General features: G+C 40.1%; 14 protein-coding genes and 2 non-coding genes across 30 annotated transcripts in view; 8 read left to right on the plus strand and 8 right to left on the minus strand.

Moving 5' to 3' along the window:
• The window catches only part of adamtsl4 (ADAMTS like 4), a 45,049-nt gene extending 44,952 nt beyond the window's left edge, over positions 1 to 97 (minus strand). Inside the window, exon 1 of the mRNA XM_014987179.2 lies at positions 1 to 97. This exon is cut by the window's left edge and continues 288 nt beyond it. The gene's annotated coding sequence lies outside the window, so the exon portion shown is untranslated.
• Positions 98 to 20,168: 20,071 nt separating this feature from the next.
• On the minus strand, positions 20,169 to 36,913 carry tars2 (threonyl-tRNA synthetase 2, mitochondrial). 2 transcript variants are annotated; one of them, XM_014987181.2, is made up of 18 exons: positions 36,691 to 36,913; positions 32,893 to 33,074; positions 32,703 to 32,817; positions 31,708 to 31,829; positions 30,845 to 30,953; positions 29,593 to 29,657; positions 29,431 to 29,509; positions 28,745 to 28,891; positions 28,519 to 28,617; positions 26,981 to 27,150; positions 25,901 to 26,063; positions 25,269 to 25,406; positions 23,656 to 23,733; positions 22,565 to 22,665; positions 21,977 to 22,078; positions 20,837 to 20,909; positions 20,586 to 20,700; positions 20,169 to 20,435 (listed from the first exon to the last, which is right to left on the minus strand). In XM_014987181.2, exons 1-18 carry the CDS (start codon positions 36,760 to 36,762, stop codon positions 20,293 to 20,295), a joined length of 2,073 nt encoding a protein of 690 aa, XP_014842667.2. In that variant the 5' UTR covers positions 36,763 to 36,913; the 3' UTR covers positions 20,169 to 20,292. The 2 variants fall into 2 exon arrangements, with proteins under 2 accessions (XP_014842667.2, XP_087870287.1); XM_088014161.1 differs by lacking the exon at positions 36,691 to 36,913 and adding an exon at positions 34,476 to 34,497.
• On the minus strand, positions 33,014 to 60,057 carry rprd2b (regulation of nuclear pre-mRNA domain containing 2b). The gene is made up of 11 exons (XM_088014159.1): positions 59,689 to 60,057; positions 49,943 to 50,072; positions 49,623 to 49,804; positions 48,223 to 48,305; positions 47,989 to 48,115; positions 46,448 to 46,623; positions 45,561 to 45,846; positions 45,084 to 45,329; positions 43,786 to 43,953; positions 41,692 to 43,688; positions 33,014 to 33,074 (listed from the first exon to the last, which is right to left on the minus strand). The coding sequence occupies exons 1-10, from the start codon at positions 59,882 to 59,884 to the stop codon at positions 41,767 to 41,769; spliced, it is 3,516 nt and encodes a 1,171-aa protein (XP_087870285.1). The 5' UTR covers positions 59,885 to 60,057; the 3' UTR covers positions 33,014 to 33,074; positions 41,692 to 41,766.
• Positions 60,058 to 60,360: 303 nt separating this feature from the next.
• prpf3 (PRP3 pre-mRNA processing factor 3 homolog (yeast)) lies at positions 60,361 to 67,610 on the minus strand. 3 transcript variants are annotated; one of them, XM_014987184.2, is made up of 17 exons: positions 67,434 to 67,610; positions 66,897 to 67,050; positions 65,877 to 66,007; positions 65,569 to 65,733; positions 65,401 to 65,478; positions 65,026 to 65,261; positions 64,810 to 64,928; positions 63,548 to 63,735; positions 63,275 to 63,441; positions 63,058 to 63,140; positions 62,720 to 62,863; positions 62,534 to 62,633; positions 62,323 to 62,436; positions 62,130 to 62,248; positions 61,440 to 61,517; positions 61,282 to 61,337; positions 60,361 to 61,184 (listed from the first exon to the last, which is right to left on the minus strand). In XM_014987184.2, exons 2-17 carry the CDS (start codon positions 67,039 to 67,041, stop codon positions 61,035 to 61,037), a joined length of 2,073 nt encoding a protein of 690 aa, XP_014842670.1. In that variant the 5' UTR covers positions 67,042 to 67,050; positions 67,434 to 67,610; the 3' UTR covers positions 60,361 to 61,034. The 3 variants fall into 3 exon arrangements, with proteins under 3 accessions (XP_014842670.1, XP_014842669.1, XP_087870286.1); XM_014987183.2 differs by having other exon boundaries at positions 65,569 to 65,736; XM_088014160.1 differs by having other exon boundaries at positions 65,569 to 65,736; positions 67,410 to 67,610.
• Positions 67,611 to 74,509: 6,899 nt separating this feature from the next.
• LOC106917890 (uncharacterized) lies at positions 74,510 to 83,812 on the minus strand. The gene is made up of 6 exons (XM_014987185.2): positions 83,600 to 83,812; positions 81,335 to 81,669; positions 81,161 to 81,236; positions 80,804 to 80,882; positions 79,414 to 79,597; positions 74,510 to 79,300 (listed from the first exon to the last, which is right to left on the minus strand). The coding sequence occupies exons 1-6, from the start codon at positions 83,775 to 83,777 to the stop codon at positions 78,695 to 78,697; spliced, it is 1,458 nt and encodes a 485-aa protein (XP_014842671.2). The 5' UTR covers positions 83,778 to 83,812; the 3' UTR covers positions 74,510 to 78,694.
• A 5,671-nt stretch (positions 83,813 to 89,483) lies between these two features.
• Positions 89,484 to 104,402, plus strand: ca14 (carbonic anhydrase 14). 5 transcript variants are annotated; one of them, XM_088014118.1, is made up of 14 exons: positions 89,484 to 89,608; positions 90,726 to 90,786; positions 90,887 to 90,970; positions 91,222 to 91,245; positions 95,911 to 96,090; positions 96,311 to 96,456; positions 97,577 to 97,672; positions 97,784 to 97,850; positions 98,344 to 98,501; positions 99,463 to 99,589; positions 100,334 to 100,357; positions 100,462 to 100,546; positions 102,741 to 102,794; positions 103,667 to 104,402. In XM_088014118.1, exons 1-14 carry the CDS (start codon positions 89,597 to 89,599, stop codon positions 103,776 to 103,778), a joined length of 1,230 nt encoding a protein of 409 aa, XP_087870244.1. In that variant the 5' UTR covers positions 89,484 to 89,596; the 3' UTR covers positions 103,779 to 104,402. The 5 variants fall into 5 exon arrangements, with proteins under 5 accessions (XP_087870244.1, XP_087870246.1, XP_014842674.2 ...); XM_088014120.1 differs by having other exon boundaries at positions 90,891 to 90,970; XM_014987188.2 differs by lacking the exon at positions 89,484 to 89,608 and adding an exon at positions 89,635 to 89,751.
• A 390-nt stretch (positions 104,403 to 104,792) lies between these two features.
• On the plus strand, positions 104,793 to 106,342 carry LOC148155018 (uncharacterized). The gene is made up of 2 exons (XM_088014172.1): positions 104,793 to 104,949; positions 105,177 to 106,342. The coding sequence occupies exon 2, from the start codon at positions 105,179 to 105,181 to the stop codon at positions 105,755 to 105,757; it is 579 nt and encodes a 192-aa protein (XP_087870298.1). The 5' UTR covers positions 104,793 to 104,949; positions 105,177 to 105,178; the 3' UTR covers positions 105,758 to 106,342.
• A 12,031-nt stretch (positions 106,343 to 118,373) lies between these two features.
• Positions 118,374 to 130,494, plus strand: crabp2a (cellular retinoic acid binding protein 2, a). Its single transcript, XM_014987192.2, has 4 exons — positions 118,374 to 119,139; positions 125,439 to 125,617; positions 126,155 to 126,271; positions 129,471 to 130,494. The coding sequence occupies exons 1-4, from the start codon at positions 119,058 to 119,060 to the stop codon at positions 129,519 to 129,521; spliced, it is 429 nt and encodes a 142-aa protein (XP_014842678.2). The 5' UTR covers positions 118,374 to 119,057; the 3' UTR covers positions 129,522 to 130,494.
• Positions 130,495 to 139,757: 9,263 nt separating this feature from the next.
• trnai-uau (transfer RNA isoleucine (anticodon UAU)) lies at positions 139,758 to 139,830 on the plus strand. The gene has a single exon. It is a non-coding gene; the product is annotated as a tRNA-Ile (tRNA).
• A 178-nt stretch (positions 139,831 to 140,008) lies between these two features.
• trnav-uac (transfer RNA valine (anticodon UAC)) lies at positions 140,009 to 140,081 on the plus strand. Its single transcript has one exon. It is a non-coding gene; the product is annotated as a tRNA-Val (tRNA).
• A 6,091-nt stretch (positions 140,082 to 146,172) lies between these two features.
• Positions 146,173 to 179,734, plus strand: itga10 (integrin, alpha 10). 2 transcript variants are annotated; one of them, XM_014987194.2, is made up of 31 exons: positions 146,173 to 146,483; positions 146,585 to 146,947; positions 154,438 to 154,549; positions 154,635 to 154,744; positions 154,836 to 154,924; positions 157,416 to 157,530; positions 158,857 to 158,984; positions 159,574 to 159,722; positions 165,556 to 165,706; positions 168,835 to 169,000; positions 170,206 to 170,279; positions 170,366 to 170,510; positions 172,485 to 172,633; positions 172,741 to 172,884; positions 172,961 to 173,167; positions 173,750 to 173,880; positions 174,011 to 174,177; positions 174,595 to 174,737; positions 175,533 to 175,643; positions 175,714 to 175,799; positions 175,894 to 176,035; positions 176,124 to 176,216; positions 176,313 to 176,389; positions 176,479 to 176,568; positions 176,667 to 176,751; positions 177,409 to 177,522; positions 177,597 to 177,704; positions 177,781 to 177,888; positions 177,973 to 178,068; positions 179,139 to 179,252; positions 179,343 to 179,734. In XM_014987194.2, the coding sequence occupies exons 2-31, from the start codon at positions 146,896 to 146,898 to the stop codon at positions 179,391 to 179,393; spliced, it is 3,507 nt and encodes a 1,168-aa protein (XP_014842680.1). In that variant the 5' UTR covers positions 146,173 to 146,483; positions 146,585 to 146,895; the 3' UTR covers positions 179,394 to 179,734. The 2 variants fall into 2 exon arrangements, with proteins under 2 accessions (XP_014842680.1, XP_014842679.1); XM_014987193.2 differs by having other exon boundaries at positions 146,173 to 146,947.
• polr3c (polymerase (RNA) III (DNA directed) polypeptide C) lies at positions 179,732 to 185,908 on the minus strand. 2 transcript variants are annotated; one of them, XM_014987195.2, is made up of 13 exons: positions 185,410 to 185,908; positions 184,501 to 184,647; positions 183,943 to 184,207; positions 182,784 to 183,091; positions 182,577 to 182,681; positions 181,607 to 181,780; positions 181,473 to 181,524; positions 181,312 to 181,372; positions 181,093 to 181,243; positions 180,418 to 180,519; positions 180,271 to 180,320; positions 180,040 to 180,189; positions 179,732 to 179,952 (listed from the first exon to the last, which is right to left on the minus strand). In XM_014987195.2, the coding sequence occupies exons 2-13, from the start codon at positions 184,645 to 184,647 to the stop codon at positions 179,874 to 179,876; spliced, it is 1,644 nt and encodes a 547-aa protein (XP_014842681.1). In that variant the 5' UTR covers positions 185,410 to 185,908; the 3' UTR covers positions 179,732 to 179,873. The 2 variants fall into 2 exon arrangements, with proteins under 2 accessions (XP_014842681.1, XP_087870303.1); XM_088014177.1 differs by lacking the exon at positions 185,410 to 185,908 and adding an exon at positions 184,765 to 185,274.
• A 464-nt stretch (positions 185,909 to 186,372) lies between these two features.
• On the plus strand, positions 186,373 to 197,284 carry rnf115a (ring finger protein 115a). Its single transcript, XM_014987199.2, has 9 exons — positions 186,373 to 186,506; positions 191,414 to 191,472; positions 191,675 to 191,729; positions 191,883 to 192,166; positions 193,670 to 193,738; positions 193,820 to 193,892; positions 193,964 to 194,057; positions 195,177 to 195,292; positions 196,272 to 197,284. The coding sequence occupies exons 1-9, from the start codon at positions 186,429 to 186,431 to the stop codon at positions 196,386 to 196,388; spliced, it is 945 nt and encodes a 314-aa protein (XP_014842685.1). The 5' UTR covers positions 186,373 to 186,428; the 3' UTR covers positions 196,389 to 197,284.
• Positions 197,283 to 207,523, minus strand: gba1 (glucosylceramidase beta 1). Of its 2 annotated transcripts, none has more exons than XM_014987198.2 (12): positions 207,412 to 207,523; positions 207,179 to 207,256; positions 206,911 to 207,102; positions 206,697 to 206,843; positions 203,515 to 203,648; positions 203,262 to 203,434; positions 203,075 to 203,164; positions 202,835 to 202,982; positions 201,305 to 201,529; positions 199,069 to 199,232; positions 198,877 to 198,993; positions 197,283 to 198,777 (listed from the first exon to the last, which is right to left on the minus strand). In XM_014987198.2, the coding sequence occupies exons 2-12, from the start codon at positions 207,249 to 207,251 to the stop codon at positions 198,672 to 198,674; spliced, it is 1,569 nt and encodes a 522-aa protein (XP_014842684.2). In that variant the 5' UTR covers positions 207,252 to 207,256; positions 207,412 to 207,523; the 3' UTR covers positions 197,283 to 198,671. The 2 variants fall into 2 exon arrangements, with proteins under 2 accessions (XP_014842684.2, XP_014842683.2); XM_014987197.2 differs by having other exon boundaries at positions 207,385 to 207,513.
• Positions 207,524 to 208,656: 1,133 nt separating this feature from the next.
• dap3 (death associated protein 3) lies at positions 208,657 to 215,889 on the minus strand. Of its 2 annotated transcripts, none has more exons than XM_014987203.2 (13): positions 215,721 to 215,889; positions 215,507 to 215,548; positions 215,269 to 215,382; positions 213,655 to 213,756; positions 213,470 to 213,578; positions 213,270 to 213,362; positions 213,056 to 213,186; positions 212,116 to 212,196; positions 211,217 to 211,381; positions 211,054 to 211,113; positions 210,886 to 210,975; positions 209,134 to 209,251; positions 208,657 to 209,042 (listed from the first exon to the last, which is right to left on the minus strand). In XM_014987203.2, exons 2-13 carry the CDS (start codon positions 215,543 to 215,545, stop codon positions 208,957 to 208,959), a joined length of 1,188 nt encoding a protein of 395 aa, XP_014842689.2. In that variant the 5' UTR covers positions 215,546 to 215,548; positions 215,721 to 215,889; the 3' UTR covers positions 208,657 to 208,956. The 2 variants fall into 2 exon arrangements, with proteins under 2 accessions (XP_014842689.2, XP_014842690.2); XM_014987204.2 differs by having other exon boundaries at positions 215,692 to 215,889.
• Positions 215,890 to 217,892: 2,003 nt separating this feature from the next.
• On the plus strand, positions 217,893 to 242,602 carry LOC106917899 (uncharacterized). Of its 4 annotated transcripts, XM_014987200.2 has the most exons (14): positions 217,901 to 218,559; positions 227,063 to 227,935; positions 229,735 to 233,755; positions 236,211 to 236,556; positions 236,721 to 236,894; positions 236,986 to 237,080; positions 237,164 to 237,237; positions 237,322 to 237,367; positions 238,445 to 238,485; positions 238,578 to 238,648; positions 238,732 to 238,901; positions 239,384 to 239,478; positions 239,599 to 239,757; positions 240,778 to 242,602. In XM_014987200.2, the coding sequence occupies exons 2-13, from the start codon at positions 227,273 to 227,275 to the stop codon at positions 239,737 to 239,739; spliced, it is 5,937 nt and encodes a 1,978-aa protein (XP_014842686.2). In that variant the 5' UTR covers positions 217,901 to 218,559; positions 227,063 to 227,272; the 3' UTR covers positions 239,740 to 239,757; positions 240,778 to 242,602. The 4 variants fall into 4 exon arrangements, 2 of the variants coding, with proteins under 2 accessions (XP_014842688.2, XP_014842686.2); XR_001418307.2 differs by lacking the exon at positions 240,778 to 242,602 and having other exon boundaries at positions 217,895 to 218,559; positions 238,732 to 238,896; positions 239,599 to 239,750; XR_015765733.1 differs by lacking the exon at positions 240,778 to 242,602 and having other exon boundaries at positions 217,895 to 218,559; positions 238,732 to 238,914; positions 239,599 to 239,631.
• The last annotated feature ends 1,191 nt before the right edge of the window (positions 242,603 to 243,793 follow it).

Here is a 243,793-nt window from a genome sequence, read left to right on the forward strand (position 1 = left end):
TAAAACTAGTGACGCTTGGACAGATTACACAACTCTCCTTGCACTCTCTCCCACTTCCACACACTCACTCAAACTGGGTCTTGACAGAGTGACCACGCAACGCCTTGCAAAAGTATTCATACCTCTTGGACTTACGGGTGGGCGATATGGATTTTAAAAGTTTTATCACGATCATTTGTTATAACGATACACGTGATAACTTTTTTCTTTTTTTAGTAACTGTATGACTGTGTGTTGCAGCAATCATAGTCCTACAAACCCAAACGCCTTTCCGTTTGTAATGTGTTTCTTTAGGACACCAGTCAAGTGAAGAAGTGTGATTTGTATCCCTTAACTAGAGATGGTAACTGTAATTTCAAATTTATTGGTATTTATTGACGCTTTTATTGAATAAACATTGGAGAAAATAGTAAAACTACAGTTGGAATCCCGTCTATTTTTTTTACAAATAGAAATCTGAAAAGTGCAGAGTGCATTGGCATTCAGCTCCCTTTAATATGATATGTCTAAATAAAATTAGTAAATGGAGTATTGTGAAAGCCTGAGAGTTTTGTTAGAAAACAGTAGTGAACAAAAATCATCATGAAGGTGAATGGTAAACTTGTGGAAAAGTTTAAAGTAGTGTTACATTGGGGCTCTAAAAATTTGAAAAGTTTGTCGCAGCTGCAAAACTACCAAAATACAGCCATGGACCCAAACTTCAAGGTTGGGAAATGAGAGAATAAGTCAAAGAAGCAGGCAGGCCTGTTGTCAAGGTAACAGGGGAATCTGTCACCATGACAACAGACAGCTTGCCACAAGACAAGTAAAAAAAAACAAACAACAGACATGTTAAAGAAGGAGTTCAGGTTAAATGAGCTAGAAAAGACTTTGTGTAGTGGAAAACTACTTATTTCATTCTATCCTCATGATGGGACACGGCGGTGGTGGCAGCATGGTGTGGGGTGCTTTGCTTCTGTAAGGATTAAGGAAGATTAAGGAGTGACTGAAACAAAGGAGACAGAGGAGATGATTACTGGGATCAGGATTAGGTAGAAAGTAGAGCATTTTGGAATCAGGGAGCCAACAAGCTCTGTAATAATAATAATAATAATAATAATAATGAACATTGGGATGATTAATTAATACAAAGTAAAAATAAACATGACAAAACTGACTGCAGTTAAACATAAATCTGTAAAGTTTTGAATAAATGTATGCCACTTTGTTTCTGAATTATGCTTTCTAACTCTCACAGTCCGTCATCGTCGTCACGCCGATCAGGAGGAACGATCCACTTTCCGCCAGAAACAAACAATATTCTGGCAGCAGCTGCAGCCAAGACTCTCTTTGGGACAAGTTCAACGAGCCGAACATCATCAGACACACGAGTCCTCGTCATTTTTATTTTACAGCAAATGAATGAAATATATCTGTTGGCTCAGCAGAAAGAATTTTTACAAGATACAAATTAGCTTGTGTGTTGTTTTTTTTCCCTTTCTTTGCTCTTTAATCCCGTTTGAAGCCCAGAAAGCAGACATGCTCCAGCAATTTGGAGCCCAGATAAGTGCACCCAGGAGAGAAGCCACTTCTGAGACGGCGTTATGAGTGTGTACATGTAGATGTGCGTGTTTGCGGGCTGGGAACTCCTCTCGGCTTTGGTCTGAACCAGATGTGAGCCAACTTGTTTACTCTGTGTGAAGATAGAGATGCGAGGAGATTTACAGTAACTGGCTTTTTGAAACGCAGAACAGGCAGCGAAGGGGAGGAGAGTAAAATGGGTGGAGATGAGAAGATTGACAGCTTATCTAAGAGCCTTAAGGGCTTTACTCAAAGTCTCAGAAACTATTGATGTTTCAAACTAATATAATTTAATTAGACACCATTTTATTGATAAAAAAACAAGAAAAAAAAAACCCTCCCTGATTTAACTAGTTAAAAATATCTAAACCTGCGGCCTTTCAAAAACAAAAATATTCCAATGTTTATGTTATTGGCAGATTGTTTAACATCATAGCCACAAATGTATTGAATTTGATTTCATTTTCAATATTTGTGCTTACAAAGTTATTTTTATTTATTTAATATTGCACCACTATGTGCTAATTTACCTCTGTGTAGGTGAACTCCATCAAAATGTTATTAGCTGTTATTATTTCAATGAAAACTAATTCATTACAGCTCTGGAAAAAATTAAGAGACCACTTGAAGTTTCTCTGATTTTACTCTTTATAGATTTTACTCTTTATTTTATTCTATGAGCTACTGACACCATGTCTCAGAAATTCCAAGCAAAAGTTTTGTATTTATTAGCAGAAAATGAGAAATGGTCAAAATAACAGAAAAGATGCAGTGCTTTTACACCTCAAATAATGCAAAGAAAACAAGTTTGTATTCATTTAGAAACAAAAATACTAATATTTTAACTCAGGAAGAGTTCAGAGATCAATATTCGGTGGAATAACCAGGAGGTTTTTAATGGGGTTCAGTGCAGTGGGGTTTTCGTTTTTTTCCAGAGCTGAATATAAGAACCAATCACCATTGGAAATCACCTAATTACCAAAATATCACCAGCTGTGAGTAAGATAATCTCAGTTTAAATAGAGCAAGGAAATAATTAGGCAAGCCATGCTAACTCTAGAGGAGCTGCAGAGATCCACCGCTCAGGTGGGAGGCTCTGTCTATGTGACAATCATGCACCCCAAAAATCTGACCTTCATGGAAGAAAGGTAAATAAAGTCATGTTTGCAGTTTGTCACAAGCCATGTAAAGGTGCTCTGGTTAGATGGGACCAATGCTAAGCTTTCACATACACATGAGAAATGTCAAGAGTTTGAAAACTGATACAGCACATCTCCTTAAACACATCATCCCCACCGAGAATCTGTGGCGATGCTTTTCCTCAGAAAGAGCAGGGAAGTGACTTAACCGGAAGATCTGTACATTTATTTATGACTTTGTGTTGGTCCACCACAAAAATGGAATAAAACAATAGTGAAGTTTAAATAAATGGGGCTTTGCACACTTTCTAACTGAGGAAAAATCTGGTGCATATTATACGTTGTAGAATAACAAAATTGCTTTATTTTTCATGTGGTGATTTTTCACAAACAAGCCAGAAAATATATTCCTTGCTCTCATGAAAACGGAATATCTGAAGTATTTTATAAAATTTATGTGCCGCATATTTGTCCAAATCTGGTTTACGTTATTGTGTCTTTAATCTTTTAAGTCCGTTTGTGCTTCAGCGTAGCCGGATGGCACATTAATAAAAGCAAAACAAACATCACTATTGGCACTTTGAGCAAAGAAAATGCTGGAGATCTCGCATGATTTAACGCCGTGAGAGGAGGGGCTTTCAGTCAATCAGACACAAAGCAGCGCGTGAGAAGACAGCAAAACAGAAGAGAAACAAATAACGTCAGGAAGGGAAGGAGCTTTGAAAGTTAGGAAACAGCTTACATCTAATTAGACAGGATTTGGCAAAAATAAACAGGCGTCTGAAGCACAATTTCAAAAGTGTCATATTCCCAAATGCAATCCCAAAATTACAGATTGATTCAGACTCAAACCTACAGAATCAGGTTAATTTATGAGCTAATTCTGAAGTCCAGCGACAAATATTTACTAAAAATGCAACGTAAATGTTTGTGAAGTGGTTTTCCTTTGGTCTGTGTTTGCTCCAGTGGGGAGAAGAGTCAGAGTATACAAAAAAGACAGATCACAGAGGACAACATGTTCCTACTGAGCATATGTATGGAAGTACACGTATAATCACAGGCTAGAGGTCTTCTTCAGGGCACAACACAACCATTTTACTAAATTACGCTCCAGTTTATGGTATGAATGTAAAAGGATATGCCTTAGCACTGGGGAAAGTGCTGATTTCTAATCAGTATGTGCAACATGTGGAAAAGATCCTAACATGGATAATAACTTTTTAAAATCAGTTCAAAGGATCCTTAATATCTCTTACACACAGATAGCTGTCGCTGTCAACATCTGTTCACTTATTTGAGATTTGGGACAACATATCCAGGAGGGAACCCCAGAAATCCCTCTCCTAGTGCCAACTAGAGACAGGAGGAGGGTCTTATTGCTGTCAATCATGCTAGTCCCTCCTCTTCCTCTCTGCTACGCTGCAGCTAGCAGAACCTGTTGTGAATGTTAAGGCTAGTTAGCATGGCCACCGATGATGGTTGATAAATAGTTTTCTTGTAATGGTAAGCTGTTTCTCCACCAGTAGCACATTGAAGAGCGTGTACACGAGGTTGATTGACAGCGCTTCCTGGCTCTGATTGGCTGTGGTGTATTTCTTCAGATTACAATAAGAACACAAGGAGGAAGCAGTGGAGCTCGATCTTTTTACAGTTTATCTGTCTCGTATCATACTGTCACAACGGGATGACAATTTTAACAAATATGTAAAAAAAAAAAACATTTTATAAATAAAAGTTACAGGAGATTACACAAAAAACATTTATCATTTTATTTAAAAATTATATGTTGAAGCTAGTTTATATAATTCTCCATAATCACTGGACAATTTTTATTGCCATTACAGCGATTAACACATTATTTTAATTGCCAACCAGATTTTATTTTATTATTTTATTATTTTGACAGGCTTTGCTTGGTGATGAACTCCAAGTCTTTTAGGTCGGAAGTCCTTCTTGTCTTCACTCTAATCTTTAGCTACTTCCAGACTTCAGCAGAAAGATATGGACATCTTTCTGCAGATGTTCATATCACTTTCCAGTCAAAGGAAACATGCTGGGTAAATTGAAAAATCTCCATAAATCTTAATCTGCCAGGGGTATGAACTATTCTGAGCTTAGCAGATATAACTGTCAAGACACTGAATAAAGTCATTACATGAAAGCAACAGACTAAAGTACTAAGATGAAAAAAAAAAAAAAACACGGTATGGTTCCAGTCCAGACTCTTCGGCAGCATCACGTCACTCTCAGCATTGGTTAACTATTTCCATTAAGAGTTCCCACCCTGCTGCTGTGGAGCACGCTTGGAGGAATGGTCGAGCATATATCAACAAACCCCAAGCATGAGATGTCCCTGAGCCTGGCCAGCTGCTTTTTTTGGACGCCCTTCCTACAATATGAAAACAGAGATGGTGATGGAGATTAGTGACTTCAAAGCCAACAACTGAAGAATAATCCACAATGCACAGAAGGCTTTAAGATTTGATCTGTAATAAAATAAAAAAAAATGCTAAAGGCGTATCGAGAACGATGAGTCCACAGGCTAAAACACACAGACACATCCTCTGCAGCTCCTGGTGTGTCAAGATTAGTGAAATGGGGGTTTTGGACTTCTGAGCGCCATGTCTATCAGTAGCTACAATTAGCCAGAGGTTATTGCCATGGTCACTAGTGGTCCATGACCATTTTAACCCAGTGCAACCTTCCTCCCTCCTCTATCTCCATCTTCTCCACTTTCTTTTTTCCCTTCATCTCTGAGACTCAATGACTTACGTTCTGGCCTGCTGACAGACACGCACCGCCACCCACAAGAACCTAATTAGCATCATGTCCATCTCAACCACTCAGCACAACACAAATACAGCCAGTTTGGGTCCTAGGGGAGGTCTATATGTAGCAGCAGATTTGTTGTTTGTCTCGGCCTGCTGATCTGAGTAATAGCACTGCAGATCAGAGTCACGGCTCCCAGTGGGAGTGATAAATCAACTTAAAAAATAACTTCTTGCATGTATACACACACCCTGCTTTTAGAAAACACACACCACGCATCCCTATAGGCCCAGATGACAGAGAACCACAACTCTTTCACTGGTGAAGTTAATGCGTGGTTCCTCACACCAGCTGAGGAGTCTCTGATGTGCCCCTTGAAGTTCAAGAAAAAGTTCAAAAACATGAAGATCAAGGGACACGGCCGTCCTGCTCCTGGTCACAAAACGCCCAACTGAAGTGACAGAGTCCTGGATTGGTTCAGGTCCAACTTGGCTGGGTGAATTTTCCCTGTTAAACTCTTGGCTTGTGTATCCTTCTACTGTGGGATACCACAAGGCTGAGTTTTAGGCCCCCTTCTAGATACATTGTATTTCAGAGACATGTCAGTAATTCTTGGAATAAAAGAACAATGTTCATTTTACTCAAACATAAACCTATAAAGAGTAAAATCAGAGAAACTAATAATTTTATATGGCCTCTTAATTTTTTCCAGAGCTAAACATACAAGAATTAATGAATGACTGATTTTGATATAAAGTGCTTCGGCGGCGTCTGACTTGATAAAGTGTATGAAAGTGCAAGCTATTTACCCTTTTTAGAACCTTTTATTAAAAATCTGAAACATAATTTGTGTTCATTGGGCTCATTGCGACTTAGGCTTTTTCTGTAAAGATTTTGTTGTTTTTATCTGCGACCATAGCTCAAACTGAAGTGGGAGTGCACATCAGCAAAATCTCATCTTAACATGACGTGCCAACAAAACCAACGACTTGAAAGCAGATCAAACGTTGAGAAAGCTCAAAGTTATTTTTAAAGCTCTCCTTTATTCTGCTCCCTCCGTCTCTCTGAGCCGACTTCAGCACATGTGAACTTTACATGAAGGTATGTTGGCACAAACCGCAGGCCGAACAGGGCAAGCTGGTGAAAACAAACATGCTCCAAGCTGAATCTAGGCAACGTTTTTCCACCTAATTTACAGCAAAAATATCTGGTGAAGGCAGCCAGGAGGGGAGAAAAGATGTCTGACCTAAAAGCACTTGCAGCCTGAGAAGTCCTGGTCGGGGGAGAGTGAAAGAGAGAGAATGACAGACGGCGAGACAAAGGAGGCGCAAAGAAAGGCAGCCACAGAGCAGCATGAAAGAAGGAGGTAATGGCAGATTAGAGGGGAACAGAGCATGTGTAAATGGAGGCTAAAAGAGAAAACGCTCTGTGAGAGGGAGCTGATTTGTCTGGCTCAGATGGAGTCAATATTTGCTCCATTCCTCCCATCGTTCCGTGCCAAGGTACGGATCAAAGCGAAATGTGCGATCTAAAAGCACTGCGGAGAGCCAGAGGAGAAATCAGTCTACATATTTACCGTCTGCTGAGGACGTGGCTGAGAGGCCAGATAGAGAAACAGTGTGAACATGAACATCCACTCAATAAACCTCAGGGACCGTATGTCGCCGTCACAGCTGTCCTTTTACACCCACCCTTTTTTTAAGCACTCTCAATCCTTGCAGGGTTTCCCCACTGGCTTGTATCTAAATGGGTGACACTTATGGACCACACACAATCACAGCATCCATTCAGAGAGGTCAATCAACCTGTTTTTGTTTGTTTGTGGACAGCGGGAGGAAGCCGGAGCACCCAGAGAAAACTCTCACATGCATGGGAGAACGTGGAAAGGCCTCTACTGGGATTTGAACCTAAAAACTGTGGAACTATGTATCTCAGGTCACCACAAAAGGAAAATGATATGCAACCTGTTATTAGACCAAGAGATCATTATGTCAGACACGTTGAGTTAATCCACTGAAAGTGGATCCTATAATATCATTTAGCAGCATCTTATTTCTTATGAATCCTCAGACAGACCATACTCTGCCAATCTGACTGTGCTGAACTGAATGGCAAGAAACTGGATTTAAATTCTCAATCTCTTTTGGATTCCCTTTAAATTTATTGCTAATAACTGGATTGGAGCATTTTCACTTCATATCAAGTAAGGTAAATTGAGATCAATTACAGACGTTTGAGAGAAGAACTCTAAACTTTAAAGTAGAAAAATGTGCAACAAAGTTTGAGGCTTTGACTGCAAGGCAGATTTATTGTTTTCTGGATTGGCAGCTTTGTAAATGCCAGCCAATATTGTCAACTGGCAAAGATATATAATCTCTTCTAGGTGGATTTTCTTTTAATATTTTTAGATGAGCTCTATATGAACACATCTGCAAATTGGTGGAGTTTTCGTAAATAACTCGGAGTAACATTCTGTAGAAAAATCCACAAACAGGTGAATCCTGAAAAAAGCGCATTTCCACTATGGTAACCTTGATGGTGACTTCTACTTGTACTCAGAGATTGGATTTTCCCAGTTCCCAGTTGGAAAAACAACAAGATCTGGCTGATCACCAACCAGGATCCAATATGGCTGCCAGCATGTAGAAAGTGGTGAACGTTGTAGTTATACACTGTTAGACCAGTGCCATAGTGACATACTGCTGCTTTTGTGTTTGAATGGATTAATCCCAGTTTTTTCAACTTGTAGCAGAACCTCACAGTTCTGTGCCAAGCTCTGACCTCTGACCTCTGAGATAAATCAAGTGCAGCATAAAGCCGTCGTCATATTAGCATGAATGTTTTGGAAAATTTTGGTTACCAAATGGAGATTGTTGTGAACTTTGTCTGTATAGAAATACTAGGGAACAAGGTTAGCCTTCAATATCTAAGCCACAAAAAGATGAGCCACTCTCATCTTCTTTTTCTAAAGATTTACACAGGTAATGTCTGCATTATTGCCTCCTACTGGTACAGCATAGACATTACAGCTCTCTCTCTCTCTTTTTTTTTTACAGAGCTGGTGTATATAAGTTTTTATAAAATCAGTAGATACAAATTTTATCTATTATGTCCTTAGCTAATATTAGCACCTCATTAGCAGATACAAATTTTATCTATTATGTCCTTAGCTAATATTAGCACCTCATTAGCAGATACAAATTTTATCTATTAGGTCCTTAGCTAATATTAGCATCTCATTAGCAACTTTCCCCCCCTGTGTTCATTAATTAATGGATTAATAATCAGCTGACTGAGCCAGAGCCAGTGGCGCAACTGCACATTATTCAGGTGGATGCGAAAACATAAATGGCCCCCCCCCAAAAAAAAAAAAACAAAAAACAAAACTCTTCTTCTTTGGTGGTTTAGACCCGCTGTCGTAGCAGATGCATACATGTGGAAACAATAGGCTGTTTCACAGCTGATTCCCCACAACATGAAACCGTCCTCTCACGGCCTCCATGTGCAGCGTCGTGTTCTCGACAGAACCGCAGCTGAGATACTTTTCTGAAGTGAAACCGGACCGGGACAACAAGAGGCAACGGGTGGAGCGCCCTTAATGAGGAGATGCAGTCGTAACGAAGAAGACAAGAACAAGTTCAGCTCGCTTTTAATTGGCTGACAAAAACTGCTGGTGGAACCTTGTTCCAATTACTCGCACAAAGACCAATTGTTGCCCGCTCTCCGTCGCCAGGAGGTCACATACATCCTCGAAACAATAACAAACAAATTAGACTCATGTTTGCGTGAAATGAACCCATATGGTACGGCTTGGCACGGCTCAGTTATGCTTGGCACAGGAGAATGTGTGAGAGTGACGCTGCCTGATGAGAGCTTGGCATGTTTATGGCTGATTGGTTTTAGACCGCTGAGTGTTGCATCACTGCCTGCATCTCGGCTAAGTGACCTCGTTGAATCCTTGCCCTGTTCATTCACCAATTTGAGAGGACACTGACGACAGACTGTGGTCAAATATGGCGGAATTACTGCTTTATAAAGAAGGCAACCAAAGGGTAAAAAACATATTTGGTGTAAGTTTCCAATCTCTCATCCAGGTGAAAACTGAGGTAAATATTCATCCCCCCATGATGGAAAAAACATTGTTTGGAAAATTCCTGTCTCTCCCCAAATCTACAATAATCCGCTTTATTTTTTATGCATATTCAGGATGAGATGAGTGGGTCTTGTGGTCTTTTGACCATTTTTGACACACATGACAACTGCAGAACCGTCAGTGTATTTGTGGCTTGGTGACGGTTTTAAATATGGACCTTATATACACACAGTTTCCCATTAAGAAAGAGGAACAAACAAGCACCAAATAAAAAATCTAGAAATTGTAATATGATCAAATTTTCTATTGTTTTTGTCCACAGTGAGTTGTCACTGCGTGTTGAGCATCCACCCCCGTGAACCAGCCAACACCACTCCAGAATAAAATGTTTTAATTCTAATTGGAGCAGAAATAGGAGCCTTTTAATTAGAGAACCACTGTGGTTTATGCTAGAAGACTTGAGGTTCAAAGTGAAAATAACTGGTGAGAGTACGGTACCCTGAGGCGCTCCTGCACTGCTGACTGACCCGTCAGACACAAAACCCTTCAGTAATCCAAACCGTAATCTGCGAGAGATGAGGACTTAAGTTTGAGACTCCAACTCCAGACAAATTTAATTTGCAAAAATAAAAGACTTCAGACTTATTTCAACACATGCATCACTGCAAAAACACAAAATCTTCCCAAATATTTTGGTTTAGTTTCCAGTGAAAATATCTTAGTACACTTGAAATACTTAACGGTTACAAGTAACATATAAGGGCTTGTTGTAAGTGAATCATTTCCTAATATTGATGGAAAAACTACTACCTCCAATGGCAGATTATTTCACTTATGACAATATATTTTCTCCATGTAACAAGTGAAATTATCTGCCAGTGGAACTAGTTTGTTCATCAATATTAAGGAATTATTTACTTAAAACAAGCTCCTATATCTTGCTGTCAAGTTACGTGTGAGTTAGCTGTGTCTTATTTCTAGTGTACCAAGATATTTTCACTATAAACTAGACAAAAAAAAATACTTGGTAAGATTTTGTGTTTTTGCAGTGATTACATTAGCATAGTTTAAAGTTTATTAATAATGCTATAAACATGCACAGAAAACTGCAATATTACTGCCATAAATGTGTAATTTGTTTAAAATAATTTTTAAATAGACTTTTCAGTGTTTCCACAGACCAACGGGTTTGTTTTTTTAGAAAGCACAAATAAATCCAGTCTTCAGCTGCTCTGCAGTCCAGGGTCATTGTTGCCTGATTCTCCACTTACATTTCTAATTGGAGACAGATCAGGGCTGCTGGCAGACTGATCCAGGTCTCCTTCTCATCTATGAAGCAGAATAAAGTCTGGCATTTTACCTCATGAGATAACCAGAGATATGTCCCTCTGGTGGTAGCCCACATCTCATTAAAATTCCAGAATTGCACTTTCACGCAAACGGTATGGAAATCAGAGATATCAGGCTCCGACTTCGACTGATAATCACTTGGATGTTCGTTCTTGTCTTTGGCCCGTTGGGTCTGACATCTGTTTTTCCTCAAAGAGAGCCGACATGTGGATCTATCTGTCCACCCGATCAACTAGCAGTGTGCAGTCAGGGGTGGGTTTAGATGTGGGCAGCTCATGCAAGCTGAAGGAAAGAAAATCACCCATTTTGGCAATAATCTTAAGCAGTTATCAGAAGAGTGGTTGGTTTAGTGGAAGCAAATCTTCCTTTTCCTGACTGAAGGAAGAGGATACACCAGCATGAACACGAAACCTCAGGAGATCCGATTTCAACACCTCCTTCTTACCTGTGTGAGAACATTGTTTTCATGCGACAGCTGTGTGGAGGACATTGTTTCTTTGCATTGGATCTAATATGTAATCACAATTTGACTCATGAAACGGCACATTTTTGCAGGCAGACTACAATAAACCATGAGTTAAAGTTTCCACCTTCAAACAACTGATTTAATCTCTACGGATAATTTCCTTGTTCCTGACAAGCGGAGAGAAAAACAAGTTATTTATTTAGGAGTGGCCGCGGCTCAGGGGGATGAAGCAAGTTGACCTCTTTCCGAAAGGTTTACGGTTTGATTGTAGGCGACAGGTCAGAGAGGTCAGAAAGCTCACTCAGTATTAGACGGAAAACGTCCAAAACGGTCAAAGGGAATAATTGAGAGCTTTAAGAAAGCTGTGAAAGAGCCCGGACAGAAATGTGCAGAACTCCAACCTGCTGTGGCGTCGAGGGGCCCGTATCACCACACAACAGAGGTTAACGCTGGACTGACAGAGAGGCCCCCTGTCATCGCACCACATGCTGAATAATGCATATTCCCACACAAATTAGCATTTAATTGAATTAACAAACAATCCCAGGTGAAGTTTGGAATTCGGGGCCCGAAGCAGCTGACAGCCGTCTTTTAGAGGAACTCTGGACACAATGTGAAGCTCGCTTTTGTGCCGGGCGTCTCTGAAGATTGGAGATGAGATGCGAGTGAAACAATTTTTGTTGAGGAATGCATTCGTTTTCCAACTTGTCAGTTTAACGGCTCAGTCTTTTGCTCATTGTTAATTTGCAAATTGTAAAGGGGCCTTGAGGAGATCAAACTGAGTCTGCAAACTCACTTTTACTCACGGATCCTCACATAAACACACAGGCCAGTGGAAACTGGAAGAAGAAAAGCTGTGCCGACTTTGGACTTGATAAAACACAGTGGACCAACACCAGCAGACAAAATGGCTCCACAAATCTCTCTCATATGGATTTTATTTCAAGATCCTCTTCCCTTTTCATTGTTCCTTTTGCTCCTTCCACCACAGTTTTTCCTTCCACACAACTCTTCATTTATATGCTTGTGACTGTGGAGGCACTATGTGCTAAAATCCTTTTTTTGAGAGACTGTTTGAATCATTAGTTTTAAAAAACTGAAACAATCACTTGAAATAGAGATACACGTCAACTTCTCAGATTATAGTCTAGTTTATCGATGAGTATTCATTATAAAAACTGCTCATTTAAGTCAATTTTACACAATATGACCTCAACTATCAGGAGCTTTTCTTCAGAATATGAATGCATAAAGAATACAGATATTTTACTAACCTGTCACAAAACTAAAACATTTTCCAGCAGGTAGACACTTTGCATCCAAGCGGATAAACCCCTCTAAAGCAACCAGGAATAATGATGAACATCTTTTTTTGAATATGCTCTGAAGTATCATCTTTCATGACTTAAACTGCCTTCCTCTGCAAGTTAAAGTTACGCCAGAAAAACAAATCCCAACGGTAAAGTAAGGTCAGCGTCAGAGGTCATCTTCTCCTCTCACTCCTAAAATTCATCCAGTTTCTTCATGGCAAGCTGAAATCAAACATGCACTATAATCTATGAAATGCATTGCGTCTTTGCAAGAAGGCTCACACACTAGATGCATTAGCTTTAATCAGTATTGTATTGAGGAAACAAGATGATTGTGTTTGATTTTAGTTAGAAAAGCCAAAATATTTCTCCTCGGGTGGCTTTCCTTACATGCTGGACGTGTTTCAGTCCAACCCACAGGTCTCCTGGCAGCTTTTCTCTGACTGCTCCTAGAGTTCTGAAGATCTGACCAAAACAAGCAACGCTAAGATGTCTTCCACGTGGGCTAGAACAAAGTCTTAAACAAAAAAAAAAACCTGCTGCAGAAACATTTCTTGTCCTCGCTCCTCTTTGAAATAAGGATTTGCAGTGATTTCACTGCGAAAAACACAAATCTTAGCAACCATTTTTTGGTCTAGTTTCTAGTGGAAATGTCTTGAAGTAAGACAAAACTAACTTACAAGTAGCTTTTCAGAAAGATATAGGACGAGTTTAAGTAAATAACTCTGTAATATTTATGAAAAAGTTCAAGTTCTACAAGAGATTATTTCACTTATAACATGGGAGATAATCTGAGAATGGTGGTAGTAGTTTATTGTCAATAATAAGGATTTAAAAGGTCCTACATCTTGCTGAAAAGTTAAGTTGCAACCAAAACTACTTGCTAAGCTTTGCATTTTTCTTTCTTTTTTGTTTTGTTTTTTATAGCTGTGTTGCAGCTGCATTGGGGGATGATAATGGTAAATATTTGCAGATCTGGAGTGAGCACGACTTTATTCTTCTCGCTTACAAAAGTGACCCGAGAGTCAACACGGCCCTTGACCTCCTCCTGAAACCATAGACCCCTCCCTCCCAGGAGCGTTTCAACAGGTTTGCAGAAACAATAAACCGAAAGCCTCTTTCACACAGAGGCTGCTCGTCGGAGTCCGCTCCCTCCAGGCGTCCCGCTCCGATGCGAGCGGGATGGGGAGCGGGGTCAGCTGCGGTGCTGAGCATAGCAGACATACCTCGGAGGAATCCGATGCCAGGAGGAGACTGTACACCAGTGTGCTGAGCTGGGAGCCATCCGAGTGTCTCTGCGAGTGTGACTTTCCCGGCTCAGCGTGAGTTTGCAGACACATCCATTGCTAATGTAAATCTAAGTGGGAAAAGCACGCAGAGACAAAGGATCCGGTGGGTGAACCGGTTTGTAGGAGTAGCAGAGCCAGAATGTTCCCCCAGTGTAAAGACGGGAGTCGGTTCTGAGCTGGGCAGAGATGCTGGGCCCAGATAAGTTCCTGGAAAAGAGGGGCCGTGTGGGTGGCCTGAGGTTTTTGGTGTATCCAGTCAAAGAAGAAAGCCGATCCGACAGTTCTCCTGGGTCTGACTTACATTTACAGCTAAATATCTCTGACTGATAGCTGCTCGACTCTGAAAACGCTAAAATAAATAAATCCCCGTCCAAATTCTTCCAGTACTTCTGTGTGTGGCATCGAAGCAATGATGAATGAAGAGCATTTACCTCTGGGACATTTGTTAGGAAACATGGAGAACAAGCAAACATGCAGGCACAAATCCAAACCCAGGAACAACCGGCTGCATTCACACCAGCTCTGCTTGAACTCCAGTCCGCCTAAAATGAACCGGAACCGCTCCAAAAGAGGACAGCAAAACTATACCGGAGGGCATTCTGGGTAAATACGAAACAAAAAAAAAAACGCAAGTCTACCACTATTGGGAGAATTGACTCATCTTTTGCCAAAGACAAAAGGGAAATCCTACAACCGCTAAGCCACTCCATTTTATTTCACATTTCTGAAAAAGGAAGCTGCGCTCATGTCTTCTTCTGAGGTTTTGGTGCAATTCCCTTCAGTGGTTCTTGGTGCAGCGCCACCAATGGCGAGGAGTGGAACAGGTTTATCAGCGGGTTTGATGCAATGTGGTGTGAAAACGAACTAAACCATCTGAAAATGGGACAAATCCTGCAACTTTGGTCCCAATCAAACTGAGTCTACCGAGTCTATCAGATGTGAAATCATCCTCACCCTTATTAGCACTCGTACACACTGCAAAAAAGGAAACTCTTACCATGTATGTTTTACCGAGTTTCTAGTGGAAATATCTTAGAACACTTAAAATAAGACAAAAATAAGTTACAAATAACTTTTCTGAAGGTTATATGGTCAACTCTCACTTACCTGGCTGGCATTTATGAACCTAATGGAGTTGGTTTTTTTTTTTTTTTTGCTGTCTTGACTGATACACTATCATTGGAAAAAAGTAACTGTACAAATCTTACTAAGTATTTTTATTCTAATTTCTAGTGCTAATATCTTGGAAACCTTGAAATAAGACAACTAAAAGTATTTTTTCAAGATATAGGAGCTCGTTTTATGTCAATAATTTGTTAATGTTGACGGAAAAAGTGCTAGTTCAATTGGCAGATTATTTCACTTGTTACAACTGAAAAAACCTGCACTTAAAAAAAAAATCAAAATTAAGGACTTATCTTAAAACAAGCTCCTATGTCTTGCCGAAAAGTTACTTTTAAGGTCATTTTTTCCTTATTTAAAGTTTTCTAAGTGTAAGACATTTACAGTAGAAACTTGACAAAAAAAATACTTGGTTAGATTTTGACTTTTTGCAGGTCATGAGCCCATTACCACAAAGATGGTTAGAAATTCAGCAAGATGGCGTGTATTGCAGACCCCGACACAGTCTGATCAGTGTGTGTGTAGGCGTGTGTGTGTGAAGAGGTCAGTGGGGGGTTGTGTGCTCTGCCTCTCTGCCCCTGTTTGACTCTCAGCTTTAAAAACCTCCTGTTATTGTTTTCAGTGGCTTTGCTCTCTAAGGCCACCCGGACAGTGATCAAATCTCTCTCTGCCTCCGCTCACACACTCTCCCTTTTCTCTCTCTCTCTTTTTTGCCTTGTCCCTTGATTTGCACGCAGTTATAAAATGCACACAAACACACAACCAGGTTATTTATAACAGGGTGGGTGGGAGAGAGGAGCCCGGCCTTGGAGCTCCTATTTTGGGAAGTCCAGCCTTCAATCACTCAGGCTGACAGCTTCTCTGTGATACCAGGGAGAACAATACAGAGAGCAGCCTGTTTATCTTCCTCTGACCGACCCACTGTGCTCTGCCTCCCGCCTGGGTCGCCGTCACCCTGCCTCCCACCAGGAAGAAGGGACTTCCAGGACTGCAGCGATATCAAAGAAACCCCAGAGATTTTACAGGATTAAATTCTCCCTCCAGCCACATTTTTGCAGCCTTGATCAGTCACCTTTGCAAAAAAAAAAAAAAAAAAGACCCAAAATCTTTCAGCCACATTGTTCACATGAAACTGAATCCACTTTGATATAATTCAGGAACAATTTAACTCTGTGGAGCTCTAACTTTTTGGGGGGCAAAATCCTCAAGTCAAAAGCATTGTCAAGCAAAAATATCACAAAAAATTAGAGCAAAAAATATTTCTACCTGCTCAACAATAGACTAAGCAGGCAATATTATAATTAATCTACTAAAATCATCAGACTTTTTTAGTTTGAAACTTTGCAGATTACACTAAAACTTAAAAATATTCTCTTTAATTTGCTTATTTGCTTTAATTAAAAACATCAAATTTGTAAATTATTTGGTGTTTGATTTTTGTTTTTAAAGAAAATAAAAATAAGAACATTCTCTATGCTGTTTTTATGCAAGCTTAATAAATTGATTAAATTCATTAAAAGCAGTTTTGGGTGAACCAAAATCTGCTTTTTGGGTCAGAAACTCAAAAAGTGTCGTTAGTGATGGGAGAGTGCTCGGTATTGTATGCAACATGTTTCACTGTATGAAGATTTCAAATGATCAGTTATAATTTTGCTTCAATTAAAACAAAAAAAGTCTCAATTTGTGCAAACCACATTTGCTGTAGGGGGGATAAATTGTATTATTCTAGACATCAGTCCAGAGGCCACACTTTGGACATAACCTGATCTTAAGCATCAAGGTGTTGGTGTCTAAAGAGAAAGGAATTAAGAACTTATTGCTACAATAAACAGCCAGTTTTGATTCAAAAAGCATAAAACTCTTACTTTCTTCAACTGCAAATGTGCAATATTTCAAAGTTGAAACAAAAATCCACTCCTGAACCACAGCTTCAACTATCAGTCAAGTCTTGATGTTCAAATGATTGTTTTTGTCAAAATCAATGCAAGAGGACCCCAAGAAAAAACACATCAAGAGAAGTTTTTACGTTGGTTTTAAAGGAGCACATCCATCTGTCCAGTGATGCCATGTTCTTTTAATCCCGTCAATCTGTTCATCCATACTTCCTTAAATCTTTCCTTCTTCTAGTCTTTAGTGTTTGCAGGTTCTGCAGAAATATTATCCATACTTAGAGTCACCTGTTGAATTTTGTTCTAAGAACTGAGAGAAATCTGCAAATCAGTTTGGAAGCTAAATGAAAAAGTGTAGCGATCCTGCAGCTTAAAGCACAGACTTTAACAAAAATAAATAAAATTTCCTCATCTGGGTAATGAGATGGGGGAAAAAAAATCAACATCAGGTTTGGATGGAATATTAAACATTTAGTCAGGTTCTCCTTAATGAAAAAAAGATAAATATCAAATGTGACAATTAGAAGCTTTCACAGGTTCCGTTTTAAATCTTCTGCTGCTTTTTGAAAAAAAAAAAATAAAATAAAAAATAGCCATTTCTTTAATTCATCGTGAATAAAGTTGCTACTCTGACCTTTAGCTGCAGCTAACATAATTGTCCCCCTTTTATTTCCAGCCTGACATCATGCAGTTTATGGTAAGCCCCTTCGGCTAAAAATAATTTTCTATGAACTCTGAGTGACTCCTCTAAATGAATGAAAGACTGCCTTGTATGCGTATATGCTTCACATACACATGACAGATTATATGGGTGGAGGGCGGGCACAGCGGAGAGGCGGGGGGAGAAAAAAGGCCGGCTGCAATTGTTATCTCGAGTAAAGCTTTGAGGAGTTTTTACTGGAGTTAAATGGTCCGTGTCATCACTACGCAACTACTGTGCAATGTTGGCTGGCGGCTGAACTGACTGGCCCGTGTTTTATCACGACGATTTGGACAAACCACGGCAAACCGAGAGACTCGCAGCTGTAAAACATGATGACAAACTGCTGAGAACTGGAGCAAAAAACTAACTTTTATTACCCTATGTGCTGATTTTTTCTAGAGAAATCACTGTTTTAGGTTTGAAATGCCTGAAACTATTTTTCCGTCATACGCAACTGTTAGGACCGTCTTTGAGACTTCATCCATCCAGCCGTCGTCTTCCACTTAAACCGTGTTTGGGTCATGATAGAAGCAGGCGAAGCAGAGAAACCCAGATTTCCAGTTTCCCAGTCACTTTGGGGCCTTCTCGTGTCACCGTCAGTCTGGGCTTTCTCTCATTGACCTGAATTTCTCTGGTACAATTTCAACCGGGCCAATCAACGAACAGAAGGGGAAATTGTGAATGATGTCGATTTTCAATCCCGTTTTAGAGTTGTAGTCTTCCTGTAGTTTTAGCGACGGCAGCGGAGGAAGTGAAGGAAGCCGTTCAATGTGTTGGTCACAACTCCGAATATTGAATTAGCGTTAACATTAGCCTCATTCAGATTGGCTCTTCTCTCTTCACAGTGGAGGATGGTTGGGCACAGAGCAGGCGATTTCCAGTAAGCTTCGTAACGTTGAATATACGTCACAGGCACAGAGCAATCGGGTAAAATTTGAGGCCTCAACACAGCCCACACCTCCAGGAAGCAATCGTTTCTCAAGTCGAGGGTTCAGACCATCGAAGCAAAGCACAGAACAAGGGGTTGGTTTTTACCAGGCCAGAAAAAAACAAAAAACTGAGGCACTAAAACTCCAAAACCTTGGGTAGAACCTCGTCTCCGACCCAGAGAAGGAACTCTGCCCTTTTTACGGCTCTTTTGCAGAGATTCTCGTTGTTTCACGCTGGGCTCTGAACCTCTCTGGTGAAAGCTGGAGATCATGATCTGATGAAGCCAACAGAACCACATCATCAAGAGCAGAAACCTGATCTTGTGGCCACCAAAACGGATCCCCTCAACACCTTGGCTAAAACATGAAATGAGTGAAAAGAATCAGGGACAAAGAGCAACTCTGGGTCCAACAAAAGTGAATTTCTTGCATAAAAAAAAAACAAAAAAAAAAAAAACATAAAAGTAAAGATATCAAAAATAATTCAGCAGGATTGACAAAAACAGAAGCTTTAGAGTAAAAAGTACTCCATACTTATTTAAGTATTTCATACATAAATAATAAAAAAGTACTTTAATGTTTTTCCCCTTTTAAACTGCATCACTTTTTGCAACTCGTTGAGCTTCTGCTACAGAAGAGTTGCCCTGATAGACAACATATTTTATGCAAAAAGATGGAAAACAAGACACTTCTGACTACAGCCATATTCAGTAAATTAGAATAGCTTTAAAGAGAAACTTTCTCCAGATTAAATGTCCACAGACTGATGTTTTCAAGCCTTTATGTCAATCATAATTTTCTGCTCACTGCTAATGAAAACATGACCTTTAAGATTAGCTCATGTCCATCATTTGGTCAAAAGTTTCTTCTCGACTCAAACCCTGTAAAATTAATAACTCTAGATGACTGCTTTTAAACTTTCCATTTAATGTTAATAAGAAAGAATCATGTTTTTGATAAGCAGAAATAAGATGCCCAACATGTTTAGTTATTAAATATATTCCGTTTTGTAGGATTAAAAACATGTCAACCTGCAATAACCATTTTTTATTGTTTTAACCTGATTTCTTTAGAAACAAATACTTTTTTTTTTAGCAATCATTTCCCTACACTTCCCTCTTTGCCTCAGTGTCACTGTTGTGACTGATGTCGTTTCCATCCTGTTGCCCTCTCTCAATTAAAACGGGAGGAAAAGCGTCCAATCCCTTTGACCTCTACCTTGACTTATCCGTTTCCACCAAACACATAAAATCATGCGGGCCTGACACCACGTCCACCTTTTCCTATTTTAGTCAGATTGCCTCCTCTGCGTTCTCTCTCTTCCCAATTCTCTTAAAGGTATATCTGGTTTTCTGCTCTCATGATAAACTTACACAAGCGGAACGTTTGCATATTTAATGGCTTTTAGGGAACAAATTGCATCCGCAGCCGAGTGATGCAGATGTTAGACCGATAATCTTTAAATAGCCTTAAAACTCCACTCTGTACTTTTTTGGGCACATATTTATCATCAAATTCCAGTAAAGGACAACGCTAAGAGCATAAACAGCAATGTTAATGTACTTTTATTAGGACTGAGCGTTCACATTCATAAAAAAAAAAAAAAAAAAAAAAGGAGTAAAGTAACAAAACAGAGAATGAAGCCATGATTTACTCCAGGAAATGAGCCGCTGTTAAAGCTCCTCTTGGTTGCTCCTGGTGTCTCGTAGACGTATGAGGGACCTCAGCACCTCCTCCGTTTGTCTGCTGCCCAACTGTTTGCCCCCTCTGCTCCTCACGTTCACTGCTCCACTCTCACGCTCCTTATCACCCACCACTTCAAAAAAACAAGGGAGGAAAAAAATAAAGCCGCTGAAATATGTTAACATTGATATAAGGGAGGAAGAAGCAGGAGATGGAGCATCGGGGGGGTGGGGGGCATTTATATAGGCAGCTCCAAGTTGCTGCTTTCATTATTCATCTTTACCAAATATGTAGTTGTACTGGGCCAGCTGAGCGGAGCGAATCTTCTTATTTAAGGTGGCTCCTGGATCGTCGTTGAAATCCACCATGAAGCCAGCGTTGTGGAACGTCGCGACCACCTTCAGACAACCGAGAAGTTTTCCTCTAAAGATTTTATCTCTTAAAAGCTTCACATATTTACTGATTTATCACACTGAAATAAAAAAAAGATTAGACAAAGAGGACTTTGTTGGCAGTTGTCCACCAAAGACTGACCTGTCTAGAGTATGACTCACTGTTGCCCCCTACAGGAATCACCATGATCTGAGACGGAGACAACCACAGCGGCCTAGTTTGGACACCAAGAGAAACATAAGATCTCAGATTAGAAGATCATCTTTTATGGTTTATTTTGCCTCGTCATTCTAATATTTCTTTCATGTCTTATGTTTTTGAGTCACTTTTTAAATGTTTTTATTTGGTTAATTTTTTTCAGTGAAGCACACTGAATGAAGTGTGATACAAATAAACTTACCTTACCTGCACCATAATGGTAATTTATCAATTTAATTCCAAAAATGAAACTTGTATCTTAGATAGCTGCAAAGTACCCACAGGGTATATTTAAACTATTTATTACTTTTTCATTTGGATGATTACGACATAAAAATAACCAAAATTCAGATTCTAGGAAAATCAAGATATTTCAAAACCAATTAGAAAAGGATTTAGGTGGTTTTCACAGCTGATAGTCCAGCACACTCTGTTGGACTGGGACCAAAATCGCAACATTTGTTACATTTTCAACTGGTTCAGTTTCACTCTGCCTCAAACGAACCAAACCTTTAAAAAAAACTGTTCTCCCCCTCGCCTGTGGTGGCGCTGCACCAAGAACCACTGAAGGAAACAAAACAAAAACTTCTGAAGAAGACGGGAGCGCAACTTCCTTCTTCACGAAATGTAAACAAAAACAGAGTAGCATCACAATTTAGCAGCTGTACAATTTGTCTTTGGCAAAATACCACGAGCCATTTCTGCCACTAATACTAGAGACAAACAATTGTTTTGGTTTACCCACAATGCCCTGCGCTCTGGTCTTGCTTTTAAAGAGCTCTCTGGTGCGTCTGGCATTCATTTAAGCATTCGAACTGCACCAGAGTTCACTTCCACCAAACCGAGACCTGGGTTTGTAGGCGAAGCAGAGTTTGCTTTATTGGTCGGTATCAGAGTTCGGTTGTGCATTCACACGCAAACGAACCAAACTGTCGAGGCAAAAACTAGAGTTTGACTAAAGAGGATTAAACAGGGCTGCTGTGAATGAACCACATAATAAAAAACTGTTACTCAACTTTTTAAGAATATGCCAACGTAATGAGCTGTAGCTGTAAATGCCGTGTTTTGTTATTGTGACCTCACCATTTGCCTCCAAAGTTTTCAGCCAGTATAGCGATCATTCTCTCCAGTGACCCCAGTACAGCCCTGTGGATCATCACTGGTCTGTGCAGCTGTCCGTCTCGTCTGAGGAACGTTAAACGATGATTAGGTCACAGTGCAAATCAATGGGGAGGGCAATTTTAATGATTTTTTTTTTTTTTTAAAGAGTCGACATCTGCTAAAGCAACCACAACAAATCTCTCAGCTTTTGTGTTTTTACTCTTTTTCCTTACACAAAATCAAATAAATCAAGACAAATATTTGTGCTGCAGTTGGATTCCTCTTTGCTGGATGATTTAAAACACTTTGATAGAAGCAGATTAACATGAAGCAATGTGAGATCAGGAGCAGTATCCTCTGAAATGTAATCAACACCCAATTATTCACAACTAAATTAGGCTTTTCTTAACTTCAGTCATTTTAACCTGGACATCACAGGACTTTAAGCACAAAAATGCAAGTTTATAAAAATGACAAGTAGATGGCAGAACCCTGGAGGTTTAAAGCAGCACAGATGTAGGAATGTTTTGGAACGCGAGGGCCAAAGGCAGCAGATCTGAACCGACTCACCCGACGTATTGAAGGTTGAATCTGATGGGCAGCTGGAAGTCGAGCTGGATTGTGGCACACTGGTGTTGTCGGCCAATCGCATCTTTAATCTGGATGTCGATCTGAGATGAAACAGAGCAGCGTTTCCGAGTGTCCGGACTTCGCTTCTGCTTTTCAACAAATCTGATTTTAGAGCTCTTAGACACCAGCGGCAGCCCAAGCACATTTTTGTGGACTGAACTGGTTACAAACTGGTTTCTGGGAGAAGCTGCAGTACCCAATTGTGGCCAATGTGGCCCAGCTTCACAGCTGTGAGGAATGCGAGTTAGAAAAGCACAGGACACTGTGTGCATGTACCTCATACATGACCTGACCTTCCTCATGCCTAAAGCCAACATCCTCCTGCGACTTGTTCATCAGACGCACAAAAATAAACAAAGTCCCAAAAGAAAACAAAGCACATTCCATTTTAACAATTTCTAAATTTATACGTAAAACTCAGAAGCCAATGAAAAAAAGAATCTTAATTTAGATTTTACTGCTGTGACTTGCATCATTTAGATCTCACATTTTTTCTGCACAACTCCAATCTGTGGAGATGTGAAGGGAAAGGCAGCTCCACACTGAACAGAAAATGGTGAACATGTATCAACAAAGCAGTAATACAAGGCTTAAGGCAAAAGTGATTTAAAATCTGTCACAGACAGTTAAACTTAACAGAAAAGAACAACTATGTATATGTTTAAAAGCCCCCAAAGCTCTTATCCTGCAGATTTAGGGGTATACTTACAGATAAAAACATTGGTTTCTATGTAATAGTTGGTTCCGAACTCAGTAAACCTGAAATTAACCCTAACTGGGAATAAAGTGCTTAATTTCAGGTGCTGTGTAGCTTTCTGCAAAGTGGCATCTTCCATTTAGATATTTTTTTCTCTAATTGAGTCTTTAAAGTTTTTGCATGTTTTATTGATGCACCTCTGAGTTGCAAAACTGCGCAACCCGTTATACCTATTAAATCAGTATTGGCAAAGACAGATCCTGATCAGTGGATCGATAGCTGTAGCTGCCGTCAGTAAATGTTTGCACCTTTCTCACCATCCCTCCCTGCTGACCTTTGGTCCGTAGAAAGCTCCATCTCCAGGGTTCAGCTCCCAACGTTCGGCGAACTGCTGCAGACTCTTCTCCAGCTGCTGCTCAGACACAAACACACAAGACGACTGGAGATGAGGCGGCGCAGGAGAACATGCAGATGATTAATTCACATTATTATCAGCATTTTGGGCTTTGAGTGTGAACTGTGGGAGCTCATAACACTGATGTACAGTTACAGTGAACAAAATTTCCTTTTTAAGACAGGAGAGGACATTGATACATGTATGTCAGCTATGAATTGGTTCTACACTGGTTCTTGGTTTTTCCATGGATGAAAGTTCTTGCTCTTTTTTTGGGACCAACTTTGAGTTGGTGGAGAAGAAAGAAACACAGCAGCTGCAAGTGGGCTCATGCAGACCCGACAGCCAATCAAAACGTCTTGAGCAGGAAGTTTTATGCTTCCTTGAACAGATTGAGATAGGTCTTTGGGAAACATAAAACATGTTCATTACAAGTCTTATTACAGTTTAGTTCCTCTTGTCACTTTAAATCCAAATAAGCTGCTGCTGGCCACGCCCCCTAATTCAACATTTACACTCACACATGAAAATGGCAGCAAACAGATGCGCAGTTATATGACTGTACATCTTTAAAAAGCAGAAATGGAGCCCCCTGCACAATCAACTAGAAATCTTAAAGTGGTTTATGGTCATTTACAAAAAAAAAAAAAAAAAACACTTGTCTTTTCCATCAGCCATTGCACATAACATACAGCGGTAAAAAAAGCTGACCAAACGTGCTGGAGCTCCGTTTGGGTTTCTAGATGACGACTGGGTTAAGCTGGGGTTGCTAGGTAACAGGGCGATGTCTATGGGTTGTCTCTTAGCAATCGGGAAGTTTTTGAAACTGCTTATTTTCCAGACAGCGAAAAATATTAAAGTAGTGTCAAAAACATCTCGGTCTTAGAAACAGCAAAGACCCAAATGGAAGCACAAAAACATGCAAATTATCTATGTGAATTATCTAAAACAGGTCTCCTTTAAACTCTAAAGTTGGTTTTGTTGTGAGCTACCTAATTCAGAACCATAAAGTTGTTAGAACAGATCCAATGGCAAGAACAAGTCGAGTTAGCACAAGTGTAACATGAGCTCTCCTTCCATCTTCCTTTTCTTTATTTGAGGAGTTTCAGGCGGTTGTCACCAAAGCTGAACTTACGTCTGCTGCTGTTCACTGAATTTATAAACAACCATTTCCAACAAGGGTTTTAAACCCACTGCCTATTCTCTTTCATGTAATCAAACACTTCTAGTAAATCCTTCTCCAAGCACTGTGTTTAGCTTCTTCCAGCGCTTTTAGAATCACATTGCATTAATAAGTGAGGCTGTTGACATTAGGGTATCTGTTTGCATGAAAATTGTGATTAATGATGTGATCTGTGTGGTGAACTGAATGCTTGAACCGTAATCCTGAGGAGAAATTAAAAACTAGCTGCATAAAACATTAAAAATAAAACAAGGACGTGGCTCAGAGTTAAGAACTGGTGAAGCACTTGAACCAGTTTGGTGGAAACAGCCCATCAGGGTCTTATTTAGGGCTACGTTGTGATCAGCAGTGTGTGAAAGTGTGTGCTTGCCTGTTCGGCGTGGTCCCACTGTTCAGGCTCCCCCAGGCACGGAGTGGGACGTGTGGACAGCAAGCAGTGGAAGGAAAACCCAAACACTTGATAGACGCTCCGAACAAAGTCCAAACAAGCCACAATCTCCTGTTCCAGCTGCGGAGAAAGAGCGAAATGGCGGGGTGACGGAGGGGGCAACAAGAGGACAGGGAGGTATGCAACAATCAACAGAGCTGAGGTAAGACAGAGGAGTTCAAAGGGTTAAATTCCTATCCAGGTAGGAAGAGTGCATCTAAGATTGAATTAGCATTTCAGAACCCAGTGATTATCATGTGATCTCTGAATTACCGGGACGCAACCAGAGACTGGAGAGCGGATATGATGGGAGAGATCCAGGTCTGGATGCAGCGGATCAGGATGACTGTACAGCTGCAGCGCCACACATGTGGAGGTATCATGTTTGAACGGGACAAAGGGTCACATTCATCCAGCCGGAGGCCTCCTGGAATGCCTCAGGAGTTATTTGTACAGCCCATCTAATTACCGTGCCACATGTATCTCCTTTACAGTTTCGATTTAATTGAAGCACCTCCAGAGATACAATATGGCTTAAATAGATGAAAAAAAAAACAAAAAAAAACATGTTCTACCTGCTCCGGTGTGCAAAAAATGTGTGCGTCGTCCTGGCAGAACCTCCGGACCCGAGTCAGCCCTCCCAGAGCTCCAGACAGCTCATTACGATGCAGAGCCCCGAAGTCGGCCCAGCGCAGAGGAAGCTCCCGCCACGAGCGAACCCGATGCTCAAACATGAGACTAGGCGAAACAGAGCAGAGTCGGTTACCATGGAGACGTCCAAATGTAGAAATAAGTGTGACATAAACAGCTTTTACAGTCCCGCAAAGCGGAAATTCAGGTGTACAAGCAGCAACTGATGTAAAGGCTCACAAAAAAAGTTTTTAAAGTGTTAAAAGCAATATATAAAAAACAAGATCAACATTAACAAAAATAATACTATATATTAGGAAATGACAATAAAGCAATAACAACCTATATTGCGATACACTGGTGATCGGTAAACAGATGATACTTTAATAGAATGTTCAATAATTCCACTGATCTCCAATCCAGAAACGCACAGCATTATGGGAGATGTAGGCAGAGGAAAGGTTCTAGCAGCTCAACCTTTCACAGCCAGCTAAGCAAGGTTGGTGGAATCAACTAACTCGCTCACTCTTTGGTTACCTAGCAACTCACTCATTCTTTGGTTACTTAGCAACAACCCGCTTGAGTAAGCAGCAGTTTTAAGTTTTGCCACTGTGCCTCATAACTGCTAATAAATAAACAATAACGATGTGGATAAAACAGGAAAGATCACATCACAAGTTTGGAAGTAAATCAGGCAAATAAAGCAAAAAAAAAAAAAAAACAACAAAAAACTAATCAATAATTATCAATATCAATTGGTATGAAACACCAATATTGTGATCAAAATATCGTGTATCCGTGCAGGAAAACAGATGTGGAATAACAGTGGAAATGGCATTTAAAAGTGAGCAAACAGCAACATGGATGTAAACACTTATTGATTTTGTTCGGAGTAGTGATGGTTTAAAGTCCGAGAGCTGCTGGGAGGAAGGATCTGCGGTAATGCTCCTTTGTGCATTTAGGATGCAGCAGTCTGTCGCTGAAGGAGTGCTGTGTGTTATGCATGTGTGTGTGTTTGCTTTTACCAGTGTGCAGGGCAGTTCATGGGCTTCAGAGCGAAGGTCTGAGCGCCCTCTGAGGTCACGGTGAACATGTTCTCGCTGTAGTGCTCCCAGTGGCCCGAGCGCTCCCATAACGCGGTGCTGTAAAGAGTCGGGGTCACGACCTCGGTGAAGCCTCGCCTTCGGTACTCGCTCTGTGAGGGGTCGGAGAGGGAAGGATATGTGCAACAATGAGCGAAGGAGCGGGTCAAGCTGTCACAACAGCGTCATTATTAAACCAAGACTAACATCCTGACCACGGACACACACTCATAAATCTTCAGGGTCATAAACTGAGCACATTAACGGGAGAATTCAGCTCGCAGAAGAAACAGTCATTACCAAGAGGAACGAATGAAAAACCTTCAGCTGCTGATTCTCATCCAACTTTACTGCAATAACACCGAGGCATGTTTTGTATTTGGATTCAGCTAAACTGCATTAAAAGGCCATTTTTATTAGCAGTCTAAATATGCAGTTCAGCTATTGTGACTAAGTATTGCTGCAGTTTCAGATCTAATTTCTAATGTTTCTAGAAAAGAAATTAACGCCTCAACCCGTCTTGGAGATGGACAAACATTTCCTCAGACAATGTGCCAGAATATTGAGCCAGATGTTACAAATCTATGTATGTGCAAAAAGCTTTTATGTACGGAGATCTAGTCTTTTAAGACTTCTTTAGTTTATTTAACTTTAAGAATACAGTAAATCTCCTGCATTTCTGGGTTTTCTTCAAGTTTCAAAAGGTTAAATTTAAGGTTTTAAAGACCTTTTTAAGACCATTATGGCTTAAATGTAAAATCTGCACAAATGACAAAAAAAAAACCAAACAAAAAAAACAAGTTAACATGGTCATGTCATAACTTTAAATTTCTGACTTTTTTGTATTTTTGAAAAATTATTGCTGCTTAACTTTGTGTTTATGCAAAATGCATACAATTTGTCCAGTTGATGTATTTTAAGCTTGAAGTCTCAAAGCTAAATTAAGAAATTTGTGTCCCTTTGACATTTTGGCTGACGTATTATTTTACAGTTTGAAATATTTTATCTCCACTTACTAAAAATCTACCAACTTGGAACTAGATTTTTTTTAAGTCTAAAGATTAGATTTGAGACTAAAGTCCTGGATTTTTGAAATAAATTATCTTGACAATGGATTACAAAACCTCAATTTAAAAAACAAAACAAAAAAACAAACAGTCTACATTACTCCAAAAGCTTTAAATTAAAAATTAAGATAATCTGTTGATTCTGTATATTCACCATATTTGATTCCAGTCATTCATGTTAATCTGAAAAGTTCTTTAAAATATTAGTGTAGTTTAAAAACATAATTTATTTAAAACATCACAGATGTGATGATTTTATTTACTGACTGTTACTCTAGTAACAACACCATTTATGAAACTTATTTGTCGTCTGTCGATTGTAAATGTTTGGCATAAAATTAACTCCACCAGAAATAAACTACAATAAAGTACCAGTCTTTTTCCCAACTATCTGAAGCATAAAAAGTAGAGCACCTTAATAAAGTCAGTGAGTGTGTTGTAGATGTGGGCTCCTTTAGGCAGGAAGAAGCAGCTGCCTGGGCTCACTTCGTTGAAGAAGAACAACTCCTGGTCCTGAACGAAAACATAAAATCTATTTACCGATGAGAGGGTAAGGGGTAGGGTTGGGGTTACCGCTTAACCTAACCCTACCCTGATTTTACCACTTAGTTTCACTTCTGTAATGCATCTCTCATCTCACTGTTCCTATCCGCCGGTGGTCTCTCCTCCGCGCCTCTTCCTGTTCCCTCTCCCACTCCTCCCTGTCCTTCTCTCCTGGAAACGCCACACCTAGCAGACGCGTTAAGCCACTGGGCTCCGTCTGGTTGGACAGCGTGACGGAGGACAGCTGGGATGAGAGAAAATAATGAGCGAACAAACGGATGGCAACAGAGGAAAGGAAAGTGACAGGCTGGCAAAAAAAAGAAAAAGGGAAGAATGTGATATTTATCTGATGGAAAGCATTGTGTTAGCGCTTGGAACAGGAATACGGCTTCTGGCAAACACAACATCCTGTCACCAATATTTCCAGCCTCATGCTGTTGTGGAATTCCAGTCTGCTCAGTGACAGACCAGTACAGAACCAGAGCCACGGATCAGAAAAATGAGGAAAAAATGTCTGATTTATTCGGGGAAAAAAGCCACATGAAAGTAGGATGGAGTCATCTGATTATAGTGTGATCAAAAATTCTCAATCATCTTGCTTGAAGCATAAAGAAAAGACCAGAGCTATAAAAGATAAAACAGTGTTTGGCTTTCTAGACACTAGTTATCCATCCTGAAGCTAGAATTATAAAAAGGCAAACGCGTGAAATTACAGAGAAGCTGACCAAAAAAAAAAAAAAAAAAAATCAAGAAAACAAGCAGAAGACAGAAACAGCCACGCACCTGCAGCATCTTAAAGACTTTGAGGAAACCTGTGTGTGGGAGGAGAGGCCCGTCACACACCGCTAACCTGTCCCCACATCTGAATCACACAGGATAACAGCAGGTCACATTTCTGTTGTTACAAAATAAACAACTAGAAAGCAAGTCGATATGAACACATGCCTGTAGACTGTGACTGTGGGGCCGTTAATCTGCTCCTCTAGAAGCTGCATCCGCAGTTTACTGTCCTATAACACACACAGAAACACACACACACACACACACACACACACACTGCACTATTACAAAACACAGATGCATAATAAGGCAAGTGTCAAAGTTATTAAACTCAAAATAAACTATTAGAACTAAATATGGGGCTACAAGACTGAGCATCACGAAGACAATAACAGGAGGGTGCTTAAAAAATTATACTTTAAGAAATGAAATATTACTGCATGCTTCCAAATTTTTCCCTGAGTTCTTAAGTCTTGATTAAATTCGGTTTTCTGGAGTATGAAAAGCATTCCTCCTTTTAGCTGTTCAGCACAGGAACATATAACAGCAGAGCCAAACTAAACAGAACAAGCCATTTCAAAGTATTTAATTAAACTGGATTGATGCGGATGCTCCAACATGGCTGACCTCAAGCGTTTCTGTTCTTGCTTTACTGTGCAAAACGGTCTGGAGAAAGTCTCCACTTCCTGACGAAAGAAGTGCTGCATGGACGGAAATTACATCTGAGCTGAAACCTGATGTTTATTAAAGCACCACGTTTGTATCAATTTAAACAAACCTGTGAATTCTCCATCAAGCATTTTTGTCCGTTTCCGTTGCCTTTAGTGGCTCCTGGTGATTTGAACTTTTTCTGTGATTGCACTGCAACAGATTTTCTTTAAACCAAACAATGAATGAACTACTATTACTGCTTTCTCTACTCCTTTAATTTGTAACCAGCAATTCATCGGATACCCAACAATTTCCACTGCAGATTCCCCTGACAAGGCAGAAACAGCAAAGGTAATTGCGTACCTACCTGCAAAAAAACTATTAGACTAAACTAAAAGAGTTCCTAGAGAGCAGCTTGAAGTGCTGCATCACTCAACTCCTCAAAACATGGAAAAAAGCTATGAATTTAAGACGCATCTATATGTATTTTAGGCTCCCGTATGAAACAATCGATTAGTAATTTGGACTTTCCAAGGTCTAAAAATTTAAATTATTAAGTTTTGGACTTTTTAAGATGCAGCAGAAATCCATTTTTGCAGGTTGTATGCAGCTATTTAAAGGATTTACAGTGTTAGATGGCAAGACAATGAATTAAAACAAGGGAGGACCTAACTGTTTGTGCCTGATGTACAACATATTTAATTGCAGCATAAAAGATGAGGTAAAACAAAAGAACATTATGAGACATACAGCAATAATTACTGACCTGAAACAGTTCATGAAGCTCTGCTGTGTTCAGGTCCAGTCCGACTAAAGGACGTTTGAGGGCTGCAGCCTCCTTACATTTTGCCTCCACATCACTCAGCGACAAGGAACTGAGGAAGAAATAAACAAATTAAAACTTAAAGCTTCCACACTTTCCCAGACTCATTCTGTGTTAGATTTTTCCAATACTTTATGACCTTGAGTACTAAAGTATTAATCTAGGTCAGCTTCTCCATCTTTTTTCTCAAAGAAACCATGAAACACAATTGTGAAACTAATGAAAAATAAAGGGTCATTTCAGCTTTTTGGCATCTAGATATAGTAGGATTGCATGAAATCTCTATATAGGACTTCAATACATATCCTTCATCTCAAAGTTTACTAATTAATACTTTCACTTCACATATGCAAAAACAAAAAACTGCAAAGTATCTGATTTTTAAGGGTTGTGAATTTATTGGTTAGTGACTAAGAAACTAAAATGAGCATTAGGTTTAATAGAAGGCCAACTTTTTATGGGGCGTACAAAAAAACCCTCAAAAAGTTTATCCTCTTCATAGAAATCAACTGTTTTCCATAATAGTTTTACCTTGGAGATAATAGAATTACAGTCTAGAAATTAAAGCTTTCCTCCCCCATACATTTTATTTTTTCTACATTTATGCAGACTTGGAAAATGATCAATTCAGACTCCATAACTTTCCAAAGTTTTCAAGACCACGCAAGAACGCTGAGTGTGCAACATTACAGCAAATACAGATGAAATAGACATAATGCACAGGAAAAATGAAAGTAAAAATACCTTCTAACTTGGCGAGTTCAGCGACTGAAGCTGAGCTCATGTTTACGAAGGACAAGACTCACCTGCTGCTTGGGACGTGGTCGCAAAAAAGTCCGAGCTCCGACGCTCCTTCCCTGCAGACCTCTGCAGCAAACGCCCCCTCCAACACACCGCCAAGGACACACGCTCCTGTCCTCCATGCTGCCTGTAAATTAGAGTTTTTTTGCTCAAAGACCCAGAGGGTTTTAAAAAAAATAGAAGGTGTCCATAAGGTTTACATAAAAAAAAGTTGACATCTACAGCAATATCAGATTGTTTTCTTTACTTGTAAGGAGTTCAAAGTTCACAGAAAAAAAAAAAATTCCTTTCTTTGAAACCAAACCAGTCAGTAAAAAAGGGTAAGAAGAATTAATGAGCTATAGATTAAATATTGATCTCATAGATTATCAAGGAAACAGGTATGTTTCCTTTATTTTCCCCATTTGATGTCAAATTTCAGGTTAAATTAAGGAAACAGACAAACAGAAAAACAAACACACCTACAGCCAGAATTAAATTACGAGAATGAAGAAGTACGACAGTAATTTGAAATAATATGAAAATAGAGTTATAATACTATGAGAATAAAGTCAGTGTAATAAGAATGAATTGGTAATAATACGAGCAAAAAAGTCATAACGATATGAGGATAAATTCATAACATTTCCAGAAAAAAAGTCATAATATTAAGAGAGTCACGTTGTAATCTTAGGAGAATGTAGTAGAAATTTTACAGTCCAACACACAAAATAATATTGTGAAGTTATACATTGGTATCAGTTTTACCAATAGAATATATTTAATCTTTAAAAGCATCAACATCCAATTATTATCAGTAGGAAGATTTTGAAACGACCGTTTCAAAGAATGAACCACACGGACTGAACTGATCATGAAATGTTTTATCAAAGCTTTGCTCTCAATAAAATGACTTTCTTTTGGGAATACTGCATCTTTGTTCTACCAGTATAAAGACTTTATTGTGGTAGTATTGACTCTACTCTCCGTCTGTCTGTCCCTAATACTCTGTCATACATACCTGTCTGCCTTCAGCCGAGTCAAACCCCAGAAGCTGCAGTTCACAGTCTGCCTCTAGAGGTCGCCCCAGCTCCCACAGCTCCCCATTCACCTTGCACACCAGCGCTCCTTTCACCCTGAAATAAAACATGAATTTACACCTGCAATCATGCAACGCCTCAGAAACATTTCCGCCTCTCCTGTGTATTTACCTCAGACTCTGTGCAACGTAACGCGGTGTGGTTACTCCAGCTGTTCCCTTCACCGTCTGTCCATTAGTTAGGCGGACGGAGAGAGGGCTTTCTCTAACTTCACCTCTCCTGTTCTCGTCTCTTTGTTCCCTGAGAGACTCAAAGACGCGCAGGCGCTCAGACAGGGCTGGAGACAGCTGGAGCTGCAGAGGAGAAATGGAAATATTTAAAAAAGAGTAGGCAGGCACATTGTGAAACATAACGAAAGTCAGGGAATGAGCAACAGTCATTAACATTAACAGCGTTTCATCATTTCAGTTGTAAATCTTATCCTAAAGCAATGTTTTTGTAACAAGAAAAAGTGACTTTTTTTGTGCTTAAAGCATATTTTGGAACGAAAGAGGTGGTGACTGTTTTGCCAAAATCACTTTTTGCAAAAAGCTATTTTTACCGTTGTAGTAGGAAGGTGACGATATGTTAGAATTACTGTTCAACTCTAAAATGCCTATTTTATAAGGGCCAAGGGTTTGGAGAATAAGTTATGTTATTTCATTTGTTACTCCCTGCCAAACAAAATGAACATCCAGTCAAAATGATGACTCAAAACTGTGGTTCTCATACATCTGGTGGTCCTCAGGCTTCCTCTAGTGGCAACAATGTGAAATTCAAACTTTATGTCTAACCAATAAGGTAAGGCCATCGCAGGGATGCAACATTTTTTATTTCAAGGTTCTAGAATCAAATTTCCTGAATTTTCATTACTTTAATCCATTTTTTTAAATATACAAAAAGAATGTTCTGAATATTTGGCAGATATTTCCAGAGAGGTTGGGTTTTAAACATTGGACATCCATCAAAAGTAAAAGGAATGAAAGTGGCGAAAAAAAGGAACAAAAGGGAAGAATGGTTAAAAAAAGGGAAAAATATTCAACCGAAAGAGGAAGCGAGACAGAAAGAAAGAAAATAATGGAAGATAGTTCATAAGGAAACAAATGGAGGACAGAAATAACCAAAAGATAGAATGAAATCACAGGAGGACAGAATTAAGGAGGAAACATCAGGAATAATTAAAGGAAGAAGGAATGAACAAAGAAACAACAAAACAGAAAGAAATAACTGGAGGACAAAAAGAAAAAAAACTGTTGAACAGGAAGGAAGACAGGAAAAAATGAATTGAATGATAGAAAGTAAGATGGATGGAAGTAAGAAATGTTTTTAAACACAATAATCTTTTTTTTCTGTATTGCTCTAAAGCTAAAAATACATAAATCAATTTACACACTCATCCAGACTGTGTAGGAACTCTGTACTCAAAAAGGTTTGTTGTTCAAGCAAGCTACAAGATTCTGGAATATAAATTTAAAAAAGATGTGCAAAGAACAATATCCAGAACAAATTCGGAAACTGGAGAGAAAGACAGTGAACCAGAGAAAACTCATGTTTTAAGTAAAAGTATGTTTGCTTTCTCCAATGCTTTTAACACAATTCAGCCTGATTTGCTTCGTCAGAAACTCCAGAAGACAAGTGGAGACCTCAACAATCATGTTGAAGGAGTACGTGTCTAGCCTGGTGATCAGGAGCACCACAGGGAACTGTACTCTCACCATTTAGATTCACTCTGCACACTTCAGATTTCCAGGACGAAACAGACGCCCGTCAGATTACGTCAGGTGTATCAGAAATGGACAAGAGGCGGAGGACCGAGATCTGGTATCATGGTGTGGAAACAATCAACTCATCTATAACATGAACAAAGATGGTTGTAGATTTCAAGAGAAACAGGGTTAGAGCAAACTCTATTTCCATCATGGGGGAAAAAGTAGAAGTGGTTGAGGAATATAAATGCCTCAATGTCCACCTGGACAACAGACTGAACTAGAAGAGAAGAATCTACAAGAAAGGACCGAGCAAGCTGTTTCTTGAAGTTTAAAGTTCTTTGGTGTTTGGAGCAAAATGCTGCAGATCTACTGCAAATCTGTTCTAGACTCCTCTAGAACATCTGGAGAATATAGTACAAATGAGATTTCTTTATAGAACGAAGATGATTACAGACAACCCGGTGCATCCTCTTCATGCTTTACAACAGACCGTCTTCAGCCAGAGGCTTTTTCAGACGTGAAAAAGTAATACTGTCTCCTACAGGAGATCCTTCCTGCCATCAGCATCTACTACTCTTTGAAGAAATTTCAATAATATGAGTTATAAAGAACATTTAATTTCCCTTTGGGACAAATAAGGTATTTTTGAACTGACTTTTGAAAAAAGGACTGGTGGCTATTTCAGCAGAATCATCACCATTTGCATTAGTCCAACTAGAAAACTTGAATTAAGTTGCTGTAGGACATTAAAGGCACACTCTCTTTGCAACAAATGCTCAACTCCATTCCATTGACAAATTTAATGTCTGTTGTTATGCTATAACTATTATCAATATAAGTAACTGACAATGGCAATTTGTTTTATTTGTAGATTAAAAGAATGTCGATACATTGTCTGCCTGATCATCTGGCAGAAATTTGTCATTTGGTTTTGAGTAAGTAAACCAAAGACAGACATATCTGCAAGATGAAAAGCATTTCTGTGGCTATGCTGACAGTAAAAGCGTAAAACAAGTGAGGCTGGGTCCGTTTATCATTTAAACACATTCAGGCAGACCTTAGCTGACAGTCAGTCAGTCTCTGTGTGCTGATTTATTAATAGTAACCCTCCCCTTGAAGCCTCCTTTAGACACCTTTGCATGGCAGAGTAGATCTGTAAGCACAATGGATCAGTCACATGAAATGTCCCAAGTCCCATAAAAAAAGCTACAGCTTCGGTCATTTAGGTTTGCAAATGCAAAACTGTTAGGCCAAAAAAGTGCCAAAATTCAAATCCAAAAACAAATCATAAACATGAAAATGTTGACCTCGAGAAATTATCTCAAGTGTAGAATGCCAAGCTAAAAAAGAAAGTGCTGCATCATTGTAATAACTAGCACTGGCATAACATTATGACCAGCATGGGCGCCCTGTCTTTGCAGATCCACGTGCAAAACAGTGAAGAACTGTGTATTCTGCCACCTTTCTGTAAGATCCAGCATTAACGTCTACAGCAATCTGAAATAGAGCAACTCATCTGTTGCATTTTATCAACAGATGAGTTTATGGTTTAAAAACGTTCCTTTCTTGGGTCGCTTTTAATTAATATTGACCACTGCAGACATGATCAACCCAGAATAGCTACAGTTTTGGAGATGCTCTGACCTACTTTTGTAATCACAGACTGATCCTTATATCCTTATGAAGCCCAATTTTCCTGCTGGTAACATTCAATCTGAGTTGAGAGTTATCTTACTGCTTAATATTGTTAACTAATGTAAATCCTAATGCTAATTATTGGAAATGCAAATATTCTGCTGGGGACAATGTAGCTAAATGAGAACACCCACATTCCCAGAAAAGTCAAAGTATTATGCAAACATTTTGTAACTAATGACAATACTGACACATGGTACGGTTTTAATTTTGGAGTAGCTGAAAAAAGGGGAATATTAAAAAAAAACTAATTGGTTACATCAAACATATTCCTATTAAATTGCTCCTTTCCCCCAAAGGACATTTATTTTAATGTAATTATCAGCTAATGCAACCCGTTTAGTCAATAATAAAAGTTTTAAATGCGTAATTACACTTAATAAATGTACAAAACAGAATTTGTCTACACACGTATTAAATGGACATCAGCTTCAGCTCATGACATGACGACACACAGTAAACACACTGCCCAGTATGCTAACGTTAGCATCAGTTAGCTTCCAGTTGCTACCACAAGTTTCCGCACCTTGCTGTATCTCCTTCGTGCGTGGAGTGTCGACCTACTCACGAGCAGCTTAAGCAGCTGCGTCACCGCCATCCTGAACACACCTGCCTATAGGTTTATTTACAAACATGCCTCATCTCTCCTTCTCCCTATGCAAGCGGCCATAACACAGGAAACAAGAAAGTAGGCAGAGCAGCGGTGACGTTCGTTGAGGTCAGACTCAGTGACGCAGATTCGGGAGCAGCGTGCGCGTTCGCGGCTAAAAGCCAGAGCGCGCTTACACTCAAGAGATGCGCAAAACGGACAGAGAAAAAAGGAAGGATGCAGGGCGCGATACACTGAAAAACGAATAATTAGTAGCTCAAATTGACGTTATTAGTAATTAATTTAAGTCAGAAACTCTTAAAGATTTCGCAGTAGACATTCTGCTGCATACGGGCGATAAACAAGGTGGAAAAGGGTAGTGTTTGTGCCTTCTCTAGTTTTAAATACATTTAATCATTTAGTTAACATCCAGATAGATTTTGCAAACATTTTCCCCTTAACGTCAGCATTCCTTCAGTAATCAGACATTCGCAACACATTTTAATCCTTCAGTTACAAAACTAATCACATTTAATATTTAATTTCGAGAATGTGCGAGCAGCGATCTTATTTACAGACGCACTGAAATACAATGCTCTTCTAAACTGAAAAAACTAATTTCAATGATTGTAGATGCTGTACATTGAATTTAGCATTTTGAATGATCTCATTAAAACCTTACTGATCAAGATGAAGCTTCAAGATGGAGTACCACCAATCTGCCACACGAGGGTGCTAGGGCATTATAAGAGTAGAATCGATCTTGATATCACCTTTCAGCATATTATACATTTTAAATTATTTCGGTGTCTAACATTTCCCATCATTAATTCACTGACATACTAAGTCATTTACTATAGTCTAATTCAGTAGGGGTAATGTATGTGTTTAGTATCTTCATGAGCTTCCAGCTGGAAATTCAAAATAATTAAAAAACACTGCTAATGCCAAAAAAAGGTAGATTAAAATATGGCACGTTTTAAATATAGATAATTGCCAACAATAAATTTGGAGATGAAAAAGTTCTTTACTGCTTAACATTAGCTTGATGGTGTTTTGTAAAAGAGTCAAATTTCAACTGGGTCATGAAACATTGCAATAAGTAAAGCAAGGTTTTTGACTGTAAATCAGCAAACTTTGGGCCAACTAAAAGTAAAAATACTTTTGGATATCATCATATTTATGTTTTTAAAGGCAGACGAGATAAAAAAAATAGGAGCGTATGAAAATAAAACAGTTGCTACACTTGTCCAGCAAAATGTGCCGACATATTAAGTGAAACCATTACAACTGGACTTAAAATAAGGACAGATTTGCTGGATCATAAGGACATAATCTTCTATAAAAAAGTGCCTGTTTTCTTGAGAGGTAGACTTGTATTCTCGTTAACAGCTGCTGCAGAATGTGTGCATGTTCATCACAAGAGAAAGGACTGGACACTCAAAGACCAGTGATATAGCATCATTGATGAGAACAGCAGTGAAACGTGTCAAATATATACAGACCATCAACTTCGGTACATCTTCAGTCATTTTCAAACTCAACTTTTCAAATCAATATTTCTTGTTGTGAAAGAAAAATACATTTACAAACACAAAAAAGGAAAAAAGTTCAACATGTTTGGTGTTTGCTTGCAGAGGCCTAAGAATTAACCTCGCTAATAACTCTCCACGTAGTGTAATCACTGCAAACTAACTTCATCGCTAGCGTCGACTGCAGAGGCGACAAGACAGGCAGATTTGTGAAAACTGTGATAACACTTACATTTTAAAACTCGATTATCACCAACGTCATGCAGAATGTGAAGCATTATTTAAACTTAATCTGCAAACAGAGGAAACAACAGATTTGACAAAGGAGTTATGCGGCTTGGAGGGAAACAATCTGCACCTTTCAGGTGGGCAAAAGAATGATCACATCTTGGAAACAATCGTGGCCCCCCTTTCGCACTAGCTGAGCTGAGAGGTGCAGAAATGCTCTGGGGGGAAAAAAAAGCACAGGAGCTTGAAGCAGGAAAATGAAATGAAAATATTTAGATGCTGATTATTTCAAATATTTCTTCCTTCCCATCCCCAACTCCACTCTTATACTGATAACCAGAAAAATCCTTGCAAATGTATATCCTGGAGCATTGCAAAATAAAAAAAATTAAAAAATGAAAGGGCAAAAAGCTTTAAAATAAATTCAGCTTTTACTGCTGTAGCATAATCTTATACTGAAACATTAAGAATAACCCAGCCTTTATTTTTTTAAATTATTCTTTGAGACGTTTAAACGGTTGGTCTTTTAATTGATACTCACTTTTGCCAAAATACTGGCATACTCAATATTTAATTAAATGTAACTGAAGCACTTTATTTGTTCTTTAAATTTTTTTTCTTTTTACTAAATCAGAGTGTATATGAATTCAATACCAAACGTTTCTGTATTCTGGGGCATAATTAAGATGCAGGGGGTTCAATTGTTTTAGCAGCTGGACTTGGATCCATGTTTGTCTTGTACGGCAAGCCGGGTGGTACCAGCGATAAAAGACAAGTAACCCCAAAGCTCACTGTAAGGAAACTAGCATTTTTTTGGGGAGGCGGGGGATCACCAAATCACCATAGCAGCCATTACAGATGCCTTTTCCAGTCATAACCAAATATGGATTTAGCTAAACTCTACCAGGACTTTAACAGAACCATGTGTTTTGATCAGATGTCCTGACAGTTTTAAATGAGTCTCTGCTCCAACACAACTATCTCCACAGCATGTCGAAGTTCTGCTGAGGCCTGATAATGAACATTTGATTATGGTGTGCTGAACCTGGGAAAGCATTGAAACATGCAGGATAGAGGAACGGGTAAGATCCCTCTCTCTGTAAACTCCATTGTTTTTAAAACGCCAACATAAATCTCTGTCCCATTATAAAGTATTGACCGCATGTGTGCCCCTTTATTGTTTGAATATTTTGGTGTGAAAAATGTTATACTGAATAAATGTACTCAAATAAAATTTATATATATATATATATATATATATATATATTTATTTTTTGTTAAACTGACAGTATAGGATTAGGCTACAAAGAGATGCGTTCATTTAAAAAGATTTTAAATATCTTTTCCTGGGCTTCCCAAAAAGTTGCATGCATCTGTATGCAGTTTATACAAAGCAATGCTTGCTGAAAAGTGGGAGTAAATGCAGCCCAACAGATAAAATGATTTAATTCAAGGAATAGGTTGCAACCAATTAAAAATACCCCCCTTTTCAATTTAAACTCTTGATTTTATTCAAGTAAAAAACTGACGTCCCCATCCCTTTCTGCTATTCAGTGTTCAAAAATGAAACTTGAACAACACACATGTTATGTCTGTGAAAGAAAATGCTAAATTATCCCAACACTTCTTCAGAGCAGTGATTTCAAAAGGAGAGGGCAAGAAAGTTATGCAAAACATTGCAGGAAAAAAAAAAAAAAAATCAAGGTTAAAGCTTATTCAAAGGCCTTGATCACAGTGAAGACAGGAAATAAAAAAAATCACTTGAGACATTTTTAGAAATAAAAGTTTGAAGAAAAAAAAAGGTATATCAACTCAGTCACTCTTTATATTTACAAGTTTAGAAATGTACAGTAGGGAAGAATAGATAGATGCAAAAAGGTTTAGCAAGAGAAGAATATTTACAGTAGATACTCTGGAAATCAGAACAAGCGTTAAATTCACCTGCGACAACAAACACCACTTCAAATGAAAAAAAAAAACTGTTTCAAATTCTCAGCGTACAGCTCTCGCCACAGTTATTGGTATTTCTGCTCGAGATGTGTAGAAAGCCTTGAAATGAGTTGCCATGGAGACGTCGTGACACTATTGTTGCAGTTTCCAAACAGCAAGCTATCTCCCTTGCCTTGCTCCTTACTGGGTATGCTGGCAAGACTGGCTTGGGTCCTTTTCCCCATTCCAGTTTTAAAAGTTACAATTATTTTTCTGACTGTAGGTAAAAGCTTACATGCCTTACATGGGTTGTTTTCTTGTGTTCCCCATTTTGAAGAGTGTCAAATTATAATTATAGCTCGAGAAAACTTGAAGTCATGTATTGAAAAGCAAAACATCAGTATATTTGCTGACATATTGATAGATTTTCTTCAAATTTCAGTGAGATTTCGCAGCTGCAGTAGCATAACGGTTAAGATTTCTACACATCTTTATCAGAGGTGCTGCTAAGTGTGGAGGAAGCTGTAACATTCTTGTATTTCTAAGAGGAGATTAGTTTGGAATCGATTTGCTTTCATATCTGGGGAACATGTCTAAACATTTTAGAAAATGTGATAAATCCCACTGAAAGACTCGGAACTTCTTTTTAAATGAAGCCAGATATATTGGGGTATTCCTTTAGCTCAGCATGAAGAGTTAAAACAGTGCCAAGCAACAAGTCTGCATAAGACGAGTAAATGCTCTAGATAGCTTATTTTCTTCTATACATTTGGGAATAATTTTCTTCATCTTCAGAGAGATTTTATCCTCATCTTTATGCTAAGCTTCAAACCAAGTTGGCTGGTATGAGAGGTAATCTTTGTGTGTAAAGCTGAGCATAAGTGAGGTAATGCAGACATCTTAAAAGGCCAAGTTATTAATTTTAGGCTCCTCTTACATCTTTCTTCTGACATCTCAGGTGAAGTAACCCCGGAATCACAGAGAAAGAAAAGTATTGTTTAATGTCTGCTTGAACTATCCGTTTTATTCTTGTGGTTATGCCATTCAAGGTAAAGCATCTAATGTGTGGAGAAATGGAAGAAAGCAGGTTATACAACACTCTGCACTACGTCACCGACAACCTCTGAGTACAGGGTGAAGTGAGCGGCCACTAAAGCCGACGCATCAAGACTTGATCAGCTATTTACACACAACCTAAGGTGGGTTTCCTTCAAGCTAAGTAACAGAGTAAAGATATCTGGGCTCATACCAGCAGGGCTAACACACACTGCACTGTTAGACGTGTGGCTTGCTCTTCTCATTCAGCTTGTCATAGTCGACCGCTTCAGTAGCGTGGGGGAAGGTAAGGCCTCTTCTGCGCATGGAAGGGACCGCCGCCGAATGGGGGTCCGGCTCGCTTCCCTCCATGAAACCCGCCCCTGGGGTGGTCTTGAGACAGGCTTCGGCCTCGCATCGGGGGTCTCTGCTGCATGGGAGTGGCGAGGATCGGGGGTCTGGATGTGGGCAAGTTGAGGAGGGGGACGGGGTTGGAGCCTGGGTTGTGGGGCGCAGCTGGAGGGCTGGGTGGGGGTTTGGAGAGAGAGGAGTCTCCTGCGGGGGAATTAGGCGTGGAGGGAGAGGGCGTGGAGGATGTGGGGGAGGGGTGAGGTAAAACCAAAGGCTCCTTCACTCTGCCGAGTAAAGGCGGAGGAACGCCAGGCGCACCTGGGCGGTGAAGAGGGGGGGTATGGCGAGGGATTAAAGGCTCTTTAACTGTGCCGGGACGGGGTAGTTTAGGGGGGTCGCCTAGCAACGATGACATGAGTGGTGCAGGGGTCACCTTCCTTCCTCTGGGCCCCATTCTGCTGTGCTCTGTACCTTTGGGTCTTAGTGATGGAGGAAGAGACAAGCTGTGGTCCACAGGGACCAGCATCCCCCCCACCATGACGGAGTGGGGCAAAGAAGGGTGAGACGGCGGAGGTGAGAGGCGGTGCATGGAAGGAGGTGGAGGCAGCCGAGGGATTGGGGGAACAGTGGCGAAAAAGGCGGCAGAGGGATGGAGATGAGGTTGGAGCATCGATGGAGGAGGAGTCTGCATGTTTTCAGGGTGGTACGGCATTGGGAACGGAGGCTGAGGAGGAGGGAGAGGAAGAGACGGAGGAGGGTGAAGGTGTGGGATGTGGTGTGGTGGAGGAGGAGGAAGAGGAAGAGGAAGCATGGAGGGGTTCATGTCTTCAGCGCCTCCCTGGCCCATGCTGAGAGGAGGGGGTAGAACTTGGGGTGATGGAGGCTGACCCTCCAAGTATTCTTCCTCTTCGTACCACATCGAAGCCCCTGGCCGACTCCCAGCTCCTCCCCCTCGTCGAGAACCTCGGCCGATCACGCGGATGCTCTCAACTGTCTTGATGCGCTCTCCGGCTGAAGGTCGGTTTGAATACCCCAGAGTTTGGATCGGTGCTCCTTCGGTGTGGGGCGACACCAGTGTCTCGATGCGATGGTACTGACCTTCCTTTGCGTCTGCTGGCATCTCTTTCCCATTGTTCTTTTTTCCACTCAGACTCGCGTCGTCGGAACCGGTGCTCGCCTTCCGAGAGCCAGCAGAGAGTCTCCGCTCTGCCAAGGCTCTGCTGTTCCGAGCCTTCAAGTCACCGCCAGGAGAAGACGACACCTGCTTCCTCATCAGGTCTTCGTTGTTTAACTTCGTGCCGCTCCTTTTTCCTGCACCGAATCTTGAGGAGGAGGAGCCAAGAAAGTCTCCGTTGTTGCTGCTTCCGGTTGGAGTGACTGCAGTATCCCAGGGATCATTGCGGTAGGCTGTAGGTGAGAGGTTATGGCTTCCAGAGGAGCCCAGAGATTCTGGCACGCCTCCAGGAGTGTCCATGATCTCGTCCTGCGTCGGCGTGCCCGCTGCCTCGTCCCTCACCGGGGTGCCGTCGACGCCATCGGGACTTGCGTCGCCCAGCGCCAGGCTGAAGCCTGGATTACCCTGCAGGAAACTGTTGATCTTCGATTCTAGGCTGGGGGGAGAGGAAGAAGGAGCTGAGGTACGAGGAGGGGATGGAGGAGGAGGTGGAGGGGAGAGCTGGCGCTCCTTCTCCCAGTCTCTGGCTCTTCCAGGTTCGTCTTGTTTGAGACTGTTCCCCAGAGGGGGCTTCGTCTTCGGGGTGGTTGGGGTTACCGGGGTTTTGACACTGGATGAGTCTGTGGAGGTTCGGTTGGAGGGAGCGGTGGAGGTATTAGTCACACTTTGAAGGAGGGATGACAAACCTGTTTTGAGATGATTAAAGTAAAAAAAGAAAGAAAGAAGTGACAAACTGTGCAGTAATATTTATTACCAATTAAATTAAAGAGAAGTGTGTGCAACCTGGTGTGTTGGTTTTAGACAGAGCGTTTAGTATCCCTTCAGGGGTGATGTCAACACGTGACAGGATGCTGGCCAAAGCAGGACTTGGCGGCGTCCCTTTGGAGGCCGCTGTCTGAGCGGTGGGGGTGGTGGGGGTCCCAGGAGACGGCCGAGGAGACGCAGTAGGTGCTGGGAGAACGGCAAGGACAGGAGAGAAAAATAAAACCACAGTAAATATAAACCAAAGCGGGCAGTTTCCATTTATTTTATGGTCCGAGGGCTTGTACATTTCCCCACACAGTTAATTTCAAGCATTTTCAAGGTAAATTTTCAAACTTTTCAGGGACAGTTTCAATTCAGAACTATATGATATAATCTTCTACTGTTATTAATGCATAGTGCAGCCAGACACTGCAATGGGAGGCAGATTAAAGGTTCCCAATGCTCTGTCTTCAGACAGAAGAAAAAGAAAACACCAGGAACAAATTTGGTTCATTTGTTTTGTAAAATGTGATCAGCTGACATTGATTAAATAATGTCTAATCACATCTAGTATCCTTCAGAGAAGGACAGTAGAGAAGGCAGAAGGTTTCAGAGAAGCAACACATTTTCAAACAAGAGGGAGTAGTTAGTAAAAATTATTTACTCTCCATATGAATGACTGTGTATATATATAAGAAATTATTTTTCAGAAATGCTGAAAATACTATCACCACAGATTTGTCTCCAAATTAGAAATCCTGTAAACTGGATGAGCATTAGAATTAAAACATTCACCGTTTCTGATTGCTGATGTCCTGGCGAACTGCAGGCCAAAAAGGTAAAATTTGATTATTCACTATTTATGATAAAACTAAGCGCTGCCACTGTCTGTAAATCATACGTTTCTCCTTTAACACAAAACAGCAAAAAAAAGCTTAGACTTTCGCTTCAAAGCATAAATGTCGATAATCTTGTAAGCCCTGAATTATTTGCAGGACTAAAATCATCAGATAATCGTTTCAAACCTAATAAAGTGGCCAGTGAGAGTACATCTCTACTAGGATATTTGCTGTGCGTTTTTAGCCAAAAATAGCTAACTATTAGATTTTAACACATGATGGCGTTTTTAAGGAAGACGGTGAGAAGTGTTCTTGTAACCGGTCTGCAGTTCTGCATGTCCAGGCAGTCAGTTTGTACGCTTAGCTAATTAAAAGCAGGAAAACCATCACTCCTAAAAACCTGCAAATTAAAAAAATATATGAAGAACATTTCTCAGTTATCAACCGTTAATTTAGTTTTTCTCTAATCACAGAGACCATGACCAACTCCAAACCCACCTGTGTTCTTCATGGCAGACGTGAGCGAGTTGAGGATGGAGCTGATCTTCCCCAGGTCCACTTTGGCCAGGTTCACTCCCAGGGGCGTGGTCGGGGTTGTCGTAGCTTTAGCAGAGGTCGGAGTCACTGGGGTTGCTGTGGTAACAGCAGATGGGCTGGGCTTGGGTGGTTTCGTTGGCGTGCTTTGAGGTTTTGACGCCTCGTCCGACTTCGTCTTGGAAACAGCCGGCTGGTCTAACTTACCGTCTGTGAGAGTAAAACAAAATACATTAAAATGTCCCAACTTAATACAATGCTGCAGCGTAGAGAAGCTTTATGCTTTGAAAAATTCTTTTTTTTTTTCAGGCTTTGTTTTCAACAACTTCTTCTATTTACTTATTGAGCTGAAGCTTTAAAAAAAAAACTTGAGTTCTTGACTTCTGCACGGTAATTTGAGAGTTGTTTAATTGAGAATCGTGCACCTACGACACAACTCACCCTGCGCAGCACCAGCGCATGCCTCCTCATCAGACATGTCCATGTCTTCCATGTCTCTGTTGTCGTTTTGGAGCTCTCCTTCGTCCATGGCCTTGCCGTCCAGCTCCGGATCCACCTTGGCCCTGGCCGTCTCCATTTCCAGAAAGGGTGAGTCGGAGCCAGTGGGTGAAGGAGCGTCTTCAGAGGGAGAGGGGATGGGCGAGTCCTCAGGGCCGGAGAGAGACGCCTTGAGAGAATCCAGTTTCTTTTTGAGGCCGTTTACTCGGTTGGCAAAGGCATTGTACGCCTGAAGAGAAGTGGGGGACAATAAATTAATAATATTTATTGTGAGAGACACATGATCAATACCAATAGATAAAACATCTGATAGAATATTCAATATTTAAGATATTGAATATTAAACCTCTGATGGCCAGCTAAGCAAGGTGAGTAGCATCAACCAACTCACTCACTCACTGGTTACCTAGCAACAGCTATTTGATTAACTTGTGGTTACCTAGCAACAACTTAAGTAAGTTTGCAGTATTTAAGATACTTAAAGCAAAAAACTAATAAATAATTATCAATATCGACTGATATGAAATGCTTACACTATGATACGTTTGTCAGGCATATTCTCTGATCCAAATTATATTAAACTTAATTTTGCTTCTCTAACTCTTAAAGCTGTTTAAGATAATCATTCCCAAACAAAGAGACGCTTAAACATGTAGAATATTATGGAAACATTTTCTCATCTTGTTAAAAATACTTTTTTTCTTGTCTGGATGCAGTTGTTATAGTTTTCAAAAGGTTAGCATGTAAATGCATCTGTCAAAGTTCTAAAAAGAGCTTAAAAATACAAATACAAGCATCTTTATCATATTTTAAACACAAAACACACTTACATTTGCCACAATCTTAACCTCCTTGTATTGCATCTCATAGAAGATGTCTGCATTTCCCAATGCTTCCAGCAGGGGAGGTCCTGTTTTCAGCTCTTTCTCCAGGAAGCTGACAAACTCCTGCAGCTTCAGACTGCCATCTTCAAAGTCCTTAGCAAAATTGTTTCCTCCTGCTTTGTCTAAAGAGGGAGAAATTGGAATAAAAAACTGAATAAAGTTATTTGAATTTTTAAAAATAATGCTGTTTTCATCAGCATTATTACTTATGATTGTTGCTCAGTCCATTCATAATTATTCAGGAAGCTCCATCTACTTGATCTCATAGCAAAGCTTCATCATGTTCACAGGTAATGACAAATAATCATGTAGTTTTTATACATAAAGGTGCACACTTGAAAAAAACTTGTGTTTATTATGAGAACACAAGATAAAAGAACCACTTCTCTTGTTGCCAGTTTATCTGAATTTGTGTTTTGTTGGACAAAGTTCCTCTCCGTTTCACTCGCTGCACATCCATGAAGTGCAAACAGCTTCCCAAAACGACAGCCTTGATCACACAGTGCATACATGTTTTATACAACAGATCACATGGATCAAAAATACAATGACAGGTTAGAAAAACATGGTGATCTAACCTCCGCTCTGCCCCAGATGGTTTGTTTTTATCATTATTCAGACAGTAATTAGCATATGGAAGTATTGACATTATCAATTAGGATAGTTGCTAGCATAGGAGGCCTGGTTTTCTAAAGAAATGCGTACGGTTTATGCTCCTCCTCTGAGTGTTATCAAACTCCAAGGTCATACGCCGAGAGTCGACTGCAGTCTCACTGCTTAAACATGTTTGTAATTCACTAAAGGAATGGAAACACCCCTCCGGTGAAGATCATTTTTTCCACCCAAAAGTTCTCACTGGAGTACTTTTTCATTTTTCTTTGATAGTGTCCAATGTTTCCCACAGTGTATTATAAGCCTGGCGGGCCACCAGGCTTAGCATTGTTTGTTTATTTTATTTATTTATTTTTTTAAATCATTGGCTTTTTTAAGACTTTGTAGTTGGCGTTTAAGTTTAATCTTCCAGTCTTCCAATAACGCATAACTATCAAGTGATATTTTCAAATATCTTGTCAATTTTAAACATTTTTTAACTAACAAACATGGCGGCCGGCTGGATGACTGCCACAAGGCTTAGCAAGTTTTCTGAGGAAAACCCTGAGTGTCAAACTTATGGTGTCTCAGTATTTCGTTCTTATGTCTTCCATTATGCAGAAATGATAAAAGAGTGGCATACTGCCTGATCTGCAAGATTTTACCTCAGAGTTTTTGTTGAGTCACAAAACAAACGTAATTTCATATCTGTCTGGAATATATTTGGCGGTTAAATACAATGAAATCAATCCTATTGATAAACTCTTAAATCATCTCCACATGTTGTTAATAAACTAATGTCTTCCAAGCTTTGTGATGTCAACTTTCCAGACTGAGGATGACACTAGAAAAAGGAGGTTTGTGTTTTTAGGGAAATTATCAAAGAAACACTCGACCTTTCAGCCTTTTGAAGGCCTCGGTGCTGAGGACATCCACTCTGAGCGTCTCAAGCTGCTTCTCTCTGACCTGCTCTTCAGCAGCAGCTTGCTTGTGTCTCGACAGCTGCTCGATAAGGGAGTGGGGCTTGAAAAGAGTCAGAGAGCAAAGATGATAGGACACGAGAGTCAATTTTGTTTTAGGCAAATTTTAGCAGCACCATTTCCAAAGAGCAACAATGAAAGGAGGCTTACTGTAAACTCTGCAACAATCTTGGACTTCAGCGCAGCTTTATTAGGTGGAGTTTTAGTGCTGACGGCTTTGGTGCTGGTGGGAGCTGAAGAACAGAGACAACGTTAAAACACAGGAAAAGATACAACCATTTTAATTAACAGTGGTGCTGGAACATTTGTGAACCTCTATCTGTTTATTTTCATGCATAAATGTGACTCAAAGAGGTGACGGCAAGAAAAAAAAAATTAAGAAAAAATTCTGAGTAAAATGATCCAATTTATCCTCAACACCCCTTTGCAGAAAATACTAACTCAAGTCTTTGTAAAATTTATATATCATATTCCCAGGTAACTCCCAGTAGTCACTGGGGTTACGGATCACCACCGTTAGAATAGCTAAAATCCACAAATACTTGGGATCTTCGCTAAAAACGCTAATCACTGTCCATTTTAATAGTCTAAGCCCCAAATATACCCTTAATATGCATGTATACATTAAGATTTACAGCTAAAACCATCTTTTTGCTACTGTAGAGGCAAAAAACTAGTCTTCCTCATCGCCACTGTGGATGGGAGGAACAGCCAATCAGTAGCAAGGAAAATGAGTGGCGTGCCTCGATTCACAGGTTTGTGAACGCTAGCCATTAGCATTGAGTTACGTAGCATTGCACCAGCTTCGGAAGCTGCAATTCCTCTGAATACTTTAGTCTCCACTGCATATATTTGTGTGACTTTCTACATCTATGATCAGTTTACAAAAGCCTATGTGACCATTTTTCCTTACAATTTGTGTCTATAGTTCAGAATTTATGGTTTCCTTGCTGATGCCAAACCAGCCTGAACCACGCAGCAGAGCTTCGCCATAAGACATGACCATTACCGTGTTCTACAGAGAAAGCAATCTAATCCTGAAGTTCATTTGTTGTTTTTAAGCAAATTACTCTTATAAGTAAAATTATAATCTACATACTCTATGAATAAATAAAAACTAGTCCACAAAAAAAATTTCCCCCCTCAAACTTTATCCATCCATTGTTTATATCTGTATACCCCTTTTTTGTTTTGATACAACTTTGAAACAGAGTTTAGTTCTAATGAAGATTGAATTCACGTTACATTTTGGCCTTTTTACCATTTATGAAATATTTGAACTAGTAGATTCTGATTCAGTCCATATGGATCAACAAATTAATTATGCTGTTCTTTATTGTGCTAAGCTACATCACTAAATGAAACCAGTTTACTGATTTAGATTTTTTTTAAATGTTCACATTTTTAATCAGGATGGTAAATAATGCTCCACATAGAAAAATGAAGAAGAAGAAAAAAATTCTGAATTCAAATAGTGTCTATAAACATTCAAGCACCTCTTAGGATCATCTGGATTTGATCGACATTAAAGATTTAAAATAAAAGCTGACCATTATTTGATGGAGTCTCCTTTTCTTTCTGCTTTTCTTTCTCTTTCTCCTTCTGCTTTTCTCGCTCCTTTTCCTTTTTGTGCAGGCTGGCTTTGAACTGTGCAATCACTTCCTCGGGATACACATTCCTCTCCTCCCAAATGGAAAAGATCCTTTCGACCGATTTGCGGACTTTTCCATCTCTAACAGAGAAAAACACACAAATTGTCTCAATAAATATCAGGGTTGATGCACTTTTTTCGGTCACAGATCAAACTACTAAAACAATATGCAGGTTTAGCTGCGACAAAGCGCCGAGTAAACACAATGAAGCTACTCACTTGATGAGGAGGGCAGCATTGGGAAGTACATCGGAGAACGCCGAACGAAACACAATGGCGTTCTTTCTTTTGCAGTTTTGGATCACATCATTGGCAAGGTAGAAAAGATTCAAGCGATGATTGTGGTCGGCTACAACAGAAATTAATAGAGGTTGAAAGAGAGAAGGACAAAAAAATAGCTGCAGTTTTATCCAGCTATGTTTTATATTTATTATTTTTAAATTTTGTTTAGCTCTTTGATGCATCCTCATCCATGGAACTACACAACTAATTACTAATTTCCCCAGCCTGGTGTATTTTTCGGCTGCCTCTTTGACTCCCTTGAAAAGAAGATTTTTAATCTCAGTGGGTTTTTATCCTGGTAAAATAAAGGTTAAATAACTAAAAATAAAAGAGAATAGCTATTTAGAAGCAAAGCATTCTTAGCATTCATGCTTTACCCCAGTTTTCAATGAACACACATGCATATTTTAGAAAATATCCAAAGCTGAAAAGAATTACAAAAATATAGGGAGGTAACGTCATCATCTTTAATGTAACAAATTTATTTGCTTTTGAACTACATAAAAATCAATTCCAGATGCACAGTAAAATATTTGGCTGCTGGTTTTGTGACAACAAAAATTGCAGGAAATATGTGTTGCAACATAAATACACATACAGTTCAGACAAGAAAACTCTGTTGGTTATGCAGCAACGCAGAGAACACATTTTAACAAATTATTTTACCCAACACCTCACATATTTTCTGCACGATTCACCCAACGTCCTCGCCGTGCAGGTGCTGTTTTTTGAGGTGTCCAAGTTTACCGTGTCAAGTGGATTTATGCTTTATTCTTTACCTTGTCTCTCTTTTTTTTAAATTGCAAAGTAAATGAATCCAACACCAAATAAAAATATCCAGTAACCCACCAAAGACTGATACTCATAATGTCCATTCATCTTCTAATTGGCAGAGATGGTGGACATCTTTGATCTCAACTCCTCAGATCAGAGGTTAATCTAAGGCTACGTTCGCAAATTTATTCATTTATTTTTGCGTGGCTCTTCTTACTACTAATCAAAGGGAGGTGGCAGTATTGAAACAAGATCATAAGACAAAGAAAGCTAAGGATTAAGGTATTGGATGCTTGCTTCAGAAGTTTTCTACATCTGGTTCCTTCTGGTGCAGAATTATGATGCATGTCTCACGTCACGCATGAGACTTGACCGTTCTGACTGCAGATGCTTTACAAACTATCGGACATGTATAAGATTTTGGGGTGAAAACTTCAGAATTGACTGCCATGCTAAAGTTAACTAAGGAAAAACAAACACAATTTGAATGTGTCCGATTTGTCAGTGTGTGAGCGCAGCCAAACATGAACAAAAAGACAAAGTGACAGAAGTAAATCCAAGGATCCCCAGTGAGGACATGATAATTTCACAAGCGAGGGTTTGCAGAGTCAAAGTAGACTCCAGTCCCTGAACAACATTTGATTTCAAGTAAAGAATAAATCTATTTAAATCCACAGCTACACTGAAACATATGAACGATATTCTAAGACTCAGAGTCATTTTTATCTTGAAATGATAAAAATCCATCAATTTAAATGCTGTACGCACTAGGGCTGTAGTGATACAATATTCTGCTCACGATACGATATATATTGCAATATTCAAATGATACAATTCAATACACTGGCAATTTTCTGAAAGATTTTAGAGGGACAGAGTGATTTTGGTGACATTTTGTGACTGTTATAGAGTTGGATTGAATTAATTTAACTGAAAACTTATTAAAAGCACCAACTACACTATACCTGGCTCTGGTTGGACATGGACACAGACTTAAAGTCGACAGCTGGACAAAATGAATCAAAGAAGGGGTGAGAAAACATGTTCCTTTTAATTGAAACAGTACAAACTGTAGCTTACATGCATTTGTAAAGTAAATAAAATGCACCAAGTAGCCTGCTCTGAATAGTTTGATACCTTTTTAACCTTGACACTTAACATCTGAAGGAATCACTCTAAGCCTGATGACCTAATCACTCTCCTGGTGAAGCAAGTAGTGAGTGAGCAAGGTGACAGTTGGATGTTACAATACTTGCGGATAAATATCGATTTTTTTCCTGGGAAAGATAATAATATATATCGCAAAATCGATATTACACAGCCCTAATACGCAGTGAAATTTAAGTGCTTTGAATAAGAAATGTATTACTTTTGGGATTTTGACATGCATTAGATGTAAATGAGTTATCTCCATGAATGTGATGTTTGTCACTAAATAATTAAAGGGGTCCGATTCCTCCGTGAATTTATCAGATTTACATAAAGCTGCACAAATAATCGATTGTCAATATCTATTTGTGCAACATGTTCCAATTGTAAAAGAGTGCAGGAATGCAATACCTGGAAATGAGTTGTACTTTAATGACATGCATATAATTACTGCAAGAAAATAAGACTTTTAGCCTGTTAAATGTACTTTCAATGGAAGAAAAATAAAATATGGAACAACTGTAATCAGTGGCAGCATGAAAATATTCAGCAACAGAGCAGCAAGAACTTGTTTTGCTGACATTATGCAGCCCTAGCCATATCTGTTGTGAAGATTTGTATCATTTAATGTTAAACTTTCAAACTGTGGACAGGTTAAACTTTTTCTAAAATCTTAATCAAGGGGATTAAGTTAATTAATGCAGTTATGTGTACAGCAAAGTTACTTCATCATCAAATTAGGATGTGCACAACAAGACCACATAACCTTAAATAATGTTCCAGATCTTTCATGTGCAAGTCCAGGCCCCAAACTGTAGCGACAAGCAAATTGAAAAGACCCAAAGAATGCAATGCAGCCGAATGACGCTGAAACAGAAAAGCTCTCTTACTGTTGTGTTAAACATGCCGAGACTGAATTTTATGCTCTATAACACACACAAAAAGGGTCAAACCTGAACCACATCATTCTGCAGCGAACAAAATTTACTGAAAAGAATATATATTATATCATGCAATTTATGAAACCTTTAAGCATTAGAACTGCTTTGAGTTTAAATAAATGTCAACACTGGAATATGGACTGAATTAATCAACACCAATTACTGTTGATTACTTATTTTACTTAATTAATCTGTACATTTTTTGTGAAAACAAACATGATTCTTAGCCATTTTTAAAACTGTTTTCAACAGTTTAAAAATTAAACTATTTTTATCAGCCATTTTAAATGTCAAGGTTTATAAAAAATTGCCATTATTGCTGAAACAATCAGATTAATCGTGACGAATCGATTATTGAAATAATTGTCAACTAATTTAGTAACTGATTAACTGTTAACTGCAGAATATAATTTGATATGAATATGGTGATAGTCCAGCTTGTGATTACATCTCCTGAAGCAGGTTGAAGCATTATCATGAGCCTCAGATATTAAGGCAAATATTTAACGATTGGCAAATTTTTAGATACATAATTGAGCCTCTTGTTTAAGAGTAAAGTTCCTGTGTTGCCTCATTGTACTGATAATGTCGGCTCGTACACCTGGCTGAAAACACTTTGTTACAAAACCACTGAAGAAGTCAAGTCTCCTCTGTACTAAAAACAGGTGTTATGCAGCAATGACCTTCCACAGAAGAAAGAAGCTGCTATAAAGACAATCTGAAGAACAGAAAACACTGCAACCACAAAACAATTAACCACCAAGGATCCTAAAACAAATTAACATAAAGAAATTGTTTTATTTTTAACGCTTCATCACCTCTGGTTCAAAATACTTAAGCCTGATTAAACATAAACCTGATAATTTCACATGAACAGATTCTTCAATAACATAAAAATTAATTAATGAAACTTTTAATTTCTGTGCTTTTTGGGATCTTAGAATTAGCTGGGAATATTTAATGTCAATATATACACTCCAGTCAACTTTGAACATTGCTACAGATTCTGAAAAACTACATTTGTTAAAGCTTTAATCTGTTTATGTGAACAAAAATTAGGTTTATTTGTTTTACACATTTTGCTAAAATCATGTCTCATTTCTCTTTATCCCAGTATCATACCACACTCCTACTCCTGATTTCTCCACTGAAGATTACTGTAAATATGCCCAGATGCTCTTTCAAAGGCCCCCACTGTAATCAAGCTTTCAGAAAATGTGTCTAAAGAACATTACAATGCCAATATTTTCAAGCAAAACATGTAAGAAATGAGGAAAATTGAGGTTTCCACCACACAAACTGCCAATATTTAGTATCAAAATGTATCATCTTTACTTTAAAGATTCAAAAACTCAACCTGTTGTAAGCTTGGATCAACTAATAAAGAGTCAGACTCAATACAGTGATTTTACAAATTCACAAAAATACAGTTAATATAAATAACCTTTTCATATTTACATGATAAACATTTTTATCTGGGAAACTCCAGTCAGCCTTACAGAAAATATTAATATTTTGATGGTCATCTAATGTTATGTTTTTATCTGAATACTTGTGAACTTTTACCGAATGAACCTGTCTGAGCTAAAACCCAACTCCAGCTGTCCTGGAGATGTTTTCTACAGACTGTTTCTGGAGTTTATGGTTCTCTGTCCTCGGTATAAAAACGACATGTTGACTCTCAGAGATTTTACTCTCACCTAAACAGAGCTTGGATACATTTTTCTCCTCCACAACTCCAAAATACCATGACAAAATCTTAAATATATCGCTTCCATCCCTTGTTTTTACAAGCTTAAATTAAGAATAGTTAACACCACATGCTTCTTATCTTCCCCCAACAGAACATGACATGTTTATTAAAAAATATACTGCTTAATATTTTAATATTTAACCGGTTATCTTACCCAGAAGATTTTAAACAATTCATGTTTCTACTCAGATTCTTAACCTTTACCATTTCCATCTTTACAAAAACATGCATGAATATTTAACATATCCAAAATAAAATGGAAAACTGCCAACAAAGGAGCAAAAAAACAGCAACATCACAAAGTTGTATAGTCACTAGTTATAACTAATCAGATAGTTATTGAGTTCTGGATTTCTTCTAAATATTTTTGCCTCAAAATATTATCTATTGTGATATGGTTTAAAGGATATGATGAAATAAACATTTTCCGTTTTAAAAGCCTTAGTTTTAGCCGTCTTTACAGTCACACTGTATTACTTAACTTCTCTTTTTAGCTTTAAGTAAGTTTTGTGAATTTTATATTTGTTGGATTTTAGTTTACAAAGCCTTTTGTGCAGCACGAGTTACAGTAATAAACCTGACCTTTCCTGTTCTTTGACAGACTGCATTTCTAATTTAAGGAGTTTGTGTCCATAAAAGACCTGGAAGGCTGGCCTCAAAAGCATCAATAAATGTTCAAAATATGACTTTAAAGACACAAAAGTTGCTTTACCACCTGAAGACAGACTGAATTTGGTACACAAACCACAATCGAGGATACTTAGAGAAAATATAAATATAAATCAAATGACATTGCCACCAACCTCTAGCTTTTTGAATAAATACAAGACTATTCCTGAGAGAATTAAAATCAACAGGCTTCAACAACTTGGGTTTTTCTGTCCCAAATTTATTTCAGAAGCAACCTAAAGACCTAAAGTAATGATAAAAAAAAAGATCTGTGAAACCCAATACAATTGATTTGGCTTTTACTTACATCAGCACCACCAAGATTAAAACTCGTATTCAAGAGTTTACGATTTATTACCAGCAAAAAATGTTTCATCCAGAATGAAGTAAACCAATTTCTTCAGTTTTACAGAAACAAAAAGAACACAGACATCAAAATAATAAAACTTGGGAACCCAGGGTTATATACACACATGTAAAAAAAAAAAAAAAAAACATGACGGGAAAACACATTCTGGACAGAACTGGGTCTGGGTCAGAATGAGATTACAGCAGCAAAATTGTCTGGTGTTAAATATCCCAAAATTCCTACATCTTATTCCAGGTTATTCAGAGAACAATCTAATCAATAAATATTATTGTTAAAACCCACTTTGACTGTTTTACTGTGCATATACAAGAAATTTGACTTTGGTTTTCAAGCACTCAGCCTCTGAACTCAAAGTAGAGATATAAAACTAGAGAAAATAAAATAAGAACAAAGTAACAACCATTTTGGATTTAGATTGTAGAAGTACAAAAAAAAAAAAGAGAGAGATTGCTGCAGCTCTGCAAATATGTTTATTTTGCTTCATAGTAGTCAACTCCAGTGGTGGGAAGTAACGAAGTACAAGTACTTCGTTACTGTACTTAAGTACAATTTTCTTGTATCTGTACTTTACTTAAGTAGATTTAATAATGGGTACTTTCTACTTTTACTCCACTACATTTTACAGTAAGTATCTGTACTTTCTACTTCACTACATTTCTACAAAAGTGTCGCGTTACTCGTTACATCCAAGTCGCACTGCTCTCTTTTTGTCCGTTAAAATATGAAGTTCAGGGTCTAAGGTGGCGCCGTAAAATCCAAGCAATAACGTGACTTAGTGTCTGTTGTCACCCATCGCCTCCCCCTTTACTCGCACGCGGAGCTCCAGACATGCGCAGTGGTTTCCTCTGAGCGGGAGAAGATGTCTAACTAAACGATAATAGCTGCATAAATCATAAGATATGGCGACATGTAAAACCAGCAGCGCTTCGCTTTCACAGACGGTGGGACTGAGTCCAACTTTTAGCGTCACTTGGAAGGAAAGCTTAAAGAAAGGTAAGATCTGTGGACGTGATGCTAGCAAAACTAGCTGTACTGAGACACATGTTGCATCTGCGATGAAAAAAAGTTGTCACTCATGCGCTGAATTATTGTGTGGACGTGTTGACTGAGGTGTCGCAAATATGGGACAACGCTGTGACCAAAGTGCAATATAGTGATATGACATTCAGGAACGATCCGATTCTTCTGGACGGATCTTTACTAAGGTTGATGGGACTGAAGCCTCACTGAGAGCCGTTCTTTGTTCTTGTGTACACTGCAATAGCTATATATATATATATATATATATATATATATACATACGCACGCACGCACGCACACACACACACACACACACACACACACACACACACATTTATTTAATTGCCGAATAAGTGAAAGTTGAACGTATGAACACAGAGCATGCTCATTGATTGATTTTGTCTCCTGTCATGGTGGCAAACATGCAGTGGGAGGGAGGATGAGAACAGTCACGGTGCTCCTTCTTCTTGTTGCGCCGTTGGACAGTGTTCATAGTGTTGTTTACAGTTAATTGCTATGTTTCATGGTTTAATGGTGCAGACAGTTGTGGTTTCTGACATGGGCAATATGGGCAACCGCCCAGGGCGTTATTTTTATAGGGATGGCAGGAGACCTCTGCGGATTGTAGCACAGCGATGAAAGCAAAACAGAATGAAATGAGTTGTAATTGATACTGGTTAAATATATTTCAGCTCTAAGTATTTAATATCTAGGTGTTTTTATGGAAATGTGGATCTTTCAGATCAATCTGAGAACCAGTTTTGATAGGTGCACTTCATTTTATTGTGTCATGTAGCGCAGGGCGCTGGTCTTGGTCTCGTGTTCAGTGGTCTTGACTACAACTCTGCTACGTGGCTCCTCGATTGCATGTCTTCCCCCCCACACCTTCGTTCCATCCCCTTTCAGTTGGATTTCTTTCTGAATAAATGTCACTAATGAAGTTCATGCTATGTTAGGACAGGAGACAAGATGTTTCCATCCCTGAAATTATGATGCATAGAATCACATATCTAAGTCTAAACTATTACAGAGAATAAACACAATAAGAACATGTTTAATCTGTGATATTGTTTATTAAAATGGCACATTTATGATGTATTCAAATTAAATACTATCGGCACACTTAATGATATTAGCGATTAGGTTATGTATTCAGCAAGTACTTTTACTTTTAATACTTAAGTATTTTTAAAAGCCAGTACTTTTTTACTTTTACTTAAGTAAAATGTTAATGTGGTACTTTGACTTTTACTTGAGTACATTTTTGCCTGTGTATTTGTACTTTTACTTAAGTACATTTTTTGAGTACTTTCTCCACCACTGGTCAACTCCCAAAGCTAAATCAGATCAAACTTCTACTTATTTAGGTGAGAACGACCAAAATTATTTCTGTCTGCTGAATGCCAAAAAATAAAAGTCAGAGTTTTACATATAGAGAAAAGAAAGTGTTAGAAAAATAGGTTACACAATATATCATCGGAATCAGTGCTATATTTGTATCGCAAAGGAGCATTTTGGAGCAAAATATTTGTAAACTGAAATATCCCAACAAATGTTTTGAACTTGTAAATGTTATGCTGATGTAATATTTAACAAGTTACAGAGTCTCACGGTAGCAGATGCTCACACCAGACACAAATAGCATAGAATAATATGCTAAAGATCAGAGTGCAAGAAGTACAGATAAGAAAGAAGAAAATAGACAAACATCACACCTTGTACAGCAATGTCAACATTTTCTGATACTGTGAAAAACCCTAGTGCATCTTTTTTTTGCACATGTAAACTTCTGGTTTCAGCTTTAAATGCATATTCATGTCCTTAAACATAAATGAATTGCATTATTCTAAAACCATAAACACCTAATTTAGCAGAAAAATTAGCCATCATTACTTCAGATCAGCTGGACTTTTTTTTTTTTTTTTTTTTTAAATGAGGCACCAAACCTCAGTTTGTTGAATTTTCTTGGCTAGTTTGCTTAGAACATTTGAAGGATCAATAATTTTAAAAATATGCAAGGCGTGACTCTTGAGGGACCATTTTATACTTTTTAGTATCTGGAGGAACCCTTAGTGAAGTGAAGCAACAGTGCAGCTGTGCACAGGTAGAGACAGAGCAAACTGTACTTCTTGAGGAAGCTTAGATCCTTCAGTGTTTGCAGCAAAAGGCTGCAGATCTTCTGAACTCTGTTGTGAAGAAGCTTCAGAGACGGACTTAAACTGGCTCAACAACCTGATAAAGACGGCTGGGAAGGTTCTGAAGAACTGAAGATGAGTATGCAAAGAAGGACTTGCTAATAAAATCAAGAAAATTATGAACAACTTTAAACATCTTCATGAGACTGTCTTCAGTCAGAGGCTGCTTCAGATTTGCTGTATTACAGACTGCTACAAGAGGACCTTCCACAGCCATTTTTAAGTCATGCATTCATCAAATCAATCGCATTACAAGGCAGACGCACTTGCTCGACTAACGCGCTGTGCAACAGTTAAATATACATTGCACACTATACCTGCAAACTAAAGAGCTACGATCTTGTCAATGTACAAAAAACTACAGAAAAACAAGTTCATTCAATTGTGCTCATACAATAAACATCTCATCAAAACACGCCACACGAACAGCTATTAAGGTGCAACCAAAGCTGCCTAAAAAGTGAAGCAAGCTACGAGCGAATCAAGATCAACACATCCCAACTTAATTTGTTTTGCACAACCAGCCCGTGTTTCCCAGAGAGGCCCATCTGTAAACACTGCTATCAGCGACACGTTAGCTTTGCCACCATTAGCAGCTAATTTTAAGTAGCATCACCTGCGAATACTTCTGAAATTAATTCCTCGTTCAAAAGTAAAGAAACTGAATAAGTAACAACTTTTGAGATAGAACGTAAAGCACTGCATAAATTAGCCAAATATATTGACGAGTTTTGCACACTATATGTAGAAATGCCAAAAATCAAGCTTTTGAATTAGCTTGAGGTATGCTAGCTAGCGGCGCTGCTACTCACATTTCTTGAGCCACTTCATCCAGTAGCGAACAATGAGTTCGTGGTGTTTCTTGTTTTCAATGCACCACGTCGAGAGGCTCTGTATCGACTCCATAGTATTGGAAACTCCTTGAAAGCGGCGGTCCAGTGAGGCTTCCAGAGAACCAGTGGAGCTGCGGGCTCCCTGCCCGCTTGCAGCGCCTGAACCGGCCGCCATCTTCCCCGATCTGTCTGCTGATGTGGGGGGCAGTGGCGGTGCTAGACTAAATTTACCAGGGAGGCAGAGGGAAGGTGGGGGCAGTGTTTTTTTTTCCCATGGGGGCTCAAAATAACAAAATACTAATAAAAAGCTGTATTTTCTTTTGTGTAATATATTAAGTGAAGCACAGAGCTTAAGAGTCACTTGCTTTTCCAAGGGCTACAGGTTGCAGACCACTGATAAAAATGGATACCATCTCAAAACATTGTACAATTTGCAACACCATACTTTTTAATTCTGTACATATAATAAGAAATTAATTATCATCTCATCATGATTAGTCCCCATCTAGAACTGCCCATAGTTGGGGGATGAAGCAAATTGGGGTAAGGAGGAAGAGCTATAAGGGGGATTAGTTAATACAAAGTTAGCATAGAGAGCTCTAGCTAGAAAACAATGTTTAATAATAATAATAATAAAACAAATAACAAAAGTGTTTGTATTTTGTTTATTTAAGGCAGAGACTGCACTGTTAAAGATAAGTGTAGCTACAACAGAGCCAAAAATGCATTCTTCAAACAAAAATTGCATAAATGCATTTAGACACCTGCCTTTCAGTGAAAAGTTTGTGAACCTTACGTGGTAAAGATATTTATCTAATGTATTTTTTGAGAGCACAAAATTGTGCAAATTGTTTCTAATGGAAGGGGTCACTCAAATGTTTCCAATCAAACCGATTTTTACAGTGGGCATCTTGATTTAATCACAAAATTATCAGTCGTGATAAACGGATCTCACCACATTATGCCTGTGGAGTTATTACACCAAACTGCGCAATCTGCCTACAAAAATTACAATTTAGACAGAAAAGCCTAAGTCATCAAAGAAATCAACACTGATGCAGTTCTATACACACACACACATACTTCTCTATACACATCTGGATCTGTTCCATTCTCTCTCTCCATCTCTCTTTCAAACAAAACAAAACAACAAAAGTAACCACACTCGCACAGGTTTGTTGTTGCTCCTTTTCGATACTCAAGTCTCTTAATAAAGCCGATGTCTGTCCAGGCGCCAGCAGAGGGGGGCGGCTGGCTGTGAGGGATCTGCAGGCTCATTGATGGTTGGAGTCACTGAAAGAATCAAAGCGCTCCGCAGGTTTGCTTCAGTCGTCTGAGCCTTCCAACACACTCTGGCTCAGCGCTAAGTCCCAGTAGTGTTCTGTGCCGTGTTTCCTGAAGTGCTCTCGAGCCATGTTCTCAGTGGGGCACTGCTTGAACTTCATCTCACCGAAACTCCGCTCCTTAGCCGTTCCCTGAGGAGCCAGGAGAAACAGATACGTTCACGAGACCAATGGAAAAAAAAATAACAATAAAGAAGCAACATGAGGATGCTAGATGCAGAAAACTGACCTCCCAAATCAGCCAACATTTGTTGTTTCTTCTTGTATCGTCATCGCCATCTGGATCTAATAAATAAAGGGCCGGATGAAAAGAGTTAAATATTAAATTAAGGTATTACAGGTAGAACGTAAAAAAAAAAAAAAAAACAAGCCTAAAACTAGTCTTACCGTCTCTTTTGCTGTTGTGTTCCTCCCATTTGATTCTGTGCATCATCAGTCTCTTAAACTTTTTCTGGGCTTTGGGGCCTAAAATGGAAAGAAAAAAAAACACCACATTTTAAGTGCAACATTAAAATCTAACAGTTTAAAGGCCAGCAGATTATTTACAGAATTATACAAGAAAATCATTGGATGGTATACAAAGTAACGGAATATGTTCAAACAGAAAGCAGAGTTTACTCTCATTGTTTGGGTAAATCTAATAGTGTTTAACTGTAAACATAAATAATGTTTACAGAATGTATCATGTTAAAACCACAAAAGTAAAAAATAAAATAAAATAAATAAATAAAAAAGGAAATGTCTCAACTTGATTTTAAAAGAATATATTTTACATAAATGGTAAAAAAAAATGTCAGTGAATTTAAACTAGTTACTCATGAAACAAAAAGCAACAAAAAATGTTTTATGCATTTGGAAATAAATTAAAAAGTGCCATATTAAGAGTTGGGTAAAGAGCCAGCAACTAACATGTCAATTTCTTCAATGTCAATCTTCCTGATCCCCAGGCAGAATCAACTCATTTTGGCCAACCACATTGACAAACCATTAAAATAAAACTTTAAATGCACTGGTTTTATACATTTCATAAAAGCCTACCAACCCATAGCAGCATTTTGATTCTGTATCATTTCTTACCTCCCTCCACCACAACTATATTGACATCTTTGTGCAGAACCACTGTGCCCGTCAGGTATAGCTGGTTTGCATTGGCCTCCACCTTAAATTTCTTTGCCGGATTTTGCAAGTTACGGATCCTAAACGAGAAAAATGCAATAATTATAAGAAGAATTTCCGCATATCTCGAGCGACTCATGTCCTGTTTGCTTACCTGTATACTGTAACGTGAACGCCATTAGTCAGATCTTCTTTTAACTTCTTCACCTTCTTTTCTTTTCTCTGCTCTGCTGTCAGCTTGCGAGCTGCATTGGCCTCTTCATGAGCTCTATAATTAGACGACAAATTAAAACTTGATTTATAAGAAAGTCCTTCAGTTTTAAATGTCAAAGAAATGCCGAGATATTAATAACGGTGCTACAAACTTTTGTCTCTTGGCCATCTGCGCTCTCACATGGGCTTCTACTTTTGTAGGATCCTGAACGGCCTCCGTCCCCAACACTCTCATCAGGTTGGAGATACGTACTAAATCGACAGAAACAAACATTAGCGACGATATTCTGCTTGGTCCAGGCCAGCAACTATTTCTGGCCATATTTGTGTTTGTGTACCTTTTGGTTCTGGTGGAGGCATCAGGCCCAGACGGACTTTTTCCTGCACTTCTTTCTGTGCTTCCCTCCGTGTTTGTCTTCTCAGTTTCTTCTGTTCTCTCTTTGTTAGATACACACCTAAAGTTACTGGCTTGTCTGTGTCAACTAGAAGAAAAACATAAATAAAATGTAAAACCTACTAATGATAGAACTGAACTGAAATGAGCTGAACTGAATTATGTCCAATGAGAAGAGGAGTGCGACTAAGTATTTCCAATCTTAAATTACTTGAGACAGTTTAATGGAGAGCTATTGTAGGGTATCAATAAATTATCAAATACATTTAACCCACAGCTTACCTGGAGGACTAATTTGGGCAGGATGTTCTACTAGGTTTGTCACACCAAAAAGGTCAAACTCTTCAAATTTTGATTCCGGATTTCTTTTCAACAGAGAAAGAAAAAGAAAGCACGATAAAGGTCAGTCACTTTTAAACATTATTATTTTTTCTGCAAATGTCATACAGAATTATTAAATAACTGAGCTTTGGCCAAACAGCCTTATTCATTTCCTTACATGGGCATGAAGGTGCTTAATATATACGAGTCCCACCACTCAATATTAGGCACATCTCCTTCTCCAATCTCTTTCTTCGGAGCAATCAGTGCCAATTTGGTGGAAGCTTGGATTCCTGTTTTCTTTGCAGCCTGGGCAATCTCATTCTGCAGCCTCTCCAGCTGGGCCTGAGTGGGTTAGACAAACACACACACAAACAAGAAAACTTGAAAACTGCTAAATCTTCAGCTAAACAGAAAATGCATCTACATTTGAAGAGCTTTCTTCTTCTACCTTGGTTCTAACTCTCTGAGCAATCTTTTCAAAGCGACCCGGTTCGTGGAATTTGAAGCCCCTGCGAGTCCGCTGGGCTGGAGTTATGAGAACCCGCTGGTCAAAGTAGGACGTGGACTCTATGTCGTCCCCAGGCTTCTCCTTCAGCTGCTGGCGAAACTGCTCCCTCTTTACAGCTCGTATGTTGGCTGCACAAAAAAAAGAGAGGTAAACCGTTTTAATTAGCGTTATGAGTGGAAGATGAATAAATATATCAGAAAAAAAATCTCCCCTCCCCTGGACAGAAGAATTTTATTTCATTTTAGAGTTACCAGTGTGAACTTAAGAGGGCAAAAAGGAGCTTCAACCTATTTAGTTCACATAGTGCAAAATGGTTCAAGCGGTTTAATTCAGATTTTTATTGTATATTTTCTTACTTTGATATTTGTGTTTCTGGTTACTTGCATTGTGTAGAACAAAGATTACACATATGGAAATGTTTTTAAATAATTTACCAATATTTAATTTCTTTATGTAACAGTGGTGTGCAAACTTTTGAGAGCTGCTGTATTTCAGACAATGTTCAAAATATGGACAGTAAATTTTTGTTGCTGCTTAATGGATTTTTATACTTCCAAATTTTTACCATCTTGATTCCATTACAGCAAAAACTTTAGGAAACAAACTACACAAAGACTGCATATGTTTTCCTTCAATTAGAGTTAAATGTTGTTTTCCTAGAAAAAGACATTTTTAAGTCGAATTATATTTTTTAATGTTGATATTTTTGACATCTAGCAGTGTTAATGGTACATAAAAAAGTATTTTCAGTTCCCTTTAGCAAAGACAAACAAACACAAAGTGGCCACTATAGAACCAAATGGAGTTTCGGACTGAGTTTTTTGCTATTAACGGAAGACAAAAATAAAACCACTTAAATGTTGTTTATCATTTTTTAAATAAGTCTGTGCAGACGTTCGAGAATTAGGAAAAAAAGGTTTACATGATCTTGGTTTTTGTTAGATATTGTACAAATTCTGCATTTGTTCAGGTATGTGCAGCGCAGTACATTTGGTACATGCCTGTACCAAACCAACTAAACTAATCAGTCTGAAAACAGGTACTGTTGCACCCCTAATCACACCTGTTCTTAAAGATAAAATTACACAGCAGCTCTTCCCTGGCTAACAAATATCTACAGTGTATCCAAAAATATATAACGCATTTGAATTTGAAATATTTTTTGTTTTAAAGTTGACAACAACCTGAAAGAAATGTGGTACCTTTGAGTGTGGGCATCCGATGTGTGAGTTCAATCTCTTTTCCTGTAGCGTCAACAGTTCTGCCCTTGTCATCCAGGATCAGAGGAGTTGGTTTGTTCACTTCTTTAATATCAACTTTCCTGTAATTTCACACATATAAAGACATTTTTAACTGTAACCAAGTTAACCCCAGATTTTTTTGTGCAAAAATTCTTTTTCCCCCAAGTTGTTACTTACGGTGGTGCGATTCCCATGGCGTGCAGATTAGCAAGAGCGACTAAATTTGGAGGTCCCGTGTTCACAAAAGTGTTGAGGATACCAGGCTTCTGAGCTAACTGGGACTGGATCCGGGCCTGAAGCTCAGCTGCTTTGCGGGCTTTCTCTATGGCATCATTCATAAAGCTGGCAGCCTGAGAGGGGGCAATAGACGAGGCCCCACCAGCAGCAGCACCAAGAACCCGTGATCCATCACCCTGTGATTGTGAGAAAAGACAACAAGTGATGTCAGAAAAGGGGCCAATTGTTCAGTGTGACAAATGGCTGGATATGTTAAAAATGTCAAATGTTTATGTGTTTTCGGTCTAGTATCTGAGGGTTTGAATAAAGGATTACCGTTGCAGGCGACGTAAAGCTCAGCTGTTTCTTCCTTTCTTCTATCTGCTTAGTGGCTGCTTCCATCATCTGCTTGATCTGTTGAAGAAGCAGAAGGTAGGACAGTTCTTAAAACTTGACTAACTAAAGACATACAGTACATGTGAGATGGAAAATAATTTATTTTACCTGCATTTTGGTGAGCATGCCAGGGCTTTCGGATGGAGGTCCGGGTATCACCTCGGGCTCCTCCACCTCCTGAAAGCGTGGGACTCTCTTCCTCTTGGCTGTTGTCCCATCTCCTGCATCTGGAGCAACTTGCACTGCTCCTGTGTCGGCCTCCTCTCCAAAAACCTCCTTAGTCCAAACAGCCAAATCACGAGCAAACACACAATTTTTTTCCAGTTGTTGTACTTTATTACTAAGTGATACTGTATAGATTTAACACAGTCTGTTTAAATTCTTATGATAAGGTCAGAGCAGTGGTCTCTTGTTACCTTCAGTTCTCTTTTGCGGTGTTTTTCACTCCCTCCTTTGCTGCCACGGCTGTTGCGGCTTTCCTCGAGAGCTTCAAACAGACGTTCTACAAAACCTCCTGCAGAGTCATCGAGGATCGGACGCAGCTGGTCTGAGGGCAAATGAGTGTTTAAATAATTAACACACATTTAAGGGCCATTTAATAGTCACAGTAACATGTTATCGCAAACACTGCAATTATTTGAACCTACTGCTCTTATTTATGTCATGTTTAGGTTTGATAGTGATAGCTTGACCTCAAGCTATATGTAAAGCTACAGTATGTAACTTTTAAATATTTCTTTTTACACATTTGTTAAAACTGCCACTGTGTACTGACAGTATGAGACAGATAATTAAAAAATAAATAAATAAAAATAAAAAAATCAAGCACTCCCACTGTCTCCCTGAGCTACTTTCTGAAGAAATACAGTGCTCCCTGTCAAAAACAACCAGTCAGAGACAGGAGGAATGTCCTGGTGCTGTCAATCAACCCTGTGTATGCTGCCAGTTTATCTGCTCCCACTGGTGGCTATGCTAACTACCCTTAGCATTCATGTCAGTTTTTGTTGTGGTGAACCAACTGTAGTGTAGCAGAGGGAAGCTGTGAGCAGCAGTGACAGCACTAAGACCCTCCTCCTGGCTCTGACTGGTTGTTTCTGACAAAGCAGTGTATTTGTTCAGGTAACAGCAGACTCATAGGGAGAAGGCAGAAGAGGATTATCTGTCTCTTACCATATTTACAACATAGTTACAGTTTTAATAAATATGTAATAAAAAAAACTTTATTTTAATAAAAGTTACACAGTGCTGTTTTAAATATCCCGTAGATAGCAAAAAAAAAAAAAACTGGAAAGAAAGGGAGCAGAAATCGCTCAATTAAAAAAAAACAAAACAAAACAAAACAAAACAAAACAAAACAGCGAGTATAACTGCACCAGTAAGTTGTCAAAACATGACGGAGGAGCCCAGTGATAAACACCCACTGTCATGTTAGTTACCTGTGGTCTTCTTTTTATCCAGCCCCTTGCCAACGCAGTGTAAAGCTGCGGTGACCACAGTGGGCTCTGAGAAACCCAGCACCTTCTTCACGGTGCGCTCCACCCAGGGTCTCAGCTCCTCCACCTCCCGCTTTGGCAGAGACATCCTCCAATACTGCGAGACATAACAATTCGGAAATGTTTCAAAGCTGCCTTCAGCTCAATAACCAGCCTTTACTTTGCAGCAAGCTTATATTCAGCATATTTTTTCTTAGGATCTGAATGTGCCAAACAGGACATTGCATAAGCTCAAGCACTCTTTGAGAGTCGCACAAGTGTTACCTAAAAACAACACATATGTTGAGCAAAGTCTACGTCTTTCAGTTACTTATTAAATATTATGGTTCAATACGTGGCTAGCTTTGCTAACACGGAGTAACAAAATAGCTAAGATCAATCACATCCAAAACTCCCCGGTAACATGCTAAGAAGCGTTAGCTCACTGCTGTATGTGGGCCACCAACATAGACGTACTTTGCCTTAATAAATCTTTCAAACCTCTTGAATTTGAAGATCAATCCCTGAGCACACGTTTGCTGTACAATTCCGACAAAGACGAGCAGGTTTTTAGACGCTGAAAAAAGCTCAAATCTTCAAGTTTTTCTCCAAAACTTTCTGTTTAGCCGCGCCGTTCACGCGACGTTTCTGTTAGAGGACCCGGAACAGGAAATTCAAACTTCTTCTTCTTTGATGTTTTTTGGCGGTTGGGAACCAATGAAATTGGTGCACTACCGCCACCGACTGGTATGGAGTGTGGGTCAGACTGTCACTGAAGGAGATTATTTTCTAAGATAACGAAATATTATCTGCTAACCTTTACTTTTCGAGTTATTTCTAATTAAACTAAATCTAGTTTTAGTTCAACTCATGTTAGATTTTGAATCAATGTTTGTCTTTCTTCATCATCATTTTGACAATGTAATATAACATGTTGTACATCCAAACTTGTACTTCCGTGCTACTTTCTCCAAGATTTTGGTGTCACCGCTTGTCCACTATACGAGAAACTGTCGACTTGTTTCAGGTATTTATAAGCGTGCAGTTTGCAAAAAATATATAAAAAAAAAAGATAGAGAAAGATATTGTACAAATGTCCAGTTGCGTAAAGGTAAACATTGTTATTTATCTTTTAAAATGCAATTTTAACATACAAAAAAATTATTAAAAGTATGCAGTGAAATTAAATTGGAGTATAATTTTCTCATATTATTTTTTCATTTATTTATGCATTAATTAAACACTAAAACATCAAATGAGAATAATTTTATCAGGTTTAATCAGAGCTTTGGTTAAACCTAATTGTATAAGTATTGGTCAAAGCTTGTCCTCTCTGTCTGCACCTTGTCTCACTGGTATACTTTGAGTGAGCTCAAATGTTAGGTGAAAAAAATTAAATAAATGCTATGAAATGACACTGAACGTTTTTCTGTTTTCGGAGGTTTTTTTGTTGTTGTTGTTATTGTTGTTGTTATTGCTGTGCGTCCTATTAGATAAGTTAGATTGAGTCTTATTAGTCTAAAACTAGGCATTTCCATAGTTGCAAGTGCAGTTGGTCTCAGGTTAAATATTGCCTGACTGGTGCACCGAGCAAACTGGTTTGAAAAACATGGGATTATCATGTGATCTCCCTTCACTGAGGACCCACCCCTTCCTTTTGGCTTTCTTTGCGTGATGTGGGTCAGCTCTCTGCACTTGTAGTAGCAAGAGTATGAATCAGTGGTGGTAAGCCTGAGGCTACACCCATCTACCCCCTCCTCCTACAACGGGCCGTGTCCACTTAGTGCAGTGTGTGGCAGTCTGGACAAAACTGCACAGAGACACACACCATATTCAAGTTTGGCCTTGTTTTAGTTGTTGAGATGACAAATGTCTGTTTACCCTGTAAAACTCCATGATCCTTACACACTTCTCTAAATGCTCCTTCATTGGGGAAACACCCTCCCGAGTTCACCGCATACCTGCTTACCTGCCTCGCCCATGCATCCACAAATAAACAACTAGACTGTAGCATATTCTAAATTTAGCCATGCTTCCATATGGATCACACTTATCTACACAAGATCTCAGTTTTAACAGTGATTATCAAATAACACCAACACCATAAAGCACAAATCTGGGGAGGATTACTAAACAAATCTGGAAGCACTGTCTTAAAAGGCAGTGGGGTCTCCATTAATTGGGAATGCGAGAAGCTTGGAGCAATCAGGGCCATCCTTAAATCTGGTTGCTTGTTAAAACTGAGTAGTTATGGGAGAAGGGTCTTGGTAAGAGAGGGGAACAAGAATCTGTTGATCCCTGAGCTCCACCATTCACTTGCGGAAGTACTAGAAACTTCTATAATTTCAGTCAGTGCTATTGTTCTCCACTAATCAGCCTTTCAATGTAGAGACGGGCAGAAACGTGCCATAGAGAAGGGTAGACTAGAAGAAACAAAAAGCTGCATCATACCAAAATGTGAAAAAAAAATGAAAAGCTGTAAATAGTTCTTTGGTGCATTGTACATAAAACGGACAGTGCAATAACTTGGAGGAGCCTTTTCTTTAGGGTAATAAAAAAAATAACCTTTCAGAAAATCATATCCTTTCAGTAGCTGTTTGTCTACCGGTTTACCTTCAACCTATTAAAACAACCACATACTTTGCAGAGCAATATTGTGATCAGTTGTAATCAAATGATTAGGGAGTCAGTAAATACGGTAAACCGACTCCTTCACCGCCACCCGTGATCAACCTGAGCCGTTCTGTGGCTCATCACATGTGCTGAACCCCCTAAAGCCCCCGACTCTCCTGCCAACTCTATTATGTAATGACCCCTCAGCACATAATATGACAATAGCACAGATATTTCTGTGCAACAGGAAAACAAAAACACACAGGCTCCTTTCCAAACTGGCAAGCACAGCGAAACAAATGAACTGCAGTATCATGCAGTTATGTGATGAGGGCGGCGTAAATACATCCCATGTTTGTCGCTGGATAACACAGCAGTGGTTTTCACATTTTTTGTGCGTCATTAATTATGAGACGGTAAATGATTTTATTGTAATTACCTGTTAAGATTCCTTCCCTGTGAATGAATTTCTATATGCACATTAAAGAGCAGAAGTTCTTTGTAATTATTACAATTAAAAGACTTAGAATAAAAAAAATACACCTAACCAAGTGTCACAGTTGTTGTTCTTCACAAACTAATTACAGTAAAAAAAAAAGAAGAAACGGAACAAATATCACAAAAAGAGACATCTACTACATGTAGACGGAGAGACTTTCTGAAAAAGGACAAAAAACTGAACAAAGTGGAATATTTTATAAGCTGATTCAATGTTTCAGTGTCACCAGAAGTGCACTGCTCTCTCAGGAGTTTGAGAGAGGGTTTTTGCAGACTGACATTCTGAATTCAAACACCTCGCAAAAGATTTGATGGAAAATGATAGGGAGAAGACAAAGGAAACATCCGAAGTTTCCAAACCAGCTGGCCACATCCCTTTTCTCACATCGCCACTGTCGCAATAAAACAGGGGAATAAAATGTTTACTTTCAGGGCTCAGATGGGCTAATAGTTTTCTCAGAACCAACTTCAATTTCTGCTCTGGTCTTCCCTCATTTCTGTCAGCCTCAAGCTCAAACTGCGGTTCTTTCTCCTCAGGCTCGGTGAGGCTGCTTTTATGGGACGGTTTTATTAGAACAGTTGTGTTTATTAGATTGCTTTGGTGATTGCTCGCTTGGATCATTTCGGAACAATCCTGGATGCAAATGTAAACAAAACACTTAAAGAAAGTCAGTGAGTGCTTAGGAGGCGTGGAGAGAAAAAAATACATAAACCTCGCAAACAACGGTTGGACAACTTGTGTCTTGTTCAACTTAATGTTCAACTTAAATCAACTTAATGAACTTTAATTTCTGAGTTAAAACCGAAACAATTTTCTTGTTGACTTGAATCACATTTTCAAGGCAGCACCACCTTCAAATGTTTTACAGTGTAACATGTCAGAGTCAAAACAACCTTGATTCATTGGGGACTCAAAGAACCGTTTGGATCAGAGATTGTTTCAGCTGATCTGAAAAGTCCATCAAGGATATCGTTGGAAAAGAGCAGATCTTGTGGTTCAAAGGTCAGATCTGATGACCTGGGTTTATAACCATAATACTCATCTGTTCTTATATCTAGTCCAATGTGTGTGTGTGAGACTTTGTTGAGAATGTTTCTCATCTGGTATAAAGGTTTTCAGAATAATTCCTTCATACTGGCCCAGTTTTACTCCATTACAAGTGACAGGGGTTGTAAATCAGCTAGGATGATTCAGTCGCAGGGGACTTTGCTGTCTGAACTCCACACCTTGGCTGGAGCGTTTCCACCCAAATCATTCACTAACGCGGTCTAGCTTTTATTGAAATCGTTCCTAACGCTATTTACATGCACCTTGTGCATTTTATGACATCAGTGCGTCCGGCCTGCTCCCCTGTCGTGCGACGCAGCGTCAACCATGAGCACGAAAACATCCCGTCCTCAAGAAACCGATGAGGATGTTGTTGCCTTTTAGCTCTTCCTTGTCCCAAATATCGCACACAATGTCAACACGTGAGTCCTTGAAAGTGAGGCCCCGACGTCTCCGTCTTTACCAAATAGGTGGCGTCACGGTGATGGAGGGCTACAGATGGTGGGTGAAAGCGCTCCCTTCAACACGGTGAGCTCTGTCAGCGACGGGGTCTCCGGAAGGGCAGAAATGACTTGGAGGTGGCCTCTGATTTCCATTTCAGGGTTCGCCACTGTGCACTTTAAATGTGCGTCGAGGCTGTTTTGTGACAAGTCTGGACCAAAACTCCCCTGTGGGCTTAGGGTGAGTAAGAGCTTGTGTGTGTGTGTGTGTGTGTGTGTGTGTGTGTGTGTGTGTGTGTGTGTGTGTGTGTGTGTGTGTGTGTGTGTGTGTGTGTGTGTGTGTGTGTGTGTGTTTTCCTGCAAAATCACTGTGTGCCTTTAGCTCAGAGGGTTTTATCAGAGCACAGTGACTGACTTATGAAGGGAGGGGAGTTTGGGATAAATGATTAAGCACCTTATTGTGTCATTAAACATCCTCACGTTCGCAGCAAGCGCGGCCGCAGACACCCTCAACTTGTTCACCTCAACAACGGGACGCAGACCCACAAATAAAACCTCCTCAACAGCGGATAAGAGATGCAGTAAGTTCATTATGTGAAATCCTATTGATGCCCGAACACACATGCTCAAATAATCCCACACATGCTTGTTGGATACTCAAAGAAGTGAAAACTACTAAGAGCATTAATGGTGTTTAACCAGTTCCTGTTTAGTCTTGTTGCTTACTCATACAAAGGAATTAAAAAAAAATTTGGAAAAATTAATACAACGTAGCTTGCTCAAGGTGAGTTAGTTTTCATTTTAAGCTTCAAAAAACACAACAAAAAGCTGTTGTTGTTTTAATTAAGCTGCAGCAACGTCAGTGTCCTTGACTGACCCCCAGCACATCCCCGTCTTCTTGCCCCCTGGTTTCCATGCTTCGGAGAAGAAAAAGGGGGTGTGTTGCTGTGTTGGGGAGAAGCAGGGCAATTGCTCCTCTGCTAAAAACTGCATGGATACAAGGGGGGGCTGAGAGAGAGGGAGAGGAGGCGCGGCACAGTCAGTGTGTCAGAGACAGGCCCATCGTGAAATTAGCCAGTCACTGTGTCAGGAAGCAGTGCACGCCTGAGCCGAGTGTGGTGCTTGTATGTTTACATGCATGAATGTCGTGTATGCCCTACTGCTGGTTTCATCCTGCTTGACCTAAGAGCCAAACCTCCTAAAATCAACCATGCAACACTCCAGCATAAAGAGGAAATTACAATGTTTCACTGTTTTTTTAATGGCTTTTATGAGATAAATCATAATTTTTCCAAATGTTTCTTCATATTTTACTGAATGTTAATTATATATCATTGAAATAATGAACATGTAAGGCGTTCTGAAAATGTCAAGTTCAAAATTTCTCCAGTCATTATAGATTCTCTGAATTAGTCCACATTTAGAAGCATTTTAGGAGCAACATGTCACATAAAAACCTTTTTTACAAATTATATCATTTGTGTAAATCTATTTACTGATGAAAATTTCTCATTGTAATTATTTTTCCCAACAAAATTGCCTGTGTAGCAATTGTGTACTAAAATCAAAGGTATTAGTGGTCAAACACTAACTTTTCTTCTTATGTTGGCTGCTACTTTTTATTTGTCTGCTTGTGGCAGTTTCTCCAAGTCTGTCAGGTCACACCTTTTCTCTCAGACTCTCATTTTACCATTTGCAACATTTAATTTCTTTTGGTGACTAAAATGTGAAGTGAATTGTTGTGTATGATTTACCTTGATGTGAAGCTGATAAATAATCATCCTTTCTAGCTGAGACCTTAAAAACTGATCTGTATTTGGATCCTGACTTCCTGATTTCACCCACCTTTACAGAAACTCTGGTTCCACTTAAAAAAAATGAATCCTTGCCCATGATTCTGTTTCCACCATATTTCTCTTTGGGTTCAGAGTTCTTTTGTCGATGTGTTGGATTTGCGATAAACTTATCTTTTGGGAGTTGCGTCCCAAAGTTCAAGGTGGATTCGTCAGACCATAGCAGTTTCTCTATTTAGTGATTTAGTAACACATCCAGCAGCTCCAGTGCTAGCCAGAATTTTCTGCAGCTTCTTCAGAGATTATTTCAGTGTCTTAGCAGACTCTCTGATCAGTTCCCATCTCATATTTTCATTGATTTTTAAAGAAATTTCTTATCAGCTTTACCTTTATTGTTAACTTTATAAATTTTATTTTTCTTCGTAGCCTTTTTGAGAACTATGGCTTTAGCTAAATTATGTAAATGAGCAAAAGTCAACAAAACCCTTTTTAGTACAACTGAACCTCCTCTCAGGTTAATCAGATCGAATATAATTAATAAGAAATGTGAACTCATGTAATATATTTTCACATGAATACTTGATAAAATGTGGAAAAGTACATTTTTTAAACTCAAAAAACTTGTGCAAATTTTGATAATGACTGTAAGTAATATATCAGATCTATTTTTGACTCCCAACCCCTTAAATATTCAGATCAAGTGAATCTACTCCCCCCCCCCTTTCATTCATGACACCACAGGATGCACTTGAGACCCCCCCCCAATGCCAGACTCTTCTATTTCTAGGAGGTTGTTACTAATTAGGATTTCCTAACCTAAATGTGCACACAAATACACGGCAGTAATGTTCGGGCTCTGCAGTAGCAGCTGGTTGGAGGATCAGCCAGCCCCCTACTACTTTCAGTCAGATTAGAGTCAGTAGTCTCACACCATACACCCTCCTTCCTTCTCTTCCCTGCAACCCCCCACCCCGCAAGCTCACACGCACTTCAAAATGTACAGTCTCTAAATCTGCACCCCACTGAGTCACATCTGTTTAGTGAGAGCGGCCTTTCAAAACACGTCAAGTCCGACTCATATCACGGCATCGTCATGAACGAAGTCAAACAGCAAATAAAGAAAGAAAATATAACTTTTGTTCTGTCATAGAAAACACAGGGAAAAAAAAAAATCCAGAATGCATCTTCACTTTCAAAAATGTGTCATTTATTAAAAGATTTCTGTCTTGTGTCATTGCTGGGAAAAAAAAAGTAGTCAGGAGGATAAAATCAGAAAAAGATGAAGTGAAAGAGAGAAATAGGTTCGTTTGAGAGAAAGGTACTAACAGGATTGAGGGGGATGTAGCAGAGATGGCAAGGGCAGAGCAGTGCAGCCGAATGGGGGAAGGGACGCGTTTACAGTCAGTTAGCGTGTAATGAGAGAAAGGCAGCTAAAATAAACAAAACATTGTTATTCCTGACCAATCAGCAGTGGATGCAACAGTAAAAAAAAAAAATACATACACCCAAGAAAGCCAAAAAAAAAAAAAAAGCAGGTTAACAAATAAGTGCAATTGGTTTCTCTGTCATACTTCAACAGTAAACAAGAGTGAGGTGGAAGACAACCCCCCCGCCTGTAGGCTCTGATCCAGAGTCTGGATCTGTGACGGAGGGTTTGTGTGCTCGATGCTCCAAAAACATGGGCGGTAACATGATGGCAGCCGGGGGGAGTCTGTGTTTACACGTGGGTGTTTTTAGAGGTGTCACCTCCCTCGGTACAAAATTAGTGAATTAATTACTAAAACAAAAATTACAAATAATTTCAATATTTATATGTTGATTCAATCACAATGATATAGCTTAATATTTATATGAATGTTAGCTTTTTTTTTTTTTTAATAAATAAGGGGGTCCTATGAAGCATCTAGTACAAATAAAGATTTTTCTAACTAATTTATATATTTTTTTTATCTTTTAGGAGCATCAGCAGTTCAATTAGCTCCGCCGCTAATGAGAGTCCAAAAACAGTGTTAAATAAAGATTACGCTCAAACATACACAACAAAAATTATAGCCACTGCTGACAGTGTGCATATTCGGTCTGTGGAAGCCTTAAAACCAGATTTCTTCAACCACAAATTAGTAATAACATACAACAACAAAAAGAAGTGGCTATCTGATTTCAAGATAAATTACAAACTAAAAAAAGGGAAATACAAGTCCTTTTTTTTGTGGAACCCTTGCCAGAAACAATTTTTTTTATTTATAAAAACAAAACCAATGGCAAAAAGAAATTCAAAAAGTTTTCCAAACACCAATATGTGAAAGCATCTTTGCGACACCATTGCCCATAAATGGCAGGGATGAGCGTTTTTAACAGAAAATGAAATATTATATAATTTCTTAAAAATCCTCATCCAAATAATAAAACAAAGGTGTTAATTTTCTATGTTTTTGTTCATTGCCATTTGTGAAAAATGTGAGCCTACAGCTAAGACAGCGCCTCCTACAGTCACGGTGATGGATAGTCACAGAATTGCGTACCTTACTAGAAATATTTTTGTTTTTGAAGACAATAAAAGAAATCAAATAAACACTTGTTTTTGTTTTTACACTACTGGTTTCTCACCAAATTACCTGAACACATCCACACACCATATCAGCTCGAGATGTGGGCAGTGAGGACAAACAGATATCAGGATATCAGATCTGGACGCTGTTGGTTTGGTTGTCTGTTGTTGGTTTGGATGCATTGGTGCATTTTTAAAAAGTACAGACTACATGTTGGCTGTCCTTGATCGAATGTGTTATTGGTTTTGTGAAATGCAAACAATCAAAATGCACTGAAAGCACCGAGATCTTTTTCAAACACATTGGCAAAAAGGCACAGTAGTCCATCAGTCCAGTCGAAATATTTTATCTGCCTCCTTTTTTCTCCTCGTGATAGTAGTAAAAAACACATGACATGTCAAAAGTATCGAAAACCCTCGAAAAGGAAACTGTGGGCCAAACTGTGCGAAAGCACAGCAGGCGATAATCAGCTGCCCAATAAATAAATAGAAACAATAATAAATAGCTGCAGTGTCTGATTGAAATGTGAATAAATTAACAGCAGAACTAGAGTCTTATGTCTGAGTGGTTGCTGATTTTCCTGTTTGATTTTCTCAGGCTGGTCATTAAAAAAAAAAGAAGAAAAAAAAAAAAAAGTCTTTCTTGACCCTGATCGCCAGTCGGTTTGCAGACAGACTCCGGGCGGCGGCGCCTGATTCACAGCGAGACGGGTCGTTGCTACGGCGTCGCTCCTCTGGATGTGCAGAGTTCAAACATTTTGGAATACATTCGTGGGATGTTAGATGTTTGTTTTCCGCCATCTTCGCCGACTCCAACACACCACATATACAGCATATTAATTAGTCAGTTCTGTATTTTTCACCGTAAAAGCCACAGGACTTGGCTTTACTCACGTCACTCTTATTTTTCTCCTGTCCTATCTACAGTTAGTTGTAAAAATCAAACAGGGCTTCCTGTCATAACACAAATATTAGCTCACTCTGTTAAATGCTCTGATTGGAATCATAGCATTCTAGGGTTTTATTTTAAATACTGACATCAGACTCCAAAGTTTGTAAAGTTTCAAGTTTAAGTTAAAGTTGTGCGAAAACAGCTATCTCTGAATATATTGATTGCTTTCATGCTATGAAGTTATTCTCTTAATTGCTTCCTGAAACTCGTTCCAGTCTCCGTCGACAGTCTTCACGCCTGTATTCCTGATCTTTAGGTGTATTCTAGTTTTTTAATTATAACCTCTTTTAGTGCATGTTTGGATTAATATGAAATTAAGAATATTACTTTATCAATAGTTTTTTTCCCCATATATATCTGAAACACATTATATTCCATATTGTGTGTATATATATATATTAAAAAAAACAGTTAAAAGGGATAGTTTGGATATTTTTAAGTGAGCTTCTGTTAAACGTTATCTTACTATCGGTGGATAACTCTCATTAAATCTTGATCTAGTATAAATTTGGGATAGTTGGGCCTGGACTTCTACAGTTGTAAAACAAGTCCAGTCTCAAAAACACCATAGCCGGGTATTTACACGCTATTTTGTGAGCCTTTTGTCATTTGGATTTGTTGGTTATTTACACAAAATCTAATGATTACTCATAGAGGCGATGGAGGTGGGAGGCGCTCCGCCGCCAGTGATCTTCCTGTCTGAAACTCCATGTGGGAATTGAACAAGGGAAGCGTTTTTCCTACTAAAATAGGCGTAAAAGTATACTGCCATTCACTTAAACCTTTTTCATACCACATAGTTACTCCAATCAGGAACACTTTACACCAGAGGTGTCAAACTCACTTTCCTTTTGGGCCACATCAAAAATCTGAATGTTCTTAAAGGGCCGGTTGTGCAGGAATGTATTGATAAAACCAATTCAACTGTTAAAATATCGATAAATAGCTGTTTGTTCCAGCATTCAGCAAGTGTTTCTTAAAATTACACAACATTGAACATCTTTCCACACTGGTCAGTCCATCCAGGATTTCTTGGATGCCTTTGTGTTCTTTTTGCAATCAAAATCATTTTGTGGAGCTAATTTTAAAAATATTTGCAAGGAATTTTTGTGATTTTTGTGCTAATGTATGATGTTAGATGTGACTTTTTATTAATTGCTGTATTGACCATAACTTGACAACAAGGAAGGTTAAACTCAATGTTTTGGGCCAATTTTGAGAAAAAAACAAAACAAAACAGTAAAAATCAGAGTAAAATGTGGAAATCTGTGTATTTTGTGTGAATTTTAAGTGAGTTTTGCAGATTTGTTGAAAAACTGGAGAGACTTATTGATGTAAATTGGAGTCTAGGGGGCCACAAAAAAAGCTACGGTGGGCCACATTTGGCCCCTGGGCCTCGAGTTTGACACATGCTTCACACGTTCTGTTGTCAGTATGTGTTTCACAAAGGAAGACCATGTGTGACGCGCTGCCTCCAAGTTCCAATTGTTATGTAAATTATCACAATTTTCTGGGTAAATAACCACAAAAACAGTTTAAATATTGATTAGGTAGTGGTGCAATAAACCACTATGACATCAGCACGAGTCTGCTTTTAGACCAACTATTTAGATTTAAACTAAACGAAACCCAGATAAGACATGTAGTGCTTATAATGCTTGATCAGAACTTCACTTCAAAAATTTCCCCGTCCCTTCAAATTTAGCCACAGCAATTTATCGCATATATCCGCCTCCACTGACTGCTATTCTCCTGTTGAGACGCATTCATAAACGACGCTTTCATCCCTTTCTTTGTGTTGCAGCAGCAGCTTCATGCCTCAGGTGGTTCAAGGAGAGCGAGGCTGCTGGCTCTTTGCTCTCTCTGCGTGTCAGGTCTCCACGGTGGAGGGGCATACCCGAGCCAGAGGCTTCAGCGGGACAAGCGCGGGCTGGTTTTGACCTTGACATGTCCCAGTGCTCTCCGTCTCACCTTGTTGTCCGGCAGCAACGGGCTGGCTTTGGCACTGCGTCGGTTTCTTCTGATTTTTCGGGTTCTTGGAGGGGGTGGTGGACGAGATGGAGCAGTCTTGCATAGCTGGACTGCCCCTGCTCCCTGCTGCGAGAACCATTTCGCCGACACCTTCCGTCTTTATGGCCTCGTGCGAGATGCACGATTTTCGGGGGGACGGGATGGGAGCGACGTGCACCCACGTCAGCCTCGGCTCGGAGTTCTGGGCCGCCTTGTACTTGGAGCGCTCGTCCAGCTCCTCGCCCTCGCTGTCATTTCCCTTTGCGCCGCTGTTTAGCTGGCTGCTGCAGACCACATATGGCAAACTCGGGTTTGCGTCAGAAGCCAGCAGTGGAGACAGAGCAGACTGATCCCTTTCGTCTTGAGTGTGCTTCTTCCTCCTCTCCTCTCCACCGGTACGACGGCACTTGATAGGTACAGGGGAGGGCGTGGGGGAGTCGGTGTCTGTCCAGCTGAGTCTGCGCTTCTGGAAAATGAGCAGGAGAGCAAGCAAATGAATATTAACTCTCAGCGGCGCGGCCGCCGGAGGGGGAAGGGCTTATTTGCGCAAGCAGACTGATGAAATGTACGCATTCTCACCTTGACGGGGATATGCAGCTGATCCCGATGTTTGTGCGGTGGAGTGGAGCTGGAGGTGTCCTGGAGGGAGTGAGTAGGGGAAGTGGAGAAGCTGGAGGACGAAGACACAGGCCGAGCGGAGATGTGGGGAAACCAGAGCTTTAGCATCACCTCCACCTGGAGCAAAGTGTTCAGGTACTTCTCCCTAAAATACAGAGAGATAAAAAAAAAGTCAGAAAACGTTGGAAAAATCATCACCAAGCATCTAGTGTTGCCCGGTACTCCCTATGGATGCTGTGAATCTACTTCTAGGAGCGCTCGGTTAAACATGCAGCAGGCAGAGAGTTGAAACTGAAAACCACCTCGGAGAGCTGCTGAACGGTTTGATAATCCTGACATTTATGGAACTAGATGTCAGATAAAGGGCTCTGCACAGAAAAAACATTAATGTCCCTTAAATTTTACACATTTTATCACATTACAATTAAAAGCTTCAATGCTTTACTCCACAGGGACTTTAAGACATGCACCAACACAAAGTAGTGCAGAACTGTAAATTTCCAGGAAAGGGACAGATGGTTTACTGAATTTTGCTACAAATAAAAATCCGGCATGCATCTGTATTTGGCCTCTCTGGATGACTCACAGTTTGCTCAGATAGATACTAAAGGTTTTGCGAGTTCTGCTTTGCAAAACAGCTCCTGGCCAGTCAGATGGGAAGGAACACGTCTTTGACAGCAATTATCAAGTACTGCCACAGATTACAAACTCTATTTATGTCTGACTAGGCCATTTCTAAGAAACCGATGAATCTAAACCGCTCCATTGTGATTCTGGCTGTACGTTGCTCCAATAGAAAGTTCAGTTCTCATCTCATCTGACCAAATTATCTTTTTTTTAACAAGTTTGCTATGTCTTCTTCGCAATGTGTGGCAAAGTGAAAACAGGAATTGTTTTCTTTGTGCCACTTTTCCGTGAAGCCCACGTTTATTCAATCCAAAACTAATAATTTTTCTGCCAGTAGATTCTTCCACCTGAGCAGTGGATCTCTGCTGCTCCTCCAACTTTATTTGCTCTTTTTTCATTATTATTATTATTATAGCCAACAAACCTCTGAGATCTTCACAGAACAGCTGGATTTACACCGAAATTGTGTTACACATAGATTGACTATTTATTTACAAGACTATTTATGAAGACAATTTGATGCTCTGGGGCAAGTATAAATAAAAACTAAGCATAATTGTCCTTCCACTTTATGGAGTAATGACTCGATTCATGCTAATCTTTCTCAAAGTTCTTATAAATAAATCAAACTTTGTGGTTTTAAGGTGACAAAATGTGAGTATTTTTGCAAAGCCCTCTATAAATAGCGTGTGTGAACAGGAAGGCAATGTGGATGACTCCTTACCCACAGTCTGGTCTCTGCAAAACCCCGACAATCCTCTGGATGCGATCCATGGCGACGCTCTGCTGGAAACTGCTTAAACCTGTCAATCAAATACATAATCCACCTGTCATGATTTACAGTGAGCGGACACATGAGAACACACACAGCCTCCACCTCAGGCACCACTTTCACTCAAACACCCGCAGAGGTCATATGTAAGGAGCGAGGCTGTCGTGTCGTGCTAGTTGCACATCGTGCCGTATCAATGCACGCTCGAGTACAGAGGAAAACACCTCAGTCTCAGGTAGAGAAGTCCTCACAGCCTGTATGTACCTACACCAGGCTTGCAGGAGGAGGCAGTGACTTAGGAATGCTTACCGTGATCGAATCGGCCGCTCTTCAGCCCATTCAGCAACTCGAGAAGCGGCCTGACAAAACCCTGCAGCTCAGCACACTGGCAGAGAATAAGACAGAGCAGATAGATTACAGTCTCAGAAGAATCCCCCCTCTGTACAAACACTGCCATGTCATGCCTCTCCTCTCCTCCTTTACCTTCTGAGCAAACAGCAGATCTCCCTCTGATTTGGGTCTCTGGCTCGCCACATCTGCGTCGAGCATGCCGAAGTTTGTCCCCTTGCCGTCATTCTGCGACCTGTACGCCTCTTCCTTGCCCGAGAAGCCGCCGTACACCCATTGCGACCTGGGGCTCCTCGATCCCAGCTCCTTTTTGGATGCCACTTCGCCGATGGTGACGGAGGAAGAGCTGTCCGTCAAAAAGACGTCAGTGTCGTCCTCCGTCTGTTCCGAGTCGCTGAGCACGAGGCTGTCGCTGGAACTCAGGGAATCAAAGGAGGGCTGGGTGGAAGTGCTTCCTTGAGACTGCATCACTTTGGGGAAACGGTAGTAAAGGATTTGGATTACTACAAGTCAGATTTAGCTTTTAGGAGAAACAAAACAAAACAACACGCTTAGTGGAATGCAGAGTAAATTCATAGAACAAACATGTTTTCTGTTTTGGCGGTGCTCCATTTTCCACATCCCTCTTCCTAAATATACAACTCCCACAACTCAAAATGGTGGGTATACCAGTGTCCTAGTTTAACATGGTGCAGAGTGGGGCTGGGGGTATATGCAGGAGGCACACAATGGTGGTACATGTCTGGCTCCCATTGAGGAGACTGGAGGAGAGTAGGAAATGTGAGGGGGGGGATGGGAGCTCGTGGAGTGGTGAAATCAGAATAGGCACACTCCCACTCCACCACAGCCTCCGGTTGCTCTCCGAAGCCCCTCCTCTCCTCAGTCTCGTGCTTTTCTCTACTCCACACACACCCACCCCCCCTCCCCAGCAGGATTAGAGACACACAAACCACCTTCTTTCCTCTCTGGCTGCGTTTCTGCATGCCGTGCAGCTCTCATCCCATCCTATTCGTTATGCACACAGCCTCTATATTTCCGCTCGCATTTTTCATTCTCTCTGGCTATTGACGCGCCCTTCTCCCACAGTCTGAGCGATCTGCAAGCGTCCTCTGGTCTCTGATCCCACCAGCGTATGTGGGGAAATAGGAATGTACTCGGTAGATAAACACCCCAGCTCTTATCAGAGAGACTGATAGATTTTTGCACCCACAAGGGCTAAGAGAGGAAAGAAACGCTCACAGTTTTGTCTATTTAAGTTACAATGTGAATTTTCAACCAACTGGATATTTTTAGATCAATATTAAATGTTTTGCCTGAAAAAGATAATAATAAAAAGAATTATCCAAATAATGCATCACTTAACAGTGACAGAGTTAGTCCAAGGCAAAGGAAGCTGGTACTTAGGGCCCCTAGAGGCCAAGAGGGGCCCCAAAGAGCAGCTTATTCCACATAAAATATCAATCCCAAAACTTTACATTTTTACTGAGGAGAACTTTTAAATTCACTCTTGATTCATGAATAGAAAAATGAAAAGACAATTTTAAATATGCAAATAATTTGGGATCCACAGCAACTGATGAAAGTAGTGTAAACCTACAGATTAATTAACAATCATATTGATTTTTTAGTAAATTGAAACAGAACTCCACAAAATGTTTACATTTAAAGAATTGACAAAGCAATGAAAGTGCAGAACAAATTGTTGCATTAGTCGTAATAATATGGGAGTAAATATTCAGTTCGGTAGCTATGTTAACAGTCAAATTAGTTTATGAACAGCACAATAAAATGTTAAAAATATGAAACAATTGGCTATTTATGATTTACAAGTCCTGATATAAGCGTAAGCAAACACTGAAGAATTATTCCTAGCTTCATAGCTAGTTTAGCAGTCATGAATTTAAAATTACTGCAGCTTCTTAATTTCTCTTGCTTTTTTTGTGCTTCGGTTATATTTTAAGCACACTAAAACTGCGACCTGTAGTCACTAATTTATTTCAGTGATTCATTTAAGTGGGATTAGGATTCTGCTAAGGGTTCTAGAAATAATTTTGTTCTGTGGCGAAGCCTGTGCGGGATGGATGGAGATGGGCTGGGATGGTGCATGCGGGCTCAGGTAGAGAGACAGGTGATGGCTGCCCGTCTATATGTGTGCGCGCGAGTAATCACGCCCACTACAACATACTAACACACAATGGACATCTTATCACAAAGTTGTCAAAAAAGCTGCTATTGCTTTGAAAAATAATACAAGACTAGCGAGAATCGCGTCGGGGATGGGAAAAGTCATTGTTTTAACGGCACAAACAGGATAAAGCTGGGCAGGAAATTCCGTTAGGCTAGTCTGCCAACTTCAGGAAACGCTAACAACAGATGATGAAAAGCGATTTAAATACTCACCGCCAGTAAAGTGAGATAATAATAAGAGCCTCGGTGAACAACACATAAAATATCGCCTCTGGTTTGGGTTCGGTAGATCCGTCAGTACACGGTTAGTGGCTGGAACAGCATCAGCGAGTCCATCCTTTGCACACACACACACACACACACACGCTCGCACACCGCCCGGTCTGCTCATCGATCTCTGTCTCAACTAGCTGCTTCTCTTGGCAGTTTACGAGCGTCAACGTGTGCGTAGATCCACGTGCCTGCGCTAGTCGCTCTTCCTATTGGCTCACGTACCGATTGGAGGCTCGCGACATTGGCTGAGCCGCTCAGCCAGTGAAAGGATTACCGGGCGTTGATTGGACGGAGGTTCTGACCCTTATGACGGACACGCCCCACTCATGTGTCTCCGGTGTGTTTGGTGTCTGAGCGCTGCTGCTGTTGCTCTACTACAGCAAACGGTTGTAAACACGCAGCGCCGGAGCAAGAGGAGCGCAATGTGGCCTAAAAGGACTCCGCCCATTACAGCAAAAACACAGAAACACATAGAAAAAACAAGAGGACTTATGCAACTAGGGTCGTAAATCGTCGGTGTAATTTACGAATATATTAACAGTTTTTTTTTCCTTCTTCAATCTGTTGGATCTAATTTAAGACAAATTTCACTGAGGAAAAAGAAAACAAGGAACCCACGCTGTCTGGACACATGGAATTTGATTAAGGATTTTTCACCTCTGTGTATGGAAATGGAAAAATATTTGTATTTCAAAACTCCCAAATGATAAAGATTCAATCCATCCATCCATCCATCCATCCATCCATCCATCCATCCATCCATCCATCCATCCATCCATCCATCCATCCATCCATCCATCCATGCTATATAAAAACATTAATCTATTTATATTTTTAGCCAGTAACCAACCAAAAGAGGACCGAAAATTCTAAAAATTCAAACAATTTTGACATTAAAAATAACATCTGATGCTGGCACAGGTTTCTTTTACAGATTGAGCCTCACGTCAACTCTTAAACATAGTAATTACAGTCATGTGGCAAGAAGAAGAGAGCACAGTCCGTCTCTAGGCAACTTCAATAACACCCATTTTTGATTTCAGGCAGGATTCAATTTTCAATGTCTTGTGTGTGCACACTCAAAACCCCACTCACTCTCTGACAAATCTTCAAATATTCTTCAAGAGCATTGTAAACAATTATAAGCTGTTCATTTGATTATGTTCAATTTTTCTGAAAACAGGACACAATGTTACATTTTCAACCTTTTCTGATCTCTGATAACTGTAATTAGAAATAATCTCCAAACTACTTATGAGTACTGTTTTACACAAGCAGTTTTCCTAACGCTTTAGAATTTTTAAAATTATTATTATTTAACACCTCACACTTTCTTTTAACATTTTTTTAACCTGAATCTTCTTTTCTGTGTTGTTGCTGTTGATGTATATAGGATCACACATGTATAGTCACTCTTCAAGGTTACCCATGAGCAGCCATAGTGTGTCCTCCCCCTTCGCTTTTAGCTCACAACAGGGTGAACTCTGTGACCACCTCTCCATACAGGCATTGCACTTGCATGCATAGCCTGTTTACACACACATATACCCACACACGTCCTCTCCTCAGATTATCTAATGCATTTGTCGTTTCTCACTTCATAATGCCTAACTGATGCATCAGTAGTTTGGCATGCTTTTATCAGGATTTTCCTACGTGCTGCTCCTCATGTTGCAGGAGGATGAGGAGTCCGCCCCTCCCCCTCTATACATACAACTTACACATGAACTCACCGACCGCCACCCTCCCACCCGCCTCTCTCCAGCCATATACATTGCATACATAGCAGGGCGTAGCCTTGTTTGTTTTGCTATGCTTTTCGCTTATCCCAGCTATACACTGCCCAGACTGCCTTCTGTGATCAGGAAAGCAAAACACAGGTTAACCTTTGGCTGCAGAAACCAAAAGAAAGGGATCTTAGATGAATGTATGGAAGAGGCACCGGGTTCAGAGAGCTTACCATCCCCCTCCCGCTGTCAGAATTCCCCTGCAATACATGAACCGCCTGAACCTACTTTGAGTTTATGCTTGCTAAAGACCACCCCCATCATTTCAATCCTTCCACTTCCCTTCCAACTAATTCCCATCCCCCACCTGCTTCCCCTTTTCTCTCTATCATTTTCTCCTTTGAAAAAAATATCCCTGATATTGACAATCTTGAAAATCCAATTGTGTCAAGCCTAAACTTATGGATGAGGCATTTGTCAGCAGGCGGAATCAAAGTAAAGCACATTACGTTACAGTTTTCTGGATGTTCATTTTGGAATTAGAACCAACTCAATTTGATGAGCAAACTGAAAAACACCTGTTTCAATTAAATAAATAGTTCAATCATCTTAGTTCGGTCAAGTTTTTTTCTTAACTAATGTTGACATGATCTCTGTAATAACTTTACCTGGAAGACAGTTACCTAGATGTTACCTTCTTTCTACTGACAGGAACTGAGAGATCAGGTATCGAAGGAATGTGGAAGGTCAAAAGCACAAGTGTGAGTGTTTGAGAGTAGACAACAACAGCAGAAATCTTATCTCCTTCTGGGAAGACGCAAGCACAACATAATGACTAAACTGTAAACGAGGCCCCCTCTTTACCCTCACCGCTCTTTTTTTTTTCTGAGTCAGAGGCAAACACGTCCCATTTGAAAGCAGCGTGGAAAAAACCCACTCAGTGCAGCTTTGTTTTCCTCAGTCTGCACCTGCAGACCAGTTTTTTTCTTTCCTCCTTTAAATCTAAGGAGATTTTGTATAAATATTCAATACTGTCAATAACATTTCTCTGTAATACTTTGAAAAAAAAATTCTTGTTGATTTTTAACAATTAAAGTTTGGTTTTCATAGTTTTGCATCTCCATCTGCAGTTTCTTGCAAAAATTTCCATGCCTCTTGAAAAATTTACAACCACAAAGTGCATATGGCCACCATTCCACAATGTGTACAGAGAGGCTGAACGCTGCCATTCTTCTGAACATTCCTCTTTGCACAAAAACTCCAGCTCAGGCAGACTACATGAACAGAAACTCAACCTTCAAGTTTTTTCCCCCCACAAATTCTAAACTGGATACAGGTCCAGACTTTGACTGAGCCATTGTAAAACATAGGTTTGTTTTAAACCAGAGGTCTGCAACTCCTTCCCTGCAGTGCTACAGTCTTGCAACCTTTACATGCATCCCTGCTCCAGTGCACCTGAGACAAAAGGTTAAATTATCTCCTTGGCATGGAAGCAAGTTTTGCAAAAGCCTGTCAATTAGCTATTCATTTGATTCAGGTTTTTAGGTGCCGGGATGCATCCAAAAGGTGCAAATCAGTGGGACTTGAGAACTGCTGATCTCAAGTCCTGCTGATCCAAACCATTCCTTTGAGGCTCTGACTGTATGTTTATTGTTGTCTGTTAGAAGATGAACATGCGTGCCAGTTTAAAGGGTTTTACAGCCTTTTACAGATTTTGAACTCTACCCACATCTCAATCAACTCTGACGAGTTTCTCTGCTGAAGAAAAGTTCCCCACATCTCCATGTTCCCACTATCATGTTTCATGGTGGACATGCTGTGTTTAGAGTGTTTTCTGCCACACAGAGCATCTTGCACAAAGACCAACAAGTTCAATTTTGTTTATTTTGATCAGTGCGCTTTCTCCCACATGTCTGCTGTGTCCACCCCAATTGATGATCTTTGCATTTGCGTTTCCTTTGGTCCAGGTTCTGTGTTCTGTGTTTATGCTAATCTTTTATTTTCAATGAATATTTTATTTTGCTTATTGATGTTTGTTTAGGTTTCAGTTACAGTTCTGGTATTGCCATATGTATTGGGTTTCCCCCAAGACTCTGCACATTAAAAGCCAGTCTGCTTCTGTCTTTGGTGGATCCTCTGCTGTCTGGTCATGATATCTGGTTCTCCTAAGCTTCTGTCTGTGTTTTTTGTTCTCTGTAATCTCTGGACTTTTCTTTCCATTAAACGCAGCATCATTTAAGTTTTGGTTGGCTTATCTTTCTTGCATTTAAGTCCAATATTGGACCAAAACATGTCACAACATGGTTTATGCCAGTGAATTCTTTGTTGAAATAAAGCTAAACTCCAAGTCATTTTTTTGTGCCTAAACCACAAACATACACCTGCAGACAAACATGTGTGCAGCAGTGGGAAACGGGGGTTTTCACATGACGAGGAGATGCTCTGCTGCTGAATTTATGAATGGATCCAAAGGACACGCCCCCTGCGGAGACACCACCAACAGCACGCGCACTGGTCTTAACCACGCGCCGTGATGGAACGCTCGGTAACCAATGGGAAGCCGGGGAAGGTTACCGCTGTTGCATAATTTGTCTGGGGCGCATCACGTTTAGGAGGACCGTCACACGGTGGCTGTTTTACAGCACTTGTATTTAATCTATGCTCGACTCCACGGAGTGATGTCATTCGCATCAGAACACACTCGAAAGTCAACCCCTTCTTTTCTTGGGACGAAGAAAAAAGAGGACGAAAAAAAAAAAGCCAAACAAACTATTAGTTAATTCAATTTAATGGGTTTAGTTTAGGAGACTCTGATTCATCCTGCAGTGGAACAACTGGGTTGTTAAATTATTTATGTGAAGCGCTGAAGGTCTAGGATTTGGATATTGGATTACCTCAATATACTATATTATTCGTTTTGGGACATATTTCCCCCATCAATTTCTCTGTCACATGTAAAGGGCTCCTCCTAGTGTTCACATTTAATAAGCAATTTGAAGAAAATGTTGACATTTTTAAGTAATTCAAGAAAAAAGCCCCTGTGTGAATCTAAAGCATAACAGAAAAAAAAGAAACATTCTCAAAGCAGGATTATCAAAACCCCCCTAAAATAACACCCAGAGTGATGCAACTGTATGTAATTCTGACGAAATTAAAGCTCAATTTATATTTGACTATATTACTAGCTCTCAATTAATTTTTATTTAAATTTTTCACACTGGCCACTGCCACCATTTATTTATACATTTATGTTTGCAAAGTTTTATAACACAAATTGGCAAAAAAAAAAATAATAAAAAAATAAAAAATCACTATGTAATCAAATCCATATGCAGCAGTTGTTATATGACAATAGGAAATCAGACATAAAATATATATTAAAAGAAATAAGCTACTAATTTTTATTATTTAAAGAATGATTTCTTTTTCAGGAATGATACCAACAAACAAAATATATGCAGTGTTGAAAATTGGCCTCTCATACTGATGAAGGACGGACAGCGGTTGCTGGGGTTTAGATTTCATTAGAGCTCTACCTAGTGGTTTAAATAGTTATCAACTTAGAGTGGATGCAAAGCGTCTGTAAACACCAACAGGGCAATTCAAATACATTAATATTATTTTAAACCATATAATATTTTTTGGGAGTGAATAATACTCTGTTTCGTTTAATAATCTAACCCTGCCGTAAACTTTCCCACAACTTTCCCCAACCCTGACCTCTTCATGTTGCTGTGTTCACCAATCAACCCCTCCCTTCTCAATACCCAGAAAAAAAATTTTTATTTGCATTACAGCAATAAAACCTTTTTATAACTGGTAATCAACTTTTCACATGCTTCCACTGGTATTTTAATAGTTTGTCTTTGATTTTCAAATCTCTATGGTTGAAAGACCTCCTTCCCATCACCCTAATCTCCACAGATTCTTTATCAGATTCAAGTCAAGGCTCTGGTTTAGCCACTCCAAAACACTAATTGGCAAAATTAGAAGGTCATCTTAAACTTAATCACTGGTGTAAATAATTTCCATCTTAATTAGCTTTAGATGACAGGTTGTCAATAGTCCTGCAGTGATCACATTTTTAGAGAAGGATAGGAGACCTATAGCATTCAGAAAGTCTGAAGGGACTGTTGGGGTCAAGGTTACAAAACAAAGCAGGAGTCGAAAACTGTAGAATGAGAATAATGAGGAGCTTGGACTAGTAGATATGCTGCAACTGGTAAGAACATGGATGATCCTTTAGTTTGTAAAGGAGACAGGAGAGTTGAATCAGGACATCACAGCTGCTGATAATGAGCATAATCAGTGCAGAATAAGTGAATCCCTCAGATGCTGCATGGATATGGCACAGGACATTACAATGTATGTATATTATGCACTAAATCATTTATTTATTCCAAATATTGTTTAGTGATCCAGGTTATGGGTTACTCTCTCCCTGACCCACTCCTTGGTAGCTCAAATGTCAGGCATTTTCAGCAATTTTTGGATTTAAAACTATCCATTATGCATTATGGTGGGTCATGTTTTAGCACTGGATTGGTCTTTAGTTCACCAATGAATAGATGGGGGGGATATACTCTATATTTGTTTATTTTTAACCCAGCAGCTACTAGAGTGTAATGGATTTAGAAAACATTAATTCAACTTCTTCAATTCACTATTATTGCCTGTGACATGGCTGCAATTGTCCCAAATCCACAACATAATTTTTATTGACTGATTTAATTGTAAGCAAAAGTAAGCAAAAAACGTAAATATAAAAAAAGAAAGCACACACTATTAAAAACATAGAGATTTTCCGTGTTCATCCAAATGGACTGGTGCTTAGAAATTTACAGAAGTCCCCCTACTTAAAGACACTTTAACTAAATCATTTGCAAGACTCTGCAAAACCAGACTGCATGATGAGGAGGTAATTAATCAATTAGATTTAAGTGTGTTGAAAAGTTGCAGGTCAGGTATCTTATGAGACCTTCAAGTTTAAAGGTTTTTAACCAGCTTCATCTCAGTTTATTAAATGGGTTAGGGTAGGGTGTAGCGTATTTTTGTATAAATTTAGGTTTTAGTTAATGTAGCACTTTTTCAAGACCAGGTCATATATTTAAACCATATAAAGAAATATGCACTTTCTTTTTTAAAAATAACGTCACCTCTTAATTTTCTGTTTTCTTTTCAATCATGCTTCAAATATTTAATATATTTCTTTATGTGTGAAATCTCTGGCAAAAAAAAATACTCCGGTTCTCATCTGGTCTGTCCCTGATTTGCACCCATCTCCAACAAGCAGCCATCTTTTCCTTCTGACCATTTCTCTCTATCCGTGTCAAACTAAGGGCCTTCTCTGGAGCCACGCATGCCGGACCGGATTCAGCATGTTAAACAGAGCTGTAGCAGGTGGTATTATTGGACCCGGTCCCCTCATCTCCCCCCACCTCCATCTCTCCCTCTCTTGCTCCTCATCTCCCAGTAAGCCCTTATTCATTTCTGCGTATAGGCAGGAGGGTGAACATGGACTCGTTGGGTCTTTTTGTCTTGCTAATACCTACGTTTTCCCACTGGACAGCTGCTTCTTCTGCTGGTAAGATGTTCATTAACATGAAAATAGGCCTTGTGTGATCATTTATTGTCTGTGTTTTTGGGTTAGGCAGGCAGAGCGTGAGCTTTAGTGGAGGTGTAATCATTCCAGAGTGAATTTGTACGGATTTTGAGAACTGCTGACCACCCTCTTTGAGCGTCAACAACTTTTCTTTTAGGACTGTAGGGTGAAAGGTGAAATTTGACTTTGAATTTCAAGTCTTTTATAGGAGGCCTTTCTTGTTTTCCTTTTAGATGAAATCAGCTGGAGCTATTCTGGTAAGTTCATGCTTTATAATATTCTTTGAATTCCTAAACCTCAGTCAAATGCGTAGCAGACTTTTTTTTTAATCACAATAGATCCAAATGGGAACAAACACGATTGTTGGTTAGTATGTGGATATAATTATTAGTCAAACTTTTAATTCCCATGCTAGTAGCTGGACAAATCCTGAAATAAATCAAGTAAATAGAACTTTTACAACAGTTTTCCTATGCCTAGTGAGCAAAGAGAAGTTTTTTTTTAATGTTTGCTTAAAAGTTAAGAAAATTACAAAACTATGTTCCCCAACTACTGGAAGCTCTCATAACTTTGGCTGAATTTGTGCTTTCGCCCTCGTGTTGCACTCCCTCTGTTTTCCTCTCTTTCCTTCTCTGTCTGTATTAGTTACAGTTGAACAGGCTGGCATGAGAACAGCAATCACACAGGGTGTAGGAACGGGGGCTGGAGGGTGATGGAAAGGAGCAAAGCAGGAAGAAAGACGGAGGGAAGAAGGCAGGTGCTTGAGGATGAGCGTGTTGCACTGAGATGGGACGGGTTTGAGGGGAAAGCATACCGAATCGTGCAGCGTATTGTTGCAGCGCACAATAACCGATGTGTTTATTGTGCTGTCGAGGCACACTGGCTGCCTATGAGCTGCACAATGAGTGTGTGGGAATGAAAGGGGCGCACAGCTGACCACCCTCTGCATGTATTCAGGGGAGCAACACTAACGCGTTGCACTTGCAGTAATTTTTCAGAGACTGCTTTGTATTTCCACATGACTGTTCAGACTTCATAAGGATACATGGATGTGCAAAGACGCACGTTTGGTGATTTACTTAATTAGCTTTCTGTAATCCAAGCCATTCACTGCAGCCGAATAAGAGACGGAGAATTGTGTCTGTATTATTCTCCCAAAATGCATTGCTGCTGTTGGCTTTTCTCGTGCACAACATTCTGTCACACTAAGAAATTAATTACATGCTTCGTCGTTTGTGTGCGTTGGTTTTATGGCTGCTCTCAGGACAGGAGCAGCGATCTTGGTGAGACAGTTAAACGGCTGTAATTGCTTCAGAATATCTGGCCTCTGGTGGTTACTATGGTGAGGATGAGGAGCGACGCGGGGCAGAGTTTCAGGGATGTTGGCGAACATGTGGCGTGTGTGAGATCCCCACCTTCCTCACATCGAGCACGTCTACATGCAGACAGGAGGCCCTCGGCCCCTGAAAATATTTTGTGCGGACCCCAATTGCAATTCAAGTATGGCACAAAATATCAAAAGCAAAAGATGTTTTTGTAGATGGATGCTTCTTGTAATTTAAGGGTTATCTACATTAGCTTGCATTCGAATGTAAAACCTTAGGCACAACAGTGTTTCTGTTAGGATGTGGATATTTGTGTGAGTTTTTGGTTAATTTAGTCTCTGCGTCTCTTGCCCTTCATTGTTCACGTCTGTCTCTCCTTCCCCTGATTGTCTTCTCTTTCATTTATACTCACCTGTATCTGTTTCGCCATCCGATATTTGTCTTTGCTGTCATCCGTCATGTCATCTTGTCAAGTTTTCCAGTTTCTACCAGTGTTTGACCTGTGCTACTGGACTTTTGTACTCACTTGAGATCTTCATTAAATAATCAAACTCAGTTGCTGCCTCTGCCTCTCTGCGTTTGGGCCCACACCACAACTACCACAAATCATGACAGTTTTTCTTTTATTAATTTATCATTTCTTAATTTTATTATGTTTTCAGGACCACAAATATCCATCGACTTTTACTCCTAAATAAATAAATTTAATAAAAACAAATAAACAGACTTGGGCACTAAACCTGGCACAATACATAGTGTTTACTTAAAAATAATCACAGATTTCCTGTTCTTAATGAGAATAGACAGGAAAAAATATTCAGACCAGTAAAATAGAAAAGATTTAAACCAAAACAAAGTTGGGTAAATATGGAATAAGAATAAATACATTTGTACGTTTTCATGTCAGCCTTTGAGCACCACTGCTTGATGATCCATCATTTACAATAAAACTGCATATATGTGAATAAAAACAAAAGCCTTCATATATTTAAAACATTAACCTTTATGTACTTTGGGGGATTTGATGTGATGGAACATAACATTGAGGAGTGGAAGGAAATTACAAATTATTTTCAAAATCTTTAAAAATGATCTGGAAAAAAATGTCATTTTGTGTTTACCACACACTCTTTACACACCTGTTAAGAAAATACATGAGTTACAGCCTCTGTTGGAGAACATCGGTGAACAAACGGCATCACGAGGACCAAGGATCAGATCAGACAGGTCGGGGAGAAAGTACACAATGTTCAATCTGTAGATGTGCTACGGATGTGCCCAAAAAACGGACTTGAAGCTGTGAAAGTCGACTCTACGCAGCGCGGACTGAGGGGGGCTGAATCCAGATCTCTGCACACTGTTCACAGTTTTATTTGTAAAGCATTTTGAAAGCCATATTTTTTTTTCCTTGCACTTTAATATGACGCACTTGTTCTCACATAAAATACAGTGAAGGTTGTGATTTTAAGTCAAAGTCGTAAACATATTCTTTTCAAAACACTGCCTTTGGGTTTATGTGAATGAAAAATGTGAGTAGCATCCCTTGTTTTCCAAAGCATTTCTCCCTTTGCAAATTGAATTCAGGTTCTTCGTCTCGCATGTCACATCCTCTTTCTTTCCTCACGCCGCTTCAGAAGAAGGCCTGTCCTTTTCCTCTGATTAAACTCAGTGAGACCATCCTCTCGTTTTCTTGCCACGTCTGTTCCTCAACTTAAAAACATTCTGCTGAAAAGTGGTTTTATTCACTGAATGAATGAGGTGTCTCTAAGACATTTGGCATAAGTAAAATCTAAAGTCAACCCATTTCGTCAGTGCATATAAATAACCTTGTTAAGTGAAATACCATACAAGCTAAAAAAAACAACTTATTTTTAAATTAACAATCAAAAAACTACATTAAATATTTAAACATCATTAAAAAAAATATAAAATTAACTGACTAAAAAAAAGCTATTCAATCAAAACAAAGGATGATAAGAGAAAAGGGGTTTGAGGAGACATAAAATAGTGAATACTGAAGGTTAATTTCATTTGAAAATGTAGAAACAATTTCACAGTTAATTTAAAAAAATAAATTGAGTTTAAAAAATATGCCTTTTTGTTAGTCGTACATGTTGTACTCATAAAACAGGACTGCGTCTTCTTTGTATGACAACTTTATTTACCCTCATGCTGCATGTATGTTTTGTGATTGTTCTCTCTGGAGCAGCTGAGCACAGACGACCACAGTCCCGTTTCTGAGCTTCTGCTTCTTCTTCTTAACGCTACTTCTGCTAATAACAGAGATTTCAGTAACAGATTCTCTAAACGTCTGCGCCTGAACAAAAATAACCACCCAAAAATGTTTTAACAATAACATTGCATAGCTAAATAAAATTTAAGTAAATTAGTGTTTTATTCATAACTTAAAAAAATGGAAATAAGCTAAATTAAACATTTCCAGGTGCAACATGTATAGATAAAAGCAGAGAAATCTGACTTTTTTGATGCAAAACATGTTAAACTTTATGTAAGGGTCAGTGTTTCATCCATCATTTGTTTCAAGAGGCTGCAGCTCAGTTTTTAACTGGCACTCAGAGGTTTGAACACATTTCCCTCTCTTTCAGCCTTAACTTAGTGGCTGCACGTTTCTTAGGATTCATTTTAAAGTTGTTTTTTAAAAATCCTATCACATCTCTCTGAGCTGTTGCGCCCTTATTCTACTGTTCTAGACGGTCAGCTGATGAGCTGCTCCTCACTGTTCCTCGGACTGAGTGTAAACTTAGTTCATGTTGTTGAATGATTTGAGCTCAGATATTAGACAGAACTGTCTGCTTTTAAATCTCTTTACCCTGGCCATTTCAGGTCAATTTTATATTAGGCGTTTTTCGTTGATTTACAATTTTCATGTTTTATTTTTAGGGCGATTACATCTTACTTGTATGTTATGCGTTGCCATAGTTTTTAACTTATCTACTTACAGCACTCTGGCCCTGTGATTTACAAATCGTCACATAAAAAAATATGGGATCCTTTCACATCAGCAGGAGCTGTTCTGTTATTGTGAGTTAAAGATCTGTGGAAAGAGGAGCCAAACATACCGTTTTGTGTCGAAGCAAAGAAAAACTCTTCTTAAATACTAATAGAGCAGCAAGGCTGTCAATAGTCAAAATTGTATTAATGTATAAAGACTCGCATGCATACGCACAGTGAAGTAAAGCATTTTTTCAGTCTAGCAACTCTAACTAAATTCCTTCTTCTTTAGCTCAGTTTGCATTTCTATCTACTGAATTCTAGAATGAGAGATTAAAAAATATATAGAGTTTTAATTCTTCCATCAAAGTCAGAAGAGTGGACACAATGAATACTGTACACTATGTTGACTAAATTGTAGTGGCACTTAAACGTGTCTTGCATCTTTGACTGTGTGTGGTTGTGCCTGTCTTTTGAAAACGATTCAGCTTACTCCCATGAGGCCATGAATGTAAATAGAAAATAGTAGAATAACTGTCCTGCATGGCCGGAGGCCGATCAATGGAGGCTTTTCACTGCGTAGCTCAGCACCAGTGAACTGTGTGATTGGGTGACATCACCGTTTCTGTCTTTTCTCTGCTAAAGGTATTGCTGGCCAGTCTGAGTGGTCAGAGTATTTCCCCGACTGTGGCGGTTCTTCCCAGTCACCTGTGGATGTGATAACCACCCAGACTAAATATGACCCCAGTCTGGTGCCAGTGACGCCACTAGGCTACAGTCAGCACGGCAACCAGCCCTTTTCGATGCACAACAACGGACACACAGGTAACTATGACGGCAAGCTCATTTGGTCCCATTAAGAGCTTCTGTTGTGCATTTCAGCTGTTCTGTTTACCCTGCACTCAGACGTAACCTGGCAGCACAGTTTTACTGCCAATTGAGACATCAGGTAACATTTCAGGAAATGCCACGTCTGCTTCTAGAAAAAAAAAATCTGTAAGTTATCCCAGTCCTTTCTGGGTCAATAAATTTTTCTCCTCTGCAGTGATTGTTGAGCTGCCAGAGTGGATGGGTCTTGGGGGGCTACCGTGGTTCTTCACAGCCGTTCAGCTGCACCTTCACTGGGGGAATGGAGGCCCAGGTCGAGGGGGCAGTGAACACACCATCAATGGGAGGAGTTCAGACGCAGAAGTAAGTTTAAACATTGTCATCCTGGATTAGATGGAGAAAGTTATAGCACTGCAATAGAAAAATAACCTATGTTGCACAAACTACATTAAACATGTTGCTTCTTTATTCTAATACTTCATAAAATTACAATCCACAATCATAATGACGGTCACAGATGTCATTTTTTGGATATTAATAGTTACCTGATCACCAAGGCTTTTTGAAGAGCCTAAATGAACTTTAATGTACCCAGTTTTAACAATGCATGATCAGGATTATTGCCCAGCATAAATAAAAAACAAACAAACTTTGAGTCATCTGAAAAATTTCAAAATGTGTTAAGATGTTCAGGAACAGCAGGAATGCCGGCAGGCTCAAGCAGCTGAAACATGAAAAAAAAAAAAATGAAGGAAAATTCATTTAAAATTTTCCTTATTTGCTAAATGAATTGTTTTAAAGCAGGGGCATTATGTAAAATAGACATCTTTGAGCTTTACATCATGTTATAATGCTATTCCCTTATCAAATGCATACCTAGATTGTTTCCTTGATTCTTTCACGAAATCTCCCTGTGGCAACCATACAGCTGTGCAAAATGCACATCTGGGGATCAAGGACCAAGGTTCTGCTGTGTCTGAGCTTCTGGCTCACAGAAGAAGCCCTCCCCCTTGACTCCTCCACTCGGCTCCTTCAGACTAGCCAGCAGCAATTGGCAAACCCCAGATAGACCTGCATCTGCTGAGCTCATTATAAAAGCTACTTCTCAGTGAAAATGTTGCTAAAGGATTAATAAAGAAGCAATGCTGTGATGACTTCATAAAGGCAGTTTTTAAAGAGACAGAGGCACATTTTCAAGGTGTTAAGTTACAAAGTCACCTTTTTTTAAGTCATGTTTGATAAATATATTTTTCTAACAACTGAAGGTAACCTAGTTATTTTATTGTATTATAAAATGGCACCATGTGCCTAGAAAATACATAGTGCCGCCCCTTTAACATGTCTTTTATGATTGGATGCAATAATGTCTCTTTCAGTTTCTCCCTCCATCTCTCTATTAAACCTTCCTCTTAAAGATGTAGAGAGCAAGAGGACAGTTTCTTATTTTTCTCTTTTAAACTGAACGTGTTCCTGCTCTCTCCAGCTCCATGTGGTCCACTACAACGCTGAACTTTACCCCAACATGTCCGCAGCCATGACGCAGAGAGATGGCCTGGCTGTTTTAGGAATTCTCATTGAGGTAAGGAAACCACACATAACTTCATTGACGGCTTTGAAACGCCACAATTATTGTCATACACACTAGCATGAGAGTGTTTGAGCATCTCGAGTCTGAGGTTTTGTTTACCAGACAGGTGATGAGACGAATCCAGGATTCAATAACATCCTCAACTACATGAGCCGAATCAGACATGCTGGTAGGTCTCCATGTTGGATTTCAAGCTATATCATGACTTGGGTTTAGTTTCTTTTCTATTTTTCTGTATTATCTCAGTATTTAGTACACTGCTCAAAAAAATAAAGGGAACACTCAAATAACACATCCTAGATCTGAATGAATGAAATATTCTATTGAATACTTTGTTCTGTACAAAGTTGAATGTGCTGACAACAAAATCACACAAAAATCATCAACGGAAATCAAATTTATTAACCAATGGAGGCCTGGATTTGGAGCCACACACAAAATTAAAGTGAAATGTTCCCATTATTTTTTGAGCAGTATATTTTTAATTCATATATATATACTGTATATATAATTTTTTTTATTTGAATCAAGCTTAAAATAATCCATCAAAGTCAGTGTTGTTATGAAGGAGTGGAACTAAATGACCACAATATGCTCTAAACCATATTTGAACATTTACAGATTTGTATTTGTGTATTGTGTCGTCTCTAATTTCCTGTCAGACCAGAGAGCGTTCATCCCAGCCTTTGACGTCCAGTCCTTACTCCCCAAAGATCTGGGACGCTACTATCGATACAACGGCTCCCTGACCACCCCGCCCTGCTACCAGAGTGTCATCTGGACCGTGTTTCATGAAAGGGTTCAGATCTCAAAAGCCCAGGTCTGGCTGACAATGAATGAGAAACACAAAATTAGCAAGCGTCTCTTAATCCCATATTTAACCGGGCAAAGTAATTCTAATCCAGATGCATGTAAATGCAGACTGACTCTGAACCATGAAGGTTTGCTGATGTGAGGCATTTATCTTCACTGTCTTCATTTAAAATGTAAAGAAAAGGTTACTTTAAAATGTTCCCACATTTTCTTCCGTTACAACCTTTTATTTTGATTTTATGTGATGGAGCAACAAAGAATAAGAAATAATTGTGAGTGGAGAGGATTTTTAGATTTTACAGTTTAAAATCTAAAAAAAAAATAAAAAAGGTATCTGCATACTTGACCTGTTTTAAGTCAGGTCTTTGTAGAACCTCCTTTCACACAAGTCCAGCTGGACTCCTCTTTTGGTAAAGTGTCCACATCCTGTTTACTCCTTCTGAAGGCAGTATGTTTTTTAATCCATCATAAGGAGGAGAACTGACTGAAAGCAGACATCAAGGATAATTTTTAGTGGAAATAAAAAGTGATTCACTTCAGTCTAAAGTCACTCTGAGGCATTTTTCAAGACTGTCAGTATAGTGAATTGAGCATTAACGTCGTTTCTTATGCATTTTGTTTCATTACAGACCTGAGAGTGTTAAAGGGTATGACGAATTTGATGCCCATGGTTGCAAAACGTTCGTGTTTTATACAGTGTTTTTTTTGTTTGTTTTTGTTTGCCTGATTCATTTATTTCTCAAATGTATTCTTTACTTTGAAACATAATTGAGAGTTTTCTCTTTTTATTAACTGTGTTACACTTAAGCTAGTTTTCTAGAAGTTATTTTAAAGTTGCTTTGCATCATTTCTCTATTGAAAGTTTGCCTCATTTCTCAAATGGTTAGGGTGTTTCTTTTCTTTTTAAGGTGAATTTGTGCATGTAAATAAGTCCATATGATTCCAATCTCTCCTTCTCTTCACTCCAGCTCCTGAAGATGGAGATGATGCTTTACTCCAGTAAAATCCAGGAAGCTGACAGGATGCTGCTGCAGGACAACTTCCGGATAACGCAGCCGCTCAACCACAGGGTCATCTTTGCCTCCTTTTCTGCAGGTTAGACAGAAAAAACGACGACGCCAAGACATTACCTATAATGGAGGGGGAAAAAATCTATTCATTTGCATGTGAAGTACTTCTTTGTGCTTGGAGAACTTTAATCTAATTGATATGTATATTTTAGAACATTTTAGCAGGCGAAAGTCCACATTCAACTTGATATAACCTCAGTTGTTGCTCCTCATTCACCAGCTACTCTTAATGCATAACAAAATAACAAGTCAGTGAATAGGCATTTAGACCAAACTCTGCAACTGGTAAAGCATGCAAAAAGTGAACACTGGAGCAGGGAGGGAATGCAGGAAAATTATTAATTACCAGTGACTTTGAGAGCAATGAGTGTAATGTGGATGTGAAGAATGAAAGAAATGCTGGGGAAGGACTGGAGAAGTGATGAGAGATCCGTTTGTGTAGGATCTGATTGAAAACGAGGATTTGGAGGAAGCAAACAGTGACTCCATTGTTATCACAGCAGTCTGACAAAAGGGGAGAGGAAAAGGAGAGAGAGGTGGAGACAGAGTGGTGTACAAAGACAAAGCAGAATGAATTTATGTAAAGTGCTCTTTGTGGTGAGTGACTGAACTGGAAGACTTGTGAGATCCGTGCAGATTTCTAAAGGCAGCCTGAGATCTTCAAACACCTGAACATCAGTTTCTGCAACAATGAATGAAACGTTCAACCATGACCAAGTTTAACCCTAAATATGCATAAATTTTTTTAATGAGGTGCTTTGTTTTTTAGAATCAGGGAGGGAGCTCTCATCTGGTAAGACGACAAATTATTATTGTGCATATATTGGCAAAAAGATAAAGAAGCAGATTAGATTTTTGTTTTTTGAGATTCACGATTCCGTTGCGTTGCCTCTGCAGGTGAGGTGACGGCCATCGTGATCGGAGTGATGTGTGGCTGCGTGGGTGTGGCGGTGATCATTCGCTTCATCGTGAAGACGATACGGTAAACTGTTCTTCTCATTTTGCTTCTTCCAATAGCTTGTTTTCCAATCCGGTCTTTCAGAGAGCTGCTGCTGATGCCGGTTGCCTGTGTGTTGTTGATTTGATGTGACACTGTGTGCAGGAGTTCAGCTTGTATATTCACTCTCTCTTTCTCTTGACAGATTTTTTAAACTCCTTCACCTTGAAACAGTCGTGGTAAACAGGTGGTTTACCTGATTATAACACTGACACAGATACCACCGATGCTTTCGTTGTTTGTTTGTTGAATGCAGATGTCCTTAGACGCAGCTCAGGGATAAATTATCATAAATTATCTATCAAAAGTAGAGAAAATCATTACCGTAGAAAACCCCAATCTTTCATTTGAAAACCCAAGTGGAGTGAAAAATGACCAAAGAACTATAAATGCATGTTTTCATTCATGAAATGTTTTGCTGATGGTTAAATACCAATAAAAAAAAACCCAGAATGTGTATTTTCAATTTATTAAATTGTGTGGCTATTGCATGGCCATACAATGTGGAAAAAGACAAACGTTTTTGGCCAGTTTTCTTTTCCGTTACAAAATAACCTTAAAATTTTGAGGAAAAAAGTTGCAAAATTACAAACGGTTTTATTCACCAACTATGTCCACACAAAAAAAGAATGTGACTTTGGTTTCCATCTGCATTCAATAAAGGCATTTTTTATATAAATAAAGGAAAGGGAAATAAAGTTTTAAAAACAGTTTGGTAAATTAAAGTGTGAATAATATCTTGAAGAAAATCCTGCGCTGCTGTTTTTTCCCCCAGCCTACATAATGCATAAAGGTCGTTTATATGTTGAAAGAAAGTCTTTGTTCTTTAATCCTGTTCTAAAGTATAAAGTTAGAAGCTCATTTAAACAATGCATGGCTGTCACAAGTCTTTGCGGCAGTGTTGGTTTAGTTCAATCCTGATACTTTAATCTCAACATTTCGACCTGACTTGGTGATGTGAATACTTCAACGTAGCTGAACAGACCGCAATCTCTTAAGGAAAACATTTACACCAAACACTTCCATATAAAGTGTTGCCAGGTCTGTTAAAGAAACTCAAATTAATCTTTGTTTCTCTGTGAAAATCTGAAGGCAATTTTAACATCAGTGTGGGGATAATCTGCTCTCTTAACATCATGCATGTTTCTGACTCCTCTGTTCCTGCTTTGTTTGCTCACACTAGACAGAAATGTAAAGTCTCTTCTTTAACCCGATACTTATTTCTGTTGCTTTGATCAGCAGTTTTCATGCAATGATCAGCTTCATCAAAACCCATGCTTTTTATATGTAGTAGTCTTGGTGCCTTGGCAAAAGAGAAAAAATGTTCAGTGAGGTGTGAAATGGGATTTTACTTTTATCGTCAAACTAAACTGTTTTGTCGATTGCAGACAAACGAATTAAAAGCCAGACTAGCACTTTAAAGGGTTTTGGCGCTTCGAGTCATTTTTCTGCTTTCTGAGGTCGTCACCATCAGGGGATTAACTAGGAAAATTATTGTAGACGGAACATTTTATAAAGTGAAGTCATATTAACATGAATCAGATGAAAGTGAGGCCCGGACTCTAGTTACACTTCTGGTACAAATGCCTCTTTATCAATCAACCCAGTTCTGCCAGCAATGCTCTTATTGTTGCATTAAACCGCAGACAAATGCATTGCACTTCTAAAATCCAATGTTTTTTCTCTTATTGTTTAGATCTTTAAGAGTTTGAGCTAGAGTGCCTTCATTTACGAACTGTGCCGCCCACGTTACTTCTTAGGCCTTTGCCCCGGAGGTTTTATTGCTGTAGCTGATCAATGTACTGATGCTAAACATAAAAACATCCCATAAAAGCTTATCTATGATTTTCATCGTTTCACATATCTGTTGTTGTTGTTGTAACTCGCTGCATTCACTCTGCCAATCCTTTAACATGTAAAACCATACGTATTTTTCACGTTGCATTGCCATCAGGAGCCCTTAGGTGAGGCCAGGCATCATGCTTAAAGGGCTGCTGACTTTCATAATCTCGGTCAGCTGTGTGCACTTGTTTTAAAACGTAACCTCCTGTCCTTATGAGTAATGAGAGCAGGAGTGAGGTTTTAAAATATCTGAACACAGTCTCTTTGACCCCTTCAATCCATGATTATTTCTTTGTTTTTGTTTTTCTTGTGATTCTGTCTTTTGATCTTGCGACAGCTCTACTTCTAGCTGGGACGTCCTGCACAATAACCGGCCTGCTCCAATGCCAAGGTTATTTCTCAGGATTTGTGACCTATGACCTAATGTCCTGAGCACCTCTCTTTGTTGTACACACCTATCCGGTCACTTAACCTCACTGTTTAGAGCAAAACGCCTCCTAATGTCTTGAAAATATTCCACACTCAAACTAACCTCCGTTTGTTTATATATAAACAAACTGATATATACATCAGCTAGCATTAGCGCTGCAGCACTCCTTGCAGGTAGCCACACAAATGCAGCAGTTTGAAACTCCCAGATGTAACATTTGTAATTTGATGTTGTAATGAACATTATAAACTAAACTTTAAGTATTCTGTTAGTCAAATAGCTTTTTAAATCTAAAATAAGCAGGTATAGACAATAGATGGAGTCATTACAGCATTTCCATAACAAATACAACTCTGATATTAGTCATAACAACCGACAGCCCAACTTTTACACCCTTAATCTGCTGCAAAAATGACTCGGATAGATGAGATTTCTTTTGCTTCAAGGATGCGATTTATAAAAAGTGCAAAACAACCCATATATTTAAACCAATCCGCTCGTACATAGAAACAAAGCTAGTGATTACTTCCCATTATATATAGATGCTAATAAAGTATATCACTTATAAAAGGTTCTAATTGTTACAGTATTTTTAAAAATGAAAACCACAATCACTGAGTGTATATTTATGTTAAGACATTTCTTGGTCTGTAAAGCTACTTATATTGGCCTTACTACTAATATTCCCTCTTGTTTCATCTCCCCATGTAAATATGTACGTGTTATGGACAATATAAGAACTACATTAACAAATGAAATAAACAAATCCCCAGACAGGTTTTCTGCAAGTGGGATAACTTTAATAACTTCTTCTCCCCCCCCAACTGTTTCAGAACAAAGGAGACCGAGAAATCCCAGGAGAAAAAAACAGACCTGGCTCTAACGATAACCTCAAAAGCTGAAAGGAAAGAAGAGTTGTCACCCTCGCCTCAGACCGAGCCATAGCTTTACATCTCACTTCAGGATGTTCTGTCTTTTTTCTCATCAGAGGTGCTTTTATGGATCTGTATCCTATGGAAAAGCAACTATATTTTATCTGAATTGATCACAAAGAGAAAGAGATTGTGTAATAAAAGCCTTTTTCAGTTAAATTTGGCTCAGTTTTCAGTCATGCTATGAAATGATATTCTACCCAAAACCAAGTAAAGCAACTGATGCTGGTTTAATATTCAGGTGTGTTTCATAGGTGTGTATACTTGAGATGAGGAATGCACATGAAATGTGTTTTTTTTTTTTCTTTTTCTTAGTTTTAATGTCATTTCTGTCACAATATTTCAAGCACTCTGCACTAATACTGTGTGCGCTTTTTACAGGAAATTTAAAAGATAAATGATAAAACAGACTGATGTAAAACATGACAGGTGACATGTATATACAGATGCTGTACAAACATTTCAGATCGGATTTTAATTCTGCACATTTTGTTGTAAATGGAAGTTATATTTATGTACATGCCTTTACTCTGTTGAAGAGAGAAATATAAACGCTGCATGCCATCTGCACATATCTGTTTATTGTTGTGTCTAACCTGTCTGCCTGAGCACTGCATTAAAACACTTGAATGCTGAACACGTTTTGAATTATTCACTTTAAATATCAGAACTGTGAGATGGAGGAGTTTGGAGAAAAAATATTCGATACAGAAAAATGATAGTGGAAGGAGATGAAGCTGCCAGAATAGATTAACTAACGTAAACATTCAGTCGAGGGACAGGAGTGGGGTCTTAAAGGAATATTGGGAAATGAAGGAAACGTAGTGGATATTTACAGATTAAGGAAAGCATTATTTATTTTCAAAATACAAAATAAAAAAAATTAATAGACGTAAAGTAATGTTGCTACACACATGTACAGTAGGTGGCGGTATGCACCTTAAAGCTGCTTGCGACCCGTCATAATGGAAAAGAAGAAGAACATCCAGTCGCAAAGCTTGGATTTCTGCTCCAACAGCGCCCCGTGTGGTCAGAGGTGTGTGGTGCACAAGTTCCTCCTGCTTCACACAGGAAGTGAAATGTGGAAGCGCAACTGACCGCAACCGTATGACAGAAGGACGTCCAAACATCTGCAGATTTAGATTTATTTTGATCAAAGGGCATTTTTCTGAGGCCACAACCAGGTAGGGAAGTTCTCCCAGCTGTTCCCTACATCCGCCTTTTGCTTTCGTGTTTAAAAAAGGGAGCAGAGACGCAGAGCTTCCGCTTTGCCACATTTCCCACTGTTTATTACGTGTCATGCATGTAGTCTGAGATTTTTGTTTTAGCAAAAGAAAAAGACAAAACACTTTGAGCTACTTTATTTTTTCCCATATTTTCCCCAAACTCATAACTGAATTCTTCCCTGCAGGAATGGCGGCCTACACATTGTGTCTCTGTATTGCTGCCAGTCTCCTTTTAACTCGGCCAACATCTGCCAAAAACGATGCTCCCTGTCAGCCCGGAAAGTGGAACAATGCCGCCGAAACCTTCATCAAGCGCCATCTTCCCCCCGGGACTCCGACTTCTCTGGACCAGAACGAGTGGGAAAAGTTCATCAAGTCTCTGGGAGGCTGCAACAGGCCCACGCAGTCGTTCCTCCACCCAGATGAGCTGGAGAAGGTGAAATCTGTGTGCTCCAGCAGAGGAGGGAAGGTGCTGAAAGATAACCTGTGCATCAGTAAGCAGCCATTTAGTTTTGTGACGGTGAGGAGCATCCAGGGAACCTGTGGGATCAAGAACGTCAAGCGGGAATCCAAACACCTGATCCTGGCCTGCGAGGTTTTGGAGAACCAGTGTGTCCCGGTCCACTTTGAGGGAAACTCCGAGGATCAAAAGCCCAGCAACAATGCCAGAGACTGCCAGGACCCTCAGACCAGAGGCCAGGCTCCCACCTTTAAAGCGGCACCTCTCTGGTTGTTTGCGTTTATGCTCATTTTCTATGCATTCTGACTTCTTCGAAGGACATTTTGAGGAACTACATAAGACTGAGATTTTTATCAGAGGATAATTTTGCTTTCTGTTGTGGTTTTTGATTTTGAAACAGTATTGCATCATAATCGCATAAGCCAAATTTCTTTCTTTCAAGTTTACCAAGAGCTTCCTCAGGTATCTGCATGTGTTTTCAGTCCAGTTTTTTCTGTCATAATTTATTGTCATAATCAGCCTTTCGGTAATAAAAAGCAAATTTTAAATTTACGGGCCCTAAATTTCTTGTTTCATTGAAGCAAAAGAAACAAGAAATTTCAGGGTGCAAAACCTGTTTATTATACAAATATCAGTATTTTAAATATCAGAATCCTGCCAGTCAAATGTATTTTCAGAACATTTAAATTTTATTTAATTTTTAACATTTCATTTGAGACTATAGGCCATGTTTGCATGTGTTTTCAGTCAGTTGGCTTTATGTGTTGCACAATTTATGTTCTTTTTGAGTAAAAATAGATACATTTTTGATATAAAGTGGATTTAAATTGGAATGACCTCGGGACATTTTAAAAATGCGTTTAATAAAAGTGTTTTCTTGACTCTGTGAAATATTTTGATCATCTATGAAAGCTATATTACTTAAAATAAGAAATAACCAAGAAACAACCTAATTGGAGTTTTGTGGACAAGAAAATGAATCTATAAATCAGTCTAAAAAAACCAAATAGAAGACTAATATCCTTTATTGTCCAAATGTTTTATATTCAAAGTAATCTAAAAAAAAAAAATATATATATATATATATATATATATATATATATATATATATATATATATATATATATATATATATATATATATATATATATATATATATATATATATATATAGAGGTGCTGGTCATAAAATTAGAATATTGTGATAAAGTTCATTATTTTCCATAATGTCATGATAAAAATTAAATTGTCATATATTTTAGATTCATTGCACACCAACTGAAATATTTCAGGTCTTTTATTGTTTTAATTTTGATGATTTTGGCAAACAGCTCATGAAAACCCAAAATCCCTGTCTCAAAAAATTAGAATATTATGAAAAGGTTCTCTGAACGAGCAATAAAAATAATCATCTGAATCAACAAAGTAACTCTAAACACCTGAAAAAGATTCCTGAGGCCTTTAAAAACTCCCAGCCTGGTTCGTTACTCAAAACCGCAATCATGGGTCAGACTGCTGACCTGACTGCTGTCCAGAAGGCCATCACTGACATCCTCAAGCAAGAGGGTGAGAAACGGAAAGAAATTTCTGAACGAATCGGCTGTTTGCAGAGTGTTATATCAAGGCACCTCAGTGGGAAGTCAGTAGGAAGGAAAAAGTGTGGCAGAAAACGCTGCACAACGAGAAGAGGTGACCGGACCCTGAGGAAGATTGTGGAGAAGGGCCGATTCCAGACCAAATTAAATTTTCATCTCAATAAAACTTTTCAGCAGATGGAAGCATGAAGTGCTCCAAAATCTTCTGATAGCTGCTGCATTGATCCTGCCCTTGATAAAACCCAGTGGACCAACACCAGCAGCTGACATGGCACCCAGACCATCACTGACTGTGGGTACTTGACACTGGACTTCTGGCATTTTGGCATTTCCTTCTCCCCAGTCTTCCTCCAGAGTCTGGCACTTTGATTTCCGAATGACATGCAAAGTTTGCTTTCATCCGAAAAAAGTACTTTGGACCACTGAACAACAGTGGTCCAAAGTGCTGCTTCTCTGTAGCCAGGTCAGGCGCTTCTGCCGCTGTTTCTGGTTCAAAAGTGGCTTGACCTTTGACCTGGGGAATGCGGCACCTGTAGCCCATTTCCTGCACACGCCTGTGCACAGTGGCTCTGGATGTTTCTACTCCAGACTCAGTCCACTGCTTCCCCCAAGGTCTGGAATCGGCCCTTCTCCACAATCTTCCTCAGGGTCCGGTCACCTCTTCTCGTTGTGTAGCGTTTTCTGCCACACTTTTTCCTTCCTACTGACTTCCCACTGAGGTGCCTTGATATAACACTCTGCAAACAGCCGATTCGTTCAGAAATTTCTTTCTGTTTCTCAGATGGCCTTCTGGACAGCAGCAGTCAGGTCAGCAGTCTGACCCATGATTGCGGTTTTGAGTAACGAACCAGGCTGGGAGTTTTTAAAGGCCTCAGGAATCTTTTTCAGGTGTTTAGAGTTACTTTGTTGATTCAGATGATTATTTTTATTGCTCGTTCAGAGAACCTTTTCATAATATTCTAATTTTTTGAGACAGGGATTTTGGGTTTTCATGAGCTGTTTGCCAAAATCATCAAAATTAAAACAATAAAAGACCTGAAATATTTCAGTTGGTGTGCAATGAATCTAAAATATATGACAATTTAATTTTTATCATGACATTATGGAAAATAATGAACTTTATCACAATATTCTAATTTTATGACCAGCACCTGTATATATATATATATAAGGTAAATTTACAACACATGAAAAATAATGTTGCGCAGAAATTTAAAATATCGTACTTAAATTAAAAGTAATGTGAAACTGGTCATGAGTTTCCCATTTTCGGTTTTCAATGTGGAAAAACATGGCGTGTTAATTCTGGTTCTGGTTTTATTTCAGTTCTTCAAATTTCTTTGTAAAGGAAACACAAACACTTCTGCTCTGGGTAATACCTTATCTCTGAGAGAGAGGCATCGGGGAAATGTAGGCTGTGATTTCAAAGCAGATGAAAAAATAACTCATTTTTGGATATACAAATAAAACCAGATTTACATTAAATGTTTAAAATTACAGCTTTTTCTACTGCTTGCTATTAATTGAATCTAAAATGCTCCCATTTCAGGTTAATTTTAGAAATTATTTATAGTTGATTAAATGTTGGAATGAAGAAAATTGTTACAAATTTTACTTGAAAAAAACACCACAACGAATTTTTTTTGTAAAACCAAAGTGGTATGTACTTATTGTAATGATGAATCATCCTTCCACTGAAGCACAACCGGTTTATAATTACCATTTTTAAATTACGTTTGAAATAAAATGACTGTCCTGCAAATCTGAGACATTTGAGAAAATAAAGTATTTTCTTTAACATTTTTAGGACATCGAGCATTTTTATATTTCAAGCTTGGAAAGTTAAGCATGGTGATTAATCACGTTTATTCTTGGATACAGTTTCCGGAAAGTGGCACATTTAAAGGTTCAAACACGACTACAAATAGTAAGAAAATGTCCCTCCATCATAAGGGGATGCGTTCTGTGTCTCAGGTAAAGATTTTGACTGAAGCTGGTAAGAAAGTCTCTTTTTCTGTACACATGATTTAAGGTAGAGAAGTCTTAAGAGAGCAAAAGAACAAGCAAGTGATAGTATTTGGATATAAATTTGGAGAAAAGAGTTCATAAGGGGAAATGCACACATTTGTTCAGCACATCCAATCAGTGCTAGAAAGATTGGCATATTTAAGTAAAAAACATTTAATTTCTATTGGAAAATTGACCACAGACACTGCAACGCCCATTTTCAACCAAAAAAGTACGTTTTGTAATTTTTTAGTAGTGTAAATATTTTTCAGCATGTCACCACTTGGTGTCGCTGTGAATCGACTGATGCGGAGAGCTACACTGTGATGCTAAATTTAAGCTTTTGGGATGTAATTTAGAGGACAGTTACAATAATTGTGCAAATCTTAGTCGTCTACAAATGAATCCAAGAAACAGCACCTTCTCATAATGGCAGACTCTTTATGAAATCCTTCTTTACTTGAAATATTTGTATTTTGTAATATGCCAATTCACATTTCCTCCCTTCACAATAAAGCTGTGTGGACTTCTTATGGTCTTGAGAAAACTCAGAGGAAGATGAGACTGAACCCAGGATGGAAAGAGGAAGTTGTTTTATTTAACATCTTAAACATAAAGGAAATAATTGAAGTGTTGTGAGGCGTACCTAATAAAATGGACCATATAGGAAAGCTTACTCCCAATCCTCCACCATTAAGGGACTGGTTTAATATTTGAATGGGTTCTCTGCACAGCTGGTTCTCTTGGAGACACAAACACAAACATCTTCTCCTGAGCGACCTCTCAGGTGTTCTGACTTCACCTGTCCCTGCAGGTATTTGGGTGGGCATCAAGTCACGCACAGCTTGAGTTCACTACGCAGGAGTACGTCCAAAGAACAAAGGTTTTAATAGTCAAAGTGGGTAAATGCAGCCTTACATGCCCGGACATGTCCTTTAATTGGGGTCAAAAAGTTCACGTCTGACACTGGAAACGGGGCACCACCTTTTTATCACCACTAGGTGGCAGGAGAGACATTTAGAGTTGACAGAATAGAATAGAATAGAATAGAAATAACCTTTATTGTCTGACAGTAGGGGAGTGAATAATAACAATTCACAATGATACCATTTAAAACAAAATATGGGGAAAAAATGGAAACATGCATATTTGACAAATTTTACATGTTAAAAGTTGTTATTACACCTTTATAGGAAACAAAAGGAGTCTGAAGAACTGAACACAACTTTATTATTATAGAAGTGTTGTCATCCATCTAGAGAAATAGCGAGATAAATACAATTTTCCTCTGAGGCTTTTTTATGTAATTTGAAGGCTTTTTCATCACTCTATTAAAGAACATGTATTATTTTTCTCTTTGTAGAAATCAGATATTTTTCTTGACTCAATTCCAAAGAATGCAAATAAAATGGCGCTTCTTTAACTTGCAAATACAAATACCTGTAAATATGTATAGAAGTTCAGGGTCATGCAGAAACGTGCTTTATCGAGGGCAAGATGGCTTTATTGTGTCAAAGTCGCTGACACCAGCTCTGTCCATGTGCTTAAAATTTCCTGCTCCACAATGAAATGAGGAAGGAAGGTGAATTTCTTTTAATTTCTTACTAGATGCTGTAAATTATCTGTTCGGATTTCAGTTTCACAAAGAGGCCTTTGGCAAAGTCATAAGATCATGTAGAAATCACAGGATCACTTAAACTTAATGCTGGTTTTTTTTTTTTTTTTTTTGGTTTTTAGCCTCGAGGTGCAAAAGTGCAACACGAGGAGGGAGAAAGGAATAAATGCAACTCAGATCTTCAAAAGCAAATTGTCAAGTGATACTTGAGACTTTCAGGTCAACATCTAGCAACAATGACCAGAGGCTGACCTCCAGCTAGTCCAGGCCTTCAACTCTGGTATTTCCTCATTAACGACATCACCACGGGGTCATGCATGCACATTCATGCATATACTGTATCTGTGCCTTTTAGTCTGATGCCCACATGCACCGAGCAGACTGCTGACACAATTGTAGCAGAGGAAAAAGCAAAAGCACGCAACAATCGTTGACTCGGGTCGAGGAGGAAAGGCTGCAGGAGAATAAAAGAATGAGCGCCGAGTGAGGGGCGGCACGAGGGCGGAGGGGGCGACGAGGAGGAGGGGCGGGGTGCGGTGGTGGTGGGGGGGACAACTTGGAGACGGCTGCGCTTTATTGAACTTGTTGGGGTTTGTAGGGCCAAACAAAAACACATAAAACTGGGTGAAAAGTATGGGAACCAGCTCTTGTTTTCCTTCTCAACTTTAACATCCACTTCACCTCACTGTACTTCACCCAACCTTCCCCACAAACACCCCTATCTCTGGCACTTCCTCTCTTTGCTGTCTGACCTCCTTTTTTCTCCCCTCAGTTCCTCCGTACTGTTGTCCTTTGCCTTCCTGTCCAGCAATTCAGCATCATTCAGGCCCATTCAGTGCGGTTTTACAGTGCTGCGGTCAAGCAGCACCTCCAAAGGGGCCCGTGAACTAGGTGGCACCGACATGGAGGGGGGTGGAGGGGGAATAGTCAAAAAGAAGCGGTCAAGACTGAAGATTACCAGATTAAAACCCACAACTTAACACCTCCACTCATTTCAAAATGAAATTCGACGTTGGATCTCCTGCTGTTGCGATCCGCTCATGAGAAAAGAACATGATAATTAGAGCCACAAAGACACGAGGGGGGAGGGAAGAGGGATTTTAGGAACAGGGCGGGAGGGAGGGGTGAGGACTCCGCTGGACAAAAGGAATAGACTGTGAGTAATACAGGCGTCTGGGTGCAACTGCACAGGCATCTAGGACTTTGGTCTGATGAACGCGTAGAGACTCAGCTTGAGTCATGCACACACACACACACAGGCACACACACACACAGGCACACACACACACACAGGCACACACACACACACAAGCGCACACACACACACACACACACACAAAAGAAAAAATCCTTCTAAGGACATTATGATGTGTGTGGGCAGGTTATTAGGTCATTCTTTCAGCCTCCTACTTCCTATGTTATTGCTTTAGGATTTTTTTTTTGTCCAAATAGAAAATTATCTTGTTATTGCCCACACAAGTGTGGTCTTGATCTGGTAGGCGAGCTCAGAAGCGTAGGAGACAACCATTCACAGTCACTTAGAAACTCTTTATTCCTCCTTCTGACTGAATTTGAACCTCAGCAAGTTGTCTTCAGTACATCTAGCTGCCATGCTTGACATGTTTAATGATCTCAGTTAACTGTTTCTGGGGAAGTGGATCCAGTTCCACATGTTTTTGAACACTTGCAAACTCCTTTCAGTCAATTTGTGGATGGTATTATTTTGTACAGACAGAATTATACTTTGTATTCTGATTCCAGTTTCAGTGGAGGGAGCTAAAGATGAGGGTGATGGTCAGAAGCCTTCCAATCTCAAAGGTCATCATCAAATGGAAATGTTCAGTATGCCGTGTTTATCAAGACGTAAACTAAAATACTTAAAAGTTGAAAACTCCTTTTGCATTGTTTTATTATCTTCTGAGAGTCGTCCGTCTCATTTCCTTCCAGAAACAAACTTCATTATATGAATATATACATACATATGTAAAATTAATAAATCAATATGCCAGCGGTATGAATAATATTGACCTCCCCCACATTTATTAACACTCCAGGTTAAGATGTAGAAAGATATGAAACAGTGAACTTTAAGTTTTACTTGAAGCCATGTGTCCTGTCTCGTAAAGAGTAACATTTTAGCTGCTGTTTTCATTTCTAAGACCAGCTTAGAGTGTTACATGTCATATTTACACCCAGCGAAGGAGAAAGTTGCTCCACAATGTGGTCAAACTTAAAAGCAGAGCATAAATCTAAAAGAATGGTTTTTTTTTTTAAATGTAAAGATTTTGAGGAGTTTCAATAATTGTGGCACGGGTGATGATGTAAAAATTAACTCCCCAAAATGTGGATTAAAAAAAAATGAATGCAGTAAAGTTAATGTATTCAACATTTTTGTTAAACAATAAAATACGTTTTGTTAACACGTTTACCAATAAGAGCGTAAAGTGCTGAATGTGGTGCATTGATTTAACAAAACTGACCTTTGCCTACATCTCACACACACACAGACACATAGAGAAAAGAGATAGATAGACAGGAGACGTTTTAGTTCCAGCTGCATTTTCTCTCTCTCTCTCTCTCTCGCTCTCTCTCTCTCTCTCTCAGCTCTTATCTCCTCTTCTCTGCTCTTTAACCTTCCACATTCTCTGCCTCCTATTTCCAAGTTAAATGCTGCCATCCTTAGCACCCTAATCAAATCCATGTGGTTTGCTGGGTCAGCATGCCAGCAGCGAAACGGTGCTGCGCACACGCACTTTTGGCTGCAAATGAATGCGCGTGTGCGTGTGAATGTCACCCAGACTGTTTGTTGTGCAACTGTTGTGAAAGTCAAACAGAGCAGTGGTTCACAGATGTCTTGGTTTTTCACCCCTGGAACAGGAAAAAAAAATGTTCTGCTTCTGAGGCTGTAATTTCTGGAGGAGAGAGGACGTTCGCTTGTCATGTTTTTTTTTTTTTTTTTTTTTTGTGCCATCAAAAGCAATGATCTCAGAAAATATCATGAATGTTTCGTCAGCTACTCTGATCTCTCAATGATCATCCAGCCCCTCCACTTCGTCTGACACTGAGGTAAATCAAACGACAAACCCTCACTAATTCATAAAGGCTTTTACGAGCATGCATTTATAATTCCTGTCTGGTAGTTTCTTTATTGGAAAAACTGCATGTAAAAATCCCTTCCAGTCAGGAGTTGGTGCTTTGGAAGGCCAGGGTCAAGTTCACATCTGGGATCACTCGCGATACCGGGGTGAGAACTTCTACCGGAGGTCAGCTAGACGATAAAGTGGAGAATGACACTGAAGTGTGACTTTACAGCAGGCGAAACACTTCTACGTTCACATGGACAAACTGCAGCTTGTGCAGACGTATCGCCCGTTTTACCGAAACGACAGTTCAAACACGAATTTTACAAGGCCTCAGCCAGCATAGGAGGTCACCATCATTAGGGCACAGACTGTTCCTTGTTTGCTTCACGGTCCAGATCAGAGCTCTTTGGCACCATAAGTAGCCTGGATGTCCTGCAGATACGGTTCAAACCTGAGTCATTTGAATGAGGGAAGGAAATAGGAAACAATAAGCAGCACAGCAGGAAGGGAGAGCAGAGATATGGAGCGGGTCGTTCTGGTGACAGTGTTGATATGAGGCTCCGGCTGATTTGAATAGAAATCCATAAATCCACTAAGGAAGAAAAGGACCAGAGCTCTGCGAGACTCAAATCTGAAAATGAGTCTGTCACATTTTAAAGAACAGATTCTCTGTCAGGTTTTGCGATGTCCACAAAAACTTTTTATGTGTCCGGCTGACAGAAAGGCCTTTACACGTGTACATAAATGTAAGGTTGAAAGAAAAGAATGCAACTTTTTATTTTTTTTATTTTTTATTTTTTTTTACAAATTAAAAACAGAAAAGCATACCATGCACACCCCCTGAGTCATCACTTTGAGCCACCTATCACTAGGATTTGTCCACGTTTGAGCCTCTGTACTCTAGAAAAGTACTGCTGAATGGTTCCAGAGTAAAAATAGACACAACATATAAAATGCTCCTTCCACTTGAAAATGTTTTGTTTTAAATTTAATATGTACCAAAGTATGTGGTCATAAAGTGACAAAATGTGCATAGGTGCAAGACATTGCACATTTTTTTTTAAACTAAGCGTATTTTTATATGAAATACCAAAAAGGCCGTGGATATTTCCTGGAGTCCAGAGATCAGACAGATTGCAAAATTGCATCCAAACACAGAACCAGACGGGTTTACGTTATTTTTTTTCTGAAAAGGTTAAAAACCACAAACTTATAAGTTTCTAAAGCTAAACTTTTATTATCTAACTTGATAACAGAACACATAGTAAAATCTGACTTTCTCCGAAGCTTTTTCAACTCAATCCATTTCAACTTCTCGCATAACGCAGAACCTTTTCTAAACAGATTAAAAATAAGCCTATCCAGTTTTGTGGCAACTCTGCCGCACATCAGATCAGTAACTGCCTTCACTTAAAGTCTTATTTGCAGACAGATCCTGTCACCAAGCTGAATATCAGCCAGTTCTGATGTTAGCCAACATATCTGCTTCTTTGGTATTTTTCCTAACGCTGCAAGTGTTTCTGCCTTTGACTGTGCCTGGTTGGTGATATTAGCAGTAGACTTTGTCTTATTTCCATGGGGCAAAGCCAGCCTGTCAGTTTCAGCGATGACAGGTGATGATATCAGTTACAAAAGATAATCTCGGTGTGAGAAAGAACACTGTAGCAAACAAAGAAGCACAGAGGGATAATAATAGTGGAAACACGGGGAAATGAAGATCAAGTCAGCTAAAGCTGGCACCGGAGGAGCAATCCAATACTTTTTACACCTTCAAAGACAGAGGAGTCTCTCTTCGTTCACTCCCTCTCAACTCTATCTGACACTGCAGGTTGTGTTTTTGATCTCCAAGGTTTCCCTGTCTCTCTTTACCGACTCACTTTCTCCTCAACAATAAGATTTTTTTTTTTTTCAAATCACTTGCACTCAAATTTCTAACTTTCTCCCTAACTTAAATATTCCTTCTGCCATCCATCTTCTCCTATTATGCTCTCCTCCTCTTCAACAGACTTGAGGAATGTGTCCGAGCAGCACAAAGGAACAAAAGCCAGACTTGCAGGAGGAGGAGAAGGGGGCGACTGGGAGCGAAAGTTGCCCCCAAATGAAGGAGAGACAGAAATGGGTGGGGGGGTGGAGGAAGGACTGAGTGGAGAGAGTGAGGCCAAGAGGAGCAGAGCACGGATGAGTGCACCTGAATGCTGAGCCGTGCTTTGTCACGGCGTGCTGACATGCAGCATCACACACATTTCAGAGCTCTTTATCAATCCCCGCTTTGAAACGACACACACACACACACACCCACACACACACACACCCACACACGCACACACACACACACACACACACACGCACACAAACAAGATGAGTGAGGCTGTCACTGCGTCACTCTGCTTCTAAACCCTTTGATGCATTTTTGTTGCTATGTCAAGGCAATATGTTAAAGGATCCGCAGCGAAGCCGAAGATGGATTCCCTAGATGCCTTGCCGGCTCTTTTGTCTTTGAACTGGTCACTTTGAATTTGCCGACATGACTGATTCTTCATTTTGGAGAGAAATGACGTTTTCAGCAGACCACCGGCAGAAGAGATGTGGCCAGAATGTTATAGCACAATCAGCTTAACTCTGATTGCAAAAGAATCGGTGCACTTTGAATGTTCTCACATCATAACAACCAAAGAATTATATGTATTTAAATAAAGAGAATAAAGTTAAATGCCAACACAAAGTGACGCATGACTGCAAAGTAAAAACAATGTGCAAAAAACAAAAAAAGAAGTTATAAAAGTGTGGCTTGCGTTTGCATTTAGCCCCGTTACTCTGACTTGAGAAGGTTCATAATTTCTCTCATCATCTCTACAATGACTTCTAGTGGTGGCAGTATCATGCTGAGGTGATGATGTTCTGTAGCAGAGACAGGTCATCTGAGGGTATGGAGATACAACTACAAAACAAAGATAATGGAGGAAACTTGAGATGTTTACTGTGTGAATGTGCTGGAGATATTTTTGCAAAGAAAGGATAAAAATTTCAGCCTCGATGATTATGGTTGGTATGGACATATACGACAGGCAAAGGGTTTGGAAGCTATTTTTGTTTTTAATTTAAAACCAGTGAAAGGTTTGCTGACTTCAAGGAGTTATTTGATGCAAGAAAACTTTTATGCACACGCAGATGTTAGCACACTACCAGTGAACAAATGTTGACAAAAGGAAACCAGGGCTTAGATGGATGTTTGAGAAATATTGCTAGAATCAGTGCAAATGAAAATGCAAAGTGCAGTTTGCACACTGCCTGTATGCCATGCTGAAGAGAGCAAAGTCTGAAGTCCAAATACCTGATGATTAAAGTACAAATGTAATCTGATATGAAACTCAAAATGTAATAATAAGGTTGATTTCATCCAAAGTTCACTAATGGACTTGTCTTTGGATGACTTTGTTTTTGCTTCCAAATGTTTTAGTTGTGCTTTGCCCCAAAAGACTTGAGGCTGTTGTTGCAGAATAAAGAAGGGTTTGGTAAAATGTTGATGAACACCAGATTTTTCAGATTTTCATCCCACCAGACTACATTGCATTTGTAAATTATTATTATTTATTATTATTAAAAGTCTATCACATCAAATCCCAACCTTGAAGTTACTCATTCTGATAGGTGACAAAATGCGGACAAGTTCAAGGGGTATGGAAACTTTTTTACTGAATTTCTGTGTTTCTTGGTGGAGAAACAAAAACACTCTGAAAAAGATTAAAAGGAAGCAGCGAAAAGAGAGAATGAGTGAAGGAAAACGGAGCGAGTCTGTGGAAATCAGATTTCTGATATGGGTGTCTTGTGAGAACATGCTGTGATTGTGTCATGGTGTGTGGCCTATGTGTGTGTGCGTGTACTTGCGTGTGTATGTGTGTGTGTGTGTGTGTGTGTGTGTGTGTAAGGGGTGTGGGGGGGGGAGAACAATGTGAACAAGCTTTGTTCACATCAAACTAGCCGCAGTGTGAGATGCAGTTCGCTGCATTTGGACGCAGCCCTCTGCGTAAAAGTGCATATCAAGTTTCCAGACGCTGTTATGCCTGTTTGTTAGTCATATGTCTCTGTTACAGGTTTGTGTTTTAGTGGGTTGGAGCTTTCACACAACATACAATAAGGGACCTAAACCCTCATTATTGCCCACCAATCCTTCGCTGGAGTCACCGGTTAATTCGCCGTTCAGTGAAGCGGACAGGATCATCCATCAAGAGTCAATAGTTAACGTCGGCTTTGTCCAATTTCCATCCATCATCATCGCGTGCGTGACTGTGCGCGTGCTCTTTACGAGGATACCCCGCGCACCCCCCCCCCTCCTAACCCCCCACCTCCTGACCCTACCCCGTCCACCAGATCTCCTCCTCTTGCCCCTTTCTTCCGCCCGAGCAGCGGGGGGCAAAAAGCTTCAACGTGCGTCAACCCCACCTCTTCGTACTAATCCCCGCACGCCCTCTGGTCCTGTGCGCTTCCCACATTATTTTCCTCTAATGCAGCCGCAGCTAAATGGATATATCCCAAAAGGTCGCAGCCAGGAGCTGTATCCCATTACCAGCACTTTTATTTTTATGGCACGGAGCAGTGGCGCACAGGAGACTGGGGAGGGGGTGAACTTGACTTTCTTCTCTGTTCACAAACACGCACACACGCATACAGAGACACACACAGACACACACTGCCGCTGCCATCCACTCAGTCTGCCAGTTGACTGGTTCTTCCTTCGCACCGCCCTGCCAAGACGACATGTTCTGTCAACAGACTGGCTTGGCTACACTCTCCCTCTTTTGAAACGGCAACGAAGCAATCAATGCAATCTGCATGACAAGTTGCAAAAAACGAGACTTCTGCTGCGCGCCTGGCTGCTGGGGCTGCCATTGAGGTTGATGCTAAGCGTCTCCAAATGCTGATCTGGATTGGCTCCGTGCCTTAACCGTGAAATGCACATGTTGCCTGCAAAGGCGGGGTCAAATCGAAAACCCCTTCTCTCCCCCTCATCACTCAGTAGGACTCCGGGGCGTGCCCACATAAAAAAAAAAAAAAAAACCGAGGGGGCGTGCGCATCCCCACTCAAGTGTCTTCGCTTGCCATTCATTTTAAGCGCAGCAGCTTTGACCGAACATCACACAGTTAGAGATAAGAAGAAGAGCTGTCAGACGCAGTCGCTCAGACTGAGCTCAATCAAAGCATCCTGCAGGCTTCAGGTCAGGCGGAATAACTGGAACTTATATTTTACGCGCGGAAGAACTTGGACCTGTCAACTTACTTTAATTAATTCATAACCACCTGCAGCCGAAGATGGAGCGCCAATTCCCCGATTTCTCTGGTACCTGGGAAATGAAAAGCTCGGAAAACTTTGAAGAGCTTCTGAAAACTCTGGGTAAGCAAAGAGAGTGATGCTTAAAATGTGCTTCTCGCTTCTTTATATATATATATAATTTTACAGAGACTTGCCTCCCATTTTATATATATATATATATATATATATATATATATATATATATATATATATATATATATATATATATATATATATATATATATATATATATATATATATATACTTTTACAGAAACTTGCCTCCCATTAATCACAAAGACACCTCGTTCTGCAGGACACAGGGTCAGATCTTGTCATGTGCCTCCTTGCACAGGATCAGCCTGTTCGGCTCGGCTGGGGGCGGGGGGGGGGGGGGTCGGTCTTTGTCATTCTGCAGAACCAAAAACGACCTCCGATTATCTGAGTGGGTGTGATTACCGTGGAGGGTAGACAGCATCATTATGTCAGTATCAGTCAGGGAGAGGAACAAACACCTGCTGTTTGAGCCCCTCAGGCCCACAGCACCACTAAACGTCTCCTGATGTCATGGTCTTTTTTTCTATTAAAAAAAAAAATGTTATTCCACATTTAACACAATTGGTTTTACACTTAACAAGCCAACAACGATCTGAAATGATAATTATTTAAAAAGTGAAATAATTAATATGTGCCAGCCAATAAAATTATCCACCAACAACTGCCTGCAAGACCATTTAAAGAGCATAGAAAAGTTTTGTGAAGTTAAACTTTGCAGTATGTTCAAGTGAGCAACACGAGTTGAATGAGATATTTCTTTAACTTGCTCATACAGATTTAACTAAAACAAGCAGAATATCCCAGAAAGGTTTATTTATTTCGGAAATTCAATTCAAAAAGTGAAATTATATAGATTCATCACACAGGGTGACATACTTCAAGTGCTTATCTCTCTACTTTAGATGATTAAGGAGCAGATAGTGCCATTTTATAGCACAATCAAGAAATTATATTACCCTCAGTTGCTATAAGAGTGTTGTACATTTCAAATATGACTTTAAAGAAATCTGACTTTGTAATTTAATGCCTTGAAATTGGGTCTCGGTCTCTACAAAAACTCCTGATCTTTCTGAAACCTCAGAATGTCTTCACTACAACATTCTTCTATTAAGCATTTGACAACGTTTTTACCAGCGTTGCATTGAGAAGCAGCTGGTATTACCTGCTCAACAGATGCGCAGTTCCACCAGATGTTTGCTAATTGTTGCTGGCTAGTCTGAAGGAGCTGAGTGGGAGAGGTCTGCTCTGTCAGGGAGAAGCTGGGAAGCTTTGAGGAGGAGGAGGAGCTTCATCCTCGAAGGCGGTGCTTGGTCCACACAGGGATTTTGCGCAGTTAAATATTTACCAAGAGAGGTTCAAGGAAATCTCAAGCATTCATGAAAGAATTAAGGCAACACTCAAGGTGTGTTTTTGATGTAGGAATGGCATTATAACACGATCTGAAGTTCAAAAAAGTAGATTTTACATAATACAGCCCCTTTGACTTCTTTTGAATCACGACTCTGCTGCAATAATTTCTGCCTATTGGCTTTTGTTTATACTGAAACTAAGCTCTGCTTTGTTCTGGTGAGTTGCATCCCTACGTCTGCTCGGTTCGGCACGTGGCAGCCATCATCACTCATGAGGATCCTGTCTGTCCGGCATTTTCTAATCATTTTTCATTAGACGATTTTCCAAGTCACACCTGGAATTCGCGTCATCAACTCAGAGAGATATCATCACAGCAAACAAGGTCGCTCTTTATCTAACTCTCTCTCTCACTCACTCGCTTTAATCCTCAGCACATGGAGGTCACTTAAATACATGTCAAAGGCCACTACTGCCCCTGAGCTAACACTCATTATAGCAGAGAATTCCTATTGAAGCAATTAGCGAGCATGTTTTGCTCCAATAATCCTGCCTGTTTGTCTCCATCACTCTATGTGTGTGTCTGTGCGTGTGTGTTTGAGGTGAGAGAGGAAAGGGGCTCTAACAAAGGACAGCATGGCGAAATGATTAGGTTGTACTGTGCGCAATAATCAGGGGTCAGGATTTCTCAATACTGTGCAAAAGTCTGAAGACATTAATTGTGTGATTTCATTCTGTTCGCAAGGACACAAACTTTTCTGATCGGCAGCTCCTCAAGGTTTCTGACGGTCTTTTAAGTTTCATTTGTTGTCCTGAACCCAAACATTTCCAGAGATTGACTGTTAAATCGTTCAACTCAAAACTCCAGAAATAAACCGGCGCTGTGTCCACGCATAACAGGCAACTTAGCAATTATCTGTATTAATGTGGATCACCATGCACTCTGATACCAACATCTCTTGAGTGTGAAATTGATCGAAGATAAAGCACTTTAACACATGAAAAGATATTTTAGCACCAACATAATGATTCCCAGTGAACTAACGCTTCATACCTGGCATTCAGGAGACGATTAACTCTTTACTGATTGTTTCAGTGTGAGATAACTTTTATTTATAATTCTTCTACTTTGGATGGTTTTTGGGGCCAAAGTCATCCTTTGGTTTTTCACAATTCTAAATTTTAAGCACACACCGCATGATGTATTGTCATGGTTACATTCTTGGATTGGAGGGAAAGTGGAAGAAAAATCTTTCATAAAGTCCTGGTCTTTTAATGGCCTTTGTTCAAAGGCCATTAAAAGACAACAACAAAAAAATCACAAATAATACAAATAAAACTTTTGCAAGAATGCAAGTTAATGTGACTCAGGAACGTTGCTCCTGGTTTCACTGAAGACACTTCACAGCTGGACGAGGCCCATCAGCACCACCGACGCTCCTCTAACCATCTATCCGTCCTCTCTTCCTTGACTAACTCCTCCTCTCCGTCTCTCTGTCCCAAATGCTTCCTATGCACTCTGACCTCTGACCCTGACTGTCTCTCAGTGTCTGTGTGTGTTCTGCGGTGAGGTCTGCCTTTTGGTCCCACGTCTGCAGACAGGAAGGGTCGAAGGTGACCTTTAGCTCGGAGGATTTAGCAGAAGCACCCAAGCCTTCCTTCTGTCCTCACCAAATGGCTTACACTTCAGGACATGAACTCTGTTTGCGATAAAAGTTTAAGAGGAATTTTAATCATTTATGTTATTTTTTTTTATTCTTAGTAAGCACAAATAAGTAAAACTGTGGAATCTGGAGGTTGAATCCATTATTAAGGAAGCTTGCGGATATATTTATTTGTAAAACAGAGAATATTTATTTATTTTTTTATATTTTTCTTTTAGTTTTATTAAATTAAATGAAAATTACAATATAAATAAAGTTACAAGTTTCAGGACAATATAAAGAAAGGGGAACAATGAAAGAGTTACCAGACTGATTACTTATCAGTGAAATGACAAAGAACAAAGTCTGTGTGCAGAATTTCCTTTAAAACATGATGCTACGTACCAATTCATCTAAAACACAATCACGTGAAACATTATGCACTCCAGGATTTAGTATCTTTATTTGAATAAAATCTGCTATGTGAGTTTCTAAGACTGCACATATTGGCAATATGTTGAAAGCTTCAAGTCTTTGCCTAATAATTTCCAACTCGGCGTCACGGTGTGCAGTCTGCATCTTATTCCTCTCCTCCTCGACCAGATGCAGGTAATGCACCCTCTGCCCTCGTGCAGCATGCGTAGTCTGCATACAGTGTGGATGCTGGGCACACTGTTCATGGTTGGTGACTGTGCATTTCTCCGTGTGTATATTCACACTCAGTGACAGGTGGGAATGTGTGTGAGGTGAGAGGTGTGAAACTCAACTCGACGGAGCATACACACTTCCCCTCGCACTTGGACAGAGATCTTCACACACAACACACAGACCTTCTGCCCCTCGGCAGTCTGAACACCCCTCCTCTTCCTCCTTCTTCTTCTTCCACAGCCGTCTGAATCCCATTCCCTCTTGTTTCCCACACTGCAAAATCAGATTCCCTCTCTTATCTTTTACATTTTCTCTGACAACTATCATGTTTGGCTAACACATTTGGCATCAATTAAGTAACTTTTTTTTTTTTTTTTTTTAGCAATTTAGTTAGTAGCTTTAATTTTAGCTGCTCATATATGGAGTAATTGATAAATGAAACTCCCTTTGTGGTTAATGGAAGGAGGAATGAAGAGAATAATACAACAGCCTGCAGAAAGTGTAAATCCCCCAGTTGAGCCTGGGTGTATTTAATCTGTGGGTGCGTGTTTGCATGTGTTCACGGATGATGTTGTCAGGGGAGAATGCAGATGTGCAGACTTGCTTTGTTTCATGACCTCATTATTTCCCCACAATCATTGCTGGAAGGATTTATGGGACGCAAGTGAGCGCTTTTCCCTCTCAGCAGAGCAGGATATCTTTGAACCTATACAGTGGCTTTTGTCACGTTTCAAACATAAATGTGTTTATGTTTTATTGAGATTTAATGAGTTAGACCAAAAATCTGAAAAGTCTGTAATTTAATCCCAGCATAAATCTGACTGCTCAGTGAAGGAGTCAGAGATTCATTAGAGAGCGCTGGTGAACAAACAGCTTCATGGGGCGCTCCTTTCACTCCACAGGGTTTGCACCTCTTTGTATTTAATCCCAATAAATTACAAACCGGATTCCAAAAAAGTTGGGACACTAAACAAATTGTGAATAAAAACTGAATGCAATGATGTGGAGATGGCAAATGTCAATATTTTATTCGTAATAGAACATAGATGGCAGATCAAAAGTTTAATCTGAGTAAATGTAACATTTTAAAGGAAAAATATGTTGATTCAAAATTTCACAGTGTCTACAAATCCCAAAAAAGTTGGGACAAGTAGCAATCAGTTGCTGGAAAAAGGAAATTGAACATATAACAAACAGCTGGAGACCAATTACCAGTAATTAGGTCAATTGACAACATGATTGGGTATAAAAAGAGTTTCTTAGAGTGTCAGTGTCTCTCTGAAGCCAAGATGGTGAGAGGATCACCAATTCCACCATTGTTGCGCAGAAATACAGTGCAGCAATAGCAGAATGGTGTTACCCAGCATAAAATAGCAAAGACTTTTAAGTTGTCCTCATCAACCGCACATAACATCATCAAAAGATTCAGAGAATTTGGCACAATTGCTGTGCGTAAGGGTCAAGGCCGTAAAACTCTACTGGACGCTTGTGATCTCCGGGCCCTTAAACGACAGTGGCATTCCTCAAACAGGAATGTCGAGGAAATAACACCATGGGCTCAGGAATACTTCCAGAAAGCATCGTCAGTGAACACAATCCACTGTTCCATCCGCCGCTGCCAGATGAAACTCTACAGTGCAGAGAGGAAGCCATTTCTAAGCAGCTCCACAAGCTCAGTTGTTTGCACTGGGCCAGGAGTCATTTAAAATGGAGTGAGGCAAAATGGAGGACTGTTCTGTGGTCAGATGAGTCACGATTTGAAGTTCTTTATGGAACACTGGGACGCCATGTCATCCGGACCAGAGAGGACAAGGATAACCCAAGTTGTTATCAACGCTCCGTTCAGAAGCCTGCACCACTGATGGTATGGGGCTGCATGAGAGATGGTGGCCTGGGCAGCTTGCATGTCTGGAAAGGCCCCATTAATGCAGAGAACTATGTTCAGGTTCTAGAACAACATATGCTCCCATCTAGATGTCATCTCTTTCAGGGAAGACCCTGCATTTTTCACAAAGATAATGCCAGACCACATTCTGCAGCAATCAGAACATCATGGCTATGTAGGAGAAGGATCCAGGTACTGAAATGTCCAGCCTGCAGTCCAGATCTTTCACCTATAGAGAACATTTGGTGCATCATAAAGAGGAAGGTGTGACAAAGAAGGCCCAAGACGATTGAACAGTTAGAGGCCTGTATTAGACATGAATGGAGAGCATTCCTATTTCTAAACTTGAGAAACTGGTCTCCTCTGTCCCCAGACGTCTGAGTGTTGTAAGAAGAAGGGGAGATGCCACACAGTGGTAAAAATGGCCTTGTCCCAACTTTTTTGGGATTTGTTGACGTAATGAAATTTTGAATCAACATATTTGTCCCTTAAATTGATACATTCTCTCAGTTTAAACTTTTGATCTGTGATTTGTGTTCTATTGTGAATAAAATATTAGATGTTGGCACCTCCACATCATTGCATTCAGTTTTTATTCACAATTTGTTTAGTGTCCCATCTTTTTTGGAATCCAGTTTGTACACAGAGGACTTATATGACTAAATGTGAACAAGCTGAAGAGGGATGAATGCTATAAATATCTGCAGGACACAATGTTGAAAAAAATCAGTAAATCAGATTGTAAAGTGATTCTAACTTGCTTTATCTCAGGCTTTATCTGTCGGCCTTTCGTATCTTCAGGGGTGAATGTGATGCTGCGTAAGATTGCAGTGAAAGCCGCCTCGAAGCCGCTGGTGGAGATCTCGCAGGACGGGGAGACGCTGTCCATCAAAACGTCCACCACAGTCCGCACCACTCACATCAACTTCACCGTGGGCCAGGAGTTCAATGAGGCAACCGTGGATGGCCGCTCCTGCACGGTAAGCAAGCCTAGATTTGTTCCCAAACGTTTGTTCGTTGTTTTAAATGCAAACACTCGTGTCAGAGGCAGAATGGGCGTGTGAGGAAGGAGCGGCCTACACGCCATGAATTTGTTTAATTATGCTTTTCCATCACGATAAAACTAATAGCACAGCTTCACTCCTCCCTGGTTCTCCGAGGGCCCATCAAGATTCGCTTTGCTTTTCAACATCCCAGCGTCTTCCCGCTCCATCCTCCCCTCTTGGCCTTTCTTGCCCTCTGCCCCTCCCTAATTCTCCCCGCTGGCCCTGCGTGGCCTCTGTGTGGCCGTCTCCAAAGCAAACACATGCATCCAGCCAGGACTTCACTGCATCACAGCTTATCACTTCCAAGTGGCCGGCCCCCCAATGGGTTATTTCTCCGGTTCCTACACTATAGACAGTCATTCATTGGCTCCTTTCTTTGTGAATGACAGTAAGTCAGTCTGTGCATCCAGGCAGTCATAAAACATGTCGTCTTATTTTTTTTCCCCCTTCATGATTTTGTTTTGCATTTAGAGTTTTCCACGTTGGGAAACAGACAGCAAGATCATCTGTGAGCAGACTCTGCACAAAGGAGAAGGTCCCAAGACGTCTTGGACCCGAGAGATCACCAGTGACGGCAAGCTGATCCTGGTAAATCACACAAACTGACAAAAAAGCTTTGCTAAAATAGTCATAACACTTTCACATTTTTACTTATTGTCACTCTAAAACTCAAAATCTTATTGGGATTTCATGGAAAACGATGCGCAGTTTTTTGTGGTGTGCATTTATTTTCCTGAATTACTGTTTTGTTGAACCACATTTCTGTGCAAATAAAGCTGCATGTCTTTAGGGATATGCCTCTACTAGTTTTGCACAGATTTTTGACCCCTCCTCTGCAAAATAGCTGAAGTTCAGTCAGACTGGATGAAAAGTGTCTGTGAAAATCAGTTTTCAAGTCAGGTCACAGTTTCTCAATTGGATATTTGCTTGACTGAGCCATTTTAACACGAGTGTACTTTGATTAAACATTATTCCTAATCATAAAAAAGAATAATCATCTTTTCTATGTACGTCAGAAAGGTTCTTTTTTTTCTTGTGTTATCAGATTATTGTTTTCCATATTATTGGTGCATTTCTACGGAAGCGCATTGCTATCACGCAGGAAAAATTTTTTTCGATCGAAATTTTTTTTTCTCTGCGTGATAGCAATGCGCTTTCGTAGATTTCCTCCATGTCTTGTGGCAAACCTTAAACTGGACTTCGTGGCTTTCTTTAAAAAAATTGGCTTATTCTTGCCACCGTAATTTTATTTAAGGCCAAGTTTTCTTTCCCAAAGTTGTCCTATTAACAGATTCTCCTACTTGAGACGTTGGAATATTTACACCGTAATTATGCTGTACAGATAACGTTTAAATTTATGTTCTACTATCTTAACTTTTAGCATTTAAGGCCTATATTTACATAAAGTAAGAACAAAATGAATAGTTTCCAGGCTCATATTAATAAAAGCTTTTCATCAAAAGGACAAACTCAAGTTAGTCTTGAATATTCACAGGGTTCAACTATAAATGTTATGAACAATCATAACACATGAATTATGGACAAACAGTTTGCAATGAGTCAGACAAACATCACAAATCAACTTGGCTTGAGTTTTAACTTAAATCAGACTTTTAAGTTTTCACCAAAGAAAATATTGTAAACTGTCCATGTAATACTCTGGAAACCAAACAAAAGAAACATATATTGTTGGGGAAACGTCCTTTGTTCTGTTTCTGGGGCTCTTGGTGTTGCCTCCCAGTGGGCATCAAGGAATGCTTTATTAAGTCATTATGAAGATGGATTAGCTGCACCGGCGGTTCTGGTTGACTGGCGCCAGAGGCGAGTCCACCCCCCACCTCCGAACCCATTCTGCTCTTTTTTGTGTTTTCACAAAAGAATGAAGATTTTAATAATGCCAAATGAATCTCTGTGCAAAAAATAAATAAATAAATAAATAAATAAATAAATAAATAAATAAAATATCCAGTCCAGGTTTTAACAACTGGAGCCGCTTAGATCTTAAATTACAGATAATGCAGTTCAGTCCAGATTCCTCACCAAAAAAAAACTAAGTAGACCTTTAATTTAGCAAAAATCCCCAAAAAACAAATAAAAAACAAAAACAGGGGTGTTCCCTCTGCAGTGATTACTCATCCAATAAACAATAAAAAAAACTTGCTTGGGGCGCAACTGAGATAACTATTTCACTTTGATTAATTATCAAAGTGATAATTAATCACTTTGTCGCCCTGGGCCTAAATTAGACAGTGCCAGAAGATAGCATTGACAGAGCTACATTAAAACATATGAGAACTGAGGCCGACTCAGTCAAACTCCAGTTTTATCATCAATATTTTTAGATAAAACTAAAGATAGTTATTATTATTATTGTTGTTGTTTTTTTTGTTTTGTTGTTGTCAAAATCACTTGTGGCAAAAATTAGCTTATCAAACGTAGCAAGTTCTTTGATAATCTCATCATCTCAACAATTTAGATTTCCATTAAAAATGCTATTTCTCAACAGAAACTTTTTTTTTCTCGCTGGACAAATGAGCTCTAATTAAAAGTCAAAGTTATTTGAAGGCTTAAACAGGGTTGAAGAAGATATGCAAAAAGCGTGTAGGGTGTTTCATGCCACGTCTGGAATGGTTAAAGTCCAAAACCACAGGATAAATCTGACTCACAAGTCTTTAAAATGAGTGAACCGCAGTTGGTCTGCTTTAGGAGAGAAAAGGCAGCCAGACAAGCAAATGTTCATCATTCCTGCTGCTTTTCTCTGCTGGGAATGTCGCAAATCAATCCAAGTCTGGTCAGCCTGGCCACGATTTGACAACATGCTCTGAGATCTTGCAAGTCTTTCAAAACAGCGATCGTTACAGGAACGCTCCAACAGGGAAGACACAAAAGAGTCTCATTTTTATTCTATGAAAGGTTATACAGTTGTGTTGTGCGATATGACAGAAATGTGTTGATCCTGTTCCACATGACAACCAGGAGATGACAAAAAGAAGAATAGATCGCATTCCTTCCTGCAGTAAATCCTTTTTTTTTTTTTTTTAGCTGAGCAACTTGTAAATCAGAAAGGTATTTATGGGGAAATACTTTCTTGAGGGTTGGCATTTACAACTCTTAATTTTCTCTAAAGCACTGAACCAACAACCGCTGTGGAGCAGCCAGCAGCGGTTGACGTGTTTGCGTCAGAATCGAATGTCTGTTTCTGTAATCCTGTTAGCTGCTGGATAAATCACATTATCCTGGCCTACAAAAGAAGGCACAGCCATTGAACTTTGAACCAGTTTGTCACAAACACAAACCTTTATGTACTTTATAAGGACTTTATGTGATAAATCAGTGCAAAGCAGCACATAATGTAGGAAGGAAGGATAAGGACAAACTATTTTCATGAATAAATCAGAAAAGTCTAACATGCTTTTGTAGAGTCATCTTTCATTTACCAATTGCAGCTCTAAGTCTTTATTTAAAATATCTCAAACTTAGCCAGATTTCTGAACAGCCATTTTTAAGCAATTGCACTTATTCTCAATTGGACTTAGCTCTAGACTTTGACTATGCCATTCTAAACACATGAATGTTTTGATCCAACTCATTCCTTTGTAGCTCAGGCTGCATTTTTAAGCTTGACGTGTTGATGATGTTTTGAAAGTCCCCCCCCACCATTTCATCACCGCTGGGAAGCATAAAATGTGCATGAACACTTTAGGAAAGCGGTAAACTGGATCAGCATGAATTATTGACGGTTAAAAGTCCTGTGAGTGTTAACGCTGTCCTTTGTTTGTTGTTTCAGACCATGAGGGCGGACGATGTGATTTGCACCAGAGTCTACGAACGACAATGAACAACAGCACTTCTCACATTTTTTTTTTTGCCCTTCCAGTTCCTCTCTCCTCTTCACCGCTCCCCCTTTCTGTGTGCTGGGAGACACCAATCTGAAGATTTATTCCAGTTAATCTGTTAGCTCCACCATATAATATTAATGTGGTAACTGTATTTAGCATGTCACATTTAAAATCTGAGCTTCTGTCTTTGTTTTCCTTGCACGTTTTCTGACCTGACCAGCTTCATTTTGGGTGATGCATCGAGTCGCTAAATTGCAGCTCGTGCATTTGTTGTCTGTGCGTGTGTGTGTGTGTGTGTGTTTGTGTGTGTGTGTGATTGAGGGTTGTGCAGCAACAGCAGGCGAGATGTGAGACTATATTTGTAGATGTGTAAGCCAATCCATGAGCTCTTCCTTTATCAGGTCAGTTTTGACGTCTGTCCTCTCCTCTTTCTGGAGCCTTGCTCTCCTTCGCCCCATGTAATTTGCTTTTTGTATTCATTACTACACAACTTTTTACACTGTATCTCTTTTGTATGAAATAATAAGAAAACGACCCTTTCTGGGGGGAAAACATAAACCACCTTGACGTCAGTTCTTTGGCTCTCCTGTGCAGAAAAAAAAACTATTAAGGAGCAGTAAAGGCATTTAACAGTGCCCGAAGTTTTATGGTTTGTGAGTGTAGCTGCAGAATGTGTGCACATTAAATGGCTCCATCTTATTTTAGGCTTTCTCTCAGCTGTCTGCAACCAGAATAACTTGTCTGTCCCCGCCTTCTTCACATTCTCTGTCCATCTTCTCCCCCTCGTCTCTCTCATGTCTATACTTTTCGTGACTAGTTTTCCTGGATCTGCTCATCCTGCAGCATTCCTTCACCCCCACAGCTGCAGTTCAGTAGTATTTGTCTTATTTCCATTTTGTTTGGCAGTTGGAAGTATATTGTTTGTTTTTTACGGTTCTTAATAAAGTTTAACAAGACATTTCTTCAGCCAAAGCCGTCCTTTGTTTCATTGTTTTGTTGCTACAGAGCCAGAAAATCTTTTACCGTTTTATTTGCCAAGGTTTTTTTTTTTTGCTTCACTATTTTTTTCTCCCACTAACCTATCATTTTAGGATAGATTTGTTATTAGATGTTGCTAATGTACTTAACTTTGATCAATGGACTTTCAGACTTCAGAAGTTTTCCATAAACGATGAGCCAATATGTTGACATAAATTTAAAAATGTGTTTTTAGCAGCCAAAAAGAAATAGTATGTCCCCATCTATCGTTTGATCTATAAAATGTAAACAGTGAAATAATTTCAATGCTAATTGTTTTTTAAAGACCTATAAAAACATTGGTCATCTGTACATTTTTTGGGCCAAATTATTTTTAATAAGAACCACAGAAGGAACCCAAAGAGTCACGAAGCTGTGGAACCGCAGGCTTACGGCTGCAGGCTCCATAAAATACATCGAAAGAAGTGGTTGTAAAATGAAACTGTGTAAAAGTTTGAGTGTATTTGCAAGGTTTAGGCACCACAGTAACCAATGAATATCTAGAATCCACAAACACTTTAGACCCCCTCAAAAAATCTAATAACTGCCTATTTTAATACCTCAAACTCAGAGCTATACCTTAATAAGCATGAGTAGGCACAATGGAAATCATCTTGGCACTGCCACAGAAACTAATACTCTTTTTTTGCTCTCTCCTGTGGACATACAGCCAATTAGCACAAAGGAAAATGAATGTTGCTCCTGAATTTGCTGCTTTGCAAACGCCAGCCAATAGCATGTCAAGTAATATATATATATATATATATATCACAAACCTTTTAGTTAAGTTTTAAATGAACTACAGAGCGCTATTTGCAGAACAGACAGAATCCCATAAACATTTGCTACATTCTATCTGGTCTTTCTCAAACCAGATACAATTGTTTATTTTTTATTTTCCCGTTTTATGTGTATTTAAACTTTTGAACTAAAATCAAATTCCTTGCTTGTATGCACAAACTTGGCAAGCAATGCTTCAAACACAGTTGAAGACTTGTTTCATTTAAAAGTCTGACATCTGAAAAGAAAGGTTTCCATTCTTCAAAAATATGACATAATTTGGGTATTTTTTTGTATGGAGAACAACTATTGGTGTCCGTCTGATTTCTCCTATTTCTAACCTCATCAGACCAGTCAGTGACCCCTCGTTCCTAACGGCTGTGGACCCAACGCTTTGATAATCCCTGAATCACTCGGAAGAGGTCAAAGGTTCAGCTTCCTCCTTTTAATTTGCCACCCATCTGTACATATAGCTGGACATACACACGAGCGGTATTGATCTTGTCATGCTCAGCGTAATCCCGCTGGAAATCCTTTCCTACGACGCAGCTGTTGTTTTGGCAACTTTTGGGGGGATTACAGGACAAATACGGGTCAGCGTGCGAGTTGGAGCGCGAGCCTCCTGACTGATCGTTAAACGGTCAGGGTGCAGGTCAGTGGGCACGTCTCCTGTGGCAGGAAATACCACTTGGATTACGGGGTATGGCCGATTGACAGCAGATGTGCCTAACAAGTAGCAGGCCGTGAAGGGTCCTGGAAACGATGAGGGAGTAACGATGGGAAGAAAAGACGGATGGCATCGGGTTTGCACAGAGGCGGAAAATAAAAACTGGACGTAGATGAGTTCCTGGGAGAGGAATTTGGTGTTGATAAAACCTTTTCCGAGTATCTCATCTTGCCCTGCAGCTTTGTGTTACAGTGTGACCCCAATAAAGTCTACCTCCTGCTCTAATAAAAGAGGTAAATAACTACCCCTCCCTCGCTGTTTATTACCCCCTGGGGCAGTAAAAGACAGCTGTCTGGCCCACTTCAAAACGCCCAGCCTCAACAAGGCCCCATGTGAAAGAAAACTCACACGTTCACATGAACGACTTAAAAAAAATAAATAAAATTACACTGTACGGAGCTCATTGTGTCTCACCCCAAAGGCATGCAGCCAAACTGCCTCAAGAACAACAAAACAAAAAAAAGCTGCAGAAACACCTCAAAGACACAAGGATTTATTCCAAAAGAGTAATGAGAAGCAGAAAACATCTTTGAAAGATTCATATTAGATTTCCCTAAAGTCAAAAATGAATGGCGCACTTCATTCCTCAATGTTAAGTGGAAATTCAACACCGTTTCAGCATGTCTAACAAGGTAACTTCAGGATATCTAAGGAACCCAACACTAATACATGGGATGTTTGTGGTAGAGCAGGTTAGTTTAGGTGCCCGGGGGCCACAGGCTGACTCACGCCGCTCTGTGTCCAATGACTTATGAGCGGAGAGGAGGCCGAGATGTGTGTGCCTTTCTGCATACTTGACTTTTCCTGAGTGTGTGTCACAAAAGTCAAGGCAAGTGATTTGCGATCTGTTTGAAGCGACTATCGGGTTAAGGGTCAAGTGAATTCTGGCTTGGATTGTAAAGAAATGAGAGGCCTCCTCGGAGGAGGAGGAGGAGGAGAAAGATTGATGGATGGAGAGGCGGCGCATTCCCACCACGTCCTCACAGTCGTGCCTTTTATAGGTTGGGCAAACCTTCAAACGGCGCACTGTCTCTCGTGGAGGGAATTCATTCACAAATACGCACACAACCGCTCGAACGGAAACACAACACCGGCAGATGGAAAGCACGCCAGTCTCCAACGGCGGAGACAATCAGACCACCCAGGAAACCCTTTGGCTTCTTGTAAAACATCTGTTTGTACAAGATGATGGCAACATCACACAGCGCCTTGATAAAGGCATGTGCAGATTATACGTGTCATGCAATAGTATAATTACAATATTAAATTCCCTTTTAACATCTTTCTCATGTTACGGACATGATGCACAAACACAAATTAGAGCTAATTATTTCCACAAATAAAAATAAACAAAAAGTGAAGTGCATATGTATTCATCCCCCCGATTTAAGAGAGTAAAGAATCGTGTTTCACTGTAGTCACAAGCTTTTTTGGGTATGTGTTTGAAGAGTTTTTGCTCATTTTTTTATTTACAGAATAACAGTTTCAAGTTTTTTTTACATATTTGTGATTAGATTAAGGTCTGGGCTTTGACTAACACATCAATATTTGTCAATCTAAACCTAAAAGTGACTCTTTTTAAATACAAGCAACACCCAAGTAATTCAAGTAACACCATCTTTGTTTGTAAAACACACTTTGGACTTTTATTATTGTGGTTATACATATACAGTTTAGGTTAGAGGTATTCTGTTGGTTGCTAAAAACCAACCCTAACTCCTAAACCAACATGGCTGCCTTCCATTAAAACCAATGGTGGAAAAACTAAATAAACTCTACTTTTTTTTTTTGTTGCCTTGTGTTTTTTATTTGAGTGAATCCATCGCATACGGCTGTTGATTCAGAGTTTTTCAAAAGTCTCTTAAAATCCCAGTAAAATGCATTACTGCTGTGGTTGTAATGTGACAGAATGAGAAAAAGTTCAACAAGTTCAACACATTTAAAAAATTTGTGCCGTTACTCACACTTCAAAGACAGGAAAGCCATTACTAATGTTGTTCTGGTCCATCTGAAACTTGCAAGCTTGCATTTAGATGCAACAATTAAAATTTTATTGGGGCCACAGTATTCTCAGAGTTTCCATTTTTTTTACTGTCTAATGGGCCACAGGAAAGACATGAGAGAGTGTGGAAGGCATGCAGAAAAGGTCTTGAAAAGATATCTGGAAATGACGAGGCTGGGCACCTTGTTTCCCAGAGTTCGTTCCATCGCTTTAACATCTGCGCAAAGAAACGTTTCACAAGTGGAAAGTAAAATAAAAGTGGAACAGAGATGAGCGCAAAAGAGAAATTAATTTGTAGCCAAAAAGAGGGGTGAGTTATTGCTTCCTTTAAAGTCTACTGCCTGTAATGAAAGATAAATCTCTCAATCAGGCACAAAGGAGGCTAAGTTTCATTCAGACATGTCGCCTTTGTGAGCTCTTCTGTGGGGAATCTCCAAACTGATATCAGCAGTTCGGCAGAAGCACACACACATCCCTCTTCTCCTGCGCAGACAGCCAACCCTCAGTTTACAGGCCGAGCCGATTGAATGAGCTCTTTGTAAAAGTTAAGAGGTAATAACAAATCTGATTACAGACTCTGAACATTAAACTCTGGGCAAGCGGAGGACAGCAGCAGAGCTGGAGGGTGGTGTTTGAAGTCAGAAGGATTGAGGGAAAGACGGAGAGAAAGCATGGGCGAAGCTGAAAAGGGAGAGTGAACGGGTAATTCATCGAGCTTAGATAGTCAAACTACCATTAACTTCTTTACATTTTGCTTTCAAGGAACATCTGGCACATTATTGTTTCTTGGGCGTTTGATTAGATTCAGCACTTTCCCTTCAAGGTAAGAGCTGGTTACTTTAGCTCCCTCCACAGACGCTCCGTCAGACTCGGGTCAGGACTCCGGCTGGACCGCAGCCAAACTTTCATGTTACTTCCAGTCAGAAGAAACACGAGAACAACACTTTGTGCACAACTATTGAACAAGGATTATTTTTCTTGCTCACGAAGTACGGTGCTCTCAGTTCATACAAAATCGTAATAAACCTCAAGTAAGATTGATTGAGAAAGTAAAAGTGAGGTTTTTGCTTTCTAAACAGAATATATGTGGACAATTATTTGGCACCTTTCGTTGTGCAGAATTACTAAATGAGAAACACATTTTCTAATCTGACTTTTTTATATTCATTTGTTCAAATAAGAATTGCAAACAACTCCAAAGTTCCCAATGAAAGTTTCTGACATAAAAAAAAATAAAAATAATAATAATAATAAAATCTGTGAATAACTTAGCCTGGCTTCTTTTCAATAACAGTGATCAACAGTCCATTCATGGACGGTTTCTTGATCTGTTGTTGATCAACTTTTTGTCCAGCAGGACAAAACTCGGATGCATGTGATGAAGGATTGTCCCAGATGAAAATCCCTGTCTTTCTGACTGATGCAGCTTCTTCCTGTACCACTGCTTGAGGAAAGTGTCTCCTAAAAACTGGTTTGTTAATTGATTTCAAGCTCACATTCAGCCTGACCATGAGGTCAAAAGGTCAAACTTGTTCATCATTTACTCGCTAGAATCTGTGACGTTGACAGAAATCTGACATTTATTCATAAAATCAGGTTCAACAATTTCTTCACAGCGAGCAAAATGGTGTGAAATATATTTACGTAGTCTATAAATTGGATTTTGTTGTTTGTTACGTGTGGAAAAACTATCTCATTTTCTTGGTTTTGGAAACGACTTCGTGCAAAAATCTCTGCCACGAACCACAAAAACACACTTTGGATAAAGGAAGTCAATAAATAATTAAAAAATCTTGAAAATCTAAAGAGGGCAAAAACTGACAAGCAACCAAAAAAGACGTAGCTTTATTTGGGAATTTTATGGTGCTGAATGAGATAAAAAGGTTGTCAGGAAGAGAAAAAAACATGTGAATAAATTAATTTATTATTTAAGATTATTAGGTAAAAACACTTGCTTCAATTTCCATCATTTGGCATTTGAAGCAAGACATGCAACAGCTTGTGAACACTTTGTTAGCTCCCCTGTGGCAAGGATTGCAAATTATAAAAGCTTTTCATTGCAGCCAAGAGTCTTTTTGCCCATTTGTCTGCCAGCTAAGGTGAAATTCATGGAATGTTGTTTTAATAAGGGCAAATAATTATGCTCTTCATGTGCAATGAAATGAAAGCCCGACGTTTGATGAATCCACTGTGGTGCTTCACAGCAGGAATTTAGCTTGGAAATCTTTTTCTTTAAGCGCTCCCTGTTCATTTGGGGACATGAAGGACCACTCCAGTGAGTAAAGAGTCTTCCTGAAGGTTTTCTACATTTAAACAGAGGCTTTGTTTTAACTCATTATCAATTCAATGAGCATGAGTCTTGGCATGCCCTACATCTCAACTCCATACCAGCTACTGCTGATAAATGGCTTTTTAGGAATTACACAATGTGCTTTGAGCAACCTAAACACAAAACCTGAGCTCTGCCAAAAAGTTTTCCATATCTTTCTTTTACTTTAAGAGTATTATTGATTCTTATCTGTAAAGACTAGTTAGCTGCTAACAAAGGAACTGATTGTTAGGACATGGTTCATGGAGCCACAGGATTTTAAAAAGGATTCAGTTTGCATCATGAAGCCTTTATACTAAAAATAACTAGAGCCATAGCAAACAAACTGAGCCTCAGTGTCATTCAGCTTAGATATCTTGATGAAGACTCACATTTTATGCGCTTGTTTCTTGCATTGCATAATTTTTAGGCAGTAAATAAGTCCTGCACCACCACAGCTTTGGTAAAAAAATTTATGAATTAATTATGACATTCCTAATATTTTCATGCAGCTCAATATATTTCTAATTAGTACATCAAGTACATCTTTGGGTGTGATGATCAGTATCATGCAAATCGGTTTGAGTGATTTAGAAAAATAAAATGAAGAAATACCCCAGTTACTCCAAAGAGGCTCAATTTAAGAGCTAATTTCCGTGTGCAAGGCAACTCAAACCTGAAGCATTTTCATTGCTGTTTAAGCATGCACAGAGGTTTTGGTCTACACCACATGTGTCAAACTCAAGGCGCCGTGTCATTTTATGTGGCCCCCGCAGCATTTTATAGGCCAACATTGACTTACAATAGGTTTTGAGCACGAATTGACTACAAACTACATCTCCCACAATGCATTCCGATTGTTACCAGCTAACATTACGGCTTCTCGCCACTAGAGAGCAGCAGAGTCACCTCAAGCTGCTTATTGATTTTCCCAGCGAATAAAACTGAGACATCGACAAGCATCAAAACGTCCAGGAAAAGAAACATCGATTTGCAAGTAAGACTGTGAATGAAAATGTGTGTGAGTTGGTGTCAGGGGGGCAGGTCGCGCTAGACGTTATCTTGACCGACTACATAAAAAAATTGGTCCTGTACTATTTTATCTGTGAAATTACAATCATATTAACATCGACTATTTAGTCGCATAAATGCGGTTTAGTTAATATTCACCGTGAATCCAGATCCCATCACAAATTAAGCAGATAAATGCATCTACATTTTTCTCGTAGTGACAAAAACCACCCCAATAACTTTTAATAAATTAAATTAAGCGACTTCACTTAAATTAGCATCACTTCACCCGCTGGGGTCTGAACGCACTTCCTCTTGGTTCCCATCTGCAGAAAAATCTGCGCTAATTCATCAGTCAGTTGGATCTGTCTGATCCAAACAGATCAACTGAACTCTGTGAGTGTTTTACCCTGCGCGGTCCGGTGTGCGCTTTTACCAGGATTATTTATTTATTTATTTAGCGTGGTTTCGCTTCTCCGAAACGGACAGATGTTACGTCTGCAGCTCCTCCAGAACGCCGCTCTCCTGGGTAACGTGCACCAAGAAGGCTCCATTTGTTAAATCCGCTGGATGAGTTACTCCCAGCGGTTTCTAAGTCTTCGCAGCAGCGGAGCCACGTCCGCAGTGGTTGAGCTGCGGACTGCGCATGTTACATGCTAATTAACTTTTGCATCGTCATTTATTTCCTGAAGATAAACTACCGGCTCCTCAAATGGATTAACACAAAGTTGCATTCTCTTTAGTTTTCTCTGGTCTGTAATGGAGACTTGAATTTAACACGCCATTTCAACCAAAGGTTTGTGATGCGCTTCCTAACCATTTTTTATTTGTAAGTATTGATTTTATTTTTTAGCCAAGCCTCTGTCTCTGCTAATGACATCTTCAATACATTTTTTGATCCCAGGCTTAGTTTATGGACTGAACAGACAGAAACAGTTACCATTATACATTTTGAACTGTTGATTTTATTTTTGAACCATTTTTTTATTGTAAAGTGATTTTATTTTTGAACCATTTTTTATTTTAAAGTGTTGATTTTATTTTTAAACCTTTTTTTAATTGTAAAGTGTTGATTTTATTTTTGAACCATTTTTTTAATTGTAAAGTGTTGATGTTATTTTTGAAACCTTATTTATTTAGAAGTGTTGATTTTATTTTTGAACCATTTTTTAATTTTGAAGTGTTGATTTTATTTTTAAACCATTTTTTAAATTGTAAAGTGTTGATTTTATTTTTGAACCATTTTTTAATTTTGAAGTGTTGATTTTATTTTTGAACCATTTTTTTAATTGTAAAGTGTTGATGTTATTTTTGAAACCTTATTTATTTAGAAGTGTTGATTTTATTTTTGAACCATTTTTTAATTTTGAAGTGTTGATTTTATTTTTGAACCATTTTTTTAATTGTAAAGTGTTGATGTTATTTTTGAAACCTTATTTATTTAGAAGTGTTGATTTTATTTTTGAACCATTTTTTAATTTTGAAGTGTTGATTTTATTTTTGAACCATTTTTTTAATTGTAAAGTGTTGATGTTATTTTTGAAACCTTATTTATTTAGAAGTGTTGATTTTATTTTTGAACCATTTTTTAATTTTGAAGTGTTGATTTTATTTTTGAACCATTTTTTTAATTGTAAAGTGTTGATGTTATTTTTGAAACCTTATTTATTTAGAAGTGTTGATTTTATTTTTGAACCATTTTTTAATTTTGAAGTGTTGATTTTATTTTTGAACCATTTTTTTTAATTGTAAAGTGTTGATTGTCTGAAAGACCTTACACATGAATTGCCCCATATGGGGTTTGAACCGATGACCTCAGCATTACCAGCATGGTGCTCTAACCTGCTGAGCTAACTCACCTACCTTGCAAACTGTTGAGTTTCCATGGATTTAAGAAGAACTTACATGATCTGACCACAATGGAGATTTGATAAAAGTGCTTATATTGCAATGTTTTTCAAAACAACATACATAATATTTTATTTTCCAGAGATTTTGTATTTTGAAGTGTTGATATTATTTTTGAACCATTTTTAATTTTCAAGTGATTGTATTTCAGAGATATTTTTTTATTTAACGTCTTAATTTTATTTTTGAACCATCTTTTATTTGTAATTATTGATTTTATTTTTTAGCTATTTAACCAATTCTCTGTAGAACCATTTGTCTCTGCTAATGACATCTTTAATACATTTTTTTGATCCCAGGCTTAGTTTATGGACTGTAATGTGAAATGGGCACACTTATAAGTCTGACAGTTTGTTCACCAAGTTACTGTGCTCTCTGAGAGGATCTGTGGTTTAAGTATTTGACATTGTTCCATGCCAATCGTTGACATTAGTCTCTAACAAAATGTGGATCATCTACCAGGAACACTCCAAAGAGCAAGAGTTTCTGTAGTGTAGTGGTTATCATGTTTGCTTTATGTGCAAAAGGTCTCTGGTTCAAAACCAGACAGAAACAGATTTTGCATGTTCTATTCATCACAGGTGTTTACTAAAGGTCAACAAGGGTTCTGTGGTGTCATGGTCTGTACTCAGAATCCAGGCATCTGAGTGCAAACCTCAGTTGAATTTTTCATGCGTTGCATCTCACATCATCAACTTTGGAACCTCAAACTGAAACAAAGCAAAGAAGTTCAGTTCCTGTAGTGTAGTGGTTATCACGTTTGCTTTACATGCAAAAGGTCTCTGGTTCAAAACCAGACAGAAACAGTTTTTGTAGGTTATGCATCTCTTGGGGTGCAGTGAGACAACAAGAGCCTTCGTCTTTTGTGATGGTTCATTAGCCAATCGACTTCAATGTCGGCTTCTTTGAAATCGAAGCTCCTTTACTTCAATTACCAATTGGCAGTTCTATGGCGTAATGCACATGTGTCAAACTTAAGGCCTGCCGGCCACATGTGGCCCCCGAGCATTTTATAGGCCAATGATTGACTTAAAATAGGTTTTGAGCACGAATTGACTACAAACTACATTTCAACCAAAGGTTTGTAATGCGCTTCCTAACCAGACGCTCCAAAGCGTCCAGTCCATAACTCTTCAACACGCTGTCAGCTCCCGGTCAGAAAGACGCATTTAGTTCAGAGACCATGAGATGATATTCAGAAAGGATTTTTAAAATTAATTAATTAATTGATTTCAGTTGCCTCTGAGACTAAATCTTTGCGTAAATTCTATAATGTCTGCCCATGTGACTTGTTTTTATTATTTGTTTGCTTACCTTTAAACACTGATTTAAATATTGTAATTTTTAAACTGAGCAGTAATTTTACATTCATGAAAACTCAAATGTAATATTTAAAACTGCAATACATAAAATCAGTTATTTAACAATATGAGGTGGTGTTTAATGTATTTTTAACATTGTATTTTTATACATTTATGCTAGAGGTGCCCAAGTCTAGTTTTCCAGAGCTACCATCTGCAACTTTAGATGGATTCCTTCTCTAACACACCTGGACCATTGACTCATTATAAGCCTCTACAGACCTGAATGAGGGAAGTCAACCTTTTGTCTGGGGTGTTTTAGCAGGGATGCACTCCTGATCTGTACCGTCAATGTGGCCCGTTGAGGGTGGCCAATATGCTGAAGTGGCCCTCGATGAAATTGAGTTTGACACCCCTGGTCTACACCATCTTCCCCAAAAAGTAAGATTCAGCTTTTAAAACACTGAAGAACAAAGGCTGCCATAGGAAACACTGAAAAACTGAAAAAGTCTTAAAAGACTTGGCTGCACCAAGTTTATGAATAAAAAAAAGAAAAATCCCATCAAGCTGCCACCACTTTTAAATGTAGCTTAGCATTCTTGTTCTGTATGTTAATATAATAAAAGAAAAAGAACAGAACAGTTTTAACAGTTTTGTCTGTTCAGATTAAGTTTTAAGCTATGCAGACTGGGAATACTTCATAAACCTCAGTGGAGCTTGTTCCATCATAAACTGTCTTCTGTGTGCTAAACTATCCGAGGCAAATGTGGCTTAGGTTAATAAAAAAGAAGAAATGTTTAGGCCATGTCCAAGTCATATCCTGTTTATTGGAATATAGCATCAAATTAATCAGATTTATACACATTCAACCAAATCTTAAAGATTAAGTTACTTGCACAGTTACTCCCAACAACAATGCAATTACATTTAAATAACCATGTAACCAATGAGTAAAGATTTTCCAACCAAGGAAGCACAGCTGATTGCTCTGAGCCGTACAGAAATCCCTCATCCTGACTAAGCATCTGACAGTGGAAGAAACCTCCAGCAGAATCAGAATCAGTACGAGTTGCTGTGACAGAACTCATACGCAGAAATACCCCAGAACCAACCACAGGTCCAGGAACACTTTGTTCGGGAAGGAAAAACTGATTATATAGAGTTGAGGGAATTCAAATCCAAATAGTGGATCCCAAAGAGAAAGTAAATAAAATTATGCAATAAAGTCTTTATTTATTAAATAGTATTTAGATGCACCATCTGTTTGAGTTCTCCAAGAAACTTTATCCCTGATTCTGTCTGATGCAGGTAAGATGATTATAACTCATACCTAGTCTGAAAAACCCCACTTTACACAATCTGAACTTTGTGCCTTTGACAGACCAAGCCATGCTGCGTTCTGGTGTCACTTGACTGGTTGCAGAGGTCTGAGGTTGGGGGAATGAGAGTAGGAGGAAGAATCCCACAGAGCTAACACCTAAATGACTGCACACATAACTGACTGTAAAGCATGTGAGTACATGCAAATTTCCTAAGCTGCTGCACAGAGACTGGCAAAAACAAGAGCTTGTATTTTCTCAAGAAAGTTCATAAACCCTCATGGGAAAAGAAAAACAGGTTAAGTGGACTGTTGAGAAAACAAATAATTATAACACTGAGAGGCGTTAAATGCTGGCATAGTTCCTGTAAAAACTCTCCTGTGTGACTGACAGCTCAGGATCACTTCATGGAAAAAAAAAGGAAAACAGGTTTTTCTTCTTACACCTTACATACCCACACATCACAGCTGCTCTTCTGAACAGATACAATAAGACACACTCCTTTACTACATCCCCTGACACATTTACAAGTATATAATTTATGCTTCATGCTGATTTGATGCTTACCAGTAAAATATACTACAGATATGTAAACTAATACAAGTACATTCAGCAGACATTTTACACTAGAATCATAATACCCAATTTCATCTTAATATTTAACCTCGTTATGGTTTTTAAAAGCTGTTAAGGTTATCAAGTCTGAACTGATGCAAGCTGTTCTATTACATTAGTGCAACTCTGCAAAAGCTCATTTCATACCCAACCTTAAAGGGGTCCTTGTTGTGCTGTTACACAAAGAGTGTGCGTGTGTGCGCGTGTGAGTGTGTGTGTATGTGCACTCTTACCAGGGTTGCACCTTGCTGCAGAGATCTACCAGTGTGTGTTTACAGTGAGTGTTTTTGGTTGCGTGTGAACACCTCAGCATGCAGAGCAACAGTCACTTTGTGCCAAAAATGCAAAGGTGTGTCCCTGAAAAAATAAAACCCTTTTTGTGCCACTTGATGATTTAAGTCTTTATTTTGGGGAAAAAAAACTAAATACTATGAAAAGGAGCAGGAATAGAGCAAGGAAGTAGACACACGAAGAAGACAAAGGCAAAACCGACAAGGATGCTGATGGAAAGCAATGTCGATTAAACACTTAACGTTGGAGGGATGGTGGTGAGACAGAGGTCAGTTTCCCAATAATTGTCATCTTTTCTCCTGCTGGACTCATAAATTTAATGTTGCTGTCACTTCATTAGTCTGCTCCTGCGGACCCCGTCGCACTCTCCGTCCGGCTGCTGGCGGACATCCATCCACACGAGTCTAAGGTTCGATGGCAAGATAGGGAGAGAAGAAAAGAGCCCATTTATTAATAATTGTCTGAATGTGAAAGAACAAATTCAACATTTCGTGAATCCAAGATCAGCTGATCATCATGAGTCGCTGCACCAACATGCAGAAGATTAATTAGCTTTGGATGATCTTTGAAATCTTCAACAAGGGAACATCCCAGCAGGCTAGTAAAGAAGTCATGCTTCTTACTCCTGGATTATTAGATACATCAGTTACAACGCAGCGCCATCAAGTGGTTATGAGCTGAAATGTTTTATAGAGGAGATTCGCTTGTTATCTCTTCGTTTTGAGAAAGTCCTTTTTTTAACCTTTAACACTTAATGAGCTTTTCCAAAAATGTCTCACCCAACTACAACATTTTTGTTCAGATTTTGAACCCAACTATAAAACACCTTTAAAAGAACAATTATATGTAATATATATTATATACACAAAACAATATTGTGAGAAACTACAAGGTAAAAACTGAATGTATGTAATTAAAATGAACAGATCAATAACTATTCCATCAATATTCAAAAGAACTGTGTGTTGCAGCAGAAAATAAGCACATGTGAAGCACATTCAGCTGATGGCAACATGTAAAACAATTTGATTACCAAAAAAACATCTGAAGAAATATGAATAAAACCCAACTGCATTTAGTTTTTATTTAGATGATTTAAAGTGCGTCAATATGCGTTTCCATCACAGCAACACATCCTATTGACAACCCATGACAGTGGTTTGTACAAACTTAAACAGAATTTATTCTTTATATAAAACCAAAGACTTGACAATTTAAAGGAAACCAATATCACTGTAATAAAGGACAGAAACTGCTTCAAACCTTTTCAATAGCAGTTAGTAAACGGCGCAACACTGCCCTCTGCTGTTTAAACGTTTCATGCACGCTGACAAACCTTCAAGTTGCATGGGCCACATTAGAAAAGACTTTTAAGACTTTTACAGTTCCATCATTCATGACTTCTTAAGGAAAATTATTTTTGCAGACTCAACCATGTTAGGCAGGATGGTCAGCCGATTAAAATATGTGATGCAGACGCTTCATAAAATCCGTAATTTTATTTAAAGGACGCTTTATTTCTGAAAAGAGAAAACTGAAGGAGTTACATTCGTATATGAATCCATAACAGTTAAATTTCATGAAAGGTTTATAATGCTTTTTTTTTTTAAATCAACATAAAACTTCAAGTTTAATAATCAATACTGTAAAGAAATTTACATTCAGGGGGAAATACATTCTGTGTGCACATCTTAACTTCACGTTTTTTTTTTAACTATTCAATGCATTTTCTTACCCTGCAGATGGCGCTGTAACATAGAAGGAGATACACTCTCCAGGAGGAGCAAAACAACAGGATACAATACTCACGGGAGCCGTCAGAAATGTCAGGACACTTTGTCACATAAATAGCCTATAATAAATGTTTATCATTTCCTTGAGAATTAAATATCCATCATGTGTTAGAAGTTTTTAAACACATCTGGATTTAAATGGAGCCTCGAGTTAAGCTGTGGCTCTGAGGGGAAATGTTTGCCAGAAAAAGGAGGAATGAACTCAAAGTGGGCCACCTTTGATCTGTCATCTTGGAAAATGCCACAGTAACATAAGATGACTTATGTGGCCTGAAACTGGCTGTTGTCTCACCACTTTCTCAGAACCATTCAGCTTCTCTCTTACTCCTCTCTCTCAGCTCAGCTGATGAGGAAAACTTTATCAAGCTGTCACTTCAACCAAAAGGTCAACTTTGACCAGCTGTGCTCTTCTGGCTCTGGGTTTTGAAAGCTGTGGCTGCAGCGTTTCCCAACCCTGGTCCCCAGAGGCATACTGCTGCCCTGCAAGTTTTAGGTGTTTCCCTTCTTCAGCACACCTGATTTTAATTCATGGCTAATTAACAGGTTTCTACTGAAATGCAATCATGTGAATCAGGTGTGATAAAGAAGAAAGAAAAAAAAACACATCTGGACATGCGGGGCAGAATGCCAACAAGGAAACACTGTCAGATTCATCCTTTGGATCAATCTGGAACCAAAATACAAATGTAATAAAAACAGACCTATCTGCTAAAGGCTGCCACCAAGAGAGTGATCAAAGCAAACAAAAATGGCCAAGCTTATGCAAGCAGAACATCTTGAGTTTTAGAAAGCAAGTGGCCAGATGCTATGGTGACTATGGTTGTCACAGTTCAGACCTGGAGGGCCAGCGTCCTTTCCTGGCTTTTAAACTATAAGATAAGACCATGTATTAAAGGCAGATGGAAATCAAAATAGCTCATTTCATTATGACTGCATATGAAACCATTAACACTGAAATCTTCCAGGAAATCATTTATTTGACTCTATAGTCCAAGCAAATGCACTAATATACAATATTATGTATATCAGACTATTGGAGTGGGTGCCCCAAATGTATGCGCTCATGCTCCTGTGGTGGTCATCGCTCACGGCCACAAAGCCACATATCCAGTTTGTATTTATTTTTATAAAAGCGACAAGAATGAATCTAGTTTGTTGTCATTTTTCAGCAGGAAATGGACTGCTAGAGGTAACAACATTCATATATTTCTGCTGATCATAAAATGTTGCTTTCAAGTCAGAATAATAATAATAACAATAATAATAATAATAATAATTAATAAAAGTTCCTTTTATTATTATTTTTATTTCTGTAAGACAACACGGAACGGAATAGAACTTTCTTTGAGTTGGTAAAATATAATGTGTTTTTCACTATCAAGCCTCTATAAACTTTATATGGGCAGGAACTTGATTTTGGGCAAATGTCATGCCTTTAATAATAAAACCAAAACAAACGGAACCAATTAGTCAGAGGAATAAGCTGAGCTCTCGAAAACAGTGAGTGGGAAAGAGGGAGAGAGAGAGAGAGATGTGTGTGTGTGTGTGTGTGTGCGTGTGTGTGTGTGTGTGGAGGCTGAAAGTTTGTCAGTAGGAACCAGAACCAGGCGCTCAGAGAGGAGTGGATGTATGTGGACGGATGGAGCGACGGGAGGTGTGAGAATAAATGCGCTCTTTCATTTCCAGCAGAGAAACCCGAAAGACAACACATTCATGCGGACTCCGGCCCCGCGGGATTGAACAGCGAGAGTGGATCATGGATAGGAAGTCATCGGGAGAAGCAGACGCGTCGGTTCTGCTCCAAGTTTGAGCTGGAACAGTTTGGTCTTCAAAGACGCGCTGCGGGGTCCGGAGGGATGACGCTCACCGCCGCTGATTGATCGTTGAAGGTGTTGCACATTTGTTAAGGCTCACTGACTCTGAACTTTAGTCGGACGGGACAGGTGCACTCGCTCAATCTTTATTTCTTTCTCTTTTTTTTTTCCTCCAGACTTGAAATATTAACAACTAAGACAAAAACAAAATCGCAAACAAGAATATCTTCATTGTATTTCTATCTTTAACAACCCGATAATTAGTCCGCAAATGAACCTGAGTCGAAATTTGGCGCTAACATGCAGAACTTTGTGAGTGGATTTGACGCATCTCCAGTGGAAAGAGAAAGCTGACTATGTGGTGGATACAGAAGCGCTGCAGCAGCCCGGGGGAGACCGCTTTGTAAACAGAAGAGGAAAAAGAGGAGGAAGAAGTAGAAAAAAGAAAAACCGTACTAAAGGGACTGCTTTCATTCGGGGCTTATAAATGGAGCTGCGCAAATACCTGTTGTGCCTGGAGTTTATTCTCCTTCTGAAAGGTAGGAGTTTCTCTCTGGGGTTTTGTGACATGCACATAATTACGATTTTTATATTTCTAAAGAATTTTCTTGAGGATGACCAAATGATGATTTATTTAAGCTGCCAGTGCCTTTTAGTAAATTAGGGTATCATCATTTCAATATATATTTCAGTAATTTATTCAAAGAAACATGTCACATAGTGATATATTTATTAACCTCCAGGTGGGTAAATTGCAAAATGTAAATGATGAAGGTGTTGACTATTAGAGAATAATATAAATTGAAAGTTGAGTGGAAGGAAAAAGTCGTTTTGAGAATTTTAGGACAGATGTTACGTCTGGACTGGAGTGGGAGTCAGACTCTATAAGCCACCACACATCTTTTGGGGTACAAATTAAATTTCACTCCTGAATCAGAGCTGATGCAAGAAGAGTTTTACTGAGGAGGAAAAGGAGCGTCCATTTGCTCAGTGGTCCAAAACCTCCTCTTTTCAGCTTTAATACATTTGGATCCCATCTGGATGTAAAGGTCACAGGTTCTAGAGGAAGAGAGGAGAGGCACAAAATCAGAGCTGCTGGAAGTCCAGCAGGAAGTCTCCACTCAAGTCCAAAGTCAGATCAGCTTCATAACCTTTAGCTCAGTCTTTCTCAAACTGTGGTTCCCGGACTGGTGGTCCGCGGGGTACTGCATGTAAACGAAAGCTTACTTGCAGTACCCCTATCAGAGGAAGCTCAGCTGCTGGGTGTTGATGTGTCAGACACTCAGTGTCACTCAGTGTCTGACACATCAACACCCAGCAGCAGCTACAGCTAAACTTCCTCTGATCTCTGGTGGATTCCATTAGGAATCTCTATTATTGTCTGCAGTCACAGACAATAAAATGTGGAACCTCATTTGTGACTCTGCTGTGTCTGTGTCAAAAGCCTGAACATGAGCCTCCACTACCACATGAACAAGTCAGAGAAATAACAGTGACTTTCTAAGACACTTTGCTGCTTTTTGAAGAACAGCTACAAATTACTTGAAGGCAACAAAATTCATCATGTTTAACGAAAAATGCAACAATCGTGAATCATTTAAAGAGTTGTTGGTGGCTCTATGATGGCTGAAATGGGTCACCAAATCAATTTATGCTCAGTGCTTCATAACATCTGGAACTGAAGTTCGTAAAGAAAAGATAAGAGGCTGACCGTACTGATGGTCATTAACAGACAACCCGTGCCAATATCAGTGTCACACATGCCTCCCAGAGAGCCTCTGATCTTTCTTTTCTGTGCCAGTGAACCACAAAGCAGACATTCCTCACATGGTTAATCATGGAAGAGAGCAGGCATGTGCAGAAAAACACCTGGACACACTCCATGTGTCCGATAGATCAAACATGCAAGGAAGCGAACGCCAGCCATCAAATTGTTTCTGGTTCAGAGTTTAATCTTTGGGATATAGTTTATTTCGCCCTGCAACTTTGAGATGTGTCCTTGGTCCAACACTGCATCAAATGGCTGAATCACTTCCTCAGGATGCAGTCAGGTTCTCCACAGTCCTGCTAATTACCTGATTATTTGATTCAGGTGTGTTGAAACATCTAAAAGTTGCAGGACACCGGCCCCCGAAGGACTAGATTCGAGACATTATCGCTGCAAGGATTTATGTTTGTCCAAAAATGTTGCAGTTTCATCTCCTCTTACAACTAACGCGGAGAGGCCGCGAGACACGGCCTCTCCGGTCATATCAGCAGCTCCCATCTCTGAGACGTGAAGCCTGAAGTTCCTGTAATGAGGGTCTTGTGGCGTGTTCGTTTTCACCATGAAGCGTGAACGTCAGCCGCCCTCCGCTGCTCGCGATTGCTGCAGCGGGGCAGTCTAGCACACCTCATTGAAGTGATCCTGCTCAGCAGAAAGAACGCGAAGAAAAAGCCCATTGTTGTCTGCCTCGAGAAGTGTGCGATTGTGGTTCTGATAAGTGGTGGGTGAGCTGCTGTATTGCGCCACGCTTCCACGAAGCAGAGTAAGATCAACAGGCTGATTTTTCTTTTGTTTTTGTTAACTTTGCAAAGAGCTAATCCTCTGGATGCGGCAAGTGCTGAGCGTGTTGTGACGTTAACCTGTAAGATTAAAACGTTGGCATTTGCAGGAAGCCGTTGAGTAATTATAGCTGGGTGCTGTGGGCCTGGAAATACCCCCCCAAAAAAGATTGCAGAAAGAATTACATATTTTAAGAAAAACACCAGTAGTCAAATTGAGCTTATCTCATTTAGCCACGTTAGCCGTTTTAATCCAGCATGAACAAGCCAAAGCGTTTTTATCGCTTTGAACATTTGATTCGCCGTCTACAGTAGCTTGTGTAGCTGCAATGATGGAGTTCCTGCCTCTTTATGTCATTCTGGAGCATGTAGGTGACTGAGTATGTGTGTAATGTTAATGGTTTTAGCAGAGCTGCCCCTGATGTGGACAGCAGGACTCCCATGTCTGTTATGCTTTACTGAGATGTCAAACACAGGTGTGTGTGTGTGTGTGTGTGTGTGTGTGTGTGTGTGCGTGTGTGCGTGTGTGTGTGCTTCTCCTGCTATCTGCTTGTTATTTTGCTGACTTTCATTCCCGCTCCCCACTCATCATCCACCCCCGGCTCCCCAGGAGAATGTGACAGAGATGGGAATAAAACACGATCAACATAATGGAGAGAAAATCTGGTGAAGAGAGGTGGAGGACGGGAAAACATAATGAGTCAGGTGAAGAGAGCTGAGACGCTCGCGAAGACACGTCACTGCAGGGTGTTTTCTAAGCTAGGGTTGCAGGATAACTAAGTGGAAAACGGGGATTGGGAGTCTTGTACAGAATTATGCAAATGTTTTAACCAGCTGTGCCTCCTGCAATGAGCCAGGCCAGGTTTCCTTGTAATCCTATGAAGTGTTTTGGTCATTTTGTTCTGCAGGATTTATGAAGGTTTTTCACAGTGCTTGTTGTTGTTTGGACTTTGACTGCTTTTATCTAATTTTGGCCCAGTTCTTGTTCTTGATCATGACGGTATGATTCACAAGGTGGAAAGCAGACACAAGAAAATGTCAAATGTGTGAGACCGACATCACAAGAACAAGTTCTGGTACGGTTGTCCTGATCCGAATATCTCAGCCCACCCAAAGACTTTCACAACGCTGCAACCTCAGTCTTTCCCAGCAGCGACAAATATTTTGTCCCAAGAAGAGTTTGGGAGAAGACTTTGTAAGATGGTTTACGTTCTTTCCCGTCTTATATGAGATAATTTCTTCCTCTGATTAGAGATTTTGTTTATCTGGAGCAGTTTGCTGTGTAGTGAAGCTCGCATTAGCATGTTTATTCTCTGATTTTATGTCACGTGTCGCTAACTGGGTGCATGACATATTTCAGTTACTTGTTAGCAGCCAAAACATCCAAATGTTTTTCATGTCTGAAAAAGTTTGGGAAGCAACATTTGGCATGGTTTAAATGGCATCTTTGTGTCGGTACCGTAGAATAAAGAAGACTGTGGCATTGGGTTCAGTTCGTTCCCGTTCTTTCCAATGACAACTGTTCACATCCAGCAGCAGTAGCACCCAGAGCTGAGTTTGTGGTTCAGGAAATCTGGACTTGGTTTTGGTTGATGTATGTTTGCCACCAGTTGTCATGACAATTAGTGGCCAAAAAGCTGCTGCTGGCATGGTGTCATCCAGTGTAAATGGATGCAGAGAAGAAAGGACAGAGCAAGACAAACGACAGTGCTGCTCTGCGAGAACAAGGGTAGAACGTCACAGGAAGCTTGCATGTCCTTATGCTCCTGTTGTAAAAGTGTGTGGAAAACTGAGAGCAGCTTTTTATAGCTTGTATGGGTGACTGAATGAATCGAAAGGCAAAAGACAAAATCGTCAAAAATGGTTAGTGGAGACCAAATTTAAAACAGCGGTTTGTGCGACGTAATAAAACCCAGAAGTTTTTCACAGCGATGTTGGTGATATGGTTAAGTACAAATGGCGACCGAGCAAATCATTTCAAAGAAGCTTGGATTTTCAGAAAGAACACATGGAAGGAAGGACTTACAGTACATAAGGCATGTGTGAGCAATCAGACAATTCATAAATCTTATCTGATGCCGAATGTCTTCGGCAGTGATGTCTTCAGATCTGCAAAGGGAGCAGAGGAAAGGCTAAATGGGATTCGTCTCTAGTAAGGGAACTGGTCACAGATGCTGCCAAATGTTAAACACACATGTTCAGAAGTGACTTAATGCGACCTTTAGATAGAGAAAACACACTAAGAACATGCTTATGGTTTCACAGTTTGCTGGAGATTGACAGCGGCTCTGCAAGGACATAATACTTTTGGTATCAGTGTGAAAACCAACAGAGCTCCAGGTGTCAGGTGGCGTGTGTGTTAAACAGCCGGCCACAATGCGTTTACAGAAATCTGCAATAATCTGTTGGAGTTAATAACTTAATAGGCAGTAAAGTTGAAGAGGAATGGATAAGTTTTTCCAATTGCATGTTCAGGCTAGAACGATGAAGAGTAGGATACATGTAGTGATATGACCTTGTACAATAAACATAATAGCCTAAAAATATATTATTACCTCATAGAGAAAGTAAAAACAGTGATGGAGTCTCTGGGTATGAAGGCCCATTAATGTGGGGTGATTTTAAAGCGAAGAGCATTTAACTAAATACGTTATAATACTAAATTATTATAACTTTATTAATGAATATTTCAGATTGCTTTTGCTGCAGTAAGAATAATGCAGTTACTTTACCGATTTCATCATCCTATCCTTATTTGTTTTAAATTATTGTTTAGTTATTGAGGTAGTGCTGTGAATCTCATACTGACTCTATCTTAATTTTACATCAGCAGTGCAACAAGAAGACATAAAAAGCAACCCCAGAACAACCAAAAAAACTAACATAAATTAACAAAAATATTCTAAAAAGTTATTAAAAACATAAGTATTTCCAAGAATCTTACCCTAAGCTTAAGCTTACCTGTGCTTTTTTCTTTTTCTGTGATCACATTTTGCACTCAAATTACCCAAAAACTCAAAAGATAAGTCCAAATTACCTTCATTAAAGCAACAAAAGTAAAACCCCCACAGATTTTGTTTTTCTCAAAGTTTAGAGCTGAACAAACAGACAGACTTTGTGACATCTTGAACTGTGTTTTTTTTTTTTTTTTTTTTGTTTAGCTGAACATACATATGTTTCTAGCTATGAGTCCCCTGGTGAGCAAATCTGGACACGAGACAGAGAAGAAAATTTCACGCTCAATGAGGATACCAGAAAGTACATCTGCAAGTACAAAGTAGGTGGAAGAAACTGAATTCTGTGAGAAAAGCAGGAGCAGAGATGGATGAGAAACGCTGAACGTATCCAGTTTCCCCCCACTAAACCAAGAGGAATCCCCCTCTGATTGGCCTGGACGAGGTAAATGTGTGTTTTGGTGGGAAAGTGCAGGCGGACCTGGTGCACAGACACCGCTCCAGTGATCCAGTCATGTTCAAATGACAGGGTGAGACTGAGGAAGCCTCTGCAGATGAACCAGGAGGCTGCAAAATTGCACACAAGGTCAAATGTATTTAGACAGCCTCTTTATTTTCCGACACATTTAATGTCCTACCGCTCAGGGCTACAATTAACGCAGCTTTAACTGGCTAATTGTCGACCGTCAAGACCGGAGGAGAGTTTTATTTTCAGGTTGAGCTAAAGATAATGTTCTACAAAACACTTTAATTTAAGAGAAAATGTGTAGGAAGAAATGCAGCGATGTCCAATGACATGCAAGTAAGATGAGCACGTGTGTTTCCTGGAACAGGATGTTTCAAACACACTCCCTGCACAGCCTCCTTCTAATTATATATGACGCTACTTTTGACTGAAAATGATGTTGTTCATCATGAAACCACATGGAAATGTCTTAATATCTAAATGATTTAGTGATGTTGAGAAAACACAAAGTTAAGCAGGTTGAGCAATGTTAGTGGTTTTACTCAGCTTTGTGTTAAAAATGGCTAAAATATTAATAGGACCGTGCTAAAAATATTCACACCGCTTGAAACCTTCCTTATTTTATCACATTACACATTACTGCCAGAAATATTTGTTGGGGTTTTTGAAGATGTGGGTAGTAACTATTTATGTTGACTCTGATACATTCATTTGAGTAACACTTTGAAGAAAATTTACTTGTTTTGCATTAAGCTATTGAGTAATTATCTTATTTATTGGCATTAATTTCTAAGTGATGCATAATTGTAAAGTGGAAAGAAAATTTCAAATGCTTTTTAAATCTTTTACAAAAGGAAATCTGAAAGGTGCGTTGTACTTTTTTTGCATTCTGAATCCTGTTCTCCTTCCCTTCATCCGCTCATTCTTCTGGAAAACTGTTCAAACCAAGGAGGTTCATTTGCAGAGCAGCTGTGAACATTAACTATGAGATACTTACCACAAACTCTCAGATGGGTTTAGGTCTGTACTTTGACTGGGCCAGTCATTCCTTGGTTGTATTCAGTTGTGATCAGGGTTAGACAGTAGATAGATGGAGCCACATGTAATCATTACTTGATGTATTCAGGTGCAAACTGCAGAAAAACTGGCTGGCTAATATTAGAATGATTGATGATGTTAATCAGTCTGTTATAAATGTCTACAGAGGAATTTCTGCTCACAACTTGAAGTTAGAACCGCTGCTGCGATCATACAGTTGTATTTACTTTAAAAGGTAAATACATAATTGACTAGTAGAAGCACATGGTAGAGTGAGTCATTGGATTTTGAAAAAAAAAAAAAAAGAAAGAATTTCCCAAGTTTTCGGTATCACTCCTTCATTTACTATCCACCTGATTAACTTCTGATCATGTGAAAACCAGGAACTTGTGTAACTTAAATGAGTGCGCTTCGATTTCGTCTCAGCAGCTCGGTGACCTGCCTCCCATCCTGCTGCTTTCTGTCCTCCGTGCGTCTTTCTCCCCTCTCCTACCAACTATGAAGGGCAGGCTTGTGTGTCAAAACAGGGAGCTTACTATGCTTCAAGGTTTTTCTAACCCACACCCTTCCCTGCTTTGCTTCACTCCTCCTCTCTCCTATCCCCCTTTCCTCTGTCACTTTTCATCACAAGATCTCCTTTTCCCTTGATCTTTTCCTTCTTTTCAGAGGAACCACTGTAAAATAATAATAATTAAAAAAAAGAATAACTCCATGCTACACAACATCCCCAACCAGGTTTTGCATATTCTCCACTGATTTCTATGGTTTATTTTAAAGCAAAGTACATGTTGGCAAACACACTCAGGAGTGCGGCGATCCGCAGACCATTATCTTGTCAACGTCTTCTTCTGCATTTGGAAATAGAGAGAAAAGCACATCACTGCATAGATTTATAGAGCATGCAAAGTTAATGCAAAATCTCTACTGAAATGGATGGATGAATGGATGCTGCCTCTTCTCCACCGTGACAGCATTTCACATTTCCTTCTCTTTATTTCTGTAACAACATCTCTGTTGTTTCTTCCAGGGTTGTGTCGGTGTTTCAACATAGACGTGAAACATCCTCGCGTCTTCACCGGCCCGGAGGACGCCCAGTTTGGCTTCTCTGTCCTACAGCATGAAGCAGAAGGAGAGAAATCGTAAGTATCTGCGTTGGCAGAGGTGAATGTGAAGTAAGAACTACTTACATGATGGCGTGATAACATTTGGGTGCCTCTGCCGAAGGATGCTGGTTGGAGCTCCGTGGGATGGGCCGCCCAACAACAGGAAAGGAGACGTCTATAAATGTGTTGTGGGGGAGGAGAAAAACTCAAACTGTAGCAAAGTAAACCTCGGTGAGAGACAAAAAAAAGAGTAAAAGTTGAATGTCAGTACTAAAACTGTATGTCCAGATGTTGAGTAGATGTTTTTATTTGTGTGCTTCAGGTGAAACTGCTCTTCGTAACGTTTCTAAAAACCTGAGGAACTCTCACCTGGGAATGACCCTCACACCGGACTCACCTGACGGATTTTTGGTACGTCTAATTTCTTTTTTAAATTCGTATGCTCATGGAAAACATCAATTAATGACGACACTTCAGATCAAATGAATGGGTTAAAATTAGAGATCCAAAGGCTGAGGTAAATAATATATGAATATATTTATGTGGATAGATGGATTTTCTGACATGATTAGGCATATTCGCTGTATGAAACAGCAGGGTGACACTTTATTTAAAGGGGTGTGCATAAGAGACTGTCATAAACACGACATAGCACATGTCATGAACATGAATGATTCTTCATAAGTGTTTATGACAAAGTGTCTTTTGGTAAATAATGACATTTCAAATGCAAAGGTGCCCTGAAAGTTGCATTAAAAGTTCATTAAAAGTGTCAACTTTGCATTATTCACTAAGTAATGACACATTTAATGCAAAGTACCATTACAGCTGGCGTTGAAATTAAACTAAAATGTCGACTTTGCATTAAAAGTGTCTTTATTTACCGAGTGACACTTCATGACAACAGTCATAAGCATTCATAAAGACTTCTTCATATTCATGACAGGTTATGTCATGTTTATGACACTGTCATGAAAAATCAGTTCTCAATAATTCATTTTGTATTACAGACAATGTGACAATATTAAGTAACGAAAATTGTTGCTGATTTTTCTTATTCTTATTCTTATTATTATTATTATTATTATTATTATTATTATTAGATACCATGTGTGGCAAATCTTGAAATTCGTCCAATTCTTAGTTTGTCTAATTTATTCGATTAATTATTTAAGTTAGACTGGTCTGACTTGAACTACTATGTAGAAATAGTAATTAGACTGGTCACATAACATAGTTTATATAGCAAACCAACACAAAGTAGTGCATAATTTGTTTTTTTGCCTATAGATAGCTCTATAGCTCATCTGACAAAATCAGTCAACATTTTTCCATGATAGATCTGACCTTGCTTTAAAAAAAAATCCCCATTGGAAACAGGTGGCAGCATTATGCTGTGGGGATGGTTTTCTTCAGCACGGAGAGAGAGATGCTGGTCAGAGTTAGGGAGAAGATAGATGGAGCTAAACATGGGAGAGTCCTGGACTGTAAAAGATTTGAGACTTGGCCAAAGGTTCATCTTCCAGCAGGAGAATGATTTTTCCAGAAATTTCAGCAAATCATTGTAAACAATCATGAAACATCAGACTTTTATTTCCAAGTATGTACCACTTTGGTCTGATCTAACACATAAAATCCCAGTAAAATACATCGAAGAAGTGATTTTAATGGCATAAAACGTGGAAAAAGTCCAAGAAAGTATAGTTTAGATAGTAGATAGTTTGAGTTTTAGTTAATAAACACTCAGATTGAAAAGCAGATTATCACCAACTGTTTAGTTTCCATCACATTCACTGATGGTCAGGGTTTATTCTGAAAAACAAGTCTGTCTCTAGTCTGGGCCTGGCTCTGCAGCTCTGATAATAACATTTTATTGTTGCTCTCTTGGCCTAATTTCTCCAGTCAAACACACTTTGCCCTTAACCAGGAGGCATTTGTGTGTGCTTGTGTTTTCTGCCAGGATTCTTGCTCTACTCCGGGCGCGGAGTCGTGTACAGTTCAGAAACGACTGCCAGCTCAGGCAGCTTTAATGCGAGCATATGTTTAACTGTGAGTGTGTGTGAGTGTGTGTATGTGTGTGAGAGAGTTTTTATGTTAACCCCAGTGGTTGGGTCTATAACAGGACTGGAATGCGTCTCCGGCCCTTCTGTAATGACAGACCTACCAAAAGCCATAGCACCTCTTTCACTTCGCTCCATCCTCTCCCTCCGTGGTTTCCTCCCATGATTCTCTCCATCTCATCCCTGCTGCCTGTCTGTGCGCCTGAGGAGAAGCCCATCCTTAATGACAGGGGAAGAAAAACCAGGATGTTTCTCTTTCTCTCGTTCTACCCCCTTTTTATCCCGTTTTCACCCCTCCCTCCTTTTGTCTCTTTGTAGCTGATTTTCCCTTTTAAGTCCTCGTTCTTCCTTCATTCTTTCCTCCAAGTATAAAAACCAACGAAACGGCGTTTGAAGACAGAAATATTTTTATAGGACGCCCCCCGCCCCACATTTAGCACAATCAGTTTTAAATTGCTGTGTTTCTCTTGGTTTCCAGCTCTGTTAAACCGCTCATGACAACAGTGACTGCCAGCATGTCAACAATGGTCTCCCTTCCTCTGTCTCCGCCTCATTTTCTGTCCTCAAAACCACACCATTGTACTTTTTTTCCATGACTTATTCCCCTTTATGGCTTGTTTTCTTTTATTCCTACTGTTTTCTTCTTGGTTATTTTTAAATGTGTGACACAGACCTATTTGTCTGAATTCTTTGAAGGCGACGAAATGACCACATCTTCTTCTGAGCAGAACGCAGATAAAGTTATGAGGTCCAGTGGCTGTGGATTCTCCTCACCAGTGTTACACATGTTGATTCATGTGTTTGTTTACGACCCTGACTGAGTGTGTGCCTCCCTTCGGCAGGCGTGTGCCCCTCTGTGGTCGCAGGAGTGTGGGACATCGATGTTCAGCACCGGCATCTGCGCCTCTGTTGGCGATGACTTGGAACCGAGAGGCACCATCGCTCCAACCGAGCAAAGTAATCACACATTTTGTAGAAACACAGAAACAAAAAGGACTCATGCTTGAGTAGGGTTAGGAGGTTCTTAAGCTTGGTAAATGTAAATGTTTTTTATGTTAGTAAATCTTTTTGACTTCTGTGTTTTTATGAAGGATTCATACTTTTCTAATTTTAAGTTTTGATGTTATGAAAGCTGGTATTCTTATACTTTTGTGTAATATTTTAATCAAACTAATATTTATCTAACACAAAAAACGAATGAACAAAACACTGGAAACAAATCTACCGAACAGAACTATAATAGTAATTTATTATTTTATATTCATCTCTAATCTGCAGTCAGATGCAGCTTCGTTTAGGGAGGTCAGAGATATTTTTGGGTTTTTGTGACACGCTCTCCTTATTTTAAATAATGCTGTTATGCCATATCTTCACACATGATTGGCCACAAGGCTACCATTCAAGAGCCACTGAGAGTGAGAGCTCAGCAGAGATTCTTTGATTCACTAAAAAGAATAATCTCTTAGGGCCGAGGCTTTTGGTTATGACCCATCACTAATATTAAGGCCTAAAATTGTGCCTTGCAATGATATCTTCAACTTTGCAACTTAATCTAATTTCGTCACGTTTCAACAACAAACTTCAACGTATTTTTCTATGATGATATGTGAACAATTGACAGAAAGCAGTAGATAATTTCAAAGTGAAAGAGAAAGCAAATGCAGCCAACAGCTTTCAGGAATAAGAAAGAATAAACTCAGGATTAATAAGACCATTAAGAAGGTGAGATGTGACGCATTTGTTCAGCCAACACCAGGTTTTCTACATTGAGCTCATCAACATTTTCTTTGCTTAGAGTTTTATGGAGAGACTGTAAATAAATTTTATGCATAGTTAAAAAGTCGTAGCGACTCTTGTTGTCCCACGCTTTACGCCTAGTCCTCCCTTAGTCAGGAGGCAGTCGTGATTTCTGCCAGGAAAACACAAGAACACACAAATTTGTAGGTCAACAGCTGCGTGGGACATGGCCACCTCCAGCTGTGATTCACAAATGACCAGAGGGAGCTTAGAGGCAAGTTTATGTTAGGAACGTTTATGAAATAGACTCAAGAAGAGCTTGGCCTGGACAACGATCTAAATTATCTACCACAGAGACAAAAACTCAATAAATCAGAGACATGGGGTGAGGCCAAACCACTAAGAGCCTTAAAAACCAAGCAATAAGATTTAGTTTAAAACCTATTCTAAAACAAATGGGCACCCAGTGGAGGGAGGACAATTTTGCAAAGTGACAGAATACGGGAAAAAGTTCAAAGTGAATCAGCAGACTCTCTTGTGTGGCAGAGTGTCAGACCTTCATGGACATCGTGATTGTTGTGGACGGCTCGAACAGCATCTATCCCTGGTATGAAGTCCAGAACTTCCTCAGCAACATTCTCAGCAAGTTCCACATCAGCTCGGACCAGATGCAGGTACAAACTGCTCTCCGCAACGTTCCAGCAGCAACCGCCTGCAATTATTACGCACACTTGTAATGGAAACTTGTGGGTTTGAGTTTACGTCAAATAACACATCTCATGGACCCCTCTGCTGTTGCCAGGAGAGGGAACATTCTCGTCTCTTGAGTGAAAACATGCACCAAGTGAAATTACGGGCAGGTTTGGCAAATATGACCAGAATGAACTGCTGCAGTAACGTCACAAGACAAGAACCTTGGAGGTTTCTTTAGAAGAACAGGAATCAGAGGGGAGGGTGTGGGGACGTTACTCTGAAACGAATAACAAGAAGAGCAAGAGGGGGCTTGAGTTATGAAAAGGGAGGGTGGAGGGGGGGTATTGGGTAGCAGGCAGCATGAGGTGAAGAGGAAATACCTCTGGTTTTTGAATGAATTCAAAAATTCCCCAAGTGTGCTGTTTGCTTTAAGAACAGGGTTCGTACTTAAAGAGATAGTTCACTCCGGAAAACAAGAGCTTTAGACGATGTTTCGACCAACTGTGTGCAAGCCCAGCTACGGATATGTGGCGTTGCTGAAACACTTGTGTGTTTGCATGTTTTATTCAGGTTGGTATACTGCAGTATGCAGAAGTAGCAGTCCATGAGTGGTCTCTGAAGGACTACCAGACCACACAGGAGGTAGTGGAGGCCGCCAAGAACATCAGCCGACAGGAGGGACGAGAGACACGCACTGCATACGCCATCCAAATGGCCTGGTAGGCTTATTAGTTACTGACCATAGATAATTCTCCTACAACATGGGAAAGATTTGGCAGGAATCTGTCTGCTTGTTTGGATTTTGATGCAACATTCTCTGAGGTTTCTCTATAAAAATAACATGCCATGGAGTTTCTTCTTATAATAATATTTAAGTTGCTAGAACTGTTTGCCTACTCTCTTTGTTCTCCAAGGTGCTATTGATTAGACGATAACCAAACCATGCTGCTTTATGCTGCATCCTGTTAGAATCTGTAAAGTGAATGTATCAGACATAAACATAAAGTGTGACCCTTTATAAGGTCAAATTTGTCTGTCTAGGCTCTAGGGTCAAATTCTGTTGAAATTCAAATAGACACTTTGAATGCTTTTTTTTTTTTAAAGAAAAATATAATATCGTAATAGCAGAAATTTGAGTGTGAGAAAGGAAAACTCAGATTTTTTGATGGGGGTTTTGTATTTAGTTTGACTTGGAGCACAAAAGAAACAAAGTGGAAAAATAACTCTGGGCAAGCAGGCATGACTCAAGGATCCAAATTCACAAATACATTTTATAGAGCTGTTATCAGCCAACATGGCACAGATGTGATGTCGTCTCTAATAAAATGCCAGTCATTTGGTTTCTTACAGAACACGCTAGAAAACATTTACATTAACTCAGAATTGCAATGATGAATTTTACACCAGAAGAGATGTAACTTACTGTAAACCTCCTATAAGGTTTCAAGCCAATCACTTTTACCGTAACAAAGTTGTAAAACATGAGACATGTTATTCAAATCTTCCTTTATTTCTGACCATCTTACTTTATATATCATGAGCTAAATGCAATGCATCCAAGTTAATAGTCCTCAATGCAGCAGTAAATGTAATTAAAGTGAAAATAGGTACATATTTTTGTGGTGATAAAGTATTTTTAACTGGAAATAGATTTATTTGGCATTTTTATGTTTTTAAAGAGAAAAAATTAAGAGCTCACTGCACTGAACCCCATTGAAATCCTTGTGATTATTCCACCAAATATTGATCTCTGAACTCTTCCTGAGTTAAAACTTTAGTACTGTTGTTCCTAAATGAACATGAACTTGTTTTCTTGAAAATATTTGAGGTCTGAAAGCGTTGCATCTTTTTCGTTACTTTGGCCATTTCTCATTTTCTGCAAATAAAAACAAAATGTTTGCTTGTAATTTCAGAGACATGTTTGTTGTCAGTAGTTCATAGAATAAAAAAACAATGTTCATTTTACTCAAACATATAAGCATAAAAAGTAAAATCAAAGAAACTAACGTGGTCTCTTCATTTTTGCCAGAGTTGTAATTAAACATGATTCCAAATTTAAACATAATCCAGTCTACAGAGGGCAGATTGGATTACAGAAAATATCCAATGAGGACAAAAAGGTGTTGTTGATGTCAAAGGTCAGAGGAGAATGAATGGAATGACTCAATATGACAGAAAGGAAAAGGCGGCTCAAATAACCTCTCACTATGTCCAAGGTCTGCATAATGCCATCTCCTAATGCACAACAGATAACCACAAAAAGTGCCTCAATTATAAGAAAAAGATAAAAGAAAGAAGAACAGGACCAAGAAGGAAAATGACAGATTGAAAAAATATTGATGAGTCTTGATGTCGGTTGTGATATTCAGACGATAGGACCAGAATTTGATGTAAACAGTTTATAAGCATTGGTCTGTCTTCCTTGACTGGTTGTTGTGATAGTCATAGCACACTGATTGTACAAACTAACCATTATTTAAAGACAACAGCCCTCCTGAGTATTGTTGCTGACCATATCAATCCTTCATGACCACAGCGAACCCATCTTCCAGCTGGATAATGCACCATGTCTCCAAGTTCAAATAATCTCAAGCAGGTTTTCTGAATCAGACAATGAGTTCACTGTATTGCAGTTGCCTCCACAGTCACCAGACTGTTTCTTTACGCGTTAGAAGTTCAGAGGCTGGTGAATAGCCTTAAAGTATCTAATTCCTTTCAAAAATAAAATTCCTGCTTCTTTCAACTAGCTTAACCCACATGGTGCACCACACCCAGACGTGATCTGTGGCCATAGCTACCATTTTGGGATGTGAGTCTTGGAGCGACGTTCACTTTCCACACACACACACACACACATGTTTGTGTTGCTATCTTTGTGGGGACTTTCCATTGACTTCCATTCATTTCTACAGCCTAAACCTTACCTTTACCCTTTTCCTAACCCTAACCATCACATACCTAACCCTATCCCTAACCAAACCTTAGCCCTAACTCTGACCCCTGACCCAAAAACAGGGTTTCCCCTTGTGGGGACCAGGCTCCGGTCCCCACAAAGAGCAATTGGTCCCCACAACGTAGTATATGTCAGGAAAATCGTCCCCACAAGGTATTACAAACAAACGCACACACACACACACACACACGCACACGCGCGCACACACACACACACACGCACACACACACACAGCCTCCAAATACGCATCCACACAACCACTCAGGTAATTGGAGGCTTCCTGTTTTCTGCTACATTTAAAGGGGGAAAACGTTTTGGAAAAGCAGTGAGACTAAACCATTAAAACAATGAACAGTAAAAAGGTAATATATGAGTTTAAATAGGTAAGAGAACTCACACTTTGGTTGGGTTTACATTAAAACCTCCTCACCTGATCACGCATACTTTCTCACAGATGGACAGATAGCATAGTTGGCACAGAGGAGAAGCATGACGGGGTCGAAAAGCAGCTGGGCTGGGCGAACCGACCGGCAGCTGGGTCAGCACCACCAAGGGCGTGGCGCGGCCTGGTCAGCCAAGTAGCGCTCCTGCAGCTGCGAAAATACACTCAGGAACATTTACAGACACACAGTCACATTCTCACTTTGGGGGTTTCAAAACTAATTTAATCAAATTTAGAGTGTCACCAATTAAACCTTCTCTTAACGGGAAGCATTCATAGGATTCATACACTGACCTCCTAACCTCAGCTTTAACCTCTTAAGCTGCATGCTTGGCTTTTAACCTTTTTCCTCTGACTTTGTGCTTGTTGTGACCTTAACCATTAGCCCAAACAACAAAAATAGATTCTGACAGGCAGGAAAAGTGTTTGGCTTTTGTTAATCAGATTCTTGTTAGACTTACAGAAATGAGTTGTTACAAGGGGAAAGCATATAAAGAAAGTCAATATTTCTATAAAATTGCTGCATCCTAATAAGCAGTGAAAGTTGATCAGCAATTAAAATGCATAATTCTGCATCAAAATACATAAAAAAACATTTAAGACACTTATCTGGATGTTAGACTATGTAGTGTTGGGGGATATCACATAATGATAATAATAAAAAATTTACTATTTAATGTATCATTTCAGACTTTTGTTGAATGTTGAAGTTAAAGTTGTGTCAAAGGGCCACAACTCATTTGAACAGATACAGACTCAGAGATGTTTTGTCATAATGCTCAGTGAAACCAAGCACAGTATAGCAGCATCCGTTACCAGCAAGAGAGCACAGTGTTGGAAGGGTGATGATCTGGGCTTGTTTTGCATCTACACAGGATATTATGGCAAGGAAGCCAAACACAGCCTTGTCTGAACTCTAAAGTATTGCACCGTCGAATCAAATCTGAAGTCAAATTGTGCTGTGCTGCATCAAAAACAAAAATGTCAGTATTTCAGTCAAAGTCCAGATTTCTTTTGAACTTGAATATTCTGGTGGAACATTAAAAGAACTGTTCAGAGGAGAATGCACACAGACAACAATGAACTGAAGGGACACTGCAAAAAGGAGTGGGCCAAAACTCCCCCAGAATGATGTGAGAGAGAGATAAGTTTATACAGAGGACAACCAAACATAACAAACACTATTAACATAAAGCCCTGGAACAAAAGTGTGTGTGTGTGTGTGTGTGTGTGTGTGCGTGTGCGTGCGTGCGTGGGGGTGTGTGCGTGCGTGCGTGCGTGCGTGCGTGCGTGCGTGCGTGCGTGCGTGCGTGCGTGCGTGTGTCCGGAGGGAATGTTACTTCAGACAAATGCAGCATGAAATCAAAGTAAATTATTGAACTTTAACCTTATTTTGACCACCATTATTACTAGTGGTAGAAAACTTTAACAGAGCCGACATTTTGTCTTCTGACAGACTTTTAGAGAGGCAACACTATACACTGTCAAACATGTAATTTTTAATTTGATCGTCTGCCGTATTTCCTGTCAGAATTTAACCTGCATGGTTGGCTGAAAAGAAGCCAAGAAAGATTTAAAAAATTAAAGCAAATAAATGCTTTAATTGCTTTCTTGTCCGTTGTCTCTTCTGAAAGCTCCTGATTATGATTAATAGCTCTATATGGGAGATTTTATGGAAGTAATAATTTCTTTGTTCTTAAATTTGTTAGTTTACATGTGCCGCTTCCAAATGAAGCTGTTGTGTGTAACACCAACATCCCTTCATTTCTGGGTTGCTATAAATGTCGTTTCTTTAAATCCCAACACTGAAATATAAAAAAAAAATAAATAACAGAGCAAAGTACGTGTTGATAACAGCAAAAAATATTTCCAAATCTCTAATAGCTGCATCCAGATTCTGCTTCACTCATTGCTGAGCTTGTTTTTTTCTCTTTTACATGTTTATTACGCATATTCTGTATAGTGCAGAGCATAAAATAAATGCTGATTGCTTCATGAAGAAGAAATAACATCTTACAAGTGGATAAACCGCTTGACGTCTCTGTTGCTCCACCCGTCTCTCAGTCACCCACAAACAAAAGCCTGCCGCTCTGCTGTGTCATTACCACTCTGCTGAGACTCAATAAACTGACTTGTAAATGCAGCCAGGGCTCCCAATTAGCTCTACTTACTTTCTCCACTCTTTCATCTGCTTTTTTTTATTCCTTTCTTTTATTTCCACTCACATTAAGTTACGTCTTTATACTCTGACTTATTTGCTTAGTAAGCATGTTTAATATGTGATTTTTTATTTATTTTTTGTACTCTTAGAGTTTTTCTTCTCATAAATCAGGTTGCTTTCCGGTCACTTTGTGCACCTTTTACGTAGGTATTTGCTTCTCTTCTCTTTTCTGTTTTTCCTCTCTTTCTTTTCATCCTCTGTTATTTTCAGGCTGCTGAGGGGAAATGGTTGTTTTTTAACTCCAAGTTTCTTGTGGCTGACCACAATGTTATATTTAGGCGAGGGCCACAGTCAGACTTGGAAATGACGGAGATCACCAGGGGTGACTAGGCACTGTGTGTGCATATGTTTGTGTGTGCTGGTCTGAGGCTTACCAACCCTATTGAACCATTGAACCGGGTCCCAGAGAGAACAGGTTTCCTGCAGACAAACAGGGTGCGGCATGAGACCATCGGTGCATTTGTCATTTGGGTTTCTCCTTCTGGCTTACGGCTAAGCTACAAGGGAATTCACAAACGCGGTCGCTGTGTGTAGTGACACATGCGAGCTGCACGCAGTGATCGACGTGTGTTAACTGGCAGCTGGGGTATGTGTGTCAAGTGTTGTTAATAAACAATAAAAGGCTCCAGATGAATCCTGTGCCGTTTAATTCAGGGAGGGAACTCAGACCCAGAGTTTCAGTGTTTTATTAGCTGGATATTCTCCTCAGAGAAACGCTTGATACTGTATATTATCACACAGAGGAAGTTTATTTTGACGTTGCAAGAACCCAAGTGACTGGATACCTTTTGGGTTTCCTCCCTTTCGCACGTTTCACAGCCGCATTTTTTTCCTCTCTCCCTCCTTGAGTCTGTTTCAAATTCAGCTCAGTTTGGCATGATCAGCAGCTTTACCAGCGCTGTTTTCTAACTTTTTTTTAATTTTTTTTATTTTTAGCACAGAGGCATTCAGCGCTGAGCGCGGAGCCAGGGAGGGCGCCACCAAGGTGATGATTGTGGTCACAGACGGGGAGTCGCACGACGGGGACGAGCTGCCAGACGCTCTGGAGGAATGCGAAAGCAGAAACATCACCAGATACGCCATCGCTGTGAGTGCCATCTGGCGCTCAGTGGTGCAGTGCATTAATTATTACACTGGTTTCAGATATCTTTTTTTTTTTTTTTTTTTTTTTACCTTTTATAGCACTGTAATTGTGAAAAGCACAGCAAACAACTAGTCTCCTTCGGAGGGTGCAGAGCTACTCTGACATTCCTCCCATATTGTGCAAATGCGGCACAGCCTCTGTAAACACCCAGAAGCAACCGCACAACATCACCACAACTCTCCCAAAATAACTGCCTAATTGCCAAATGAACCCTTTGGGCCCACTGAAATATCCAGCTGGGAACAAAAACACTCTTCCTTGTCTGGCTCCACCCGACCCCTCCATTCTACACACAAAGGTCCGACGAAAGTGTCCGCAGGTCGGGCAGGGACCAGTGGCTGAACCCGTCCTCATCAAGCACAAGAACAAATGAGCTCGCATGTCAAGGAAAAGCAAATTAAACAAATAATTTTGGGTGAAAGAGCTTATTTATAGCACAGCCAGTTCAATGTTTTGCCATTTCCACAGATTTTTTCCCCAAAATCCCGGAAAGAATCTGGATCATCATAAAGAGTCGAGTAGGGATTTGAGTCGGTACCGTTTCGTGTTCATCAGTCTGCCAGACCGACATGTGTACTGGCTGGAAGACAAAGAAGAAAACTGAGTCAACCAGGAGAGAATTAGGCCTGATTCACGGCTGATGAGGATCCGGTACACCTGGTACCCTCCCAGACGTCCAGGAGCTGCTCAGCAGGCGATGGGGAGCAGAGGACATTAAAACAAAAGTAAACACTGCATTCAAAATGCAACAATGAGAATAGAAGTACATTTTTTTTAGTAAATTGTCCAATTTACTGCAAAAGGGTGTTTGACCTCAAACAGGTAACCTGCGCAGTGTGTTGGGTGACCTCATCTCTTCTGTTGAGCACTTGAAAAAGTTGCTCAGACATGCATGACATGAGTGTGTGTGAAATCTGCTTCACGTGGCTTTACGAAGGGCATCGTCTGCAACTGGATCACAAAACAAGGAGCAGTTTCTGTAGAACCTGAAGTTTCATTATTTGACTGAAGGAAAAAGCTCAACAGTCTTGCTACATTCAAAGACAGTAAGACTGTTGTCATCAAGGCTGAATGGAAAGCTAACAGAAAATCACATGAAAGCCAGTTAAGGGTAATAGTTTATTGATACTTTTGATCAGTTATTAAAAGGTTTGTTTGTATTTGACTATAGGCTTAATAATTTGCCTAATTCATTTTCTGTCTCTTGCCTCAGTTTTTTTTTTCTTTTTGCAGGAAAGGTTCCAACAAAATATGCTTACCATCAAAAGCACAAAATGAAAATTCTTCCACAGGCTTAAGATTTTATTTAAGATTTTACCACATTATTCAGAGTTTGGGCATACCTCCAAACTCTGAATAGGCTGTTTGACGAAAGTTTTTAATTTTTCAGGTTTCAGTTAAGGGGAGAAATGTAACTGCTTCACAGTCTACTCCCCACTGGATCTGCCAAGTCTACTTGGTCCTTTTCAAAATGGATTTCTGTTTAACTCTTATGGAGTAATTTCATCAAGAGTTTGAGTAGCTATAACTATTTCAAATGTTAAAATGACTCAATCTCATGTTGAAATAACTCTGAAAGAGTCAAATTCTGATAAGGACCAAAAGCATTCAGCACAGTGTTGATTTAACTCTGTAGTATCTGGTGGCAATGAGGTCAAGGAGGAAATTGAGCAAGTAGTTTTTAGAATAAACTATTGCAATCACTACAAAACATTTGATACAACTTCAGGATTTAGAGTCTTGCTGTTGTTTTTCTCACGGTCATCAATAATAAAATAGATTTGTATTTTGTGTGACTGATTCCCTCTTCATGTATTTGCACAGAGTATAGCTTAGTAATGAGGAATGCTCTGTCTGGAGCGTTAGCTGCTTCGTAATAAGAAAACCCTTCACTTTTGTCCTGACTAAAATACTACTGGTGCTTGCCTCTCCACAGCAAGGTCAAAACTGGTGTTGGACATGCAGAAACTTTCTGTATGTAGTGAAATTCCACAAAATATAATTAAGTATCTTAGCCCATATGGTTCGGTGCTGGAAAACCAATGAAAAGTTGGGGAGCAGGACCAGGCTGCAGGATCAGGCTTGCCTCTATGTAGAGTTTCATTTTCCACATTTGTTGCTCCTTAACCACATTCAGATGGTCAGGGAGGTCGTGCAGATTGGTGGTCTCGATGCTAAAGCATCAAAAAATAAACACCAAGCATAGTGTGTCCATCTTATGCAGATGTAAAAGGGGGCTTTGGACTCAGATGGTAAAATGTCAAGCGATGACAGTTAACTGTTTCCTATAACAGCAGGTATGTTATGATTTAGTATTTTCTGCACTGCATGCACATTTTGACAGCGCACAGGAAAGTGTCTCGTGGTAGAGGTCAGACCTCTTCAAAGTACAACGCAGGAGCAGCAGATTGTTTTCTACATCAGTGTCATGCAGATATTACAAAGACATCTGTTGCTTGAGCAGTTTATGGAGCGCATTGCATGGATGCTTTTCTATTTTAATACTTGCCAAATGATACATATTTGGGAAATACTGCTCCCTCTTTTCTATTTTTCTCTTTAATATCACTTATAAACTTTCAAAATCCACCCTGACATGAAAGCTTGAGGATATTTTCTTTCTTTCTTCTATAGGATCTTAATGTACATATTTATTAGTATTATATGACACAGTATACTCTACTATGGCCTCCTCCTACCCTTTAAAAACAGAGGATTTCCTTTGCTTGGCAGCCAGGTTCCAGGCAAATATTCATGAATTGGTTTCTGTTATGGATTTTTTTATATGTTTTTGAAATGGATTTTATTTTCAGTTTCCTCCAGCTTTGAGTTTGACAGCTAATGTGTTTCCATGAGACAAAACTTGAGGATTGATGAAACTCCTAATTACATCCACAAATTGTGTTTTTTTGTTTTACTTCAACATGGAGAATCGTTGAAATGCAAGGAACGATTTGCCTTGAGACGTCAGTTTCATCTGTTTTTTAAGATCCCGTTGTTGGTTTTGTGTTATTTACCATTTTGTTTGTCATAGATTCTCATCTTTATGTCTCTTCTTTACTGCCATTCAGGTTCTGGGGTACTACATCCGCAAACAGCAGGATCCAGAGACCTTCATTAATGAGATCAAATACATCGCCAGCGACCCGGACGACAAGTACTTTTTCAACGTGACCGATGAAGCTGCACTGAATGACATTGTGGACGCTCTCGGAGATCGGATTTTCACTCTTGAAGGTGAGGGCATTACCAATCAAGAGTTAGTGTAGTTCATATGATCCCTTGGGTGAGATGCAGGAAATTATCTGATATGTAGCCCAGTCTTCTTATTCTACGAGCACAACTGACAAAACTGAGAGATAAGTAAAAAATAAAATAAAATATGCATCCTGTGCTTGTGCCCCGCCTTTCTAATACCACCCTGGGCAACTGCCTGTCACCTGTATCACCGGAGACACGCTGGATAGAAGGGGCCGTGACAGGATTTTGTAATGATTAAGTCAGGAAATAACGCTAAGCAATTTGTTTTACGCTCATCATCAGCAAATAAACATGGCTTTAATTTCCATACTCCAGCACATTGTAACACTAGCAACACCTCCTTAATTGCCAGAGGGATTTTTTTATCCTGGTTGACAGCAGATGTCCAAAGCCAGTTTTCATGGGCCAGTTTCCTGCATGTTTCCCTGAATCATATTTATTGAATTCAATTCAGGTGAGTTACTCATTAGTTGGCTCCTCCAGAACTGGACTTAATTGTTTCAGTCATGCTCTGCTGGAGAAGGGAAACATCTAAAACATGGAGGACAATGGCCTCTGGACACTCCTGGTTAATTGAAAGCAACGTCAAACTGATTATAAAGTAGTGCTTAAAATCTCAACACAGTAATTGTCCAGTAACAGTTATTGTGTTATTGGACACAATGAAATGGTAATATTGTTTTGTTGTAACCTTTGAAAATACAACTTTTCTAACTCCCTGCAGCTAGCTGCTATGTAGAGAGAAACAGTGGCTCTAAAAAAAAAAAAAGACAAAAATAACTCCAGATTCAGCTTCAGCTGTCTTAGTTTTATTTTATAGATAACAACATATGACAAGTTTTTACCATGGGAATTTATCCACTGGTTTATATGTATAAGTCATAATATTTGCCAAGTGACTGAGAAATAAAAAAACTAGAAACAGAAAAAGATACAGCTGGTGCCAGATATCACAGTAGTTGCAGAAACGTGATAGGAAAGCTTTTGAAACTGATGCCACCTTTAAATGTTCAGGAAAATCAAAGAGGAAGGGACAGGAGGAAAGGAAATGTCTGTCACCGTCGACGTTTGCGGGCGTTAAAGATCAGATCCTATGAGACATAACGAGGAAAGGGAAGGGAGGAGAATACGAACAAAGAAAGGAGAGAAACAAGAGATGCTGACATGCTGTCCTCCTTTAGGTGCCCTGGGCTACAACCAAAGCACGTTCCACATGGAGATGTCTCAGATCGGTTTCTCAACGCACACACTGGATGTGAGTCCTACTTGTTTTTTCACTTCTAACCATGTGGTAAATACGAGCTGACTTGTCCGTTATTTAATCCAAACTACTTTCTCCAGGATGGCATTCTGTTTGGGATTGTGGGCGCCTACGACTGGGACGGAGGGGTGCTGAAGGAAGGGACCAATGGAGTAATTATCCCCCCCAGAGAAGCCTTCGAAAGTGAATTTCCATTGGAGCTCAAAAATCACGCTGCTTATTTAGGTACAAAGATTTCACAAGAAGGAATTGTTTAACCTTTTTGGGTTTATTAGCTTCCATATGAAAGGCGATTAAAATGTTTTGGAGTGTAGCATTGCTCTTCATCGTGTGAAAAAAATCTCAATTTTTTTTTAAATAATCAGATCTTTGCTTTTGGGTCTTCTCTCTCTGTATAAATGGATCTGATCCTGCTGAACGCTTTAAATGCCCTGTGATTGTTGCGCAATCTGAGATAGCAGTTCTTTCCTCCATAACAAAAATGATAAAGCAATCACAGCCCCATGACTGTCACCTGGACAACAAAGAAGCAAACATTCCTGGTTGTGGTGTACCTCAGGATTTCATTTAAGGCCCCATCGTTTTCATTTTCTTCTCTTCCGCTTGAATCACTGTTCAGAAAATACAGCATCTCCTTCCTCTGCTTTGCTAATGAAATACACATTTTCTGGATTTAAGCCGATAATTCGACTTCACTTCACTACAGAAATGTTTTAAAAATTAACAATCTTGAATGGAAGTAATTCTTTTTTTTCAGGTTAAACAAAAATATATAAAAAAGAAGTTGTTGCAATCTCAGCCCCACTCTGGGATGACTTTGACAGTATAGTTAGTTCTAAATTTTTTTGTTCTTTTTTTGCCAGAAACTTGAGTTTTATTTTTAATAATCACTTTAAAATTCAGATTTGCTGCTGTTTGGACTGGTTTATTTCGGCAAGGGTCGTTAAAAGAGTCCGAAAGTATTTCACTACTTTATAAATGGCATGCTCGGGTTATTGTACGTTTTTGTACAGTAATCTTCTTTGCATGCAGATCTCCTTATTGGAGTGAAATTGTATGACCAGGTTTAGCTTCCTACTACTAATTTCCATTTTTTATAAAAATTACTTTTATAATTCTGTATTGATTTTTGGGCTACAATAGTTTCCTCTATCTCTCAGAGATATTTTGAGCATTTGTACATTTTCCCAGAGTTTTAAGATAGTCACAACCAAATCCTTCAGTGAGATCAAATGCAGGGAGTCAGACTCTTTTCAGTCACAACCACAGCACTCTGGAGCCGTCTCTTATTTCAAGTTTGATCTTTCCAGGGCTATTAACGCTTCTCAAACATTTGTCTTTTGACAAACTTTATTCTCTGGTTTATTAGAGATACTGGGTTGTTTTAGCTCTGGTTTATAAATTAATCACTTTTTTTTTATATAAAAGGTCCTTCGTTCTAGACAGGAAACTTAGCTGAAAGCAGTGACATTAAGTGAAATGATGAAAGAGAACTTGACAACGAGATGCAGTGAGAATGAAAAGCATTTAATCCACCACTAACTTTTTATGAATCAGCAGCTGGTGTTTATATTAGGCTCTAAATTTGGCTCCTCGTAAACACAAAAATATCCCAACACTTCTAAGTGAATTATCTCATTTTTGCTCCTGTTTTAGAACTTGTTGGAGTATCGCCAATGCTGTCTTCACCCTGCCTTTAAATATCTGTGGTTGTGTCAACTTTGTTTATTTAGACAGCTATGTTTCACAAAAATCAGAATAAAGATGTCTGAGGTTTACTAAGAGGGGGGAAGGTGAAGCTGAACATTTACTGAAAGCTTTTATCACACTTAAAGTGGCTAAAACCCTCCATACAAATGGTAGTAACATGTACACTGGTTAAAGGTCAGTTCTAAGTACAGACGCAGAAGCACTTCACTTTACACTTACAGGATTTGTGTGTGTGTGTGTGTGGGGGGGTGTGTGTGTGTGTGTGGGTGTGTGTGTGTGTGTGTGTGTGTGTGTGTGTGTGTAAAACCTCATTTTTTTATTGCATCAAAACAAAGCAAAACTGAACCGGAGCACAAAATTAGCACACAATTGGTTTAAATCAACACTTTTGTTGGTGTTAAGTCAAAAACATTCAGTTTTATTTGCCCGCTGAAGGTCATTTGTAGGCAGCCGCTGCCCTGTCTGATTTGTATTTGTGTGTGTTTGCAGGATACACCGTGTCATCTGTGGTCATTGGCGACTGGAGGAGGCTGTACGTGGCTGGGGCTCCTCGATTTAAACACAAAGGCAAAGTCGTTTTGTTTGAACTCCATGAAAACGGCTACGTTGACATCGTGCAGGCTTTGAACGGAGAACAGGTGAACTTCTGCTGCCCAACGTTCCTCCGACATCAACAATTTACTGCAAACGACATGGCAAGGGCTCCACCTACTGGGATTAAGATGAATTTCTTCTGTGTGTTCAGATTGGATCTTACTACGGCAGCGAACTGTGCGGGCTGGATATCGACAAAGACGGCATCACTGACGTCCTTTTGGTCGCCGCTCCCATGTATCTCGGCTCAGGAAACAAGGAAGCCGGAAAAGTCTACATCTACACTCTCAACGGGGTAACAAAGCAGTGGCATCTTAAACATGCAATAACAGCTATTTTTTAACAACTTGGTGATCTCTTTGTTTTTACAGGAGGGAAAATTTATATCTAATGGGACTCTGAAATCAGACAACAAGTCTCAGGATGCCAGGTTTGGCTATTCACTGGCGGCTGCTCCAGATCTGAACCATGACGGCTTCACTGACGTGGTGGTTGGAGCTCCGCTGGAGGATGAGCACAGAGGGGCCATCTATGTCTACCACGGATACGATATTTACATCATTCACGACTGCAAACAGGTAGTTATGTTAGGCACACTGCAAAAGTAAACCACTTTTTAAAAATGCCGAATCGGATCAGCGGTTTCCCAGGATTTATAAAAGTCTTTAGCTGTAATTTCACTTCATGTTCAGTGCTTGCAGCTGGAAATATTGTATGAGTGGATGACTGAGGAAGAAATGTGTACATCTGCAGCTCGTATAAGCTGAATTGAGTTAATAGCTCTTTGGTAATTAACTTGCAGATACTAAGAAACTATTTTATGTGCTAAACCGTGTTATCGTTGGTATTTTTCATAGATTCCACCACAGATACAGGAACAAATAATATCCTTTTGATTACCTGCTAGTAATAAAATAAAACAGGATCTTTCCTTAGTTTTTGTGGCATTTCTAGACACAAAAATCACCTGAAATAAATCATGTTTTCTCATGCCTGAGTAACAGTACAGATTTAAGTTGCTGAACAACCATTAAAAAATATCTGTATAAAAAAATGGTCTGATTTTCAGTTTTATGAAAACATGCTTCTTTTTTTTTTTACAACTTTGCCAGTGGGTCTCAGAATTAAGTCACTAATATCTGCTTCTTTCCTCCTCCCAGCACATACTAGGGTCGTCCCTCTCCCCGTCTCTGCAGTATTTTGGCCGCAGTGTCAGTGCACGGTTGGACTTGGACGGTGATGAGCTGATAGATTTGGCAGTGGGAGCTCAGGGCAGAGCCGTGCTGCTCAGGTAAGCAGGCGTAATCACAGCCACAGCAGATTTTATTGCATAGTGTGCCTGTAACGTGACACAGAAAGACACTTTACAAGCAGCTGGGGCCTTTTTATAAGATAATCGTTTCTCATTCCTGCTCTTATAGCTCCAGAAGCATCGTCCAGATCAATGTGAGTTTGTCCTTCCAGCCGCACTCCATTAACGTCATTCAGAAGACGTGTCAGAGGGGCGGCAGAGAGTCGGCGTGCCTCAACGCCACAGCCTGCTTCACGGCCGTTTCACGCTCACCTGGACCACACAGCAATGCTTTTGGTATTTTTTTTTTATTCATTAATTTATTTGTTTATTTTACTTAGAGACCTTAAAAAATATGTTGAACAAATCTGTTTTTTTAGTCAGATGAATGAACATGAAATGATGATAGAATAGTTAATTTGCTCACATGTATGGAGAAAATGAGATTGTAGTGAAAAGGGCTAAAGAACCAGTTCCTGAAAGTGAAATCGCTCTGTTAGGGAAAATGTGACTCATGTGAAAAAGGTTTTTAAAAAGTAATTAAAGTTTGAATATAATATCAATCATTTCAAAGCTGAACATTTTTCTGCTGTCGGCATGCTTTCTGGGAATAATTTTGTCCATAAACAAACCAAATGTGTTCAAACCAGATTAATAAAAAAAAAGAAGTTTATTTTCCAGCTCACATCTTTTTGATTCATGCTTCTTCCTTAGATCTTTGGGTGTCAGCCATGTTGGATGACAGGAAGTTTTCAGCGCGAGCTCTGTTCGATGACAGCTCCCACAGGCAGATGCAGCTTCCAGTGCGAGCGCAAACAAGAAAAACTCTCTGCTACAAGCTGCCTTTCCATGTATATGTGAGTATCTGTGCAACCACGTAGTCCACACCAGTGATGGAAAAAAATCTAGCCTGGACCACAAAGTGGTCTCCGACGTTTTGCGTTCTTCCCAATGTTTTCTTTCTGCTTAGGGCCAAATTGAATTTTTTATCGATGAAATAGTGTTCTTAAAACTGATGTGTCTGGTTTGAGGTCTGAATATTACAGGATTTGTGGTGTTGGGGTTCAGCATTGTCCTGGCTACACATTCATGGGATCATGCAATCCTTGTTCTCTCAGATTCAACAGCTCTCTTAAGCACGGTTGATCATAAATTTTCATCTGCAGCATCGTGGAGACATGTGTGGCACAGATAAGCCACGGCTGGTCGAAGTTTGCACTGGTCTAAATAATTCCTGGTTTTTAATGTACTTCATTTATAAATGGCGTCCCACAGGGTGTGATGCTTCAGTTTCTGGTATTTTCTGTTCCTCAGCTTTCTTCTTAGATACCAGACAATTGCCTTTCTCTCAAACAGAAAGCCGACAGTCAAACTTTTTTCTTTTTAAGATGAGCTTGTTAGACAAATTTCTCACTACACCACTTAGAAACAGAAATTCATTCCTTCATTACAACTGGTATCTTGGTTGGATGTTGGTGTTGACCAGCTGTGGTTTTCAGCTTGTGCAAAATGCTGCATATGACTCTCTTTTTATCCTCACTGCACTTAATTTTAGACATATTCCTTTGTATATTCGTGTTAATTGGCTAATTGGCTGTTTTTAAAGTACTTGGTAAACAAATGTGGCTGAAGCCTCTCTATCTGCTACACAGGATACAGCAGATTATATTCGCCCCATCAGCTTCTCACTGCGGTTTAAGATCAACGACACGGAGACAGGTCCCGTGTTGGATGAAGGCTGGCCAACAAGCGTCAAGAAATCTGTAAGCAGCACAAAGCTAACTCCGCTCCATTTTTATTTTCACAAATAACCTTTCTCGCCCTTCTGTCCAGATACCATTTTTCAAAGACTGCGGCGAAGACGACGTTTGCACAACAGATCTGGTCTTGCAGGCACACCTGGACATCTCTGGCACAAGGTACAGATCTGCTCTAGCTTCCTCTCCTGAAGCCAGTCAAAGAAAAACCGTCTTCTGGCTGCTAGATCTGAGTGAGTCATGTTTTCTCACGCAGGCAGAAACCTTATGTGATTCGCAGCCCTCGTAGGCGTCTGGCGGTGGAGGTGCAGCTCGAGAACAGGCTGGAAAATGCCTACAACACTAGCCTGAAGCTGCACTACTCGCGCAACCTCCACTTCTCCAGCATCAGCATCAAAGTAAACTCTGCCTCAATGCTCCTACACATGCAGCGTGGTCTGAGTGCGATATTTAATTGCTGTTGTTTTCCCTTTAATTTTGACAAAGGAGAATGCCAACTTCAAGATCGAGTGTACCGCTCTTGGCTCAAACAGCCACTCGTGTAACGTCAGCTACCCAGTGTTTCGCTCTCATTCGAAGGTAACCTCCTGCTGAGGAAGCTGATCCCTTCACGCCTCTCTGCCCTTCGAGTGGGATGCGTCACTCCAGCAGTCTCTGTTTGCTCTTTGTTTCCAGGTGAATTTTATGTTGGAGTTTGAATTCAGCTGCACCTCTTTGCACAATCGGGTACAAATGAAGCTCAGTGCTACCAGGTAAGCTTGTGCAAACGTTTCAAATCCCAAAGAACAAACGGAAAAGGACGACATTTTTTGTGTGACCCCCATCTTTTTCTGTCTTGCAGTGACAGCAGTGAGAGAGAGGAAACTCTGGGGGACAACAGCGTTCAGCTGCAGACTTTCGTACAATATGAGCCAGATCTGTTTGTTAGCAGGTTTGAGCATAGAATGAACTGAATTTCCAAGCTTTATTTACTTTTTTTTGTCGTCATTATTGATGTGGAGCTCTTTTGTTTGGCTGTTTTTTGTTTAGTGAGTCTAACCTGAACCGCTACGAGGTCCATCCCACACGGACAGCATCAGAAGCCATGGGTCCAGAGTTCTACACGTACATCAGGGTAAGTTTCTCCTTTTTATTTTCTCCTTCAACCATCTGTCTGAAAGGTTAATAAAGAAACTGTCACGTTCAGCAGAGGAACTGAAAGTGACAAAGCTTCAGTGTTAAAGCCAGCTGTAGCAATATTTATAACCTCATTTAATAATAGGAAGCTTGAGCTGAGAACATTGCTTTCACCTGCAGAGGTGAAAAGCACACTTTTTTTTATTTTTATTTTTTTAGATTTCTGCAAAAGGATTTTTGAAAACCAAGTATAATTCTTCTTCCATTTTGTAATTATCCACAGTTTTGTGTTGGTCTGTCACATAAATCCTGATAACATACATCAAATGTTTTGGCTGTAAGGTGACAAAAAGTGGAAAACACTGGGGGCTTGAATACTTTTCCAAGAGCGACACAGACCAATCCTTTCGAACAACACCACCGAAAACTAAACAATTCTGAACCTTTGTGACTTCAGTGCTCAGATTATCAGATTTGACTAATTAAAGAGACATTTCTTTCAAAATGATCAGGTACTGAAATGGAAATGAACTAAAATTCACCCTTAGAAAGACTGGAAACCCATTGATCTTAACTACAGGCATTTAGGGTGAATTTGCACCGTGCTGTTAGTTGAAGTTAAATGTGTGTCTTTCTTTTTTGCCTGTTTTTGTAGCTGCTGAACGTCGGCTGTTACTCTGTGAGTAACCTGGAGCTGCGTGTGCTTTTGCCCTCCGTGGCAGCAGAAGACGCGGCCTTCATGACTGTGACGGATGTCTTCACGTACAACGTGAGCGGGCCTTCGCGGTTTGTTGTTACATGCGTTAATTTGAACGACGTGACAATTTTTAAGCTTCCCCTCAGGCCACAGGAATAAAGTGCGGAGTGCTGAGTGACGTAACCCAGTTGAAGCCCAGACAGAAAGACGTTCGTCCCCTTCATCCCGAGAACATGATGCATGATGAAATACTGGTGAGGCTTTTTGATTCGGGAATAAACACCAGGAAGTCATTTCACAGGCTGTAACGTGGCATCTTTTTATGTCCAGAACTGCAGCCGGTCGTGGTGCACGGAGGTCGTCTGTGAGGTGCAGCAGCTCGGTCAGCAGGCGGTGATACGAATCAGCCGCAGAGTTCATGACGACTTTTTCAGAAAAGTGAGTTAACAGAGCGTCACGTGGATGGCTGGAGTCTGTCCAAATGATGTAAAGATTGCTCATCCTTTGCGTGCGTCTTTGTAGGTCAAATATAAGTCAGTGAGGATAATTAGCGCCTACAGTCTCTCGGCTCAGGAGACTAACCTCATCACTCTGGGAGCAGGAACAGTCCAGGGGGAGGTAAGACTGCAGAATGCTTCCACCCAGCAAAGGGAGGAGATATTTGAGTGTTTTTAAAAAGTATTCAGACTATTTGAAGCTTTCAGCGTTTCACTGTGCTCCAGCTGCAAAACTCACAGTATTTTACTGTATTTTTTACGGGATAGAACAGCACAAAGTAGTGGGTAACTGTGACGTAGAGAGGAAATTATACAATTTTTAAGAATCACTCTTTGCCATAGTTACAGCTGCAGGTCTTTTGTGGAATGTTCCTACCAGCTTTGTGCACCCGGAGACTGTTGGTCTTTGCAAAAAAAAAAATAGCTCAATCTCAGTTATTTTTAGGCATTTAAATAGATAACCAGTTATCTTTAATTCAGAGTTTTCACTTGTTCATTCTTGCATGAACATGCTTTCATCCAAACTGTTCCATTATTAGTCAGGTTGTATCTTTAAATTCATTGTCCTTCAGGAAGGTGAAGCTTTTTATTCTGGTCTTAAGTCTTTTGTCGGCTTTAACAGGTTTTCTTTCAAACTGCCTAGGTAAAGTCTGAAATTAAATTTGTGAGACGTGATAACATTAAAACAAGCCATTTATGCTTGAAAACCTTGCAAAAAAAAGTCGGTCAGAAACTCTCAAATGTTTGCCAACGGCTGCAAAAACAAGCTGTACAAACTTTTTTGGATTTATTCACGTTATCTTAGAAATGAAAGGTTGTTTGATGATATGAAATATAAAAATGGGTCAAAAACTAAAATTTATTTAGGAGTACCATGGTAAAGGGGAATGAACTCATATCACTACCTTCCTAAAATAACAGCCTATGGCATTTTTCTCCAAAGTGATTTTGGCCAAACCAAAATAATTTTTGACAAAAAAAAAAGACCTAGGTCAACATTTTAGGAAGGTGATGATATACAAACCACATTTTTCTGATTTTATTGGAAAAATAAAATGTGACAATAATGTACCATTTCCTGTTTGTGTGTAGAACAAAACACTAATGAGGCTTGCAGTTGTAAGAAGAGAAAAGCTGGCTGTGAACACTTCTGCAAAACACTGTGATTTCCTGACCGTTTTCTCTTTCCAGACTGTCCTGGAGGTGCTGAAGGGCCGAGCTATTCCCATCTCGCTCTGGATTTTGATCGGCAGCATCATAGGCGGCTTGCTGCTACTAGCGCTCATTATATTCATACTGTGGAAGGTAACCGAATGAATCTCTTGCTGGAAGTTCAGAAAACGTACGTTTGCTGTCGACCAGACATTAACCTCAGCTGTCCTGTTGCCCTCAAAGCTTGGATTCTTCACGCGGAAACACAGAGAGGATGAAAACCAGGAGGACTGAGACAGTTTACAAAGACGACGACCAGATGAGCAGAATCTGCCTTCGAACGGGCAACGTGATGAACTTCAACTTGAAGAGTTCGACGTGAATCTCCAGGACCAAAGTCAGCGTCACCAGGGTCCGACAGACATGCACTGCCCAAGATTTTCAGGGTCAGTAGGGGCAAATATGTAAATTATCTTTTTTTTTTTATGCAAAATGTATCAAACTACAGTTATTTTATTTAACTTGCAGACTTTTTCCACAATTTCATATTTTATACGGTCAGAACAGGTTTTTTTTTTGTTGTGTGTGTTTTGTTTGTTTTCTAATGGAATAAAAACAGGTGGGGAAAAAAAAAAGGTCTTTTGATATTTATTCAGTCTTGATCCACACAATAAAAACAAGAAAAACAACATATTCAGTCAAAGTTAACAGAAACACTAAAGAAATAGTTTTTAAAAATGATGAAATTCTGGATAAATTCTAACAATTTACGACTCAAGATGTAGACGTGGAGCTGACGTAGGATTCTAAGACGAAGACGGTTTCATCTACTTGGTTCTCTGCTGAGTCTAACCTGGAAAAGGACAAAAAAAAAAACAAACAAACATAAAGAGACTGTTGAGGAAACTGAAAAAGCCCAGTTTCAGTTTTGTCTTCTTACTTGTTGACATGAAGCTTCAAGACGTCCAGCTGCTGCTTCTCAGGAGCAGAGATCATCTCCTCGACTTCGCTCAGCTGCTCGGGCTCGGCCCCGCTGGCCTGCAGAGACGCCAGGATGGCTTCGATTCGCTGAGATTTCTCCAAGAGGCGCCTGGAAACCGACCGGAAAGCAATCGGCCACGATGAGACGGGAACTTAAACCATCAAACCAAATCTTTAGACTAGGACCCACTTGTTTTCTTTGGTCTCAAACAGGCGTCGCTCTATGAGGTTGGCCACAGTCTGCAGGAGAAATGTGTTAGAAAAGGCAGAAGAGGCAAAAAAAAAAAAAAGGGAAAATATGCGCCAGGATCCTTCCAGTCAGATCTTGAGCTCCCACCTTGTAGCAGTTCTGCAGCAGCATCCTGGCGGTTGGGAGCTGGTTGACGGTGTAAAGATAAAACGTGCGAGACGGAGCAAAATCTGGGGTTTTGGGGATTTCCTGAAGCAGAGGAAGTTTGTCAGACTGGAAAACATTTTTGTCAAACAAGATAAAATTGTGGTGTTTTACTTTACCAGAATGAAAAGTGAGAAAACTGGGTCATTAAATCTGCTTAATTCAAGGTTTATGTAAAAGTGACACAAAAGGTTCCTATAAGTTTTTTTATACAGTTTTCCTGAATTTTCTAAACTTCTTGGCATTTTTTTAAACGAAACCTTCACTTTATTGGACTTCAGCTTTTAGGCACATTATATTAAATAATGATTTATTCTTTTAATGTTATTTTCAGTAATAATTTAGCAATTTTTTTTCGGTGTTGAACAAAAAAAAAACATGATTTAATTCAATTTTAACCAGTGTGAAATGAACATAGAAGTAGTTCTTGTTGGAAATAACACAGCACAGGTACAAAAAGTAAATTTTCTGTAAAGCAAAAGATATGACATCTTTTGCACAATACATCAAATTACAATTGTTAACTTTTATAACTGTATTCAAATGACAAATCCAAAATAAAATGACCCAAAAGGGACATTTTAAAAGTATTTTATCAGTTAAACTGCTGTGGTTCACCTGGAGCTGCACCAGGTTGTGGGACAGCAGTGTGTACAGCATGTCTTTAGCCTCCTTTGCTGGAATCATGGCAAAGTCCTCCACCTGCTTCTGCTCGAGGTGTCTCTTCCGCAGTAACAGGCGGAAGATACGAGCCGACCGGGAGCCAAATCTGATCAGCAGACGAAAATGAGAACCGGTTGATAAGTCAGTTCGCGTAAAAAACCCGAACGGACTCACCTCTCCTGCACGATGGACTCGATCGTGGCTCGAGCCAGGTTTGCAAGAGCTCTGTGCAGATCTGAGAGACGAGTTCAGGAACACGGCCGATTTATCAGATTGACAAAGCAGACTGGATAATTCAGTATTTCAGCTTTGGCTCTAACTGCACAAAAGGATACTGACAACAAACATTCCTCCTCCGCTTTCTCCAGTCTTCCCAACGAACTCCATCTGGGAAATAAAGAAGCAGTCGATGGTGAAAGAGATTCGTGTGGATAGGAAGTGAAATCGCCCCAGCAGGCGGAGTGCGTACCGGGTCGTCCACCAGCAGAGTCAGATACTGATCCAAAATGTGCCTGGGGATGTTGTAGCTGGCTGGGAGGGACCTGAAGATCTCATTGGCTGAGAGCGGCTTCGTGCAGGCAGCGGTGGCCGAAGTGGTCACCTCACTCATCCTCAGGATGGTCCTCACTATTTCACTGCTGGTCTGAAACGTTAGAATATGAACAATCTTGAAATAACTTGATGGATGATGCTTTTTTTTCCCTTTGTAATCTAATTTTATAATATAATAATGTATTCTTTACTAAATCTAATAATAAATGATTAATTGGTGTTTAAAGGAATGGATACACACAAAAATCCAAAGTAAGCATTTTAACTGTCAGAAAACTATAACTATGCTGTTAAATACAGAGTAAGTCAGTTTTAATTTAGAAACACTGTACTACTCTTAACTAACATTTTTTCACTTTTTGTTCAAGTAGAGCCACAATCTTTCATGTATTCGTGGAAATAAGTGGAAGAAAAAAAATGATACACGGTGTTTAAGTCTGAGAGTCTTTTCTCTCAGCTTCACACATCTACAGACTTGAAAGATCTGGATTTTGACTGGTGCACTAAACACATTAACATGACTCCATCCACATCATGCCTTCTTAGCTCTGGGTGTTTGTCTAAAGATAAACCTCAACACCAGCCTCAAGGACTCTGCATCTTTTCCCAGCATGCAGCCCCATCTACCTTCCCATCAACTCTGACCTTGTTGACGAAAAGTAATCAAAACTTTTGTTTTCTGTCCGGTTCACAAATACGCACAATGCTTTGTTGGTCTATCACATAAAATCCCGCTGAGAGTTTTTAATACGAGTAAGTGTGGGGAAAAACTCCATGGGTAACAATACTTTTGCAAGTAACAGTGAATTAAATTACTGAAATTATTAATTTTAAGTTCATCCTTTAATAGTTTAGTTGTATTTTGAGCAATTCAAGGGAAACCTGACCTGATCCAGCTTATTGGCCACAGCACTGATGATCGCCTGGTCTCTGAAGTGTTGATGAAAACGCTCAAAATTCACCTGCCAGTAAATTCCCTCATCACCGTGTGTCTGAGCAAACAAACAAACAAAAAAAAAACATCCATACCATTATAAAAACACAGGTATGCAAGTGATTTTCGAGCTTATTGATAGAACCAAGTAGTCTCTGACCTCTGTGTCCATCTTAGCCCTTTTTGCATTCCTCTGGTCCTCTCCGTTCTCGGGGACAAGCTGCCGTTTGCCTCGTCCAATGAGCGAAACATGTGGTACGCTGTAGCACTCAGGAAAGCTCTCTGGAGTTGGCGGGGCAACGCCGACAGCGGCTGCAGGAGCCGCAGCGGCTGCTGATGTTGCCGCAGCAGGAGCGGCGCTGCCTGAAGTTCCTGCTCCTCCCACTGGAGGGCAGCGCTGGAGAAAATGGGTCTCCACCAGTTTGGAGAAGGTGGAAGACACTTCGCTGTAATCCATGCTGTGGCCTTCTATAATGGAAATACACACGCACACTTTCAACTAGGACTGGGGATTTATCCTATTGTCTATCATTTATTGTAATACATTTGTATCATGATAAGAATTTGAAATGCAGTTTTCACAATAAATTCCAGATTGCAATGCTTAAAACCACCCAAAAACTGTCAGTACTGTCGTTTTATGTCCATATTATTGTTATTTTCACTATTTTCTAAACTGTTTGTTCAAAGAGAATATCAATAAATACCAATGAATTTGAACATATGATTAAATGCAGTTAATGTGTGGAGTTTGGTGATACAAATCACATTTCTTTAAGTGACTCATGACTCATTTACTTAAAAAAAGTAATAAACTGTTCTAATTGTCATTTTTATTGTTATCACAATAGTACTGAAAAGAGGAGCATGCCAGAGAATTACTATTTGAATTATTCACGCAGAGTATTCTTGTTGTTAATTTACACTGACAGTTTTTCCTGTTTTTCCTGTTTGAGACCAATGATTTCTAGTTTTTAAGGGCGATTTTGTTTACAGACAATCCACATTTCAATACATATTGTTTCAGTTGTGTGAAACAATAACTGAAACAACAATTTCGCTCATTGTTTTTGATTATTTTTTATCTTTAAAACATCTATCAGTTCAAGCATTACTGTTCTTTAGAGACTACAGTTTTACTACTCTTTGAGAATATCATTTAATGGTCTAAAAATCTACATTTATCGCAATAATTTCAGGGACAATTAGTCGTCAAGTAAAATGTGTTGCTGCGATAGCCCTAGCATTAAATTCAAAAAGCTTTTGAAACAAGAAAACTGCAGCTTTTTTAAAGATTTCCGGTGGACACAAAAACCGACCCTCCATGTTCTGCGTGAGTCGGTCTGCGACCGTCTTCACCGTGCTGCTCATCGTCATGTGGCCACGCTGCAGCAGCTCCTCTATGATCAGCTCGCCCGTGTCGCCGTACAGCGTTTTGGCCGTGTAGATGTAACGCGGGTAGCGCAGAACTCTCAGGATCCGATCGCAGCAGGCCCGGTACTCTGTGGGGCTGCCCGGTCCTTTGCGGCCAGAGGTGAAACAACAAGCCCCATGTTGCACAAGCACGCACAGACACTTCTTTACCTTTAATGAAAAAGAAACATTAATGCACACCCATCATCCCTGAGTTTCTTCTACACTTTGAGAGACAACCTTGATATGAACGATGATGAATGATGTAATAACGCAGTAACGTCTAAGTGTTTTGAATTGATTTTATTCAACCGCCATCATTTACAAACTTAAAAGGTGATAATATTAGCTAATAAGTTGAGAAAAAATAATAATAAACATCTTGAATACATCACCACAAGCCGTTGGTGGCAAAATTTTAATGATAATCATAATTATAGGCAGAAAATGTTGGATAGCCGCACCAAATCCACAGAGAGGTTGGTTTCTTGGACGATGGTCCTCAAGTTCTGTGCTCCACTTCGGAGCAGATGAGTTCCCACTTTCTCCACCATCTCTCCGAAATGCTCCTGCAGCAGCAGGCCACACAGACGGATCTCCTGGGCCGTCATCTGCATAAAGGCAAGAATAAATACACACAGAAGAAGGAGCTTTAGTGAGAAGAGACAAAAATTTAACTTTCAGTCCAATATTTAGAGTGCCATGTGTGGTGGTAAATACATATATACCACTGTTGAAGGGCTGCAAAAGTCTCAAAACTGGGGAGGAGGCTCACCTTTCAGGAGGACAAAGATTGTAAACATACAGTCAAAGCTACAAGCACAGGGTTTTAATCAAAGCCAAATTATTATCCAGTCAAAGCCCAGACCTAAAATCAATTGAGAATCTGTGGCATATTTGGGGGACCCTAGTTTAAAGCAGCAGCAAAAAAAAAAAAAAAAAGTTTAACATAACTCGAAAGATTTGTAGCTGCAATTGTGGCAAAACAAGATGTTGCACAATACACGGTTTGTGAAAGAAATTGAAAAAATATCAACATTTTTGCAAGGAACTGCAATGTAAACAATTTCTTATGTCAATTCATTGGGTTTGTATGCGGAGAAAGAGTATAGAACTGCAGCTGTTTCAATAAGATGAACTGCCAACAGATTATTGTTATTTAAGGCATAAAAGAAATACATCCAACAAAACCCAAACTCTCTAGACTGCAAAGTTACACTGACGCCTCATGTAACGTAAGTCTGTCAACTACGGCTAAAGACCACAACCTTAAAACCTGCTCCTTATGATGCACGGTGGGTCAGTGAATGTACAAACATTGTCGCCTGTAAGGCTACAAGCAACAACGACTTCAGCGTGTTATTAGCACTAACCTTGCACACGGATATCTGTCAGGACAGGAGAAACTTTCGCCTCTATGCATCCCAAAGACCGTAGACTTCGCACACATGCGACTCGTCGATGACAACACAGGACCACTTCCGCTATCCAGGTTTGCTCGTCGGTGTCTCGCTGTGGTGGAGCGCCGCTTGTCGGCCTGGAGAAGTATGGTAGACCAAATTATCACATAATACAATTATTAGGTAGCCAAGTTAATCTGCGTTAAAGTTAGTTGAGTTGCAGGTGTCTTTAGATTTTGGAGCAATGCTTCTCAAACGGTATTGGTATTTTTTTTTTTTAATAATCCAATGTCCCAGTTCTTTTCCATGTCTTTACCAATTTGCTGGGATTCGTTCGGTGTACTTGATGTTCTTACTTTAAACGTTGTTTTCACAAACGTTGTTTCCATTAGAGCAAAAATGTTTCAGTGTTAGTAAATGTATTAAATTATCTGAGAATTACAGTTGTAGGTGTGTCACACTTCTTAAAACGCTTGACCTAAATGGTTGGATCGCACTTTCCTAAAAATAACACAACATGTCGTTTTCTGAACATTTGCTATTTGAGTAGTCCTAATATAAAGTCCTAATAGTTTCTGCACAACTCAGATTTTTGTAAGTTTGTTCCAGAGCTAGGGGTATCATCCCACCCTTTTCGTTGGTTGAGCTCTTTTCTGTAAAGCAGTGATGTAATTTCATCAGCAGACGTTCTGTTTGATTTTTCTGACCAGTAACTTAAAATTCCTGACTTTTAAATAAAAAAAAACACTCCACATGAATGAAATTTTAAAAAATAAGAACAATAAAATTCGCTTACCTACGAAATGTGTGGATAGTCCATGACAAATTTCTAGATATTTTTAATTTCAAATCTTATATGCAACGCTATTGTAGTCTACAGAGTGTAGGAGAATGTGATTTGATTATATGCTACAACCACCTTCCATACACGGCCGACAGCTGTCTTCGGTTGGCGGAGGACCGACGTCAGTGTTTGTGCTTCTTTGGGGAAGATGGCGGAGGCTGCGGCTGTTCCCCCGCATCGGTTTTTCTGTCACTGTTGTAAGGGAGAGGTAAACCCCAAACTCCCGGTAGGTCAGATGACTTTAGTTTATGTGCCGTGTTATTTTGTGGAGTACTGGGGCTGACAGCGCTGCCTGCCGGAGAATGTCTGATTCTCTCGCCTGCTTGCTAAAGCTAAACCCTGCTAGCCTGGTAGCGCTTGTTAGCCCCGTTTGTTGTTGTTGTAAACTCGCGAAATAAACTCCTGTAAAGGTTTTATTTTAGTAAAGAAACAGACTTTAAAAGCAAACACTGTCTACTTTTGAAAGGTTTAAACGTCTAACATGGTTATGCCAAAACTCTCTGCTTAAAAGATTTGCTTAAGATACTTCAGATATGTTCTTCGCGATATTTCTACCAGTCAACAGCAACAACCGAGAGAAAGCTGTTAACTAATTGATCAAAGACAACTTATTTAAAATTAGCTAACAGAAAGTCGACAGTTATTGTTTCTGATTTAAAAAAAAAAAGTATTATTGACAGGACAAGTTGGGGAATTTTCCAGTGTACACTTAAAAGTGTTTAGTTTCAGTTTTGTTATCAAAAGTAGGAGTGAACTGACCATAAGTGAGCTATTTACGGTCAACATTACGATATGTAGAATATATATTTTATTTCCGCTCATGTATTTTTGAAAGACTTGGAGTAAATCCAAGCTTTAACAAGTACTGAAGGAGCTTCTATTGTAGCCGAATGATATCTGTAAGATCTTTGATTAGTCTTATATGACCATTAATGGGGCTTTTGGAGACAACTTTGTATTCCATTAAATACATTTATGAATTTAAAAGTTAATTTAAGAAACGTGGTCACACTTGCCTCTGTTCCATATTTCCATATAGTCTTTGAGAACTATAAAATAATATGGTAGAATAAGACCGTTCAATATTTGTCTCTGTCCTCGCTTCCCTGAGTTGTCATTAGTTATATTATCAAGACTAATAGTTTTCATATGTTTTATTACAAGCAGCATCTCTGTAAATACCAAGTTTCCCCCAGTGTCTTCTTGAGATATTTAAACTCCTGCCTTATCTCAGAGAATTTCAAAATGCTGCCAACATTTCCAGATCTCACATATTCCATGATAGCCAGAGGTTTAAAGTGCAAAAACATCCAACAGAGCAGCTTTGCTGTAATGTTAAGCCTTCCTGTTAGCTGATGTTGAAGCTCCCTGTTGAAGCATCCTGAACGAGTAGCTCACACACCTATGTACAAAGTAGTTTTCTTTTTAAGCAGCTGCTTGCACTTTTGATTTTCATCAGACTTGATTAAAATCGCCAACTTTGAGTCTTCCTGCATCAGTAATCGCTCCCACCATGAAATGACCGGATGTTGCACCTCGGCTTTTCAGTCATATTTTTAAGTCCTTGTTTTTTGGTGCATCTCTAGATAATTTTCAGTTGTCAACCTTTTTTTTTTTGTTTTTTTTTGTTTTTTTTAATTTAAATTCAGTTCCCATTGACATGAATGAAAACTGCAGGGTGAAATCAGATATATTTATTTTTTTATTGCCCTTTCTTTCTCATGTTGATACACAACATTTCATCTCAGGGCAACACTCACCTGATTGTCTCACCAACTGTAGTTGAAATTGTTTTTCTTACCCTGTTTATTTATTTATTTATTTATTTATTACTAATTTTTTCTATAAGTTATAACAAAGTGAAGCTTATAAAAAATTGTGGCATTTGTTGCATAAGCGTTACAGTCAAGGATAAGCTAATACTTGACTATAATAAGTCAGGTAAGCTAATCATTGTTTCATAAAATCACATTTGTATTGTGTTTACTTGCAACACTTCTAATTAGAGGTTTACATGCTGAGCTTCATTTGAATCTATCTATTGCATGTTCTTCATCTTTCTACCCGTTACTCACTCAAAATAGGTTTGCTACTTTAAAGGTTACTAAGTGCTTATAACATGTCAGTCAGCCGGATGACTACAACACCCAAGTATCGCAGCACACTACCTCGGTACTTCCCAGGTATCGTTTTTCATTCATCCAGGATCATGTGCGCATGTATAAAACAGAAAGGATAAACTGGGCGAGTGACACACGACTGGCCCAGTCTGGTTTTGCTAATTGTGCACTTTCAGATCCTAATGTTTGCCAAATCAGACTAATGACATGTAACTCCTGGAATAATGTCATGCATGTATGGAGAAATTTATATCATTTTTTTCCCAAATAAAAGTCCGTCATGAGCTGAACACCTTTAAATAGAGTTTCTTATGCGGGCGGCATTAATCTGATCACCTCCTCGTTGTCTGCGTGTTCTGAATCTCCGCTCAGCCCTGTTTTCATGGCTGGAAGGCCCTGGCTTTCATTAGGAAAAGAACATCTGAGCGACGGTGGTGTTTTCCTCATTCTGTCTCACTAACACTCAAGGCGTGGTCGGCCAGACCAGCTCTACCTCCTGGGTTGCATTCAGAAAACACTGGCTGTCATTCAAAGAAAAAAAAAAAAAGGGGGGGGTCTGATATCATCTGCCAATGTCCTGTTGTTAATTTAATCATCAAGTAAAAATACGTTGAGATGTTTTTACTCTGGAATCTGTAAAGTGGTTTCAGATAACATCTCAAAAAATGGAACTGGTGTCTTTTTACTTTTGGTTTTCTTGCTGTGTTTATAGAGGTGTATGATACAAAGATATTAGATTACGACATGAAACATTGAGAATAACATACATTTAAAGCAAAGTTTATTTGCTTGCTTCTCTACGTTTTGTCAGCTCACTTAAGTGGAGCCAGAAAGAAAACATTTACAAGCCAAATTATCTAAGACTTTGTAGTCATATGTGTGGATCCAGGTAGTGAAGTTTTTAATTTGCTACCTATGAAATACGAGTCTTTTACTTTTTATTTTCTTCTAAAAATGATTGGCTGATTGGGATTTACACATTAATAAATTAGTCTCATTAAATGTCAGTACATTTTATTTTATTTTTAAGTTTTGAGCTGTTCCACATTGACCTTCCAGTTGAAAGAATATGTTTATTTTGTAAAATATGTAATTTAAAATATAAAATCTGAATTTGGAAACAACAGATTTTAAAGGCTTTTTTAATATGAGGATCATTTTGCTCAGTGCTGATCTGCGTTCTCACACGTCTTTTATTTTCCTGCTTTGCCTTTGGCTCTGTTAAGTCAATTTTATATAAATAGCATGCATGTTACCTGAGTGATGTCGATTTACTTTCAAATTAAAGTACAAATTTGGAGGCTAGCTAAGTAGTCTGGTACTGAGTGCTCTGGAGGTTTTAGGTATTAAATGTCAGTTGTCCAAGACACAACTTTGCAAAATAAAAAAGACAAGTGTATCATTTTTTTTCCCTGTATCCCATAGTCATTTTTCTCTCTCAAATTTAGTTTAAATCTTTTTGAATTAAATATGAATTCACTTTGAAATACGCAGCCACACATTTTTCCTGAACCCAGTGAATGTCACTAGTGTAAGAATAACAAATGTTTATTGGTTCCATCTTCTTTGGTCTAAAACAATGCCTCCTTACTTATTCCTCTTTTTTGTCCTACTTTGTAACATCTATTTCACTCGTTTAGCCCAATCATAACTAGGGCTGAAACGATTCCTCGAATGATTCGAGTACCTCGATTACTAAAATTCCTCGAGGAAAATTTACCTGCCTCGAAGCTTCGTTAATTGATGTTTTATTAGTTAGCGCACCGTGTTCCGGCCGCGGAGCTCTCACTTCCGCCTCTGAGTTGTTGACAAAAGCTAAGTCTCAGCAGCATAAAGTCCAATCTTCAAGATTGGCCCGTGGGGATTTTATTGATTGATGATAATGCCCGACCTTAAAATGACTGGGGAATGCCTGGAGTAAGGCAGCATTTCTCCTCCGGGGCTGCTGGTTGAAAGCGAACGGCGGGAAGAGCGCTGAGGTGAGCGGATAGACTGAACAGGGCGGGCGGCTGAGTAGCTGATGCTTACCGTGTAAATGTAGTTTTACCGACGAACCGCACAATAAATTTCATATCCCGGTCTGAAGAAACGGGTGGCGGAGCGCATCGTACATGGCTGGTAGATGAGTTTCTGAGTGTGACCAGTGAAGGTGTCGTAAATATCCCGTATTGCTTCCCCCCGTGTTCGTCCCCCGGTCTAACAGTTCGTCAGTCCGCTGGTCTATTTCCTCCCCTCCATCCCATCTTACGTTCGTTCATTCGCCCTCTCCTCCCACTCCAGGCGGCATTTCCCGTATTTTCAAACCCAAAGCGTGACAGGTTAGGTGGCAAGGTGAGTTTAATTAATCTATTAAACTCACTGAAGATGAATACATAAACTAAAAGCTGGATTGTAGACATTTTTTATAAGCATATTTGTGAGCCTGCCTCTTTGTTATTAAATTCAATATAATTTCAGATTTTTCTATAACTTTTCTTCTGGTTAACTTAGAAAGTGAGCTATTATTGTTACAGGTTAGTTTTCTAAACTACAAAAAAGCAACTGTTAGGGATGCTCAAATATGAAAAATTGGACTGATATTGATACCTGATAGTAACACCGGTATTATGCCAGATTTACCAATATTTCATTTTATAATTTTTTTTTATCCGATTACTCGATTAATCGTAAGAATAATCGATAGATTACTCGATTACTAAAATATTCGTTTACAACAGCCCTAATCATAACACCTAAACCTGGATTACTCGAGCCCAGTTCTCGAGATTCACAATCCCGCGACTTTTAGATGCGTCTTCTCTCCAACACACCTGAGTTAAATTGACTGAATTCCCTCATCAGCTCCGCAGAGCCACAATAACGACCCATTAATGTGATTAAGCTGCGTTGGAGAAGAAATGCATCTAAAGTTTTCTGGACTGGACTTGGCCATCCGTGGCCTAAACAAACATCTTCAGTTCCTGGTGAACTGTATGAAAATGTCTGACTCGGCCTTTGTTTTGCTTCCTTCCAGGAATACATTTGTCCAAGATGTGATTCGGGTTTCATAGAGGAAGTAACAGAGGACTCCAGGTATGAGGCTTTTCTGCCGCTGCTTTAATTGTCCGTATAAGTAACCGTGTTGATGTCGAAGTGTTCAGACTTTAGGCTGAAGTTCTGTTTAAGCTGCTCGTTGTGTAGTCTTGTTAGTCTCTTAAAATTGTTCATAAATGAGGGGTTCGGTGTATGTTCATAATAGTGTGTCTTTTGTCCCCTTGTGCGCTGCTTCCCTCAGTCTCCTAGAGGGCGGCGCTAATGGGCTAGATGACACAGCCACACAATTTGCAGAGGTACGGGTTTTTTGGGAGGGTCGTTGAAGGAACACAAACTAACATTCATGATGTTTCAGTTTGTCGTCTTCTCTTCTTTTGACCCTTATTCCTTATTGTTTTCTGCGTGCAATTTCTCATACTAACTCTTCCCTGTTGTTGACATCTTTGTAGCTATGGCACCTTTTGTTACTGGAGCGGCCATTTACAACAGACAGAGACAGTCCCGACTCCGAGCACCGGCTCCCTGGAGGCCGCTTGACGGGCTTCGGTGATCTGGGAGGGTTGGGAGGCGGATCGATCGGGGGATCTGTCCCCACAGGTCTGGGAGGATCCATGGGGGGTCTGCTGGGATCCGGGGACTCCTGGGGGCAAGGGCGTCCGCCTCGTTTAGGCAGCCAGAGGAGATACAGGTCCAGAGGCAGCAGCAGGCCAGATCGCTCACCAGCGGTTGAGGGGTAAGTAGTTTCTACCGCCCGGCTCAGTCGTCTCCCTCCGTGCCTCCCGTTAGTTTTGCTCTTATAAGCCTCGTTTCCAACAAACGGCGGCGGTCGAGACATGTTGCAGCTGCAGTGCGGTCGCTGGAGTCGCTCACGGCTGACGTACAGAATGATTTGCTGCAACTTGTCGGATGTTTCAGGGGCAGCCCTGCAGTTCTCTGTGCTGTGTGTGCAGTGGCTAAATACGAGATGACTTTCACAGCAAAAAGCCACATGCAGATTCCCAGATCACACATAACTTGCTGCACAAGGCCAGAAATCAACCGATCAAATGAAATTAACCAAAAATAAAAATGAAACATGTTTTGGTTGGTTTGTCTCCAAAGACTCTGATCTTGATCCTCATACAATCATTTATATTTTTTAAATTGATTTTTCCTGCTTATTTTGCTCAACTAAAGAAACCAAAAATCTGAATTTAGCAGTATAACTGGAGCCGATCGTGTCTTTGTCTTCTCATAGCAAAGTTCTTGAATATACGATTTAAAATGGATTCTTTGCTACGTTGCGCTTTCCGTAGACGAGTTCATCCTTTTAGGAGACAGTCATGGAAACGATGCTTCTTATCAGAGTTGCAGAAAATTGCCCTTTTACTCAATATCTGTCGGCAGTACTCAAAATATATGCTTCATTGATCATGGAGGGTGATTTCTTTACACATGTAAAATAACAAGGCACAAAATATATTGAGAAGATTGGAGTAAATGAAGAGAACGTACAAAGAAAAAACCTCCAGAACGCTCCAGAAAAAAGCTTTCTGGAGTGTCTGCTTTGCTCAGCAGTTTTAGTGACGATGTTTAAATGTTTCTTGAACCGCAGATAAGATAAGAGGAGGGAACCGCAGATCCCTCCTCTTATCTGATATCTTATTTTCTTTTACATAATTCAGACACATTTGTCAAAAAATCTCCAGACAGTCATTCCTATCAGGGATGTTAGGCAAACCTCCAACAATGTTAACAGATGTTGCAGTAACAATATGACTTGCAATAAATAAGCAACTAAACATTGTTTAGGTTTTATTGTAAAAGCTACTTCCAGACGACATCCGCTGTTTTTGTTACTCAAACAAGTTTTAGTTTCATAATAATTTTATCTTCTTAAACCTGCTTATTGAACTGCTTTAAACTGCTTATTACACTTTAGGCAGTTCTTCATAATATGCATATTGTGTATAGTGATATTGCAATGATGGATAAATTTGCAATAAATTGCGCATCCCATGTCTGAGTCATTCATAGGTCAGAGAATTTCTCTAAGACTGCTTGAGCATTAATGTACGAATGAGTGAAAAAGCAGCCAAAGTCCAAAGAAAGTCTTTGTTTGGTTTCCAGAAATATTAATGCAATTTCTGACATGTACTTTAATTTAAAAGGAAAATCTATTAATTGACTTCCAGCTATAATGAGTCTTGCATTTGGTTCTAACTTTAGTTGCTGTGGTGTGTTTTTTTTCTTACAGGATTGTACAGCAGTTTCTAGCTGGACTCTTTGCCAACTCTGGAGTTCCCGGCTCACCTCCTCTGTCATGGTAAATCTAAGCGGCTTCGCCGGAGCCTCAGCGTTGCTTTTCTGAAACTGTTCATCTCCAGCTTGGCTGCTCCTCTTACAGGACGGGGATGCTGCACTCTAACCCAGGCGATTACGCCTGGGGGCAGGGAGGGTTAGACGCTGTCATAACGCAGGTGAACTCATTTTCTTTCCTCACTTTCACCTGTTTTTACCCTCGAGTTTACCTGTTTGTGTGTGTGGTTAGTTACTAGGTCAACTGGAGAACACAGGCCCTCCTCCAGCGGAGAAAGAGAAGATTTCTTCCCTCCCGACTGTCAGTATAACTCAGGAACAAGCAGGTCTGTCATATTTCCCACCTTTTAGTTTCTGACTTTGTCCTTAAAGTTGACCATAGCTGTGTTTGAGTTGTCAGTTTCATCCCTTTCCATGGACAGCGGCTACTTTATTAGGGCTGTTTACATTTGTTTTTTTATATTTTTTGGGTCATGGCTGCTAAGTTTTTAAACTAGTGATTAAATCTAGAGACTCTATATGTTTTAGTGCTGTTCACATACACCGAGTCACTTTAATGCATTACTATGACTTTTTTTTCTTTTATTGAGAAAATATATATTTAATTAGTATTTGTTTATATGTATCTTTTAGAATCAGAATGAAACGACTCTGGTCAGCTTTCTACAGTCTTATATTTTTTGGGGGGAAAAAATCATGTATTCTTAGGAGTGCTTTAGGTTTGGACAGGTATTTCAAATGAAAGTGAAGTAAACTGCATCTTAAATTGAGGACTTCAGCTGATTTTTGACATTTAACACGGGCAAATTTTTTATTTTAAGATTTTTTTGGCTCTAGTGGCCTTTATTTGATAGTTAATTGACAGGAAAGAGGGTAATGAGAGAAGGAGGAAGATTTGCAGCAAAGGTCGCCAAGGCCGGGAATCGAACCTGCGACAGCTGCGTCGAGGACTAAGCCCCCCATATGTGGGTTGTGCTTAATCCCTGCGCCACCACAGCACACCCACACAGGCAAATGTAATATTTATTGTATTTAAAGTCTCACAACAGTACAAATATATTCTATGGCTCAAAATCTGTGTATATTATTGCATTTAAATTTCAAAATGGGTCAACAATAGATTGAAAAATCCAGTTAATTGTGGGATTAACTGGAAAAGAAAGACTAAGTTAAACAGAAAGACTATGGCTAATAAAAACATCCAAAACTCTGTTTAGGGTAAAATATTCATTAACCTAAAAGAGATTAACAGTTTATCCCATTAACTAATTGCAGGGTACTCTTTGTAACTTTGTCTTTTTAGAGTTTAACTTGCACTAACTCCCTATCTTTGAATTGTAAATAAAGAATATGAAGCTCATAAATAAACAACAAAAAAAGAAAAGTGTTTTTTTTTTTATTCTATCAGTGAAAACTGAAGCATGTTTTCCTCTTCTCTCCTGCAGATTGCTGTATGGAATGCCCAGTGTGCAAAGAGGACTTTGCAGTGGGAGAACCAGTCAGACAGCTACCCTGTAACCACTTCTTTCACTCAGACTGTATAGTACCATGGCTGGAAATGGTGAGTCACCATACAGAACAGCAAGCATATGATTCATTTGCTGTTCTTGGGGTAAAAAAAAAATCCAGATGTAAAACCACATTCAAACTAGCTTTCCAGGATAGAGCAAAAAAAAAAAAACATATATAATCACAACCAATTTCCATGTGCTAGATCAGTATGAGAAAGGAATGATTAGGTTTGCAATTGTACAGTACTTTTAAAGACCATTCTTAACCCTTTAAGCTTTTCATATTTTGCCAATTTCATTGGGATTTTATGCACTGGAAAGAAACAAGTGAGCACGTAATCAGATATTAGTGCATTTATAAGTTCTAAGTTTCCACAAACTGGAAATCAATTTGCGGGAAACTGATTTTACAGTGGAGGAAAACTGTGGAGGAAGGCGTTCTGGTCGAATGAGAGAGAAAACTTAAGCTGAACACATCACCCCCACGAGGAAATATAGTCGTGGAATGGCCCAGTCAAAGTCCAGATCTGAATACTGCTGAGAATCTGGGTTTCAGCAGATTCTCGGCAGATAAAATGCTGTTCAGAGACGTTCTCTATCCAGTCTCGCTGAGCTAGAGCTAATTTGCGAAAAGATTAAAACATCCCTCTAGATATGCAATGTGAGACAGAAAGTGGTTCCTATAAAATGTTCACTCCAGAGACAATGAATTCATACTTATGGGATTTTTAGCATTGTCCTCCTGCTTTACATATACGTGTTAAAACCCATTAAAGTTGGAGGTTTAACATGACGAAATCAGAAAAAGTTAAAGCGGCTGGCTTGATATTTCTAATTGAAAGACAGTCATGTACTAATCTCCATTGACATCCACTGAAATTAGTTTGATTTGATTAAAGCTCAATTTGTAAGTTGAATTAATGTGTAGGTGGGAACATGCTGCACTGGTTTAGCTTGACAGTAGTAACACCAAATTTTGGCCAAACTGCAGCGATCTGATGTCTGCCTGCTTTTCCCGTGGTTCTGCAGCACGACACGTGTCCAGTGTGTCGGATGAGTTTGAACGGAGAAGACAGCAGCAGCCAGCCCGCAGAGTCCCCCTCGCTCTCCACGGACCCCCGCACACAGGAGAGATGGTCTTTTTGAGACACCGCAGCTGTCTCATCCTCAGCTATCCGTCACATACATCCAGGAAAAAAGAAAAAGAAAGAAAACGCTTCTCATTTTCCCTATTTTCTCTCTGTTCCTGTCATCATATTTTCAGCCACTTTGTATATTTATTTTCTATTTTTAATGCCTTCTTCTTCAATCATGTATCCTCTTAAAGACGTCTTAATTTGTTGTGGTTTGCTGAATCTGTTTTTATTTGTCGGGATAGAGCAGCCTAGATTGACCCTCATCTCGCCCCGTTCTTTTTCCGTTTCCTCTTCTCGAGCAAAACTTCGCCACGTTTTTCTCTCGGCGCGTTGCTGAAATTCTCTGGCGGAGGGAAAAAGACTTTATTTCTTTACCGTTTCAAAGACACAGAATCCTGAGGCTGAGCCCCTGTGAAGGCACGAGGAATATTCGTAACAGCAACTCTGCTCAGTTATTTTACAGTGATTATCAGGAAAATGTTGATGTTTTTAAATTGAATAGGAATCTGGGTAAAAGAGCCACAAGTAGAAGCTGTAACTTCAGATAAGAGGAAGCATTTTTTTTAAGCCCTCCCAACTCCTCTCTGTCTGAAACTGTACATGAAATGACATTTTTCAGTGTTTCGCCCCCGTATCTCCTGCGTGAGATGTCATAAACTCCTCCTGGTGTATATATTAAATACAAATGGCATCCCTCTCTCATTTTAGTCCTCTGTTTATGGCAGTCTTCTTTTGATTCACATTTTTATCACTTATTTTGATGTAAATAATTTTAGTCCTACTTAAGGTTTGCAAAGAAAAAGAAGACATTGAGAATGGCAACCCAAATGTGAAATACATGGTGTATGAAAAGTGTATATTATAAATATAAAATGTTTATGTATCAATAAATTGACAAAAAATGTTGCTTGCTTAAAGTGCGTTTAATATTGAGAAACATTTTTGAACACTGCGCTTTACACACAATAAAACTAAAACAAGGCATTTATGAGCTTTGTTGATCAGAAAGATCATTAGTAGCACGATGAGGCTTGTGAAAAAATCACTTTCATTTATTGCATGTTGCTTATTTTTTAAAAAATGGTGAAAAAAAAATAGCTTCACAAACTCGATTAAAAATGTGCTGAGGTTCCTTGGAGTTATTTAAATAACTAGTAATTGTGCGAAACAGAAATGTGTTCATAATAAAACCGACATGGGGTCTGCTCCTTTTCCAGCCGACTGGGGAAATGTAGGGAAAGCCAGTGGGGACATTATTGATGCTGAATACCTTCACATTCGTAGTGCAAAGCAAATGAGCATATTTGCTGATGATAGCAGTGAATCAGCTTGTAACTGATCCATATTCATCTCAGAATTTGGGCTACGAACTGTTCAAGTGGACAATTGCCTTAGCAAGGATTTATGACAAGAAAAGTCAAAATCATCCAAGTTGTTTGATGTTCAAACTTTGCCGTTTGATTTATGAACCCATCTTGGAGTTTTTACAAACTGTGTTTGCTAGCCTGCAGTTATCTGTAGATTAATAGTTATTAGGGCTTATAAGTCTGATGTCCAATTTAAAGATAAGCTTATATTCTATTAGCCGGGGTTTAAAACTGACACCTTTTATGTGGATCGTCCCGAATCACCTCACTGCCTGGGTTGCTTCACCTAACAGCCAAGGTGAAGGATAAACAGTCGTGCTGAATGAGATCCACTTGACAAAACACAGCCTTTATCAGCAAAACTGACAAAGAGATCAGATGTAAGTCTTGACTGGAAAAAGAAACCCAGTTCAATACATCTAGAACTCAAACTGCTCCCGTTTTAAACCCCGAGTGGCTCCCGTATCAAATCTTCAAAAGCAATTAATCTCCACATGTAAACACTGGCTGGGCGGGTAAGTAGCGGCCTCTCATAATGATGCAACATCTCAAGTTAGCAGGATTGTGAGAATAAACAAATGAAAATATGACGACATGAATTTGTGATGAAATTCCATCTTTTCCAGTGCAGTTTTCCTATTTCTTTAGGAAATAACTCAAAAATGAAAACTACCGTGGACCAAATCATTTGCATACACATACATGTACCCATACTCATATGTGCTTGATGTCTGAAGATTTTGTCACAAACAGATTCAGCATATTCTTAAGTTATATTAGCTGACATAAAGAGCGGACCCCCTTTCTTAAGCTGCTGAGTGTGCCGGCATGTAAATGGTGCAGACCCTAATGAAGACGCAACAGTTTGATGCGATTTATAAATGTTGTGTCCGCAGTGCTGCTTTAAAGTGTGTCAGTGTTAAATCTCAGTGTGCGTTCCAAGCCGCCGTGAGCAGCGAATGGGCCGGCGCGGTGCAGGGAATGTAACCCACAGCCGGATCCCACACCTCAAACTGAATGGCTGATGATGACCTGAAGCACACACACACACACACACACACACACACACAAAAAGCAGGTTAGTATTTACCACTAAAATGCACTAATTAGAACCTATTTCTTCATTAGTACCTGTTGAGAACGATGAGAACCACAGAGCCGTCTGGTCTGACGAAGGCGGAGAACTCGAGCTGTGTCTTTGCACTAGCGGACACGCCCACCCTCTGCGACCCCTCCCACAGGAATGCACTGTATACAAAGACTAAACATAAGGATCTCGCTGTAAAAATCAACAGGGAAAATGCGAGAAACAAAAAACGTCACCTAAAGTGGGCCATGCTGTAGAAAGTTGGCTGTTTGTAAAAGACGTCCCGCTTGGCGTCCACTATGACGGGGCTGTCCACAAAGTTCTTCACCCAGTTTGGCCCACCAGTCTGGTCCAGTGCCAGGTTCCAGTCAGTCCAGCCCACAACGTAGTGATTTAAGTCCTGAAACAGAGGAAACGCACTCGTATCGCATGTCTTCTGAAACTGTAGTAGTGAGAAGTGTTTCTGCTAACTGGCCATTTACAGTGTCTTGTTACTACAAACACACACAGGAGTTTGGAATATAATATGATGGACCAACACAAAGTACGGGATGCGCCATAATTGAAATTAAGAATGGTTTTTACAAGTACCGTATTTTCCGCACTATAAGGCGCACCTAAAAACCTTCAATTTCCTCAAAAGCCGACAGTGCGCCTTATAATCCGGTGCGCCTTATATATGGACCAATATTGAGCCACAACAGGTCCAGCAACGGACCTTACCACAGGGGCCGCGTTTCATTGGCTAATGCCCATTTTAGGTCACAGTGCAGCTACCACGTGCGTGACCGTCTCACAAACACAAGCTACAGTAGTAAACATATGCTAATGTACATTGTGGACCATCAAAACCATGAATGCCGACTTACCCAGCCTTGCAAGAACAATAGGCATCAGTGATCTTGTCCACAGCTATATTTATGCTGAGGGTGTGAGGATCTGCTGTTTTCCTCATCTATCGGTAGCTTTTAGCTGTGACGCGGAGGCATCCAGTGGCTCAAACACCTTGATGTTGTCCAAAAAAGATGACATGAACTTGTTGGTTCCCCTGTCCATTGCCGTGGCTGATATGTTGTGAAAATCCGGCAGAAATGCTACGCTAATTAACTCAGATCGAAATGAAAGACGTCATGTTTACACAGACATGCAGTAGGCTGCTTACGTAGTTGGTCCACTACGGTAAGCAGCCGCCAACTTCTTTTTCCCCCGTAGAAGAAGTAGTGCGCGGTGCATGCTGGGATAGTTGTCAGAACACTGGTTTGTTAATAAAGTTTGATAATACATTTAAAGGGGGGGAGGGGCAGGGGAAGAGAGACAGAGACTGCAGCGGCAGCTTGTCGGTTGGTCTGTGTTACCCAGAAAGCAGTTGGGCATAATATCGCAACACCAACACCGTGAGTGAAACAACGACTGGGCCAGCCTACTATATAAAGTACTCGGGGAACATTTCTTTATTAATGTGGATGTGTAATAATAGAGTATGAAGCGTCTATTCTATGCGCCTTATAATGCGGTGCGCCTAATGTATGAAAAAAGTCCTAAAATAGGCCATTCATTGAAGGTGCGCCTTATAATCCGGTGCGCCTTATAGTGCGGAAAATACGGTAATAGTGTGATGTGCATTTTGTACGTAGCCCTCTTCACTCTGACATTTCTAAATAAAATCTAATGTAACGGCATCCAGCAGACGAAGGGACATAGCAGATAAGTTAGAGCCAAAGCTAGGTGAGTGGTTCAGTCAAAGTCCAGACCAAAATTCAACTGAGAATATTTGGCAAGTCTTGAAAACTGACGTTTACTACATTTACTCCTTCTAGTTTGACTGAATAGAAGGAAGAGCAGGCAAAAAATTTTCCATTTCTAGCTTTGTACAAAAATGCCCAAAGGACTTCCGACTGTTCCTCCAGTAAAAACTGGTGCTGCAGATATCGAGTACGTAGACGTGCAAATGCTTTTCAGATTCGTCTTTCTAGAATTATTTGAAAACCCACCCATCACTTGCCTTCCACTACACACTTACGCTTTACCTTTTGTCCGTTCGTCCCATACAATCCCAGTAAAGCGCATTAAAGTTTTAGCTTGTAACAAGACAAAACGTGACAACGACAGAGAGGCGTGAACAGGATCAAGTTCTTCTTGACTCAGGCTACGTCTAATACCTGAATGAGAACAAAATGAATAGAATGGAAGGACTCCAGTTTAAAGTGAAGTAAGATGACACAGAACACCAGTTCCAGCTTGCTCTGCAGCCCTGCAGGCAGTTTCTGTAGTGTGTGTGTGTGTGTGTGTGTGTGTGTGTGTGTGTGTGTGTGTGTGTGTGTGTGCAGCAGAGTGTAACATTTAACCTGCACTGCACTGCAGCGTGGAGGGGAAGGGAGACGCGCCTCTCCGAGACGACTCGCGGCATGTCAAATCTGACGCCTGCAACAAGCGGATCTGACTGAACAAGCACCGACCCCGAGATGAGCTCACCTCTAGGATGTCATGTGCGTACTGCTCCGCGTGGTCCCAGCTGCCCAGCTTCACCCCGCGGTCCACTGAGCTCCAGCCTGCACAGGCCTCCGTGCCAAACAGATAGTACTCTGGGAACAGCTGATGGGTGGCTCCCAGGCTCGCCTCTGCAGGGACGAGAGTGTCCAGGTACCAGTGCACCGCCACGCCGTGGATGTATCGTGCTGCATGAACATCACTGAGAACCTGGAGGGCAAAAAAAAAAACAGAAGATAATTACTGCAACTAGAGGTTTATTAGTCCGATCATATAATCTGTACTGAATCCGTCTAATTTATGCCACTACTGAGATGACAACTGTGGCATAAATTCGAGAGATTCAGTGAAATCTGTTCATTCGACAGTCTCCAGATGTTGAACTGACTTTTAGTTACCGTTAGTCTCCACCGAAACGAGTGACTTAATGTTCTCACGCACGTTTCTTTCCCTGCTATTCAGATGAATTGCTCACATTTACTGAAAGCCAACAGATCAGGCGCCGCTTTTCATTTATCACTTGTTTCACTGCGTCAAACATAAATGCAGTAAACAGAACACAAATGTGAAATTCAAACTAATTGCATTTCAAAAATTGCAGCAACGTTGTGATTTACTAATGTAAAAAAATTTTTTTTAAAAATGACTCATAATTCCTACAAATTCAGCAAAGTATTCTCCTCACATCTGACTTTCCAAATGACAGGATGGGCTCTGAAAGAAAACTTTCTTTCAGATTTTGAAGTTTATTCTGCTTGTATTTTTCTTGTTGGTTTCTAATTTAAAACAACTTAAAGTTACACAATTCATTTTTTTTTTTGTCGCTTGAAATCTTGGAGATCTTTTTTTCACGATTGTTTTTCCAGATTTTCCTTTTGTTAATGAGGTGGGTTGGACTGACGCCAGAAGCGGCCCCCCAGTTGAATGCTCCTACCCTAAAGTTTCAGTTTAAAGAATCAGAAATTCATAGGAAAAAAATAGACATAGCATAAAGTAGTGCAACACATTCAGAGTTTCTAAACAGTCCGAGAAAGTCTGGAATTTGATTTAAAGTCTGGAAGAGTATGAGAAAAGCCAATGAGAATGTGAAAAAATGTGTATTTCCACACTTTGTTCTCCGTCTTTCTCTACTCCTTTCATAATTTTTATGTTTTTTGGGTTTAATTGTACTGAATATGTCAGATTATCTGTGGAAAAAATATTTAGCAAAACCTGGGACACACCAGGAATATGTAGACTTTTGGTATGAACTAAATTTTAGAGTAAATGTCACACATTGACTTGCATGTGGACATATAATTTAATTACAACTGCAGATTGCTCATTTTGAATTCACCTTACATGGCACTACATTCTGCTTTTACTTTCCTTTTTTTTTTTTTTGAATGTTTGGTCTACTGCTGGTTTCCTAAAATATAACTGTGCTTGCTGATCTCATCTGCCACCATGTGGGTTGAACAAAGTCAGCGACGACCTTCCCCACTGCTCTATCTGTCCGTCTGTCCTTGGACTCACCACTCGGGCCCAGTGGGGCAGCAGCAGGCGGTTGTCATCCAGTATGAGGATGTGTGTGTGTGGGTGTGCTGAGGACTGCAGGGCCGGGCCCAAGTCCAGAGCCACCCAGTCCCTCTGCTCCTCAGGAGTGAAGCCCAGAGCCTGGAAACTGCAGCCACACAAAGACACTAAATTGTGACTTTTAGCAATTTTTTTTAAGCCACAAAGACGCTGCGTATTGTTCCAAATCAAATCAGGGACCTGTAGTTTGTCATTTCTCCTGCAGAGGGCTCATTTCCTGTCGTCAGCGCCCAGAAGGTTAGGTTATATTTAGCATATTCCTCAAGGAACCTGCCAGGGAAAGTTAAAACGCATCAGAATTTATCTCTCCAGTATCAGGCCTGTCTGGTGTGCGATAATAATTCAAAGTAAAAGACCCAAAAGTCACCTGATGTAGTACTGAGCCCATGTTTTATGCTCCTTTCCCCCCGGCTGGCCCTTCAGGGAGCCCTTTCCTATGAGCGCACCATTAGTTTTCATCCAGGCGGGGGCGCTCCAGGCGCTGCCCAGCAGGGAAAGCGGGCGAGGGGACAAGGCCTGGGCACGCAGCAGCAGAGGGATCTGAAACAAAGAGGAGGAGGATGTTGATGAGGACACATCAGGAGATGGACGCGTTTCTGCTTCAGTGTGAAGACGGAGACCTTCATCTTCACATCCTCAGGGGCCAAAGCGAAGCTCTTCAGGTCATAGTCCCCGGGTGTGTCAGCGTAGGTGTACAGGCGAGTGGAGAAGTCACAGCTGGCCATGGGGACACGCACAACGCTATAGCCGATACCTGGTTCAACAACACAGAGAAACGAAAACGGTCCAGAGTCTTCGGTAATCAGAGCCGGCCCAAGGCACAAGTTAACCAAGCCACCGTCGAGGGACTCCAGACCAGCAGGGGGCCCTCAAGAGCCACGTAATACTTACGTGCCGTTTGTTGTTCATACCATATTTTGACAAGAATATGCTAGGTTTAATTTTGCTCAACTGTTTAATTTGTTGTAAAAGAAAAAAAAATAAATCTTATTTAAAAGAATATAACATTTAAACTAAAATACATATTTTTTTGATACATTACACAGTTATCGAGTACTACATGATTTCAGTTTTTTGTGGCTGAACTTTAGCACAATTTTTTTTTGCACAATAAATTTAGTACAATTTATTTATTTATTTATTTTCAGCGCTTTTTATTTAATGAACCACATAAACTGATGGCTCTAAAGTAGTCAATTTAGAGTATTACAAAAAATTACAAAACATACTCTGGCTCATGGTCTTATCTGAAAAGTGGGCTCTAATTCTGCCCAGGTGGCCCTCGAGCGCTGGAGCGGGCCCCGCAGCTGGTGCAGATGTCACAGAGCTTTAAACATCTGCAGGTGTGAAGAATCTGATGATGCTCTCCTCCAAACCGTGACAGCACCGCGGCTCCTTGAATAAATTAAGGTTCCATCGACACGCCTGACTCACTTTACTAGAAATCTTTCATCTCTGCACTGTGAATAAAAACTTCAATAGGATTATGAGCATTGTACTTTGCGGTCCTTTAATCTCTTTTCTGGTACTGTGCTGGTGACATGATAAGATACGATTCTCAAAGATGAAACGATAAAGATCTGCCTGCTGCTGCTGCTGCGATAAGCTACTTCTGCAAAAGCTGATGATCTTATGGTGTTTTGCAAATAAAAACCTCACTGACATTTACAAAGAATGGCTTGTAAAAAAATATATATATTAAAATAAAAAGAGGGAAAAAACATTGACGCACATTAAGTTGTGGGGTTCTCAGCGAAACAGCATGCCTTGTAATACTAACAAATTTAATGGAGAAGGTCAAATTGTTTTCTCCCTTCAGCCGAAAACAAAAAAAAAAAATCTTTAAAACAATAGTAAACAGATCATGTCTGCAGCAATCTTAAGACTTTTCTAAAGACACAATTGAGAGAACACTTTCACTGCTTCTGTTTTTCGTTGCCGTCACCAGAGAACAACCGAGGAGGGAATGAGGTCGCATTTAAACTGAGTTAAAAAAAAATAAAAGAAATAGCATTTTCCTGTTATTCATTTATTTTCCTAGACTCAGCAATCTGAACCACCATCTCAAAACTCTAAATCATTTTAGAGCAGCTTGCTGCGGTAAAAGAATTAAAGTGACCTGGATGGTCATCAGATCTGAATCTGCTAAAACCCCCAACAGGATTTGCAGCACGATGAAACCAAATCTCCAGATTGAGGTTTCTGCCAAAATTACTAAATCTACATTATAAAGATTTTATGTTTGGTTTTTTTTTTTTTTTGAGGGGGGGAGCAGAAAAGATGTAATCCTGGATGGGGGCAAGTTTATGTCATGTGGTGGTGTGTTACAGTTTTATGCTTTTATGTCCACATTCAGTACCACTCCATATACTTGGCTTCAAAGTGGCCAGATGTTTCTGGGTGGCCACATGACATCATTATGATTTTACATCCCATTTTATATTCCAAACCAAGTTTTGAAGAGAGGCTTGGATCACTTTTGCTGCTGTGTTTCATTGATCTGCTCCAGGAACGACGCCTAAAAACTTGACTGAAGTTTGAATATTGTCAGATCAAATGTCTTCTGGGGAGATGTTTAATAGTCAAACAGCACAAAGATGGAGCCGTTTGACCACATTGGTAGCAGAAATGTTTGGAAGAGTTGCAACTATTGTTTCAAATCTAAAAAAAAAACACATGGATGTCCAAAATGTGGCGTGGGGACCATTCTGTGGCTCTTTGGATGATTTTCTGAGGCCCCAGAGTGCAATTCAAAATCTACAGCAAATAAATTATCGCAAATAAAAGAAACAAAAAAAAAGAAAATCTACTTTTTCAGCCTTTTTCAACTTGACTACTCTGGTAATTACTGACCACGTGTTTGGCTTTCATTGTAATTTCATAATAAGTATAAAATTACAAACTTTAAGAATGTATTAGAATTATTATTATTTCTTTTCTCTAAAAAAAAAAAAAAAAAAAATCTAAGTTACGGCACTGGATTCTTTCAGATGAACAATTCTGGCCTGTGTTGCAAAACGTTTTACATCACTGAGAAAGATGATTGGACACAGTTTGGTGTCCCAGCAGGACATTAATCACAAATACACACCAGCACTGATTTATGTTAAAAAGAAAAAAAAAACAGTCACAAACTGGAATAAAAACACTAAAAATCCAAAGGAAAATACTGAAAGACTGTTTGAAAATCAAGATTACAAGAAAGTCTGGTTCCTGTTGCTGTCAAATATAACAAGACAATGAGGCTTTCATTTTTCACTACAGGATGAAGTGCATCGGCTCTTATGTTTAATATTTTACAGGTAGTGCTTCATCTAAAACAATCGCTTGCTGTGTTGGATTTGGTTGCTGTTTGTTACATTAAAACAACAACACAGTTCAGTTTTATACTCTAGCTCCCAACTAATGTCTTCTCAAGACGCTGCAGACGATCCAATTCATACTAATAAATCAGTCCACCATGTAAACAGATTATAGGCAAATTGCATTCTCTAATAAAACCATGCAAGTCACACACTGACCCACCCCTCCTCCAAAACAAGCGAGTGGCCACAGTGGAAAGGAACAACTCCTTTTCACAGGGCAATCTGTGCTTTTATTTTTACACAAACAGAATATTAACTTTTCCATGATAAACAACATGGCAAGGCATTGATTTTTCTTCCTCGAGCTTGGTTTGCATCTATGACATTATAAGTTGCTTTGAAACATCTAACCAGAATAACCATTTTATGACTTAAAGTTGCGCTATTCCACATAAACTCAGCCACTTTATAATCTTCATAAAGTTTATAGTCTTTACCTTCTTTGGAGAAGTACTGTCGCAGCAGCTGCTCCTGTGCGCCAGCAGAGAGAGAAAGTATGTTAATAGCCGCTGCGTCCGTCATGGCTCCTCCGAACCCCTTGATCCTCTGATACTTCTGGTAGGGAACAATCGTCAGCCTGAGACCTGGAAGAAGGAAGCTCATTAAGGAAAAGCAATGATGTCCCAACATCCCAGAGCTCATCCTCTTTACCTGCTCCAGTGCTGTTGACCCGGACTTGACCCTGGCCTGGCTCCATCCTGCTGCCTGCCATGCTGCTCAGGTAGGTGGAGTACTGACCCAGAGGTGGCAGGCTGACCGGGCCAACACCGTCACAGTAGGTGGAATTACACTCGCACACCACAGAGTCATGGCCGAAGTTCCTGGCAACACATCTATTGATTCCTATGAGAGGACAAACGTCAATACTGCACACAAAAACAATAGGAGGGAATATTTGTGTTTTTGGTTTTGGCGTTACCTGCGCAAAGAGTCACATCTGCCGCGCTGACAACAAGAGCTACGACAAGAACTGATGGCAACAGCAGCACCATTTTACCTGGAGGCGAATACAATAATAAGGATCTGAAACTTTAGCAACATAACTTGAGCTCACTCAGCTCAAAAAACAAAAACAAACACCTCACAGTCCTGTAGCTCAGATCTATTTATAAACGATCAAATCACCTCAAGGAGAAGCTGGAAGAAACTGACCTGTCCTGAAGGTGAAACTCAGGTGACAACACTCCTCCGCCAATCTGTTGTTGTCCCATTACGGAACTTCCTGATCAGTTTCTGATCACCGTTTGGCTCTGGTCACGTGAATTTTAAAGCGATCACGTGAACAGCGTCGCAGTAATTGGTGCCTACAGCCAGAGGGCGCTCTACCGTCAAAGCGGGGATTTAGGGAGTAAAACAGAGAACGTGTTGTTTTCAGAGCTGATGAATAGCAATGAAATGTATCTGCCATTGTTCCTTAAATTGAACGCAGTCCATTTCGGAAAAGTATAATCAGAGGAGAAAATACTTTGAAAGTGGCAAAAACACTACAAAACAAATAAAGCAGGTTGGGCAGAGTAAGATGCACTGAGGTAGAAGCAATCACAATTGAACACAGTTCATAAAAACGGACAATACTGGTAAAAGAGCATATTTGTGAATAGATGAGAATCAAATAAATAGAATATCCACATTTCATCCATCCACTGGAGAATATTTATCGAAGATTGTTGCAGTGCAAATGTGCGGGAGGGAAATCCAGACATTCCTCTTGCCTGAGACACCGTCCTGCTCATTTTGGGGGATTTCAAGGGGTTCCCAGAACAGAAGGTCCTGTCTGGGAAACACGTCTGTCTGAGACTGCTTTCCTGCTGCAGGACCTGGACGACTTCACTTCATTGATGGAATCATGAACTCTGCTCTCTAGCCGAACATCTTGAAAAACAATATCTGGCCATCAGTTTGCAGCTTGAGTTCAGGAGGACTTAGGTTATGCAGCTGCGCCATCATCTGCAGCACAACAGCACATCTTTTATCTCACGCAATAAAGAAAACGGCTTTCAGAGTGGCTTCGGGGAAAGGCTGGACCTAAACCTGCTTAAATGTTTCAGGATGGTGGTTCATGTTCAAAATCCTACAATGTGAATAGAATAATCATAAAATAAGGGTGGGTCAAAGTTTATCCACAGTTGTTGCTGCCAAGCTATTAGGCATAGGGGGCAATTACCCTTCACTTATTAGAGCCAAATTTCTCTGGATAACCGATCTTGAAAACTTTATATTATACATTTACTGATGTCATCTTTTAAAAAAATTCTGATCTGTAACACACAAGTGTAATAAGAGTGTAAAAACAAGAAATTCATAAGGGGACAAATGCTTTTTGATGACTGTGGGGTTTTTTTTTGCATGTAGCAATGAAATCCAAAAAGAAACAAAAACAAAGCTTAACCAGGAAAATAATTTAACATTCAAATATTTATTTTCCAGCAGTGTTAAACATGGATGATGTAACTTTGTGTCAAACAAGACCATGACCCAAGTTCTTCCACACTTGCTCTATTTTCAAATTGTAAAATTGTTTGCTAGGATAGTTAATGGTATTCTTAAAGATAAAAAACAAACAGTTTTTCTTATTAATGTTTTATTATGAAAGCAACAAAGTAGTATAATTTACAGCATGATACACACCACAGAGATATACGTTTGCATGTTTCCGATGCAGTGGCATTGTTGTGACGAAAAGTTTCTGTGACTTCTTCACAAGTGGCCGCAAAGCCTTTCGAACATGGATGGATTCATGTTACACAAAAAGATGAGTTCTTTCTTCCCTTCTTCTGTTCGGCCTGATGGTTAAAGCAGACATGGTCAGAAAACTTTGGTTGCGTTTCATTTTTAAAAATCACACAACCGCAGAGTGACAGGATCATAACTCACTCTGTGGGTGCTGCAGCCAGTTCCGGTCCATGTAGTAAAGGTAACAGCTCTCAAACTCCTTCTCGCTGTAGTTGGGCACCGAGACGGGGATGAACGGATCCATGTTGTCAAAGCCTCTCTATGAGGACGACACAGGCAGGAAGTTAAAGAAATCGGTTGTGTACACATTTAAAGCCGTAGTTTTAATTATTATCCTGAAGTATGCACCAATTCAGTCCAATTTTTTCAATAAATTCACATGTAAAAAGTAAAGTCAGAAACTGACAACTGCTTCAGGCACTTCAGGAGAGAAGAGGAAGGAAGTGAATGATAAATGTATTCAAATATGCATTAATGTGATGGGGGAAAAATAAAAAAGCTAAAGTCAAGCCCACACAGTCAAGGGTGAAGTAAATAATAAATATTATATTCATATCATGCTAATGTTTTCCATTAGGTGGGTTACGTGATCGCACTTTAAAATCTTATAATTTATGCCTCTCGGCGGAAGAAGAGGGATTTATCAGTCCTCGGATGAACTGATTTCCTGGTGTGCAGTCGCGCAACAAATATACTAGTAATTAGTTCAAAACGACTTAATGAAGTCACATGCTAAAGTGCTGCAGTGTCGAAAAGACTAATGCGAGTCATTATTTGCTTTACTCTCCATTTTCACTGGAAAAACAACACCTCTGTGCTGTACTACAAGAAAATAAAAAGCCATTTTCTTTACACAAACAGCAACTTAAACAGTTCAATGGGCAGTTTCCTGCCAAACAGTCAGAATATGATCCTCTGAGGGTAAATGTAATATTAAGAGAAGAACACTGTAACAGACATATATCTGCAAAGGGGTTGTTTAAAACTGAGAACAGTCTAGAGACAATCTTTAATAAGCATAAATCTTTACATCCCAACCAGGGGAACTCAACAAACTTTAATGTACTCCTGGGAGGTTTTATGTGATAAATGCACACAACGCAATTATAGTTATAGGCTGCAGAAGAGTGCAAACTGAGGCAGATGTTCCCATTTCAGGAGGGCAACAACCATAAACATGCAGCCTGAGCTACGCTGGCAAACCTTGACTCAAAGCATATTCATGTTTTAAAACGTTCAGAGTTAAATCGGATCTAGAATCTTTGTCAAGACTTCAAGCTCCAAGATGCTCTCCATCCAGTCTAACGGAACTTAAACTTTTTTTTTTTTTGTTGCAAAGAATCAACAAAAATGTCAGTGTTTATATAAACATAGTACACTCAACTTGCAGTTGTAGCAGTAGCAAAAGATGCTTGTGTGTAAGGCGTTGGCTGAAAGGGAAAGGATGTATGGCACACTTTTCGAATTTCTGCAAGCAGAAACTTTTAGAAACAATTTCTCAATTTTCGTACGCTTCAGCGAGGCTCTACGTTGGCTGGCCTAGCACATGAAAACTCAAAGCATATTTAAAAAAATATGGAAAGAGTCACGGGTTATGACTACGGCAAGGCAGTAAATTTAACTAAACACTCAACAACTCGGTGTCTTTAAAACGGCTCTAGATATAAAACTGAGACAACCCTAAGAATCATTTTATCTTTTAAAGACCCCATATAGATGAGGTTCGTCACTAATCGAAGTGATTTCTTTGATGCTACGGTTGTTGCGTCTTTACCCACTTAGACGTCTTTTTTTGATGTACGTTAGCCTAAACTGAGCAGCAGAGCTGAATCATCTGCGGCTCTCTGAGGAGCAGCTGATCAAACATCAAGATGAAACAGAATATTCTCTTACCTCGCCGAGAAGATCTTGAGGCAAGTAGGCGGATTTTGGATGGTAGAGAGAGCCCGTCTGAGACAGAGTGGTAATGACGGCGCCGCCGCTCTGAGACAAGACGGTAAATGTCAACAACAGGTTTCTGAAACGGCATTTTGAGGCTCTAGCTGTTGCGTCCCTCCTCACCCAGTCGTTCTTCATCAGCTTTCTCAGGTTATAAACCAAAGTGAGCTCCTCCGGATCCACCTGAGGAAAATTAGAAGGACACCTAAGACTTCCTGTTTGTGGAAAGAGAAAGGAAAAAAAACAAATACAGAGGACGCAGCATGATGGATGAGTTTTGTCTTACGGCAGTCTTATCCCCCTTCTTGATGGTGGATCTTCCCCACAGGGCGTTCACGCCGTCCACAGCCACGGCCAGGCGGAAGTCCGCTCCCGGTTGGCCGCTTTGCAGCCTGAGCTCCTTCATCACCGCTCCCACCACGTCGCTGCTGCTCTTTATTCGCGATATGCCCTGCAGCAAAGCAAGTAGGCTCAGATGAAAAATGCGATGTTGTGAAAAGGCAGAAAAATATGAAAAACACCACATTATGGTAAAGAGCAGATGGATTTGGGGGGTGGGGGGGGGGATTTTATACACAATGCACTCCATTTTAAGCCTCAAGTTTTTATCAGATAAAAAAACAAAAAAAAAAAAAACAGGAAGTATTTGACAGATTAATAGAAAATCAAACCAAATAATGCAGCAGAGGGATGCTTATCAGTATTTCCTCTAATCATGTTAGCATCCTGCACAGCGGTCTCCAGAAACACCAACACTGACAAGTCGGACCCTGATGGATGCAATAAATCTCCCTAAGCTGAAACGTGACAGACAAAAAGTGAGGGTTTTGCAGCTGCACATAAATCCTCGGCTCCTTTCTGTCCTCATCAATGCGGGTGGTACAACAACATTGTGCTGATGCATCACCCTGCTCGGCTCATTGGCTATCGATCACCGGTGGAGGTGGAGAGATGAAACTTTAAAGACTCCTGAAGGAGAGTTAACTCAAGTGGAAATAAAGCAGAGATCATGAGAGAGAGAGAGAGAGAGAGACAGAGAGACAGATAGAGAGAGAGAGAGAGAGAGACAGAGAGACAGATAGAGAGAGAGAGAGAGAGAGAGAGAGAGACAGATAGAGAGAGAGAGAGAGAGAGGATGCATTGTTAATGAAAAACACTGGAATTAGAGGAGGATAAAGGACTGACCTGATCCACCAGCTCTCCGAGTGAACTTCCCGCCTCGGTGGACTCCCTCTTCGTCCACACGTACCGCTCCTTTAGTTTTATCTGAGAACAAAAAAAGTTGCAAACATATGACTTTTTTTTTTTTCCACATCAACTTTGAGATGTAAATGTCTCTCTTTATCAAGACTAAAGACCCTCTGTGGAAATCTCTGCAGCACATTCTGAAAGCCCAGCTCAAAACTCTTGGTACCTCTTAGGATTAATCAGATTTTCATTTTACAAACGGGAATCTTGACACATTTTCGGGGGGGGGGGGATTTTACTGATAGACCAACACACAGCAGCAAATAATATAACCGCTTTGTTCCATGATGCTGATCGGTCACTTATGTCCCCTAAAAAACCTCTGAGGCCTTCTCAGAACATCTGCATTTACTGACGTTAAATTATACACTCACAGAGGAACTGATGGTAATGGGCTAATCATAAATAATCATAAAATATTTATACATATTTAGGAACACTGAATTAAAGAGGGAGCTGAATACAGTTCGCCACCACAGTTTTCAGTAGAAGATCTCAGTAAAACACATTTGTTTTACTAAGTTTGTGTTTGTACCAGGACAAACGTGGGGGGAAAAAAAATCTACTTCGGATTACATGAACAACTGTGAAAAGTTAGCTGGGTTTGTTGAGAATATGTCAGTTCTGAGTGAGGTCAGCAAGTTTTATTGGAAAGCAACTAGAGCTTGTCTGTTTCCTTTTTTAATTTCGCAACTTAACATAAATAAGAGTAGAAGAACGGCTTTTTTAAAACTAAAATATTACCCAGTGTGTGTCTTTAGCAGCTGCAAGCACAAAAAAAATTCTAATAATGGAAAAAAACAGGATCTAATTCCAGCCTTTGTCTCTTGATTTCATAACTCTCCCATCGAGGCGAATGAGCAAGTTTTAATGTTACCTTTGAAAGAAAAGGTTCGTTGGTGATTTTGAAGTTGCGAAGCCACGTGGTGGCTTGTAGCGGCTGATCAAAGCGAGACGACTTATAGGACGACGGCAGCAGCTCCTTACAGTTCTTCACCCACAGGTGGGCTGCATGAGGAAGAGGAGGAGGAGAAGGGTTTTACTCTCTCTGGCTATCAGATAAACACTTGTGGGATTTGTGTTCGTCTTACCATCAGGGACGTGAAGCACCAGCCATCCCTGTGTGTAGCAGAAGTGGAGCGTGTGACAAAGAGACATTGTCTTCCCAGTCCCCTTCAGCCCGTCTGAGCCCCCAGATAAGGACGACAACAGACGTTTTATTCAGGCTCGAGAGGCAAAGGAACTTTTGTTTACCTCTGCAGTCGGTGCGGCTTAGCGCTTTGAAGGATACAGAACACATATCTCAGGGCAGGCTGGCTGTAGTCGGCTTTTTTAAGGTAAGAGATGACCTCCAGGGCCGGCTGCCGCACCATGATGCAGGTCTCATTGAACGTCTTCATCTAGGAATGATACAGCGCGGTTTACAAGCGGGTAGACTGTGGAGGACGTCGATTAAAGCTTCAGAGGAGAACCTGCCTGTTGTTGATAGCGCCAAGGGAGGCTGTCGGGAAACAGAGGCCGGACATGCGCAGAAGACAGGGTGTAGAACTGTCCCACATGTTTGTCTGAGTGGCAAGCCTGGAGGGTCAGAGAGAGGGACGGAGAGGGGTCACTCAGAATGATCGCATCGGGGCATCTTTCACAACAAAGAGCAAAACTTCAAAAGTACATATTAAAAGTACCAATCTCAACTATATCAGATGACAAAAAATTACTCTGTTACACTGGTACGACAAACTGTTGTTAGTTTATTACAAATGTTTCAACATAAATATGTAAGTAGAATCTGTCAATAAAAGGAACAAAAACAAGTTGAAAAAAGGAAATTAACTCAAGGCCACTCGTGTAAAGGTACGGGGTTTCGGATGGACAAAATGATAAAGTGGGACAGGAACAGAGTCCTATAATCAAAATGAATCTGATCACAAAACAGCTTTATTTCAAATTTGATTTCTAAATTTACTTGTCAATTCAAGCCACAAGTCCTATAGAAGAAGATACTAAAGTGAATAAGGGTAGAAAAAATAATATGCATTTATCTTTTCATAGAGGCGAGTGTAACAGAAGGCGGTTAAAAAGTGAAAACTGGTTTTATGTTTTATGCTTGAACACTAGTTGTCACTAAAATGTTTTTCTCCGAAATGATTTTATTACAGATGCAATGGGAAACCTTCAAAGCAGCTTCAGGGTTTGTAATAACCTCAGACCATCTCATTTTAACAATTTCTACTTTTTAGATGTATTTATTTATACACCAATTGTAAATAAATAAAATAAAATAAAATAAAATAAACAGTACTTGACTTATCACCAAGCATAAAAATAACCACAGTAATAGAGGAAATATGCAAAAAGCTGCTCAGCAATGAGAAAATAATTTTAATTGCTGTAACGTCTAATGACAATTTGTTTCCAATCATCTTTGAGAAGGGCAGCAAAGCCTTCTGACATGCCAAATGTAAATAAAACGGACACTTATTTCACATTGCTTTATCTATTGGGAGATGCTTGCCTCCTTACCAGTCAGAATCAAACTTCTTGGTTGAATGTAAATAAAGTTATGCATAAATCTAACTGTATATTTATGAATATATGCACAAAGTATTACATAACAACAGGCCTTCATGTTTAAAAGAACAGTGATTGTGAGAAATCTTAAAAACAGACTATAAATAGATAACTATAAATAGATAAAAAAATTTTGGTGAATATGAGCGATTATCTGAAATAAAAACATCATCTCAAATTCTAGTGCTTCAACTATTTTATATATCGGCTTTTTTAAGTGGCACACTCAGTGGTGGCTTCATCCTATTACTTAAGAAGTACAGACAATTAAGCATGTGGTGTGCTTTCTGCACACTTAAAAACTGAAAAATTGAAGTTTATGCTTTCAATTTGCAGCAGTTTACAAACACTGAAGAACTTAAAAACATACACAGTCTATTAACCTTAAATATAAAAATAAAGGAGCTAGTGGATTTGTTTAGACGAAACATGAACATATGCCCTTATGCTTATTTTTTTTTAAATAATCATAAACTGAACCACCTGATTCCCGTTAAAAAAGAAGAAAAAAAAACATCTTACTGGGTCTTTTTCATGTGTCCTGAAGACTGATAGAGACTCTGGTTCTGGCTCCACAGCCACAGCTTCCTGCTGCTGGACAAATCCACTGCTATGAAGACTCCTGACACGCGTCACCTGCAACACAGCAGCAAAATACAGTAAAATACCTTTACCTCTCAGTTTAACACCTCAAATGTGGTTTTAAAAACATGCAGAATGAGTTAGATCACAGTTAGTAATCCATAAATATTACTCTCACCGTTGGCCGCAGCCCGAAAGCCAGTCTGTGAAGGGACATGATCTGAAACACGCCAAGGAAAAGTTACTACTTTTATATTTTAAAGCTTTAAAGCATTTAAAGGTTTCACTCGAGTCATGTAACCTCTGCATAAACACACAGCTAACAGCTAGCAGCAGCAGCAGTGCAGTGAAGGCAACACTAACCGAGCTGTGAGGCCTCTGAAGCTACTCACCGGCGGTTCACTTCCACAGATATTTACGCTGGGAGTTTATCTGTTGACTTCATCTACCAACAAAACGACCCGGAGACGAGGGCGAGGGGAAGAACAACACCACACAGCTCGGCAAAAGTCAATGTGCCAGATCTACCACGGACAACGCCATCATGAACGCCAGGACGTGACGTAGCACAGTCATTGGCCAATCAGATCACACAAGCTTTCTCCTCAAAGATGGGAAATGTAGTTTTTTGGACTTTAGCACATTTTGTTTCTAAACGTCGTTACGCATGTCTGGTACAGAGTTTAAAGAGTAACCTTTTTGAGCTATCGTGTTTTTCATATACTTCAAGCTACTTTATTTTATATCTTTGCATCAGCGTGTCTTCTCTGTGTGCATCTTATTTATCTTCTTTGGTTATATTAAATGTGTTGACAGTAGTTTTGGTCATAACCATTTGTGATACCAAGTTCATTGATGACTTGATAACAATTGAAACTAAGTCTTTCTAATAAATGACTACAAACCTCTCTATCCACTCTGTGGGGGAATTTTGGCCCAACTTAAAGAGTTGCTTTAATGCACTCACATTGGAAGGTGTTCCAGCACGACTAACCTGTTTAAGGTCAAGCACGGTATCTCAATCAGATTTTAATACAGACTTTGACTAGGCCATTCATTCCAGCACTTTCACTTGAGTGTTCTTTAGATATTTGTCCTTCTGAATAGCACAAGTGTACTTGACCTAAGATCACAAGCTGATTTATGGTTTATGTTCAATATTTTCTTCTGAAGAGCAGAAAGTCTTGAACAATCCATTCATTGACTTAAGGATAAATTGGTTAAACAATTGCAGGAGGTTTTTAACAGACCATCACACTGCTGCTACCATGTTTGACTGTTTATGATGTCATTTATTATAAAATACTGCTTTAGTTTTACACTAAATGTAATTACTAAAAGTTCACCTTTTGGGGATCATCAAGATGTCTGCTGGGAACAGTGAGACCAGTTTCCTTTTCCCTCAGCAGTTGTTCCCTCCTTGGAAAGTGTCCTATGGATGCCATTATTGCTCAGTCTCTCTTTTTTTGAAACCACACAATCTAAGATGTTTTACTTGGATTTTATGTCACAGACTTTGTGAAGACTTTATATAATCAAATTTGAAGCGGCCTGGTCAAATTATGGACTTAAATTCAATTGCGATGATGTGACATGACCTTAAATGGCCAGCTTATCTTCACTTAAAGAAGAGTGGGACAAACTTGCTCCATGGAGAGGTAAAAACAAATTGCCAGGCATCAAAGTTGAATGTTGCCACCAACGGTGGCACAACCAGTTCTTATTAATTTTCTTCATAGGCTCATGTTGTTTTTGGTAATTTTGCTCCCTAAATCAATAAAATCAGAGTTTGAAAACGCTGTGCATTTTTAAAAAAAGTTATCTTTAGCCAACATTCAAATTTTATTCTATCTGATTAAGACAAATGAAATCTTTAAGGGTGCAAATACGATAAAATCTAACTCCCCAAGAAGCCTTGTTTGTCTCAGTCCCAGTAGCTTTAAACTTTTAGACTACAGATCTGAGTAAATTCAGGGCAGAATTTAACTATTTTCTGTCTTGCAAAGTTCAAAATGCTCCGCCTCAAGGTTATGCTCTCTTATTTTTCCCATTTTGAATATGGTGGCTGAGAGAAATTGGCTGCTGTGTGTGTTATGTTTTTATTCTCATTAAATCTTCTCAAATTAAAGCCAGAAATGTAATGAAAATTGCAGTCTTGATTTTCCACTACTGCAATAAAAATGTATTATTTTGAGAATTTTGACACATTTATTTGACGAGGTATATCGATGAACTTGACACAAACCCTGTGGACCTAAACCGTTCTGATTTTGAACCTATGATTGGCAACAAAACAGATAGCGATATAATGTATAACTTCTATTATTGTCAAATGCATTATGCTTAAAATAAAATATATTATCCATGGATGAGTGGTAGAGTGACACTGTTTGCTTTTTGTTTCTTTGTTTAACTAGTGCATAATAAGCAGTCCTCACTTTAACTTTTTAATAAATGTTCATATCCTGTTTGCCTCTCCCAGTAGTGTATGAGCTGAACCCCGAATCTCACATGACGCACTCTGCAACTTCTGAGCTGCTCCCCACCAGAAGAGAAGAAAAACACCCTGACAGCAGCTCACTTCAGCCAAATCGTCGCCATTTTATTAAGAGACTAAATAGCCTTCCTCTGATCGCCTGTTATGAACTGCAACGAGATCCTGGGCTCACTTCGCCGTTTTATCTCCTCCTCTGGCCACATGAAAATGGCCACGCAGTTGCATTCCCGCACATCCAACCGCACACGCACATATGCACTAGAGAGCTGCAGCCTTCAGCCCGTCCCCCTCCTCCACCACCACCTCCTCCTCCTCGCCTGCCTGCTTGTGTGCGCACACACGTACATCAGAGCGCCGTGAGCCATGAGAACTGGCGGGAGCGATCCAACTTTCCCTGAGAGAGAAGTGGGCAAAATAAGACCCAGTGGGTGTAACCAGTACGCCACCTAGCTGCGGAGACGCTTCGGCGGAGATCCGTCGACTGTACCGATTATGAAAAACACCCGCGCCGATGTTGTTGCACGGAGGGCTCCGCGCTCTGCTGGGAAACAAACTCGCCTTTCGGGGGTGTTTTTAACCTCCGCCGGCCTTAGTTATGTAATCGGAGCCACAATCTAATGCACCAGAAGCGGCGGATCGCTCGCAGTTAGAACCGACAGGAGCGGAGAGCAGGACAGCAACACCTTCAGCTCCTTTTGCCTTGAACGCAGTTGGCTCTGGGACGCGCTCTCTGGGTAAGTAGCCTACGTAGCCTTATTACAGATTGTCATGGCAGTCCGTATTAAGGTGCGCAGGCCTTTTCATCATGACCGAGCTCAAATTCGGTGCATCCGCTTTGCGCTAATTTTATCCCTTGTTGCTGAGCGTGTTTCCCCCCCTTCCTCTGTTCTCCTTGCGCGGTGATATTTTTCTTATTTCAATGTTGCTGACACCAGCAGGGGGACTGGCAGAGGACAGAGGGGGTGGGGAGGGGGGCTCTCTCGGGACTGATCCACATCAGCAGGCGCGTTTTGATGCCATGCTCCCTCTTTTACTTCCATGTTGAGTTTTTAGCTCGCTTGCTGTGCATGTTTGTTGTGTTGTTTTTTTAAAATATATATATTAGGACGCTCAAACACGCGTCATATGTAATAACGGAGGAGAAAGGAGCAACAACAACACGTGTGTTTCATTTGCAAGTGCGCCAGCATCAAGAGGATGGTGCGCAAAGTCATTTTAGAGGAGAGAAAGCTTCAATATATCTACAGTGGCAACATCAGTCAGCCGACACAACTGCGACCCGAGTACATAATGTTCAATCAACACACTTCTAACTGAGGGAGAAGCGTGTGTACGTGTGAGGAGGTGGGAAATAGGAAAATCGCAAAAGTATTCACACCCCTCAAACTTTGTCAACGCTCTGTCACGCAAGAGCCACGAACCTTAATGTCTTTTACGGGAGTTTTATGTGATAAACAAGCAAAAAAGAAGAGTAAAAATGTGTGGTGGAAATAAAGGGTGCAATGAATAGTAAAAATAAGAAAAGTGTGGCATGGTTACACTAAGCCAAAACCTGTGCAACCAATTCAATTGCCTTCAGAAATAATTAGCAAATAGGTGTAACATAGTCTCAGTATAGCTGATCTGTGAAAGCATCCGAGGTTAGTTATTGGAAATTAGAGAACAAGCAACACGACCAAGAAACTTAACATGTTAGAGAGAAACTGAATTACTTAAATCCAAAGCTTCCATGGTCATCCACCTAAACTGCCAAGTTGTGCAAGGCGTTAACCAGGCAAGCAGTGGCTTTGGAGGAGCTGCAGCAATCTGGAGCTCAAGTTGGAGAGAACCATTAACCATATGGCAATTATTTGTTCCAGCATTTGAAAACTGATTTTCACAGAAGACCTCCATCAATCTGACTGAGCCTGAGCTATTTTGCAAGAAAGTATTTCAGTCTCTAGTTGTAAAGCTGGCAGAAACGTAACCCCAACAGATTTGCAGCTGTAGTTGCTGTAAAATTGGTTTCTGCCATACACAACACACCTTAGAGATTTCTATTTGCGAAACACAATTAAAATAATTTTCTTCCGCTTATAGTTAACCACTACTTTGTGCTAGTTGATCATATGAAATTCCAATAAAGTAAATTGAAGTGAACACTTGTAATCTGACAAAAAGGATAACTGTTTAAGGTGAATACTATTGCAAAGTACTTTACTTCTCTGTATAGGGGCGCATCCGAAAGCTCTAGAAAAAGGTGACCAGATGCGAGCCACTGGTCATCTTTTCCAAGCACCGTAAAAGCTGGAACCAGAACATAATATCAGGACTATAAGGACAGGAATGAGAAGTACGCTCTGAAAGACACAAGCATGACAAACCAATGAAGAAAACAAAAAAAATAAAAATATATTATAAAAAGACTTTCATCTACGATTGCCTAGTAAATTCGTACGGTTGGCCACTACCTCACAGTATCTCCTTATGGGCGCTACTCCTTCCCTGTGAAGGTGAGGTGTGAGAACCGAGTGACTAACTGCGAGGCTTCATGGTTCAATAACCTGAGATGCCAACACTGGAGCCCAGTTTCCAGCTGTGCTCCTGCTGTTGTCAGGCAGATGCTAGCGGCTGTTGTGGTCCTCGATGATAACACTGTCACAGGATGGTGATCATGATGCTGCTGGAAAGACGGAGGGCCATTATCATGATTTAATCGTCCCTCTCCAGAGGAACCACAGTGACTTACGGTGTCAAGTCCACCCATCATTCTGTCACTGGGAATAGCTTCTGCTCTAATCTTAGAATAATTCAGAGTTATGTATGAGAGGTATGGCTCTGGAGAGCATAAGGAGCTATTAGTATGCTCTTTGACTGATCTTGAATGGGCTTACCCTTTTAGGTTTGAAAACCTGCCACTCTCATCATCTGCCTGCCGTCGCTTTTCACTACAGCTGTTTCAGAAAGTGCCTGCATTTAAAGCTGTTACCCAAACTTTTGAGTAAAGTCTTTAGCTCTACTTTGTTGTCTGTTGAATAACATTTAATGAGGAGAAAATACTTGTTCCGGTATTGTATTATAACTTGTCATTCTCTCAAGATAAAATCTATTCTTCATATCAACATGTCTTTAGTGACATCACAAAAGGTAACTGATTAGAGTTATTTTGAATGTGTGCATTTGCAATCTCCTTGTTTTTAATTGTAACGTCTCCACCAGTCTGAGATTCCTACGACTATATGTACATGATGCATCAATTTAGGTACAAATTAGGGCTGAAACGATTCCTCGAATGATTCGAGTACCTCGATTACTAAAATTCCTCGAGGAAAATTTACCTGCCTCGAAGCTTCTTAATTTATGTTTTATTAGTTAGCGCACCGTGTTCCGGCCGGGACTTCATTTGCGTTGCGCGGAGCTCTCACTTCCGCCTCTGAGTTGTTGACAAAAGCTAAGTCTCAGCGGCATAAAGTCCAATCTTCAAGATTGGCCCGTGGGGATTTTATTGATTGATGATAATGCCCGACTTTTTATCGTTTTTTGGGGAACCAATAAGCATCCTTAAAATGACTGGGGGAATGCCTGGAGTACGGCAGCATTTCTCCTCCGGGGCTGCTGGTTGAAAGCGAACGGCGGGAAGAGCGCTGAGGTGAGCGGATAGCCTGAACAGGGCGGGCGGCTGAGTAGCTGATGCTTACCGTGTAAATGTAGCTTTACCGACGAACCGCACAATAAATTTCATATCCCGGTCTGAAGAAACGGGTGGCGGAGCGCATCGTACATGGCTGGTAGATGAGTTTCTGAGTGTGACCAGTGAAGGTGTCGTAAATATCCCGTATTGCTTCCCCCCGTGTTCGTCCCCCGGTCTAACGGTTCGTCAGTCCGCTGGTCTATTTCCTCCCCTCCACCCCATCTTACGTTCGTTCATTCGCCCTCTCCTCCCACTCCAGGCGGCATTTCCCGTATTTTCAAACCCAAAGCGTGACAGGTTAGGTGGCAAGGTGAGTTTAATTAATCTATTAAACTCACTGAAGATGAATACATAAACTAAAAGCTGGATTGTAGACATTTTTTATAAGCATATTTGTGAGCCTGCCTCTTTGTTATTAAATTCAATAGAATTTCAGATTTTTCTATAACTTTTCTTCTGGTTAACTTAGAAAGTGAGCTATTATTGTTACAGGTTAGTTTTCTAAACTACAAAAAAAGCAACTGTTAGGGATGCTCAAATATGAAAAATTGGACTGATATTGATATCTGATAGTAACACCGGTATTATGCCAGATTTACCAATATTTCATTTTATAATTTTTTTTTATCCGATTACTCGATTAATCGTAAGAATAATCGATAGATTACTCGATTACTAAAATATTCGTTTACAACAGCCCTAGTACAAATATTTAAAAAAAATAGAGAAAAATAAATTTAGTAACCGTTTTAGCAGAGAATATAAGACCTTTCTGCAGTTTTGTTATTTACAGAATAACACCAAGAGTATAACTAGCTGATATTAGGGAGTTAATAAGTTGGGCTATCTGCTCTGGCAGAATGTGTAGTTAGCTACTCGACAGACATACTGCTCACAGTTTACCTACTTCAGTTTTTAAACAGCAGTCAGTTATTCAGGATGATGATAGCAGGCTGGGGAAACCTTCGTTCCCCATCAAGGTATGGGCAATTATAGCATTGGATGTCCTTATAAGGGGAAAAATTGTACTGTTATTTATTGTGATAATGATAAACTCTAGTTAATGATGTCTGCATAACTCAAAACGTACAGAAAAAGGTTTGATAAGTTTAATGTTTGAAATCATTCCAACAGTTTTTCATAGATTAAATAGTTTCCCCAATGTTGGATCCATGAGAGGATCAGTAATTTGAAATACTTTTGAAAATATGAAATATAAATCCAGCTGTTTCACTCTTTCATGGTACAATAGAACTATGTTAGTATTGTACTGAAGTACTGCGATTAATAATGGATAAGTTTTGTTTTTAGAGCAGTTTTCTTGTTTGGGAGGCTCCGACTATATTAACTGATAGTGTTGCCTAATACCTATTTCATGTCATAACTGTGTGCTTTCTTAATAACTGATAAGATTTGAGTTTGTCCAGCCTGTAAGCAAGGGAAAAACTGTACAGCCATTTCTTTCAGCTAGTAGACTGGCAAGAAACAGCAATAGGTGAGGGAAGGGACAGTTACTCAGGTCTCCAGACCTGAGGTATAGATAATCAATACTCAGGCATGACCCCAAGCACATTTCTTTATAAAGATGTTAAAGCGCGGTAATCCCTGATACTAGTAGCAAGCATTGTCTAACTTCAATGTGTCTATCTCTAGTCAGAACAGCATCATCAAAACATTTGAGAAATCTGGTAACAATAAAGGTCAAGATAAGTTCCAATGACGCTTCCTGCAGAACTGCTGCATCCCTCGCTACTTCTGACTCGTACAAAGCCCCGATCTGTCGGTTAGCCCCACTGTGTGGACAGGTAATACAGCTGGCAACATCAACAGTCCAGTCAACTCCAGGGGGGAAGTAAGAAAAACTCCCATTGTTCAGTAGACAGAAAGAGAGAAGTTAAAGAGAGTTCAGACTGGCTCTAGTCTGGAAAATTAAGTAGATGTTGGAGGCAGTACAAGTGAATGACAGACATTCACTTGGGGCAGTAGCCCAGGGCTCCAAGGTTTTGGGGACACAGAAAAAGAATTATTTTTAACAAATAGATGTTTTTCGGGCAATATATCTTATGCTTACAGATTAGTGGAAGCAATATCCACGAGGTTCTTTAATTAGTTGGATTAGTATGCGATGTCTTGTTTCAAATGAGTGGCATGACATGGGTCGGTGCGGTTCGGTATGCTGTTTTGTCAGCTCCCATTGTAAAAGCGGTCCATATAAGCGACCCATACTGCACCATCCTAAAAAGGCTCTAGGTGGAGTGCAGTTGTAGTTGGTATGGCATAGTTAGGGTGGAGCTTCTGGCATCACACAGCACAGTCATTTGACTGGGGGACAGAAAAATGTCTTTGCTTGCGACCATCACAAGACAAACTAGTGCAACATGTTTGATGCCACAATAGGCTTTTGGGTTTCATCCTGGCTTCCCAGGGAAAGTCCAACTTGTGGTGGAAGCCCTTTCAGCGAACCAAACCACACCGACCCGTGCTGTACCACTCAGTGGAAATGAGGTACAAATAATCAATGCTGAAGCATGACCCCAAGCACATCAACAGCAGCAGTCTTTAAATACATGCTTCATACCTTCTTCTTTGTTCTGTAGTGCATTTTAGTGACCGTGTTACAGTACAGAATATAATGCTACAGTAAATGCAATATCTTGGGGCATTTTTCTTCTATGGGTGAAGACATTTGGAGTGTTTACAAAGAACTTCTTTTGGCAAGGACAAAGATTTTTTTTCATATGGAGAAAACCAAAAATACTTTATTTATATGAAGCTATAAATTTATTGTCGTTTGTACGTGCAAAAGAAAAAGAAAGTCGTGTGGGTAGGGCTCCCGACGGTGTCTGGCATGTACATGTGCCGAAAAACCAAACAGACGGAAAAATTGAATCAGAAATATAAACACATTCGTGCAAGTTAGAGATCTGAATAATCGTTTGCCTCTACTCAGCGCCCTTCATGGCTTGGGGAACATCAGTCAAATTCTGGCTCAGACCTGTATGGTTAGCATTTTTCAACTCAAATGAGCGTTTTGGAGTCTATGCCTCAATTTATCAGGAGTTGCTTTTCCGGCATAATATGTTCCAATGCTGGCTGATCAGATTGATTCTTGGGCTTCTTGTGACGTTATAAACCCAATCTCACACGAGAAACAGTAAGCAGATTTTATTTATTTTTTCTGCAGCACATTGTTTAAATTTTGCATTTTGTGACGTCCTTTCTCACTCAGCTGCGTTTTACTGTCGGTATACGGTTGTCAAGCGGAATAAATTGGCATCCTTGGATTGCATCTTTAAGAAAGCTACTGTCCACGGCTGTACTCGTTTGATTTTATTGTAAGCAGTACTGGCCTTAAACATGCTTTCCAATACTGTTACATAAGAGCAGTTTCTGGAACAGATGTCGATTCGTGTGATTCAAGGAAAGAGTTTCTGTGTGTGTTTGGACTCGGGGACCTAGAGGCAGGAAAGATGGTCCACTGAGCTCCTAAATGAAAACATTAAACTGAGATGCTCTCGTAGGTTTAAGGCAGCAATTCAACGTGTTGTTGAGAGACAGATGAGCTATTTCATAAGTGGCCCTCCAGAGAGACAAGAAGAAAGAGCCGCAAGAATGCTTTGGCGGGGTGTGTTTTATTAGAAAATGGACGAGCGTGTCCCTTGATGAGAGATGGAGACTAATGAGAGGAGCTCGACGAAGGATGTCACTTTCCTTTTCAAAGCTTTTCGGTTTGGAAGAAAAACAGTTGTGAACGCAGGGTGAGTGAGAGTGAAAGTTTTTCTCTGGTGAGCGGATTGTTATTTTTAGGGCGTGTTTCTCTGGTGTAATGTCACATTAAAAGTCCATTTACAATGGGGTCAATGAAAAGCTTTACTTGACTTAGAGGAAGCAATGGGAGGAGGAGGAATTTGCACTCCTTTCCAAAAATAAGTTTTACCCTTTCCTACGGATTTGTGTTACCACTACTGAAAAGCGGGAGGGAGGAGGGGAATGGTTTGCGCTGTGAATGGAAGGATTTAGGCTGGAGAGGAGGGAAAAGCAGAAAGGACTGCTCAGAGGGAAGAAATATGGTTCTGATTAACAACGATACAGTTTTCGGGTTGACTGTTTTACTGTGTGGTCTGCAGAGAGGGAATGAGAGTGGATGGGACTAATAGGAAATGTATGAAAAAAAGGTTAAAGCCAAACACGAAAGGGGGCGGGGGGTTTCGAAAGAAAAGAGACTACAGTGAAGGGAAGGGTGGGTGGAGAGGTGGCTGTGGGAGTAGCTGAGAACAGAAGGCAAAGACAGTGGGGAGACGAGGGGAGGAGACTGGATCAAGTGTTCGAATATGTCAGGAGACGACTGATTGATTCGCTGATTTAGGGAGAGGAATAGTAAGGGTTGTAACTGAGCTACAGTGTGCAGGGGACTGTGGCTGTGGTTCAGATCTATAGGGGCAGTGCTCTGCACAACTTCTCCATTAGATCACAGCCACAACATTCTGTGTATTTTATTTGAATTTTTGTGACAGATCAACAAAGCTGCACTTAGTCGTGAATTAGAAGGAAACTATTAATGTTCACAGGTAAGAATTTGAAAAGTGTGCATTCATATCCATCCCTCCTAGCTCTGAAACTTTTAAAATCCAGTGAAAACTTCCTTTAGTGTGTGCAGTTTAGTCTCAGTATAAATTTATGTTTTGTTAAGGCCTCAGAGGTTTGCTAGAAAACATTACCAAACATTCGTCACCCTAAAACGCGCGGCGAAACAAGGTGATGGCAACGTCATGTTTGAAATGCTTTAAAATGTGATCTTACTGAGAAGGAAGAGGGATTTCTTAGAATCGCCTTTGGATGTATCCAGTCTTACAGATAACAGTTTCCACAGAGCCAAACGAGTGTCAGACATCCATGTTTGGTCTGACAAGACGACTTGTGATAGAGAACTATTACTTTACATCACAGCAAAACAACTTCCATACGGTGAAATGTGGTAGCGGCAGTGGGACTGGATGTTTTTTTAGGGACACTACTAATTCACTTCATGCTTTTGAGAATTTTATTTGCAAAAAAAAAAAAAAAAAAACTTTTAAAAACCTTGTAACATTTTTCTTCAAGTTCAAAATTATGCACTACGTTGTGTTGGTCAGTCACATAAAATCCCCCTCAGAATGTTTTAGTGTTGAGCTAACATAATAGAAAATGTAAGAGTTCTTACAAAAGCGCTTTTGTTATGCACCGTAGCTGAAGACCGTCAGAAGAGACCACTGTGACAGTTGTTTGGTGGGATTGTGAGTAAAGTCTTCCAGTTAGAGCTGACATTCTGGGAATCTGATTGGCCTCCTGGGCTTTCTGTATGATGAGATCATCTCTGTGGACACAGACTTTAGCACCTCGCTGCAGCTGCCTGCAGGAAGGGGACTTTCCCCCTCAATTCCTGTGCCGCTGCGATTCAGCATCTGAGCTCACTAAAATGACTAATCTCTGGCCTCTCTCTCTCTCTCTCTCTTTTTCTCTCTCTCTCTGTGTGTGTGTGTGTGTCTGTTTTTTCGTCTCCTCTTTCTTTTGGATTCATATTTACTCAGCTCAAGTCTGAAGGACAAGAGAGAGACCTTCCCTCGCTGGTTGACGACAATAACTGCACTTGGACAGTTAAGGGATCTGTTTTGCTAACCTTTCTGGTTTGCACCTGCAGTCTGCCCTTCGTCTTTGACCCCAACAGTCCCTCTGGGCTCATTTGAAGGTGTTATACTGGGAACTCCGCAGAACACTGCCTCTCCCCCCTGACTTCTCTGATGGACCAGAGAGTGAAGGGGGGGACCCCTCCAACCACCGCCTCCACTCTGGACTCCACTTCTGCTCCTGAAGACTGTAAGCAGGACCAAGTGGCAGAGAAAAAGAGGAGAGTCGAGGGGGAGAGTGGCAATGTTGGGAAAAAAGAGGAGGAGAAGAGAGGACCAGGAGGAAAAAGAGAAGGGGACAAGGGAGCAGTGCTGGAGCTGCTCATCGAGGGGCGCTGCAGAGGGCAGCAGGAGCTCCAGCTCTCTGGCAGGGAGTCAAACTGCCCCGAGGGGAACGTAAGGGTCCGGATTGGACTCCAGGCCAAGCGCACCAAAAAGCCGCCCAAGATTTTGGAGAGCTACGTGTGCAAGCCCACCATCAGGACGTATCAGAGGCAAGGCAGGGGGGCTCTGCTGAGGGCAGATGGAGAGGGAAGAGCGGTCCAGCAGATCAAAAGCAGCCCAGCCACAGACGAGGCAAACAGGGAGCAGCGATCGGGCCTGGATGCCGTCCAGGCCACATCCAAAAAGACTACATCTGCTGCTTCACCGCCGCTTGCAAAGCCATTATCGTCCTCGTCATCGGAGCCTTTGTCGATATCCTCGACATTAACTTCAGAGTCTGCTCCTGCTTCTGCCCCCAACATATCAAGCCAAGGAACCAAGACTGGCAAACAGGTAGGACACTCAGCCTCCCAGCTGCTGGCAGTAAATCTGCTGCTGACGTTAGCTTTAAATAGAAGGACAACAACCAAGGCTTTCAGTGAATGAGGGTTTTCATCCATTATTAAAAAGAACCACATGTTGTAGTTTCTCTGTTAGTTTTTAGAGTTAACCAGCAGATTCTCGTATATACCGGAATGGCGAAAAGAGATAAGTGTGAAATAAGCTATTGTCTCAGAACTGAAACCTGAGCAGCAGATTACAATTAACAGACCTAAAATTAGACTGATAGGATGGTAGCTAGTTGGAGTTATTGCAGACATCGGTCCATCAGTCCTTGTGATGATCGCCCAAGGGGAAGCTTATAGCCATAGCTGCTCAAACGTCACTCGAGCAGCAGCAGCAGCATACCAAAATTACAGAACGAGTATAAAATGTCAAGCCTTCTCATCTGTATTAGTGACAATTTATAGCTACCAATAGCAATGTTTTCTCTCTCTCTTTCAGTCTCTGCCTGGCCCTCTATATCTGTAGCTCTCTTCTATTTTTACATCCCCTCTTTTCTCTACGCGCTCTCATTTATCTTTCACTCCCCCCTCTTTCCCTGTCCCACTCGACTCCTCTCTTTTTCCTCCACCTTTGCATTTCTCCTCTCTTTGCCCCCATTCCAGTTTCCATCACCTGGCTCTCTCCTTTTCCTTGGTATGCCCTCATTTTCTCTACCTGTTTGACCCATTTTATTCTTATACTCTCTCTTGAAGCAATTCATATATTTTCTGGTTACACACCCCTGTTACAGCATTAATCTGACATATCCTCAAAAGTTCAAGGTAGAAATCAACAAATCTAGCAGGTGGAGAAATATACATCAGAGAAGTTGCAGTAACCCAGATGCATAAGTGCACACAACCTTGAACTGATACTTCGCCACTGATAGAGATAGTACCTTCCGAACGTTCTCCAACTCTCTCACATTGTGAAAACATGTCTTGTCTACGTGTCTCTTCTGTTTGCTCCACAGTTTCTGTGTTTTCATTTTTGACTTTCTAGCGGAAATCCAAAGTTTTAAGGTCCAAACTGGCGAGAACTGGTTCTCTTCATAATTTCACTCAGTGACCGGAAAGAAAAAAATAACCACAAAACATCTTACTGCCATCACCGTGTCTCACTGTTGGTATGGCGGTCTTCTGGTATTATTTTTGAGCCAAACATATATTTAAGACTTTGGTTCAACAGACTATGACTATTTCCACCCAAGGCTTTGGGAAATTTTAGCTTTGATGTGCCTCTAGAAGGCTTTGAACATTGTCTGGTAGTTGGTACCAAAAAGGTAAGTCTGAGTGTTTCAGAAATTGCTTATTTACTAGAACGTGTATGCACAACCCTCTTTTAGGTTTACAGGTACAAGTCTGTCTCACTGCCAAAGGTTGAGACATTGTGATGGCAGTATGATGCTTTGGGGTTATCTTTTTCTTTCTGGCTAAGCTTAGCCAGGTTTACCTTAATTTATGACAAGAGTCAACTGAAGAAGACTGAATGCTGAAGTTTAATCAATTTGTGTTTCAGCAAGTGCAGGATTAAGGATAAAGAATGCAAAGCTAGGCTGTTCCTCTTATTTTTCCTCATTACACTATAGTTTGTTTATCAGCTGAACACACAAACCATAGTGTGTCTTGAACCCACATTAAAGATGGACAAAGTTTAAGAATGATTAATCAGTGTCTCATTTTTAAAACAAGGGCGTGTGCACTGTTACTGATAAATCTCAAGGTTATTGCAGTCTGTGACAGAAATTGTGTTTTTGCATTCCCCAGGTTCCCATCAAGCTGGCCGATAAGACGGATGATAATTCAAATGGCTCATCAGAGAAAGTGAAGAAAGACAAGCTTCCAAGTGTTAATGGACAGTCTGCCCCTGCAGGACTTACATCCTGCTCTCCCACAACAGATCAGACAACTTCTACCACTCCGTCCACACCGAGCAAGCAGACAGTCTCCACTTCAGAAACCAGGAATGAAGGGAACAGCTCCAAGAAACACAATGGTTTGGTTCAGACAGCAAAACAGAAGGAACTATCGAATGGGAGGAGTTCTTCAAATATCCTTGGCACTTCGTCCTCGTCAAAAAACAAAGCTGGAAAACTCAGCGGTTCCTCTTCTGCTTCTTCCACAGATTCCACAGTGAGGCCTCTGGTGTCTTCTGGCTCCCATAAAGAGCTTTCCAGTAAGACTAAGCCAGACTCTTCTCCCTGTCACCAAATCACCCCCAAATCACAGTCTTCCCCCTCCTTGGATCCTTCCTCCGCCCAGTCAGAGGGTTGTGATCCCTCTCCACTACCCCTGATAGCCAATAAGAGAGAGAAAGAGAAGAAATCCAAGAAGGAGAGACGTAGAGATAAAAAATCAAGGAGAGATAGACCAGAGGCAGACAGAGAAAAAAGTGAAAAAAGAAAGGATGAGGTTAAGAAAAAGAAGGACAAGGATGGGAGATCAAGACATGACAAAGAAAAGGATCAGAAACACAGAACTGGCGATTTATGGAGGGATAACCTAAAGAATGAGACAGGAAAGGCAGATAGATTAAGCCCTGAAAGATTGAGGACACAAGATAATAATGCAAAATGTGGTGAAACAGTTGGTACTGCTAAATTAGATAAGAGCTCTAAAAAAGTGACTCCAGTCAGACTAGAGGAGAAAGAAAAGACAGTTGACAGTTGTAGACTTTCTAAAGAAAGTGAGCCCGTTTCAACAGGTGATTCCAATAAATCAAAAGAACAAGACGTATCAAGACACCCAGTAGTGCCTCCGCCTCTCTCTATGTCCTCAGCTCCTCCCCACTTGCCCCCGTCTTCCTCTCACATTCCTGTTTCTCCCCCCTCTTCGCCCCGAGAGCAGGACAGCCGACCACTCAAGAAGCGCAAAGCCAGAAGGCCCAGCTGGACCAGGCTGGTACATCGCGCCCACAGAGCGGAAAATCAGGAAGCTTCTTTGGATTCCCTGCATAATCCATCGCTAAGTTTCCCCCAGATCACTAAGACATCGTTTCCATCCAAAACCGCTGTTCAGCAGAGCGATGAGTCACAGTCAGCGCCCTTGAGCTCCTTATCCAGCTGCTCCCCCCCAGTGTCTTTAGCAGCCCCAAAACAAACTCACCCCATGTCAGATTCAGCCAGGAAGAGGGGCCGCCCCAAATCCCACAGCTCCAGTTTGGATGAGCCTCCTCCTCGACTTTCACCAAATGATATTCCCTCTGAGGAGCCCATTGTACGCTGTGACAGATCTAAGAAAGCCCCGGTCTTGGTACCGATACTGCAGTCTAAGTCCAGCCCTAAGAAACGAGGGCGTCCCCCCAAAAGGCCCTTCCCAGAGGACCAGGGCGAAGATGCACTGAATCCCCCCAATCGCAAGGAAAGGAGTGAAGACTTTTATCCTCCTGAACGGGGGAACCGGCAGCTAAAGATCAGGAGACTGATTAATGAAATGAAGAAAAGAAAGAAGAGGCGACTTCACAAAGTAATCATGTCTGGTTATATGGGGAAGGAGGGCAGGGGAGGAGAGGTAGTGGATGGTAAAACCTCATTGAGAATGTGTAAATCGATTGAGGACACAACAGTTCACACCCTTACAGCCCTGTCCTCCTCATTTGGGAGCAAGCTGGGCCCTCAGATCAATGTAAGCAAAAGAGGGACCATTTACATGGGCAAGAGGCGAGGACGCAAACCTAAGTCCCAATCAGCAAACCTAAACTCTAGCTCCCAGAACTCCACGCAGTCGTCTTTGTTTACCAGTCCCCCTGAAGCATCTCTTTTCTCATCTGGCCAGCCACAGCCACCCCCATCTCATCCATTTCCTTCCCCATCACTTACCCACTCCAGTGGAGCCCAGAGTCCTTACAGTGAAGGCAGCCTCACAGAACCGACATCCTCCCTTCTCTTTTCCCACCACTTCTCCCTCCCTTCCCCATCCTCCTCTTGTACGTCCCCACGTCCTCCTTCCTCCTCTTCCCTCTCCCCCTTTGTAAAAAAGAGCTGCCCATGTCAAGGGAGACATCAGTTTCCCTTTCACCAGTCTTCATGTAAGCTCTCGGGTGCCACTGCTTCAATGCACCATTTACCGGGTTCCCCGAGTCACCTGAAGGAGGCCACCCCCTCACCAAGGAGCGAGTCACACAGTGACGAGACGCTGCCCAGCGACAGCGGGATAGGAACAGATAACAACAGCGTCTCTGAGCGAGGCGAGATGAGGGGAGCCCGAGGAATACTGAGGATGGGTCATGGGTCAGGGGTGATTCTGGGAGGTCAAAGGCTCCCTCCATCTCTTGTGGACCGCCCCTCTCCGGTTTCGTCGCCCCTCTCTCATGTGGCCAGACACTCAAACACCATGAACAGCTCAAACGCCGCAGAGCGCCACAGAGACCGGCACCGACACAGGCGCAGGGATTACGACTGTCCCGCTTCCTGTGCCTGCCTGTGCACCTGCCTTGGACACAACAAGTGCACTCACTCCGACTATTACTCTTGCCTTGGACATAGTGCACTGAAGAGACAGAAGAACAAGCATAAGAAGAAGCACCAACAGATGCACATGCAAGACCCAGAGTTCCTAGCTGAACTGGATGATCTGATCGCTCAGTTCAACGAGGTTCACATTGGACGACGGAGCTGGGCGAGGACGGGATTTGGGCAGGGCTTTGACGGAGGAAGGCGACATCATTCCTCCTCTCATTCCCACCGGTCCAACATCTTCCGGATCAATCTGAATGGCTTCTACTCGCCACACCCTGCGTCCTTCCCAGCGGCTCCTTCCTTCACCCCTCAGCCCTTCTATCCTTGCCATTGTAACAGGAAACTGGACCGCCGGCAGTGTGGCTGCCCCTCAAAGTTCCAGGAAACAATTGAAAACATGGGCTTTTACGGCAGCTACCCACCAGCACCACCGTCGCTCTACCACCACCTCCCCAGCTCTTTCCCGCTTCCACCCCCTCACCAGTACGCCCCCCATCAGTCCCACCACGCTCACTTCCTCCTCAACCCAGCCAGATTCCACAGGCGCAGAAGCAGGTTGCTCAGGGAGGGAGCTTTAGGAGGAGAGGTGGAGGGAGATTTAGGGGCTAGCAGCAGAGAAGCAAGCTCGGGGTTCGTTTCTGGCCTCTCTTGTGGCTGGGGGAGGAGCGAACATAAACATAAGCACCGTCACCGGCACTGTGAGCGAAACATGGATACTGAAGAGGAGTTACAGGATGAGGAGGAGGAAGACGGCATGGATAGGGAGCTCTTGAGTGGTTCAAAGACACAGTCAGGGTTCATTTTTGGGCAAGTAGAGGGAAGAAGGAAAGGGGGAAAAGGACCGGGAAGCATGCTGTCTAAAGACTCGCCTTGGCTACGTCAAAATGGAAGCATTCCCTTCTCCGCTGCCACTTCCTCTTCATCATGTTCTTCGGCAGAGAGGTACAAAAACACATCTCTCACCTCTTTGGGCCTTGGCTCCACTCACCTGTCTTCCTTTGGAGGAGGCTGGGGCGGCTTGGGCCACAACTGGGCAACATTTGGGAGTCTAGGAAGTCCAGGATTTGGAACCCTGAACCCCAGCTGGAGAGGCTTTTCCGGGGACAAACGCGTGGGCAGACTGGCTGCCTCAGAAGGAGAATATGAGGATGGCGAAGATGATGTCGACGACTCACGCCTGTACGCTCCAAAACACACCAACCTGTTCACTTCTGCAGCCATGTCAGCAGCGGGGAGGGGCCTGAGGAGCGGATTGAGCAGCAGGATCCCTGGAAGTGGGGAGAAGTCATGGAGGAGGGACGAGCCAGCGTGGACAGAGAGGAGGGAGGCAGGTGAGAATGCTTTAATGATCTGAATGGGCAACTGTTGAATCCACAACTATCTTCTGTTGTTGCTTCACTGGCGCTAAATGTGAATCTATTTTGAATGCTGACAGCAATCCAGATAAAACAGAGACTCCAACACCATTGAAATATAACAATAGTAGTCGTATAATGACAGCGAGCTGAGAAAATGGGTTTACGCAGAGAGCCTCTTTTCACTCGCACAGTGTGACAGATTTTGCTATTTGCACAGTGCGGAGATGAAACTCCACCAACCAGCAGCCGTGTGCCCAATATAGTGACAGAGCTGCTTTTTCTCAGGTGTTGTTGAGCCACACATCAAAGCCCGGAGGCTGCATGAGGAGAAATCAGACTCCATTCTTTTTTTAGCCAGCTTCAGTCCCTTTCCTGTGCAAGGGCACCGACACAGCCACTCTGCAGCCACTCCTCTTAGAATTTGTTTATAAATTACAGTAGTGATCTGAAGCTTATAAACACTCTTGGTTTATTTGAACTCTTCATTCACCAACCAACTCCGAAACATTTATTTCCAAAACAAGAATTTGGTGAAAAAGTTTGAATTTATTGTGGGTCCTCTAAAATCTACATAGGGTCAAAATACCTACAAACTCAAATATATACATTAATTTATCACTAGTTAATGACTGGATACAATTTGCTTGTCTCTTTGAACAAGCTTCTGGCATACCTCCGTCAGGAAATTTGAGCACTCTTCTTACAAAAATGTTATAGCTGCATGAAATTGCTTGGGTTTTAGGGCATCTTAAACCAGGGGTCCACAGCTTTTAAATAGAGCTGAGGCTCAGTACTTAGTGTTATCCGCACCAAAACTAGTTTTGATGCTTTTGGGATCATGTCCTGTTGGAGCAACTAGTTTTGTTTGGATTTTAACAGTCTGACCCAAAATGTCACACTCAGATGAAAGTTGGTTAGGATGTTCAGGAATGACCGATGAACCACCAGAGCTCCAGCACCTGGTGAACTAAAGGCTGTTTGAAACACCAGTGTTACTGTCTGTGGTGACAATGTTTTTACATAACCTGAACAGAGAAGATACTGTTGTCCTTACAGATGTGAGCTTTGGTGAAGTCTGGCTTTGGATTAAAACTCCACTTCCCAATAACATATTTGGCATCTTGAATGGACTTCCAATGTTTTTGATGACCACAACTGATAAATATTTGAACAACCAAGAGTATGAAGCTCAAAGAGAGGTATATGGAGATAGTCATGGTGAAAAAGTAAGGGAATAGTGAGGAAGATGTGGGTTAATCATAATCAGCACTGTATACATTGAACAGTAAAAAAGCAATGCCATAAATTTTAATATCCCACAGACCAGTTAAGTCCTACTGAGCATTTGTCTTCAATGTGAAGATTGGTAAAGGAAGCAACTAGGCACTTCAATAGGACAGTGATGGCAAACAGACATCTTTAAAATGGATCAATTAGGCTGACAGACTCAACCTCGACTTGGAATATGGAATATGCTTAAAAGTCAGGTCAGTCCCAGGAATAGGATCAATTTGATGTTTATAGTTGAGCCTGTGTTAAAATTGTGAAAATCCTGAATAAATTCAAACTTTTGCACCAAATTCTCATTTTTAAAATCTATTAAAGATGTATGTGTTTTATGCTCCTTCCACCCTGAAACTGAAAAGTGAAGTTCATGGCTAAGATGAGCGCTTGTCAACTTTTGGGTTCTATATCTTGTTGGGAATCTGCAGGAACATCTTTAAAATCTTCCTGAACCGCACGCCGCACCAGCTCAGGGCTGTCCAGCGAAGCACAGTCATTAGTTAACCACCAGATCAGCTATTTAAAGCTCGTCCTATTCCTCCCCGCTGGGCCGGCCGAGCCCGTTTGATTTGGAAAAATCCAATAAGGAAAGAGTGGTCAGTCTTGTCAGTGGCTGAGGAAAATGGAACAAAAAGATGGATGACCTCAGGAGAGATTGATGAAGGGATCAGAGGGAGGTCAGGGGAGGGGGGGGGACACACACAGAGTGTGTATGTGAGGAAGAAACATCTCTTTTTGTCCCTGATGAAAAAACAACACAGAATTAGAACGTTAGGTCATACTTTGCTCTGTTTCCTTTTCCAGCACTGTTTTTCACTTTAACTGAGTGTGCAAAAACAAATGATGTGCATAAAAGGTATGCGTGCCTCAATGTGTTTGTGTGCATCACTTATTTCTGACTGTGCGCAGCTCGTAAATCACTTTTAATACATTTCCCAGAAGTGATCCGGTCAGAGGAAATGTTGTGACTCACCTAATCTGCGGCTCGTCCACATGACTCAGCCCAGACTGGCCTCACCTCACACCTTCTGCTGGCTCAATCTCTCATCCACATCTGTCTCACTTCCTCTCCGCCACTCATGCTCCCCCTCCGCCCTGCCCCTCCCCTCCCTTCGCCTCCTCTCCCCCTCTCCTCCTCCTGCAGGTTTACAAGGTGACTCGAGGAGCCGTGGCCAGCGAAGGAGCGTGCCAACTCCAGACTGCGCTGCGGTGAAAAACAAAAGGGGGCCAGGACGTCCCAGGAAGCACCCGCTGCCCTCCGCCGTGTCCTCCCCTACGCGCTCATCTCATGCGACGCCGTCCATGTCGCCGGCTGACTTTGTGCCAGAAGAAGCGGTGCCAGAAGAAGCGGTGCCAGAGAAAAGAGGAGGAGGAGGAGGAGGAGGAGGAGGAGGAGGCAACATGGTGCAGCAGGTCATGGATCTGGAGTCGCAGGCCCGGAGGAAGAGGGGGCGGAAGAGAAAACACGGTGACTCTCCGTGCCATCAGAGGTGAACACCAGAGCTGGTTGACTTGACTGTTCAATACAACCACTCGCTGCTGTTATATTAACCCACCGTTTTCAGCACTGTGTGCTAAACCAGTGCCCTCTATCTCTCTCTTTCTCCTTTACCCTCCCTATCACTCTATCTCTCTGTTTGCACTTTCCTTTTAGTTTTGCCAAGGACGTCCCCGAATGTGACACGCATTCTGAGTTTCTCAGCCAATCAGATGTCGACGAGGCTCCGACACAAGCAGTAGCCGCCCGCAGGGAAGAGAACAGTGATGGCTCCCCCAGGAAGAATTACCTGACAGCAGGCCTTTACTCTGACGATTATAAAACTACAGAGTGAGCCAAGCGAACCCATAAGCTCCCTCATATATAGGATATCTAATTATCTTTTTCCTTTTCATGAATCTTTCCTTTCTCTTTATCTCAGTCCTCCCTTCCAAGCCCAGAAGAACTGCAGTGAGAGTTTAGAGTACACACCAGGGGAACATGAGTACAGCCTTTTGCCTGCTCCCATACATGTTGGTGAGTGCAGATTAACGTCTCGACTTTGTTCTGGCTCGTTCTGGCTGTCGCCGCTCATTTCGAACTATCTTAATCTTCTTTAGGAAAGTACTTGAGGCTGAAGCGAATTCACTTCCAGCTGCCATATGATGTGATGTGGCAGTGGCAGCAAAACCAGGTATTTAGGTAGAAACAAGAATTCAAGCAAACAGAATTTTTTTTTTAATAACTCAGATGTAACTCTGATGTAATTTGGGTGCAGCTTCAGCGTCAACCTGCTGTCCCCCTGAAAAGGAAACGCCGTTACCGTGAGTTTATTTCTTATTTGATGTGACTTTGAGTAAATATGTGTACAAACCGCATCCTCATCCCTGGTATAATCGTAGGATACATGCTTGCATATCAGTGGACAAGTGGTGCTTTTTCACATGTTAAGATTTTCTTTTAAAGTGCCAAAGACATCAATCTGTCCTAATCAAAGCCCACACTTCCAAATTCCATGTTTATGTTTGCGATGGTAGGACAGAAAATGATATTTTTCTGGCTTCACTGCCAAACAACCAATTAGCTTATAGATATAATCAAATAATATAATAATACTCAAATACCCAAAATTACACTTATTTCTGCAGTTCTAAATGTGTTTTTGAAATTTTTTTTGTTATTATTTCATAATCCGTATTTCTGTAGCTGGTGCCAAAATAAACGTAGGTCTTCGTCCAGCCTTGATTGTCTCAATTTGACCTTTTAAACTGAGAAAAGTAGCTATTTAGATTCGGAGTAAATACTGGAACCATAAAGAACACCACAAATCTGTCTTACTTAAATGCTATGTTTCACTGTCTTTCCCATTTTGATGACTGGCAAACCCCCCCCCAAAAAAAAAAAAAAAAAAAAAAAAAAACTGGCCTTCTGCATCACATCATAATGATGCCTCATCCTACTCCCTGTGCAGAGCGACAATATAAACCTGGTCACACAGGCCTTTGGACAAAAACAGGCCCACAGCATCACTACTCCTAATGGGAATTTAACGCTTTTCCAGCATACTCATTCTGACCCATCTTTATTGTTTAATGTATTTACGCCTAACAAAAAGTGGAAATTCTAGGTTATTTATTTGCAGTTCCTAACTTTGAAAATAAATAACTATTAATTCTTTAGATGCATTTATTTTAAATGGTTGTCATTATTTTTTTTCCCCCCTAAAAAATAAGACACAAGCTTTTTTTGAATGAGAGGTTGAATTTTTGGAAGATCTTCTGGTTTTAGATTACACTGCTTTGTGCAAAATGAAATTATTTCACGACTTTTTACACATCTGCACCAGGGGAGCAAATAAGTCTGATGCGTCGGATTCTTACTGTGCTGTCTGATTTACGCAGGTCGCCTGAAGCAGAAGACTCCGTCTTCCCAGCAAATAGTGGTGGGTTTTGCAGCTTTGGTTAGTTCTATTCCAGCACAGAGCTCATTGCTTTCCCTCCATTCATCTCCTCACGTCTGCGTTTTACCGAACAGGAGGAGAGCTCCGGAGACATCACCAGCCTGTTCCCTCACCTCGACATGGAGCCTCTGACCTGCAGCGAGAAGTATGGATTTCAAAATAAACTGCTGTTAAACTCATTTCAGCGTCAGTAGGGTAACCGTCTGTGACCGTATGTGCCGGGTCCAGGAGCTTTGTGGTGAAACACCACGTGTTCCTCGTCAGGAACTGGGAGCTGGTGAGAGACCGACAGATCAGAATGAGGATAGCGAGGGGGAGAGACGGCGACGAGGAGGGAGAGGACTCGCAGATCGCGTCCTGCGACGACGCCAGTGGGGACGACAGCCACATCAAGTCAGGTCCATGAAGCAAGTGTGTGTGTTAGTTTTTGTTTCTGTAGGTGTCTGTGGTTGAACCTTGTGCACTTTCATTTTTTTGTTTTGCCGTACATCTGTGTGGACCGTGTCGTATGTGTGCATGTATGTGTGCGCTCCGTCCGACTTCATGTTTGGCTTGTCTTTCCGTATCATACTCAGCAGCCCAAACTAAGTGGTTTTCCAACCACAGAATGCAGCCTGCAGAAATGTTTCCCTGTTTCTGTCCTCCAATGCTGGTGTCCAAGAACTCAGCAGGGATCGACTTTCTCCATTAGCAGTGAAACCACACACTTTCATCCAGCAGACAGAAACCAAAGAGAAAACAAGAACACATATAATTAAAATGTAGCCGTAAAACATCTGTGTGGACCGTGTCGTATGTGTGCATGTATGTGTGCACATACATGCACACATAGATGATGTTCCAGCCTCCGCTAACGTGCCGAATGCCGTTCGACCTGCAGATCACTCAGTGGGGGTGGAGGTGACGGTTATCAGCAGCAATGATCCCCACCACCAAAGTCAGGACACCTCCAGCTCGCTCACTGCCAGCCCCAGTGTGAGTTAGCCGACCGCACACCACCCACATGGAGGAAAAAGTCTTCTAATAGAGTGAAGATTTTTTTTTTTTTTTTCAAATCTGCTTTTGCAGTCAGTTGTATGTTTTTGTTCTCTCCAGCCCACCAATAGCCGGAGCAGACAAGAGGAGGAGGAAGAGGAGGGAGAGGAGGAAACAAAACGAGGGGACAGAAAGGTCTGCAGCAGAGAACAGAGGAGGAAACGGTTGAATGATTTACTTTTGACTCTGCAGCAGTCATAAGTGAACAGAAAGAGAGAGGTAAGTGGAGCATCAGCTGGTGTACAGTGCTGGCAAAAGTACTCACACCCGTTTACTTTTTACAAATTCGACCACACAGCGACCACAGATTGCCTTAAAATCGGTTTGGATTGAATGAAATAGATCTACGCAGAGTATATCGCTTTATAGTGGAAGGAAGATTGTGTTGGTTTTTTTTCAGGTCTTATCCAAATAAAAATCTGAAGTGGAAGTGTGTGGTGAGCAATGGGTTTTCTGCCCCTTTTGTCTGGTGTTCCTAAATAAAATCAAGTTCAAGCAGCTGTCTTCACAAGTCAGCCAATTACATGTCATTTTAATCTCACTTCAAAAACCAGCTGTCCTAAATTTCCCAAAGTTGAAACACAGTGGTGGCAACATCATGATGTGGGGAAGTTTGTTAGGATTGACGGTAAAATGAAGGGAGCCGGAGAAAGGAGTCCACGGTTTGGTCCATACAGAACGTTCTGCCAGGAGAGAATTGTGAACGGTGCAGTCACATGCCCACTCCCTGGCTGTTGCCAACCAGATGGATATAAATAACTTTGCTGTCGGTCCGTTTTAATGGCACCACTTCATGTAACGCAACTTCCCCATCGGCCCGGATTAAAACTGTGGATTTACTGCACGCAGGCGGACTGGAGTCATCCTTGGCATGTTAGCAGACTTCCAAGCCAACCTTCACAATTTTTCTGAACACAGCGTTTCACCAGAACATGTCGTTAGCATGGACGAGGTCACGCTAACGATGTTTATTTTGACAATTTCAAATAAATCCGACTAGAAAATACGGTACATATCCCAAAAGACCCTGCAGCCGTATATCTGCAGTGAAATGTGATTCTACAAAGTATTAGTAAGGAAACGCTTTGGATGCCACACTTTTCAGATTTTTATTTGAAATAGTGTTTCAAAACCTTCTCTTAAAATCCAGATAAATTATCGGCGTATGCCACTGAACAGTTTGGTTTGATCCAGGACCGCGTGCAGCACATTGGTAATTTTTATTTTATCTTCATGTAGGGTGGAATTACTCCAAAAAGAGGGACCAGCCCCAGCAGTGAAGAGGTGGACTGAAACCGATGTCACTGCACCAACTAAAACGACAGAAAGACGAAGTCGGGGAGCGTTTGACCGCGAGACGAACAAGACAAACTGACGTGGATGAAGGAAAAAATTTAATAAAATGAAAAGGAAAGACCAGCTGAAATGAATTTGCACTAGTGCTGGATGAACAAGCACACTGAGTGGACACACTTTAAAAAAAATACATATATACACTTTGAATGCTCTCACTGCGGCACCTTAAGCAAAAACAAAACTAAAAAGGACGCGTGTTGCTCGGGAGGTTGAACGCGGACACGTACAGCGCGGTACTCGGCATTTTCGGCTCACTAGTTTCCAAGAGACAAGGAGCTCATAAGCCGCCCGGGGAGGAGAAAACGCAAATGTAGCCCGGGCCCCCCTTAAGTAGGTCAAAATTGAACCCTCATTTACTTGTTAAGCTTTCAAAGTCACATTGCACCTTTGGGAAATGGCACAAGGAGAAGCGAGCCAGTTAAAAACTAAAAAAAAAAAAGAGAGAAGAGAAAAAAAAAGACAGTGTTAGGTTTTTTTTTCTGCTTCGCTTTAACAAGACTGTGTCTGCCATGTTCCAGTGAATAGGGGAAAGGGAGGGTGGGAAGAGCTTAGCAATAGGAATTTTGGCATTGCTGCAAGAGAATTTCTAATGAGGTTTTGAGAAAGAGCTTATTTTTTAGAAAAAAAATAATTAAAAAAAAGTGTTGTCTGCTATAGAAATGGACAGAATATATCCATGACAGGAATGTTTATTGTTGAACTATTTTCAGTATTGCTTCCAAGGAAAAGGGGGAGATAGTTTTGTTTACTCCCGACTGCCTTTGAGAGGGTTTCCCTCTTTTCTTCGGAGCACTGACAATCAGAATGTCCTCGGCGATGGTGGTGGTGGGGTGTCAGCGGGGAAAGGGATACAAGAAGTGATTTACCCCAAAATGCTCTGTAGAAGTGCCATGTCGTCTTATGTGTAAAAGCGAGCTCATGTGGTCTTTAAAAAGCAATATCTCCTCTAATAAGGACTATATAAGTACTCCAGTTATGTTTTTTAATTAATTTGTGAATATTTGAGGACTTTGTTTTTTCTGTACAAAAAGCATATTAAATTGTTCTCATCCTAGGATCATTGGATTAACAAGCCTTTCAGTTTTATGTGAATGTACAGTAGATCGGTTTTCCTTTCGGCCGCAGTAGAGTGTAAATTTAGCATAACGCATAAACGCTACCAGTCAGATCTTTCATTTTGCCGAGGCATTTTTAACAGTATAAGCAGCTGACCAGTATATCCTTAGAACTGACATGGTTGTATATTATTTTTACTCTCTCTTCTTTTTGTAGAGTTACATATTTTTGCCTCCTTTTTTAGCTGAGCGTACTTTGGTCAGACAATCTGTGACAGTAAACTAGTTTTTTTTTTTGTTTGTTTTCCAGTGCTCTCTTTCAGTAGTGTGGCTTCTTATAGCAAGCCAAAAAAGTGCAATTTCTTTGACTGTTTACATACTGTATGTATATTTTTCTCCCTCTTTACTTTTTTTACCTAAAGGCACTACATTATTGCCAGTGGATGATTAACTTTATAGCAAAGGTACACATAAGGAGTTATTTATCTAGTTTGCATGACATGTAACCTTTGCCTGTTGCCTCTGACGGTGTGCATCTGATAAGCAAAACAAAACAAAAAAAAAGTGATAACTCATTGCCATAGAATGTCAGCTCAAACATTTTGCCTCTATATCCATAATAATAAAAGCATTTTATGTCTCCTGGTACTAAACCCTGTGAACTCGTCATGCTTCAGCCTCAAGGCCCTCCTTCCTGCTGTGTTTGTGTTTTTAAGTGGAAATACCGCAGTGATGCTAATCAGTGTGAGTTTACAGTGCTATCTAGTGGTGTAAGATTGTACGTCTCACAGTCTGTTGTCCTCTGTAATGACCCACAGTGGACAACAGGGCTGTCAAAGCAGCACAATAACAAGATGGTGGAAGGGTGTTGCGCATGGAGGTGCTCCTATGCTCTCCTCTTTCTAGCCTTTAAAGATGGCTGGGGCAGAGTTAGGTCATTTAAACTCTCCAAAAACAAAAAGGGAAAAAAAAAGGGATTACAATAGTGGATAGGATTTTGAATTTTTATTGACTAGAATGTGTATGTTTGCAGAATGCCTGGTACAATCCTGTTTTAAACAAACCTGTTTATTACATGTTGAAACTAAGAATTTTTTTTGTTTTTTTAAAAGGATATTAATTTTAACTGAAAATTAATATCAGTTAAATATACAGTAACTGCTTTACTGTGCAGTGCCACCAACTGCACAGTAAAGCAGTTGGTGGCACTGTTGCCTAGCAGCTAGAAGGTCGAAACCTGGGCTGAGGCTTTTCTTGTATGTTCTTCCCGTGTGCATGCATGGGTTCCCTCCAGATACTCTGGCTTCCTCCTACAGTCAAAAAACATGACTGTTAAGTTCACTGAATACTCTAAAAAAAATAAAATAAAAAAAAACTACCTTTAGGTTTGAGTGTGTGTGTGTGACTGTCTTTTAATGGACTGGTGACCTGATCAGGGCGTATATCACCTCTCGCCTGATAACCGCTCACCAGGCCCATCAGTCAGTTAGTGCCGCAAACGACTAAAATATGCTTACAGACGCCCGATTCTACCAAAACGATTTACCCAAATTATTGAATTCATATGTTCAAATAATGTTAATGGGTACAGGTGTAATAAATCCAGGACCCAGGGATGCAGACTGCTTACGATGCCATTTGTGAAAGAATAATTTTCTGTCAGGAGCTTAGTGAGTTCCAGCGTGAATTTGACTGGGTGCCACCTGTGCAGGATGAGATTAGTATGAGGTCATAGACTTCTGAGTCAATAAGCATCCAATGCAAACATCAGGACAGCTTAAAAATGTATTAAAACTAATGTTTGGCTTTAAGAGCTTTTGAGTCCAGACTGTCAATACTGTCAG

The sequence above is a fragment of the Poecilia mexicana genome, unplaced genomic scaffold (genome assembly GCF_051168715.1).
Source record: "Poecilia mexicana isolate PSO_F unplaced genomic scaffold, ASM5116871v1 scaffold_16, whole genome shotgun sequence".
Taxonomy (NCBI): domain Eukaryota; kingdom Metazoa; phylum Chordata; class Actinopteri; order Cyprinodontiformes; family Poeciliidae; genus Poecilia; species Poecilia mexicana.

Coding starts and splice junctions, on each gene's coding strand:
- tars2 (XM_014987181.2), bottom strand. CDS start 36,762: ATGGCGGTGACGCAGCTGCTTAAGCTGCTCGTGAGTAGGTCGACACTC. Junction 31,830..32,702: donor ACTCGGCTGAAGGCAGACAG/GTATGTATGACA, acceptor TCTAATTTACAG/GCAGCATGGAGGACAGGAGC. Junction 26,064..26,980: donor ATGAACTGCCCTGCACACTG/GTAAAAGCAAAC, acceptor TGTTTCGCCTAG/TCTCATGTTTGAGCATCGGG.
- rprd2b (XM_088014159.1), bottom strand. CDS start 59,884: ATGGCGGCCGGTTCAGGCGCTGCAAGCGGGCAGGGAGCCCGCAGCTCC. Junction 49,805..49,942: donor AATGCTGCCCTCCTCATCAA/GTGAGTAGCTTC, acceptor TTTCTCTGTTAG/AGATGGAAAAGTCCGCAAAT. Junction 46,624..47,988: donor GGCCTTCAAAAGGCTGAAAG/GTCGAGTGTTTC, acceptor CTCCCTCTTTAG/ACAAAGCAGGAGGAAACAAT.
- prpf3 (XM_014987183.2), bottom strand. CDS start 67,041: ATGTCTCTGCCAAAGCGGGAGGTGGAGGAGCTGAGACCCTGGGTGGAG. Junction 63,442..63,547: donor CTCAGAGAGTTAGAACCAAG/GTAGAAGAAGAA, acceptor TAACCCACTCAG/GCCCAGCTGGAGAGGCTGCA. Junction 61,518..62,129: donor TATAGTTGTGGTGGAGGGAG/GTAAGAAATGAT, acceptor TTTCCATTTTAG/GCCCCAAAGCCCAGAAAAAG.
- LOC106917890 (XM_014987185.2), bottom strand. CDS start 83,777: ATGAGCAGACCGGGCGGTGTGCGAGCGTGTGTGTGTGTGTGTGTGTGT. Junction 81,237..81,334: donor ATCTGCTGTTTGCTCAGAAG/GTAAAGGAGGAG, acceptor ATTCTCTGCCAG/TGTGCTGAGCTGCAGGGTTT. Junction 79,301..79,413: donor AGCTGCATATCCCCGTCAAG/GTGAGAATGCGT, acceptor CTCATTTTCCAG/AAGCGCAGACTCAGCTGGAC.
- ca14 (XM_014987188.2), top strand. CDS start 89,719: ATGCTGCATGGATATGGCACAGGACATTACAAT. Junction 99,590..100,333: donor CTTTGCCTCCTTTTCTGCAG/GTTAGACAGAAA, acceptor TTTGTTTTTTAG/AATCAGGGAGGGAGCTCTCA. Junction 102,795..103,666: donor CGGCCTGCTCCAATGCCAAG/GTTATTTCTCAG, acceptor CAACTGTTTCAG/AACAAAGGAGACCGAGAAAT.
- LOC148155018 (XM_088014172.1), top strand. CDS start 105,179: ATGGCGGCCTACACATTGTGTCTCTGTATTGCTGCCAGTCTCCTTTTA.
- crabp2a (XM_014987192.2), top strand. CDS start 119,058: ATGGAGCGCCAATTCCCCGATTTCTCTGGTACCTGGGAAATGAAAAGC. Junction 119,140..125,438: donor AGAGCTTCTGAAAACTCTGG/GTAAGCAAAGAG, acceptor TCGTATCTTCAG/GGGTGAATGTGATGCTGCGT. Junction 126,272..129,470: donor GTGACGGCAAGCTGATCCTG/GTAAATCACACA, acceptor TTGTTGTTTCAG/ACCATGAGGGCGGACGATGT.
- itga10 (XM_014987193.2), top strand. CDS start 146,896: ATGGAGCTGCGCAAATACCTGTTGTGCCTGGAGTTTATTCTCCTTCTG. Junction 177,705..177,780: donor TGATGCATGATGAAATACTG/GTGAGGCTTTTT, acceptor TTTTATGTCCAG/AACTGCAGCCGGTCGTGGTG. Junction 179,253..179,342: donor TTATATTCATACTGTGGAAG/GTAACCGAATGA, acceptor TTGCCCTCAAAG/CTTGGATTCTTCACGCGGAA.
- polr3c (XM_014987195.2), bottom strand. CDS start 184,647: ATGACGGCCCAGGAGATCCGTCTGTGTGGCCTGCTGCTGCAGGAGCAT. Junction 181,781..182,576: donor TGGCCAATAAGCTGGATCAG/GTCAGGTTTCCC, acceptor CTAACGTTTCAG/ACCAGCAGTGAAATAGTGAG. Junction 180,190..180,270: donor TTTGAGACCAAAGAAAACAA/GTGGGTCCTAGT, acceptor GTCGGTTTCCAG/GCGCCTCTTGGAGAAATCTC.
- rnf115a (XM_014987199.2), top strand. CDS start 186,429: ATGGCGGAGGCTGCGGCTGTTCCCCCGCATCGGTTTTTCTGTCACTGT. Junction 193,893..193,963: donor TAGACGCTGTCATAACGCAG/GTGAACTCATTT, acceptor GTGTGTGGTTAG/TTACTAGGTCAACTGGAGAA. Junction 195,293..196,271: donor TAGTACCATGGCTGGAAATG/GTGAGTCACCAT, acceptor GTGGTTCTGCAG/CACGACACGTGTCCAGTGTG.
- gba1 (XM_014987198.2), bottom strand. CDS start 207,251: ATGGTGCTGCTGTTGCCATCAGTTCTTGTCGTAGCTCTTGTTGTCAGC. Junction 203,435..203,514: donor CTGAGGATGTGAAGATGAAG/GTCTCCGTCTTC, acceptor TCTTTGTTTCAG/ATCCCTCTGCTGCTGCGTGC. Junction 198,778..198,876: donor GTTCTCATCGTTCTCAACAG/GTACTAATGAAG, acceptor TGTGTGCTTCAG/GTCATCATCAGCCATTCAGT.
- dap3 (XM_014987203.2), bottom strand. CDS start 215,545: ATGTCCCTTCACAGACTGGCTTTCGGGCTGCGGCCAACG. Junction 213,757..215,268: donor GGACACATGAAAAAGACCCA/GTAAGATGTTTT, acceptor CTGACCCTCCAG/GCTTGCCACTCAGACAAACA. Junction 211,114..211,216: donor AGAAGGGGGATAAGACTGCC/GTAAGACAAAAC, acceptor AATTTTCCTCAG/GTGGATCCGGAGGAGCTCAC.
- LOC106917899 (XM_014987200.2), top strand. CDS start 227,273: ATGGACCAGAGAGTGAAGGGGGGGACCCCTCCAACCACCGCCTCCACT. Junction 233,756..236,210: donor GACAGAGAGGAGGGAGGCAG/GTGAGAATGCTT, acceptor CTCCTCCTGCAG/GTTTACAAGGTGACTCGAGG. Junction 238,649..238,731: donor CCTCTGACCTGCAGCGAGAA/GTATGGATTTCA, acceptor TGCCGGGTCCAG/GAGCTTTGTGGTGAAACACC.